This window comes from Salvelinus fontinalis, chromosome 19 (genome assembly GCF_029448725.1).
Source record: "Salvelinus fontinalis isolate EN_2023a chromosome 19, ASM2944872v1, whole genome shotgun sequence".
NCBI lineage: Eukaryota > Metazoa > Chordata > Actinopteri > Salmoniformes > Salmonidae > Salvelinus > Salvelinus fontinalis.
In genome coordinates, this window is record NC_074683.1 from 24,916,109 (window position 1) to 25,195,615 (window position 279,507).

General features: G+C 44.0%; 3 protein-coding genes across 4 annotated transcripts; 2 read left to right on the forward strand and 1 right to left on the reverse strand.

The window, feature by feature from the left end:
- The first annotated feature begins 7,800 nt into the window (after positions 1–7,800).
- Positions 7,801–10,861, forward strand: LOC129816549 (neurogenic differentiation factor 1-like). Its single transcript, XM_055871132.1, has 2 exons — positions 7,801–7,979; positions 8,603–10,861. Exon 2 carries the CDS (start codon positions 8,612–8,614, stop codon positions 9,680–9,682), a length of 1,071 nt encoding a protein of 356 aa, XP_055727107.1. The 5' UTR covers positions 7,801–7,979; positions 8,603–8,611; the 3' UTR covers positions 9,683–10,861.
- An 8,653-nt stretch (positions 10,862–19,514) lies between these two features.
- Positions 19,515–120,974, forward strand: cerkl (ceramide kinase-like). Of its 2 annotated transcripts, XM_055871130.1 has the most exons (13): positions 19,515–20,011; positions 39,987–40,220; positions 66,662–66,793; positions 80,937–81,000; positions 100,354–100,496; positions 104,991–105,065; positions 108,151–108,328; positions 108,821–108,889; positions 109,145–109,170; positions 109,278–109,386; positions 112,538–112,634; positions 113,833–114,032; positions 120,399–120,974. In XM_055871130.1, exons 1-13 carry the CDS (start codon positions 19,660–19,662, stop codon positions 120,478–120,480), a joined length of 1,761 nt encoding a protein of 586 aa, XP_055727105.1. In that variant the 5' UTR covers positions 19,515–19,659; the 3' UTR covers positions 120,481–120,974. The 2 variants fall into 2 exon arrangements, with proteins under 2 accessions (XP_055727105.1, XP_055727106.1); XM_055871131.1 differs by lacking the exon at positions 104,991–105,065.
- Positions 120,802–158,362, reverse strand: LOC129817041 (integrin alpha-4-like). The gene is made up of 27 exons (XM_055872025.1): positions 157,926–158,362; positions 157,470–157,585; positions 157,004–157,098; positions 155,452–155,581; positions 155,048–155,115; positions 154,708–154,837; positions 153,584–153,669; positions 151,965–152,027; positions 145,896–146,064; positions 145,189–145,283; positions 144,218–144,308; positions 143,107–143,152; positions 142,536–142,690; positions 141,285–141,439; positions 132,639–132,791; positions 132,084–132,160; positions 131,238–131,388; positions 130,938–131,036; positions 128,611–128,687; positions 126,759–126,848; positions 126,563–126,650; positions 126,309–126,416; positions 125,671–125,796; positions 125,288–125,413; positions 125,065–125,163; positions 122,985–123,104; positions 120,802–122,872 (listed from the first exon to the last, which is right to left on the reverse strand). Exons 1-27 carry the CDS (start codon positions 158,099–158,101, stop codon positions 122,780–122,782), a joined length of 2,982 nt encoding a protein of 993 aa, XP_055728000.1. The 5' UTR covers positions 158,102–158,362; the 3' UTR covers positions 120,802–122,779.
- Positions 158,363–279,507: the final 121,145 nt, after the last annotated feature.

Here is a 279,507-nt window from a genome sequence, read left to right on the forward strand (position 1 = left end):
CTAAATTGTCATAAGAAATTAAGTGGTGTTTTTGGTATTCGTTTTGTTATGTAAAATACTAATGAATCACTAAGTGATCTTGCAAGACATAGCACCATTCTGAGAAGTGGCTGAGTGTGGAAGTGGCACTACACCCCTGATTATAACGGTTGGGTGACTCAGCTCTAACCACATCTTAAATTGCTCACTCAGTTGACAGCATTTTTTAGACCATCGCAGCAGTGCAGAATATTCGGGCCTGACCCAAAAAGTCAGGTCTTACAGTATATTATTGAAGCCTAAGTTAGTAATAATGGTGTGTAAAACACTCAAACAAATTGTTTCATTTAGTTGTTGTTTTCCCCCTTTAGAGCAGCCCACGTTTTGTTTTTTGCCCCAGCACTACACAGCCGACTCAAATAACCAACAGGGGAACAGGACCGAGTTTGGGAAACCCTACTTTGGGCGGTGTTGAAGTGCTGTGGGCGGTGTTGAAAATCTCAACCGTCTGCTACCACAGTTTACATGGTCATATAAATATATAGTCTGGGAAAATGTGTGATGGACCTTCTTCTAGCATTCTAGCAGGGTACTTTCGACCAACACAACTTGACCTGGTTTTATGAAAGAATCAAGATAAGGTGTTCCCTGCTTCTCTCTCAGGCAGTACTTCGAGGCGACCAGGTTCTGTGGCCACTTGAAGATTACCTAGTTATCACCAAGCGGAGCTGTGCTCTGTGCCGCTCAACAGCGCAATTTTAAAAGACCCTGTTAAATATAGACCCACGCGGATGATTCAGAGCTGAGCAAACTGTGTGAACTTGTAGTGTTTTCTTGGGGTGTCAGACACCATGGAGTTTAACTTTAGGCATTTTGATGGAGATTGTTGCTGCCCGTAGCATTGAATGCAAGGGAAGGCAGCGAGCATTTGGCCTCCCTTGATAAAAAAGTATAACATAATAGCCCATCAGCATTGAGCTAAAGTGAGTGAGCTCAACTGTGAATGGTCCTGCTGTGCCAGTTTGGATTTGGCATCACTCCTATTAAATCGCATTGAGAGCATATGTCATTACACAGAAAAAACTTGAATTGTTGCATCTGATTGTGTTGTTGTCCTCCAGTGTTTAACAAGCTAGCTAAAATTGTCCCTTTCCTAAGTTTTCCATGGATGGAAATAGGGATTTGGACTTGTGGTTTACTTCATTCTCCATACTGGGCAATTCTCCATACTGTTAAGATGGTGCCGAAGAGTGCTATTGTGCTATTTTTATTTATTTTTTTAGTTGTTTGTAACTTTTTTTTAAAAACGTATTTTGTACATAATGTTGCTGCTACGGTCTCCGACTCACCAAGAACTGAAAGAAGCTTTTTCCTTTAACAAGTCCGACGAGAAGGATATACTGCTCTCCCGGGAACAGGCCCAAATCCCCTTCATTTGCGTGAAGAAATTACGGAGGAAAAGAGGATGCAGATCGGGCTGACTTCTGAGAATCCGTAGGCGAGCGAGTAAACTCCCACTGCCATCCATTCTACTTGCTAACATGCAGTCATTGGAAAATAAAATTGATAACCTACGATTACAATTATCCTACCAACGGGACATTAAGAACTGTAATATCTTATGTTTCACCGATTCGTGGCTGACGAACGACACGGATATTATAGAACTGGCGTGATTTTCCATGCACCGGCAGAACAGAGAAGCTACATCTGGTAAGACGAGGGGTGGGGGTGTCTGTCTTTTTGTCAACAGCAGCTGGTGCGTGATGTCTAACATTAAAGAAGTCTCGAGGTATTGCTCGCCTGAGGTAGAGTACCTTATGATAAGCTGTAGACCACACTATCTACCAAGAGATTTCTCATCTATATTATTCTTAGCCGTCTATTTACCACCACAGACCGATTCCGGCACTAAGACTACACTCAACAAACTCTATAAGGCCATAAGCAAACAAGAAAATGCTCACCCAGAAGCGGCACTCCTAGTGGTCAGAGACTTTAATGCAGGCAAACTTAAATCAGTTTTACAACATTTTTTACCAGCATGTCACATCTGCAACCAGAGGGAAAAAAACCCTAGACCACCTTTACTCCACACATAGGGATGCATACAAAGCTCTCCCCCGCCCTCCATTTGGCAAATCTAACCACAATTCTATCCTCCTGATTCCTGCTTACAAGCAAAAACTAAAGCAGGACGTACCAGTGACTCGCTCAATATGGAAGTGGTCAGATGACGTGGATGCTACGCTACAGGACTGTTTTGCTAGCACAGACTGGAACATGTTCCGGGATTCACCCGGTGGCATTGAGGAATATACCACCACAATCATCAGCTTTATCAATAAGTGCATTGGCGACGTCATCCCCAAAGTGACCGTACATATATCCCAACCAGAAGCCATGGATTATAGGCAAGATCCACATCGAGCTAAAGGCTAGAGCTGCCGCTTTCAAGGAGCGGGACATTAATCTGGATACTTATAAGAAATTCTGCTATGCCCTCAGACAAACCATGAAACAAGCAAGGGGTCAATAGCGGATTAAGATTGAATCCTACTACACCAGCTCTGACACTCGTCGGATGTGGCAGAGCTAGAAAACTCTTACGGAATACAAAGGGAAACCCAGATGCGAGCTACCCAGTGACGAGCTGAATGCCTTTTATGCTTGCTTTGAGGCAAGCAACACTAAAGCATGCACGAGAGCACCAGCTGACTGTGTGATAACGTTCTCGGTAGCCAATGTGAGCAAGACCTTTAAACAGGTCAACATTCACAAAGCCGCGGGGCCAGATGGATTACCAGGATGTGTACTCAAAGCATGCATGGACCAACTGGCAAGTGTTTTCAATTACATTTTCAACCTCTCCCTGACTGAGTTTGTAATACCTACATGTTTCAAGCAGACCAGCATAGTCCCTGTGCCCAAGGAAGCGAAGGTAACCTGCCTAAATGATTACCGCCCATAGCACTCACGTTGGTAGCCATGAAGTGCTTTGAAAGGCTGGTCATGGCTCACATCAACGGCATCCTCCTGGATACCCTAGACCCACTCTAATTTGCATACAGCCCCAACAGATCCACCGATGACGAAATCTCAATCGTACTCCACACTGCCCTTTCCCACCTGGACAAAAGGAACACCTATGTGAGAATGCTGTTCATTGACTACAGCTCAGCGTTCAACACCATAGCGCCCACGAAGCTCATCACTAAGCTAAGGACCCTGGGACTAAACACCTTCCTCTGCAACTTCCTGACGGGCCACCGCCAGGGGGTAAGGGTGGCAACAGCACATCTGCCATGCTGATCCTCAACACTGGGGCCCCTCAGGGGTGTGTACTTAGTCTCCTCCTGTATTCCCTGTTCACCCACAACTGCATGGCCAAACACGACTACAACACCATCATTAAGTTTGCTGACGACACAACAGTGGTAGGCCTGATCACAAACAATGATAAGAGAGCCTATAGAGAGGAGGTCAGAGACCTGTCAGTGTGGTGCCAGGATAACAACCTCTCCCTCAATGTGAGCAAGACAAAGGAGCTGATCGTGGACTACAGGAAAAGGTGGGCCGAACAGGCCCCCATTAACATCAACGGGGCTGTAGTGGAGCGGGTCGAGAGTTTCAAGTTCCTTGGTATCCACATCACCAACGAACTTTCATTGTCCAAACACACCAAGACAGTCGTGAAGAGGCCACGACAAAATCTTTTCCCCCTCAGGAGACTGAAAAGATTTCACATGGGTTCCCAGATCCTCAAAAAGTTCTACAGCTGCACCATCGAGAGCATCCTGACCAGTTGCATCACCACCTGGTATGGCAACTGCTCTGCATCTGACCGTAAGGCACTACAGAGGGTAGTGCGTACGGCCCAGTACATCACTGGGGCCAAGCTTCCTGCAGTACAGGACCTACAGTATATAATACGCGGTGTAAGAGGAAAGCCCATAAATTTGTCGGAGACTCCAGTCACCCAAGTCATAGATTGTTTTTTTTGCTCCCACACGGCAAGCGGTACCGGAGCGTCAAGTCTAGGACCAAAAGGCTCCTTAACAGTTTTTACCCCCAAGCCATAAGACTGCTGAACAATTAATCAAATGGCCACCGGACTATTACATTAACCCCCCCCCCCCCCCCCCACTTGTTTTGTACACTGCTGCTACTTGCTGTTTATTATCTATGCATAGTCACTTCACCCCTACCTAGATATACAAATAGCCTCATCCAACCTGTACCCCCTCACACTGACTTGGTACCGGTACCCCCTGTATATAGCCTCGTTATTGTTATGTCATTGTGTTACTTTTTATTATTTCAATGTTTTTACTTTTGTTTATTTGGTAAATATTTTCTTAACTCTTCTTGAACTGCACTGTTGGTTAAGGGCTTGTAAGTAAGCATTTCACGGTAAGGTCTACACTTGTTGTATTCGGTGCATGTGACAAACAAAGTTTGATTTGATTATAATGGGGATTCTGATCCAGCCATTAATTCATACATTGTGCCCCTGGCTTCAGAGGATGGAAGTTCACTGTAGCTAGTTGTAGAAGGCTAATTTGAACTAGCTAACATTGCCCATGAAAGGAAGTTAGACTAGCAAACAAGCATTTTAGCCAGGTAGCCTAGGACAACAAAAAATAAAAGTTTGTATTGTATGATAGAGTGATAGACCATTTCGGATGTCACTGTTTAGACTAAGTGTAGGTGATTTGATGATGTTGAAATGTTGAAGTTGAAATGTTGCTGGAATAGTGGAGGCAGCTCCTGTTTTCTTTGCGACTTGTGGTAACTTTCCATGGCTCTAAATCAATAGTTGTTTAGTGGTCCGTCCGAAAATATCACAAACATTAACTTGCTTGACCATGCTTTAAGTAATGTAACTGTTTGTTACATGCAATATGCTTAGTGGACTTCACTGGACAGAGGTTGCTCTCTGGTTTTGTGATGAAACAAAGCTTTGGTTGAATTTATTCTGCCACTGTATCGTCTTATTGTCTCGGCCTTTAGGCCTATATCACAGTTGCAAGGCATATTAACTAACAGGTCATAGAGCAAACAACACAATTATCACAACACAGGTTGTATAATGGCTTTTATGTATGGCTTCCCCAGTGATTATACCCACACATCGCTACTGCAACAATGTCATACTCTTTTGGACCAGACAGCATCAGATAGATGACCTATGCATACATAGACAGAGGGGCGCTGTTTCGCTCACTCTGATGCTTTCTACGGTGAGATACATTACATACAGCCTCTTGTGAATTGAAAATTATGAACACAGAGAGAAGCCTGGCTTTTCTTGGCATTCATGATCCAATGGCATATTTCCCATTTGCAAGTTAACATTTTTGTGATTGTCCATCATTTAGGCAAAATGGTTTTACGTTACGCCTTGTTTGGAATAAAGAAGGGAGTTATTTTATCAAATATCCATCAGCAGGCCTAGGCTACTGTAGGCTATATATATATATATATATATACTGAACAAAAATATAGACACAACATGCAACAATTTGAATGATTTTACTGAGTTACAGTTCATATAAGGAAATCAGTCAATTGAAATAAATTAATTAGGCCCTAATCTATGGATTTTACCAGACTGGGCAGGGGCGCAGCCATGCGTGGACCTGGGAGGGCATAGGCCCACCCACTTGGGAGCCAGATCCATTTTTCCCCACAAAAGGGCTTTATTACAGACAGAAATACTCCTCAGTTTCATCAGCTGTATGTGTGGCTGGTCTCAGACAATCCAGTGGATAAAGAAGCCGGATATGGAGATCCTGGGCTGGTGTGGTTACATGTGGTCTGCGGTTGTGATGCTGGTTGGACGTACTGCCAAATTCTCTAAAATGAGGTCGAAGGCGGCTTATGGTAGAGAAATGCGGATCCAATTCTCTGGTAACAGCTCTGGTGGACATTCCTGGAGTCAGCATGCCAACTGCACGCTCCCTCAAAACTTGAGACATCTGTGGCATTGTGTTGTGTGATAAAACTGCAGATTTTAGGGTGGCCTTTTATTGTCCCCCAGCACAAGGTACACCTGTGTAATGATCATTATGTTTAATTGTTTCCTTGATATGCCACACCTGTCAGGTGGATGTTGGCAAATGTGAAATACTCACTAACAGAGTTGTAAACAAATTTGTTTTCAAAATTTGAGAGAAATAATATTTTTTGTGCATATGGACAATTTTTGGGATCTTTTATTTCATGAAACATGGGACCAACACTTTACATATTGCGTTTATATTTTTGTTCAGTATAAATAGGTTTATTTAAAAGGACGTATAAATGAATAAAATATTCCCATTGATTCTTGAAGAATATAACTTATAAATGTCTCATAAGCTTAGTTAAACTGTCCTACCATATCAGAACCCAAAATATAAACTTGTTTTGTTCCAATGTTTGTAAACAAAGTACTGCCTAAAAACCATGGATGGTCAGTCCTTGCATCCATAGCTCTGTCTATGAATTTGAGAGTGGTACATTTCTCCAGCCCCATGCCTCAGCTTTTTACCAAAACAACGGCTGAGAGTCGCTTTGTTATTTTTACTACTGCTATTGCTGCTTTAACGATATTGATCATTCATCCCTATGTGCTTATGGTTGCATTTCCATGTGACCAAATGCAAGTAACCAATGATTCTATCCTCAAGATATAAAGTTACTCATTTTGTGAATGACCAGACAGTCCGTATGGTTTTCGTTTGGGTAGCAGATGATGTCATTTTCATTATTTATATGGGACACATTTTATAGTCCCGCTCTATAACTATTCTGTTTAAAAATTAATTATTTCTCTCGTGGTTCAGTTCTGTTTTGATTGTCTGTTGTTACCCCCACTTGTTACGCTGTCTTTCTGTCCAACGGTCAACACGTCGATTTTTTGGGGGCATTATATTGAACAGAAGACAGCAGATTTTGGACGTTGCATCAGGGTAGTGAGCTGTGAAACAGGCGTTTGTTAGTGCGCGTGCGGCTCGCGTGCCGACCAGCAGATTGAAAAGAGTGGGAGACTCCAGGTTCATTACTTCAACCAGCTCGGTCCAGACATTACAACCACTGTTGTCAATCAACATCACGCACTGCTAGAGATGGGGGACAATAACACGTCAACTACTGCAGATAAACACTGATGCAGGCGGCAGTGAGCAAAACCAAAAAAGTCATGCAGTTGGTCTAAATTCATTGTTGTAATTACAATGTTGCATAGCATATAATTGTATTAGGTCTTCTCCGTGGATAGCCTACTTTTATTTGAAAAAATGTCTCACAGCATTATCATTCGCTGAAAAATAGATATGAAGGGCCAGTATGTGTCCTTTACGGCCAGCAAGGGCCTTATTCTTGCCTTGGTGACTTGACGTGTTTATGAGGCTATTTAATGTGTGTTCAATATCCGCAAAGTGGGCTAATGTGCAAAACTACATTATTCTATAATTATGATATTTATGATTAATAACATCATAATCAACCCATTTATAAGAGGACACACGTGGGGAATGGGTTGGGCTTGAGTATTAGCAGTGATTGAATATGTACTATGCTCGAAAGGGTTAATCCATCCTGCGGGTCCACACGGATCCATGGAGGCCCTAACTGGCGACAGATGGCCACTTTCTTTTGGCCACAAAGGAGCGGAATACAGAGCTCTGGCGAATACAAATGGGACCTTGTCACGTGATGCTTGGGGCCGTTTCTGCTTGACGTAGATGGACCATATGGCGCGTGCCGAGAGTAAGGCCATGGGTGGGTGGAGCCTGTTCCTGCCAGTCATTGGGTGAAGCGATGGTGATGGTATTAGGGATACAACCATAGAGACATACAGGTTCATCTCTCTCTCCCAGTCCCTTGCAGCATCAGCAGCAGCACTATATAACACGAGCATCCGTCGGCGCAGCCACATTACAGTCCATTCACCGGACCTCACACTTCAGGAGGGGCATGCCAGAGTCATAACAAGATCATTCTGCAAAACATAGGTATTTATTTATCAATCAGATAATGTAATAACTTATTTATGCAAATGTTTTGAGTGAAAGGGACGCTGTAATTTGTATGTTACATTGCCATAAAGCAGGCTACAATTATTCAGCAGTTAAAGGTTTTCTGAACAAGCTTGAATTATTTATTGATACACACCTTCTCAGATGAGAGGTGATGTGACCATTTCGCACCTGTTACAGAAAGGAAACAGGGATTCAGATATTCTGATTGAACTCAGCAATGACATTTCAGATGTCTCAATTTACTGGAGATTTAAATATACGTAATTGAAAATAATTTTGATCAAATTGACTTGTTATGTCAAGCTATTAGGTGATAATTGAATAATTGGTGTATTATGCTCCTATGTTTTGGTTTATCCTGACCACAAATTAATGTTCTACATTTTGCTCTTAAATTCTTATGCATTTTTATGATACATATAATCATCGGTATTGCAAAAGTAATATTGGTTCTGATGCAAAAATATGTTTTTTTTTTACTTAGACTAGTAGCCCAATGCACCTGTTCCAAAACGAACTCTTACTGAATAGGCTATTAGTCAAGTACCAAATGATGTCCAAATGATTCTCCTCACCGTTGTCTTTTTTATTGACAGATTTCCAATATGACTAAATCCTACACGGAACAGACCATGATGTCATCAGAACCCCAGGATTCTGCGACCTGGACTGACGAATGTCAGCGCTCCCAGAACGAACAGGATATGGAGAAGAATAACGACGCGCTTGAGTCCATGCACGGGGGCCTCGAGGATGACGACGAAGATGGGTTAAACAGACTGGATGAGGATGATGATGAGGAGGAAGAGGAAGAGGAGGAAGAGGAAGGCGACGATCAAAAGCCTAAACGTCGTGGACCAAAAAAGAAGAAAATGACAAAAGCCAGGATGCAGAGGTTTAAGATGAGGCGCCACAAGGCGAACGCGCGGGAAAGGAATCGTATGCACGGACTCAACGACGCGCTCGAGAGTTTGCGTAAAGTTGTGCCATGTTACTCCAAAACCCAAAAGCTCTCAAAAATCGAGACTCTGCGACTGGCTAAAAACTACATCTGGGCCCTGTCAGAGATCCTGCGGTCAGGGAAGAGCCCAGACGTCATATCATTTGTCCAGGCCTTGTGTAGGGGCTTGTCTCAGCCCACTACTAACCTAGTGGCAGGCTGTCTCCAGCTCAACCCCAGAACTTTCCTCCCGGAGCAGACACAGGAGATACCATCTCATATGCAACCAGCAAGTGCTTCCTTCGCCGCGCATCCATACTCCTACCAGACCCCGGGTCTTCCCAGCCCTCCATATGGTACAATGGACAGCTCCCACGTCTTCCACGTCAAGCCCCATTCATACGGAAGCGCGCTGGAGCCATTCTTTGAGACCGCGCTGCCGCTTACAGACTGCACTAGTCCATCATTCGACGGACCCTTAAGCCCACCACTGAGTGTCAACGGGAACTTTTCCTTCAAACACGAGCCTTCGTCAGAGTTCGAAAAGAACTACGCCTTTACCATGCACTACCAGGCTGCTGCGGGACTGGCAGGTTCACAGGGACACGCGCCCCTTTACCCGAGCTCTGCGCCGCGGTGTGAGATACCGATGGAAAACATTATGTCGTACGAAGGACACACTCATCACGAGAGAGTCATGAATGCTCAGCTTAACGCTATATTTCATGAATCGTAAATACATTGAACGTGCATCAAAGACTGATAAGCGCGCGTCATTATATGGTATCCTCTTGCCACTGATGCAAAATAGCAATTATAATCCGCTTGTATGTATTTATTGTTGTTACTGCCTTTAGAAGTGTGGATGCTTATGCATATTATTTTTCACCTAATGTACTGTATTGTATTCGATGGTACAGGTCACATTGTGGAAATAGTGGTGACCATACTGAGAATGTGTTGATTATCCATGTTACAAAATCACAAGCAATAATTTGGAAAACTATGCAATTTATAAACAAATACTTGGGACAATAAAACAAATATAATAAATATTTCTATATTTTTCAACCTGCATTTTACAACTGATCTATCCTATCCTGAATAATTTAATTGTGATTTTGTACAGCATTATTCATTATTAGTTCCAATTTCATTTCAGGTAACTCCATGTTATGTTTTATAAAATAGTTATGTCATGTTTACATGATGCAACGGTTTTAGGAAAGATCAATATCTATACAGAGGCAAGTGCTCTGTTGCCTTAGCGATTATTTACTGCAATTCATGCAAAGCTGCACAATATTTAACATTTTATTTCCCCCCAAAACATAGCCTATTATGGCTACTTAACAATCAGGAATGTTATATCGCTGAATAGGTGGACAATACATAGGGGGTACTTACTTGCAAAGTAGCCTAAATACCTTGATTGTGTATAAAAAGCGTAACTATCAACTGGAAATACTCATTGTATAAAACGAATGACTTATTATTTCATATAAAACATGTACATTGACCGTGGGCCATACCCCATGCGAAATAATCTGCAGCACATTTTGGAACGAACCAGGCACCATCTCATTGTGCCATTGCATGAATGTGCAAATCAGTGAAGGAGAGCCATTTGCAGCATCTGATGCTCAAATTCAATGTGTGTTGTATATTGTTTGTAAACATTTTACAATGTAGGAGGGTGTTAGGGCCCATTAGAGGACCGTGTGCCATTAAATTACTATTCGCTATTAAATTATATGTTCGTTATTTATCCTATATTTTATTTCGAAGGTTTAAACGTTTAATTCTCTCCCAATGTGATTCAAGTGTACATAATTGCGTTGAGATAAATGTATAATGTATATCTCATGAGGAGCACTCAATTATTTACATAATAAAGTGAATGAGTAGCCTACAATTTCTATCATTATTGTCTGTTAACCTACCAACATCTCTATTATAGGTTAATAATCAAATTATAAGTAAAAATAACATATAAAGTAAACGTACAACTTAAACTGTCAAACCACGTGTTTTGAAGTAATATTTCGCAATGGTTTAAAGTCCCTCAGCCTGCATGGTTGAAAATAACCTTGACTTCTTTTGGGATAGTCCTTTTGGTCTGGCAAATCATCCGAGACAATCTAGTCCAGATTATTATTTTTCATGCATCACTATTACGCACGATGGATAGTGAACATTTATTTGCCCATGTGTAAACTATATTATTCTCTTCTACAATATTGTCCTTTAAGATAGTTTGCTTAAAATCTTAATAAATTATTAAAATTACAAAGCAACTTAATATGAGTGTAAAGGAGCAATCAGCCCCCTATTAAATGTAGGCAGAACTTAAGGCTGAAGGACAAAACAAGCGTTTTTCCTGCCATGCCACGGGTAGCTGCAGTCAAGGGGCATTCACATGCCTCCATGGCGAAGACCCAAATGGCGCCCTACTACTTTGGAGCAGAACACCACGAGTCCTGGTCGAAAGTAGTCCGCGATATGTGCCATTTAGGACTTACACCATAGTGTATGCAAACCGAGCGAATCACATATGTTACTTCTGCAGGGGAGGTTTTTAATTTATAAAAATGATATTGTGTATGCATAAACACTCACTGGCCGCATCTATAACCCAAAATGTCCATCATAAGGGAAAACCCCAGCGAGTGAGCTAGCCAGCCAACATCAATATGGTAGTTATATTCTGCATTGTGCTATATATTTCCTGTTAAAGTAGTATGAATAACAATTGGTGGTGTATTGTATCCGCCCTTCCTCGATAATATACAAGCACCACCGTTCAATTGGCATGGGTAAACCGTTGGAATAATTTAATGACTACATCTTAGATGAAAGTAAACCCTCACTGCATGCTCCCAAAAATTACAGAAATATGCAATCCTGAAATCTGTATCCCATAGCCTCTGTCAACGGGTCTCCAAAACACTTATTTATAATTTCATACATGCACACAGTTTTGTTATTTGAGACCTTTACCCTGGACCAATCAAATCACAGGGAGCGTGCATCCCTCCGTGTCATCTGAATCTTTATAAATGGGTGTGCAGGGTTCCTGTGTTAAATCAGGAACTGTCCATGGTGCTGCGAAGGCTATTGGTGCCTCAGCTGCCCTGTCTAGGCCTATACCTTTATTGCTCAGTATATAACAGCATATTCCATTGAATGTCAGAACTATATAAAGGCCACTGTTCTATATTGAGTTCGATTGAGTCATAAACCCTGATAAAAAAATAGAGTTAAACGCAATGTCATAATAGACGTCAGGATAGGCAAAAAAAAAGATCAACCATAGCCTACCTGTGCATAACTTAAACGTTAGGCATACGCAATTTGGATACGGTTATAGCCTATTGATAGACCAGGTTTATAATTACATTAGCACTTTAACCATATAAAATAGTTGATAGAAAGTCAGGGTGACTAATAACTGTAGGTTACACCATGCATAATAATTATCCTACACCCCGAAAAAGGCCGCGTTGTTTGGTTTACCCAACTGCTGGGTTGCAGGCGTTGGGTCACTTCGTTGAGTTGTTTTCTTTAAAAAGAGCAAAGTTGGGTTATTAGTGCTGGGTTATTTGGTGCTGTGTTACTGAGATATGACACAGCTGATCAGATCAGAAGACTGGAGGCATAGTTAAGTAGGGGCATGGCTTTCAGATAGTTCATTTTAGCCATACATATTAATCTGTTCTGTTGTATAGTTATCACATGTTAAGGTTGAACATTAACATTTTTGTAGCTTCAATTAGGCTTACAGAAGTGTATAAGTTCCCTAAAGCCTACAAATCCCATTATTGGGATAGATACCACTTTATTATAATATGTAATAAACAATCTTAATATTCTAGAAGAATGTGTAAAATGCTAAAATAATTAAGGTTAACTTAACACGATGAACAGGAATGGCATTTACTCTGGCAGGTAACTAATAATACCTGATAACACTAGAGATCCCTTCAGTCTCCACATATTTGGGAAAATCTGCATTTAGTTTTTTTGCCCCTAATTTGTGGAACAATCTGCAGAGTTCACTGCAGTTAGATGTGCTGGTGCCACTTAGGCAGTTTAAATGATTGATTGAGGACCTCTATTGAGTTGAATGTGATCACATTTATTAAATATGTTTATTTTGGTTAATTGTGTGTTGAATTATATTGTTTCATGCACATATACAGTACCAGCCAAAAGTTGACACACCTACACATTCAAGGGTTTTTCTTAATTTGTACTATTTTCCACATTGTAGAATAATAGTGAAGATATCAAAACTATGAAATAACTCATATGGAATCATGTAGTAACCAAAAAAGTGTTAAACAAATCAAAATATATTTGAGATTCTTCAAAGTAGTCACCCTTTGCCTTGATAACAGCTTTTGACACTCTTGGCATTCTCTCAACCAGCTTCATGAGGTAGTCACCTGGAATGCTTTTCAATAAACAGGTGTGCCTTGTTAATAAAAGTTCATTTGTGGAATTTGTTTCCTTCTTAATGCGTTTGAGCCAATCGGTTGTGTTGTGACAAGGTAGGGGTGGTATACAGAAGATTGCCCTATTTGGTAAAAGACCAAGTCCATATTATGCCAAGAACAGCTCAAATAAGCAATGAGAAACGACAGTCCATCATTACTTCAAGTCACGATAGTCAGTCAATATGGAAAATTTCCGGAAAAGTGCTGTCTTCTAAAAAAAAACATCCAGCGCTATGATGAAACTGGCTCTCATGAGGACTGCCACAGGAAAGGAAGACCCAGAGTTACCTATGCTGCAGAGGATAAGTTCATTAGAGTTACTAGACTCAGAAATGCCAGCCCAAATAAATGCTCCACAGAGTTCAAGTAACAGACATCTCAACATCAACTGTTCAGAGGAGACTGTGTGAATCAGGCATTCATGGTCAAATTGCTGCAAAGAAACCACAATGAAAGAACACTAATAATGAGAAGAGACTTGCTTAGGCAAAGAAACATGAGCAATGGACATTAGACCGGTGGAAATCTGTCCTTTGGTCTGATGAGTCCAGATTTTTGGTTCCAACTGCTGTGTCTTTGTGAGATGTAGAGTTGGGGAACGGATGATCTCCACATGTGTGGTACCCACCGTGAAGCATGAAGGAGGAGCTGTGATGGTGTGGGGGTGCTTCGCTGGTGACACTGTCAGTGATTTATTTAGAATTCAAGGCACACTTAACCAGCATGGCTACCGCAGCATTCTGCAGCGATACGTCATCCCATCTGGTTTGCGCTTACTGGGACTATCTTTTGTTTTTCAACAGGACAATGACCCAACACACCTCCAGGCTGTGTAAGGGCTATTTGACCAATAAGGAGAATAATGAAGTGCTGCATCAGATGACCTGGCCTCCACAATCACCCGACCTCAACCCAATTGAGATGGTTTGGGATGAGTTGGACTGCAGAGTGAAGGAAATGCAGCCAAACTGTGCTCAGCATATGTGGGAACTCCTTCAAGACTGTTGGAAAAGCATCGCTTTTTGCCTTGATTAAGCTGGTAGAGTGAATGCCAAGAATGTGTAAAGCTGTCATCAAGGCAAATGGTGGCTACTTTGAGGAATATAAAATATATTTTGATTTATTTAACACTTTTTTGGTTACTACATGATTCCACATGATGTGTTATTTCAATGTTTTGATGTCTTCACTATTATTCTACAATGTAGAAAATAGTCAAATAAAGAAATACCCTTGAATGTGTAGGTGTATCAACTTTTGGCTGGTACTTTATATGTGTATGTTGTTTCATTATTCCTTTTTTATTGTAATGTATACAGGGCTCTCTTGTAAAATAGATGTTTAATCTCAATGTGACTCGTTGTTTAAATAAAGGTTGAATAAAAAAAACAAGAGCTATCTGAAAGCCAAGCCCATAATAAGACACGCCTCCTGAAAATATCCTAAGGATTACATAAAAAATGACCCAGCTGCTAGGTCAACCCAGCATGAGAGTAAAAAATACCCAAATAATGGTTAAATTAACCAATATTTGGGTTATTCACGCAACCCAACTGGTTGGGTCAAAATAATCCAGCGTGTGTTCTGCCCAATATTTACCCACCAAAAAAATACATTGTTTTATTTTTTAGCAAAATGCAATTTGTAGTTACATTCTTGTTCCATCGTTGCCACTCCCGTACGGACTCAGAAGAGGCGAAGGTCGAGAGCCATGTGTCCTCCGAAACACGACCCTGCCAAGCCGCACTAGTTCTTGACACACTGCTCACTTAACCTGGAAGCCAGCTGCACCAATGTGTCGGAGGAAACAAAAGTCAGCATGTATGCGCCCGACCCGCCACAAGTAGTCGCTAGGACAAGGACATCCCAGCCTGCCAAACCCTCCCCTAACCCAGACGACGCTGGACCAATTGCACGCCGTCTCATGGGTCTCTCGGTCAGCTGCGACACTCTGTAGTGACACCTCAAGCACTGCGATGCAGTGCCTTAGACCGCTGCGCCACTCGGGAGGCCCCAAATTGGGTTGTTTTGTCACGCCCTGACCATAGAGAGCATTTTATTCTCTATGTTGGTTAGGTGTGACTAGGGTGGGTTATCTAGGTTGTTGTATGTCTATGTTGGCCTGGTATGGTTCCCAATCAGAGGCAGCTGTTTATCGTTGTCTCTGATTGGGGATCATATTTAGGCAGCCATTTCCTCACTGTGTTTTCTGGGATCTTGTTTGGAGTTCGTGCATGTTACACCGCTTATGTTACGGTTCGTTGTTTGTTTCTTTTTTTGTTTTGGTAAGTTTCACACAATAAAGATGTGGAACTCAGAGCACGATGCGCCTTGGTCCAGTTATTCATTAGACGATCGTAACATGTTTTTAATCCAGCATTTTTAAGAGTGTTACATACTTCAATATAGAAAAATAAAATGAATTTTCTTTTGAACTTCTATTATATTCAGTTTAATGTTTTACAGTGAACTATCCCTAATAGACTCTATGATAATACAGTTTTGCTTAGCATTTTAATAGAAGCGACAGTCAACCTTGTGTCAAACAAAACTACACAACAAAAATAATCTATGGATTTTACATGACTGGGATTATAGATATGTATCTGTTGGTCACAGATACATAAAAAAAGTAGGGGCATGGATCAGAAAACCATTCAGTATCTGGTGTGACCACCATTTGCCTCATGCAGTGTGACACATTTCCTTTGCATAGAGTTGATCAGGCTGTGGAATGTTGACCCACTCCTCTTCAATGGCTGTGCGAAGTTGCTGGAATAGATATTGGTGGGAAGTGAAACACGCTGGCCGATGAATGGCACGGCAATGGGCCTCAGGATCTCATCACGGTATCTCTGTGCATACAAATTGCCATCAATAAAAATTAAAATGTGTTCGTTGTCCATAGCTTATGCCTGCTAATACCATAACCCCACCACTACCAATGTTGTGAACATAGTGCCCCATGACATCAGCAAACCGCTCGCCCAGATAACGCCTAACACGCTGTCTGCCATCTGCCTGGTACAGTTGAAACTGGGATTCATCCGTGAAGAGCACACAACGAGCATGCAGATGAGCTTCCCTGAGACGGTTTCTGACAGTTTGTGCAGAAATGCTTTGGTTGTGCATACGCACAGCTGTCCGAGTGGCTGGTCTCAGACAATCTCACAGATGAAGAAGCCGGATGTGCAGGTCCTGGGCTGGCGTTGTTACACGTGGTCTGCGGTTGTGAAGCCGGTTGGACGTACTGCCAAATTCTCTAAAACAACGTTGGAGGTGGCTTATGGTAGAGAAATTAACATTAAATTCCCTGGCAACAGCTCTGATGGACATTCCTGCAGTCAGCATGCCAATTGCACACTCCCTCAAAACTTGAGACATCTGTGGCATTGCATTGTGTGACAAAACTATTAATTTTAGAGTAGCCGTTTATTGTCCCAAGCACAAGGTGCACCTGTGTAATGATCATGATGTTTAATCAGTTTCTTGATATGCCACAACTGTCAGGTGGATAGCTTATCTTGGCAGAGGAGAAATGCTCACTAACAGGGATGTACACAAATTTCTGCAATAATATTTTTGTGCATATGGAACATTTCTGGAATCTTTTATTTCAGCTAATCAAACATGGGACCAACACTTTACATGTTGCGTTTATATTTTTGTCAGTGGTGTAAAGTAAGTAAAAATACTAAGTAATTTTTGGGGGTACAGTTGAAGTCGGAAGTTTACATACACCTTAGCCAAATACATTTAAACTCAGTTTTTCACAATTCCTGACATTTAATCCCAGTAAATATTCCCTGTCCTAGGTCAGTTAGGATCACCACTTTATTTTAAGAATGTGAAATGTCAGAATAATAGTAGAGAGAATGATTTCTTTCAGCTTTTATTTCTTTCATCACATTTCCATGGGGTCAGAAGTTTACATATACTCAATTAGTATTTAGTAGCATTGCCTTTAAATTGTTGAACTTGGGTCAAATGTTTCGGGTAGCCTTCCACAAGCTTCCTACAATAAGTTGGGTGAAATTTGGCCCATTCCTCCTGACAGAGCTGGTGTAACTGAGTCAGGTTTGTAGGCCTCCTTGCTTTCACATACTTTTTCAGTTCTGCCCACAACGTTTCTATAGGCTTGAGGTGAGGGCTTTGTGATGGCCACTCCAATACCTTGACTTTGTTGTCCTTAAGCCATTTTGTCACAACTTTGGAAGTATGCTTGGGGTCATTGTCCATTTGGAAGACCCATTTGCGACCAAGCTTTAACTTCTTGACTGATGTCTTGAGATGTTGCTTCAATATATCCATATAATTTTCCTGCCTCGTGATGCCATCTATTTTGTGAAGTGCACCAGTCCCTCCTGCAGCAAAGCACCCCCACAACAGGATGCTTCAAGGTTGGGATGGTGCTCTTCGGGCTTGCAAGCATCCCCCTTTTTCCTCCAAACATAACGATGGTCATTATGGCCAAACAGTTCTTTTTTTCGTTTCGTCAGACCAGAGGACATTTCTCCAAAAAGCACGATCTTTGTCCCCATGTGCAGTTGCAAACCGTAGTCTGGCTTTTTTATGGTGGTTTTGGAGCAGTGGCTTCTTCCTTGCTGAGCAGCCTTTCAGGTTATGTCGATATAGGACTCGTTTAAATGTGGATATAGATACTTTTGTACTTGTTTCCTCCAGCATCTTCACAAGGTCCTTTGTTGTCGTTCTGGGATTGATTTGCACTTTTCGCACCAAAGTACGTTCATCTCTAGGAGACAGAACGCGTCTCCTTCCTGAGCAGTATGACGGCTGCGTGGTCCCATGGTGTTTATACTTGCGTACTATTGTTTGTACAGATGAACGTGGTACCTTCAGGCGTTTGGAAATTGCTCCCATGGATGAACCAGACTTGTGGAGGTCTACAATTTTTTTCTGAGGTCTTGGCTGATTTCTTTTGATTTTCCCATGATGTCAAGCAAAGAGGTACTGAGCTTGAAGGTAGTCCTTGAAATACATCCACAGGTACACTTTCAATTGACTCAAATGATATCAATTAGCCTATCAGAAGCTTCTAAAAGCCATGACATCATTTTCTGGAATTTTCCAAGCTGTTTAAAGGCACAGTCAACTTATTGTATGTAAACTTCTGACCCACTGGAATTTTGATACAGTGAATTATAAGTCAAATAATATATCTGTAAACAATTGTTGGAATTTTTTTTTGTGTCATGCACAAAGTAGATGTCCTAACCTACTTGCCAAAACTATAGTTTGACAAGACATTTGTGGAGTGGTTGAAAAACAAGTTTTAATGACTCCAACCTAAGTGTCTGTAAACTTCCAACTTCAACTGTATCTGTACATTACTATTTATATTTTTGACAACATTTACTTTTACTTCACTACATTACTAATGAAAATAATGTACTTTTTACTCCATACATTTTCCTTGACACCCAAAATTACTCATTACAATTTGAATGCTTAGGAGTACAGGAAAATGTTCCAATTCATGCACTTGTCAAGAAAACACATGGTCATCCCTACTGCCTCTGATCTGGCAGACTCACTAAACACAAATACTTAGTTTGTAAATGATGCCTGAGTGTTGGAGTGTGCCCCTGGCTGTCAATTAAAAAAATAATAATAATAAGGAAATTGTGCTGTCTGGTTTGCTTAATATAAGGAATTTGATGTATAGCATTTACTTTTGACAATTGAGTACTTTTCCCACCACTGTACATAAGTACATTTAAAACCAGATACTTTTAGACTTTTACTCAAGTAGTATTTTACTGGGTGACTTTCACTTTTACTCGAGTCATTTTCCATTAAGATATCTTTACTTTTACTCAAGTATGACAATTGAGTACTTTTTACAGCTCTGATTTTTGTTCAGTACCTATATGTTCACAGCTTCCTAAACTGATGTAATGCTCTATCCTTAATAAACGTAGTCGTTATGTATTATTTATCAAAGTAGAAAAGTCATCTTGGTCCCATATGTCATCCATAAGATGCAAGTGAGCAACTTCAACAAATAAACTCTGGACATGCAGGCGCATGACCGGGAGGGGCGGCCACTCCACGGGCGCGCGAGGCCGAGGGGGAAGTTTCAACTGGCGGACCTGCCATAATAACCTTACCGTCGCGGGCACGCGCACACCCAGTAAATAGTCTCCAAGGCACCATTCCGAAAATTTGACTTTACTGTTATCGTATTTAAATCATGTTTGAATCCCCTTTAAAATCAAATGCACGGAACGCTTGGTCAGAGAGCCAGGAGGAGTTGAGCGAGACGGAACCGGTGTCGCCCGTGAGTAAAGGAAACCGTGGGAAGAAGAAGAAAAAGAGAAGGCAACAACCACAACAACAAAAAAACGAGAAACGCTCGGTCTCAGCTCCCCAGCTTTGCGCGGAGGAGTCGTTTGATCGGGAAGATGAACAGTCAGAGAAACGGTACACCGATTACGACGAGCCGATAGTGAGAGGGATATTTCAAATAGGGAAGAAGAGTCACGACGTCCTTCTGACATCGATGAGGGTTACATGGAGTCTTATTCAGCCAGAGACCCCTACAGGTGAGCTCACTGTGCCAGACTGCTGGTGTGTTGGTTTCTTCTGCCAGTGATGCAGCCGACTGTAGCACTAGCATACAACGGGGAGTTGATTCATAAACCATAGTATTTTAACATGAAAACACAGGTGTTCCATTTTCACAGCTTTAGTGAAACAGAATGTTCATGCATTCGACAAATTCTCATGAAGTGACAATGTCAGAATAAGCTTGATGAACATGTAACTAACCTACAGCTACATGAAACAAGATTAGCCCTTGATTCAGTAGCTGACCGGAGAAAATTAGCAACATCAATGACAGCCTATGAAACGCAAGTCATGACGTAGTGCAGACCCTATTTGGTTGAGGCGTCAGCTATAAGGTTTAACGAAGGCTTATTAGGCTATTGGCTGGCTGAGCTCTACAAGTGGTCGAATACAATTTAAAATAATGTATTTCGCCCTACAGAAACATAACACAACACAAAGTAGCCTAGTATGTCTTCCAGCATAATGTGCCTGCCTATAAGTCGCATGATATCACTCTCATTTTCTGGGAGATGACAATTAACCGAGGCTCATTATCCTACAGCAGGGGCTGGCCATTGACTGTGCTCTTCCATTTATGTCACCGTTGACAAGGAGGGATGAAATTGATTTAGACTGCTCTTTGCCATAGCTTGACAACTAAAGAAATATAAGTTTTGAACCATAAAGTTTTGAATATTGATAGGTAGATTAGCAACAGTTAATAGGCCTAGCCCTACATCAGATGTTGTAAACAAATACTGTATGTGTAGGCCTACAGGAAGCTACTTTGTTTAATAACAAAGTATATTATACATTACATTTGTTCATCAGTATTGAATTCTCTGAGCTGTTTGCATAGATTAAAAAAAAAGAGAGAAAGTGTCCGTTGCCAGAAAGTCATGTGTAACAGATGTGTTGGTAATAGACTCCGTCTCTGACCAGCCGGCCGACTGTTCTGAACACCTAAAGCACGGCATCTGGCGCTACTGTGGACAGTTAGGTGTGTCATAAATGGCACCCATTTCCCTACATAGTACACTACTTTTGACCAGTGCCTATATGGCTTCTGTCAAAAGTAGTGCACTGGGTAGAGAATAGGGTACCATTTGGGATGCCGACTAGAATATGTCCAAGTAAAGGATACTAACACATCGCCATCTGCATCTCCACATTGAAGGATGGATACATGAGACATCGTGATCATCATGGGGTGGTTTAGGAAGCCCCACTTGGCTACATTTTTAACATCCTAAATGTAAATGTATTGTTCCTTTTTAATGTTCAAATATAGATGAACATTTGTATTCCATCACATTTGTTTTTATGATTTACAATTTTACTCCAAGTTGAATTATATGAAGATTTACCTCAACACTTTTCATACAAAGATAACTTTTCATACTTTTCATTTTCACTTAAAAATATTAACTTTTCATGATAATCAATTTAAATTCTAGCAGTTTCTAATGTCCAGTCAGACTTCATAAAAATGATGAAAAACATCCATATTGGTTGATACTGAGTTGAAATGTTTCCATCCAAATAAAATCAACACCTGATCTAAAACATATTGGAGAGTTTGCAGTAGACATTCAACTCTTTATGTTGTTGTTTGTTGTTGTACAGTATAGATTTCATGCCTCAAATAATCAATTGCCTAGTGAAAGAGAGAGCAGACTTCATTTAGCTGAAGCTTATTTTTATTTTTTATTTATTTATTTATTAATACTTTTTACCCCTTTTTCTCCCCAATTTTGTGATATCCAATTGGTAGTTACAGTCTTGTCCCGTCGCTGTAACTCCCGTACAGACTCTGGAGAGGCGAAGGTCGAGAGCCATGCGTCCTCCGAAACACGGCCTTGCCAAGCCGCACTGCTTCTTGACACACTGCTCGCTTAACCCGGAAGCCAGCCGCACCAATGCGTCGGAGGAAACACTGTACAGCTGACGACCGAAGTCAATGTGCATGCGCCCGGCCCACCACAGGATTCACTAGAGCTCGATGGCACAAGGACATCCCGGGCTGGCCAAACCCCCCCCTAACCCGGACGACGCTGGGCCAATTGTGTGCCTCTCGGGAGGTCCAATTTTGCTTAAGATTTAGAGGCAATACTTTTTGGTTATGTGTAATCCAAGCTAATATTATTTAGCCAGCACTCCCAGAAAGCATCAGTCTAATAACCCCCTATGGCTGATAACAAATGCTCAGAAAAAATTGCCACGTCTGATTCGCTGGAAGTTCTCGATTTGATGGGTTCTGCCCGGGATAGCAGATCCTAACAGTGGTCTCAATCATTACATGAAATACAACTTACAGTTGCCTGTATATCTGACATGCAGAAGTTACCCTAATGTTCAAAGATATACAATGTTGTGGAGTTTATAATTGACAGAAAACAAGCTTATGTTATTATTGAGGAATAGGTAATAACAGGTATTTATGAGGTAGCCTACTGAGCCTTTCGAAGTAGATACTATTCTGAATTCATGCACTTATTATATAGCGTGGCAATTCTTTTTGCAGTAAATATTCTGCAGTTCTATCACGCTTGCAATGGTATCCGAGGGGGAAAAAAACTGTCTTCATTGTTTGCAGTAACTTCTTTGTTGTTGTAATACCCAAAATAGACGTTTCACCGTTACGGAATCCATCTTTAATAGACAGTATCACCCCATTTCTTATTCTGTATGCATCAACTCACCACAGACAGATAATATTCATAGTGAATTCTAATTCCATGTAAACATACTGAAGTGTTGTGTTTTCCCAGAGGCTCCTACAGATGTAGGATCTTCATTTGAGCCAGTTTGCTACAGCAGAAAAATAATCCTGCAGCAATAGGAAATGTGAATTATTATGTGGATTCTAATTAATGGACATTTTTTGTAGGGGTTGATAATATTTTTGAGTGGAAATTATAAACTTAGAAGCACTGACTGATGTTATCTGTGTGATGTACTGTATGAGTTCATGCCTCCAAATCTAATTATATTTGTCACATGCTTCGTAATCTACAGGTGTAGACTAACAACAATGCAGAGTTAAAGATATAATAAAAATAGTGACACCAGGAATAAATACACAGGGAATAGCAATAACGAGTAAAAATAACATGGCTATATACACTGAGTGTACAAAAGATTAGGGTTAGGGTTAAACATTAGGCTTACCTTCCTAATATTGAGTTGCACCCCCTTTTGCCCTCAGAACAGCCTAAATTCGTCGGGGCATGGACTCTACAAGGTGTCCAAAGCTTTCCATAGGGATGCTGGCCCATGTTGACTCCAATGCTTCCCACAGTTCAAATCAAATCAAATCAATTTTTATTTGTCACATACACATGGTTAGCAGATGTTAATGTGAGTGTAGCGAAATGCTTGTGCTTCTAGTTCTGACAATGCAGTAATAACCAACAAGTAATCTAACCTAACAATTCCACAACTACTACCTTATACACACAAGTGTAAAGGGATAAAGATATATGAATGAGTGATGGTACAGAACGGCATAGGCAAGATGCAGTAGATGGTATAGAGTACAGTATATACATATACATATGAGATGAGTAATGTAGGGTATGTAAACATTATATTAAGTGGCATTGTTTAAAGTGGCTAGTGGTAAATTTTTACATAATTTCCATCAATTCCCATTATTAAAGTGGCTGGAGTTGAGTCAGTATGTTGGCAGCGGCCGCTAAATGTTAGTGGTGGCTGTTTAACAGTCTGATGGCCTTGAGATAGAAGCTGTTTTTCAGTCTCTCGGTCCCTGCTTTGATGCACCTGTACTGACCTCGCCTTCTGGATGATAGCGGGGTGAACAGGCAGTGGCTCGGGTAGTTGTTGTCCTTGATGATCTTTATGGCCTTCCTGTGACATCGGGTGGTGTAGGTGTCCTGGAGGGCAGGTAGTTTGCCCCCGGTGATGCGTTTGTCAGACCTCACTACCCTCTGGAGAGCCTTACGGTTGTGGGCGGAGCAGTTGCCGTACCAGGCGGTGATACAGCACGACAGGATGCTCTCGATTGTGCATCTGTAGAAGTTTGTGAGTGCTTTTGGTGACAAGCTGAATTTCTTCAGCCTCCTGAGGTTGAAGAGGCGCTGCTGCGCCTTCTTCACAACGCTGTCTGTGTGGGTGGACCAATTCAGTTTGTCCGTGATGTGTACGCCGAGGAAATTAAAACTTACTACCCTCTCCACTACTGTCCCGTCGATGTGGATAGGGGGGTGCTCCCTCTGCTGTTTCCTGAAGTCCACAATCATCTCCTTTGTTTTGTTGACGTTGAGTGTGAGGTTATTTTCCTGACACCACACTCCGAGGGCCCTCACCTCCTCCCTGTAGGCCGTCTCGTCGTTGTTGGTAATCAAGCCTACCACTGTAGTGTCATCCGCAAACTTGATGATTGAGTTGGAGGCGTGCATGGCCAGGCAGTCGTGGGTGAACAGGGAGTACAGGAGAGGGCTCAGAACGCACCCTTGTGAGGCCCCAGTTTTGAGGATCAGCGGGGTGGAGATGTTGTTACCTACCCTCACCACCTGGGGGCGGCCCGTCAGGAAGTCCAGGACCCAGTTGCACAGGGCGGGGTCGAGACCCAGGGTCTCGAGCTTGATGACGAGTTTGGAGGGTACTATGGTGTTAAATGCTGAGCTGTAGTCGATGAACAGCATTCTCACATAGGTATTCCTCTTGTCCAGATGGGTTAGGGCAGTGTGCAGTGTGGTTGCGATTGCGTCGTCTGTGGACCTGTTGGGTCAGTAAGCAAATTGGAGTGGGTCTAGGGTGTCCGGTAGGGTGAAGGTGATATGGTCCTTGAATAGTCTCTCAAAGCACTTCATGATGACGAAGTGAGTGCTACGGGGCGGTAGTCGTTTAGCTCAGTTACCTTAGCTTTCTTGGGAACAGGAACAATGGTTGCCCTCTTGAAGCATGTGGGAACAGCAGACTGGGATAAGGATTGATTGAATATGTCTGTAAACACACCAGCCAGCTGGTCTGCGCATGCTCTGAGGACGCGGCTGGGAATGCCGTCTGGGCCTGCAGCCTTGCGAGGGTTAACACTTTTAAATGTTTTACTCACCTCGGCTGCAGTGAAGGAGAGCTCACAGGTTTTGGTAGCGGGCCGTGTCAGTGGCACTGTATTGTCCTCAAAGCGAGCAAAAAAGTTATTAAGCCTGTCTGGGAGCAAGACATCCTGGTCCGCAACGGGGTTGGTTTTCTTTTTGTAATCCGTGATTGACTGTAGACCCTGCCACATACCTCTTGTGTCTGAGCTGTTGAATTGCGACTCTATTTTGTCTCTGTACTGGGACTTAGCTAGTTTGATTGCCTTGTGGAGAGAATAGCTACACTGTTTGTATTCGGTCATGTTTCCGGTCACCTTGCCCTGGTTAAAAGCAGTGGTTTGCGCTTTCAGTTTCACGCGAATGCTGCCGTCAATCCACGGTTTCTGGTTTGGGAATGTTTTAATCGTTGCTGTGGGTACGACATCGTCAATGCACTTTCTAATGAACTCGCTCACCGAATCAGCATATTCGTCAATGTTGTTGTTGGACGCAATGCGGAACATATCCCAATCCGCGTGATCGAAGCAGTCTTGAAGCGTGGAATCAGATTGGTCGGACCAGCGTTGAACAGACCTGAGCGAGGGAGCTTGTTGTTTTAGTTTCTGTTTGTAGGCTGGAAGCAACAAAATGGAGTCGTGGTCAGCTTTTCCGAAAGGAGGGCGGGGGAGGGCCTTATATGCATCGCGGAAGTTAGTATAACAATGATTCAAGGTTTTACCAGCCCTGGTAGCACAATCGATATGCTGATAGAGTTTAGGGAGTTTTGTTTTCAGATTGGTTGGTTTTTCTTTGGATGTTCTCCTACCATATCTATTGTGTTATATTTTCCTACAATATTTTAACATTTCTACGACATTTGTGGAGTGGTTGAAGTCAGAAGTTTACATACACTTAGGTTGGAGTCATTAAAACTCGTTTTTCAACCACTCCACAAATGTCTTGTTAACAAACTATAGTTCTGGCAAGTCGGTTAGGACATCTACTTTGTGCATGACACAAGTCATTTTCCCAACAATTGTTTACAGATTATTTCACTTACACTGTATCACAATTCCAGTGGGTCAGAAGTTTACATACACTAAGTTGACTGTGACTTTAAACAGCTTGGAAAATTCCAGAAAATGATGTCATGGCTTTTAGAAGCTTCTGATAGGCTAATTGACATAATTTGAGTCATTGGAGGTGTACCTGTGGATGTATTTCAAGGCCTACCTTAAAACTCAGTGCCTCTTTGCTTGACATCATGGGAAAATAAAAAACAATCAGCCAAGACCTCATAAAAAAATTGTAGACCTTCACAAGTCTGGTTCATCCTTGGGAGCAATTTCCAAACGCCTGAAGGTACCACGTTCATCTGTACAAACAATAGTACGCAAGTATAAACACCATGGGACCATGCAGCCATCATACCTCTCAGGAAGGAGACACGTTCTGTCTCCTGAGGTTAACTTACTTTGGTGCGAAAAGTGCAAATCAATCCCAGAACAACAGCAAAAGACCGTGTGAAGATGCTGGAGGAAACGGGTACAAAATTATCTATATCCACAGGAAAACGAGTCCTATATCGACATAACTTGAAAGGCTGCTCAGCAAGGAAGAAGCCACTGCTCCAAAACCATCATAAAGAAGCCAGACTACGGTTTGCAACTGCACATGGGGACAAAGATTGTAATTTTTGGAGAAATGTCCTCTGGTCTGATGAAACAAAAATAGAACGTTTTGGCCATAATGAACATTGTTATGTTTGGCGGAAAAAGGGGGATGCTTGCAAGCCGAATAACACCATTCCAACCGTGAAGCACGGGGGTGGCAGCATCATGTTGTGGGGGTGCTTTGCTGCAGGAGGGACTGGTGCACTTCACAAAATAGATGGCATCATGAGGGAGGAAAATTATGTGGATATATTGAAGCAACATCTCAAGATATCAGTCAGGAAGTTAAAGCTTGGTCGCAAATGGGTCTTCCAAATAGACAATGACCCCAAGCATACTTCCAAAGTTGTGGCAAAATGGCTTAAGGACAACAAAGTCAAGGTATTGGAGTGGCCATCACAAAGCCCTCACCTCAAGCCTATAGAAAATTTGTGGGCAGAACTGAAAAATTGTGTGAAAGCAAGGAGGCCTACAAACCTGACTCAGTTGCACCAGCTCTGTCAGGAAGAATTGGCCAAAATTCACCCAATTTATTGTGGGAAGCTTGTGGAAGGCTACCCGAAATGTTTGACCCAAGTTAAAGAATTTAAAGGCAATGCTACCAAATACTCATTGAGTGTATGTAAACTTCTGACCCACTGGGAATGTGATGAAAGAAATAAAAGCTGAAATAAATAATTCTCTCTAATATTATTCTGACATTTCACATTCTTAAAATAAAGTGGTAATCCTATCTGACCTAAAACAGGGAATATTTCCTGGGATTAAATGTCAGGAATTGTGAAAAACTGAGTTTAAATGTATTTGGTTAAATTGTATGTAAACTTCTGACTTCAACTGTCGGTATTCCTTTTGTCCAGGTGGATGAGGGCAGTGTGGAGGGCAATAGAGATTGGGCCATCTGTTGGTCTGTTGGGGTGGTATGTTTATTGGAGATGGTGCAGACCACAGAGAGCATGTTGAATGTTGAACAGATCATCTGGTCAGAACGAATGGTCTTGACCGGATCAAAGAGGACAGTAAAGGCTTTATTATATTTAGGCTACTGTATTTTACTAAGCCTCTAGCTACAGCAGAGACTACATGGTGTGTAAAATATGCCACTTCATTTCTCAAATGCCTCTTATTACATGATAGGCACCTGAGGAAACAAGATTTACATTTACATTTAGGTCATTTAGCAGACGCTCTTATCCAGAGCGACTTACAAATTGGAAAGTTCATACATATTCATCCTGGTCCCCCCGTGGGAATTGAACCCTGGTCCCCCCGTGGGAATTGAACCCACAACCCTGGCGTTGCAAGTGCCATGCTCTACCAACTGAGCCACACGGGACCAGGCGATTGTGTGGGACAATTTAGAATACAAGATTTGTGAAATTATTACATCACAATTTAGATTGACACTGTAACACTCTTCAACCGAAAAGGAGGAGTAGTGATGGAACCAAGGCGCAGCGGGTTGTGAACACATAATTTATTTAAAGACAAGACGAAAAAACACGAACTTCACAATAACTAACAAAACAACAAACGGAGTAGACAGACCTGGACGACGAACTTACATAAACACGAAGAACGCACGAACAGGGAAAATAGACTACACACAATGACGATGTACAAAAACAAACCGAACAGTCTCGTATGGTGCGACAAACACTGACACAGGAGACAACCACCCACAACGAACACTGTGAAACAACCTACCTAAATATGACTCTAAATTAGAGGAACGCCAAACACCTGCCTCTAATTGAGAGCCATACCAGGCAACCCTTAAACCAACATAGAAACAGAAAACATAGAATGCCCACCCAAACTCACGTCCTGACCAACTAACACATACAACAAACTAACAGAAATAGGTCAGGAACGTGACAGACACACATAGCATTTGTTTTTTCGAAATGTAATTACATTTTTTTCACTCTGGCCTAGATATCTTTTGGTCAGGATCAGTTCCTAAGAGAGGGATATGATTTCTCTGGCCAGTTCACTTGTGGGTAGTCAGATGTTGAAGTGAGATGTATAAATAACCTGTCATCCCCAAAACTCTGAGACAGTTCTTAGCTCATCAGAAAACTCAGTCCCCACTACTGGTCAGCCTGGACAGCCTAGTCCCAGTTTTCTGAGTTGAATTATCCCACAGAGGTTTTTGGTAGTGTCTAAAGAAAGTCACATTTATTTTTGTCAAGAACAGAGTCCTATTTTGAAAGATTAAAATGTATTATGGAATAGAATCTATGCCGTATGTCCAAGCTTGAAAACCAATGAGGATAATTGGGATTTCAGTTTACTTCTTGAATAAACAACTACAATCCCTTCTTATAACAGAAATATAACACTATTATCAGCTAATTGTCAGCATAAATCTCAGGCAACAGGCTTAAGGCTTGATGGCTAATGCAACATGAGCATGTGTATGCTACATAGAAGTTCAAATATGAACAAGTGTAGAGTCGTGGCCAAAAGTTTTGAGAATGACACAAATATTAATTTTCACAAAGTCTGCTGCCTCAGTTTGTATGATGGCAATTTGCATATACTCCAGGATGTTATGAAGAGTGATCAGATGAATTGCAATTAATTGAAAAGTCCCTCTTTGCCATGCAAATGAACTGAATCCCCAAAAAACATTTCCACTGCATTTCAGCCCTGCCACAAAAGGACCAGCTGACATCATGTCAGTGATTCTCTCGTTAACACAGATGTGAGTTTTGACGAGGACAAAGCTTGAGATCACTCTGTCATGCTGATTGAGTTTGAATAACAGACTGGAAGCTTCAAAAGGAGGGTGGTGCTTGGAATCATTGTTCTTCCTCTGTCAACCATGTTTCCTGCAAGGAAACACGTGCCGTCATCATTGCTTTGCACAAAAAGGGCTTCACAGGCAAGGATATTGCTGCCAGTAAGATTGCAAATAAATCAACCATTTATCGGATCATCAAGAACTTCAAGGAGAGCTGTTCAATTGTTGTGAAGAAGGCTTCAGGGCGCCCAAGAAAGTCCAGCAAGCGCCAGGACCGTCTCCTAAAGTTGATTCAGCTGCGGAATCGGGGCACCACCAGTACAGAGCTTGCTCAGGAATGGCAGCAGGCAGGTGTGAGTGCATCTGCACGCACAGCGAGGCAAAGACTTTTGGAGGATGGCTTGGTGCCAAGAAGGGCAACAAAGAAGCCACTTCTCTCCAGGAAAAACATCAGGGACAGACTGATATTCTGCAAAAGGTACAGGGATTGGACTGCTGAGGACTGGGGTAAAGTCATTTTCTCTGATGAATCCCCTTTCCGATTGTTTTGGGCATCCGGAAAAAAGCTTGTCCGGAGAAGACAAGGTGAGCGCTGTGTCATGCCAACAGTAAAGCATCCTGAGACCATTCATGTGTGGGGTTGCTTCTCAGGCAGTGGAGTGGGCACATCCTCCGAGAGCAACTTCTCCCAACCATCCAGGAACAGTTTGGTGACGAACAATGCCTTTTCCAGCATGATGGAGCACCTTGCCATAAAGCAAAAGTGGTAACTAAGTAGCTCGGGGAACAAAACATCAATATTTTGGGTCCATGGCCAGGAAACTCCCCAGACCTTAATCCCATTGAGAACGTGTGGTCAGTCCTCAAGAAGCGGGTGGACAAACAAAAACCCACAAATTCTGACAAACTCCAAGCATTGATTATGCAAGAATGGGCTGCCATCAGGATGTGGCCCAGAAGTTAATTGACAGCATGTCAGGGCAGATTGCAGAGGTCTTGAAAAAGAATGGTCAACACCGCAAATATTGACTCTTTGCATCAACTTCATGTAATTGTCAATAAAATCCTTTGACACTTATGAAATGCTTGTAATTATACTTCAGTATTCCATAGTAACATCTGACAAAAATATCTAAAGACACTGAAGCAGCAAACTTTGTGGAAATGTATATTTGTGTCATTCTCAAAACTTTTGGCCACGACTGTAGGCTACATGGAGGTTGAAATATGAGCACGTGTAGGCTACATAGAGGTTGAAATATGAGCATGTGTAGGCTACATAGGTTGAAATATGAGCATGTGTAGGCTACATAGGTTGAAATATGAGCATGTGTAGGCTACATAGAGGTTGAAATATGACCATGTGTAGGCTACATGGAGGTTGAAATATGACCATGTGTAGACTACATGGAGGTTGAAATATGAGCATGTGTAGGCTACATGGAGTTGAAATATGAGCATGTATAGGCTACATGGAGGTTGAAATATGACCATGTGTCGGCTACATGGAGTTGAAATATGAGCATGTGTAGGCTACATGGAGGTTGAAATATGACCATGTGTCGGCTACATGGAGTTGAAATATGAGCATGTGTAGGCGACATGGAATTGAAATATGAGCATGTGTAGGCTACATAGAGGTTGAAATATGACCATGTGTAGGCTACATAGAGGTTGACATATGACCATGTGTAGGCTACATAGAGGATGAAATATGACCATGTGTAGGCTACGTAGAGGTTGAAATATGACCATGTGTAGGCTACATAGAGGTTGAAATATGACCATGTGTAGGCTACGTAGAGGTTGACATATGACCATGTGTAGGCTACATAGAGGATGAAATATGACCATGTGTAGGCTACGTAGAGGTTGACATATGACCATGTGTAGGCTACATAGAGGTTGAAATATGACCATGTGTAGGCTACATAGAGGTTGAAATATGAGCATGTGTAGGCTACATAGAGGCTGAAATATGACCATGTGTAGGCTACATAGAGGTTGAAATATGACCATGTGTAGGCTACATAGAGGTTGAAATATGAACATGTGTAGGCTACATAGAGGTTGAAATATGACCATGTGTAGGCTACATAGAGGTTGACATATGACCATGTGTAGGCTACGTAGAGGTTGAAATATGACCATGTGTAGACTACGTAGAGGTTGACATATGACCATGTGTAGGGTACATAGAGGTTGAAATATGAGCATGTGTAGGCTACATAGAGGATGAAATATGACCATGTGTAGGCTACATAGAGGTTGAAATATGACCATGTGTAGGCTACATAGAGGTTGAAATATGAACATGTGTAGGCTACATAGAGGTTGACATATGACCATGTGTAGGCTACATAGAGGTTGAAATATGACCATGTGTAGGCTACGTAGAGGTTGACATATGACCATGTGTAGGGTACATAGAGGTTGAAATATGAGCATGTGTAGGCTACATAGAGGTTGAAATATGACCATGTGTAGGCTACATAGAGGTTGAAATATGACCATGTGTAGGCTACATAGAGGTTGAAATATGACCATGTGTAGGCTGCGTACATGTTCTGAGACCAAAGTTGTTGACATTTTCAACAAGCCTTTGTTTTTCATCTGTAGTTTAGGATTGACAGGGAAACCCAACCCCATGCTGAGGCCCTATAGTTGTCTGCTATTGTCTTTGACTGGTGATGTATATATCTGCTCCAGGTCACACAGCAGAGTCTATGTTCAGCCCATATGTTATGGGTCATGGCTGTATAAAGGCCAGATCAATACAACACGTAGTTGACACACAGGTTCATATAACATAAAGCCTCTCCTCTCTAGAGTCTGACTATAGATATATATATTATATACCCACAATGTCTTCAGAGATCTTATCTGAAAGATAGATAAACCTGTGGGGGCTCTCCCTGCTCTGATGTATTTACAGTTTAATCCTGAGTACATTTTGGGAATACTCGAACATTATCAAGGAGTGCTGAAAGCAGCCAGTCAATTTGTGATATAATTCAGTATAGTCATATAATTGTGATGAAATGTTGGATGTCATCATGCCTTTGAATCTGAACACAAAATAAAACATTACAATGTGACATTGATGGAATTCTTTCGGGGGCCTAAACTAATCTAATGTGGTGTCCTGCAACGCTCCATACAAGGGCCTCACTTGTTCCTGAAATACAGTACCAGTCAAAAGTTTGGACACACCTACTCATTCAAGGGTTTTTCTTTATTTTTACTATTTTCTACATTGTAGAATAATAGTGAAGTCATCAAAACTATTAAATAACACGTATGGAGTATGGAATCAGGTAGTAACCAACAAAGTGTTAAACAAATCAAAATATATTTTATATTTGAGATTCTTCAAAGTAGCCACCCTTTGCCTTGTTGACAGCTTTGCACACTCTTGGCATTCTCTGTTTTACCCCAAAATGAATCTAATCAACTCAATCAAACAGTGACAGGCACACTGGTCCATAGAAATACTGTAGAATTAGAACACTTCTGATATATCTTATATCTCTAAACTCTTCTCTCCAGCCTGGCTTGTGTCTTTCTCTGTCGAACATGATTCTGATTTGAAACGGCATGATGGGTACACCCCTTCATTTGTGGAACAGTGAGGAGCTCTAGAAAACGTAATTGCTGCCAGATGGAGACAAGATTCCCCCCAACACTGCTCCTGCTTGCAGCAGACAGGGGGCAAAGCATATCATGTACTGTAAATCATCTATTGTTAATGTATAGAAACAACGTATCAATTCAAAACCCATTTTCAAACATGCGTTTCATCTGATATCAAGAAGTTTCAACGGTTTTGGCTATATTACAAAGATGATTGGAATATTCTCAGATTTGCCTTTTTTAATCAATCTATACATTACAGTAGATGTGTAAATATGAATCTCTGTTGGGTTCTTCTTCATTCAATGTGTTAATGTGTGATCAACAACAATGGCTACAAGACAAAGAGCAGTTTAAGGAGAATAACAACGTGTTTTAAAGATAACTAAGACATAGTTATCTCTAAAAGATGTTTTTCTCCTCAGATTAAGCTTCTCTTTGCCTTATTTCAGATGTAGCCACTGTTGTTTGGTACAGTAGAGTGCTCTGAGTCCCAGATGAGTCTTATGTTTGTTGTGTTGACAAGTGTCCAAGCATAGCCAGTCTGTGCCAGGTCAGTGTAACGCTCTTCTTTCCCCTCATGTTGTGTGGGCCATGTGGTTCACAGTGTGGTGCCTAGGATCATTTTCCACCTGTGCCTTTGGTGGTCTGCCTGCATGTCCACATGCGTGTGCGCACACACACACACACGCACGCACGCACGCACGCACGCACGCACGCACGCACGCACGCACGCACGCACGCACGCACGCACGCACGCACGCACGCACGCACGCACGCACGCACGCACGCACGCACACACACACACACACACACACACACACACACACACACACACACACACACACACACACACACACACACACACACACACACACACACACACACAGTGAATATTTACATTTTTATATTGCTGTTCTGAAGTCCCCAGGAAGAAAACGGAGCAGACGACAGTGTGTTTGTTCCCTTTGTGCAATTAGACTGTGACACCGTCAGTCCCAAATGGCACACTATTCCCTATTTGGTCCAAAGTAGTTCACTATATAGGGAATAGTATGCCATTTGGGACGCATCCTCTGTCTATCTGCCCTTCTTGTAATATGGAGGGGTCACACACATTCTGAACCCTCACTGTGGTTACTGTACTCACTGTACCGTTCAGCTAATTCATTTAGACTGTCATAAATTGTGGCGCAAATATGACTACAAATTAGTCCTCTCAATCTGTCACTTGCTCTTCCAACAATCATGATGTATAGTGTTGATTCGGCTGAGGAAACTACAGGATAGTATTTTTTGGCAAATGCAGTCCATCAATGTATTTTGTTTTTATCAATCAAAGCATTTCTACACACACACACACACCTGTCTAACACAAATCTCTCAGGTGTTACTGAGTGAACGGCACAGGTTGTAACATAATGACTAGTTGTTGATAGTAGTGAGTAAGCCTTTGTATCGTCCCACCCAAAATCTATTTTCTAGAGAGAGAGAGGGGAAAATGCACCCGTTTGTTTTCATTTTCAGTAGTGATGCAGCTTCTTCTATCACAGTCACTTAAGATAGATAAAACCTGAATTTTAAAAAAGCATAAAAAATATTCCCATCCTCTATAGTCTAGAACATAACATGATATATTATTGAATTGTAATTTAATGCCATGACTTGGAAATGATGAAGGATGATCCATTAAGGACTGTGTTTGCATCCCATACAGACCAAATCCACCCTTAACTCTTCCTAATTAGTTTCACAGATTTATGTGCCAAAACCCTAAATAACTCAAACCAAGTTCCAAACAACTCTCAGCCAGCCAAATTTGTTAATGTGAATCTGGGCCTGAATGAAGGCATGAGCAGCCCTTTCTGTATGGAGTGAATCTTTATATGCAGAGCAGAGTAGCACCTGAAAGATTGGACATGTGCAGAAACTGCGAACACAATTAGCGTCAAGCGGATGAGTCCCCCTATAATCCTGTTTACGGTCTGAATCAGGCAGATGTGCCAAGATTGATTCAGACAGGACAGGGTGCCAGCACCAGCTTACTGTAATGTTGGAGGTGAGGAGGGTAGTTTTGAGACAGGGGGGAAATCATAAGCCTAACCCTCCCTCTCCCCGCTTTACCAAAACTACCTCCCTTCCTTTAGTGCCTTTTCCCCTGTACATCACTGTATTGTTGGAGGGGAGAGTGCGAAGGAGGTGGGTGAAGATCATCCCCCCCTTTCCCAAAACAATTCACCTACCCCTCTACCCCCCCTTCTCTCAGTGGCTTTTCCCCCTGTAGGTATATCACTGTTGTTAACACAGCCCTGTTTGTCATTTGGTCCCTGTCTCCAGCCAGCTCTCTCTGTCAGTCTGTGAGATTATCTTTATTCCCTCTAATTAAATTGACTTGGTTCTTTTTGCAGCCACCAACAATTGAGTGAGATGGAGAAGTTAGATAAATGTAAGGATATTGAGGAGTTAGAAGAGGAGAAGAAGCCTGAGCATGAAATTATGAAATCATTTCAACAAGTACAAGTACCCCCTTTTGCCCTCAGAACAGCCTCAATTCGTTGGGGAATGGAATTTACAAGGTGTCAAAAGCATTACACAGGGATTCTGGCCCATGTTGACTCCAATGCTTCCCACAGCTGTGTCAAGTTGGCTGGATGTTCTTTGGGAGGGGGACCATTCTTGATACACACGGGAAGCTGTTGAGCATGAAAAACCCAGCAGTGTCGCAGTTCTTGACATAAACTGGTGTGCCTGGAACCAACTACCATACCCTGTTCAAAGGCACTTAAGTATATTGTCTTGCCCATTCACCCTCTGAATGGCACACATACACAATCCATGTCTAAATTGTCTCAAGGCTTCAACATCCTTCATTAACCAGTCTCCTCCCCTTCATCAACACTGATTTAAAGTGGATTTAACAAGTGACATCAATAAGGAATCATAGTTTTCACCTGGATTCACCTGGTCAGCCTATGTCATGGAAAGAGCAGGTGTTCTTAATGTTTTGTACACATTGTATGTAATTTCATTGAACTTGCCTGGTGTAATGGAACCAATAGAATAGTCCCACAACTGCGAACCCCACACATCTGGCACTGCAGGCAGGCTAGAACAAATGCTCATGGTATTTGAAAGATTTCAAATAGTATTTGAACCGAAGTCTGAAAGAAGCCTGAACACCAGGAACAGATGGTGGCAGCCGGTGTGTCCCGCTCTTCACTGCTCCGTTCAGTAATGTGAGAGGATAGATGGTAGTTAATGTTCTGAAACACTGTCTGAGGAGCAGGCTGGGGCCGGGGCTGGAGATTTTACTAATGAAGAAAGGGTTTCACATGATGGGAGACGGACTCATTTAGGGAAGAGAGGGAATCACAATCAGGACAGGTCAGCCTTCTTGGACAAAGATTTCAGAGCTGTTAAATTGTGTCTGATTGTCCTCAGCAGGAGCACCACAGAGAACAAGACACTAAAGATATAACGACTCAGGATAAGACCCAGATGTAGACACAGGAGGCGGACAGTTTTAATCTCAGATATTTTTTATAAAAACAGGAGGAAAGCAAATGGCAGGTCAAGGGCAGGCAGAGGTCAGTAATCTAAGGCAGTCAATCAGAGACAGAACGGCAGGCAGGGTCAGGGCAGGCAGAATGGTCAGAACCGGGAAGGCTAGAAAACAAAACTAGAGAAACAGCAAAAACGGGAAACACGCTGGAACTACTTGACAGTACAAGACTAACTGGCACAGATAAACAGAAAACACAGGTATAAATACACAGGAGATAATTGGGACAAATGGGAGACACTTGGTTGGGGGTGGAGACATGTGAAACAGATCAGGGTGTGACAGTACCCCCCCCCCCCCCCCCCCATGGGCACCACCTGGCGTTCTACCCGGGGTGTCGGCGGCGGAACTCAGCGATGAGTCCAGGATGTTCCTAGCGGGGATCCAGCACCTCTCCTCTGAGCCATAACCCTCCTAGTCAACCAGGTACTGGAATCCCCTTCACCAAGGTTGAACACTCAGGAGATGCCTCACCGTGTATGCCGGATGGCCATCGGGGAAGAGGGGTGGTCCTTGAAACCTAAGACAAAGGGCTATGAGACAGAGGTTTAATCCTAGACACATGAAAAGTGGGATGTATATCGAGGGTGCGGTGCAACAGAAGATGAACGGCAGAGGGGCTAAGGATTTTGGGATGGGAAAAGGGCCGATTAAAACGGGGAAAGTTTACAGGACACCTGGAGGGGCAGATCCTGAGTGGAAAGCCATACCCTCTGCCCGAGACGATAGCAGAGGTGGTCTTGAGAAGGGCGGACCAGGCTCTCTTCCAGGTACGACGACAGCGGCAGACGAACATCTGGGCAGAGGGTATGCTGACTTCTTGCTCAGGGAAGAGAGGAGGCTGATATCCCAAGGAACACTCAAAGGGGCGAGAGGCCAGTGGCCGAGCAGGGAAGAGTGTTGCGGGCGTATTCCACCCACACGAGTTGCTGGCTCCAGATGGTGGGGTTGTCGGTGACGAGGCAATGAAGAGCCGTCTGTAGGTCCTTTTTGGCTTGCTCTGACTGGCTGTTAGACTGGTGTTGGAAGCCAGAGGGCAGGCTGGCCGGATATATGAGACCTGGGGCGGTGAGGAACATGGAGTGGTTGAAGGAGGCCCGCCGAAGCTTGCCGCGGAGTCTTATTCTGCGCACACACAGTGCAGGCGGCGATGAACTCAGAGATGTCAGGAACCATGGTGGGCCACCAAAACCGTTGTCGGACGAAGGCCAAGGTCCGACGGGAGCCAGGATGGCAGGTGAGTCTAGAGGAATGGGCCCATTCCAGGACCGGAGAACGGACAGAGTCCGGGAAAAACATCCGGTTAGCCGGGCTCCCCCTGGGACTCCGGCTCTCTATACCCCACATGAGTGCAGCCGCCAGACACGAGGTAGGGAGGATGGTCTCGGGGTCAGACGGTGTGGCAGCAGGGCTATACAGGCATGAGAGCGCATCAGGTTTGACATTCTTGGACCCAGGGCGGTAGGAGATAGTGAAATTAAAACAAGTAAATAACAGTGCCCATCAAGCCTCCCTTGGGGTGAGGCGTTTGGAGGTGCGGAGATATTCCAGGTTCTTATGGCCAGTCCACACTAGGAATGGATGTTCCGACCCCTCTAACCAGTGCCTCCACTCCTCCAACGCCATTTTAACCGCTAGTAGCTCTCGATTTCCCACATCATAGTTCCTCTCAGCGGGGTTTAGTCGATGGGAAAGTAAGGCAAGGGATGCAGCTTTTGGTCCTGGGCAGAATGCTGGGAAAGGGCGCCCCCCCACTCCGACGTTGAGGCGTCGACCTCCTACACAAACTGACGGGACATGTCCGGATGGATTAAGATGGGAGCTGTAGTGAATTGATGCTTGAGGTCCAAAAACACCCGGTCAGCTGCTGGAGACCACGTGAAAGGAACCTTGGGAGAGGTGAGTGCTGAGAGGGGGGAAGCCATGGTGCTGTAAACCCAGATGAAGCTGCTGTAGAAATGAGAAAACCCTAGAAAACATTGCAGTTGCACTCTGGATGTGGGTTGAGGCCAATCCACCACCGCTCTAACCTTGTCAGAATCCATCTGAATAAACTTCAGACAATGCATGTGGCAGAACGGGCTCCAACCCAGGATAGTTCCAAAAGCCCAGTCGATCAGGGGACTGTTCCTCTGGAGCCATCAAAACCACAGCTACATAAGGTGATTTGATGATCAGGAACGGCATAGACTCACTGTGATTACCTGACACTCGCAGGTTGATAGGATCCGTATTGTGGGTAACTCTGCCAGTAGAGCGCCCATCCAGCGCAGTAACATCCATGAGATCGGAGAGGGGTTGTGTGGAGGTACCCAGCTCCGACACCATGGTAGTGTACATAAAACTCTCGTTGGCCCCAGAGTCAATGAGTACCCGGAGAGATTTGGACCCGTCACCTCACAGCAGGATGGCATGAAGAGGGGTACGAGTAAGGGGAGATTGGAAACTCCCCATACGACTCACCAGCATACGTATCTGCTGATGAACCTGGTCTTTTAATGGACAGGTAGATATCTAATGTCCTGTAGTACCACAATACAGACAGCACTTGGTGCTCAGTCTGCACAAGCGTTCAACAGGAGACAATCTAGCCCTGTCCAGTTGCATGGGCTCCGAAGGAAACTGGTCGACTGCCCTCCGTGATTCCCGAGGGAACTCGGGTGACATCGGATTCTCCCAGCCATCTAGACTTCGGGAACTTCCGTGATTCCTTGGAGGAGAGGTGGGAATCGTGGACGAGCGAGTGTGACCAGGAACAGACCTCCTCTTCCTCCTACGTTCCAGAAGCCGGCCAACGATCTGTAGGGTCAAGGCTATGAGAGAGTCGTGGTCTATGGGCAGCTCCCGGGCTGCGAGCTTCAACCACCTCCGATAATCCATGATGGAACGTGTCAAACAGGAATTCCGGGTTCCAGGTACTTTCGGTGGCAAAAGTGCGAAAATACAGAGTCCTGTGATGTCACGCTCTCTGTCAACACATTAGGAGTAGAACTTAAACACTTAACTTTTAAACCTCTGGATAAGAGCATCTGCTAAAATGTAAATGTAAACCTGTTATCTCTCAGAACTAGGCTAAGTTGTTTGTTCACGCATAGGCCAAAGCATTTATGGCAGCATCATAGTAAAGGGCTCCTGCAATATTTGCAATACAATATTTAGCTATATCATATTCTTTCTTCCTGTGTATCTCCAGGTCAATCGGAGACGCTGAGGCGTAAAGAGTACATGGAGCTGAAGGATGTGTTTGTACCTTAGGTTTTATAGACGCTGCCTGTAGCATATAATATCATCTGTCTCTCTGTGTTCCAGGCCAGTCGGAAACTCTGAGGACCACAGAGTACGTGGAGCTGAAGGATGTGTTTGGAGTGAAGGTGAAGAGACGTCGTTCTGCGGGCCAGGAGACAGGGGGCACTCTCCTGGGCATCACTCTGTTCCAGTGTAAGAAGAAGGGACCCAAGCTGAAGGACCATGCCATTCACTTCAACAACATGAGCGTGGACCATTGTGAGATCTGGTTCAAAAAACTTAAGGAGATACTCAGTGGTAAGTGTCAGTGTCCTTCACAAAAAATACTTTAGACACATAGGACTGATTTCTCTGACAAAGATTGAGCCTAGTTCTAGACTCAATGGTGATTCTGCTTTTTAGTCTAAGGCTTAATCTGGGTCAGGTAAACACATACAGTATTTGGTACGACTGAGTAGTGCATTTTATGTGGACCTAACCTATGGCCCCAAACTCAATTGTACTACCCTAAGTGGGCCATGGTTTTGACAAATATTTGAACACCAAACATATCAAGCTGTTTATGGTGGACAGCAATTTGCATGATTTTGTTAAGTGCAACAGCCCACAATGATTTTGAGGCAGGCTCATATATTTGGTCTCTTAAAGTTCACTGATAATAAAGCTATGCATTATTGATCACTATAGTCATTCGGATATCAGACTTTTTACAGGTTGTCACACAAATACAGTCTCCAATATCTTCCTATCGTGATTTTTTTATGACTTATTTTAAGCAGCAAGTGAAAAAGATTCACACAGATGTTTTGGTAAAACCTGTGTGAAAATTCAAACCATGAAATATAAAAAAGCAGCGCTGGAAGTGTCCTGGAAGTTTGTGTTGCTAGAAATGTCATACAACTTAGTGACATATTACCAGACAGGATAAGCTCCCATGTGTTCCAAGCATAGAGATCACATGCTCGGGTTAACACAACACCTCCCAACAATTGCTCACTTTATATCATGCTAACAAACAAGAGGATTGGAAAGGGGCCTTAAGATATTGTTGACGAAACCTGAGATACTTTTTCTAAAAGGATGGAACCATTCCAACAGCAGTTAGTAGTTAGTGGCACCAGAGCGAGCATTATATCTGAATATGAGTTAAATATAAGGCTTAGAGTGGCACCACCACCCCTATATGGTTATTGGCTCTCTGAGTATCTCCAGCAAGAGACCTCCCATGATGGGGACACCTGTCTCTGAGGGCCATGCTGGGCTGCCCTGGTTCTGACAGCCTGTCTCCCTGTCTCCCCCATCAGCTCCGTAGAACGACAGATAATTACTAACTACAGGGTGGCCACCATCAACCTGTTCTTCAGGCCCTTGTGGCCAACACCTCATCCTCATTCCACCCTCGCTCCTCCTCTCTCCCACTCGCCTCCTCTCTCCTACCCTCCTCCTCCTTATCCACTACTCCTCCTACCACCTCATCTCCTTCTCTCCCACCCTCCTCCTCCTCTTCAGGCAGTGCCATGGCGTCACACAAAAAAGTGGCCATATCCAACACCTCTTAATGAATCTACTACATGCTGCCTCCTCAGACATAATATCCTTGACAATTTAATATCCACCCCAGACATTTTGACTAATATACAGTGTGTGCATAGAATGTATGTTGGAGTCTGACTGTTTCTGTAAGTGACAAACCTGGTTTAGAGATAGCCCTACCAGGTGTAGTTTAGAGCCCCAGTTAGTGACACTGTCAGTCTGTGCATAATGCTGTGTGAACACAAGTTAGTAATCCCTGTAATGTTCGTAGCTAACAGCAGCAGCCAGCTAATCCAACATGATGATGTAACACCTACACTCAGTAGGTACATTAGTCATCTAAGATTAAAGAGGATTGTTGTTCTGTTAGCTCAATCTAGCTGGGATTACACCATCTCTCCTTTCCCAGGCCTGTCTGCTCCTCTCTGAAGCTCTGTTCCATCTTCCCTGTTCTGTTCCTCAGGCAAAACAAGGACGTGCCCCAAATGGCACCCTATGACCTATATAATTCACTACTTTTGACTAGAACCCCATGGGCCCAGTTCAAAAGTAGTGAACTACATTACCTATGAAAGAGGGTTCTATTTGGGATGCAGTACAACTTTGGCACAGACAACTTTTAAAGCTGTACCTCCCTCAGCCTGAAGAGGATCCAAATCCTTGGCTAAATTCTAAATGGCACCCTATTCTCTATCTAGTGAACTACTTTTGACCAAGACCCATAGGCCTCTGGTCAAAAGTAGTGCACTATGTTGGGAATAGGGTGCCATTTGGGATGCGGGCTATTGGTTTTTGTGTGAGAGGACTGCGAGTACTTTATCATGAATAAATTAACATAATTAAAACAACATGTCTGGAGGCAGCCTACAGGACACTGAACAAGCTAAAAAAAAGATTCTAGACTGTCTGCTATTAAAAACAACAATTTGATATTAGCTGGCATTTTTTGGTTAGGAATATGCAGAATAGTAATACATACATCCCATAGCCACATTGGTCCCGTGTGGCTCAGTTGGTAGAGCATGGCGCTTGCAACGCCAGGGTTGTGGGTTCGTTTCCCACGGGGGGCCAGTACAAAAAAAAGTATGAATGTATGTACTTGTAAGTCGCTCTGGATAAGAGCGTCTGCTAAATGACTTAAATGTAAATGTAATATTAGGCTTGACAGGGGTTAAAACTAAGATAAATTACTGAATCTATTACAAATAAACTCTGGATAATAAGAGCAGTTACTAAATCAGTTACTAAATCAACAAGAGATATATCGGCTATGATAAGCCAACTGACATTTACTCCTGATTATTATTTGACCATGCTGGTCATTTATGAACATTTGAATATCTTGGCCATGTTCTGTTATAATCTCCACCCGGCACAGCCAGAAGAGGACACCCCTCATAGCCTGGTTCCTCTCTAGGTTTCTTCCTAGGTTTTGGCCTTTCTAGGGAGTTTTTCCTAGCCACCGTGCTTCTACACCTGCATTGCTTGCTGTTTGGGGTTTTAGGCTGGGTTTCTGTACAGCACTTCGAGATATTAGCTGATGTACGAAGGGCTATATAAAATAAAAAAAATAAACTTGAAACTTGATTGAATAGATCATGTTATGAAACTAAGCCTGGGCTCCTGTTAAAAAAGCATCATTTTACAGAATAGTTTTCACCAAATCTATTTCCAATTCTGCAAGACAGTGGCAGTGTATTTGCACTACTACAGTATATATTAAATTATATCAACAAGAGACATTGGTTATTGGGAGGCAGGTAGCCTAGTGGTTAGAGCGTTGGGCCAGTAACCGAAAGGTCGCTGGTTTGAATACCCGAGCCGACAAGGTGAAAAATCAGCAGATTTGCCCATGAGTAGGGCACTTAACCCTAATTAGCTCCAGGGGTGCCGTACTACTATGACTGACTCTGTAAAACAACACATTTCACTGCACCTATCCGGTGTATGAGTGAATATGGTTAAACCTGACAAAGATCCACTGCGGCTCAAAACATCGTCGCTATTAAAGCGTGGTATTAGAAGTATAATGCAGAGGCCTTAGCCTTCACCTGGCGCTATGAGGCTTAAGTAAGTAGGTAAATAAATTAGGAAAATAACAGACCTTTTTGTCCTTATCAACAAGAGATATATATAATCTTATATAAGATCCAATAATAGCCACATGAATCATTCATCTATTCATATAGGCTCTATACAAAGAGTGAAAACATAAAGGGTTAAAAAAAATCCTCTCCATTCTCTTGTTAAACAACTTTGCTAGGGTGTTTTATGTAGCTCTTACACTACATCTTATCAAAAGACTTATTCCAATGCACATATGAATTCATTTTAGAGGACAATGGCCAGTGGATTAACTGGGATGACCTTTTAGTTGAACTCTGAGCTTTTTCCATTCTCTCTCTCTTTTTGTCCTCTCCTTCTCACTCTCTCTTTTCTTCCCCCTGAGGGCAACAACAATAAAGTTCAACTTGATGCAGGAGTGTGACCATCCACTTTGACAAGAGCACCAAGGCCACATTATCTGTCCGGAGAGGGGAGACGGCCTGGTGGCGATGCAGGCCTGGTTGGTCTGATTGACCTGCTCGATAGACGGACCACTAATCTGTGAATGAAAGGAGGCTTTAAAAATGCCATGGAGGCGATTGTAGGTCTAAACAGTGTTGCTTGCTCGCACAAGGCCAAGGGTATCAGAAAGACACAGACATTCTGCCTTGTATGCCTTGTACAGGTGTTGCCATTGTTAGCTATGGCCTCTTGCACACGTTGGTCTGTCTGTGACCGGGCTGGAGACATTATCACACGACTAATGGCTGGTTTAATCTGGTGGCTGACACCCTCAGCTGGACCCCGCCACCTCATGTGTCAGACCACATCACATGGCTTGTCACTGTGATGGCCAAGGCAATGTCCCCATTTGATTTCCAGCGTTCAGAATCTGTTTCTAGGAAAGGAGAGAGAGGGATTGATAAAAAAGGCAAGGAGGGAGACGAGTTTTAGAGCAACACCTTTTGTGTTTAACTGTCAGCTGGGACACTCCCTCCATTGTGCGACGTTATTAGAGTCTCCCTGGGAAACGAGGGTGCAGGGATTCACCGTTCCCTCTGTAACAGGTGAGAGCTCCTGTAGTCCAGCGTGCCACTGTTTATATTCCCCATGTGGGACAAATTATTCAGCAGCACCACTGACTTAACAACAGCTTCACAATAAAACAAGATACATAATCCCCCAATTGAAAACAGAGCGAGAGAGAGGGAGAGCACAATGCACTGTGTACCATTGTGTGAGGCTATCCAGGTATAATTGTAACAGGCAGTCATGTGTGCTGAGGCTCAAAGCGACATGTGGCCCAAAGTAGTGCATTTGTCTCCTAGATGGATTATCTTGGTGAAGGAGAAATGCTCACTAACAGGAATGTAAACAATTTTGTTCACAAAATTTGAGAAAAATAAGCTTTTTGTGCTTATGGAACATTTCTGGGATGTTTTTTTTCAGCTCTTGAAACATGGGACCACCACTTTATATGTTGCGTTTATGTTTTTGTTCAGTACAAATAGTTTTATGACATATAACTTTTTTTATTTATTTATTTTTTATTTATTTAACCTTTATTTAACCAGGTAGGCAAATTGAGAACACGTTCTCATTTACAATTGCGACCTGGCCAAGATAAAGCAAAGCAGTTCGACACATACAACAACACATAGTTACACATGGAGTAAAAACAAACATATAGTCAATAATACAGTGAAAAAATAAATAAGTCTATATACAATGTGAGCAAGTGAGGTGAGATAAGGGAGGTGAAGGCAAACAGATATATGTATAAATAAATAAAAATATAAAAAGGCCATGGAGGCGAAGTGAGTACAACACAGCAAGTAAAATAAAAACTAAAAAAACACTGGAATGGTTGGTTTGCATTGGAAGAAAGTGCAAAGTAGAGACAGAAATAATGGGGTGCAAAGGAGCAAAATAAATTAATAAATAAATACAGTAGGTAAAGAGGTAGTTGTTTGGGCTAAATTGTAGATGGGTTATGTACAGGTGCAGTAATCTATGAGCTGCTCTGACAGCTGGTGCTTAAAGCTAGTGAGGGAGATAGGTGTTTCCAGTTTCAGAGATTTTTGTAGTTCGTTCCAGTCATTGGCAGCAGAGAACTGGAAGGAGAGGCGTCCAAAGGAAGAATTGGTTTTGGGGGTGACTAGAGAGATATACCTGCTGGAGCGCGTGCTACAGGTAGGTGCTGCTATGGTGACCAGCGAGCTGAGATAAGGGGGGACTTTACCTAGCAGGGTCTTGTAGATGACCTGGAACCAGTGGGTTTGGCGACGAGTATGAAGCGAGGGCCAGCCAACGAGAGTGTACAGGTCGCAGTGGTGGGTAGTATATGGGGCTTTGGTGACAAAACGGATGGCACTGTGATAGACTGCATCCAATTTATTGAGTAGGGTTTTGGAGGCTATTTTGTAAATGACATCACCGAAGTCGAGGATTGGTAGGATGGTCAGTTTTACAAGGGTATGTTTGGCAGCATGAGTAAAGGATGCTTTGTTGCGGAATAGGAAGCCAATTCTAGATTTGACTTTGGATTGGAGATGTTTGATGTGGGTCTGGAAGGAGAGTTTACAGTCTAACCAGACACCTAGGTATTTGTAGTTGTCCACATATTCTAAGTCAGAGCCGTCCAAAGTAGTGATGTTGGACAGGCGGGCAGGAGCAGGCAGCGATCGGTTGAAGAGCATGCATTTGGTTTTACTTGTATTTAAGAGCAGTTGGAGGCCACGGAAGGAGAGTTGTATGGCATTGAAGCTCGCCTGGAGGGTTGTTAACACAGTGTCAAAAGAAGGGCCAGAAGTATACAGAATAGTGTCGTCTGCGTAGAGGTGGATATGTTTTATAAAAGTCCAGCATCTAGTCATATCCTGAGAATGATATTACTCTGTCTGTGTTGTGCTGTGCCTACTGGAGGACTGTATTAAGGACTTTACCCTGGTCCTTGCCTGCTAGCTGACTGGAGCACTGTATTAAGGACTTTACCCTGGTCCCTGCCTGCTAGCTGACTGGAGCACTGTATTAAGGACTTTACCCTGGTCCCTGCCTGCTAGCTGACTGGAGCACTGTATTAAGGACTTTACCCTGGTCCCTGCCTGCTAGCTGAGTGGAGGACTGTATTATGTTACCCTGGTCCCTGCCTGCTAGCTGACTGGAGGAGTGTATTATGTTACCCTGGTCCCTGCCTGCTAGCTGACTGGAGGAGTGTATTATGTTACCCTGGTCCCTGCTTGCTAGCTGACTGGAGGAGTGTATTATGTTACCCTGGTCCCTGCCTGCTAGCTGACTGGAGGAGTGTATAATGTTACCCTGGTCCCTGCCTGCTAGCTGAGTGGAGGAGTGTATTATGTTACCCTGGTCTCTGTCTGCTTGCTGACTGGAGCAGTGTATTATTTTACCCTGGTCCCTGCCTGCTAGCTGACTGGAGGAGTGTATTATGTTACCCTGGTCCCTGCCTGCTAGCTGACTGGAGGAGTGTATTATGTTACCCTGGTCCCTGTCTGCTAGCTGACTGGAGGAGTGTATTATGTTACCCTGGTCCCTGTCTGCTAGCTGACTGGAGGAGTGTATTACGTTACCCTGGTCCCTGCCTACTGGCTGAGTGGAGGACTGTATTAAGGACTTTACCCTGGTCCCTGTCTGCTAGCTGAGTGGAGGAGTGTATTATGTTACCCTGGTCCCTGCCTGCTAGCTGACTGGAGGAGTGTATTATGTTACCCTGGTCCCTGTCTGCTAGCTGACTGGAGGAGTGTATTATGTTACCCTGGTCCCTGTCTGCTAGCTGACTGGAGGAGTGTATTATGTTACCCTGGTCCCTGCCTACTAGCTGAGTGGAGGAGTGTATTATGTTACCCTGGTCCCTGTCTGCTAGCTGAGTGGAGGAGTGTATTATGTTACCCTGGTCCCTGTCTGCTAGCTGACTGGAGGAGTGTATTATGTTACCCTGGTCCCTGTCTGCTAGCTGACTGGAGGAGTGTATTATGTTACCCTGGTCCCTGTCTGCTAGCTGACTGGAGGAGTGTATTATGTTACCCTGGTCCCTGTCTGCTAGCTGACTGGAGGAGTGTATTATGTTACCCTGGTCCCTGTCTGCTAGCTGACTGGAGGAGTGTATTATGTTACCCTGGTCCCTGTCTGCTAGCTGACTGGAGGAGTGTATTATGTTACCCTGGTCCCTGCCTGCTAGCTGACTGGAGGAGTGTATTATGTTACTCTGGTCCCTGCCTGCTAGCTGACTGAAGGACTGTATTAAGGACTTTACCCTGGTCCCTCTCTGCTAGCTGACTGGAGGAGTGTATTATGTTACCCTGGTCCCTGTCTGCTAGCTGATTGGAGGAGTGTATTATGTTGCCCTGGTCCCTGTCTGCTAGCTGAGTGGAGGACTGTATTAAGGACTTTACCCTGGTCCCTGTCTGCTAGCTGACTGGAGGAGTGTATTATGTTACCCTGGTCCCTGTCTGCTAGCTGATTGGAGGAGTGTATTATGTTGCCCTGGTCCCTGTCTGCTAGCTGAGTGGAGGACTGTATTAAGGACTTTACCCTGGTCCCTGTCTGCTAGCTGACTGGAGGAGTGTATTATGTTACCCTGGTCCCTGTCTGCTAGCTGTGTGGAGGAGTGTATTATGTTACCCTGGTCCCTGTCTGCTAGCTGACTGGAGCAGTGTATTATGTTACCCTGGTCCCTGTCTGCTAGCTGACTGGAGGAGTGTATTATGTTACCCTGGTCCTTGTCTGCTAGCTGACTGGAGGAGTGTATTATGTTACCCTGGTCCCTGCCTGCTAGCTGAGTGGAGGAGTGTATTATGTTACCCTGGTCACTGTCTGCTAGCTGAGTGGAGGAGTGTATTATGTTACCCTGGTCCCTGCCTGCTAGCTGATTGGAGGAGTGTATTATGTTACCCTGGTCTCTGTCTGCTAGCTGAGTGGTGGAGTGTATTATGTTACCCTGGTCCCTGCCTGCTAGCTGAGTGGAGGAGTGTATTATGTTACCCTGGTCCCTGTCTGCTAGCTGACTGGAGGAGTGTATTATGTTACCCTGGTCCCTCCCTGCTAGCTGACTGGAGGAGTGTATTATGTTACCCTGGTCCCTGTCTGCTAGCTGACTGGAGGAGTGTATTATGTTACCCTGGTCCCTGCCTGCTAGCTGACTGAAGGACTGTATTAAGGACTTTACCCTGGTCCCTGTCTGCTAGCTGACTGGAGGAGTGTATTATGTTACCCTGGTCCCTGTCTGCTAGCTGACTGGAGGAGTGTATTATGTTACCCTGGTCCCTGTCTGCTAGCTGACTGGAGGACTGTATTAAGGACTTTACCCTGGTCCCTGTCTGCTAGCTGACTGGAGGACTGTATTAAGGACTTTACCCTGGTCCCTCTCTGCTAGCTGACTGGAGGAGTGTATTATGTTACCCTGGTCCCTGTCTGCTAGCTGACTGGAGTAGTGTATTATGTTACCCTGGTCCCTGTCTGCTAGCTGAGTGGAGGACTGTATTAAGGACTTTACCCTGGTCCCTGTCTGCTAGCTGACTGAAGGAGTGTATTATGTTACCCTGGTCCCTGCCTGCTAGCTGACTGGAGGAGTGTATTATGTTACCCTTGTCCCTGTCTGCTAGCTGAGTGGAGGAGTGTATTATGTTACCCTGGTCCCTGCCTGCTAGCTGACTGGAGGAGTGTATTATGTTACCCTGGTCCCTGCCAGCTAGCTGACTGAAGGACTGTATTAAGGACTTTACCCTGGTCCCTCTCTGCTAGCTGACTGGAGGAGTGTATTATGTTACCCTGGTCCCTGTCTGCTAGCTGACTGGAGGAGTGTATTATGTTACCCTGGTCCCTGTCTGCTAGCTGAGTGGAGGAGTGTATTATGTTACCCTGGTCCCTGTCTGCTAGCTGAGTGGAGGAGTGTATTATGTTACCCTGGTCCCTGTCTGCTAGTTGACTGGAGGAGTGTATTATGTTACCCTGGTCCCTGTCTGCTAGTTGACTGGAGGACTGTATTAAGGACTTTACCCTGGTCCCTGCCTGCTAGCTGAGTGGAGGAGTGTATTATGTTACCCTGGTCCCTGTCTGCTAGTTGACTGGAGCAGTGTATTATGTTACCCTGGTCCCTGTCTGCTAGTTGACTGGAGGAGTGTATTATGTTACCCTGGTCCCTGCCTGCTAGCTGACTGGAGGAGTGTATTATGTTACCCTGGTCCCTGCCTGCTAGCTGACTGGAGGAGTGTATTATGTTACCCTGGTCCCTGTCTGCTAGCTGAGTGGAGGAGTGTATTATGTTAGCTAGCAGGCAGGGACCAGGGTGAGTGGAGGAGTGTATTATGTTACCCTGGTCCCTGTCTGCTAGCTGACTGGAGGAGTGTATTATGTTACCCTGGTCCCTGCCTGCTAGCTGACTGGAGGAGTGTATTATGTTACCCTGGTCCCTGTCTGCTAGCTGACTGGAGGAGTGTATTATGTTACCCTGGTCCCTGCCTGCTAGCTGACTGGAGGAGTGTATTATGTTACCCTGGTCCCTGCCTACTAGCTGAGTGGAGGAGTGTATTATGTTACCCTGGTCCCTGTCTGCTAGCTGACTGGAGGAGTGTATTATGTTACCCTGGTCCCTGCCTGCTAGCTGACTGAAGGACTGTATTAAGGACTTTACCCTGGTCCCTGTCTGCTAGCTGACTGGAGGAGTGTATTATGTTACCCTGGTCCCTGTCTGCTAGCTGAGTGGAGGAGTGTATTATGTTACCCTGGTCCCTGTCTGCTAGCTGAATGGAGGAGTGTATTATGTTACTCCGGTCCCTGTCTGCTAGCTGACTGGAGGAGTGTATTATGTTACCCTGGTCCCTGTCTGCTAGCTGACCCGAGGAGTGTATTATGTTACCCTGGTCCCTGTCTGCTAGCTGACTGGAGGAGTGTATTATGTTACCCTGGTCCCTGTCTGCTAGCTGACTGAAGGAGTGTATTATGTTACCCTGGTCCCTGTCTGCTAGCTGACTGGAGGAGTGTATTATGTTACCCTGGTCCCTGCCTGCTAGCTGAGTGGAGGAGTGTATTATGTTACCCTGGTCCCTGCCTGCTAGCTGACTGGAGGAGTGTATTATGTTACCCTGGTCCCTGCCTACTAGCTGAGTGGAGGAGTGTATTATGTTAAGTGGGTCCCTGTCTGCTAGCTGTGTGGAGGAGTGTATTATGTTACCCTGGTCCCTGCCTGCTAGCTGACTGGAGGAGTGTATTATGTTACCCTGGTCCCTGCCTGCTAGCTGAGTGGAGGAGTGTATTATGTTACCCTGGTCCCTGCCTGCTAGCTGAGTGGAGGAGTGTATTATGTTACCCTGGTCCCTGTCTGCTAGTTGACTGGAGCAGTGTATTATGTTACCCTGGTCCCTGTCTGCTAGTTGACTGGAGGAGTGTATTATGTTACCCTGGTCCCTGTCTGCTAGCTGAGTGGAGGAGTGTATTATGTTACCCTGGTCCCTGCCTGCTAGCTTTCTGGAGGAGTGTATTATGTTACCCTGGTCCCTGTCTGCTAGCTGACTGGAGGAGTGTATTATGTTACCCTGGTCCCTGCCTGCTAGCTGAGTGGAGGAGTGTATTATGTTACCCTGGTCCCTGTCTGCTAGCTGACTGGAGGAGTATATTATGTTACCCTGGTCCCTGCCTGCTAGCTGACTGGAGGAGTGTATTATGTTACCCTGGTCCCTGTCTGCTAGCTGACTGGAGGAGTGTATTATGTTACCCTGGTCCCTGCCTGCTAGCTGACTGGAGGAGTGTATTATGTTACCCTGGTCCCTGCCTACTAGCTGAGTGGAGGAGTGTATTATGTTACCCTGGTCCCTGTCTGCTAGCTGACTGAAGGACTGTATTAAGGACTTTACCCTGGTCCCTGTCTGCTAGCTGACTGGAGGAGTGTATTATGTTACCCTGGTCCCTGTCTGCTAGCTGAGTGGAGGAGTGTATTATGTTACCCTGGTCCCTGTCTGCTAGCTGAGTGGAGGAGTGTATTATGTTACCCTGGTCCCTGCCTGCTAGCTGACCCGAGGAGTGTATTATGTTACCCTGGTCCCTGTCTGCTAGCTGACCCGAGGAGTGTATTATGTTACCCTGGTCCCTGTCTGCTAGCTGACTGGAGGAGTGTATTATGTTACCCTGGTCCCTGTCTGCTAGCTGACCCGAGGAGTGTATTATGTTACCCTGGTCCCTGTCTGCTAGCTGACCCGAGGAGTGTATTATGTTACCCAGGTCCCTGTCTGCTAGCTGACTGGAGGAGTGTATTATGTTACCCTGGTCCCTGTCTGCTAGCTGACTGAAGGAGTGTATTATGTTACCCTGGTCCCTGTCTGCTAGCTGACTGGAGGAGTGTATTATGTTACCCTGGTCCCTGTCTGCTAGCTGACTGGAGGAGTGTATTATGTTACCCTGGTCCCTGTCTGCTAGCTGACTGGAGGAGTGTATTATGTTACCCTGGTCCCTGTCTGCTAGCTGACTGGAGGAGTGTATTATGTTACCCTGGTCCCTGCCTGCTAGGTGACTGGAGGAGTGTATTATGTTACCCTGGTCTCTGTCTGCTAGCTGACTGGAGGAGTGTATTATGTTACCCTGGTCCCTGCCTGCTAGCTGACTGGAGGACTGTATTAAGGACTTTAGCCTGGTCCCTGCCTGCTAGCTGAGTGGAGGAGTGTATTATGTTACCCTGGTCCCTGTCTGCTAGCTGACTGGAGGAGTGTATTATGTTACCCTGGTCCCTGTCTGCTAGCTGAGTGGAGGAGTGTATTATGTTACCCTGGTCCCTGTCTGCTAGCTGACTGGAGGAGTGTATTATGTTACCCTGGTCCCTGTCTGCTAGCTGACTGGAGGAGTGTATTATGTTACCCTGGTCCCTGCCTGCTAGCTGAGTGGAGGAGTGTATTATGTTACCCTGGTCCCTGCCTGCTAGCTGACTGGAGGAGTGTATTATGTTACCCTGGTCCCTGCCTGCTAGCTGAGTGGAGGAGTATATTATGTTACCCTGGTCCCTGTCTGCTAGCTGAGTGGAGGAGTGTATTATGTTACCCTGGTCCCTGTCTGCTAGCTGACTGGAGGAGTGTATTATGTTACCCTGGTCCCTGTCTGCTAGCTGACTGGAGGAGTGTATTATGTTACCCTGGTCCCTGTCTGCTAGCTGACTGGAGGAGTTTATTATGTTACCCTGGTCCCTGTCTGCTAGCTGACTGGAGGAGTGTATTATGTTACCCTGGTCCCTGTCTGCTAGCTGTCTGCAGGAGTCTATTACGTTACCCTGGTCCCTGTCTGCTAGCTGAGTGGAGGAGTGTATTATGTTACCCTGGTCCCTGTCTGCTAGCTGACTGGAGGAGTGTATTATGTTACCCTGGTCCCTGTCTGCTAGCTGAGTGGAGGAGTGTATTATGTTACCCTGGTCTCTGTCTGCTAGCTGACTGGAGGAGTGTATTATGTTACCCTGGTCCCTGTCTGCTAGCTGAGTGGAGGAGTGTATTATGTTACCCTGGTCCCTGTCTGCTAGCTGACTGGAGGAGTGTATTACGTTACCCTGGTCCCTGTCTGCTAGCTGACTGGAGGAGTGTATTACGTTACCCTGGTCCCTGTCTGCTAGCTGACTGGAGGAGTGTATTATGTTACCCTGGTCCCTGTCTGCTAGCTGACTGGAGGACTGTATTAAGGACTTTACCCTGGTCCCCGTCTGCTAGCTGAGTGGAGGAGTGTATTATGTTACCCTGGTCCCTGTCTGCTAGCTGAGTGGGGGAGTGTATTATGTTACCCTGGTCCCTGTCTGCTAGCTGAGTGGAGGAGTGTATTATGTTACCCTGGTCCCTGTCTACTAGCTGACTGGAGGAGTGTATTATGTTACCCTGGTCCCTGTCTGCTAGCTTATTTGAGGAGTGTATTATGTTACCCTTGTCCCTGTCTGCTAGCTGACTGGAGGAGTGTATTATGTTACTCTGGTCCCTGTCTGCTAGCTGAGTGAAGGACTGTATTAAGGACTTTACCCTGGTCCCTGTCTGCTAGCTGACTGAAGGACTGTATTAAGGACTTTACCCTGGTCCCTGCCTGCTAGCTGACTGGAGGAGTGTATTATGTTACCCTGGTCCCTGTCTGCTAGCTGACTGAAGGACTGTATTAAGGACTTTACCCCGGTCTCTGCCTGCTAGCTGACTGGAGGAGTGTATTATGTTACCCTGGTCCCTGTCTGCTAGCTGACTGGAGGAGTGTATTATGTTACCCTGGTCCCTGCCTACTAGCTGAGTGGAGGAGTGTATTATGTTACCCTGGTCCCTGCCTACTAGCTGAGTGGAGGAGTGTATTATGTTACCCTGGTCCCTGCCGGCTAGCTGAGTGGAGGAGTGTATTATGTTACCCTGGTCCCTGTCTGCTAGCTGACTGGAGGAGTGTATTATGTTACCCTGGTCCCTGTCTGCTAGCTGAGTGGAGGAGTGTATTATGTTACCCTGGTCCCTGTCTGCTAGCTGAGTGGAGGAGTGTATTATGTTACCCTGGTCCCTGTCTGCCAACTGAATGGAGGAGTGTATTATGTTACCCTGGTCCCTGTCTGCTAGCTGACTGGAGCAGTGTATTATTGTACCCTGGTCCCTGCCTGCTAGCTGACTGGAGGAGTGTATTATGTTACCCTGGTCCCTGTCTGCTAGCTGAGTGGAGGAGTGTATTATGTTACCCTGGTCCCTGTCTGCTAGCTGACTGGAGGAGTGTATTATGTTACCCTGGTCCCTGTCTGCTAGCTGACTGGAGCAGTGTATTATTTTACCCTGGTCCCTGCCTGCTAGCTGACTGGAGGAGTGTATTATGTTACCCTGGTCCCTGTCTGCTAGCTGAGTGGAGGAGTGTATTATGTTACCCTGGTCCCTGTCTGCTAGCTGACTGGAGGAGTGTATTATGTTACCCTGGTCCCTGTCTGCTAGCTGACTGGAGGACTGTATTATGTTACCCTGGTCCCTGCCTACTAGCTGAGTGGAGGAGTGTATTATGTTACCCTGGTCCCTGCCTGCTAGCTGAGTGGAGGAGTGTATTATGTTACCCTGGTCCCTGTCTGCTAGCTGACTGGAGGAGTGTATTATGTTACCCTGGTCCCTGCCTGCTAGCTGACTGGAGGAGTGTATTAAGGACTTTACCCTGGTCCCTGCCTGCTAGCTGAGTGGAGGAGTGTATTATGTTACCCAGGTCCCTGTCTGCTAGCTGACTGGAGGAGTGTATTATGTTACCCTGGTCCCTGTCTGCTAGCTGACTGGAGGAGTGTATTATGTTACCCTGGTCCCTGCCTGCTAGCTGACTGGAGGAGTGTATTATGTTACCCTGGTCCCTGCCTGCTAGCTGAGTGGAGGAGTGTATTATGTTACCCTGGTCCCTGCCTGCTAGCTGAGTGGAGGAGTGTATTATGTTACCCTGGTCCCTGTCTGCTAGCTGACTGGAGGAGTATATTATGTTACCCTGGTCCCTGCCTGCTAGCTGACTGGAGGAGTGTATTATGTTACCCTGGTCCCTGTCTGCTAGCTGACTGGAGGAGTGTATTATGTTACCCTGGTCCCTGCCTGCTAGCTGACTGGAGGAGTGTATTATGTTACCCTGGTCCCTGCCTACTAGCTGAGTGGAGGAGTGTATTATGTTACCCTGGTCCCTGTCTGCTAGCTGACTGAAGGACTGTATTAAGGACTTTACCCTGGTCCCTGTCTGCTAGCTGACTGGAGGAGTGTATTATGTTACCCTGGTCCCTGTCTGCTAGCTGAGTGGAGGAGTGTATTATGTTACCCTGGTCCCTGTCTGCTAGCTGAGTGGAGGAGTGTATTATGTTACCCTGGTCCCTGCCTGCTAGCTGACCCGAGGAGTGTATTATGTTACCCTGGTCCCTGTCTGCTAGCTGACTGGAGGAGTGTATTATGTTACCCTGGTCCCTGTCTGCTAGCTGACCCGAGGAGTGTATTATGTTACCCTGGTCCCTGTCTGCTAGCTGACTGGAGGAGTGTATTATGTTACCCTGGTCCCTGTCTGCTAGCTGACCCGAGGAGTGTATTATGTTACCCTGGTCCCTGTCTGCTAGCTGACTGGAGGAGTGTATTATGTTACCCTGGTCCCTGTCTGCTAGCTGACTGAAGGAGTGTATTATGTTACCCTGGTCCCTGTCTGCTAGCTGACTGGAGGAGTGTATTATGTTACCCTGGTCCCTGTCTGCTAGCTGACTGGAGGAGTGTATTATGTTACCCTGGTCCCTGTCTGCTAGCTGACTGGAGGAGTGTATTATGTTACCCTGGTCCCTGTCTGCTAGCTGACTGGAGGAGTGTATTATGTTACCCTGGTCCCTGTCTGCTAGCTGACTGGAGGAGTGTATTATGTTACCCTGGTCCCTGCCTGCTAGCTGACTGGAGGACTGTATTAAGGACTTTACCCTGGTCCCTGCCTGCTAGCTGAGTGGAGGAGTGTATTATGTTACCCTGGTCCCTGTCTGCTAGCTGACTGGAGGAGTGTATTATGTTACCCTGGTCCCTGTCTGCTAGCTGACTGGAGGAGTGTATTATGTTACCCTGGTCCCTGTCTGCTAGCTGACTGGAGGAGTGTATTATGTTACCCTGGTCCCTGTCTGCTAGCTGACTGGAGGAGTGTATTATGTTACCCTGGTCCCTGTCTGCTAGCTGACTGCAGGAGTCTATTACGTTACCCTGGTCCCTGTCTGCTAGCTGAGTGGAGGAGTGTATTATGTTACCCTGGTCCCTGTCTGCTAGCTGACTGGAGGAGTGTATTATGTTACCCTGGTCCCTGTCTGCTAGCTGAGTGGAGGAGTGTATTATGTTACCCTGGTCTCTGTCTGCTAGCTGACTGGAGGAGTGTATTATGTTACCCTGGTCCCTGTCTGCTAGCTGAGTGGAGGAGTGTATTATGTTACCCTGGTCCCTGTCTGCTAGCTGACTGGAGGAGTGTATTATGTTACCCTGGTCCCTGCCTGCTAGCTGACTGGAGGAGTGTATTATGTTACCCTGGTCCCTGTCTGCTAGCTGACTGGAGGAGTGTATTACGTTACCCTGGTCCCTGTCTGCTAGCTGACTGGAGGAGTGTATTACGTTACCCTGGTCCCTGTCTGCTAGCTGACTGGAGGAGTGTATTATGTTACCCTGGTCCCTGTCTGCTAGCTGACTGGAGGACTGTATTAAGGACTTTACCCTGGTCCCTGTCTGCTAGCTGAGTGGAGGAGTGTATTATGTTATCCTGGTCCTTGTCTGCTAGCTGACTGGAGGAGTGTATTATGTTACCCTGGTCCCTGTCTGCTAGCTGAGTGGAGGAGTGTATTATGTTACCCTGGTCCCTGTCTGCTAGCTGAGTGGAGGAGTGTATTATGTTACCCTGGTCCCTGTCTACTAGCTGACTGGAGGAGTGTATTATGTTACCCTGGTCCCTGTCTGCTAGCTGAGTGGAGGAGTGTATTATGTTACCCTGGTCCCTGTCTGCTAGCTGAGTGGAGGAGTGTATTATGTTACCCTGGTCCCTGTCTGCTAGCTGACTGGAGGAGTGTATTATGTTACTCTGGTCCCTGTCTGCTAGCTGAGTGAAGGACTGTATTAAGGACTTTACCCTGGTCCCTGTCTGCTAGCTGACTGAAGGACTGTATTAAGGACTTTACCCTGGTCCCTGCCTGTTAGCTGACTGGAGGAGTGTATTATGTTACCCTGGTCCCTGTCTGCTAGCAGACTGAAGGACTGTATTAAGGACTTTACCCTGGTCTCTGCCTGCTAGCTGACTGGAGGAGTGTATTATGTTACCCTGGTCCCTGTCTGCTAGCTGACTGGAGGAGTGTATTATGTTACCCTGGTCCCTGCCTACTAGCTGAGTGGAGGAGTGTATTATGTTACCCTGGTCCCTGCCTGCTAGCTGAGTGGAGGAGTGTATTATGTTACCCTGGTCCCTGCCTACTAGCTGAGTGGAGGAGTGTATTATGTTACCCTGGTCCCTGTCTGCTAGCTGACTGGAGGACTGTATTATGTTACCCTGGTCCCTGCCTACTAGCTGACTGGAGGAGTGTATTATGTTACCCTGGTCCCTGTCTGCTAGCTGACTGGAGGACTGTATTATGTTACCCTGGTCCCTGCCTACTAGCTGAGTGGAGGAGTGTATTATGTTACCCTGGTCCCTGTCTGCTAGCTGACTGGAGGAGTGTATTATGTTACCCTGGTCCCTGCCTGCTAGCTGACTGGAGGACTGTATTAAGGACTTTACCCTGGTCCCTGTCTGCTAGCTGACTGGAGGAGTGTATTATGTTACCCTGGTCCCTGCCTGCTAGCTGACTGGAGGAGTGTATTATGTTACCCTGGTCCCTGTCTGCTAGCTGAGTGGAGGAGTGTATTATGTTACCCTGGTCCCTGTCTGCTAGCTGACTGGAGGAGTGTATTATGTTACCCTGGTCCCTGTCTGCTAGCTGACTGGAGGACTGTATTAAGGACTTTACCCTGGTCCCTGCCTGCTAGCTGACTGGAGGAGTGTATTATGTTACCCTGGTCCCTGCCTGCTAGCTGACTGGAGGAGTGTATTATGTTACCCTGGTCCCTGCCTGCTAGCTGACTGGAGGAGTGTATTATGTTACCCTGGTCCCTGCCTGCTAGCTGACTGGAGGAGTGTATTATGTTACCCTGGTCCCTGCCTGCTAGCTGACTGGAGGAGTGTATTATGTTACCCTGGTCCCTGCCTGCTAGCTGACTGGAGGAGTGTATTATGTTACCCTGGTCCCTGCCTGCTAGCTGACTGGAGGAGTGTATTATGTTACCCTGGTCCCTGTCTGCTAGCTGAGTGGAGGAGTGTATTATGTTACCCTGGTCCCTGTCTGCTAGCTGACTGGAGGAGTGTATTATGTTACCCTGGTCCCTGCCTGCTAGCTGACTGGAGGAGTGTATTATGTTACCCTGGTCCCTGTCTGCTAGCTGACTGGAGGAGTGTATTATGTTACCCTGGTCCCTGCCTGCTAGCTGACTGGAGGAGTGTATTATGTTACCCTGGTCCCTGTCTGCTAGCTGAGTGGAGGAGTGTATTAAGTTACCCTGGTCCCTGTCTGCTAGCTGACTGGAGGAGTGTATTATTGTTACACATTAACAGCCTTTCCATTAAGTCACCATGTGTATCCACGGAGACACTACCTTCTCTCCAGCTCCTCTGAACAGATAGCAGTCCCTCTCTCAGCCTAGCTTAGTCCACCATGTTTTCTGTTGTTGGTCTTTGTAAACTTAGTTTGGTGAGGTGGGAAAACTTCCCACCGGGCGAGTCAAGTGAATTAGTTAGAGAGAAAGTGGATTGTGTGGATGTACTGGATGAATGGGTGGGTGAATGAACCAGTAAGGGATTGAGGTGTTGTGGTGAAGGATACAGGACAAGGTGGATAAGGGAGTTAGTGATTGAGTGTTTTAATTGAATCATGGGAGACAGTAGTTGAGTTAGATGAATAGGAGAGTGTTTAAGTGTGTCACTGAATGACCATGTGAGTTACATCAAGGGAGAGCGTGAGTGAATCGGAGTTTGTGTGTGCCTGTTTGTGCCTGTTTGTGCCTGTGTGTGCCTGTGTGTGCCTGTGTGTGCCTGTGTTTGCCTGTGTGTGTGTTTGTGCTTTAGTGTGTGTGTGTTCTCTCATCATGGGAGAGTGGCAGTGTGTGTGTGTTTATAGCTGTCTGCTCCTGTCTCTCTGTGGAGGATGATACAGAGCGTAGCAGATGCTCAACTCTGTACCAAAGGTATCACAGACATACAGTATTACTTTCACTGCATGGAGTACCAGTCCTGTCTCAGTGTATTCCCCACAGACTGTCTGCCTGCCTGTCTGCCTGCCTGTCTGCCTGCCTGTCTGCCTGCCTGTCTGCCTGTCTGGCCTCGTCTCTCTATCACACCAAACCCTGTTATCAGTCATTGTTGAAGCACAGACCACATGTCACTGTATGACACATACACACTGCATTTCTACAATGAAAACACAGCAGCAGAGAAACACAGGTTCATCATCTACAGTGAAAACACAGCAGCAGTATAACACAGGTTCATCATCTACAGTGAAAACACAGCAGCAGTATAACACAGGTTCATCATCTACAGTGAAAACACAGCAGCAGTATAACACAGGTTCATCATCTACAGTGAAAACACAGCAGCAGTATAACACAGGTTCATCATCTACAGTGAAAACACAGCAGCAGTATAACACAGGTTCATCATCTACAGTGAACACACAGCAGCAGTATAACACAGGTTCATCATCTACAGTGAAAACACAGCAGCAGTATAACACAGGTTCATCATCTACAGTGAAAACACAGCAGCAGTATAACACAGGTTCATCATCTACAGTGAAAACACAGCAGCAGAGAAACACAGGTTCATCACCTACAGTGAAAACACAGCAGCAGTATAACACAGGTTCATCATCTACAGTGAAAACACAGCAGCAGTATAACACAGGTTCATCATCTACAGTGAAAACACAGCAGCAGTATAACACAGGTTCATCATCTACAGTGAAAACACAGCAGCAGAGAAACACAGGTTCATCACCTACAGTGAAAACACAGCAGCAGTATAACACAGGTTCATCACCTACAGTGAAAACACAGCAGCAGAGAAACACAGGTTCATCATCTACAGTGAAAACACAGCAGCAGTATAACACAGGTTCATCACCTACAGTGAAAACACAGCAGCAGTATAACACAGGTTCATCACCTACAGTGAAAACACATATGATGCTGTGAATCTCTTCACTGCACTCATTTTATTTAATATAATATTGTGGTTTATAGTGTACTTAGTGCTGGAACATATTCACAAAGCTGATGTTGTTAACCTTTAGTGAAAGGAACCAGAGACACATTCCCATAGGTGTTTTTGGAATATTTAAGGATGAACACAGATCGCACGCTGATAACATTTTCTGTTATATTCACAACACAGTTTTTATATTCACAGCACAGTTTTTATATTCACAGCACAGTTTTTACATTCACAACACAGTTTTTATATTCACAGCACAGTTTTTATATTCACAACACAGTTTTTATATTCACAGCACAGTTTTTACATTCACAGCACAGTTTTTACATTCACAACACAGTTTTTATATTCACAACACAGTTTTTATATTCACAGCACAGTTTTTATATTCACAACACAGTTTTTATATTCACAGCACAGTTTTTATATTCACAACACAGTTTTTATATTCACAGCACAGTTTTTACATTCACAGCACAGTTTTTACATTCACAACACAGTTTTTATATTCACAACACAGTTTTTATATTCACAGCACAGTTTTTACATTCACAACACAGTTTTTATATTCACAGCACAGTTTTTATATTCACAACACAGTTTTTATATTCACAACACAGTTTTTACATTCACAACACAGTTTTTACATTCACAACACAGTTTTTACATTCACAACACAGTTTTTACATTCACAACACAGTTTTTACATTCACAACACAGTTTTTACATTCACAACACAGTTTTTACATTCACAACACAGTTTTTACGTTCACAACACAGTTTTTACATCCACAACACAGTTTTTACATCCACAACACAGTTTTTATATTCACAACACAGTTTTTATATTCACAACATAGTTTTTACATTCACAACACAGTTTTTACATTCACAACACAGTTTTTACATTCACAACACAGTTTTTATATTCACAACACAGTTTTTACATTCACAACACAGTTTTTACATTCACAACACAGTTTTTACGTTCACAACACAGTTTTTACGTTCACAACACAGTTTTTACATTCACAACACAGTTTTTACATTCACAACACAGTTTTTACATCCACAACACAGTTTTTATATTCACAACACAGTTTTTATATTCACAACATAGTTGTCACAGTTGTGTCTTCTAGGAATCACTCCTGATGAAATCTTACTGTCAATCTGGGAGATCTTTGAATGACATCCCTCTGTTAAAAGCAATACAGACTATTCACACAGCCCAAATAATCCCAAATATCTAGTCCATTTATTCAGCATGGAGGGAGGATTGAGTTGGGGGGCAGAGTACATATGGACGGGGGGGTTGTGTGTGTGTGTGTGTGCATGTGAGCGTGTGTATGTGAATCTGTATGAGTGAGTGTGTGTGTGTTGGGAGCCAGATCCAGAGCCTTAGCCCGGTGATCCCCCTGCTTGAGATGTCCGGGTGGGGAGGGGTGTCGTGGAGGTACTGGGGGCTCCCCCATCGCTAATGCGTTCTAATGCCAGCTCCTGACACAGCGGCAGATGCTCCCGGTTTGGCAGGGGATCTGAGGATCTGAAGAAGGGTTTGGGTTTTGGGTCCCCCACCCTCGTATGGAGGCTACGCCACGAGAAGGAGCAAAAGATGGGGACAAGATGGGGTCAAGACGAGTCCAGCCTAGACGACTCAGTACTCTGTTAACATGGTCCCAGATCTGTTTGTGCTTTCTTGCCTACACCTATGGTCGTTGTTGCACGTGACCGCAAAAACAGATCTCGGGACCACGCTAGTTCTCCATCTCCTGTATGTCTCTCTCTAAATACCCCTTCCTCTCCTGGATCCAACAGATGAGATCCAGGACCCAGCCATATGAGGCCCTGACCTTCCCCACACCCAGGCCTCCCATCTCAGGCTCAGCCAAGACTGTCGTTTACCACCCAGCCAGCCTGCCTGTCAGGGATTTTCAGCAGGGGAAAAATAAGACATCTGTTCCTAAAGGATTAGCAAATATTTGGTGGCCTTCTGAAAGCCTATCTGTGTGTGTCTGAGCAGTCACTGAGCTGCATATGTGCCTTACATCTCTCTCTCTCCCCCTCTCTCTCTCTCTCCTTCTCTCTCTTTGTTTCTTACTCTCTTTGTTTCTTACTCTCTCTCTTTCTTCCTCTCTGGTGAACCCTCACCCTCCCAGTGTTTATAAGCTCATTAAATGGAAGAATAGCAGCCTACAGTCAAATGAAAAGAATAGGGACAACACAACACTGATACTGATAGAACAGGAGGCTGATGCGGCTGAGTAATTGGCCTCAGCTGTAATAGCCATACTTGCGTTCCAAATAGCACCCGATTTTCTATATAGTGCACTACTTTTGACCAAGGCCCTATGGGACCTGGTCAAATGTAGTGCACTCTATAGGGAGTAGGGTGCCATTTGGGACAGAACCATATATTTCCCATCAGATCCCCATTTGTGATCGTTAGCCCACCAGAGGGGAGGAGGCTCTTAGTCTTCCTGGTACTGGATGGATAGAAACTTTATTTCCCAACAGAATCAATGAGAAAACTGACCTCAGCTCCAGGTCATTTAATGGTGGTTATGGGAAAAGTAGTCCCTGGTGACTTATGGTTGTCTCTAGGGGTAGAGAGAAGCCCTTAGCAGGTCTAAGCAGCAGATGCTCTGGTGACTGAGTCTCGACCACAGCCACAGGAGCCACCCTCCTCTCCTCCTGGTTCTGTCTGTCTGCACTTAGTGGGGCTGGAGGTCCGACAGATGTAGTCACTGTGTTGGGCGACGTGTGGTGTGTGTGTGTGTGTGTGTGTTGGGTGACATTAGGCCAGCAGTATGGTCCTCAGGGGTAATGCAGCATTAAACCCATGAGTCAGAGGCTGAAGATATTATCATCGGATGCAAACTGATGATCTCATGTTGTTGTCCTCAAGCGGCTGCAACATCACTCTCTAATCGCACATACAGTAATTCAGTCAATGTATTCAGTCAATGTAGCATCATCATTGGTTGTCAGGTTAAGCTCCCATGAATGTTAGCAACTTATAGGATAACTAATATAAGCTTTGTGTTTGTAAGGCAGATTATTAGGATTTTCAGGGATCAATTGGAAACCATAGCTTGCAAGTATTTTTCATCTAACAGGAAAAAGTCTGTAAATGAGCATATTGATGCATCTTTGGGTGAACTGAAGTGACCCAATAAGTCCATGTTGCTGTTGTGTGTGTTATTCAGTGTTGATGGTTAACATTTCCTGATAGAGGACTTAGTTCAACCCTGATTGAAGAGAGAGATCTCTCCCCAGCCTGGCTCCCCTGCCAGCCATGTTGCTATGGTACATAATCCTCTGTGTAGTCTGAAGCCTGTAGGAAAGCTCTACTGAGGACTGGACTGAAACAGCCTAATTCTCTGCATCATATGAAGACTCAGGTTTCATGTTGTTTTAGAAAGCAGAAGGCCAACCGGATTTACAGTTATGGGGTTCCAATTGCCTAATTAGGTTTCCAATGACCTAACAGTATAATACATGTTGTGATCCACAATATGGTGTTTACAAAAACAAACTGCACAATCTAGTGATCATGTTGCCAATGGTCTGATAGATCGATCTTACAGCTAGGTCTGTCCTGTCTGTCCTGTCTGTCTGTCCTGTCTGTCCTGTCTGTCCTGTCTGTCTGTCCTGTCTGTCTGTCCTGTCTGTCTGTCCTGTCTGTCCTGTCTGTCTGTCTGTCCTGTCTGTCTGTCCTGTCTGTCTGTCTGTCCTGTCTGTCTGTCTGTCCTGTCTGTCTGTCCTGTCTGTCTGTCCTGTCTGTCTGTCTGTCCTGTCTGTCCTGTCTGTCCTGTCTGTCCTGTCTGTCTGTCCTGTCTGTCTGTCCTGTCTGTCCTGTCTGTCTGTCCTGTCTGTCCTGTCTGTCCTGTCTGTCTGTCTGTCCTGTCTGTCTGTCTGTCCTGTCTGTCCTGTCTGTCTGTCCTGTCTGTCTGTCCTGTCTGTCTGTCCTGTCTGTCCTGTCTGTCTGTCCTGTCTGTCCTGTCTGTCTGTCCTGTCTGTCTGTCCTGTCTGTCCTGTCTGTCCTGTCTGTCTGTCTGTCTGTCTGTCTGTCTGTCTGTCTGTCTGTCCTGTCCGTCCTGTCCGTCCTGTCCGTCCTGTCTGTCTGTCTGTCTGTCTGTCTGTCTGTCTGTCTGGTCTGTCTCGTCTGTCTCGTCTGTCTGTCTGTCTGTCTGTCTGTCTGTCTGTCTGTCTCGTCTGTCCCGTCTGTCCTTCCTTCCTTCCTTCCTTCCTTCCTTCCTTCCTTCCTTCCTTCCTTCCTTCCTTCCTTCCTATTCTATGATCAATAGATACAGTGTGGCTTAGTGTGTGTCTGTGGTCCCTTCCCTCTGCGAGGCTGTGGGCTGTGTGGAGTAAGCTGGGGTGATGATGAACTCCCGTGGCTCCCCTGGCCTCCTCCTAACCCTCCTGGGCTGAGCCTCCTGATCCTTCCCCTGGCCTACCCTGTTCCTCCTGAGCCCCAACCCAGGCAGCAGTGACAGCATCCTTCCTGCACCTGCTCCCAGCATCAGGGCCTCAGAACCCAGGAGGAGTGGGAGAGGATGGAGAGACCAGAGTGTCACAGTGGACCTGGAGGTCTTACGGGGTGGATAGAGAGGAGTGTAAAGCAGGGCAGGAAGGCCCAGTGGACCTGAAGGTCTTAGGGGGTGGATAGAGAGGAGTGGAAAGCAGGGCAGGAAGGCCCAGTGGACCTGAAGGTCTTAGGGGGTGGATAGAGAGGAGTGGAAAGCAGGGCAGGAAGGCCCAGTGGACCTGAAGGTCTTAGGGGGTGGATAGAGAGGAGTGGAAAGCAGGGCAGGAAGGCCCAGTGGACCTGAAGGTCTTAGGGGGTGGATAGAGAGGAGTGGAAAGCAGGGCAGGAAGGCCCAGTGGACCTGAAGGTCTTAGGGGGTGGATAGAGAGATAGGAGCACCACAGTGGACCTGAAGGTCTTAGGGGGTGGATAGAGAGGAGTGGAAAGCAGGGCAGGAAGGCCCAGTGGACCTGAAGGTCTTAGGGGGTGGATAGAGAGGAGTGGAAAGCAGGGCAGGAAGGCCCAGTGGGCCTGAAGGTCTTAGGGGGTGGATAGAGAGGAGTGGAAAGCAGGGCAGGAAGGCCCAGTGGACCTGAAGGTCTTAGGGGGTGGATAGAGAGGAGTGGGAAGCAGGGCAGGAAGGCCCAGTGGACCTGAAGGTCTTAGGGGGTGGATAGAGAGGAGTGGAAAGCAGGGCAGGAAGGCCCAGTGGACCTGGAGATGTGATCCTGATCTCTAGCCTCATCTGTCTGTCATCTAGAGAGACTGGAGAGAGCAGATTGGGGTCACATCTCCAGGCCTGCTGTACCTTCCTGAGCTTCTCTCTTCTCCCCATCCCCCATGACATCATCTCTCCCTGGGACCTGGATGTTGGTCCTCTCTGTCTGCACCTCCTCCTGGATTGTTGCTTGTTCCTTCCCCAAAGCCCCGGTGATCACAATGTAATGTAAGAACAGATAGCTGGGCGGCTGGCTGAGGGTCTGGGTCCGGGGTCAGAGTGGGAGCCTGTCAGAGCAGAGGCTGAGGGGCCATAGGGCTCATTAGCGGGTCGAGTCAGGACCTTCAGGGACCAACCACCAGGGATTAGAGTAATGAGGGGGATCATGGAGACCATGAGGGGATGAGGGGTTCAGCGTGCTACCTCTCCCTATCGATCCCTGGGTCTCCACCAGGCTCCAGGAAGGCCCAGGAGGGAACACTCCCTAATTCTGCCTAATTATGATTGAGTGTGGAAACTCAGTAGCTCAGTGGCTAGGTGCTTAGTGGAGGGCAGGGGGAGAGAGAGGACAGGGGGAGCACAGAGAGCGGGAGGGCGGGGGGAGAGATAGCGAGAGAGAGGGCAGGGGGGAGCACAGAGAGAGCGAGAGATGGCATGGGGAGAGAGAGCGAGAGGACATAGAGAGAGAGAGAGAGAGAGAGAGAGAGAGAGAGAGAGAGAGAGACACACAGAGAGAGAGACACACAGAGACCTACAGGGCATCTGTCTTTATTCATGACTCTCCCTGGCTGCAGTTCAGGCTGTGTAAGCGAGAGCCTCAACCCTCCTGACCTTTAGAAGTGAAGCAGACTCCTCTCACTCTTTGTTCAGGTGATTTTACAGCAGGTGTCTCAGACCAATGCTTAATACACAGTGATACAACTGATCACGTCTAGGTGGGATGGCTGCTTTCACTGACTAACAGATGTGCTGGACCTGGACTGTAAAACCCATTGAAGCAGAAGTTGACCTGTTTGTTTGCCCTTTTTAATTCTATTCCTCTCTTTTTCTGTTTTTCCTGGATCTTTTGGGGTCTAGACCAGGACTTTATACTGTGATATAAATTGGCTTTATCAATACATTTGATTGATTGATTGATTGATTGATTCTGCTCTTGTCTTGCAGGTTACCAGAACAGGCCCAAGTCCCTGAAGGTGTTTGTGAACCCTGCCAGTCATAAGAAAGAGGCCTACCAGATCTACAGAGATGATGTGGCACCCCTCTTTCAGCTAGCAGACATCAAAGCTGATGTGACCAGTAAGTGTCCCTTGAGAATGTTATGTCAGGGGTGTGGTCCTGTGTGGCTTATTTGGTAAGGTTGTGGCACTAAAACATCTGCTAAAGTTTGATATCTCATTAGACTCGTGTGTGGGCTGGGAACAACTGATGACAACAGATGTTCTTTGTCCCTCGGAGTACTGTGTGGTTCCTCTGCCCTGAGATAGTTATTCCTGGGTTAGGTACATTCATGTTCTGCCCTCGGGCCTTATCCACTCACTCTTCACCCCTTCACTATCACATCAACACCATGCTGTCCACCAGGGTCAATCCCTTTTAATTCCGTTAATTCAATTTCCTGAATTTACTAAATTAAAGTGTTTGCGTGTGTTTGTGTGTGTGTGTGTGTTTGCGTGCGTGCGTGGAGGGTCTCTGAAGTGCATCTCACACGTAATGACAGGACCAGTGTCTCCTCTCCTTCTCTCCTCCTCTCCTCTCCTCACTCACTGAGTAACCTGACCTAGGGGGAGGGGCTAGACCCATCTGTTCCTCCTCCTCTCCCCCTCCTCCACCCCCCATGTGTCCGTGCGTGAGTGTATTAATGAATGCTGCTTTCAGAAGCCATTCAAATAGTAATATAATCTGTATACATCCCAAATGGCATCCTAATCCCTATATAGTACACTACTTTTGACCAGTGCCAATAGGGCCCATAGGGCTCTGGTCGACAGTAGTGCACTGTGTATGGAATATATTTCCTGATGATGTGTTCCCCCCGGGGGGAGAGAAAGGGATGAGTGGTGGACGAGGAGCCATTAAAACACACTTTACCAAATATAAATTAAATGTATAATTCTGGGCCTGCAGTGGCCAGGGACCAACTGGGTTTGATGATGTTATAATCTCTGTTATTGATGATGTTATTATTCCTCTGAATTGGGAAGGTGACAAATGGATCAGCGATTTATTTGAACTACTGAATGATAATGTCGTTATCACAATATAATGACAGTCAGGTAGAAGTATGTGTTGCAGTTGTGCCGACTGATGTACTATGCTGACTGATGCACTATGCTGACTGATGCACTATGCTGACTGATCCACTATGTTGACTGATCCACTATGCTGGCTGATCCACTATGCTGGCTGATGCGCTATGCTGACTGATGCGCTATGCTGACTGATGCACTATGCTGACTGATGCACTATGCTGACTGATCCACTATGTTGACTGATCCACTATGCTGGCTGATCCACTATGCTGGCTGATGCGCTATGCTGACTGATGCGCTATGCTGACTGATGCGCTATGCTGACTGATGCGCTATGCTGACTGATGTACTATGCTGACTGATCCACTATGCTGACTGATGTACTATGCTGACTGATGTACTATGCTGACTGATGCACTATGCTGACTGATGCACTATGCTGACTGAGGTACTATGCTGACTGATCCACTATGCTGACTGATCCACTATGCTGACTGATCCACTTTGCTGACTGATCCACTTTGCTGACTGATACACTATGCTGACTGAGGTACTATGCTGACTGATGTGCTATGCTGACTGAGGTACTATGCTGACTGATCCACTATGCTGACTGAGGTACTGTGCTGACTGATCCGCTATGCTGACTGATCCACTTTGCTGACTGATGCACTATGCGGACTGAGGTACTATGCTGACTGATGCACTATGCTGACTGAGGTACTATGCTGACTGAGGTACTATGCTGACTGATCCACTATGCTGACTGATCCACTATGCTGACTGATGCACTATGCTGACTGATGCACTATGCTGACTGATGCACTATGCTGACTGAGGTACTATGCTGACTGAGGTGCTATGCTGACTGAGGTACTATGCTGACTGATCCGCTATGCTGACTGAGGTACTATGCTGACTGATCCACTATGCTGACTGATCCACTATGCTGGCTGATCCACTATGCTGGCTGATCCGCTATGCTGACTGATGCGCTATGCTGACTGATGCGCTATGCTGACTGATGTACTATGCTGACTGATGCACTATGCTGGCTGATGCGCTATGCTGGCTGATGCGCTATGCTGGCTGATCCGCTATGCTGACTGATGCGCTATGCTGACTGATTCACTATACTGACTGATGTACTATGCTGGCTGAGGTACTATGTTGACTGATCCAATATGCTGACTGATGTACTATGCTGACTGATGTACTATGCTGACTGAGGTACTATGCTGACTGATCCACTATGCTGACTGATCCACTATGCTGACTGAGGTACTATGCTGGCTGATCCACTATGCTGGCTGATCCACTATGCTGGTTGATCCACCATGCTGACTAATGTACTATGCTGACTGATCTGCTATGCTGACTGGTGTACTATGCTGACTGAGGTACTATTCTGACTGAGGTACTATGCTGACTGAGGTACTATGCTGACTGATGTACTATGCTGACTGAGGTACTATGCTGACTGATGTACTATGCTGACTGAGGTACTATGCTGACTGAGATACTATGCTGACTGAAAATTATGCTGACTGCACCAATATGCTGACTGAACATTATGCTGACTGAACATTATGCTGACTGCACCAATATGCTGACTGATGCACAATGCTGACTGATGCACTATGCTGGCTGATGCACTATGCTGACTGAGATACTATGCTGACTGAAAATTATGCTGACTGCACCAATATGCTGACTGAGGTACTATGCTGGCTGAGGTACTATGCTGGCTGAGGTACTATGCTGGCTGAGGTACTATGCTGACTGAGGTGGGAACAGAACCAGGACATCCCCTGATACCAGAGACGGGGACAGGGACCAGGATATTCCCTCGTACCAGAGGCGGGGACAGGAACAGGACATTCCCTCATACCAGAGACGGGAACAGGGACCAGGACATCCACTGGTACCAGAGGCGGGAACAGAACCAGGACATCCCCTGGTACCAGAGACGGGGACAGGAACCAGGCCATCCCATGGTTCAAGAGACGAGGACAGGAACCAGGACATCCCCTGGTACCAGAGACAGGGACAGGGACCAGGACATCCCCTACAGGGACAGGGACCAGGACATCGCCTGTCACCAGAAACGGGGAACAGGGCATCCTCTGTTACCAGAGACAGGGACCAGAGCATCCCCTGGTACTAGATACGGGGACCAGGACATCCTCTGTTACCAGAGACGGGGACCAGGACATCCTCTGTTACCAGAGACAGGGACCAGGACATCCTCTGTTACCAAAGACAGGGACCAGGGCATCCCCTGGTACCAGAGACGAGGACAGGGACCAGGACATCCCCTGGTACCAGAGACAGGGACCAGGACATCCCCTGGTACCAGAGATATGGACAGGGACCAGGACATCCCCTGTTATCAGAGACGGGGACCAGGACATCCCCTCGTACCAGAGACAGGGACCAGTTACCAGAGACTGACTGAGTTAGGTACTATGCTGGCCGATGCACTATGCTGACTGAAAATGATGCTGACTGATGCACTATGCTGACTGATGCACTATGCTGGCTGAGGTACTATGCTGACTGATGTACTATGCTGACTGATGTACTATGCTGACTGATGTACTATGCTGACTGATGTACTATGCTGACTGATGTACTATGCTGGCTGAGGTACTATGCTGGCTGAGGTACTATGCTGACTGATCCACTATGCTGACTGATGTACTATGCTGACTGATGTACTATGCTGACTGATGTACTATGCTGGCTGAGGTACTATGCTGACTGATCCACTATGCTGACTGATGTACTATGCTGACTGATGTACTATGCTGACTGATGTACTATGCTGACTGATGTACTATGCTGACTGATGCACTATGCTGACTAATGTACTATGCTGACTGATGTACTATGCTGACTGATGTACTATGCTGGCTGAGGTACTATGCTGGCTGAGGTACTATGCTGGCTGATGTACTATGCTGGCTGAGGTACTATGCTGACTGATGTACTATGCTGACTGATGTACTATGCTGGCTGATGTACTATGCTGGCTGAGGTACTATGCTGGCTGATGTACTATGCTGGCTGATGTACTATGCTGACTGATGTACTATGCTGACTGATGTACTATGCTGGCTGAGGTACTATGCTGGCTGAGGTACTATGCTGGCTGAGGTACTACCCTGTCCACGTCCCCTGGTACCAGAGACGGGGACAGGGACCATTACATCCACAGGTATCAGAGATGGGGACAGGGACATGGACATCCCCTGGTACCAGAGACGTGGACCAGGACATCCCCTGTTACCAGAGACGTGGACCAGGACATCCCCTGTTACCAGAGACGTGGACCAGGACATCCCCTGTTACCAGAGACGGGGACCAGGACATCCCCTGGTACCAGAGATGGGGACCAGGACATCCTCTGTTACCAGAGACGGGACAGGGACAAGGAAATCCTCTGGTACCAGAGACTGGGACAGGGACCAGGACATCCCCTGGTACCAGAGACAGGGACAGGGACCAGGATATCCACTCATGAAATATTAATGTGGTCCTGCTGATAGTGATGATGCACATCCTCTCACAACAATACTCATCTGCAAGTGTCACATCAGTCGTGGTGGAGCCTGTGATGTGTGTGATGGGTTGGTACAGCTGGGACTAACCCGCTCCGACGGAGAGGAGATGCCCCAGAAATGCTAAGTGGGGCATGGGATTGTGATGCCATCTGCGGTATGGCACCCCGTTCCCCCATTTTCACTATTCACTGGCATCTGAGTGCGTGTGTGTGTGGGGGGGGGGGGGGGGGGGGGGGTTTGCTTGTGTGTGTGTGTTTGCCATGGTGGGCAAGCCGATACATTGTGACAGTAACCTAGTCTCTAGAGATTCAGGAACATGGGTTCTCCTCTCCATGGCGTGCCACCCTCTCCCCCTGTCTCCTCCACTAGCCTTCCCCCTGTCAACCTCTCTCCCCCTGTCCTCTCCACTAGCCTTCTCCCTGTCAATCTCTCTCCCACTGTCTCCTCCACTAGCCTTCTCCCTGTCAACCTCTCTCCCACTGTCTCCTCCACTAGCCTTCTCCCTGTCAATCTTTCTCCCCCTGTCTCCGCCACTAGCCTTCCCCCTGTCAACCTCTCTCCCACTGTCTCCTCCACTAGCCTTCTCCCTGTCAACCTCTCTCCCCCTGTCTCCTCCACTAGCCTTCTCCCTGTCAATCTCTCTCCCCCTGTCTCCTCCACTAGCCTTCTCCCTGTTAACCTCTCTCCCACTGTCTCCTCCACTAGCCTTCTCACTGTCAATCTCTCCACCCCTGTCTCCTCCACTAGCCTTCCCCCTGTCAACCTCTTTCCCACTGTCTCCTCCACTAGCCTTCTCCCTGTCAACCTCTCTCCCCCTGTCTCCTCCACTAGCCTTCCCCCTGTCAACCTCTCTCCCACTGTCTCCTCCACTAGCCTTCTCCCTGTCAACCTCTCTCCCCCTGTCTCCGCCACTAGCCTTCCCCCTGTCAATCTCTCTCCACCTGTCTCCTCCACTAGCCTTCTCCCTGTCAACCTCTCTCCCCCTATCTCCGCCACTAGCCTTCCCCCTGTCAATCTCTCTCCCCCTGTCTCCTCCACTAGCCTTTTCCCTGTCAACCTCTCTCCCACTGTCTCCCCCACTAGCCTTCTCCCTGTCAACCTCTCTCCCACTGTCTCCTCCACTAGCCTTCCCCCTGTCAACCTCTCTCCCACTGTCTCCGCCACTAGCCTTCCCCCTGTCAATCTCTCTCCCCCTGTCTCCTCCACTAGCCTTCTCCCTGTCAACCTCTCTCCCCCTGTCCTCTCCACTAGCCTTCTCCCTGTCAACCTCTCTCCCCCTGTCTCCTCCACTAGCCTTCTCCCTGTCAACCTCTCTCCCACTGTCTCCTCCACTAGCCTTCTCCCTGTCAACCTCTCTCCCACACTAGCCTTCTCCCTGTCAACCTCTCTCCCCCTGTCTCCTCCACTAGCCATCTCCCTGTCAACTTCTCTCCCCCTGTCTCCTCCACTAGCCTTCTCCCTGTCAACCTCTCTCCCACTGTCTCCTCCACTAGCCTTCTCCCTGTCAATCTCTCTCCCACTGTCTCCTCCACTAGCCTTCCCCCTGTCAACCTCTCTCCCACTGTCTCCTCCACTAGCCTTCTCCCTGTCAACCTCTCTCCCCCTGTCTCCTCCACTAGCCTTCTCCCTGTCAACCTCTCTCCCCCTGTCTCCGCCACTAGCCTTCCCCCTGTCAATCTCTCTCCCCCTGTCTCCTCCACTAGCCTTCTCCCTGTCAACCTCTCTCCCCCTATCTCCGCCACTAGCCTTCCCCCTGTCAATCTCTCTCCCCCTGTCTCCTCCACTAGCCTTCTCCCTGTCAATCTCTCTCCCACTGTCTCCCCCACTAGCCTTCTCCCTGTCAACCTCTCTCCCCCTGTCTCCTCCACTAGCCTTCCCCTGTCAACCTCTCTCCCACTGTCTCCCCCACTAGCCTTCTCCCTGTCAATCTCTCTCCCCCTGTCTCCTCCACTAGCCTTTTCCCTGTCAACCTCTCTCCCACTGTCTCCTCCACTAGCCTTCTCCCTGTCAATCTCTCTCCCCCTGTCTCCTCCACTAGCCTTCCCCCTGTCAACCTCTTTCCCACTGTCTCCTCCACTAGCCTTCTCCCTGTCAACCTCTCTCCCCCTGTCTCCTCCACTAGCCTTCCCCCTGTCAATCTCTCTCCCCCTGTCTCCTCCACTAGCCTTCTCCCTGTCAACCTCTCTCCCCCTATCTCCGCCACTAGCCTTCCCCCTGTCAATCTCTCTCCCCCTGTCTCCTCCACTAGCCTTCTCCCTGTCAACCTCTCTCCCACTGTCTCCTCCACTAGCCTTCTCCCTGTCAACCTCTCTCCCACTGTCTCCTCCACTAGCCTTCCCCCTGTCAACCTCTCTCCCCCTGTCTCCGCCACTAGCCTTCCCCCTGTCAATCTCTCTCCCCCTGTCTCCTCCACTAGCCTTCTCCCTGTCCAGCTCTCTCCCCCTGCCTCCTCCACTAGCCTTCTCCCTGTCAACCTCTCTCCCCCTGTCTCCTCCACTAGCCTTCTCCCTGTCAACCTCTCTCCCCCTGTCTCCTCCACTAGCCTTCTCCCTGTCAACCTCTCTCCCCCTGTCTCCTCTACTAGCCACCTCTCTGTCAACCTCTCTCCCACTGTCTCCTCCACTAGCCTTCTCCCTGTCAACCTCTCTCCCACTGTCTCCTCCACTAGCCTTCTCCCTGTCAACCTCTCTCCCACACTAGCCTTCTCCCAGTCAACCTCTCTCGCCCTGTCTCCTCCACTAGCCATCTCCCTGTCAACTTCTCTCCCCCTGTCTCCTCCACTAGCCTTCTCCCTGTCAACCTCTCTCCCACTGTCTCCTCCACTAGCCTTCTCCCTGTCAATCTCTCTCCCACTGTCTCCTCCACTAGCCTTCCCCCTGTCAACCTCTCTCCCACTGTCTCCTCCACTAGCCTTCTCCCTGTCAACCTCTCTCCCCCTGTCTCCTCCACTAGCCTTCTCCCTGTCAACCTCTCTCCCCCTGTCTCCGCCACTAGCCTTCCCCCTGTCAATCTCTCTCCCCCTGTCTCCTCCACTAGCCTTCTCCCTGTCAACCTCTCTCCCCCTATCTCCGCCACTAGCCTTCCCCCTGTCAATCTCTCTCCCCCTGTCTCCTCCACTAGCCTTCTCCCTGTCAATCTCTCTCCCACTGTCTCCCCCACTAGCCTTCTCCCTGTCAACCTCTCTCCCCCTGTCTCCTCCACTAGCCTTCCCCTGTCAACCTCTCTCCCACTGTCTCCCCCACTAGCCTTCTCCCTGTCAATCTCTCTCCCCCTGTCTCCTCCACTAGCCTTTTCCCTGTCAACCTCTCTCCCACTGTCTCCTCCACTAGCCTTCTCCCTGTCAAACTCTCTCCCCCTGTCTCCTCCACTAGCCTTCCCCCTGTCAACCTCTTTCCCACTGTCTCCTCCACTAGCCTTCTCCCTGTCAACCTCTCTCCCCCTGTCTCCTTCACTAGCCTTCCCCCTGTCAATCTCTCTCCCCCTGTCTCCTCCACTTGCCTTCTCCCTGTCAACCTCTCTCCCCCTATCTCCGCCACTAGCCTTCCCCCTGTCAATCTCTCTCCCCCTGTCTCCTCCACTAGCCTTCCCCCTGTCAACCTCTCTCCCCCTGTCTCCGCCACTAGCCTTCCCCCTGTCAATCTCTCTCCCCCTGTCTCCTCCACTAGCCTTCTCCCTGTCCAGCTCTCTCCCCCTGCCTCCTCCACTAGCCTTCTCCCTGTCAACCTCTCTCCCCCTGTCTCCTCCACTAGCCTTCTCCCTGTCAACCTCTCTCCCCCTGTCTCCTCCACTAGCCACCTCCCTGTCAACCTCTCTCCCACTGTCTCCTCCACTAGCCTTCTCCCTGTCAACCTCTCTCCCACTGTCTCCTCCACTAGCCTTCTCCCTGTCAACCTCTCTCCCACTGTCTCCTCCACTAGCCTTCCCCCTGTCAACCTCTCTCCCACTGTCTCCTCCACTAGCCTTCTCCCTGTCAACCTCTCTCCCACTGTCTCCTCCACTAGCCTTCCCCCTGTCAATCTCTCTCCCCCTGTCTCCTCCACTAGCCTTCCCCCTGTCAACCTCTCCCCCCTGTCTCCTCCACTAGCCTTTCCCCTGTCAACCTCTCTCCCACTGTCTCCTCCACTAGCCACCTCCCTGTCAACCTCTCTCCCCCTGTCTCCTCCACTAGCCTTCCCCCTGTCAATCTCTCTCCCCCTGTCTCCTCCACTAGCCACCTCCCTGTCAACCTCTCTCCCCCTGTCTCCTCCACTAGCCTTCCCCCTGTCAACCTCTCTCCCCTGACTCCTCCACTAGCCTTCCCCCTGTCAACCTCTCTCCACCGTTGTCTCCGGTGTTTGACTGATAAACCCACATCCCAATGTATTGGCTCACCCATCTGCTGTTGTGTATTTCCATCATAGTAATCTGTCCTTCCTGTATCCTTCCCCCCAAACAAACCTTTGACCTCTCTCTACCTGTTCAAATTCTGCCCTACACTGCAACGGATTTAGAATTACACACCAACTTCAATAATATGTAGTACATATAACTACATATAAATAACAACATATAATATGTAGTACATATGAATACATATAAATAACAACATATCCCGGGTGGCGCAGTTGTCTAGAGCACTGCATCGCAGTGCTAGCTTCGCCACCAGAGTCTCTGGGTTCGCGCCCAGGCTCTGTCGCAGCCGGCCGCAACCGGGAGGTCCGTGGGGCGACGCACAATTGGCATAGCGTCGTCCGGGTTAGGGAGAGTTTGACCGGTAGGGATATCCTTGTCTCAGTATGTAAAATGTAATAAAATGTATGCACTCTACTGTAAGTCGCTCTGGATAAGAGCGTCTGCTAAATGACTAAAATGTAAAAATGTAAATGTAAATATAATATGTAGTACATATAACAACATATAATATGTAGTACATATAACTACATATATGTATTTACATATAACTACATATATGTATTTACATATAACTACATAAAGTGCCTAAGGAAAGTTTTCAGACCCATTTACTTTTTCCACAGTTTGTTACGTTACAGCCTTATTCTAAAATGGGTTCCATTTTTTACGAATCGTCAAGAATCTACACACAATTGGAAACATTTCTACAAACCTGTTTTCGCTTTGTCATTATGGGGTCTGAATGAATTGTATTAAAAATAAAAAACAGAAATAACTTATTTACATAAGTATTCAGACCGTTTGCTATGAGACTCGAAATTGAACTCAGGTGCATCCTGTTAATATTGATCATCCTTGAGATGTTTCTACAACTTGATTGGAGTCCACCTGTGGTAAATTCAATTGATTGGACATGATTTGGGAAGGCACACACCTGTCTATATAAGGTCCCACAGTTGACAGTGCTTGTCTGTGCTGTTGTCTGTGCCCAATAATGTTTGTACCATGTTTTGTGCTGCTACCATGTTTTGTGCTGCTGCCATGTTGTGTTGCTTCTAGAGGTCGACCGGTTATGATTTTCAACGGCGATACCGATTATTGGAGGACCAAAAAAAGCCGATAACGATTAATTGGCATATTTTTTTAATTTTTGATTTAAAAAAAAAAATATATATATACACATGTTTGTAATAATGACAATTAAAACAATACTGATTGAACACTTTTATTTTAACTTAATATAATACATAGATAAAATCTATTTAGTCTCAAATAAATAATGAAACATGTTCAATTTGGTTTAAATAATGCAAAAACACAGTGTTGGAGAAGAAAGTAAAAGTGCAATATGTGCCATGTAAAAAAGCTAACGTTTAAGTTCCTTGCTCAGAACATGAGAACATATGAAAGCTGGTGGTTCCTTTTAACATGAGTCTTCAATATTCTCAGTTAAGAAGTAAGACGTTTTAGGTTGTAGTTATTATAGGAATTATGACGCGTTGACTATTTCTCTTTATACCATTTGTATTTCATATACCTTTGACTATTAGATGTTCTTAGAGGCACTTTAGTATTGCCAGCCTAATCTTGGGAGTTGATAGGCTTGAAGTCATAAACAGTGCTGTGCCTCAAGCATTGCTAAGAGCTGCTGGCAAAACGCAGGAAAGTGCTGTTTGAATGAATGCTTACGAGCCTGCTGCTGCCTACCACCGCTCAGTCAGACTGCTCTATCAAATATCAAATCATAGACTTAATTATAATAAACACACAGAAATGCAAGCCTTTGGTCATTAATATGGTCAAATCCGGAAACTTTCATTATGAAAAGAAAACGTTTATTCTTTCAGTGAAATACGTAACCGTTCCATATTTTATTGAACGGGTGGCAACCCTAAGTCTAAATATTGCTCTTACATTGCGCATCCTTCAATGTTATGTCATAATGATGTAAAATTCTGGCAAATTAATTATGGTCTTTGTTAGGAAAAAATGGTTTTCACACAGTTCGCAACAAGCCAGGTGGCCCAAACTGCTGCATATACCTGTCACGGCCGTCGTCGGAAGGAGACCAAGGTGCAGTGTGGTGAGCGTACATTTTCTTTTATTATTGTCAATGTCGCCAACAAAACAAGAAACAAAGAAACAACCGTGAAGCTTAACAAGGCTATAGTGCAACTAACAAAGATAACTACCCACAAACACCAAAGGAAAAAAGGCTGCTTAAGTATGATTCCCAGTCAGAGACAACGATAGACAGCTGTCCCTGATTGAGATCCATACCCGGCCAAAACATAGAAATACAAAGCATAGAAATAAAGAAACTAGCATGCCCACCCTAGTCACACCCTGGCCTAACCAAAATAGAGAATAAAAGCCTCTCTATGGCCAGGGCGTGACAATACCCTGACTCTGCTTGCACTGAACGCAAGAGAAGTGACACAATTTCCCTAGTTAATATTGCCTGCTAACATGCATTTCTTTTAACTAAATATGCAGGCTTAAAAATTATATACTTCTGTGTATTGATTTTAAGGAAGGCATTGATGTTTATGGTTAGGTACATTTGTGCAACGATTGTGCTTTTTTCGCGAATGTGCTTTTGTTAAATCATCACCCGTTTGGCGAAGTTGAAGTAGGCTGTGATTCGATGATAAGTTAACCGGCAATGCCGATTTTAATTGGTTGACCTCTAGTTGCTACCGTGTTGTTGTCATGTTGTGTTGCTAGCATGTTGTGTTGTTGTCTCTTTATGTACTGTTGTGGTGTCTCTCCTGTCGTGATGAGTGTTTTGTCCTATATTTTATAAAATGTATTATTTTTAATCCCAGCCCCCGTCCACGCAGGAGGCCTTTTGCCTTTAGGTAGGCCGTCGTTGTAAATAAGAATTTGTTCTTAACTGACTTGCCTAGTTAAATAAAGGTGAAATAAAATAAATTAAAAAAATAAATGTCAGAGCAAAAACAATGCCATGAGGTCGAAGGAATTGTCCAGAGAGCTCCGAGACAAGATTGTGTCGAGGCACAGATCGGGGAAGGGTACCAAAACATTTCTGCAGCATTGAAGGTCCCCAAGAACACAGTGGCCTCCATCATTATTAAATGGAAGAAGTTTGGAACCACCAAGACTCTTCCTAGAGCTAGCCGCCCGGCCAAACTGAGCAATCGGGGGAGAAGGGCCTTTGTCAGGGAGGTGACTAAGAACCCAATGGTCACTCTGAAAGAGCTCTAGAGTTCCTCTGTGGAGATGGGAGAACCTTCCAGAATGACAACCATCTCTGCAGCACTCAACCAATCATGAATTTATGGTTGAATGGCCAGGCGGAAGCCACTACTCAGTAAAAGGCACATGACAGCCTGCTTGGAGTTTTCCAAAAGGCACCTAAAGGACTCTCAGACCATGAGAAACAAGTATCTCTGGTCTGGTGAAACCAATAACTATTTTGCCTGATACCAAGCGTCTGGAGGAAACCTGACACCATCCTTACTGTGAAGCATGGTGGTGGCAGCATCATGCTGTGGGTGTCACGTTCTGACCCTAGTTATTGTGTTAATCCTTTGTTTTTTGGTCAGGACGTGAGCTGGGTGGGCATTCTATGTGTTGTGTTTCTATGTTGGGTTTAATGTGTTGCCTGATATGGTTCTCAATTAGAGGCAGGTGTTTGACGTTTCCTCTGATTGAGAACCATATTAAGGTAGGCTGTTCTCATTGTTTGTTTGTGGGTGATTGTCTTCCGTGTCTGTATGTATGTTCGTACCACACGGGACTGTAGCGTTGGTTTGTAGTCTGTACCTGTTTGTGCGTTCTTCGTGTATTTGTAAGTTCTCATGTTTTAGGGCAGTCTACGTCGTTTATTTGTTTTGTAGTTTGTTAAAGAGTTTTCGTGTTTCGTCGTTCTGTTAATAAATATTCTTTATGTCTTCACAACCCGCTGCATTTTGGTCTGATCCCTACTCTACTCTTCAGACGAAGAGGAGGAGAGAAGCCGTTACAGCGGGGATGTTTTTGAGCGGGAGGGACTGGGAGACTAGTCTGGATCGAGGGAAAGATTAACGGAGCAAAGTACAGAGAGATCCTTGATTTAAACCTGCTCCAGAGTGCTCAGGACCTCAGACTGGGGTGAAGGTTCACCTTCCAACAGGACAACCACCCTAAGCACACAGCCACGGCAACGCAGGAGTGGCTTTGGGACAAGTCTCTGAATGTCCTTGAGTGGCCCAGCCAGAGCCTGGACATGAACCTGATCGTACATCTCTGGAGAGACCTGAAAATTGCTGTGCAGCGATGCTCCACATCCAACCTGACAGAGCTTGAGAGGATCTGCAGAGAATAATGCGAGAAACTCTACAAAAACAGGTGTGCTAAGCTTGTAGCGTAATACTCAAGAAGACTCAAGGCTGTAATCGCTGCCGAAGGTGCTTCAACAAAGTACTGAGTAAAGGGTCTGAATACTTATGTACATATGATATTTCAGTTTTTTATTTGAAATAAATGTGACAACATTTCTTAAAACCTGTTTTTGCTTTGTCACTATGGGGTTTGTGTATAGATTTTTGATTGAACCTTTATTTAACTAGGCAAGTCAGTTAAGAACAAAATTCTTGTTTACAGTGACGGCCTACCCGGGCCAAACCCCCCTCTAACCCCGACGACACTGGGCCAATTGTGCGCCCAGTGGGACTCCCGATCCTGGCCATTTGTGATACAGCCCGGGATCGAACCAGGGTCTGTAGTGATGCCTCTAGCATTGCGATGCAGTGCCTTAGACCGCTGTGCCACTCGGGAACCCCTAAATTGATGAGGGGGAAAAAAATATTTTATCAATTTTAGAATAAGGCTGTAACCTAACAAAACTTGGAAAAAGTCAAGAGTTCTGAATACTTTTCGAAGGCACTGTATAATATGTAGTAGTGTTGTATGTACTTGTAATATGTAGTGTTATAACCAGATAATGAACATGAGTAGAATCACTGCTGACAGTGTTTTGCATAAGCGAGAGGAGCGTTAACACTAACTCTCTTTTTGTACTGCTTCTATTTTCTTGATTAAAAATGCAAACAGCATGCAAGTATAAATTCTGCTTCACAGACACCACCATATGTTCATCACAGCCACGTGCCAAACTAACATTGGATAGAGTTACTAAAAGCATTTTTTTGTGCCAGCCATTCAATTTCATCTCTCCTTCATTAACACATTAACTATTTATTTTCTCTTGTCTTTCTCTCTTCACAGTCACTGAAAGAAAGGGCCACGCTCTCTCCGTTCTGAAAGAATCCAACTTGGACGGATATGATGGGTAGGGTTGCTTGCCACACAATCTGTTAGATGGTCCGTATAAATCCTCTCCAAAAAATGATACCAGAGAGAAAGAAAATGAACCAATACACTGATCTGTGCCAGTGCTCCCAGTACGGGAATGCAGCCGCAGCAGACTGAATTCATTCTTTAATTCAGGGGTTAGCTAGGTAAACAAAAACGCCACTTTGATATGGGCTTGTGTAATCAGCATTGCGATATTCTAATTAATTTGAGATTTTGTACTGGACTGTGATGGGGAGAGGGAGGGAGGGGGGAGAGAGAGAGATGCCGTGACACCAAGTCAACCCAGTCGAGGTGTGTGTCCTCTCCGGTGTGCACGGCAGGTGGCACTTTAATTACTTGTTCTGGAAAAAGTGATGAAGTACCTTCCGTCCTGCCAACTGCTGGTGTGCATGTACGTTTTACACCACACCACAGCTCCCATGTGTCTGCATTACAGTCACAATTAGATTATCTGAGGCAGCTCCGGCCTCCTGTTAAACCAGGGTTGCTGCATAGGTGTCGCTCAGTGGATCAGCACAGGCTAGTCTACACCACGACCCCACCCCTAGGATGGCTAGAAAAGAGAGGGGTAGGGGGAGAGAGGGGTAGGGGGAGAGGGGTAGGGATAGAGGAGAGATAAAGGGGTAGAGTAGAGAGGGCTAGGGGACAGAGGGGTAGGGGGAGAGGAAAGATGAAGGGGTAGGGGAGAGAGGGGTATGGGGAGAGGAGAGATGAAGGGCTGGGGGACAGAGGGGTAGGGGGAGAGGAGAGATGAAGGGGTAGGGGAGAGAGGGGTAAGGGTAGAGGAGAGATAAAGGGGTAGAGTAGAGAGGGCTAGGGGACAGACGGGTAGGGGGAGAGGAAAGATGAAGGGGTAGGGGAGAGGGGTAGGAGGAGTGGATAGATAAAGGGGTAGGAGAGAGAGGGAGAGGAGAGACAGGGTACGGGAGAGAGGGGTAGGGGAGAGGGGTAGAGGAGGGGGTAGGGGTAGAGTAGAGAGGGCTAGGGCACAGAGGGCTAGGGGGAGGGGAGAGATAAAGGGCTAGGGGACAGAGGGATAGGGGGAGAGGAGAGATAAAGGGGTAGAGTAGAGAGGGCTAGGGGACAGACGGGTAGGGGGAGAGGAAAAATGAAGGGGTAGGGGAGAGAGGGGTATGGGGAGAGAAGAGATGAAGGGCTGGGGGACAGAGGGGTAGGGGGAGAGGAGAGATGAAGGGGTAGGGGAGAGAGGGGTAGAGGAGAGATGAAGGGGTAGGGGAGAGAGGGGTAGAGGTGAGATGAAGGGGTAGGGGAGAGGGGTAGGAGGAGTGGATAGATAAAGGGGTAGGAGAGAGAGGGAGAGGAGAGACAGGGTACGGGAGAGAGGGGTAGGGGAGAGGGGTAGGGGTAGATGAGGGGGTAGGGGTAGAGTAGAGAGGGCTAGGGCACAGAGGGCTAGGGGGAGGGGAGAGGTAAAGGGCTAGGGGACAGAGGGGTAGGGGGAGAGGAGAGATAAAGGGGTAGGGGAGAGAGGGGTATGGGGAGAGGAGAGATGAAGGGGTAGGGGAGAGAGGGAGAGAGGGGTAGGGGGGAGACGTGGAGAGATGGGTAGAGACGGGGTGAGATGGGGAGAGAGGGGTAGAGACGGGAGTGACGGGGAGAGATGGGGAATGACATGGAGAGGATGTAGGTGAGGGAGGTAGGCCGGGGAGGGAGGTAGGCCGGGGAGGGAGGGAGGCAGGGGAGGGAGGGAGGCAGGGGAGGGAGGGAGGTAGGCAGGCAGGCAGGCAGGCAGGCAGGCAGGCAGGCAGGGGAGGGAGGCAGGCAGGCAGGCAGGCAGGCAGGCAGGCAGGGGAGGAAGGAAAGGAGGTAGGTAAAGAGGTAGGGGTGGGAGGTAGGCAGGAGAGGGAGGCAGGGGGAGGGGAAGGAGGGAGGTAGGTAGGCAGGGGGATGGAGGCAGGGGAGGGAGAGGGGAATGAGGGAGGTAGGTAGGCAGGGGGATGGAGGCAGGGGAGGGAGAGGGGGATGAGGGAGGTAGGTAGACAGGGGAAGGAGGGAGGGACGTCTGGCTCATGCTCTGCTAGGCAGGTCTGATATGAGGGACAGATGGAGCAGGTGAGAAGGATGACTGGTGGAAAAGCTGAGCTCAGGATCCTGCTGTCTGTCTTTCTTTCACAACCTCATTACTGTGGCCCACATATAATAGACAACCAATATCTCAGCAGACATTATAAGAACCCATTTTTGCTTTGTACTGTAGGTTGTTATGTTTGGATTTATGGTCTATGTTCAGAGTCAGATATGTTATACTCCTCTTATCAACATTTGTATCATCACCTATACCTCAGTAGGCATTATATGGAAAAAGGTATACTGTTTAATGTTTGGCTGTTCATGTGGATTTAGGATCGATATTCAGACATACACTACTGTTCAAAAGTTTGGGGTCACTTAGAAATGTCCTTGTTTTTGAAAGAAAAGCAACTTTTTTGTCCATTAAAATAACATCAAATTGATCAGAAATACGGCGTAGACAGTGTTAATGTTGTAAATGACTATTGTAGCTGGAAACAGCGGATTTTTAAAAATGGAATATCTACATACAGTTGAAGTCGGAAGTTTATGTACACCTTAGCCAAATACATTTAAACTCAGTTTTTCACAATTCCTGACATTTAATTCTAGTAAAAATTCCCTGTCTTAGGTCAGTTAGGATCACCACTTTATTTTAAGAATGTGAAATGTCAGAATAATGGTAGAGAGAATTATTTATTTCAGCTTTTATTTCTTTCATCACATTCCCAGTGAGTCAGAAGTTTACATACACTCAATTAGTATTTTGTAGCATTGCCTTTACATTTTTTTTACTTTGGTCAAACATTTCGGGTAGCCTTCCACAAGCTTCCCACAATACGTTGGGTGAATTTTGGCCCATTCCTCTTGACAGAGCTGGTGCAACGGAGTCAGGTTTGTAGGCCTCCTTGCTCGCACACGCTTTTTCAGTTCTGCCCACAAATATTCTATATGATTGAGCTCAGGGCTTTGTGATGGCCACTCCAATACCTTGACTTTGTTGTCCTTAAGCCATTTTGCCACAACTTTGGAAGTATGCTTGGGGTCATTGTCTATTTGGAAGACCCATTTGCGACCAAACTTTAACTTCCTGACTGATGTCTTGAGATGTTGCTTCAATATATCCACATCATTTTCCTCCCTCATGATGCCATCTATTTTGTGAAGTGCACCAGTCCCTCCTGCAGCAAAGCACCCCCACAACATGATGCTGCCACCCCCGTGCTTTACGGTTGGGATGGTGTTCTTCAGGTTGCAAGCCTCCCTCTTTTTCCTCCAAACATAACGATGGTCATTATGGCCAAACAGTTATATTTTTGTTTCATCAAACCAGAGGACATTTCTCCAAAAAGCACGATCTTTGTCCCCATGTGCAGTTGCAAACCGTAGTCTGGCTTTTTATGGCGGTTTTGGAGCAGTGGCTTCTTCCTTGCTGAGCAGCCTTTCAGGTTATGTCGATATAGGACTTGTTTTACTGTGGATATAGATACTTTTGTACCTGTTTCCTCCAGCATCTTCAGAAGGTCCTTTGCTGTTGTTCTGGAATTGATTTGCACTTTTCGCACCAAAGTACGTTTATCTCTAGAAGACAGAATGCGTCTCCTTCCTGAACGTTATGACGGCTGCGGGGTCCCATGATGTTTATACTTGCGTACTATTGTTTGTACAGGTGAACGTGGCACCTTCAGGCGTTTGGAAATTGCTCCCAAGAATGTACTAGACTTGTGGATGTCTCCAATTTTTTTCTGAAGTCGTGGCTGATTGTTTTTTTATTTTCCCATGTTGTCAAGTAAAGAGGCACTGAGTTTGAAGGCAGGCCTTGAAATACATCCACAGGTACACCTCCAATTGACTCAAATGATGTCAATTAGCCTATCAGAAGCTTCTAAAGCCGTGACATCATTTTCTGGAATTTTCCAAGCTGTTTAAAGGCACAGTCAACTTAGTGTGTGTAAACTTCTGACCCACTGGAATTGTGATACAGTGAATTATAAGTGAAATAATCTGTCTGTAAACAATTGTTGTAAAAATTACTTGTCATGCACAAAGTAGATGTCCTAACTGACTTGCCAAAGCTTTAGTTCGTTAACACATTTGTGGAGTGGTTGAAAAATGAGTTTTAATGACTCCAAAGATTGTAAACTTCGGACTTCAACTGTAGGCGTACAGAGGTCCATTATCAGCAACCATCACTCCTGTGTTCCATTGGCACGTTGTTAGATAATCCAAGTTTATAATTTTAAAAGGAAAATTGATCATTAGAAAACCCTTTAATTATGTTAGCACAGCTGAAAACTGTTTTTCTAATTAAAGAAGCAATAAAACCGGCCTTCTTTAGACTAGTTGCGTATCTGGAGCATCAGCATTTGTGGGTACGATTACAGGCTCAAAATGGCCAGAAACAAAGAATGTTCTTCTGAAACTCATTAGTCTATTCTTGTTCTGAGAAATGAAGGCTATTCCATGCGAGATATTGCCAAGAAACTGAAGATCTCGTACAACACTGTGTACTACTCCTTCCACTGTACAGCGCAAACTGTCTCTAACCAGAATAGAAAGAGAAATGGGAGGCCCCGGTGCACAACTGAGCAAGAGGGCAAGTACATTCGAGTGTCTAGTTTGAGAAACAGACGCCTCACAAGTCTACAACTGGCAGCTTCATGAAATAGTACCCGCAAAACACGAGTTTAAACGTCAATAGTGAAGAGGCGACTCCGGGATGCTGGCCTTCTAGGTAGAGTTGCAAAGAAAAAGCCATATCTCGGTGTCTGTGTGTTCTTTTGCCCATCTTAATCTTTTCTTTTTATTGGCCAGTCTGAGACATGGCTTTTTCTTTGCAACTCTGCCTAGAAGGCCAGCATCCCGGAGTCGCCTCTTCACTGTTGACGTTGAGACTTGTGTTTTAATATTTTATATAATTACAAATATGGCATCAACATGTTGAACATCTGATTTCCCCCTAGCTGATTATTGTCTGTTGCTGGCTCTGATCGTAGTGTAATGAAATAGGCAGGGAGAGTGAGCTCGTCTGTGGTGGTCGGCGAACCCTCAACCCTCTGGCCCTTAGCCCTGTGTGGCATCGACGAGTTATTGTTGTTTGTGGTTGTAAACATTATTTTGAGCTAATTCTATGAAGGGGGAGGGTAATGTAAAGGGAGGGTAATGTAAAAATATTAGTAACTTTTGGGATGGGGCGCTTTTTTTTTTTACGACCCCTTGAGTTGGACCAGCCCTCCCCCACAGTAAATTTAGATCTTTCCCTTATCAACATTTTTTTTCTATTTGCATGGTGAAATCATTGGGTAAGTCCGTGAAGATTCAAGATAAGCTACTTAACCCAATATAGCCTTGTTTGGTTGTTTGTAAAACAGGATAATCTTTAAGCAGGGAAGCTGTGGTAATACTAATACAAGTGTCATGTAACGTCAGATTTATTTGCAATATCACTCAAACTAGTCAGAGACAGGACTCATAACATGCACTTCATGTCACAACCTGATTGTACAAGATTCACACAAGGCATATTTCACACGATATTTGTAAGTTATTGGTTGTCTGTTTCAATGGAGGTGGCTTTTCAAAAAGGTTTTGTTAGAGCTCTGTTCTACTTTGGTTAGAGAGGAATTGTGCCCAGCTATATAGGAAGCTATCACTGTCTGCAAGACATATCAAAAAGTTTAAGGCAATTTCCCACAGAGGACTAGGTGTTATAGAGTAGTCCACTTTAGGAGAAGCTTTCTGTGTGGAATAAATATTCCCCATAGAGGATGAGGTGTTATATATATACACAGGGTCCTTCACAGTGGTCTTGTCAACACCATGTTAAATTAACCCCAGACGACTGAGAAGTGTTGAGAAGGTATAAAACACTAATCACAGATTTCTTCATTAATAGACCATAAGTCATTCATTATTTCCTCTATAATATACAGGAGCTGTTCTTTGCATTTAATGAAACTAGTCTATTTTAACCTGTTCCACTAATTCATACCGTGTGGGACAGTGTGACATCCCCAGTCCCTGTTACATGGGTTATGACCCAAATGGTACACTATTCCCGGTATAGTGCACTACTTTTGACCATGGCCCATATGGCACTGGTCAAAAGTAGTGCATTATAAACGGAAGAGGGTGCCATTTTGAGATGCAACCATGGAATCATAGAGTGTGTAACACAATAGGAATGACAAAGACGTGGTGGCATTATCGTATGATGCTGCTACATGTGCAATTATTTCCAGATCACATATTAATGTTAATTATCAGCACCTCAAATTAAAACCTTGTACTTATCCACAAATCTTTACTCCGGTATACAACTTTTATTACTGCCTTTCTGACTGGGGGTGACGGACAGGATGAGGAGTGTTTAGTGGAGAGCCTGTGTTCTTTAATAGAGGGATGTGTTGCCAGTCTATAACCAGATAGTGGAAGAACATAAAGGAGAATAATGTGACAATATAAAGCATTGGAACATGACTATTGGAACCGGACTACATAACCTGTATACAACCTAATCTGATTTTGGTGGGCCTCATCAGCTTAGTATACCGTATGAAAGCCCAATTTCTGTCTCGTGTTTTTTTTTCAGTGAGTAAAACATAGAAATCTAGAATTTTACAAAATGTTGCTACGTTTTATTACTTAGCACTGTTTAGTAAATTACAGCTCAATAGCAAAACCTTACTAACAGGCATATAATCCAACGGGAGGGGCCAATAAAATACCATTTTACACAGTATAATCACCCTTTAATTACAACTAGCCATGGATTGGAGGCTAAACTAATCTTTTTAGAAACAGTAATATGAGGTATTGTTCAAAAGCATTTCTGAAATGAACTATAATAAGTTTTCCTCCTCAGTGTTCATGTATTAGTAATGTGCTTATAGGAGCTTAGTAGGCTCAGGCTCAGCCAATTTTAATGAATTATTTTGCAGCAGGCAGATGACAGATTGCAACCAATTCCTTAAAAAGAAAAAAACATTCCATTTGCCTATTTGAATGCTGCGTCCATAACATGTTCTGACTGTTTAATACATTTAATGAAAAGGATCTTTTCAAATAATCAAAACAGATTTGACCAAAATACTAGATAGTTCTAGGTCAACCAGCATTGTAATAATAAAATAAAATTGTATTGGTCACATGCGCCAATTACAGCAGGTGTGTATACTTGACAGTGAAATCATTACTTACGAGCCCGTTCTCAGCAATGCAGAGATAAAAAGGAAGACAATATTTGTTCAATAAAAAAGGACATAGTAACACAATAAAAATAGCGAGGCTATATACAGAGTACCTGTACCGGGTCAATGTGCAGTGGTACGAGATACGGTAGTTGAGGTAATACAGTATGTACATGTGGGTAGAGGTAAAGTGACTAGGCAATCAGGATATATAATAAACAGAGAAGCATCAGCGTATGTGAAAGTGTGTCTATGTGTGAGTGTGTGGCGTCAATATGCTGGTGTGTGGGTTTTGTGTGTGTGTGTGAGTGTGAGTATATGTAGTGTGTGTGTGTTGGCGTTTCAGTGTGGTATGTGTGAGTGCGTGAATAGAGCCAGTGCAAGGGAGTCAGTGCAAAAAAATGACGCTAAATAAATAATAATAATAAATAGTCCAGCAGTCTTATGACGTGGGGGTAGAAGCTGTTCAGGAGCCTTTTGGCCCCAGGTTTGGTGCTCTGGTACCGCTTGCTGTACAGTAGCAGAAAGAACAATCTATGACTTGGGTGGCTGTCTTTTTTTTGGCCTTCCTCTGACACCGCTTGGTATAGAGGTCCTGGATTGCAGGGGGTTCGGCCCCACTGATGTTCTCGGCCATACGCACTACCCTCTAGTGCCTTGCGGTCGGATGCCAAGTAGTTGCCATACCAAGCGGTGATGCAGCAAGTCAAGATGCTCTCAATGGTGCAGCTGTTTAACTTTTTGAGGATCTCAGGGCCCTTGGAAAAACTGTTCAGCATCCTAAATGGGAAGAGGTGTTGTCGTGCTCTCTTCACGACTGTGTTGGTGTTTTTGGACCATGATAGGTCCTTAGTGATGTGGACACCAAGGAACTTAAAGCTCTTGACCTGTTTCACTACAGCCCTGTCGATGTAAATGGGGGCGTGTTCTGCCCTCTGTTTCCTGTAGTCCACGATAAGATCCTTTGTCTTGTCCACGTTGAGGGAGAGGTTATTGTCCTGGAACCACACTGCCAGGTCTCTGACCTCCTCCCTATTGGCTGTCTCATCATCGTCAGTGATCAAGCCTACCACTGTCATGTCATCGAAAAACTTAATGATGTTGGAGTCGTGTTTGGCCATACAGTCGTGGTTGTACAGGGAGTACAGGAGGGGACTGAGCACGCAACCATGAGGGGCCCCGTGTTGAGGGTCAGCGTGGCAGATGTGTTGTTGCCTACCCTTAGCCCGTGGGGGCGGCCCATCAGGAGGTCCAGGATCCAGTTGCAGAGGGAGCTGTTCAGTCCCAGGCTCCTTAGCTTAGTGATGAGCTTTGTGGGCACTATGGTGTTGAACGCTGAGCTGTTGTCAATGAACAGCAATCTCACATAGGTGTTCCTTTTGTCCAGGTGGGAAAGGGCAGTGTGGAGTGCAATAAAGATTGCGTCATCTGTGGATCTATTTGGGCGGTAAGCAAATTGGAGTGGGTGCAGGGTTTTTGGAATGATGGTGTTGATGTGAAACATGACCAGCCTTTCAAAGCATTTCATGGCTACAAATGTGAGTGCTACGTGGCGGTAGTCATTTAGACAGGTTGCCTTGGCATTCTTGGGCTAAGGGACTATGGTGGTTTGCTTGAAACATGTGGGTATTACAGACTCGGTCCGGGAGAGTTTAAAAATGTCAGTGAAGACACTTGCTAGCTGGTCAGCGCATGCTCTGAGTGTGCGTCCTGGTAATCCGTCTGTCCCTGCGGCCTTGTGAATGTTAACCTGTTTAAATGTCTTACTCAAATCAAATCAAATTGTATTGGTCACATACACATGGGTTAGCAGATGTTAATGCGAGTGTAGCGAAATGCTTGTGCTTCTAGTTCCGACAATGCAGTAATAACCAACGAGTAATCTAACCTAACAATTTCACAACAACTACCTTATACACACAAGTGTAAAGGGATGAAGAATATGTACATAAAAATATATGAATGAGTGATGGTACAGAACGGCATAGGCAAGATGCAGTAGATGGTATAGAGTATATACATATGAGATGATTAATGTAGGGTATGTAAACATTATATTAAGTGGCATTGTTTAAAGTGGCTGGTGATACATTTTTTACATCAATTTTTCCATTATTGAAGTGGCTGGAGTTGAGTCAGTATGTTGGCAGCAGCCACTCAATGTTAGTGGTGGCTGTTTAACAGTCTGATGGCCTTGAGATAGAAGCTGTTTTTCAGTCTCTCGGTCCCTGCTTTGATACACCTGTACTGACCTCGCCTTCTGGATGATAGCGGGGTGAACAGGCAGTGGCTTGGGTGGTTGTTGTCCTTGATGATCTTTATGGCCTTCCTGTGACATCGGGTGGTGTAGGTGTACTGGAGGGCAGGGAGTTTGCCCCGGTGATACGTTGTGCAGACCTCACTACCCTCTGGAGAGCCTTACGGTTGACGGCGGAGAAGGTTCCGTACTACTCACACTGGCTACGGAGAGCGTGATCATACAGTCGTCCGGAACAGCTAGTGCTCTCATGCATGGTTCAGTGTTGCTGGCCTCGAAGCGAGTATAGAAGGCATTTAGCTCGTCTGCTAGGCTCGCGTCACTGGGCAGCTCTCGGCCAGGTTTGCGTTTGTAATCTATGATAGTTAGCAAGCCCTGCCACATCCGACGAGCATCAGAGCCGGTGTAGTAGGATCCATATTGACACTTTGCATGTTTCATGGTTTGTAGGAGGGCGTAGCAGGATTTCTTATAAGCCTATGGATTAGTGTCCCGCTCATTGACTCTAAACTTTAGCTCAGTGCGGATGTTCCCTGTAACACATGACTTCTGGTTGGGATATGTACGTACGGTCACTGTGGGGACGACGTCGCCGGTGCATTTATTAATGAAGCCGGTGGCTGATGTGGTCAACTCCTCAATGTTATTGGATGAATTCCGGAACAAATTCCAGTTTCTGCTAGCGAAACAGTCCATTAGCTTAGCATCCTTCATCTGACCATTTACGTATTTAGAGCGTCACTGGTACTTCCTGTTTGAGTTTTTACTTGTAAGCAGGAATCAGGAAGATAGAGTTATGGCCAGATTTGCCAAATGGAGGGTGAGGGAGAGCTTTGTATGTGCCTCTGTGTGTGGAGTAAAGGTGATCTAGAGGTTTTTCCCCCTCTAGTTGCACATGTGACATGCTGGTAGAAATGAGGCAAAACAGATTTCAGTTTCCCTGCATTAAAGTCACTGGCCACTAGGAGCCCCACCTCTGGATGAGCATTTTCTTGTTTGCTTATGACCCTATACAGCTCGTTGATTGCAGTCTTACTGCCAGCATCGATTTGTGGTGGTAAATAATGGTGGCCCTCTTGAAGCATGTGGGGACAGCAGACTGGGATAGGGATTGGTTGAATATGTTCGTAAACACTCCAGACAGCTCTAGTAGAGGTTAATTTATTGTTTACGCTAATTATTTAAGGGTCGCTTTGTTATTATATTTGTAAACTAAAATGCTTAATTGCATTTCAAATCATGAATGACTGGTATGCTGTGTGATGACATGAACTGGTGAATGATTGGTTGATACAGTAGCCTTTATATTGAAATATGCCTAAGTTACGGTATTAATACTAAACAGGATGCGCTCCTAAGCCTACAGCTCAATGGTGGTTATAAAAGGCTGCTATACAAAGCCTACTAATGACAATTTGGAACAGTTTAAACAACGTTAAAGGAGTTATAAATAATACCAGAGAGGCTGTTCTAACGAGAGAGAAAAAGTGTGAAGCCTTTATTACAGCATAGCAAAGATTAAAAACAGCCGGATTTGTGAAATTGTTCATCCGACATGTGGTTGAGTGAGGCTTGGTGCTGAAGAAAACAGTAGGCTATTAAACAAACACTCAACCAGACAACAGAAGCAGAATCTGTCTTTTGTTTGTGTAGATATATATGGATGATTTATAAAGCCAGGCACATTCAACAGTTAGGCTGTTGATTATAGACATAATTAAGTTAGGGTTTCTTAGACAATAAGGCAAGAGGTGTTTTCTCATCTCCTCATTCAGCTGCTGCCTCCGCCACATTGTTCTCAAAACAAATATGTTGGTTAACGTTGCTATTATAGCATCATGGTCTAGGAAAAGGCGCAATTCGACAGCGCACTGATGTGTTTCAGAACCGTGGACAGCGACCACTATCCCAATGCGAGAGAAAGGGCATTTGTTATAAAATATTTATTTATTTATTAGTGTAGCACAGTTGTTCTTACATAATATAACCATATACATTTTCAGTAGCACGTGTCTTAGAGTGATGGACTGTGCCATCCCCATGGCTTCCACAATGGATCAGTCCACTCAGATAGCCGCGAATCAGACCAATGTCTTTTACATACCCTATATATATTTGTTACCTACTGCTTGACTAAAGAAGTCTCCAAAGCAGCTCCATTCTCATTCAGTAATTATGATGAGTGTAGACAGTAGGGCTGTGCGCATGTGTGCGTACGTGCATCTGTATGTCTGTGCACATTTGTGTGTGTGTGTGGGGGGGTTCTTGCTTGTGTATGTGTCTGTCTGGCCATGACCTGTGTTTCACACACCTTCTCTGTTTAGTCAGGTGATTAATATGACTGATTTATCATTCTATGTCAGTATGTCATGTTTACCTAGTGATCAGCGATCAGCTACATAGGCTGAGGGGAGCACGTCCTTACTCATGCATTTACCCTGAGCTGTTTCATGGTATTGGCAGTGTGTGTGTGTGTTGCTGTGTGGATGTGTAACCCTGTACTTTGTCCTTTCCTCTGTCGGTGAAGACTGCTCAGTGCACACTAAAAACGAATGGTTTTATATAGTGCCAAATAAGTTTTTTGGGGCTTGTAACCATAGCATAACCCTTTTATGCGCTATATGGTACCTTTTTTGAAGGTTCTTTAAATAACCATGCTCATAAGGTTCTAAATGGAACTTTTATTGTGCTGTAGAGAATCCTTCCTAAGGTTCAATAAAGAACACAAAAAAAGTTATATATAGTACCATCAAAAAGGTTCCGCTGTGGTTACAACTAGAGGTAGACCGATTATGATTTTTCAATGCCGATACTGATTATTGGAGGACCAAATAAGCCGATATCGATTAATCGGCCGATTTTAATTTTTTGAAATTTGTAATAATGACAATTACAACAATACTGAATGAACATTTATTTTAACTTAATATAATACATCAATAAAATCAATTTAGCCTCAAGTAAATAATGAAACATGTTCAATTTGGTTTAAATAATGCAAAAACAAAGTGTTGGAGAAGAAAGTACAAGTGCAATATGTGCCATGTAAGAAAGCTAACGTTTAAGTTCCTTGCTCAGAACATGAGAACATATGAAAGCTGGTGGTTCCTTTTAACATGAGTCTTCAATATTCCCAGGTAAGAAGTTTTAGGTTGTAGTTATTATAGGAATTATAGGACTATTTCCCTCTATACCATTTGTATTTCATTAACCTTTGACTATTGGATGTTCTTATAGGGACTTTAGTATTGCAAGTGTAACAGTATAGCTTCCGTCCATCTCCTCTCTCCTCCCTGGGCTCGAACCAGCAACACAACGACAACAGCCACCATCGAAGCAGCGCTACCCATGCAGAGCAAGGGGAACAACTACTAGAAGGATCAGAGCGAGTGACGTTTGAAATGCTATTAGCACGCGCTAACTAGCTAGCCATTTCACTTCGGTTACACCAGCCTCATCTCGGGAGTTGATAGGCTTGAAGTCATAAACAGCGCAATGCTTGACGCACAATGAAGAGCTGCTGGCAAAACGCACGAAAGTGCTGTTTGAATTAATGTTTACGCGCCTCCTTCTGCCTACCACCGCTCAGTCAGATACTTAGATACTTGTATGCTTGTATGCTCAGTCAGATTATATGCAACGCAGGACACGCTAGATAATATCAAGTAATATCATCAACCATGTGTAGTTAACTAGTGGTTATGATTGATTGTTTTTTATAAGATAAGTTTAATGCTAGCTAGCAACTTACCTTGGCTTACTGCATTTGCGTAACAGGCAGTCTCCACAACGAGAGAGAGGCAGGTCGTTATTGCGTTGGACTAGTTAACTGTAAGGTTGCAAGATTGGATCCTCCGAGCTGACAAGGTGAAAATCTGTCTTTCTGCCCCTGAACAAGGCAGTTAACCCACCGTTCCTAGGTCGTCATTGAAAATAAGAATGTGTTCTTAACTGACTTGAAAGTTAAATAAAGGTATAATTTTTTTTTAAAGAATCGGCAAATCAGCGCCCAAAAATACTGATTTCCGATTGTTATGAAAACTTGAAATCGGCCCTAAATAATCGGCCATTCCGATTAATCCGTCGACCTCTAGTTACAACCCTTTTTGGGGTTATATAAAGAAATGTCCCTTTTTCAGGACCCTGTCTTTCAAAGATAATTCGTAAAAATCCAAATAACTTTACAAAGCTTCATTGTAAAGGGTTTAAACACTGTTTCCCTTGCTTGTTCAATGAACCATAAACAATGAATGAACATGCACCTGTGGAACAGTTGTTAAGACACTAACAGCTTACAGATGGTAGGCAATTAAGGTCACAGTTATGAAAACTTAGGACACTAAAGAGGCCTTTCTATTGACTCTGAAAAACACCAAAAGAAAGATGCCCAGTGTCCCTGCTCATCTGCGTGAACATGCCCAGTGTCCCTGCTCATCTGCGTGAACATGCCTTAGGCATGCTGCAAGGAGGCATGAGGACTGAAGATGTGGCCAGGGCAATAAATTGTAATGTCCGTACTGCGAGACGCCTAAGACAGCGCTACAGGGAGGCAGGGCAGACAGCTGATCGTCCTCGTAGTGGCAGACCACGTGTAACAACACCTGCACAGGATCGGTACATCTGAACATCACACCTGCAGGACAGGTACAGGATGGCAACAACAACTCCCCAAGTTACACCAGGAACGCACAATCCCTCCATCAGTGCTCAGACTGTCCGCAATAGGCTGAGAGAGGCTGGATTGAGGGCTTGTAGGCCTGTTGTAAGGCAGGTCCTCACCAGACATCACCGGCAAAAACGTTGCCTATGGGCACAAACCCACCATCGCTGTACCAGACAGGACTGAAGGGCTCTTCACTGACGAGTCGCGGTTTTGTCTCACCAGGGGTGATGACCTTTCCAAGATGGCGTTGCAGTGCAGACGTGGTTTCTTGTCCTCTCGTTTACTTTTTGTTTTTTATGTCTTTTTTGTATATATTCCAATTTATTTTCAATCTCTTTTTCCATTTTTAAATTAAATATACCTTCCGGTAACCCGCCTCACTCAATGTGGCACGGATCTGCTATTTTTTTTATTTTTAGACCTTATAGCCAAAACTTTCATCAGCAGCTAGCCAGCTAATTAGCTACTAGCTATTTAGTCGTTGTTAGCCGCTGCGAGCAGCCTTTACCCTCTGCTCAGGCACCAGCCATTTTTTAGCCTGGATAATACCTGCCAGCCTCGGACTGTTTATCTCCACTACAAGGCCAGATTCCTGCCGTAAACCCTGGACCATTACTCCTGATCATCACAGCTAGCTAGCTGCCACCGAGTGGCCCAGCCCCGAAGCTAGCCCTGAGCCAGGCGCATCTCCTGGCTAGCAAACAAAATTACCACAACTACAATACCTCTTTTGCCATCTGGCCTAGTTCCTTTGTCGACACGGCGCCCCGCCGTACCACCACGACTGGGCCGCAGACATAATTCCATCCGCTGTGCCTTCAAGTGGCCTTTGCCGGACGTTGGAGCAGACGCTTCTACTTACCCCGGCCTGCTACCTTTAAACGCTGTGTCTCCCGCGTGCTAGCGTAGAAACGACTACCCCGCGGCTTCCCTGTACCATCTATTGCTGTATACTGGACCCTATGATCACTTGGCTACATAGCTGATGCCTGCTGGACTGTTCATTTATCACGGTACTCCACTTTGTTTACCTTTGTTTATCTGTCGGCCCTAGCCCCGAATTCAGGCCCTGCGTGTAGTTAACCGACCCTCTCTGCCCATTTATCGCCATTTTACCTGTTGTTGTCTTAGCTGATTAGCTGTTGTTGTCTTACCTGTTGTTGTCTTAGCTAGCTCTCCCAATCAACACCTGTTATTCCTTAATGCCTTGCTTTATGTCTCTCTCAAATGTCAACCTGCCTTGTATACTGTTGTTAAGGATAGTTATCATTGTTTTAGTTTACTGCGGAGCCCCTAGTCCCACTGTACATGCCTCAGATACTTCCTTTGTGCCACCTCCCATACATGCGGTGACCTCACCCAGTATAACCAGCGTGTCCAGAGATGCAACCTCTCTTATCATCACTCAGTGCCTGGGCTTACCACCACTGTACCCGCACCCCACCATACCCATGTCTGCACATTATGCCCTGAATCTATACTACCACGCCCAGAAATCTGCTCCTTTTATTTTCTGTCCCCAACGCACTAGATGACCAGTTTTGCTAGTCTTTACCCGTACCCTCATCCTACTCCTCCTCTGTTCCTCGGGTGATGTGGAGGCTAACCCAGGCCCTGTGTGTCCCCAGGCACTCTCATTTGTGGACTTCTGTAATCGAGAAAGCCTTGGTTTCATGCATGTTAACATCAGAAGCCTCCTCCCTAAGTTTGTTTTACTCACTGCTTTAGCACACTCCGCCAACACTAATGTCCTTGCCGTGTCTGAATCCTGGCTTCGGAAGGCCACCAAAAATGTGGAGATTTCCATACCCAACTACAACATTTTCCATCAAGATAGAACTGCCAAAGGGGGAGGAGTTGCAATCTACTGCAGAGATAGCTTACAAAGTTCTGTAATACTTTTCAGGTCTATGCCCAAACAGTTCGAGCTTCTAATTTTAAAAATGAATCTCTCCAGAAATAAGTCTCTCACTGTTGCCGCCTGTTATAGACCCCCCTCAGCTCCCAGCTGTGCCCTGGACACCATATGTGAATTGATTGCCCCCCATCTATCTTCAGAGTTCGTTCTGTTAGGTGACCTAAGCTGGGATATGCTTAACACCCCAGCAGTCCTACAATCTAAGCTAGATGCCCTCAATCTCACATAAATTATCAAGGAAACCACCAGGTACAACCCTAAATCCGTAAACATGGGCACCCTCACAGATATTATCCTGACCAACTTGCCCTCCAAATACACCTCTGCTGTTTTCAATCAGGATCTCAGCGATCACTGCCTCATTGCCTGCATCCGCTATGGGTCCGCGGTCAAACGACCACCCCTCATCACAGTCAAACGCTCCCTAAAACACTTCTGTGAGCAGGCCTTTCTAATTGACCTGTCCCGGGTATCCTGGAAGGATTTTGACCTCATCCCGTCAGTAGAGGATGCCTGGTCATTCTTTAAAAGTAATTTCCTCACTATCTTAAATAAGCATGCCCCTTTCAAAGAATGTAGAACTAAGAACAGATACAGCCCCTGGTTTACTCCAGACCTGACTGCCCTTGACCAGCACAGAACCATCCTGTGGCAGATTGCAATAGCATCGAATAGTCCTCGCGATATGCAACTGTTCAGGGAAGTCAGGAACCAATACACACAGTCAGTCAGGAAAGCAAAGGCTAGCTTTTTCAAACAGAAATGTGCATCTGTAGCTCTAACTCCAAAAAGTTTTGGGACACTGTAAAGTCCATGGAGAACAAGACATCCCTCCTCCCAGCTGCCCACTGCACTGAGGTTAGGTAACACGGTCACCACCGATAAATTCATGATAATCGAAAATTTCAATAAGCATTTCTCTACGGCTAGCCATGCTTTCCTCCTGGCTACCCCAACCCCGGCCAACATCTCCGCACCCCCTGCAGCTACTTGCCCGAGCCGCCACAGCTTCTCCTTCACCCAAATCCAGATAGCAGATGTTCTGAAAGAGCTGCAAAACCTGGACCCGTACAAATCAGCTGGGCTAGACAATCTGGATCCTCTCTATCCACCGCCATTGTTGCAAGCCCTATTACCAGTCTGTTCAACCTCTCTTTCGTATTGTCCGAGATCCCTAAAGATTGGAAAGCTGCCGCGGTCATCCCCCTCTTCTAAGGGGGTGACACTCTAGACCCAAACTGTTATAGACCTATATCCATCCTGCCCTGCCTTTCTAAAGTCTTCGAAAGCCAATTTAATTAACAGATCACTGACCATTTCAAATCCTACCGTACCTTCTCCGCTCTGCAATCCGGTTTCCGAGCTGGTCATGGGTGCACCTCAGCCAGGCTCAAGGTACTAAATGATATCATAACCGCCATCGATAAAAGACAGTACTGTGCAGCCTTCTTCATCGACCTGGCCAAGGCTTTCGACTCTGTCAATCACCGTATTCTTATCGGCAGACTCAACAGCCTTGGTTTCTCAAATGACTGCCTCGCCTGGTTAACCAACTACTTCGCAGACAGAGTTCAGTGTGTCAAATCGGAGGGCAGTCTCTATGGGGGTAACACAGGGTTCAATTCTCAGGCCCACTCTTTTCTCTGTATATATCAACGATGTCGCTCTTGCTGCGGGTGATTCCTTGATCCACCTCTATGCAGACGACACCATTCTGTATACATCTGGCCCTTCTTTGGACACTGTGTTTACTAACCTCCAAACAAGCTTCAATGCCAATCAACACTCCTTCCATGGCTTTCAACTGCTCTTAAACGGTAGTAAAACCAAATGCATGCTTTTCAACCGTTCACTGCCCACGCCCGCCCGCCCGACTAGCATCACTACTCTGGACGGTTCTGACTTAGAATATGTGGACAACTACAAATACCTAGGTGTCAGGCTAGACTGTAAACTCTCCTTCCAGACTCATATCAAACATCTCCAATCCAAAATCAAATCTAGAATCGGCTTTCTATTTCGCAACAAAGCCTCCTTCACTCACGCTGCCAAACTTACCCCCGTAAAACTGACTATCCTACCGATCCTCGACTTCGGCAATGTCATCAACAAAATAGCTACCAATACTCTACTCAGCAAATTGGATGTAGTCTATCACAGTGCCATCTGTTTTGTTACCAAAGCGCCTTATATCACACACCACTGCGACCTGTATGCTCTAGTCGGCTGGCCCTCGCTACAAATTCGTCGCCAGACCCACTGGCTCCAGGTCATCTATAAGTCTATGCTAGGTAAAGCGTGGAGGGTCCAGCATCATCGGACTGAGCTTGTTGTCATTGCAAGCAATCTCAACAACGTGCGTTACAGGGAAGACATCCTCCTCCCTCATGTGGTACCCTTCCTGCAGGCTCATCCTGACATGACCCTCCAGCATGACAATGCCACCAGCCATACTGCTAGTTCTGTGCTAGATTTCCTGCGGAAAGGAATGTCAGTGTTCTGCCATGGCCAGCAAAGAGCCCGGATCTCTATCCCATTGAGCACTTTTGGGACCTGTTGGATCGGAGGGTGAGGGCTAGGGCCAATCCCCCCAGAAATGTCCGGGAACTTGCAGGTGCCTTGGTTGAAGAGTGGGGTAACATCTCACAGCAAGAACTGGCAACTCTGGTGCTGTCCATGAAGAGGAGATGCACAGCAGTACATAATGCAGCTGGTGGCCACACTAGATACTGACTGTTACTTTTGATTTTGACCCCCCCCCTTTGTTCAGGGACACATTATTCCATTTCTGTTTGTCACATTTCTGTGGAACTTGTTCAGTTCTTGAATCTTATGTTCCTACAAATATTTACACATGTTAAGTTTGCTGAAAATAAATGCAGTTGACAGTGAGAGGAAGTGTTTTTTGCTGAGTTTAGAACCCTTCTTACGGTTCAGTATAGAACCATCATGGAGAATGTATCTATAAACATCCTTTCTCAATCTCAAAGGTTCTTTGTGGAACCATACAGGTTTTTATATGAAATTCATTTTAGTTATCACGAATAAAAATGCAAAGATCCTTTGATGGGCTTAAAGGGTTCTCAGTATGGTTCTGCATAGAACCATCACCCTTCCCAAAGAACCCTTGAGAAACAATTGTTTAGTGTGTGGCGATTTGTGTGTGCTCTCATATCTTGTGTGTGTGTGTGTGTGTGTGTGTGTGTGTGTGTGTGTGTGTGTGTGTGTGTGTGTGTGTGTGTGTGTGTGTGTGTGTGTGTTTTCCCCAGGGTTGTGGTTGTCGGTGGGGATGGCTCGGTGGCCGAGGTGGCCCATGGGCTGTTGCTCCGGGCCCAGATGGATGCAGGCAGGGACACAGACTCCATGTTCACGCCTGTCCGAGCAACACTTCCTCTAGGGCTAATACCAGCAGGTGAGGAGCAAGGATGGTGGTGGACACACACACACACACACACACACACACACCAGCAGGTGAGGAGCAAGGGTGGCTTGACCGCTCTCTGCAGCTGTTCTCAATCCTCCCCCAATATTTAGAACAGCTTTTCTCCAGGTGATGAGATGACCAAGTTTATGAAGAGTACATCTGCTATTACAACACCATATTGGTTTGAATGGTTTTAGTTTGTATGTTACTACACACCATCAGGCGATAGAAGTCAGGGTGGTTCTAAATGTTTTCTTGAAGCATAGCAGACAGAGGATTCTCACATTTCAGCACTGTCAAATTGTGCTAACAGATCTAAATGATTTTTTAGCTAATCAAAATATATTCAGAACCATGTAATTGACAAACATTTCAATATTATCTCATATCAAGAACATTTCCATAGAAAGAGTGATTTCTTCTATTGAAAACACTGTTCGTTGAAGCAAATGTATCATTTTTAATTTGGTTTGATTTGGTTTAATTTGGTTTAATTTGGTTTGATTGCACTGGGAGCTAATTACCTTCTATTTGAGACGAAAACCACGATTATACAGCATTCTACTGCACTTTAGAATTGTGAACATTGGCAGTCTATCTACCTTTGTAAATGCATGTGGCTCAGACATTAGCTGATTCTGAGCCTCCTGCAGTGGATGGTTATAAAGAGCTCATCACTCCAATTATTTGTGGATTAAACCCTCATAACCACACACACACGCCATGAATGACCCTACACACCACAGCCAGCAGCGAGGGTATCAACAATGCTGGCGTGGGCCAGTCTGGCTATTTAAGCCAACAGTTTGACCTTCATGTGTCATTCTAGGCTGTGGTGGTAAAATTGAGTGCTGCTGTTAGCAGCCAAGGATGGAAGCCGTCCAACTCTGCATCCCCTGCAAATTGGATGCTCAGAAGTCACTGTATCTCTTCATTACTGTGTTTCCCTATGGAGTATTTGTAAACAGTTTCCAATCACAAACAGGAGAGCGAGGTGAGATAGGCACCCGAGGAGGAATAGATCCGCTCTACCAGGAATAGGTCACTCCTGAGACTGAGGAGGGATGTGATCATATCTCTTTTGTTGAAGGAAGTAATAAACAAGCTCCACAGCAGCCTTGTGTTCAAATATTGTTTCGGGGATTTCAGTTACTTTCAAAGTCATTTGGGAAGTAAGTCTTTTGATATGTTTTATTTGAAAACAGAAGTAGTTGAACATTAGAATGTTTTTGGAAATACACATGGAAAGTATTGAAAAAGCAGTTGATTCGGGCCCAATGATTAGAAAATACACATGGAAAGTATTGAAAAAGCAGTTGATTCGGGCCCAATGATTAGAAAATACACAAATACACAGAAAACAAGAATTTAAATAACAAATACTCAAATACACAGAAAACAAGTATTTCGATAACAAATACACAGGTCTGCTCCACAGTTTATCAACATTACACTATTTGAATTTAAAAGATTGGTGGTATTATGGTACTGTCAAAGTTAACAATTATATCCATAGTCTCAACAATATCCATATCTATTATCTATCGCACACTTCTTGCATTTAATGCATTTGTTTGTTTTCTGAGATGTTAAAGTTGAGCTAACTAATTGCTATTGCTGTCATAGTTAAAACTTTTACATCGTAATTTAAAAAAAGAATCATCCAGTCATCACATAATCTTACAGAATCAGTAGTGTAACACAGAGGATCACAACCAGCAGCATACCACCCTGTAACACAGAGGATCACAACCAGCAGCATACCACCCTGTAACACAGAGGATCACAACCAGCAGCATACCACCCTGTAACACAGAGGATCACAACCAGCAGCATACCACCCTGTAACACAGAGGATCACAACCAGCAGCATACCACCCTGTAACACAGAGGATCACAACCAGCAGCATACCACCCTGCATACCACTACTGGCTTGCTTCTGAAGCTAAGCAGGGTTGGTCCTGGTCAGGCCCTGGATGGGAGACCAGATGCTGCTGGAAGTGGTGTTGGAGGGCCAGTAGGAGGCACTCTTTCCTCTGGTCTAAAAAATATCCCAATGCCCCAGGGCAGTGATTGGGGACACTGCCCTGTGTAGGGTGCCGTCTTTCGGATGGGACGTTAAACGGGTGTCCTGACTCTCTGAGGTCATTAAAGATCCCATGGCATTTATCGTAAGAGTAGGGGTGTTAACCCCGGTGTCCTGGCTAAAATTCCCAATCTGGCCCTCAAACCATCATGGTCTCCTAATAATCCCCAGTTTACAATTGGCTCATTCATCCCCCTCCTCTCCCCTGTAACTATTCCCCAGGTCGTTGCTGCAAATGAGAACGTGTTCTCAGTCAACTTACCTGGTAAAATAACGGAAAAATAAATAAAAAACAAATACATTTCATTTAGAGAAAGGCCAATTAAATGCACTGAGCATGCTAATCAAGAAACCATTTCTACTTTCTACATCCATATTACACAGCTGTTTGGTATGTGTAGCATATAAACAACAGGATTCAAATGAATTGGACCGGTTTAAAGGGTTTCAGGGGGACTATTCATTTCTTTGATATTCCAGACAAACCACCAAAATGTTGGTGCCGTTAGTTTTCCCTTCCAGATTCTCTCTCCCTCTCTCTATTTCGCTCTCTTTCTCTCCCTCCGTCTTTCTTTCGCTCTTTTTCTCCCTATTTCTCTCCCTATCTCTCTCTCGGTCTCTTATTCTCTCTCTTTGAGACATGCTTGACTAGACTAGCATCACATTCATCTGCCGGCCAGGGTGGGGAGACATTAACAGGCATATGCATATTCATGATGTCTGCTTAATTAAGTTAATTGTTTTGCAGAAGTGCCTTGCACACTTCCAAGGACATTTTATTTCTCTCTCTCTCTATCTCTCACTCTTTCTTTTTTCTCTTACTCTTTCTCTCTCTTTATTTGCTCTCTCTGTCTCTCTATCTCTCTCTTCCACCCCTCCTCCTGCATGTTATCTCTCTTCATCTGTAGTGCTGTTGTATGTATGGGTGATGTACAGTGTTCTTATGGAGATGCTAACATTGTTGGCGCAATACTATGAACAAGTGTGTGCCTTTTGGGAATGTGAACACCACACACAACAATGGCTAGGAACAATAGATGCTAACACAACCGATGATGTAAAATACTATATATCGACACTAGTTCCATTGTAGTATTGGGGAAATCTCAGGTGGCATTTATCTACACAGTAGATATATTGAATTATAAGGGACAATAGAGTAAAGAGGTTATTAATCACACTATGCAAATGATTAGTTCATGCATAATAAGCAATTACAATGCTTATCCCTTCTAAACATTTAGAAATGTATTAGCTACTTTAAGTATCTTAATTACATGTAACTCACATTTCAATGTATTTTAAAAATTAAATTCTATGACTAATCACCAATCTGTATTTGTTATGAATTAAAATATACCTGAAATTCCCTTTACCCTCCTTATCAAATGTAATTGCAGCAATGAAGATGCAGGGTCTGGAGAGGGGTTGGTTTGGAGGGGGGGTGGGGGTGTAACTATAACAGAAGCAGAAACTTGGGTGGTCTATCTTTCTGTAGCCGATCTGTCTGATATGACTCCTGTAAGTGTTCCGTGGTATCCACGCCACCATGTCAGAGGAGAGGCGGGAAAGGTCAGTTTCTCACCCGTCTGTCTATAGACCTACTCATTTATAGACATCAGTTCTTAAATCCTGTTCATCTGCGCAAACAACATGGCAGATAGCAGCATGAAAGGAAATGCCTACTCACCAAGTGACAGACAACCTTGTCTCTCTCTCTCGCTCTCTTCTTTCTCTCGCTCTCTCTTGCTCTCTCTCTGCTCTATCTCTGTCCATCTCTTTCTCTCTCTCTGCTCTCTCTCTCTCTTCTTTCTCTCGCTCTCTCTTGCTCTCTGTCTCTCTCTCCATCTCTTTCTCTCTCTCTCTCTCTCTCTCTCTCTCTCTCTCTCTCTCTCTCTCTCTCTCTCTCTCTCTCTCTCTCTCTCTCTCTCTCTCTCTCTCTCTCTCTCTCTCTCTCTCTCTCTCTCTCTCTCTCTCTCTCTCTCTCTCTCTCTCTCTCTCTCTCTCCTGTGTGTTTGTCTATGTCTGTAATCAGTACAAACACACTGACACCTGTTCTATTCCGGCCACCGCTGACCCCAAGGTAAACTCGGCCTAATTGGCATCAGATAATATTAAGTTTAATGTCTTCCCTCTAACAAAGTGCTCATTTTGTTCATTATTAACCCAATCTCTAGACAGTGAGATACAGTGTGTTTGCATAGGTTTTCTACAATCAGGTGGCTTACTTCTGCAATAATAAGGTCAGCCATTATAGGTTTGAGAATTGATATACTGTAAGTGAATGAGTGAATAGCCAAACTACCTGGATGGTAAAGACATTCCCCTGTGAGAACGACCTATTGTTTGATGACTATCATTTGTATTCCACTGTTCTGCATGTCTTTCTCTCCAGGCTCCACTGACGTGGTGGCCTGTTCTGTCCATGGCATACGGCATCCTGTTACTGCTGCAATGCACATCATCATGGGTACGTTCTCATGTTCTCCTGTGTTATCCCATTTCATCTGTAGACATCATACAATACTACTGATTATAGAGCTGCAATGGAACAGCCTGGCGGGTAGGAGCGTTGGGCAAGTAACCGAAAGGTTGCTGGATTGAATCCCTGAGCTGACAAGGGAAACATCTGTAATTCTGCTCCTGAGTAAATCAAATCAAATCAAATGTTATTTGTCACATGCGCCGAATACAACAGGTGTAGAACTTACAGTGGGTTAAGGCGGATAACCCACTGTTCCCCAGGCAGCGAAGACGTGGATGTCGATTAAGGCAGCTCTCCACACCTCTCTGATTCTGAGGGGTTGGGTTAAATGCAGAAGACACATTTCAGTTGAATGCATTCAGTTGTACAACTGACTAGGTATCCCCCTTTCCTTTCCCTAATGGAGCTCAAATATACACTGACTGGATTAATATGTAAATGGCATGCATATTTACTTTACTAGTCCACCGAGTTGTGTGAGCGCGCATGCGTGTGTGAGCACGTGTGTGAGCGTATGTGAGCGCGTGTGTGAGCGTATGTGAGCGCGTGTGCGTGCGTGAGCGCGTGTGCGTGCGTGAGCGCGTGTGCGTGCGTGAGCGCGTGTGCGTGCGTGAGCGCGTGTGCGTGCGTGAGCGCGTGTGCATGCGTGAGCGCATGTGCATGTGTGAGCGCGTGTGTGAGCGTGTGTGCATGTGTGAGCGCGTGTGCGTGTGTGATCCACACACAAGAGTATCAGTTTCAGAATTATACGGTTCTCTTCCGCCACAATAGAATGATAGGTAAGGAACTAGTAGTTGGCGCTTAAAGTCCTTAATTAGCTCCATAAAGTCCTTAATTAGCGCCATAAAGTCCTTAATTAGTTCCATAAAGTCCTTAATTAGCTCCATAGCTGACATTGTGGGATGTGGGAGGCTCTGAGCAGAGCTGCTGGTCCCTGGAGAACGACAGAGAAGGGCTGTCATTCTGTCCCTCACACGGTCTCTGTTTTTTCTCATATGACTAGATAGGGCTTTCTCACACTCACTGAGTCTGTTGTGACAGACTGAACATAAACGTTAATAAATCTAGTAGCTGCCTTGGTTCTGGTGTCACAGAGAATACAGACACCTAAAACCATACGCACTCACACACTCTCACAGGCTCACACACACACACACACACACACACACACACACACACACACACACACACACACACACACACACACACACACACACACACACACACACACACACACACACACACACACACACACACACACACACACACACACACACACCTATACTATACATCTGTTGGCTGGTCTGCTGGTCCACAACCGACTGCAGTGATATGCTTTTTACCTCAGTGGGGCTATCGTCTGAGGTCTGTCTGTCTGTCTGTCTGTCTGTCTGTCTGTCTGTCTGTCTGTCTGTCTGTCTGTCTGTCTGTCTGTCTGTCTATGTGTCTGTCTGTCTGTCTGTCTGTCTGTCTGTCTGTCTGTCTGTCTGTCTGTCTGTCTGTCTGTCTGTCTGTCTATGTGTCTGTCCATCTGTTCTGTCTGTCTGTCTGTCTGTCTGTCTGTCTGTCTGTCTGTCTGTATGTCTGTCTATGTGTCTGTCCATCTGTTCTGTCTGTCTTTCTGTCCGTCGGTCCATCTGTCTGTCTGAGGAAGGAGATGGAAGTTCCTGGTAGTTAACTGTCTGGTCTGTTGTGTTGTCTGTGCTGTGTGAGTCTGGGCTTAGCCTGACAGACAAGAGGATTGGGCTTGTGTCAAGGGATTACGTATAGTAGCAGGGCTTGGAAAACATGACACACAAAATATCATTTGTAGGTTTCTCCTGTTGCGCTTAAGGTAGAGACTCAACCTCCGCAAAATCATAGAACAATAGAAAATAATCCTCTTTATGTGGACATTCCACCAATACATTTCTTGCATTATCTGTCTCTGTGTTATAAGTGCAGTACAATGTGTACTGGAATCAGTTTGAAATGTTGTGAATAAATAGCATCTATCCCATGCAGAAAATTGTGTGTACAGTACAAATGAAAGTCCTATTGAAACAATCACTCATGCTACATTAGACTTCCATTATAAACCCAATGCTGACCTCAACTAAACAAGATAAATCTACTCTTCATTAAATCATCTGTTTTACGTTATGAACCATATGGTGCTGTAATCCATAACACTGAGCTAGGTGAGACTTCTAGCAGCACCCAGGCCGTGCAGTTCAGTCCAGTTCTGTCAGCGGTTATGTAGATGGATGAGTTGTTTTCTGTTCACATTCTTGTACACATATAATAGCACTGTGAGAATATGTCATACAATTCACACTTTATTCTGAGTTAACAATATGGAGCAGCATTTGATCATTTATCTCCCTGTCTAAGCATCTTATTCAGGGAATGCAAACAAACATTTCTTAAGTCGTCTTTTTGATATGACTGAACCCTTCCTCCTTCCAAAACGCTGTCAAATCTCACCTGATTAGAAATGAACACACAGACAAATGTTTTTATTTTGGTCTTAAAATATGTCTAGCCTTTTGGCCTAGAGGCAAACTAATGTTAACAACAACACAGAACACCTGACACCAACAGGGCATGGTGATGCTTATTTACGACAGGCTGATATAGAGCTTGTTGGTTTTCTAATTAAGCAATATTTACGCATGTGAATAAGGCCAACTGGCAGGATGTTTTAGACCATAATGAATATTCATGAGGTATGGGATCGGGGAGCCATATATGGGCGAGACAGAAAGAGGTCAGGAATGTGTGTAGGCCAATAGGATGGGACCTGTGTCTGTACCATCAGAAGCCTATATTGCCACAAGAGCTATGGCTATGACATAGTCTGGTTATAATGGAAGTTATTAACCCGAGGTAAATAATTGACCATTTTGATGCTGGACTAAATGTAGGCGTACCGCTGAAGTGGAGGAATGCCGACAGAGAACACTTCATCCAGTAGAAACATGTCATTCAAGCTGCAGCATCGTGGTGCCAACTTCATACAGTACAGTCATTGATATCTGTAATATCTATACTTCTGACGTCTTTGTTTCCAATCTGTGTGTCTCCCCAGGCCACCATCAGGAGGTAGATGTGTGTAGTTTCAGTTGTCTGGGTCGCCTTCTGCGTTTCGGCTTCTCTGCCATGTTTGGTTTCGGCGGGCGGACGCTGGCCCTGGCAGAGAGGCATCGCTGGATGCCACCCGGGCAGAGACGGGAGTTTGCCGTGATCAAAACGCTGGCAAATCTCAAGTGAGACAGTCTCTCTCTAGAGAGTCACATGCAAAGACACACATGCACAGTGTGCACACACACACACAAAAACACACATCACACCAGTTCCCTCATAAAGTGTGGCCTAATCCTCCAGGGACTGAGACTTGCCAGCCTGCTATCAAAGCCAGGGTTTCCTTCTGAGCAGTCTCTTTATCACACATGAATCTGTCTCTAGAGAACCATCCCTCCTCTTCTCCAATCCAGCCATCTGAAGTCTGCGCTCTCTCTTCTCTTCGGTACTCTTCTCCCTCCCTCCCCCTCCATATCTCTCTCTCTCTCTTTCTTTCTCTCTCTCTCTCTCTCTCTCTCTCTCCCTCTCTCTGTCTGTCTGTCTGTCTGTCTGTCTGCCTGTCTGCCTGTCTGCCTGTCTGCCTGTCTGCCTGTCTGTCTGCCTGCCTGCCTGTCTGCCTGCCTGTCTGCCTGTCTGCCTGTCTGCCTGTCTGTCTGTCTGTCTGTGTCTGATTGCAGGCCTGAAGACTGTGAGTTGTCTTATCTTCCTGTGAAGAAAGTCCAGACTGAAACGCTGGATCCAGTAAAGTAAGTGACAGAAGTCTGTCTGATGATTAGACTCTGCAGTCCAAGTTTGATAGTATTTAGCTGTGTGAAATTAATTTAAAACGGGCATCTGTGGGCTTAATTGGTCATTGGAAGGAAACCAAAATGCCTCCGATGTAGAAGATCAACCGACTAAATATGAGGGGAGAATCTCACACAGAAAGACAAAAGACAAAATTATGCATCTGAGAACAAATTTCAAAACTGTTTTTACAACTGTTTTTTTGTTTGTTGCAGAAATGAGTACTTAAAGGACGACATGGGTGAGTTTGTCATGGATGATGTTTATCAATGTGAACTTTTCTAAATATCACCTTCTAGTGTAACTCTCTCCTCACTAAAACTTCTCCCCCTCCTTGGTCTTCTCTAGAAGAGGAAGAGTCGTGGACGACCACCCGCGGTCTGTTCCTCAACGTCAGCATCATGGCCATCCCTTGTCTCTGCTCCATGGCCCCCAGGGGCCTGGCCCCTAACACCAGGTATGTGAATCTCTCTTTCTTTCAAATATTTTATTTTATGTTTTCAATACATCACAGTCAACAACAACAACAACCACAACAACATATACAACAGCGATGTCAAGGTCTTCAAATGAGGAATGTGGGTCTCTCTGATCACAACTACCTCCTGCATGTGTGACTGCAATACATGGATGCAAACCTGCATCAATGCCTACATGTGCGTGAGTGCATACGAGCCTGCATCTATGTCTAGTATGTGTGTGTGGTTGACTGAGCAATATGCATGACCTAAGTCCTGGACCAGTGATAATGGCTTGATGATTCCGAGCTGCCATGCCATGCTGTATTAGGTGTGAGTAAATAAGCCAATGAGTGAACTGGGTCAGTGTGTCTGTGGTGTCTCAGTTGACATGGAGCCCAGCCTCCCAGCCAGGCCATTTCCATACAGGGGCCGTACCAGCCAGTTCCAGGTAATCCTCTGGGATTGAGATCAGACTACCGAGGTCAAAGGCTTCTAACTGGACTAATCGGCACATAATGACTCTGATTAAAGGGAGTAGCAGAGTTTATTAAAGGGAGTGGCAGAGTTTATTAAAGGGAGTGGCAGAGTTTATTAAAGGGAGTGGCAGAGTTTCTTAAAGGGAGTGGCAGAGTTTATTAAGGGGAGTGGCAGAGTTTATTAAAGGGAGTGGCAGAGTTTATTAAAGGGAGTGGCAGAGTTTATTAAAGGGAGTGGCAGAGTTTATTATGGGGAGTGGCAGAGTTTATTATAGGGAGTGGTAGAGTTTATTATAGGGAGTGGCAGAGTTTATTATAGGGAGTGGCAGAGTTTATTAAAGGGAGTGGCAGAGCTTATTAAAGGGAGTGGCAGAGCTTATTAAAGGGAGTGGCAGAGCTTATTAAAGGGAGTGGCAGAGAGGGAGGACTTAAATACCAGAGCATCTGTGGGCACTGCAGGACCAGGACTTCTAGGTGGTTTAGACAAATGGCATCCTATTCCCTACACTCTTAGAATGTCTGGTGACTTGAAGAACCCTGGAGATCCTCAAGGAACCTCTGGATTTCCTCAAGGAACCATTGCTAGTCAATGGTTCATATTTGCACCTTTGTTTAGTAGAGGGGTTCTTGGAGGAACCTTTAATGTTTCAATGTACCAACTGATTCCTGGAGGAACCCTGGACTAGAAGCATGGCTTAGTAGTGGCGTGCCTTTCATATAGATATTTTTCGGCCACCCGTGGGGCTAAATGTAATTCCTGTTCATCTGTTCTGTTATATTGTCAGGTTGAACACTGACAGTTTAGTAGCTTCAATGAGTCTTACAGAGGTGTATGAGTTCCTCAAGAGCCTTTGCAAGAGTTGGAATGGTTACAACTTTACTATATGTAATCAGTAAAGTAAGTATTATTGATATTATATTGTAATATGCATAAATATTAATGGAAAATTTGAGGTGTACAAACTGAACATGATGAACAGGAATGTAATTTACTCCAACGGGTGGACAAAAATAACCAGCTCAATGCCACGCCTCCAATAAGCCACACCTCTAATCTTCTGATAGGCTGACACCTCTACAATATATTATTCAAAAGGTTTGAAATTGAACCTCTCCAATCACAAAAAGGTTCTGGTTTGAACCTTTACACAGGGGTTCCTCAAAGGCCCTCTTCAGAGGGGTTCCTCAAAGGCCCTCTTCAGAGGGGTTCCTCAAAGGCCCTCTTCAGAGGGGTTCCTCAAAGGCCCTCTTCAGAGAGGTTCCTCAAAGGCCCTCTTCAGAGGGGTTCCTCAAAGGCCCTCTTCAGAGGGGTTCCTCAAAGGCCCTCTTCAGAGGGGTTCCTCAAAGGCCCTCTTCAGAGGGGTTCCTCAAAGGCCCTCTTCAGAGGGGTTCCTCAAAGGCCCTCTTCAGAGGGGTTCCTCAAAGGCCCTCTTCAGAGGGGTTCCTCAAAGGCCCTCTTCAGAGGGGTTCGTCAAAGGCCCTCTTCAGAGGGGTTCCTCAAAGGCCCTCTTCAGATAGGTTCCTCAAAGGCCCTCTTCAGAGAGGTTCCTCAAAGGCCCTCTTCAGAGAGGTTCCTCAAAGGCCCTCTTCAGAGAGGTTCCTCAATAGCCCTCTTCAGAGGGGTTCCTCAAAGGCCCTCTTCAGATAGATTCCTCAAAGGCCCTCTTCAGATAGGTTCCTCAAAGGCCCTCTTCAGAGGGGTTCCTCAAAGGCCCTCTTCAGAGAGGTTCCTCAAAGGCCCTCTTCAGAGAGGTTCCTCAATAGCCCTCTTCAGAGAGGTTCCTCAATAGCCCTCTTCAGAGGGGTTCCTCAAAGGCCCTCTTCAGAGGGGTTCCTCAAAGGCCCTCTTCAGAGGGGTTCCTCAAAGGCCCTCTTCAGAGGGGTTCCTCAAAGGCCCTCTTCAGAGGGGTTCCTCAAAGGCCCTCTTCAGATAGATTCCTCAAAGGCCCTCTTCAGAGGGGTTCCTCAAAGGCCCTCTTCAGAGGGGTTCCTCAAAGAATCTTTTTGAACTGAAAAGGCTCCCCGTGTGGCAATTTTTAAAACCCCAAAAGGTTCTTCCAGGCTCCTGTATAGTGCACTACATAGGGAATAGAGTGCCATTTGAGACAGCTTCAGTCTGAGACTGGCCTCAGGAATGATATAGCATGTGGTAGAGCAACAGGCCCCACACAGTGAAGTGGAACCACACTGCTTATTATAGCATCATCAACCTTAACTACACAAGACAGAAACAGTAGTGTTTGTAGATACTGACTATTAGTTGACCCGTTTACAATAACACATACAGTAGTACGTGTAAGTAGAACTAATGTATACCACTCTCTGTTCTGTTCCTGACATTCTCGATTCTACTGCATGGTAACGGATGCCAGGAAAAATATAGGATTTGTTGCTTTATCAACCTGTTTGGATTGAATTGGCCACAGACTGATGTATCTAAAAACCTGCTATGCATGTGTGTTCAAACCGGTTTGGATTGAATTGGCCACAGACTGATGTATCTAAAACCTGCTATGCATGTGTGTTCAAACCGGTTTGGATTGAATTGGCCACAGACTGATGTATCTAAAAACCTGCTATGCATGTGTGTTCAAACCGGTTTGGATTGAATTGGTCACAGCAATGTAGTATACATATGAAAGGATTTTTAAAATACATCTCTCTCTGTAAGACTGAACAATGGCAGCATGGCCCTGATCGCAGCAGGAAACACTTCCAGGGCAGAGTTTATCAAACACCTGAAGAGATACAACAGTGTAAACAATCAGGTGAGGTCACCAGGTCACTCTTCCTTCCTTCCACACCTAAATGCACCCATGTACTTATGCAGTTACACATGCAGGCATATATGCAAACACACACACACACACACACACACACACACACACACACACACACACACACACACACACACACACACACACACACACACACACACACACACACACACACACACACACACACACACAGGAAGTCCTGCAGTCACTTATGGAGTTAGCTTCCATACAAGTTTAAGTGGAATTAGCATACTGTCAAATTAATCGCTTCCCTAAAACACTTTTCAGGCTTATATAGATTAGTCCATTTCAGAGGCCTGTAGCCTGTCTGTCCCCATTTTCCATCCAGCACAATCTAATCTAAGCATGTTTGTTAACCTACATTCTAAATATACAGTTGGAGGTATAGGGTGCTGTACGACGCGCTGACTGTGTGATAGTTAGAGAGGACTTCATCATTTCTATGCTGTCTGTCTTTCCGGGAGAAATTCTGACTAATGTTTATGTTATTGGGCCATTTCCCATGAATACAAGCAGGAAATGGAAATTATTCAATTATGACTCAGACAAACAAACAGCCCGGAGTTTATTTATAGTCTGACTTCTATTGAATTTTTTATATTTGATTTGAACGATGTCTGGGATACGTCTGAAAAACGACTCTTGAAAAATCAATTTCCAGATGGGAAGTCAGAACACATAAACAAGTTGAGGTTGGAAATGTTCCACTATCATGTCTAGACCCAGTGCTCCATGTCCTCCTCCATGTCCTCCTCCATGTCCTCCTCCATGTCCTCCTCCATGTCCTCCCTGTTTACTTCATGAACAAAAGATATGATGGGGGGTTCATATGTACTATGTTCATGGTTACGGTGGCTTAACTGAACTGAACTGTTGTCGAGGACAGGATGGAACCTCTGTGACCAGGGTCATAGATGGCGTCATTACTGTGTAGGGAATTGTCTTGTTGGGGATGCTGTGCATCATTGCCCCCTAGTGGTTGGAGTTGCTACTGACTGAGACGATGGTCTTGTTCTCTCAGTCCTTCTTTCCTCTATTCCTCTCCTCCCTCTCAAAGCTTATTGGAGGTCCTAGGGAGGGATGTTGGATCATCCTTGTATATAATTGGACAATAATATAATCTTCTTCTTCTCCTCCTCCTCGTCCTCCTCGTCCTCCTCCTCCCCAGTTCAGTTTCTCCTTCGTGGAGACGCAGACGGTGTGGGCTGTGAGGCTCCGCCCCCGCTCTCAGAGCAGCTGGTCTGATGACATCGCTGAGGACAATGGAGAGTATGACTCTAAGAACACGCCCATCATCTCCTCCGAGGGGGCCTACCCCTGGAATGTAGACGGAGACCTATTGGAGGTGCCCTCAGAGCTGCTCATCAGGTACAGCTCCTGTTCTTGACCTGGCCCAAAGCCCCCCATGATCCTAGATCAGCAGCCCTACTCTGAGACGCTGTGTGAACACTGGCCGATGTAGTAGGTATAACTCTATCCTTTAGCTGGTCTAAAGCCCCATAGCAACTACACTGTCAGATAGACTTTCAACCTGGATACAAACCCTGTCTCAAATAACATGTTACCAAGGCAATGACCTAACGCTGCTCACTAAGTATAGCCCTAGCTGTAATCTCATGGTCATATTACTCTGGGTTTAATTTACACTCCTCAAAGACAGTTCTTAGAGGTCATGTTCAGTGTAATTTAACCATTAGTCTTTTTTCGATCATATAATTAAATTTAAAACCGGTATCCAAGAATTGCTTCACTGAAGTAGTAGTACTGTTGTGTCAGTCAGATATGGGACATTTAAAACCTCTGTAACTGATTCATTTGTTTCACCACCAGGTTAGATCCTCAACTCCTGACCCTGTTTGTTTCACCACCAGGTTACATCCTCAACTCCTGACCCTGTTTGTTTCACCACCAGGTTACATCCTCAACTCCTGACCCTGTTTGTTTCACCACCAGGTTACATCCTCAACTCCTGACCCTGTTTGTTTCACCACCAGGTTACATCCTCAACTCCTGACCCTGTTTGTTTTACCACCAGGTTACATCCTCAACTCCTGACCCTGTTTGTTTTACCACCAGGTTACATCCTCAACTCCTGACCCTGTTTGTTTCACCACCAGGTTACATCCTCAACTCCTGACCCTGTTTGTTTCACCACCAGGTTACATCCTCAACTCCTGACCCTGTTTGTTTCACCACCAGGTTACATCCTCAACTCCTGACCCTGTTTGTTTCACCACCAGGTTAGATCCTCAACTCCTGACCCTGTTTGTTTCACCACCAGGTTAGATCCTCAACTCCTGACCCTGTTTGTTTCACCACCAGGTTACATCCTCAACTCCTGACCCTGTTTGTTTTACCACCAGGTTACATCCTCAACTCCTGACCCTGTTTGTTTCACCACCAGGTTACATCCTCAACTCCTGACCCTGTTTGTTTTATCACCAGGTTACATCCTCAACTCCTGACCCTGTTTGTTTCACCACCAGGTTACATCCTCAACTCCTGACCCTGTTTGTTTTACCACCAGGTTACATCCTCAACTCCTGACCCTGTTTGTTTTACCACCAGGTTACATCCTCAACTCCTGACCCTGTTTGTTTCACCACCAGGTTACATCCTCAACTCCTGACCCTGATTGTTTTACCACCAGGTTACATCCTCAACTCCTGACCCTGTTTGTTTTACCACCAGGTTACATCCTCAACTCCTGACCCTGTTTGTTTTACCACCAGGTTACATCCTCAACTCCTGACCCTGTTTGTTTCACCACCAGGTTAGATCCTCAACTCCTGACCCTGTTTGTTTTACCACCAGGTTACATCCTCAACTCCTGACCCTGTTTGATTCACCACCAGGTTACATCCTCAACTCCTGACCCTGTTTGTTTTACCACCAGGTTACATCCTCAACTCCTGACCCTGTTTGTTTCACCACCAGGTTACATCCTCAACTCCTGACCCTGTTTGTTTTACCACCAGGTTACATCCTCAACTCCTGACCCTGTTTGTTTCACCACCAGGTTACATCCTCAACTCCTGACCCTGTTTGTTTTACCACCAGGTTAGATCCTCAACTCCTGACCCTGTTTGTTTTACCACCAGGTTACATCCTCAACTCCTGACCCTGTTTGTTTCACCACCAGGTTAGATCCTCAACTCCTGACCCTGTTTGTTTTACCACCAGGTTACATCCTCAACTCCTGACCCTGTTTGATTCACCACCAGGTTACATCCTCAACTCCTGACCCTGTTTGTTTTACCACCAGGTTACATCCTCAACTCCTGACCCTGTTTGTTTCACCACCAGGTTACATCCTCAACTCCTGACCCTGTTTGTTTTACCACCAGGTTACATCCTCAACTCCTGACCCTGTTTGTTTCACCACCAGGTTACATCCTCAACTCCTGACCCTGTTTGTTTTACCACCAGGTTACATCCTCAACTCCTGACCCTGTTTGTTTTACCACCAGGTTACATCCTCAACTCCTGACCCTGTTTGTTTCACCACCAGGTTACATCCTCAACTCCTGACCCTGTTTGTTTTATCACCAGGTTACATCCTCAACTCCTGACCCTGTTTGTTTCACCACCAGGTTACATCCTCAACTCCTGACCCTGTTTGTTTTACCACCAGGTTACATCCTCAACTCCTGACCCTGTTTGTTTTACCACCAGGTTACATCCTCAACTCCTGACCCTGTTTGTTTCACCACCAGGTTACATCCTCAACTCCTGACCCTGATTGTTTTACCACCAGGTTACATCCTCAACTCCTGACCCTGTTTGTTTTACCACCAGGTTACATCCTCAACTCCTGACCCTGTTTGTTTTACCACCAGGTTACATCCTCAACTCCTGACCCTGTTTGTTTCACCACCAGGTTAGATCCTCAACTCCTGACCCTGTTTGTTTTACCACCAGGTTACATCCTCAACTCCTGACCCTGTTTGATTCACCACCAGGTTACATCCTCAACTCCTGACCCTGTTTGTTTTACCACCAGGTTACATCCTCAACTCCTGACCCTGTTTGTTTCACCACCAGGTTACATCCTCAACTCCTGACCCTGTTTGTTTTACCACCAGGTTACATCCTCAACTCCTGACCCTGTTTGTTTCACCACCAGGTTACATCCTCAACTCCTGACCCTGTTTGTTTTACCACCAGGTTAGATCCTCAACTCCTGACCCTGTTTGTTTTACCACCAGGTTACATCCTCAACTCCTGACCCTGTTTGTTTCACCACCAGGTTAGATCCTCAACTCCTGACCCTGTTTGTTTTACCACCAGGTTACATCCTCAACTCCTGACCCTGTTTGATTCACCACCAGGTTACATCCTCAACTCCTGACCCTGTTTGTTTTACCACCAGGTTACATCCTCAACTCCTGACCCTGTTTGTTTCACCACCAGGTTACATCCTCAACTCCTGACCCTGTTTGTTTTACCACCAGGTTACATCCTCAACTCCTGACCCTGTTTGTTTCACCACCAGGTTACATCCTCAACTCCTGACCCTGTTTGTTTTACCACCAGGTTACATCCTCAACTCCTGACCCTGTTTGTTTTACCACCAGGTTACATCCTCAACTCCTGACCCTGTTTGTTTCACCACCAGGTTACATCCTCAACTCCTGACCCTGATTGTTTTACCACCAGGTTACATCCTCAACTCCTGACCCTGTTTGTTTTACCACCAGGTTACATCCTCAACTCCTGACCCTGTTTGTTTTACCACCAGGTTACATCCTCAACTCCTGACCCTGTTTGTTTCACCACCAGGTTAGATCCTCAACTCCTGACCCTGTTTGTTTTACCACCAGGTTACATCCTCAACTCCTGACCCTGTTTGTTTCACCACCAGGTTAGATCCTCAACTCCTGACCCTGTTTGTTTCACCACCAGGTTACATCCTCAACTCCTGACCCTGTTTGTTTTACCACCAGGTTAGATCCTCAACTCCTGACCCTGTTTGTTTTACCACCAGGTTACATCCTCAACTCCTGACCCTGTTTGTTTCACCACCAGGTTACATCCTCAACGCCTGACCCTGTTTGTTTTACCACCAGTTTACATCCTCAACTCCTGACCCTGTTTGTTTCACCACCAGGTTACATCCTCAACTCCTGACCCTGTTTGTTTTATCACCAGGTTACATCCTCAACTCCTGACCCTGTTTGTTTCACCACCAGGTTACATCCTCAACTCCTGACCCTGTTTGTTTCACCACCAGGTTACATCCTCAACTCCTGACCCTGTTTGTTTCACCACCAGGTTACATCCTCAACTCCTGACCCTGTTTGTTTCACCACCAGGTTACATCCTCAACTCCTGACCCTGTTTGTTTTACCACCAGGTTACATCCTCAACTCCTGACCCTGTTTGTTTCACCACCAGGTTACATCCTCAACTCCTGACCCTGTTTGTTTCACCACCAGGTTACATCCTCAACTCCTGACCCTGTTTGTTTCACCACCAGGTTACATCCTCAACTCCTGACCCTGTTTGTTTCACCACCAGGTTAGATCCTCAACTCCTGACCCTGTTTGTTTTACCACCAGGTTACATCCTCAACTCCTGACCCTGTTTGTTTCACCACCAGGTTAGATCCTCTACTCCTGACCCTGTTTGTTTTACCACCAGGTTACATCTTCAACTCCTGACCCTGTTTGTTTCACCACCAGGTTACATCCTCAACTCCTGACCCTGTTTGTTTTACCACCAGGTTACATCCTCAACTCCTGACCCTGTTTGTTTCACCACCAGGTTACATCCTCAACTCCTAACCCTGTTTGTTTTATCACCAGGTTACATCCTCAACTCCTGACCCTGTTTGTTTTACCACCAGGTTACATCCTCAACTCCTGACCCTGTTTGTTTCACCACCAGGTTAGATCCTCAACTCCTGACCCTGTTTGTTTTACCACCAGGTTACATCCTCAACTCCTGACCCTGTTTGTTTCACCACCAGGTTACATCCTCAACTCCTGACCCTGTTTGTTTCACCACCAGGTTACATACTCAACTCCTGACCCTGTTTGTTTCACCACCAGGTTACATCCTCAACTCCTGACCCTGTTTGTTTCACCACCAGGTTAGATCCTCAACTCCTGACCCTGTTTGTTTTACCACCAGGTTACATCCTCAACTCCTGACCCTGTTTGTTTCACCACCAGGTTACATCCTCAACGCCTGACCCTGTTTGTTTTACCACCAGGTTACATCCTCAACTCCTGACCCTGTTTGTTTTACCACCAGGTTACATCCTCAACTCCTGACCCTGTTTGTTTCACCACCAGGTTACATCCTCAACTCCTGACCCTGTTTGTTTTATCACCAGGTTACATCCTCAACTCCTGACCCTGTTTGTTTCACCACCAGGTTACATCCTCAACTCCTGACCCTGTTTGTTTCACCACCAGGTTACATCCTCAACTCCTGACCCTGTTTGTTTCACCACCAGGTTACATCCTCAACTCCTGACCCTGTTTGTTTCACCACCAGGTTACATCCTCAACTCCTGACCCTGTTTGTTTCACCACCAGTTTAGATCCTCAACTCCTGATCCTGTTTGTTTTACCACCAGGTTACATCCTCAACTCCTGACCCTGTTTGTTTCACCCCCAGGTTACATCCTCAACTCCTGACCCTGTTTGTTTTACCACCAGGTTACATCCTCAACTCCTGACCCTGTTTGTTTCACCACCAGGTTAGATCCTCAACTCCTGACCCTGTTTGTTTTACCACCAGGTTACATCCTCAACTCCTGACCCTGTTTGTTTCACCACCAGGTTACATCCTCAACTCCTGACCCTGTTTGTTTTACCACCAGGTTACATCCTCAACTCCTGACCCTGTTTGTTTCACCACCAGGTTACATCCTCAACTCCTGACCCTGTTTGTTTCACCACCAGGTTACATCCTCAACTCCTGACCCTGTTTGTTTCACCACCAGGTTACATCCTCAACTCCTGACCCTGTTTGTTTCACCACCAGGTTAGATCCTCAACTCCTGACCCTGTTTGTTTCACCACCAGCTTAGATCCTCAACTCCTGACCCTGTTTGTTTTACCACCAGGTTACATCCTCAACTCCTGACCCTGTTTGTTTTACCACCAGGTTACATCCTCAACTCCTGACCCTGTTTGTTTTACTACCAGGTTACATCCTCAACTCCTGACCCTGTTTGTTTCACCACCAGGTTACATCCTCAACTCCTGACCCTGTTTGTTTTACCACCAGGTTACATCCTCAACTCCTGACCCTGTTTGTTTTACCACCAGGTTACATCCTCAACTCCTGACCCTGTTTGTTTCACCACCAGGTTACATCCTCAACTCCTGACCCTGTTTGTTTCACCACCAGGTTACATCCTCAACTCCTGACCCTGTTTGTTTCACCACCAGGTTAGATCCTCAACTCCTGACCCTGTTTGTTTCACCACCAGCTTAGATCCTCAACTCCTGACCCTGTTTGTTTTACCACCAGGTTACATCCTCAACTCCTGACCCTGTTTGTTTTACCACCAGGTTACATCCTCAACTCCTGACCCTGTTTGTTTTACCACCAGGTTACATCCTCAACTCCTGACCCTGTTTGTTTTACCACCAGGTTACATCCTCAACTCCTGACCCTGTTTGTTTCACCACCAGGTTACATCCTCAACTCCTGACCCTGTTTGTTTCACCACCAGGTTACATCCTCAACTCCTGACCCTGTTTGTTTTACCACCAGGTTACATCCTCAACTCCTGACCCTGTTTGGAGTGGACATTGAGGAGGCAGAGGAGGCACACATCAAGTGCAGCTGCATTTAACACTGTATGTAGAGCGGAATCGATACCTTTTAAAGCTGTATAAAGGGTGGATGAGTCTATACACATACCAAGCTCCACTGGCATTGCCACAGAATGTAACATACAGTCTTTCCTACTGTGCTTTACAAGAAACTGTCTTCAGTTTATAGACTGTCTACAGTTTAAACTATGTACAAGAGAGGAGCTTTGACACACAACCTAAAACTATGTATGTAGCACAACCTCAGTTTGCACTATCACTGAATGTCACCTACAGGCTTTACTACTGTATATCTTTGAATGTTAGACGTCAAATAACCAAATGGAGGACAGACAGGCACATTAAATAGAAAAAGTTGATTTATATTAAAGCAAAGACAACATAATAATACATTCCAGTGCACAATTACATCAATTATCAGACCAAAGTGAAATGTGTTGACAAACAAAATGTTATCTATCCATTTTTACAAGCCACACACTTATTTATTAAAAATTATTTCAATTTATAGAAATGTGGAATGTGCCCCCTTTATTTTTGGTCATGAAAAGTTGACTCCCTGAAATTTCAAGCAGTAAAAACATGTTACTCTTCCGCATGCATCACCATCATCATAGCCTACCATCTCTCCAAAACCTGAATGTTCCAATCCCTTACAGCTACAGTAAGAACACAGGATCCATTGAATCCAAAGATTCCAACACAAATCCAAAGGGATGAAAATGTTCCAAAAGGTAAGGCCAGTGTTCCGTGTGTTCCAATTGAGGAATGTTTGAGTCATTTCTGAAGAACAAGCTCTTTCATTTTTCATTTCTGACTGTGTTGGAAACTTCTGCTGCCATGGTGTAGGAGTTGCTGGTGTATGAGTTGCTGTCGTACGCACACATGAAAGTGCATACACGCAAACGCACGTATGCACACACACACACACACACACACACACACACACACACACACACACACACACACACACACACACACACACACACACACAGGGTGCTGTCCCCTTGAGGAGTGGCATGTGTCATTCAGTGAGTCAGTGAACAGATGCCTTTTTTCACTGATGACACTTCCCTGACCTCCTCATCCTTCTGTTACCTTCAGTTCTACATTATAACCATTAAACCTTCTGTCCCATTCACTCCATAAGCTGGTGAGCAAAAATACAAATTGAAGAGTAAAAACCTATGCAGGGTGCAGGTACTGGTGTTACCGGTCTGCTACACTGTGTAACTCTGTGTTGTTGTCTGTGTCACACTGCTTTGCTTTATCTTGGCCAGGTCGCAGTTGCAAATGAGAACTTGTTCTCAGCTAGCCTACCCGGTTAAATAAAGGTGAAATAAAATAACACTGGGCACGTAACTTTTGCAGAGTGTGAGATGCTCCTATTAATTTCTATGAAACATGGGTTTAGGCTGTACGGCTCGGCAGAGGCTCTCGCTGGGTCTCACAGATCAACCAGAACAAATGTTCCTTCTTTCAATCTGATGGTTTCTCAATAGTGACACTAGTTTCACAATAAATGTGTGACAGTTTGAGGCTGTTTCCTCTCCCTACCCATAGCATGAAGATACAAAAGGAAATGTTGTTTAAACAGAGTGATAAAGAAATATATATATATGTATATATCTATATACACAGTATATACACACCTAATGAGGATAGATTTGGCATATAGATGTGTATATATCATTATATACAAATATACTTGCTATCCATAGAGAAAAGCTTCAGCAGTGCATTCATACATGTTTTGTACAGCAGACACAATCAATGTGCGACAGAATCCAAGTAGTCAGGTATGTGAGAATGTTTTGCTACGCAAAATGAGCGGTTCTTAATTAATGGACATGCACAGAAAGTCCCTCCCTGTTTCACACTCTGTTTTGGAGCGTTTTCTTCTGTTTCATGCCTACTGAACAAGACCATGGAATGTTCCGCTTCATATCCTGAGTTCTTGGTGGGGAATAAAAACAGGAATGATAGGCCTGTTCTTGTGAAGTCACATAGCCTATGTTCTAATGTACATTCCACGTACGCAGTCCAATGTTTTATAGTCTCACTGCACCAAGCCCAGAGGTAAAGTGCAATACATTTGTCCCACTGACAACAAAGTTGAAGTTTTTCCTCTTGCATGTTTTAGAGAAATTACAACATTTTGTTGATTCCTAGATTCTGAGCCACAAATGTTTGAATTGTCCTGCAGTTCTTTCCCTTGGGTTTGGATGATCTCAATCAAAATGGGCCTTTTAGTAGAGAAGCTGTTCCCCAGCAGTTAGTTCATCTTGATGTATAGAACCATTCTGTATTAGTACACTCTTAGGATATACTCTCAGTCTTCTCACTCTTTGGTACATAGTCCCAGCTATCCCTCCTGATCTCCTTCTTAAACTGCCTCTTGAAGAAACCAGCCTGGGAATGAAAGAACAAGGTTCAGTTTCAGATAAGAACGAGAGGGAAAAGAATGCAGTGTGTTTGTATGCCGTTTTGTGTGTAGTGTAAAAGCTGAAGGTGTCGTACTGACCTTCCAGAGGGCGAAGATGAGCAAGGCCAAGATCAGGAGTCCCACCAGTAGACTCCCTACAATGATGAACCCCTCCACTGCTGCCTGAGGCTTCTGGTTGAAGTGGGCCTCCAACACAACCTGGAACATCAGAATGAAATAAAACGTTTATTTCAGTGCACTAGTGTTACATTGTACATCTATGACCTGGAACATCAGACAAGGTTGCAAATGTCCTGTCATTTCCACCGCTGTCCTAACATGGACACTGTACATTCCAGTGTTTTATAATAGTAAGGCACTCGGAGGTTGCATAGGCAATTTCCTGACACTTCTTAGCCCTACCAGGACATTTGTATTTGTATTTATTATGGATCCCCATTAACTTCTGCCAAGGTAGCAGCTTCTCTTCCTGGGGTCCAGCAAAATGAAGGCAGTTATACCATTTGAAAAACATTACAATACATTCACAACACATTAAGTGTGTGTGCTCAGGCCACTACTCTACTACCACATATCTACAACACAAAATCTATGTGTGTGTATAGTGTGTATGTTATTGTGTGTTTGTATACTTGTGCCTGTGTTGTGTTGCTTCACAGTCCCCGCTGTTCCATAAGATGTATTTTTATCTGTTTTTTTAAATCAAATTTTACTGCTTGCATGAGTTACTTGATGTGGAATAGATCTCTATATAGTACTGTGCGCCTCCCATAGTCTGTTCTGGACTTGGGGACTGTGAAGAGACCTCTGGTGGCATGTCTTGAGGGGTATGCATGGATGTCAATACCTCTCACAAATACAAGTAGTGATGAAGTCAATCTCCTCCAATTTGAGCCAGGATAGATTGGCATGCATATAATTCATGTTAGCTGCTCTCTGTATACATCCAAGGGCCAGCCGTACTGCCCTGTTCTGAGCCAATTGAAATTTTTGTGGCACCTGACCACACGACTGAACAGTAGTCCAGGTGCGACAAAACTAGGGCCTGTAGGACCTGTCTTGTTGATAGTGCTGTTAAGAAGGCAGAGCAGCGCTTTATTATGGACAGACTTCCCCCCATTTTAGCTACTGTTGTTTCAATACGTTTTGACCATGACAGTTTACAATCCAGGGTTACTCCAAGCAGTTTAGTCACCTCAACTTGCTCAATTTCCACATTATTCATTACAAGATTTAGTTGAGGTTTAGGGTTTAGTGAATGATTTGTCGCAAATACAATGCTTTTAGATATATAGGACTAACGTATTCCTTGTCAGCCATTCTGAAACTTACTGCAGCTCTTTGTTAAGTGCTGCAGTCATTCCAGTCACTGTAGTAGCTGACGTGTACAGTGTTGAGTCATCCGCATACATATACACACTGGCTTTACTCAAAGCTGATTGGTTGGCTATTTGAGCCAGTAAAGGGGGCTTTACTATTCTTAGGTAGCGGAATGACTTTTGCTTCCCTCCAGGCTTGAGGACACACACTTTCTAGTAGGCTTAAATTGTAGGCTTAAATTCAAGATATGGCAAATAGGAGTGGCAATATCGTCCGCTATTATCCTCAGTAATTTCCCATCCAAGTTGTCAGACCCCGGTGGCTTGTCATTGTTGATAGAAAACAATATTTTTTTCACTCACTCTACGGAAATCAAAATTACAATGCTTGTCTTTCATAATTTGGTTAGATATACTTGGATGTGTAGTGTCAGCGTTTGTTGCTGGCATGTCATGTTTTTACTATCGTTCTTTATATCATTTATCTTTGTGTCATAGTGTAGTTTCTTCTTTTTATTCAGTTTAGTCACATGATTTCTCAATTTGCAGTATATTTGCCAATCGGTTGTGATGCCAATTTATTTGCCAAACCTTTTGCCTCATCCCTCTCAACCATACAATTTTTCAATTCCTCATCAATCCAAGCGCAAAAAGAGTTTTTACTGGAATAAGCTATTTTAGTAACTATAATAAACTATTTCATAAATGTGTCAAGTGCATGAACTTGGACTTGACATGGACTTGAGTGATCTCCATTGTGGAACAGTGACATGCTATCCTCCAAAAGATTACTGCATAAGGCCAATGTATCACTACTGTATAGGCCTATCATTTCTTACCTGAGCGATAGGAGTCTGCTGTAATAGGATGGTGTGAGGGTCCTCCCTTGGTGATGTGATGATGCCAGTACTCTCTATCAGCATCACTCCATGACGACCCTGAGGAGAGGGAGGGTAAGATTTGATTTGATTACATTAGAACACTTTAATATCCTCTGAAGAAAGGATGATTCGTGTTGCCATTTTAAGAGATTTGAAAGTGTAGCATTAGTGAAGTGTTTACCGGTGTGAGCTGTAGAACGGTGGGGTTGAGCTTCACTTCCATCTGAATGGTGGCTTCTTTCCCAATGTCCATGTCTCCTAGTCTACACACCAGAGTCAGGCACAGGTCGTCTCCGTGAGCACAGAACTATGGAGAGAAACAACACTATTGTGATTTCATTTTAAAACATCAACATCAGTGGAATACAGCACTGCTACACAATGAGGTTAGGGCCAATTCCATTTAAACTCAGGAAGTAAACAAAAATGTAAATGCTCCTCATTTATAAGATGAGAGAAAAATTTGAATTCCAATTAATTTACTTCCTGAATTGACTGTATCAATATGGAATTGACCCCAACACTGCTACATACATTATAGGAGTAGGAGAGGGAGGTATCTACCATTTTGCGTTTGCTGGTTTTGGAGAAGAAGAAGACCAGTTCCTTGATTAAAGAGGACTGTGGCACCTCACAATCATCTTCTACTGTGATGGAGCTGTTTTTAATGGAGCATTCTCCAAGAGAGGTCTAACAGAGGAGGAAAGAAAATAAGTTAGATATTGGTGATTATAAACTGGGTGGTTTGAGCCCTGAATGCTGATTAGCTGAAAGCTGTGGTATACTTAAGAAATATGGCCCGAAGCAGTGTGGTATATGGCCAATATACCACGGCTAAGGGCTGTTCTGGACACAGCCCTTAACCGTGGTATATTAGCCATATATTACAACCCCCAGAGGTGCCTTATTGCTATTATCAACTGTTTACCAACGTAATTAGAGCAGTAAAAATAAGTGTTTTGTCATACCCGTGGTATACGGTCTGATATACCATGGCTGTCAGCCAATCCGCATTCAGGGCTCGAACCACCCAGTTTATAATAGACTGTATACCATTGGTATGACAGAAATGTACTTTTTAATGGTCTAATTACGTTGGTAACCAGTTTATAATAGCAATAAGGCACCTTAGGGGTTTGTGGTATATGGCCAATATACCACAGCTATGGGTGGTATTTTTCATCAATCAATCACACACTTACCTGAAAATCTGCAATGTGGAGTAATCTGTATGGATATGGTGATAGTATCTTGGGAATATCAATCTCAACTTCCGTGTTGAGAGATTTGCTTGGACCGATATTGACAACCTGTCAAGGCACACCGATACAATATGTCAGTATAAACTCAGTCACTCAGTCACTCAGTCAGTCATTCAAATACTCCAACTAGGCTGTAATGATCACATCAGTTTCTGTTAGAAAACAATCCTAAATTGTATCCCTATGGTACATACCTTGTAAGTGTAGTTGAATGTCTCTGTGTAGCAATCAACTGGAGTAGGCTCCTGGTCACCAAATACAAAGGATGTTGGAGTAACAAACCTGCAAGGGAGATCAGTAATTAGCTTATGAAGTACAATAAGAAATGTTTATATATACTGTCAATGAAGAGCGAGGAACTGTCTTTGTTACTGTAAATAAATGTCTTACCCATGGACGCTTACATCCACGCCATATCTCAACGGTAACATCAGAGTGGCTGAGTTGTCATGCAGAAGATCCTCATTTTCATAATTGTCTCTGGAAAAGACAATGTCAGAAAAAACAAGAAATTATCTATTTGGATTCCATTTCATATTAATCAATTTGATATATTGAAAACAAAACATTTAAGCACATTTAAGCACCAATGCCATTATACTGTTGGAGGAATTCAACTCAAAGCCAAAGACTTTCCAAACATCAAATGTTGCAGAACTTCACATTCCTAGTGTTTCTCAGAGTGAGGCCAAAGCATACCTTCACGCATTACATGACACTTGAAGATGGTTTTCAGAGGTGTCATGCCCATACGGGCACAAGGACACGTGCCCCCTCAGATTTGTCCTGTTTATAAAATGTTCAGATGTTAAAGTAATGACTAAGCTTCATAATTATTTCTAAAAGGATTTGTCAGTGGTATTTTGTGGAAGGGGCACACTGACTGGACCAGGCAAAGAGTACCCCCCCAGTAAGTGGTTCCTTCCAAGGTGCACTATCGAGCAAAGATATGTATGCAGACAGTAATGCTAGTGGAGGAGAGAGAGAGTCACACACAGCGTTTGATTTGATTTTAGCTGCCGGTGATGGGCAGGACTCGCAGGAGGTGTTTGTAAATTAATTTGATCAAGCTATGTAGCCTATTGAGTCCTTCTTGATGAATAAATAAATAATAAAATAAAAATGTCCCAACCTCATAACTAGCTACCAATCAAGTTAGAGTAGCTAGTCTATCTTAGCTGACATACCTGCTGGCAAGACTTTAGAAAAGAAAACAATTGCTTTATTAATGATTGGGTTATGATACTATGTACCAATGTAGCAGTTGTACTAAACCCCTACGGCATAAAGGTTCCTAAATATTCAATGTGCCTCATTAATTAAAATTACAATTGAACAGGGAAAGAAGTATGCTTTGATAACCTATGCAGAAAAAATAGACATATTTTTTACATAGAACTAGGCATAACGATCATGGCTCTAGATTGCAGGAAAAAGCTGTTTCAGCTGTTAGAAAAATGTGCCATTCTCTGAACAAAACTCAGAGCAAGGAATGTCTCCAGTTAAGTGTTACCAGATATGAACATGGAGTGTTTTAGAGTGTTCTGAAACTTTTAAACATTTCAAAGCTTTTCTTTACCCAAACAACAAAACAGGGGCCGCCTACACAACTACACAACAATGTAACAACTACAGGAGGAAACCAAGAGAGGGAACCTGCAGCACCCTCTGATTTGAATAATTCAGGTCACTGGGACCGTGTTTCCTGTTCCCCTAGCAACAGAACAAACACATACACTGAGTACAATTTTTTTTGCTGAAATTGGTTGAATGTCCTTTGGGTGGTGGACCATTCTTGATGCACACAGGAAACTGTTGAGCGTGAAAAACCCAGTGGCACCTACTACCATACCTCATTCAAAGGCATAGCTTTCACCTGGATTCATCTGGTCAGTCTATGTAATGGAAAGAACACGTGTTCCTAATGTTTTGTCCACCCAGTGTCTCATTGGGCTGTTTTACGATCCGTCTGTTTGGTTTGATAAGGCTGGCCAGTAGCAAGACGTCACCGACGGTGTAACAGGACGTCAGTTTAAAAAACGTGCCATTCGATTATTTCATGTATTTTGGAGAAAGATTGCGTTCGTGGGTTAGGGGATCTGTGCTAAGGTCAGAAGTAGTGTAAACAAAAGTCAAAAGAAAGATTATGACAAAGACCTAGGGTCAAAACATTGCACTCAATAACACTGCAGGCGCATCCAGTGTGTGGGTATCTATCTTTCTTTTATGGGTCTGTACTTACCCACTAGTGTTGATGGATATGCTAATGTCACCAGCACTGCTACTCTGGTTTACATCCAACAGAAAGCTGATGTTCACCTGCAGAAAATACAGAAATTCTGATTAGATAGCAAGTAAGATATTACCCTCTTAAACAGCAGTTTATAAAACGCTGCCTTTAAAAGAGCAGCAGCATTGGCAGCAAACAGAAGATATGGGTCTGGATACCCACTGGGCACACACTGGTTGAATCAACATTGTTTTCACGCCATTTCAGTAAAATTACGTTGAACCAACAAGGAATAGACATTGAACAGGGCAATCTGATGTAATTTAAAAAAAACTGTAATCAGTTAGTTACATTACCAGCAAAAATATTGTAATCAGATTACAGATACTTTAGAAAAACTAGTTGATTGCTTCTTGGATTACTTTTAAATTCAGAAAGGATGTTTGGAAAAAAATACATTAAGACACCTTTCTGTTTTTCTCAATGACATTCAATTCAGATTTTAAAAAGGTGTAATAAAAAAAAAAAAATGCTCCTGATCGAGAGACCACTATGATGACACACTAAATGCATTTGATGGGTCCTTTTTGTCTTCTTCTAATGTATTTTAAGGGAAGGTAATCCAAAAGTAACTAAAAGTAATCAGATTACGTTACTGAGTTTGTGTAATCCAAAAGTTATGTTACTTGTTACAATTTTAGACAGGTAACTAGTAACTGTAATGGATTACATTAAGAAAGTAACCTACCCAACCATGACGTTGAATTTATGTCTGTGCCCAGTGGGGTTATTAGTTAAAGTATCCAGTGAAAGTATCCAGACCCAGATTAATAGAGTAAAATTTGAGTAACATGGAAGTAAAGTTTGAGTAATTTTGGAGTAACCTTGGAGTAATATTAAAGTAACAGAGTAAGGCTGGAATAATGGTAGAGTAGCATTATAGTAAGGCTGGAGTAACAGTAGATCAAGGTTAGAGTAACATTAGAGTACGGCTGGAGTGACAGAGTAAGGTCGGAGTAACATTAGAGTAAGGTCGGAGTAACAGAGTACGGTTGGAGTAACAGTAGAGTAAGGCTGGAGCAACCGAGTAAGGTTGGAGTAACAATAGAGTAAGGCTGGAGTAACAGAGTAAGGCTGGGGTAACAGAGTACGGCTGGAGTAACAGTAGAGTAAGGCTGGAGTGACAGAGTAAGGCTGAATTAACAGAGTACGGCTGAAGTAAAATTAGAGTAAGGTTGGAGTAACATTAGAGTAAGGTTGGAGTAACATTAGAGTAAGGCCGGAGTAACATTAGAGTACGGCCGTGGTGACAGACAAAGGTTGGAGTAACATTAGAGCACAGCTGGAGTAACATTGGAGTAAGGGTGGAGTAACATTAGAGTATGGTTGGAGTAACATAAGAGTAAGGTTGGAGTAACAGAGTAAGGTCGGAGTAACAGTAGAGTAAGGCTGGAGTGACAGAGTAAGGCTGAAGTAACAGAGTAAGGGTTGAGTAAAAGTAGAGTAAGGTTGGAGTAACAGTAGAGTAAGGTTGAAGTAACAGAGTACGACTGGAGTAAAATTAGAGTAAGGTTGGAGTAACATTAGAGTAAGACAGGAGTAACATCAGAGTAAGGCTGGAGTAACAATAGAGTAAGGCTGGAGTAACATCGGAGTAAGGCTGGAGTACCATTAGAGTAAGGCTGGAGTAACATTAGAGCAAGGCTGGAGTAACATTAGAGTAAGGCCGGGGTGACAGACAAAGACTGGAGTAACAGAGTAAGGTTGGAATAACACGAGTACGGCTGGAGTAACATTGGCGTAAGGTTGGAGTAACATAAGAGTAAGGTTGTAGTAACATCGTACGGCTGGAGTTAACAGTAGAGTAATGCTGGAGTGACAGAGTAAGGCTGAAGTAACAGAGTAAGGCTGGAGTAAAATTAGAGTAAGGTTGGAGTAACAGTAGCGTAAGGCTGACGTAACAGAGTAAGGTTGGAGTAACATTAGAGTAAGGTTGGAGTACCATCAGAGTAAGGTTGGAGTACCATCAGAGTAAGGTTGGAGTACCATCAGAGTAAGGCCGGAGTAACATTAGAGCAAGGCTGGAGTAACATTATAGTGCGGCTGGAGTAACATTAAAGCAATGTTGGAGTAACATTCGAGTAAGGTTGGAGTAACATTTGAGTAAGGCTGGAGTAACAGTAAAGTAAGGCTGGAGTGATAGAGTAAGGCTGAAGTAACAGAGTAAGGCTGGAGTAAAATTAGAGTAAGTTTGGAGTAACAGTAGAGTAAGGTTGGGATAAGGCTAGAGTAATATTAGAGTAAGGTTGGAGTAAGTTTGAGTGTTGTGCCTACAGTACCTTGGCTCCAGAGCTGAAGTACAGGTTCCCAACACTACAGTCCATTCCTACTATTGTCTTGTTCTCCTCTGAAATGTCACAGCTCACATACTTCTCCTCCTGAAAATAATAACAGATAATGGGAGTGTTGTGTAATTTATTACAATCCAAGAGCGCATAGATTCACTTGATTCATAGATTCACATGATTTTGTGTGTTTCTTTGAATTGCACTGCCACATCGTCTAAATTACATTGGTGATTATGTGAGAAATGTAATAACTGCTACTTTGTGTAATCAATAAATCAATCAAACACGTACTGCATCAAGGACTTTGATGTAGTGCAGGTTGGAGGGGAAGCGTAACTGGAGCCTGGGGAGGAAGGCATCATCTCCAGCGTTCACCAGGGTTGTGTTCAACATGATGGTCTTCCCATTACCCAATGCAAAGTACTGTATGTTGTTGTGTTTCCTGCAAGATTAACAGTTTTAGGGGCTGGATTGAATAGGGCCCTATGTATAAAACTGGAAGGCTGTCGCCCCATACAGTACCAGTCAAAAGTTTGGACACACCTACTCATTGTAGGTGAATAAGTAGGTGTGTCCAAACTTTTGACTGGTACTGTACCTGTGACTACAGCACATCTGTCCTATAACCCCAATGAATCCCATCCATCGGTGTGGTTTGCTTGAATTGACTTCAGTCATACAAAAAAATAACATCTTATTTCATATTTTGATAGACTTAAATCATACAACTTTCCATAAAGTGCCAGAATCATGGTTTCAGAGGAGAGCAGACTAAACAGTCCCAGTCACGGAAACATCAGAATGGACCTGTTATGCAGTCCTGTAGATTTCCTGGCTTTGGAAATGTGACCATGAGTAAACATGTACAACAATCCCCCCTTAATGAAGTCAACTGGAGAGTATTGACATCATGGGCACTACAGTCAACACCTGATCTAATCCCACAAAGGTTGTTTTCCACAGAAATATTATTTGTTTCGGGATGCTGTAATGAATTTGTAAAGTAAACCTTCAATAGCTCAGTTTTGTCCACAGAAGAGATAAGAAATAGAAAGTAAAAGCTTCAAGACAAAAGATTGTATTACAAAGAAAACACCAACATATTCTAATTGAATATTTATGCTAAATGCTACTTACTGTGGTAAGACCAGGTATGCAGAGACCTGCAGATTGGTTGAACAGTTGGCCAATGAACAGTACCGAGCAAACTCAGTCTGGAGAAGGAAGGTTACTGTTAGATGATGATGATGCGTTCACTGAAAATACAGTAATGTATCCTCTAATATACAGTAACTACCATACATGGATGTAAGTGGAGAACTCTACACTCTTAGAAAAAAGGGTTCCAAAAGGATTCTTTGGCTGTCCCCATAGGAGAACCCTTTTTGGTTCCAGGTAGAACCTTTTTGGGTTCCATATAACACACTCTGTAGAAAGGATTCTTCAAGGAACCCAAAAGGATTTAACCTGGAACCTTTTAGGTTCTACATAGCTAGTTTTTTTCTAAGAGTGTAGCATCGGTTCCCCGGACATAGATTAAGCCTAGTACCCGGACTAAAGAGCAATTTCAATGCAGGGAAATTCCCACTGAGTATGATTTTTAATTCCAGGACTAAGCTGTATTTGTGTCTAAAAGAATTGGTCCTATTCTCCTAACCATGCAATATGAGTGGATAGATGTAAGAGACTCACCTTATTGGCTACCAGGTTGCTGTGCCCCCCTCTCTGCTGCAGGATGGGTTTCAGGGCTGGGAATATTCTGGATGCCCGGTGACGCACAGTGTGCTGTTCGAGGGTGTACTTCGCCTCAAAATGGATGGGCGTGAAGATATCGCGGACATCTTTCTAAAAAGGAAAGAGATACAGAGAATGGAAGCTTTCATTTACTGTACATACAACCTAGAGGGGAGCTTCTGGCTTGACTGTGCTAATTGACTGTTCTTGTGTAAGTTATTGTGGGGGCCTGTCTGTGCTCTGGCACAATGTTACAGTGTCATGTGCTGTCTGTCCCACTGAAAGAGCTGCAGATGTCCCACCTAAGATGTCCCAAGGAGCCTCTGCTCTCCTCTCCCACACCTGCCTTTAGCTCAAGGGACATTCTGAGATTTTTATAATTTTTATTCAAGACAAAAAAATATATATTTTTAGCTGTTGCTGCTAAATTGTTGCTAATTGCTGCTAAGTTACAATGTTATGAAACAGAAAGAGAACTGTTAAACATTTCCACGACTGAATTATTGAATACACTGTCAAATAAAGCATGGTATCTATAGAACAAGACACTTGAATGGCTCTTATGTCCCACCCTCTCTTCTTTTATCAGTGAGCAGACATAGTAGCTAGAAACCAGTGTTTCATTAGCCATGCATGCACAGCTTTCTCCACTCTAAGAGGTTTAGTTTAACCACAAACTGAGTAACTGTATGGTGGTGTTCTCTCTCAATGTAAAACCACTCACCAGAGCCCATTCATTAACATACAGGAGCTTGGCAACACAGCGCTGATCATACATACTGACTCATGTGTACTGTACAGTATTTGAGTGGCAAAATAAACCTAAAACACATCTAACCATTACATAATAATTACTCTATATCAAACCTTTAAGATGCATAAAGTATGAGGGGGATGTGTGAGAGTAAGACAGAAAAGACAATGCGAAAGCCCCTGAGACAGTATTTTTATGTAACTAGGTAAGTCAGTTAAGAACAAATTCTTATTTACAATGACAACCTACCGGGGAACAGTGGGTTAACTGCCTTGTTCAGGGGCAGAATGACCCATTTTTACCTTGTCAGCTCAGGGATTCAATCCAGCAACCTTTCAGTTACTGGCCCAACGCTCTAACCACTAGGCTACCTGCTGCCGTATTAGTCTCACTATATCCCTATGTGACCTCAGTCATAGTCACATTCCCCTACCAGTCCCCTGTACTATCCTACTGCCACATCTGCTGTTTATAACATTCATTACTGCCATGACCCATTAATTAAACTTTAAAAATACATCAAATGTATAGTTACACATTTTGATTTCCTCTGACAGATAATGACACTGGTTTATGGTCTCCAATAACTCCATCTCTAGCTATTAATAAGAAAAAGCCAATATGGTTCAGCTCGAAGAGAGACTTGAGAGTCATCCATTAATTAGTGAGTGGGTTTAAACATGAGCTAACTTAGATGGCCCTGATTAGAAGAGAGAATGAGGGAAGAGTCAGGAGGGGCCCCACCAAACACCTGGAACATTACACACACACATGCACACTGGGGCAGCAGGTAGCCTGGCGGGTAGGAGCTGACTATGTAAAAATATGTTGTTCTCCCCTTGAGCACGGCAGTTAACCCACTGTTCCCTGGGTGCCGATGACGTGGATGTCGATTAAGGCAGCCCCCCGCACCTCTCTGATTCAGAGGGGTTGAGTTAAATGTGGAAGACACATTTCAGTTGTACAACTGACTAGGTATCCCCCTTTCCCTAATCCTACACACACACTAAATCCTCCCTACTAGACCCAGTCCCTATTTTATTACCCTTCAGATCACCATGTTCCCTCCCATGTAAAGTGATAGGTCATTTGGAACTTCCCAATGTCACCATGCATGCGTCTTACTAGCTCTTCTTTATCAGGCCTGACTGAATGAGTCGCTGCTTGGTGACATATACAGTGCCTTCAAAAAGATTCACACACCTTGACTTTTTCCACATTTTGTTGTGATACAAAATGGGGTTACAATAGATTTAATTGTCATTTTTTGTCAACAACTTACACAAAATACTCTGTAATGTCAAAGTGGAAGAAAAAAAAACGAAATGAAAACAATGAAAAATAAAACAATAGTACAGCTATGGCCTTTTATTGCCTAACCTCCCTTATCTTACCTCATATAGACTTTTCTATTGTGTTATTGACTGTATGTTTGTTTATTCCATGTGGAACTCTGTGTTGTCAAGAACTTTGAAAGTTTCTTCAAGTGCAGTCGCAAAAACCATCAAGCGCTATGGTGAAACTGGCTCTCATGAGGACCACCACAGGAAAGGAAGACCCAGAGTTACCTCTGCTGCAGAGGATAGGTCCATTAGAGTAAACTGCACCTCAGAAATTGCAGCCCAAATAAATGCTTCACAGAGTTCAAGTAACAGACACATCTCAACTAGAGGTCGACCGATTAATCGGAATGGCCGATTAATCGGGGCCATTTTCAAGGTTTCATAACAATCGGAAATCTGTATTTTTGGGCGCAGATTTGACGATTATTATTATTTTTATTTTTTTTTTACACCTTTTTTAATCTTTATTTAAATAGGCAAGTCAGTTAAGAACACATTCTTATTTTTAATGACGGCCTAGAAACGAGGCAGAACGACAGATTTTTTACCTTGTCAGCTCGGGGATCCAATCTTGCATTGATTACATTGCACTCCACGAGGAGCCTGCCTGTTAGCGAATGCAGTAAGCTAAGGTAAGTTGCTAGCTAGCATTAAACTTATCTTATAAAAAACAATCAATCAATGACTGTCATTGCTCCAATGTGTACTTAACCATAAACATCAATTCCTTTCTTAAAATCAATACACAAGTATATACACTGCTCAAAAAAATAAAGGGAACACTTAAACAACACAATGTAACTCCAAGTCAATCACACTTCTGTGAAATCAAACTGTCCACTTAGGAAGCAACACTGATTGACAATACATTTCACATGCTTTTGTGCAAATGGAATAGACAACAGGTGGAAATTATAGGCAATTAGCAAGATGTAACGGATGTGAAATGGCTAGCTAGTTAGCGGGTGCGCGCTAGTAGCATTTCAATCAGTTACGTCACTTGCTCTGAGACTTAAGTAGTGTTGCCCCTTGCTTTGCAAGGGCCGTGGCCTTTGTGGAGCGATGGGTAACGATGTTTCGTGGGCGACCGTTGTTGATGTGTGCAGAGGGTCCCTGGTTCGCGCCCGTGTCGGGGCGAGGGGACGCCGTAAAGTTATACTGTTACATTGATGCTGTTGACCCGGATCACTGGTTGCTGCGGAAAAGGAGGAGGTTGAAAGGGGGGTGAGTGTAACGGATGTGAAATGGCTAGCTAGTTAGCGGGTGCGCGCTAGTAGCATTTCAATCAGTTACGTCACTTGCTCTGAGACTTAAGTAGTGTTGCCCCTTGCTTTGCAAGGGCCGTGGCCTTTGTGGAGCGATGGGTAACGATGTTTCGTGGGCGACCGTTGTTGATGTGTGCAGAGGGTCCCTGGTTCGCGCCCGTGTCGGGGCGAGGGGACGCCGTAAAGTTATACTATTACATTGATGCTGTTGACCCGGATCACTGGTTGCTGCGGAAAAGGAGGAGGTTGAAAGGGGGGTGAGTGTAACGGATGTGAAATGGCTAGCTAGTTAGCGGGTGCGCGCTAGTAGCATTTCAATCAGTTACGTCACTTGCTCTGAGACTTAAGTAGTGTTGCCCCTTGCTTTGCAAGGGCCGTGGCCTTTGTGGAGCGATGGGTAACGATGTTTCGTGGGCGACCGTTGTTGATGTGTGCAGAGGGTCCCTGGTTCGCGCCCGTGTCGGGGCGAGGGGACGCCGTAAAGTTATACTGTTACAAAGACACCCCCAATAAAGGAGTGGTTCTGCAGGTGGTGACCACAGACCACTTCTCAGTTCCTATGCTTCCTGGCTGATGTTTTGGTCACTTTTAAATGCTGGCGGTGCTTTCACTCTAGTGGTAGCATGAGACGGAGTCTAAAACCCACACAAGTGGCTCAGGTTGTGCAGCTCATCCAGGATGGCACATCAATGCGAGCTGTGGCAAGAAGGTTTGCTGTGTCTGTCAGCGTAGTGTCCAGAGCATGGAGGCGCTACCAGGAGACAGGCCAGTACATCAGGAGACGTGGAGGAGGCCGTAAGAGGGCAACAACCTAGCAGCAGGACCGCTACCTCCGCCTTTGTGCAAGGAGGAGCAGGAGGAGCACTGCCAGAGCCCTGCAAAATGACCTCCAGCAGGCCACAAATGTGCATGTGTCTGCTCAAATGGTCAAAAACAGACTCCATGAGGGTGGTATGAGGGCCCGACGTCCACAGGTGGGGGTTGTGCTTACAGCCCAACACCGTGCATCTTGTTTGGCATTTGCCAGAGAACACCAAGATTGGCAAATTCGCCACTGGCGCCCTGTGCTCTTCACAGATGAAAGCAGGTTCAAACTGAGCACATGTGACAGACGTGACAGAGTCTGGAGACGCCGTGGAGAACGTTCTGCTGCCTGCAACATCCTCCAGCATGACCGGTTTGGCGGTGGGTCAGTCATGGTGTGGGGTGGCATTTCTTTGGGGGGCCGCTCAGCCCTCCATGTGCTCGTCAGAGGTAGCCTGACGGCCATTAGTTACCGAGATGAGATCCTCAGACCCCTTGTGAGACCATATGCTGGTGTGGTTGGCCCTGGGTTCCTCCTAATGCAAGACAATGCTAGACCTCATGTGGCTGGAGTGTGTCAGCAGTTCCTGCAAGAGGAAGGCATTGATGCTATGGACTGGCCCGCCCGTTCCCCAGACCTGAATCCAATTGAGCACATCTGGGACATCATGTCTCGCTCCATCCACCAACGCCACGTTGCACCACAGACTGTCCAGGAGTTGGCGGATGCTTTAATCCAGGTCTGGGAGGAGATCCCTCAGGAGACCATCTGCCACCTCATCAGGAGCATGCCCAGGCGTTGTAGGGAGGTCATACAGGCACGTGGAGGCCACACACACTACTGAGCCTCATTTTGACTTGTTTTAAGGACATTACATCAAAGTTGGATCAGCCTGTAGTGTGGTTTTCCACTTTAATTTTGAGTGTGACTCCAAATCCAGACCTCCATGGGTTGATAAATTTGATTTCCATTGATAATTTTTGTGTGATTTTGTTGTCAGCACATTCAACTATGTAAAGAAAAAAGTAACACAAGCAATGGACATTAGACCGGTGGAAATCTGTCCATTGGTCTGATGAGTTCAAATTTGAGATGTTTGGTTCCAACCAGTGTGTCTTTGTGAGACGCAGAGTAGATAAATGGATGATCTCCGCATGTGTGGTTCAAACCGTGAAACATGGAGGAGGAGGTGTGATGGTGTGGGGTGCTTTGCTGGTAACACTGTCTGTGATTTATTTGGAATTCAAAGCATTCTGCAGCGATACGCCATCCCATCTGGTTTGCGCTTAGTTGGACTATAATTTGTTTTTCAACAGGACAATGACCCAACACACCTCCAGGCTGTGTAAGGGCTATTTGACCAAGAAGAGTGATGGAGTGCTGCATCAGATGACCTGGCCTCTACAATCACCCGACCTCAACTCAATTGAGATGGTTTAGGATGAGTTGGACTGCAGAGTGAAAGAAAAGCAGCCAACAAGTGCTTAGCATGTGTGGTACTTTTGAAAAAGCATTCCTCATGAAGCTGGTTGAGAAAATGCCAAGAGTGAGCAAGGCTGTCATCAAGGCAAAGGGTAGCTACTTTGAAGAATCTCAAATATATATATAAATACAGTATATATATATAAAACAATTTTTTGGTTACTACAGTGGCTTGCGAAAGTATTCACCCCCTTGGCATTTTTCCTATTTTGTTGCCTAGATTTATTTATTTTTTTTTTGGGGGGGGGGGGGGGGGGCTGTATCATTTGATTTACACAACATGCCTACCACTTTGAAGATGCAAAATATTTTTTATTGTGAAACAAACAAGAAATAAGACAAAAAAACTGAAAACTTGAGCATGCGTAACTATTCACCCCCCCCCAAAGTCAATACTTTGTAGAGCCACCTTTTGCAGCAATTACAGCTTTAATAATGGGAATTGATAGAAATTTATGTAAAAATGTATCACTAGCCACTTTAAACAATGCCACTTAACATAATGTTTACATACCCTACATTACTCATCTCATATGTATATGTATACACTGTACTCTATATCATCTACTGCATCTTGCCATCTTTATGTAATACATGTATCACTAGCCACTTTAAACTGTGCCACTTTATGTTTATATACCCTACATTACTCATCTCATATGTATATACCGTACTCTATACCATCTACTGCATCTTGCCTATGCCGTTCTGTACCATCACTCATTCATATATCTTTATGTACATATTCTTTATCCCTTTACACTTGTGTGTATAAGGTAGTAGTTTTGGCATTGTTAGGTTAGATTACTCGTTGGTTATTACTGCATTGTCGGAACTAGAAGCACAAGCATTTCGCTACACTCGCATTAACATCTGCTAACCATGTGTATGTGACAAATAAAATTTGATTTGATTTGAAGTATCTTGGGAAATGTCTCTATAAGCTTGGCACATCTAGCCACTGGGATTTTTGTCCATTCTTCAAGGCAAAACTGCTCCAACTCCTTCAAGTTGGATGGGTTCCGCTGGTGTACAGTAATCTTTAAGTCATACCACAGATTCTCAACTGGATTGAGGTCTGGGCCTTGACTAGGCCATTCCAAGACATTTACAGTTGAAGACGGAAGTTTACATACACCTTAGCCAAATACATTTAAACTCACTTTTTCACAATTCCTGACAATAATCTGAGTAAAAATGCCCTGTCTTAGGTCAGTTAGGATAACCACTTTATTTTAAGAATGTGACATGTCAGAATAATAGTAGAGAGAATTATTTATTTCTGCTTTTATTTATTTCATCACATTCCCAGCGTGTCAGAAGTTTACATGTACTCAATTCGTATTTGCCTTTAAATTGTTTAACTTGGGTCAAACGTTTCCACAAGCTTCCCATAATAAGTTGGGTGAATTTTGGCCCATTCCTCCTGACAGAGCTGGTGTAACTGAGTCAGGTTTGTAGGCCTCCTTGCTCGCACATGCTTTTTCAGTTCTGCCCGCAAATCTTTTATGGGATTGAGGTCAGGGCGTTGTGATGGCCAGTCCAATACCTTGACTTTGTTGTCCTTAAGCCATTATGCCACAAGTTTGGAAGTATGCTTGGGGTCATTGTCCATTTGGAAGACCCATTTGCGACCAAGCTTTAACTTCCTGACTGAGGTCTTGAGATGTTGCTTCAATATATCCACATAATTGTCCTCCCTCGTGATGCATCTATTTTTGTGAAGTGTACCAGTTCCTCCTGCAGCAAAGCACCCCCACAACATGATTCTGCCACCCCCATGCTTCACTTGGGATGGTGTTCTTCAGCTTGCAAGCATCCCCTTTTTCCTCCAAACATAACGATGGTCATTATGGCCAAACAGTTCTATTTTTGTTTCATCAGACCAGAGGACATTTCTCCAGAAAGTACGAACTTTGTCCCCATGTGCAGTTGCAGACCATAGTCTGGCTGTTTTATGGCGGTTTTGGGGCAGTGGCTTCTTCCTTGCTGAGCGGCCTTTCAGGTTATGTCGATATAAGACTTGTTTTACTGTGGATATAGATACTTTTGTACCTGTTTCCTTCAGCATCTTCACAAGGTCCATTGCTGTTGTTCTGGGATTGATTTGCACTTTTCGCACCAAAGTACGTTCATCTCTAGGAGACAGAACGCGTCTCCTTCCTGAGTGGTATGACGGCTGCGTGGTCCCATGGTGTTTATACTTGCGTTCTATTGTTTGTACAGATGAATGTGGTACCCATACATGATGCAGCCACCACCATGCTTGAAAATATGGAGAGTTGTACCTACTGATGTGTGTGTTGGATTTGCCACAAATAAAACACTTTGTATTCAGGACAGAATGCATGTTTAGGTTAGTATTTTGGTGTAACTAAAATGTTGTCGATCCATCCTCAGTAGTCTCTTATCACAGCCATTAAACTGCATAATTGTTTTAAAAACCCCATTGGCCTCATGGTGAAATCCCTGGTTTTCCTTGGTTTTCTTTCACTCCGGCAACTCAGTTTAGAAGGAGGTCTGTATCTTTGTAGTGACTGTGTGTATTGATACACCATACAAAGTGTAATTAATAACTGCACCATAATCAAGGAGATATTCAATGTATGTTTTACCAATCTAACAATCGGTGTCCTTTGATATGAGGCATTGGAAAACTTCCCTGGTCTTTGTGGTTGAATCTGTGCTTGAAATTCACTACGTGATTGCGGGACCTTACAGAGATAGGATAGTCATTCAAAATTCATGTTAAACTTGTATTGCACTCAGAGCGAGTCCATGCAACTTTTTTTGTGATTTGTTAAGCAAATGTTAACTCCTGAATTTATATAGGAATTCCAATTGAGGTCTGAAGACCTCTTTCCTAAGGAAGACCTGGAAACACCTATCAGTGGTTACAGCTGTTGACCTCTTGACCCCTAACCTTTGAATTCTAAACCCTGACCTCTGACTCACCCTCATGAAGGCCTGGTGGGTGACACAGGTCAGCTGGTCGTGTCTGGCCTTGACTTGCCCTGTCGTAACGTTGGATGTCCCGTTGCCGTGGAAATGGAAGCGGGAGGGGAAAGACTCCTTGTGGTGTGTGTCGGCTGTCAGGTTATACTGCAGTTCTATGGGAGGGAGGGAGGAATTAAGGGAGAGAGGGAGGGAGGAAGGTAACAGTATTTAGTTTCAGAGAGTACCCAGAGTTCATATAAACCAGGGCCACAGAAATACATAGACCTAGAATCAACCTCACCCCAGCATCAACCTTGGCCCCAGCCTCTACCCCAGTCCCAGACTCAACCCCAGCCCCAGTCCCAGACTCAACCCCAGTCCCAGACTCAACCCCAGCCCCAGTCCCAGACTCAACCCCAGCCCCAGTCCCAGACTCAACCCCAGTCCCAGACTCAACCCCAGCCCCAGTCCTAGACTCAACTCCAGTCCCAGACTCAATCCCAGTCCCAGACTCAACCCCAGCCCCAGACTCAACCCCCAGCCCCAGACTCAACCCCAGCCCCAGACTCAACCCCAGCCCCAGACTCAACCCCAGCCCCAGCCCCAGACTCAACCCCAGTCCCAGACTCAACCCCAACCCCAGTCCCAGACTCAACCCCCAGCCCCAGTCCCAGACTCAACCCCAGCCCCAGTCCCAAACTCAACCCCAGCCCCAGACTCAATCCTAGCCCCAGTCCCAGCCCCACCCCCAGTGTATCTATCAGGACAGGGCTGTGCCAGAGTCTTCTTGCTGTAACGGACACTTTCACCAAAGGAATGCTCTGCATTCTTTTCAGGTTGGGTTAACATACTGGACCAACTGCCCCAGGCCTCAGGGACTAGTGATAATATGGAGAGACTGACAGAGATAAGGAAACAGAAAAGGGTTGTCTCGGACACAACAGTGTTTTCTGTCAACCAGTCCAGGGCAGGGGTTTTCATCACTATTTCCTAAGAGACACAGGAGACTAGACATTGTACATTATACCATTTTACACATACAAACTAGTTGCATAATTATGCTCGCAGTACTATAGCACGGTTGCGAAATTAGTTTTTGGTCACTATTAAGTACACACACTAGAACCAAAACTGGCGTTTGTTTGTTAGTGCCACTGCTGTGTATATAACCTTCACTAATGTAACGATTAACACAGCGCAAATAGACCGGTTGGTTTCACAGTGCAGGGCTAAGAGGGAGCCAGGGGCACAGAGAGAGGGTCTGCTCACCTATGAGTCCGTTGTAGCGCCGAGCACGGACCCTAAAGCAGACTGTCACGTTGATGCAGACAGCAGGAAGACCGTTGTCAGAACACAGAGCTACAGAGCGGTTCACACTGACAGGCAGGGGCATGGAGGCCTCAACCACTACCACCGGACGAGTCCTGTTGGAGGGCAACAACAACATATCAACATAAATAACAACAATACAAACACAGTAACCAAATCAATTTTTTTTGGTCACATACGCGTGTTTAGCAGATGGTATTGCGGGTGTAGCGAAATGCACATGGACATCTACAATATGGTGGCTCTTTGGGCCAGGAGGACAAAAAAGATTCAAAACATACCAAAACGTAACAAAGAAGGCCTAAAATATGATAGAAATATGGACCAGAACAGGTGCGAATTAGGTCAAAATCAATACATCTAAACCAGTTAAAGTAAAAAGTTCACCCCTATGAGTGAAAGTTGACCCTTTAACCTACATCTACGTGACATGTAACAATGCAGGAATTCCTGCTAATAGGTCAGTTATCTTGTGGATGTGTTTGACATTTCTCCATGATCATGGTCTTACCTCAGAACCACAGCGGAGTCCGAGAGGAAGGCCCCTACCGCAACGTCTGTGGGTTACAGATGAAGATATCTTGAACACAACATTTCCTTAATACTCTATTTGTAAACCTGTCCTTCCTGCTGTACCCACAAGACTCGTTAGACTTTTTTAAAGCCCTAAGACAGTTTGTTCATCAATTTAGAAAAGCTGGAGACATCAGTCTCATTTGTCATTCATTCAGTCATTTATTTATTCAGTCCACATCAGCCTGCAAATGTATGTACCCTGTTGAATACAGTAGTTACTAAGCATGCCAATCACTTTAAAAGGCTTTTCATAGGTAGGATATCTCAGTATAATCTGTAATAGTGCAATATTAAACTGGAAATCTTGTTTGGGGCATTTGCTATGTTTATTTGGCCGATTAATGCAACTCTGATCCCAGAACAGTGTACTGTAACAATGATCAGTATGTGCTCCCTAATACTAATCCAAACATCTCAACTCAACATCTCAACAGACTTTTTCAACAATTCCTGTTCTATCTTAACAAGATATCAACTGTACTCCGCTGACGTGATTTGTTTTTAGACAAGTATGTAATTCTTGCCCTTATGAATAAATCTATAGAAACTACTAACACATATAACACCAAATAATTTAAAAAAACGTTGGAGACAGACAGTACACAGTACTTTAACAATGTACTAGTTGAGAGGATGGCCAAACTAAAGAGTTGACTAACAGATAAGTCTAAGACACTCTGTCAGTGAGTCTACAGGATATCCTGTTTAGTTTACTGAGTGAGACTTGTGGAAGATGAGAACATGAGAAGCAGCAAGGGAGTAGGAAACTATGTGACCACCTAGTGATAGAAATTCCCACTGCCCAGTTTTCCCTGGGTAGCAACACACATTTTTCCCCATCCCCTGTCCTCAGTTCTGTTTCCACCACTGCCATATTTTGTGTTTTGACGACCTTACTAATTTAAGACACAGTGTGTGTGGCATCATAGCGGGACATTACAGTGTGTTCTGTTCTAGTCAGCAGTAGAGAAACAGAGACAGACTCCATCATTGTGCTGGAGGGAAGCACTCTACACAACAGTGACAGTCAGGAAAGGGAGCACTACCTTGGTAACCGTTTCCGTCAACATCGATGCCTCCGGAAACAGACTGGCCGAACATCTTTAACTCATTACCCAGAAGAGACCCGGTGATCCTCTGATGAAACAAGAACAGCTTGATTAGTCATACAGCTAACAATCCTCTGTACTGTACACACTTTATACACTACTGTTCACATACGCACTATACACACATGGATTTTGTGTTGTAGTTATGTGGTAGTAGAGTAGTGGCCTGAGGGCACACACTTAATGTGTAGTGAAATATGTTGCGAAAGGCAATGTAATGTTTTTTTAATTGAATATAACTGCCTTGATTTTTCTGGACCCCAGGAAGCATAGCTGCTCTCCCCCCTAATACAAGGAGCTTTGAGATGCAAGCAATGTAATCTCTCTATATTTGGATACACAGTAACTGCATTTTCTCCAAGGGGTTGTACTCCACATTGACAGAAATCTATTTACATACAGTATACAGTATAAATTGAGTTATCTTCATGGTATGTCTCACATGCTCAGACAGAGAAAAGAAGGGGACCAAACAGTTTTAGTAAATTGCAGCAATTCAGAGTCAGGAACTCTCTTCTGACTGTCTGGGAGCACACAGAAAAAAACAAAGGAACATTTGTCACAGCAGGATGAGGGAGAGCATTGGTCAGGGGGAGGAAGACCCTGACCCCCCTTTTTCTGTCACTCCCTCCTTCCTTCCTTCCTTCCTTCCTTCCTTCCTTCCTTCCTTCCTTCCTTCCTTCCCTCCCTCTCTTCTTTCCCTTCTTTATTTCCTCCCTTTAATCTCCTGGCCCTAATAATTACTTGGAGAAGGGAGAACCTGACCCCCTCCTTCCCTCCCTTCATTCCCTGACAGCCCTACTCCCTCCCTCCCTAATTTTTCCTTCCTTCTTCCCTCCAAGTAATCTCCTGTTCCTGAAGCCTGCAGAAAAACAGCAGCTGTGACATAGCCGTAGATTTGTACATACTTGAGAGTAGGTCTGAGAGATCCCTGTCTTCCTCCCATTGTAGATATATATAGCCCCACGCAGCTCTTCCTCCTGCGGAGCCCCCACCGCCACATCTGGAACATATTTACAGTCAGTCAGTCAGGGGTTAACTTAGGATGCATCTCAAATGGAACCCTATTCCCTAGTAGTGCACTATATATGCATTTTTGGACGCACACATGACTTAACTTACAGGTTTACAGGAACATAATGCATAATGACCTAAATAACACCAGGCAGACCACTCCTCTCAGACTGGCTGCACATGCTCTAACCTATGGCTAGTCTACACTGAGACCTGCCACACTCTCTCTCTCTCTGTTTGTGTGTGTGTGTGTGTGTGTGTGTGTGTGTGTGTGTGTGTGTGTGTGTGTGTGTTAAGGACCTAGGCTGGTGTAAGTGGCAGTTGGAAGTACATTAAGGCCCTCTGATCAGCTTTGGGGATGTAGTTAGCTGGTTGGTGAGCGGTGATGCTCACTGTGGAGCGTGGCTGTTATATGATGTATGTCACTTACTCTAGTCTAGTTCCTCCTGAAAAAGATTGCTAATGTGTTTAACTAAAATGTGGGGAGATTTGCTTGCGCAACAATAAGCACCCAATAATTAGAACAGCACCTACTCAGAATATCACATCATTAACATATAAATTGTTATGCATCTTTGCTAAAATAATGATTAAAACTCACCAGGAAAGCCATCGTCATCAATATCGCCCAGATCGGTTATGGTCTCCCCAAATCTTGCAGCATACGATTTGCTTCCAGCCAACTGAAACTCTGCTTCCTTCATATTAGCCTGAAAAATAAATGTATTCACAGTCTTAAGATTCATGCTCTCCTCTTCCCAGAGTAATTGCTTGTAGAAGAAAAAATAAGTAATTTGCTGATGTAGATATACAGTGAGGGAAAAAAGTATTTGATCCCCTGCTGATTTTGTACGTTTGCCCACTGACAAAGAAATAATCAGTCTATCATTTTAATGGTAGGTTTATTTGAACAGTGAGATACAGAATAACAACAAAAACATCCAGAAAAACGCATGTCAAAAATATTTTAAATAGATTTGCATTTTAATGAGGGAAATAAGTATTTGACCCCCTCTCAATCAGAAAGATTTCTGGCTCCCAGGTGTCTTTCATACAGGTAACGAGCTGAGATCAGGAGCACACTCTTAAAGGGAGTAGTTTGTTACCTGTATAAAAGACACCTGTCCACAGAAGCAATCAATCAATCAGATTCCAAACTCTCCACCATGGCCAAGACCAAAGAGCTCTCCAAGGATGTCAGGGACAAGATTGTAGACCTACACAAGGCTGGAATGGGCTACAAGACCATCGCCAAGCAGCTTGGTGAGAAGGTGACAACAGTTGGTGCGATTATTCGCAAATGTCAGAAACACAAAAGAACTGTCAATCTCCCTCGGCCTGGGGCTCCATGCAAGATCTCACCTCGTGGAGTTGCAGTTATTTAGTCACTAGGTTGGTAATGAAGTTAGTCATGTCATTCAGAGTTGCCTAGTCCTTAGTGGAACACTGTAAATGTAGCAGGTATACTCTGCTTTAGTGTTCCGTAATACAAACTCATCAGTCATAGAAACAGCCCTCAAGTCCTGCTATCATTATGCTGGGTTGTTTTAGATCATCTGCCAGTGCAATATAGTATCTCCAGCCTCTTCCTGAATAAGAAATTACCATGAAAGGAAAATATATTTACTTCATGACCATATGCATTTCTATAGAAGTATCTGATTGTTCTGAAAGCTGCATAGGTAGTCTAGATGTTACTAGCCAATTATAAGAGCAACTTAATGTAAAGTGATACCATCATTGGTATTGAAAGGTGTTTGTTATAACAGTCGACACCACCAGTATTCTATGAGATGCTTAACTATGAGATGCTTAACTAACTACAGAGTTAAGTTGTGATGGTAAGAGTATGTGTGATATGTGATGTGAGGAAGTGCCTGTTGGTATGGTTCTGTTTTAACAAGTATCTGAGATGGCCAAGCTGTTCATGAGGGTGTACTTTGAACATCACACATACTTGTTTATGGAGACACAACACACTATAGAGCAGCCTCCAATTAGCCCCAGTTAGCACAAAGTTTACAGTGTCACAAAGTTAGCACAAGTTTACAGGCCGAAGCCTTCATTTGTTGACATTCAATCTATTAATAAACTGAATTTAAGTCAATTTTCAGGGACAGTGTTCCATATAACAGCCGTTCACAGTTTAAAGTAAACATTTCAATAGGTAATGGGCCATCAAATTACTTTAGAACCAATGCAATTTGCAAAATATAATAACTGCACACTAATGTTATCATGATAGGGTTGAAAGAAAGGTTGTCTCGCTCTCAATTAATTTTTCCTAAATTAATCGCATCCGCTCTTGTCGCCTCCTTCTCAAGCCACATTGGAGGAGAAAATCCAAGGTCCCTCCCCTCTGACCTTCTCCTCCAATGAATTTTGAGAAGGCAAGAAGAGGAATCAGGGAAATCAAAGTTGTCTGTTATGTACTGTATATTTTTATGTGAAAGGTGGTGTGTTGATTATGAAACTTTTAAGTATCATGCCTTTCTTCATTTCCTTTGAGGGCATACAAACAATCAAACAGTTGGACACGCCTAATCATTGAAGGGTTTTCTTTATTTTTACTATTTTCTACATTGTAGAATAATAGTGAAGACATCAAAACTATGAAATAACACATATGGAATCATGTAGTAACCAAAAGTGATCAAAATATATTTTATATTTGAGATTCTTCAAAGTAGCCTCCCTTTGCCTTGATGACAGCTTTGCACACTCTTGGAATTCTCTCAACCAGCTTCACCTGGAATGCTTTTCCAACAGTCTTGAAGGAGTTCCCACATATGCAGAGCACTTGTTGGCTGCTTTTCCTTCACTCTGCGGTCCAACTCATCCCAAACCATCTCAAGTGGGTTGAGGTCGGGTGATTGTGAAGGCCAGGTCATCTGATGCAGCACTCCATCACTCTTCTTCTTGGTCAAATAGCGCTTACACAGTCTGGAGGTGTGTTTTGAGTCATTGTCCGGTTGAAAAACAAATGATAGTCCCACTAAGCGCAAACCAGATGGGATGGCGTATTGCTGCAGAATTCTGTGGTAACCATGCTGGTTAAGTGTGCTCTGAAATCTAAATAAATCACTGACAGTATCACCAGCAAAGCACCTCCACACCATCACACCTCCTCCTCCATGCTTCATGGTGGGAACCACACATGCGGAAATCATCCGTTCACCTACTCTGCGTCTCACAAACACACACCGGTTGGAACCAAAAATCTCAAATTTTCTCAAATTCATATCTTCAAATAATGATGAACTGTCGTTTCTTTTGTCTTATTTGAGCTGTTCTTGCCGTAATATGGACTTGGTCTTTTACCAAATACTTCTGTATACCACCCCTACCTTTTCACAACACAACTGATTGGCTCACACGCATTAAGAAGGAAAGAAATAGAAACTGGAAACCATATACACTGAGGCTGCATTTATTGTAGCTGGGGATTTTAACAAAGCTAATCTGAGAACAAGGCTTCCTAAATTCTATCAGCATATCGAATGTGCGACACAAATTGGTAGCTTTCTGGACCCCTTCTACTCTAACTTCCACGATGCATACAAAGCCCTCCCCCACCCTCCCTTCGGCAAATCTGACCGCAACTCCATTTTGTTGCTCCCAGCCTATAGACAGAAACTAAAATAGGAAACGCCCGTGCTCAGGTATATCCAACGCTGATCTGACCAATCGGATTCCACGCTTCAAGATTGCTTCGATCACATGGACTGGGATATGTTCCGGGTAGCCTCAGAAAACAACATTGACGTATACGCTGACTCTGTGAGCGAGTTTATTAGCAAGTGCATTAGTGATGATGTACCCACTGTGAATATTAAAACCTTCCCTAACCAGAAATCGTGGATTGATGGCAGCATTGGAACAAAACTGAAAGCGCGAACCACCACTTTTAATCATGACAAGGCGACTGGAAACATGACCGTATACAAACAGTGTAGCTATTCCCTCTGTAAGGCAATCAAACAAGCAATGCGTCAGTATAGGGGTGGCAGGTAGCCTAGTGGTTAGCGCGTTGGACTAGTAACCGAAAGGTTGCAACATCGAATCCCCGAGCTGACAAGGTAAAAAATCTTTCGTTCTGCCGCTGAACAAGGCAGTTAACCCACTGTTCCTAGGCTGTCATTGAAAATAAGTATTTGTTCTTAACTTCTTCTTAATAGTGGGCTCCCTTTTCACTTCTGGATAAAATCGTGCCCAATTTAAACGGCCTCATACTCTGTCCTAGATCATATGATATGCATATTATTATTACTATTGGATAGAAAACACTCTGAAGTTTCTAAAACTGTTTGAATTATATCTGTGAGTAAAACAGAACTCATTTGGCAGGCAAACTTCCAAACAGGAAGTGAAAATTCTGAAATGGGTCTCTGTGAAAGGCATTGCCTATTCAATTGTCTTTTATTTATGGATCTGTATGCACTTCATACGCCTTCCACTAGATGTCAACAGGCAGTAGAACGTGGAATGAAGTCTCTAGCTTTTTCTGGGACCGGATGGGACTCGTTGGAGTGAGAGGTCAGCCATATTGGTAGTACCTGGCTACGCACTTGGATTCGTCATATCGTTTTCTGCAATGCGTTAGGTAGACACGAAGAAATGTTCCGTCTGGGACGTTATTGGATTGATTTCTGAAAAACATCCTAAAGATGGATTATCAACTGAGTTTGACCAGTTTATTCGACTATTATTATGAATGTTTGAATTTTTCGTTCATGCGTAAAATCTTCATGGACACGTGAGCTCCACTATGCTAGCCAAAGTTGCTAATTCGACAGAAGAAATGGACATTCTAAAACAAAACAACGATTTATTGTGGAACTAGGATTCCTGGCACTGCATTCTGATGAAAGATCATCAAAGGGAAGGGAATATTTATGATGTTATTTCGTATTTTTGTGGACTCTTTGGACTCCAACATGGCGGAGAATGGCTGAACGCTGTCTCAGATTATTGCATGCTGTGCTTTGTACTAAAGTTTTTTTTTTTTAAATCTAACACAGCGGTTGCATTAAGAACCAGTGTATCTTTAATTATATATGCAACTTGTATTTTTCAGCAGTTTATGATGAGTTTTTCTGTTAGATTACGTGGCTGTCTAAAATTTCTCCGGACATTTTGGTGCTATTCGTGATCATGGCTGCGTTGTAAAACCCAGATTTGTAGCTATAAATATGCACTTTTCGAACAAAACATAAATGTATTGTATAACATGATGTCATAACACTGTCATCTGATGAAGTTGTTCAAAGGTTAGTGATTAATTGTATCTCTATTTCTGGGTTTTGTGAAAGCTATCTTTGCGGTGAAAAAATGGCGTTGTGTGTTGCGCCATTGTGGTGAGCTAACATAAATATATGTTATGTTTTCGCTGTAAAACATTTAAAAAATTGGACATGTTGGCTGGATTCACAAGATGTTTATCTTTCATTTGCTGTATTGGACTTGTGATTTCATGAAATTATATGATATTCCCTGTGGCGCTAGGCTAGGCTATGCTAGTCAGCGTTTCTGATGAGGAGGATCCCGGATCCGGGAGGGGGGGGGGGGGGGGGGGGGGGGGGCGGTAGAGGTTGACTTGCCTAGTTAAATAAATAAAAACAAGAGACAAAGTAGAGTTGCAATTCAACAGCTCAAACACGAGACGTATGTGGCAGGGTCTACAGTCAATCATGGATTACAAAACGTAAACCCGCCACGGACATCAACGTCTTGCTCCCAGACAAATTAAACAACTTCTTTGCTCGCTTAGAGGACAATACAGTGCCACTGATTCGGCCCTCTACCAAAGCCTGTAGGCACTCCTTCACCGTGGCCAACGCGAGTAAAACATTTAAACGTGTTAACCCTCGCAAGAATGCTGACCCAGACGGCATCCCCAGCCGCCTCCTCAGAGCTTGCGCAGACCAGCTGGCTGGTGTGTTTACGGACATATTCAATCAATCCCTATCCCACTCTGATGTGCCCACATGCTTCAAGATGGTCACCATTGTTGCTATTCCCAAGAAAGCTAAGGTAACTGAACAATATGACTATCGCCCCGTAGCACTCACTTCTGTCATCATGAAGTGCTTTGAGAGACTAGTCAAGGATCATATCACCTCCACCCTACCTGATACCCTAGACCCAGTCCAATTTGCTTACCACCCCAACAGGTCCACAGACGACGCAATCGCCATCACAGTGCACACTGCCCTATCCCATCTGGACAAGAGGAATAACTATGCAAGGAGGCTGTTCATGACTACAGCTCAGCATTTAACACCATAGTACCCTCCAAACTCGTCATCAAGCTTGAGACCCTGGGTCTCGACCACGCCCTGTGCAACTGGGTCCTGGACTTTCTGACGGGCCGCCCCCAGGTGGTAAGGATAGGATACAACATCTTCACCCCGCTGATCCTCAACACTGGGGCCCCACAAGGGTGCGATCTCAGCCCTCTCCTATTCACCCATGACTGCGTGGCCATGCACGCCTCCAACTCAATCATCAAGTTTGCAGACGACACTACAGTGGTAGGCTTCATTACCAACAACGACGAGACGGCCTACAGGGAGGAGGTGATTTGATTTGAAATTACACAAATACAATTTTAAAAAGGTACACCTGTTAATGACTAAAATGTGAAAGATATATGGCTACTAATTTTCACCTTGCTTCCCTTGACTTCACCGATGATCTTCAGCATGTTTTCTTCAGCTCTGAATAGGTAGGCCTGGAGAAGAGGAGAAACAAGACCTGGTCACATCAGGACCTAAAGCCAACTAAGAATGAGTACACAGGTGGTAAAATGCATACACTACTTAGATTGTATCACAATACCCACACAGATATCATCTGCTTTCTACTGATGAAATATATTTAATCTATCATATTTAACACTCCTGTGGGGGATGCATTTGGTAAGGCCATTAAGAACTGGCAACTTGTACAGTAAAATAAACATGTAAATAACAATTCCTTCATAAAATGTGCACTGAATTGCCACATGACATAATGATTCCCCACTTCCTCTTTCTGCAGATAGATACATTTACATTAGTTTAGCAGACATACCAACTTATACATATAGCAGAAGCAGAGGTAACCACAGTATATGTCATCAATCTATCACTCATACAGTTACTTGCCCACATAGTATCTACCTGTCACGACTATCACTGAAGGTGGCTCCCCTTCCCGTTCGGGTGGCGCTCGGCAGTCGTCGTCACCGGTCTACTAGCTGCCACCGATCCCTTTTTCCCCTTTTCGTTTAGTTTGGTCTAATTGGTTTCACCTGTTCGTTGTTTGGGGTTTTGGGTGGGGTATTTAAGTTCAGTTGGCCCGCCTGTGTTTGTGTGGGCTTGTTTGCTGTTTTTGGTACAGGAGTGTCCTTTCATTTATTTTCCGATGATCAGCGTGTGTACCGGTGGTGTACTATTTGGAGTGTTTTACGCCTGTGTTCAGCGTCACCCTCTTTCGCTGTGATTGTTTCCGGAATAAATGTTTTTTTCCGAATCCTCTGCTCTCTGCGCCTGACTCCACACCTATCACTCGTCGAAGCCTGACACTACCTTGATTGAATGCAGTGACTGTATGTCACTCTGGAAAAAGAGCTTCTGCTAAATTACTTAAATGTAAATATATTTACAACCAAATACTTTCAGCTGTTTCAGAATAAAGGCCTTCTGCTTAAGTGCCATCAATCAACAGAGGGCCAATCATCACAAGATCTTACTATAGTAATGGACAGACCAGAGCAGCTAACATATGTTATGTGTCCCCCACATGTCACCCCCATAGGGCTCTGGTCAAAAGTAGTACACTATAGGGAATAGGGTGTCATGGTCTTTTTCAGCAGCACATATTTCATACATTTCACCAGCAGAAGGAGGAATGCCCGATGCATCATATATTTTGCATCAGCCTGGATGGGGATTTAAACACGGTCCCGTGTGGCTCAGTTGGTAGAGCATGGCGCTTGCAATGCCAGGGTTGTGGGTTCAATTCCCACGGGGGGACCAGGGTTCAATTCCCACGGGGGGACCAGGATGAATATGTATGAACTTTCCAATTTGTAAGTCGCTTTGGATAAGAGCGTCTGCTAAATGACTTAAATGTAAATGTAAACACACATTCTGCATTGTACTTACCGCTTTACTACCCCCTGCTTGTCAGTTCATACGAAACGAGCCGATACATGTGCAAGTGTTGGTACTGTGCTTTCTATCTACAGGCAGGTGATGGAGTGATGGGGGTAAAAGGAAAAACAGGAATTAAATGAACTCTTACTTTACCAGTCTGCCTGTGCTGGGGTGCACCTCCAACGATCTCTGTGGAGTCAGGGTGAAGGAAGTGGCCGGCGCCAACCGAGTAGCCTGGTGATGGAAACCCTACAACGTTAAAACTGCTTTGGGATCTGTGTCCCATCCACGGGACGTTTGAGCTAACGTAGGCTAATACGATTAGTATGAGGTAATGAGTATGAGTATGTATGAGTAACAAGAACATTTCCCAGGACATAGACATATCTGATATTGGCAGAAAGCTTAAATTCTTGTTAATCTAACTGCACTGTCCAATTTACAGTAGCTATTAGAACTTTTTTTTGTATTCTATTTTACCAGTTTATTGTGTTATATTCTCCTATATTCCTTTCACATTTCCACAAACTTCAAAGTGTTTCCTTTCAAATAGTATCAAGAATATGCATATCCTTGCTTCAGGGCCTGAGCTACAGGCAGTTAGATTTGGGTATGTCATTTTAGGCAAAAATGTTTTTAAAAATGGGCGTATCCTTTTATTAATACAATGTCTGTACAATGTTAGTAAAACCTTAATAGAACCTTGGTACAACCTTTAGTATAACCAACAACACAGGTAGAACCAGATGGTACTGGTTGAGATAAGAGCAACAAGCCACACTGTGACTGGCTTGATGAGACAGAACAACATTCCTTTGATAAGAGCTTCAAAAAAGGGTTACATGACAGGTCTTTTCCATGCATAAAAGTATGTTCGAAAAATAAGATTTTTGCCGGCACTAGTTCGGTTAAAAACACTGATATGGATCCCCTTGACAGAGAGACAACATCCTTATTTGCAGTAACTACAATTGAGCACATACTGAGCAATAGCTTGTGTGTGTGTGTATGTATGTGTGTGCTTATGTGTGTGTGTATGCACCTGACAATCAGCTTCCTGTTCACACACACAAAGCGTGTTCTCTCAACACACAAAGACACAGAAAAAGCATGCTTCCTCTTCAAATTCTATGACGTTACACTTCACTAACTCACAGTCTCTGCAGAAAAACAAATGAGACGTGTGACAACAAGACACGTCCTTCTGATTGTCTCCAACCATGTTATTATTAATGTACCTAATGTGCCATATGTTGTATTACATATATGTACCCAGATAACTGCCATAGAGGACAGTGCTGTCATCATCCACATAGGCAGACAGGGCCATACTGGAGGTGTTGTAGACCAGAACAGACCCAGTCCAGTACGATGTCCCAGGGGCTCCCATTATTATCAAGTCCTGAAGAAAAACAACACAAAACATACATTATAGAATGGCAGTTTGTGACGTATGTTTGGGATTTACTGTATGTTTGGGATTTTCTGTACGTGCTTGTAAGTTTGTGACTTGTATTTCCAGCACAGGCTGTATTTCCAGCACAGGCTTTATTACCAGCACAGGCTTCACATAAACTATGGGTCTAAAAGAAATATCTAGATGAATGAATACCTCATTCAGAAAGTTGGATATTCCTGCTTGGCATGATCCGTAGTCTTCACCAAACTTCCGTTGATGATCTGGAAAGAGACACATGTCATTTCATTCAACCTCTCAGTGCAGATTAATTCCAGGAGTGGCCTTGGTCATGATGAGAAAAAAACCATATGGATGTTTGTCCTGGGTTATTGACTGATTGATGTGTTGTGTATAGGCCACACTGGTAGGCCTATAGGTGATGGGTTAGGTTACTTTTCTGTGAGTATCTAGCTAGTCTCTGAAAAATAAAAACATGCAGACTGCATACTCCCAATCATCTGAGAAGAAGCAATGTTTCAGCACTATGGGGTTATCTAGACAAGTCTCACAACAAGAAAAAGGTAGTTTTACAGGTACTAAACAGAAAGACCTTGTACCTTTATAGCATGGGATAAGTGGTTGAGACTGTTTGAGGTCAGCTTCGTATCTGTAGCAGACACCATGAGGCAGCTTGTTCTGATTGTCTTTCCTGGAATAGAACACGTTCTTCCAACGATGCCCACATGCCTGTGGAACGAGAAGCAGCACAGATGTTTTGGATGAAATGCAACTGTTTGAGCAACAATGGAATAAGCTACACACAAAACATGTCAACTTGATGGTTCTTCTAACGAGTGACATAATGCAAGCCCTGTACAGCAGCTATACTACATGACTGAAAGTATGTGGACACCTGCTCGTCGATCATATCATTCCAAAATCATGGGCATTAATATGGAGTTGCCCCCCATATGGAGTAACCCCCCCGCCCCCCCCCACCACCTTGGTGCTATTATAGCCTCCAATCTTCTAGGAAGGCTGTCCACTAGATGTTGGAACATTGCTGGACTTGCTTCCATTCAGCCACAAGAACATTAGTGAGGTTGGGCACTGATGTTGGGCAAACAATTTCTGTATGGACCTCCCTTTGTGCACAGGGGCATTGTCATGCTGAAACAGGAAAGGGCCTTCCCCAAACTGTTGCCACAAAGTTGGAATCACAGAATCGTCTAGACTGTCATTGTATGCTGTAGCGTTAAGATTTCCCTTCACTGGAACTAATGGGCCTAGCCCAAACCATGAAAAACAGCCCCAGACCATTATTCACCAAACTTTACAATTGCCACTATGCATTGGGGCAGGTAGCGTTCTCCTGACATCCGCCAAACCCAGATTCGTCTGTCGGACTGCCAGATGGTGAAGCGTGATTCATCACTCCAGAGAGCGTGTTTCCACTGCTCCAGAGTCCAATGACAGCGAGCTTTACACCACTCCAGCCGACGCTTGGCATTGCGCATGGTGATCTTTGGCTTCCGTGTGGCTGCCTGGCCATGGAAACCCATTTCATGAAGCTCCCGACAAACAGTTCTTGTGCTGACGTTGCTTCCAGAGGCAGTTAGGATTTCGGTAGTGAGCGCTTTCTACGCTCTACGCATTTCAGCACTCGGCAGTCCCGCTCTGTAAGCTTGTGTGGCCTACCACTTCGCGGCTGAGCTGTTGTTGCTCCTAGACGTTTCCACTTCACAATAACAGCACTTACAGTTGACCAGGGCAGCTCTAGCAGAGCAGAAATTTGAGGAACTGACTTGTTGGAAATGTTGCATCCTATGACGGTGCCACATTGAAAGTCACTGAGCTCTTCAGTAAGGCCATTGGGTTGCAAATGATGCTAGTCTTGTTTCTTATTTAAACTAAATTCACCAGATGTTGCCCAACTCATCATTTGATTTAGGTCTCAGAATGGGCACAAAGACTGTATATCACTGTACTGTTACATATCAATACATGGCCATCACTGGACTATTGAGAATGGGTTGTAACATGTGTGTACCCCTACTGGGACTAATTGACATACCAATACATGGCCATCACTGTAATGCAATTTGTGATAGCTGCTGCTGTAAAAAGGGCTTTATAAATCTATTTGATTGATTGAGTCGCTTAACATACCAATACATGTCCATCACTAGGCTGTCTAGACAGGCTGACTCCGAGCCACTGGTTGTCACTCTCAGAGAAGCAAGTCTTCCCACAACTGTCCACACCTGTAGTATACACACACACACACACACACACACACACACACACACACACACACACACACACACACACACACACACACACACACACACACACACACACACACACACACACACACACACCACATGTAGAGAAAGAGAGAGAGTGAGAACAAGAGCAAGATATGAGAAGTTTCCATAACCAGTAATATTGCCTTATAAACCCTTCGATTAAAACAAGAAGAAGAGTATTATGTTTTCTTATAATCCAATGTCAGTGAACGAATACCCCAAACCACTTTGGTCAAATAAACAGAACCACTTCATTTTTAACATGGAGGTCCCACATTCTTTCTTTGTAAAATTGAGTGGATATGCAATACATCAATAATACAAACCCGTTGATATTTGCTGACATTCTCTATTGCCTGAGAAGTTGCACTTATAAATTGCTCCTGGTTTTATAAGGGATGGGTCGAATGTTGAATTCGCAACTGGAGCTCCGACTAATAACCTATAACAGACAATTATGGAAATCATCATCAGCCAACCATTCACTAACATTATAGTTTTACACACATCAATATCCCAACTGTGTGATTTTAAAAAAGATACACATTTCACACTCAAAAAGTTGTCAAACGGCAACTGGGCAGCCTAAATGGGCAGTTACTGGTCAAAGTTCATTGTGTTCATAATTAAAATGTATCACACCGTTTCAATTTGAAGAACTGCGAAAGGATACCCAAGGAAACGTTTATTCTTAGAGTATAATACATGTGTGTAGCCTATTCAGTTAGTGTTTTATGACTAACGTTTTAAAAATAAGCCTATAAAATGTTGTAATCGCTTACCATGTGTGTTGCTTGTTCTTATGTAACAATACAGAATAGCCAAATAAAGATCCATTTGGGCCATTGAAACTAACCGGATGGTCTACATCCAAATTGTAACAGTCAGTGAGACTACAGCACCAAGCGAGAAGAAAGCTCCAACAGCAATAAAGATTCACCGGCTTCTTTCGCTCCATTTGAAACAATAATAAAACGCCAACTTTTCCAACACGAAGAGACTTCAATTGATGGCAGAGGGAAACAAAAGAAAGGTCAAACTTTTCGATGATTAAAAGTCAGGATAACAGCGAAAAGTTGTACATAACGATAACAACTTTAGAATGGCAGTGGAATAGAGACTGAACACTCAACTCTTGTTGCGATCTGCCTGAGTCCGTAGGTCTGCTCGTGCTCATGGCTAAATTCCGTCACGTGAAAGTTCTCAGCTTTGAACCTCTGGTGGGCGGCGGGCACATGCTGCTCCACAAACTCACAGCGCTGAACCCTCCTACCTACACAGTCAAACTAAGAGAAATATGTGTTCCCTGGAATTAACAGTACAGTGAAACGTTTCAGAAAGGCTTGAATCAAATCCACACTTGACAGTTAACTGCAAAAATAAAGGAAACCGCAATATAGTAACTTAATAGGGCGTTGGATCACCTCGAGCCACTAGAACAGCTTCAATGAGCCTTGGCATACATACAAATGTCTGGAACCACAATTCTTCCACAAGAAATTCCATAATTTGGTGTTTTGTTGATGGTGATGGAAAACTCTGTCTCAGGCACTGCTCCAAAATCTCCCATACGTGTTCAATTGCGTTGAGACCTGGTGACTGACTGATGCAGGCGCGCACACACCCATTCACACACACACACACACACACACACACACACACACACACACACACACACACACACACACACACACACACACACACACACACACACACACACACACATTTTGTCAGGTACATGTAGATGCTGCTGAAATTGATTGTTGGCTATGTATGGCTGGGCTACTATATATTTCTGATGCTGTCATTTTGTGCCAGAATAATGTTCAAGTCTAATTTGCTTTTTGTAATAGGTGAGGAAATAGAAAAAGTAACACATACAAAACATAGACTTTATCTTTCTGACAAAGTTGATTGTATATTGCCAAGTTAACTTGACTTATTGTGTATTTATTCCTTGTGTTATTATTTTTCTATTATTTATCTATATTTTCTCTCTGCATTGTTGTGCATGGCCGTGAGTAGGCATTTCACTGTTAGTCTACACCTGTTGTTTACGAAGATTGTGACAAATACAATTTGATTTGATTTCATAAAGTTCATTAAGAAGGTATGGAATTAAGCTATTGATATTTTATTTTAAAAAACAAATTAATGTGGACCATGATTGAGTGTCAGGAAACAGGGAATGTTATCCTACGGGGTGAGACCGTCTGGAATGTCTGTCTACGATATTTTCCCATATTGGTCCGTCCGGAACATGATGTGAATTTAGCGTCTGTCAGGATTTTTTTTTCTGTGTCCATTCATTTCTATAAATCATTATTTGCAGTAACTACAATTGAGCTAATATTGAGCAACAGTGTGTGTGTGTGTGTTTTCTTTGTGCGCTAATAATCTCCCGCAACCAACCAGGTATTATTCCCACGTTGTAGGCCTAAATGAACCATGCGGAGCCAGTGCTGGTCTTACCAGTGCTCTGCTGGGACAATTGCCTGCTCAGTTATATTAGGTGGAGGATAGAGGGAGGGTTTGTCCACTTGGCTGAACGGTGGTGGTTAAAACCTGTGTTTCGTGAGAGAGACCACACACAAGTTGACACAACAAAACAAATATTTGGTGTTGTGCTCTTTGGCTTATAATGTGGTGTTTTCCCAACAGAAGTAACGGAAAGAGCAAATAAAGTAAAGAGAAGAAAAGAGAAAGGAAAGAGAGAGGAAAAGAAGGAAGGAGGTAGCAGGTCTAAGTGTAATGGAACTTGATTCATGTCTTATTGCCAAACCCTCAGAGGTCGATGGCCGCGCAAGGACAGACATTAGGGTCTAAATAAAACCCAGTGTGCTTGTGCTGGAGACTTCATGTTCCACCCAGTGTTGTGTTCAGACCACCTAAAGCGAGACCGAGTTAAGACTGGAGCAAATCGAGTCAGAGTCAAGACCAAGACTGGAGGGGGGGCGAGACTGAGTCAAGACCAAGTCCGGGAGTGGGGCGAGGGCTGAGAGTCTGAGTCAAGACCATGACTGTAATTGTGTCAGATCGGCACCACAAGAAGAGCTACCAAAATGACAGTAATTCTGTGTTAATATTTCAGAAGAACATATGGAATCCTTAGCCATTCATAATGGTTAAAAAATGCATACTGTGGACAAATAGAGAGCTACTCTACAAATGATTAAACTAGTCTAAACCAAAGGATTAGACTCAAGAGGCAGTTCATCAGCTGTTTTGAATTCTGTGCTGTACTACCAGTTTGCTTTCAAACAAATGTTCCTCACGTATGACACCTCCAAGAACAGTGAATAGATGTTGGCATTCATAACATGTAATGCAATAAAGCACATCTCTGTCTTTTCAAAGACGTACTTAACATTTCACATTCATGGCTGTCTCATGACTGAGACAAAGTAATGTCTTTCAGATTCATGAGGTAGTCACCTGGAATGCATTTCAATTAACAGGTGTGCCTTGTTAAAAGTTCATAAGTGGAATTTCTTTCCTTCTTAATGCGTGTGAGCCAATCAGTTGTGTTGTGACAAGGTAGGGGTGGTATACAGAAGATAGCCCTATTTGGTAAAATACCAAGTCCATATTTTGGCAAGAACAGCTCAAATAAGCAAAGAAAAATGGCAGTCCATCTTTGTTTTAAGACATGAAGGTGTGTCAATCCGGAAAATGTCAAGAACTTTGAAAGTTCCTTTAAGTGCAGTCGCAAAAACCATCAAGTGCTATGACGAAACTGGCTCTCATGAGGACTGCCACAGGAAAGGAAGACCCAGAGTTACCTCTGCTGCAGAGGATAAGTTCATTAGAGTTACCAGCCTCAGAAATCGGCAATTAACTGCACCTCAGATTGCAGCCCAAATAAATGCTTCACAGAGTTCAAGTAACAGACACATCTCAACATCAACTGTTCAGAGGAGACTGAGAGAATCAGGAGTTCATGGTTGAATTGCTGCAAAGAAACCACTACTAAAGGACACCAATAATAAGAAGAGACTTGCTTGGGCCAAGAAACACGAGCAATGGACATTAGGCATACAGAGACACTCTAATGTACTTGTCCTCTTGCTCAGTTGTGCACCGGGGCCTTTCACTCCTCTTTCTATTCTGGTTAGCCAGTTTGCGCTGTTCTGTGAAGGGAGTAATACACGGCGTTGTACCAGATCTTCAATTTCTTGGCAATTTCTCGCATAGAATAGCCTTAATTTCTCAGAACAAGAATAGACTGATGAGTTTCAGAAGAAAGTGATTTGTTTCTGGCCATTTTAAGCCTGTAATCGAACCCACAAATGCTGATGCTCCAGATACTCAACTAGTCTAAAGAAGGACAGTTTTATTGCTTCTTTAATCAGAACCACAGTTTTCAGCTGTGCTAACATAATTGCAAAACGGTTTTGTAATGATCAATTAGCCTTTTAAAATTATAAACTTGGATTAGCTAACACAACATACCATTGGAACACAGGAGTGATGGTTGATGATAATGGGCCTCTGTACGCCTATATAGATATTCCATTAAAAAGCAGCCGTTTCCAGCTACAATGGTCATTTACAACATTAACAATGTCTTTACTGTATTTCTGATCAATTTGATGTTATTTTAATGGACAAAAAATTTGCTTTTCTTTAAAAAACAAGGACATTTCTAAGTGACCCCAAACATTTGAACAGTAGTGTATATACAAATTCTATTTTTGATTATTCACTGTTGCTGCTGCACCCTCAGCACCCCTACTTTCCGTGACTATGCCTCTCACTACTTCCCCCTCTCTCCCCATCTCTCTCTCTCTCTGTTTATATTTGTTTATGTGTGTGATGACTTTGCATGTCTTTCTCCTCCCTTATCCCATCACCATTAGTTAATATTCTCTGAAGTTTCCTGAGTACCAATGAAGTCATAAACAAAACAAAAGCCTTGTTACATCCCGCTGTCCTCAATATTGGGAAAACCTTCATAAGGATCTCCTCCAGGTCTCCTCTGTAACTCTGTAGAGGAAATGTCATCATGTAAACAAACAATGGACCCCACTGTATAGTTTCTCTAGTCAGAGGTAATTGAGTTGATTTGTGGAAACTACCCATGGGGTACGTCAAGGGACAAGTGAGGGACATCTTTAGCTTGGCCATTGAAGAAACAAAAGTTCACGTGTGGCCAGCCCATGGATGTGCTAATGCATTGTGTATGGAGCATATGACTGGGATAGGAGTGGAACAGGGAGGGACTTAAATTGCACAAACTGTCCATGCAATGGTTGGACGAACGGTCGGGGGTTCCATATTTTACAAGACACGAGTGAAGTGGACTCCAGATCATTCCATCACTGTAAACAACCCTTCTTGTTGTTGAATACGACATCATGTTTGTTCTTCTTACTCTAATCTCATAGGCGTTTCTCTCTCTCTCTCTCTTTCTCTCTCTCTCTCTCTCTCTCTCTCTCTCTCTCTCTCTCTCTCTCTCTCTCTGTCTGTCTGTCTGTCTGTCTGTCTGTCTGTCTGTCTGTCTGTCTGTCTGTCTGTCTGTCTGTCTGTCTGTCTGTCTGTCTGTCTGTCTGTCTGTCTGTCTGTCTGTCTGTGTGTGTGTGTGTGTGTGTGTGCATACAGTGACAGACAGGGAACTGAATTGAATGGTCAGTGAATAAATGGGAAGGCAGCAGCAGCTTGGAATAGCTGATTCATGATCTTTTTCAGCAGGCCAGCAGGCAGATAGACAGTGGCTGCATCCCAAACGGCACCCTATTCCCTATAATGTGCACTACACTTGACATCTGGTCAAAAGTAGTGGACTAAATAGGGAATACGGTGACATTTGGGACACAAGCAGTCAGACCTCCCCTCCCAGGGGCCTCATCCACAAGGCTATCTCTGTCGTAACATCCTTAACACGGCTGTTTGGTGTGTGTGTGTGGGTGTGACCCGCTCCGCCCGCCCTGGGGTCAGGGCTTTCCAGAGAAGACCATCCAGGAACCCTTTCTGTACACCACACACACACACACACACACACACACACACACACACACACACACACACACACACACACACACACACACACACACACACACACACACTAGATTTGAGCATTGTTTTAGCCGTACACCACCAGGCTTCCCCGATCATTTCATAAAAGCAGTTTTATGACAATCCTGGCAACTGAAGAGATACATCCCTGTTTCCTTATTCAGGGATTACTGTCACGACTGCTCCTGCTCCTTCTCTCTGGTGCTCGAGGGCGCCAGGCTGCCCTTCATTACGCACACCTGTCACCATCATTACGCAAATCTGCGCTCATTGGACTCACCTGGACCCCTTCACGTTTGTTGATTGCCCCTCCTATATCTTTCTGCTCCTCAGTTTGTTCCCCGTGTCAGCATTATTGTTGTTTTATTTTCCCCTGTCCAGACGCTGCCCGTATTCTGTTCCTGTCTGTGTTTCATTAAATGTTCACTCCTTGTACTTGCTCCTCGTCTCCAGGATCTGTCCTTACAATTACGAATTAATACACAAATGACACACATGGTTGTGTTTAAACATTTAACCTAACTGTCTATGTTGTCTGTGTCCAGATATTCAGCTCCCTCAGCTGTCTCCTTTATCTTATCTCGTGTGCCGGTGTGCCAGCTACTGCCAGGGAGTTAAAGGGATCTGTTTAAAGCACCAAGCACAGGAAGCATAAAGGTCACTTACATTTTTCCTAAAGAAAGAAAAATCGTCTTTTTTTTTTGAAGAAGAAAAAAGATAATTCACAGTTTATGACTGTATGTACCCTTTACAGTATATCCATGTGAGGTTATTTTCTAAAGCCTGGATGTTTAATGTGGTCTTTGTCTGGTTATCTGTGAATACATAAACTGTACTAAACTGTTATACCTATAGCGATATAGCACATAAAGGCAGGGTGAGGATCTTCCCTTCTGAACACTGATGATCACCTTGAATCACTGTGACATTCCTGATACTGTGGGAAGTGGAACAATATCAGGGCTATGTTCATTAGGATATGCAATGGAAAATGATTATGAGCATTTCTTGTTGTCAAGTTCAGGTAGTCCCTTCTGGTATCAGTCTATTTTCTTCTGTTTAGTTCCTAAATAACATGATCCAGGTAATAATTATAGTAGCTGAAGGGTCATTAGTTGTATGCCATAGCAGGAGGTGGCTATTCTACTCCACAGGGTATGTACCCTACTACCCCATGTGACCACCACCCACGCATCTTTGGCCCAACGTTTTATCATTACCCTTATTAAAGGAGTTAAATTAGAGGGAGCTCCTGAAGCGCTCTCTCTCTCTTACAGTAGTTTGTAATGACTTCGGTCATGAGAGTGCCTGTGTTGGCATTACGTGGTGGCTGTTGAATGTCCACCCAGTCTCTCCATGGCATGGTCTCAATAGGTAGGTGAACTCATTATGTAGCCATTATTCTCAGACCTTGTATGCCACTGTAAACCATTATACTCAGACCTTGTATGCCACTGTAAACCATTATACTCAGACCTTGTATGCCACTGTAAACCATTATACTCAGACCTTGTATGCCACTGTAAACCATTATACTCAGACCTTGTATGCCACTGTAAACCATTATACTCAGACCTTGTATGCCACTGTAAACCATTATACTCAGACCTTGTATACCACTGTAAACCATTATACTCAGACCTTGTATGCCACTGTAAACCATTATACTCAGACCTTGTATGCCACTGTAAACCATTATACTCAGACCTTGTATACCACTGTAAACCATTATACTCAGACCTTGTATGCCACTGTAAACCATTATACTCAGACCTTGTATGCCACTGTAAACCATTATACTCAGACCTTGTATGCCCCATTAGCACGGGGAAATATTAAGTGTTGCTTCAAAACTACAAAAACGAATTCCACACCGAGTGCAACACGTGGCATGCCTTGTATTAGATACCATTGGGAAAAGGTACCACTCATTACACCAGCCTTGTTGTACCACTGTAAACTGTTAGCATGATGGTATCATACTTACAGGCAAAATATTATTAAGTATCCCGTTGGAAATACTGTAATAATAATAAAAAACAGCCAAACATTTATATGCGTTTTGAAACGAACAACACAACAACAAAAACACAACGGGGAAAGAAAATATGATCAAGGGAATGCTTTGATGGTTGTATTTGTGACCACCCTGTGTGAAACACTCTATTGATTTAAACATATGAAGAGTTTATTTCCAAAACCTTATATCCCCCCCAAAAAATCACATTTGTGTTTTTAACCAGAAATGATTGCTTATGGGTACATTCATGTGTGTGTGTAAAATATTGAGCTAATTTACCAACTTTTCTGAAAACGGACATATAGTGTTTTGGAAAAAAGCTCTTCATATTTACTGTTATCCCTCTGTTTACTTTGAATTTGACAACCCCTCATCAGAAATATCAGTTTCTCCCATCAAAAGGAAACCATGAAATCCCAATGTTTGTGTGGATAAAGCCCAAAAAATATGAACGATCCCTAATTCCCCAATATGTTCCTCTCCTCCTCCCCTGGGCTCCATCCACATGGTTGTCATGTCTATTCGAGACACACACACACACACACACACACACACACACACACACACACACACACACACACACACACACACACACACACACACACACACACACACACACACACACACACACACACACACACACACACACACACACACACACACACACACACACACACACACACACACACACTCCCCTTGAGCTCCATGCACAAGGTTGTGAGAGGCCCTAGTGTTTCTCAGGAGAACCATGCAGAGCTGCCTGTGAATTGCACCCAGGGCAGCAGCTCATGACAGGCCCCAGCTGTGGCCAAGGCATGCACTGGTCCCACAGGACCCACTACAAATCTTATAATGGTGCTCTCCAATGGGCCAGGAGGAGAGGGGGTAGAGGCAGGGAGGGGTGGTTCCGCTTCATTGGCAGGCGATGCACTACCTTGTTCCTGGGTTTGTATGAAGAGCCACTCCTTAAGAGTAAATATATGATGGAACTAGGGGGGTTCAAGGATAGAGCACTGTCCTGGTCTTTATTGGGGCTGTATATTGGTGTGAAGAATATCTCCCAAAAAAAAGCACTCACAGAGGTTGATGGTGTTCCAACTAGAATGAGAATCCCCCTTACGGGAAACCACATGATATCACATGATTTGACGTGTGACATTTCCACATATTGCACATGGGGAAACCATGTGTTTTTGAAACACTTCACATGTGACTATGTGGATTTTCACATGTGCAAGCAGCAAAATCGGATTTAAAAAACAGATAAAAATACCTCTTATGTAACAGTGGGGACTGTGAAGAGACACACACGGGCACAGACACACATTCACATGATAGAACACAAACTCTACACACACGTGCACATGGATCTTGTATTGTAAATATGTGGTGGTGGAGTGGTGGCCTGAGGGAGCATACTGAATGTGTTGGGTAATGTGCTATGAAATGTAATGTAATGTAGTATTTTAAACTGTATGTAACTGTGTTATGTTGCTGAACTGCCGGAAGATTAGCTGCTGCCTTGGCAGCACCTAATGGGGATCCATAATAAGTACAAATACAAATGTGAAACCATGTGTTTTTGAACACTTCACATGTGGATTTTTCCCATGTGATCACATAACCTTCCAGATGTGAATTCAAATTTTCACATGAGATCTCACATGTGATGCCTTGCAAACAAAATGCAGTCAACATAATACACACAGTGTTTTCAATTTAGATATTTGACAAACAACTACGTTGTGTATGTTTATTTACGCAGAAATTATTATTTAACATTTTCTTACCTGGGATTTGAAATTACAACCTCTTGGTTCACAGCATTCCAAATTTTACACTTTGCCACAATGTCTGTGTGAGTAAATCAGTTCATCTGAATTCCTACACTTTGAACTTCAAATTACTGTAAATCTCTGCCTTGTTAAAAAATAAAAACTATTATATTTATCATAGTGATTCAGGAGTAACATTAAAGTAAAATAATATGCCCATCAACATTAGACAACGTCACAGAAAACCCTCAAATTGCTGAAATAAGTAAATGTAATCAATGATGAGAGAATAGTCAGAATAACTGAAATAGCAGTGCAGATGGCACTTTTGCTAAGTGCAGAGATGTATTATAGGTAATGAATGTTTAGGCAAATACTCCAGATGTTGTGGTGCAGAAGATTTGAATAATACTTCAAATCTACAGGTGGTGAGTTCAAATCCCCAATGGTGTGATATTTTAGCTGAACAGCGATAACACATGGAATTGCACATTTGAAAACATGATCACATTTCAAAATCACATGTTTTCATGTGAAATGTCACATATGAAGTCTTCTAAAAACATGTTTTCACATGATTGATGTGATTTTCCATGTACGAAATCATGTGGTTCAACATGTGATAACACAGCCAGCCATTGCTGTTAACTTTGTGGTCAATTTGAGTCATTATACGTACATTTCTACAGTAATAGTATACTATATTAGTGTTTTGCTATAAATTTACTGTCAATCGCAATGCACTTTTTGGCCCTTCCTGCAAATTAGCCTCATTCACAATTGCATTTAAACTTATATGATACTTTAGATGTGCTTATGGCATAAACTGTAAAAAATGTTTTCCTTTAAATCTATAGTAAGTTATCAGCTTCTGAGTTGTGGTGAAGGCAGTGGAAACAACTTTTAATGTGTTTCTACAGCCGAACTGTATTTTGTCAGTAAATATACAACAACAAATTGTAATTTGGAAGTACACAGAAATTCTAATTCTAATTCAAGTATTTTCAATATCGGAAAATGTGGAATTGGGTTTACTTTCTGAATTGTCTGGAACTTAAATGGAATTGACCTCAACATTGGTTAGCATACTTAGGATGAAACCACACGTGGGATATGAACACATTTTTTAAATGACGGCAACCTTGAATTTCCTGCTTTGCCACCAGGTCTGTGGGTATGACAGAGATCAGCCATAGACTTATTGGTAAGAATGCATTTCTGCACTTTGCTAAAAGTTGCCCAGAATCAAGTCTATAATTGTACGATTATCTGACATCCCCAACTAAAAAGTAGCAGTGCTCAGGGACATTTGACATTAATCAGATCAAGTGTAAACACGAGATAGCGGACACCCGAATAGCAGGTGTTTTGGCAGTGTTGGAGGTGTAACTGAATTAGAACTGCTTGTGTGGTCATTGCCACTAAGCCACACCCGTCCAACTAACATTAGAAATTCAGAATGAGAAAGTGTAAGTTATATAGAAATAATCCCATTCAAATTGAAAATCACTAAAGAAAAGAATGACGATTTCTATCAGTCGTATCAAGGTGTAGATTACATATCACATTCCAGTGTTCCAACTTGTAAACTAGGCTGCATGGGATTCCTCCTAATGCAGCTCCGTGCAGCCAATGGCAATTTCCGCTTCAGGAATAACGCCAGGAGATACTTGTGGATTTTACAGCTCTAACTCAGTTCCACCTCTGCCACCGCCAAAACAACCACTATGCAGGTGTCTGCTAGAATCTAGCCCTAAGTGTGCATTAATGTCTCAGCAGTGCCTCCAGATGGTTATTTAGTTACCAGTTTATTAGGTACACCCATCTAGTACTGGGTTGGGCCCCCCTGTAGCGTGTGCCAGGAATATTTCCCCCACACCATCGCCACCAGCCTGTACTTTTGACGCCAGGCAGGATGGGGTCATGAACTCATGCTGATTATGCCAAATCCTAATCTGCCATCAGCATGACACAACAGGAACCGGGATTAATTGGACCAGGCAATGTTTTTCCACTCCTCAATTGTCCAGTGCTGGTGATCGAGTCCCCACTGGAGCCGCTTCTTCTTGTTTTTAGCTGTTAGGAGTGGAACCCTGTGTGGTCATCTGCTGCAATAGCCCATCCTTCACAAGACCGATGAGTTCCGAAATTCCGTTCTGCACACCACTCTTGTACTGCGCTGTTATTTCCCTGTTTGTGGCCCACCTGTTAGCTTGCACGATTCTTGCCATTCTCCTTCAACCTCTCTCATCAACTAACTGTTTTCCCCCACAGGACTGCCGCTGACTGTATGTTTTTATTTGTCGCACCATTCCCGGTAAACCCTAGACACCGTTGTGCGTGAAAAGCACAGGCCGGAAGTTTCTGAGCTACAGGAACCGGTGCGCCAGGCACCGACGATCATACCATGCTCAAAGTCACTTAGGTAATTAATTTTGCCCATTGTAACGTTCAATTGAACAGTAACTGAATGCCTCGACACCTGTCTGCATGCTCTATTTAGCAAGCCACGGCCATGTGAATCATTTTTGTGAACTGGGTGGTGTACCTAATAAACTGGCCACTAAGTGTATATCCTCACACTCAAAAATAAGAGTACTGTTACGGTACAGTGTTGTTCTATGGTGTACAAAAAGGTACATTTTCCTACCAAATATATTAAATATAAAGCTGTGCTTTATAAAATGTGGGAGGTGGGAATTTACCAGTTGTGGTATATTCCCACTTCCCACATGTTGACAAATGCAGCGTTAGTTACAATCATTATTGTACTTAGAAATGTAGGTGGGGGGGGTCTCATTAGCATATTTGGTGGCATGGTCTAAAATATGTTGTATTTGTGCCATTCATCAGCGCAAATGTTTTACTAGTTTATGTGCTTGCAAGTTCAAATCCTCAAATAATGGAATACTCTATGTCAAGTGTCCTTGAGCATTGCTAGCTTTAAGTTGATGTTATGTTGATGGTGATAATTGGACAATTATTTACTTAATTCTGGGCAGCTTTTAGAAAGTGCAGAAATCCATTCTTGCCAATAAGTCTTTGGCCAAATCGCTTAAATGTTCACAGATCTGGTGGTGTTGCTGTACTGTAGCAGGACATTTCAGGTTGTTAGCAACAAAGAGGTTATGAGTTCAAATCCCATTTAAGGCTCAGTCATAATTGTGTTCACAGTACAACATTCTACAGTAATTGAAATCAGCATACTGTTACTTGATAGAAATAATGCCTTCAAGTTGTTGTATATATTTACTTTATTGTTACTGCAACTTTAGACAAAGTGCAGAAGTGTGTTCTTGCTAATCTCCATTATGTCCACAGACCTGGTAGCGCAGCAGAAACTTCAGGTATTTTTAGCAGTAAAAATACTCTAACTAGTTGTATATTTTCACCTCAACTAGACAAAAACCTCCAGGGGACCATGAAACAACGTTCTAAGAACGTCCTTGGGGACATCCCTGGAACAAACTGGGAACTAGACATAATCTGCAGGGGACCATGACTGTTTAAATTGAATTAATGTCAGTTGTGCCTCTCAAAGTAAAAATGTTCTAAATTACATTTGAAACCTGGGTTTTCACATGTGCTCAAATGTTGTCACTTGTTTAGTGTCATGGTGTCAAGTGGAGATTTTGCATCCCTATGTCACATATACATCCCTATCCCTATGTCACATTTATTTCACATGAGATCGTGCTTTCACGTGCTCACAATATCACATGTTGCTTCACATGTTGTCACCTGTTATCACATTAACTTCACATTAACTCACGTGATCACGAGATCACACATTCACATGTGAAATTCATGCGTTTTTACCATAAGGGCCAGCTTAGTGGATAAATGCTTTTCATTGTCAAAAACTGGGCGACTCGATGGTAAATGTTTAACCATTCACAGCCGATCATGAGGTCAGTCAGATGATGATGCAGAAAAGCTGTCAAAATAACAAATGAGTGAGAGAGTAGATGAGTAGATCCGTAGCAACAGAGTCCCCTCAGGACAAACAAACCCACTAGCAACAGTCCACGCGGGTGCCGATATGTTGCAGCTAATTGAATCCATCAGCAGATGTGTGTGTGTGTGTGTGTGTGTGTGTGTGTGTGTGTGTGTGTGTGTGTGTGTGTGTGTGTGTGTGTGTGTGTGTGTGTGTGTGTGTGTGTGTGTGTGTGTGCAGGATTGGGTAGGTTACTTTATAAATGTAATCTGTTACAGTTACTAGTTACTTGTCCAAAATTGTATTCAGTAACAAAACTTTAGCTTACACAAACTCAGTGACGTAATATGATTACTTTCAGTTACTTTTAGATTACCTTCCCCTTAAGAGGCATTAGAAGACAAAAAGGACCCATCAAACGCATTTAGTGTGTCATCAAATCAAATGAAATGTTATTGGTCACATATACATATTTAGCAGATGTTATTGCGGATGTAGCGAAATGCTTGTGTTCCTAGCTCCAACAGTGCAGTAGTATCTAACAATTCACAACAATACACACAAATCTAAAAGTAAAATAATGGAATTAAGAAATATATAAATATTAAGACGAGCAATGTCGGAGTGGCATTGAATAAAATACAGTAGAATAGAATACAGTATATACCGTACATATGAGATGAGTAAAGCAGTATGTAAACATTATTTAAACATTATTAAAGTGACTAGTGTTTCATTATTAAAGTGGCCAGTGATTCCATGTCCATGTATATAGGACAGCAGCCTCTAAGATGCAGGGTTGAGTAACCGGGTGGTAGCCAGCTAGCGATGGCTATTGAAGAGTCTGATGGCCTTGAGATAGAAGCTGTTTTTCAGTCTCTCGGTCCCAGCTTTGATGCACCTGTACTGACCTTGCCTTCTGGATGATAGCGTGGTGAACAGGCTGTGGCTCGGGTGGTTGATGTCCTTGATGATCTTTTTTAGGCCTTCTTGTGACATTGGGTGCTGTAGGTTTCCTGGAGGTCAGGCAGTGTGTCCCCGGTGATGCGTTGGGCAGATCACACCACCCTCTGGAGTGTCCTGCAGGCTACAGTCCTACAGCCCAACAGGATGCTCTCAATTGTGCATCTTTAATAGTTTGTGAGGATCTTAGGGACCAAGACAAATTTCTTCAGCCTCCTGCGCTTTCTTCACCACACTGTCTGTGTGGGTGGACCATTTCAGATTGTCAGTGATGTGTACGCAGAGGAACTTGAAGCTTTCCACCTTGTCCACTGCAGCCCCTATGTGAATAGGGGCGTGCTCCATCTGCTGTTTCCTGAAGACCACAATCAACTCCTTCGTTTTGTTGACGTTGAGGGAGAAGTTATTTTCCTGGCATCACTCCACCAGGGCCCTCACCTTCTCCCTGTAGGCTGTCTCGTCATTGTTGGTAATCAGTCCTACTACTGTTGTGTCATCTGCAAACTTGATGATTGAGTTGGAGGCATGCAATCATGGGTGAACAGACAGTACACAAGGGGGCTGAGCACGCACCCTTGTGGGGCCCCTGTGTTGAGGATCAGCAAAGTGGAGGTGTTGATTCCTACCATCACCACCTGGGGCCAGCCACTCAAGGAAGTCTAGGACCCAGTTGCACAGGGCGGGTTTCAGACCCAGGGCCCGGAGCTTAATGATGAGCTTAGAGGGTAGTGTGCAGTGGGATGGCGATTGAATCGTCTGTGGATCTATAAGTCAGTTTAAGTGGGTCTTGGGTGTCAGGTAAGGTAGAGGTGACATGATCCTTAACTATCCTCTCAAAGCACTTCATGATGACAGAAGTGAGTGCTGTGGGGCGATAGTAATTTTGTTCAGTTACCTTTGCTTTCTTGGGTACAGGAACAATAGTGGACACCTTGAAGCATGTGGAGACAGCAGAATGGGATAGGGAGAGATTGAATATGTCCATAAACACTCCAGCCAGCTGGTCTGCGCATGCTCTGAGGAGTGCTACGGGGCGTCGGTGTCCGCGACGTGGCTTGTTTTCCCATCATAGTGGTCTCTGACTTGTGGTCAGACTAGCTCAGGTGGAACAAACTTTCACCTTTTTTCAATGCTGAATTGAATATTCATTAAGAAAACAGAATGGTGCCATAATGTATTTTTCCGCAAACATCCTTTTCTGAATGTAGAAGTAATGTTAGTTTTTCAAAAGTATCTGTAATCTGATTACAACATTTTAGCTGGTATTGTAACTGATTTCATTACTCCCCAACAGTGTGTGTTATGTGTGTGTGCCTGCGTGCGTATGTGTGTGTGTGTGTGTGCAACCATGGAGCATCTGAACCACATCCATGGGAATAGGAAACGGCTATTTAAATCAGACTATGTTAAAGTGTTTGTCGAGGGATTCAAATGTCTCACTGTGGACTAGAATGAGTTGTTATTATCCCACCAGAAACAACAGTCATCTGAAATGGACCTTCATTTTCTTGTCAATAGGGGGGCGCTGTTTTCACTTTGGAAAAAATCGTGCCCAAATTAAACTGCCTCGTACTCTATTCTAGATCATACAATATGCATATTATTATTACTATTGGATAGAAAACACTCTCAAGTTTCTAAAACTGTTTGAATTATATCTGTGAGTAAAACAGAACTCATTTTGCAGCAAACTTCCAGACAGGAAGTGAAAAATCTGAAAACGAGGCTATGCATGCACTTCATACGCCTTCCACTAGATGTCAACAGGCAGTGGAAGGTGGAATGGGGTGTCTAGCTTGATCTAAGGTCGAACAAGAGCTCTTGGAATGACGTGTCCAGAATTTCCTTTCTCTACCTAGGCGCGGGAAGCACCTCCATATTGTCTTATGATAAGCGTTCGGTATACATGGCTAATATCTCCGGCTCTGATTTTATTTGATGCATGTGATAATAACATCGTAAAGCAGGTTTTTTCAACCTGAGTTCTATCAGTTTATTCAACGTTTATTTGGACTTTTGGAGTTTTCCGTTCTTTGCGTCGAGAGAAACTGGGAACGTCATCAACATTGGCTAGCATTGTGGCACGAATTCGACAGGAGAAAAGGACATTCTAAAACCAAACAACGATTTATTCTCGACCTAGGACTCCTTGTACAAGATTCTGATGGAAGCTCAACAAAAGTAAGAACAATTTATGATGTTATTTCATATTTCTGTGGAAAATGTTATTCCTATTCTCTGCCGTTTTGGCGGGCGATGTCTCGCAATAACGCAAGCTGTTTGTTATGGTAAAGTTATTTTTTTAAATCTAACACGGCGGTTGCATTAAGAACCAGCGTATCTTTCATTTGCCATACAACAAGTATTTTTATGTAAAGTTTATGATGAGTTCTTTGGTCAGATTAGGTGAGTGTCCAAAATAGCTCCGGACATTCTGGTGAATCGATGCTACATATTCACAATGTATAACCACGGTTTGCAGCTCTAAATATGCACATTTTCGAACAAAACATAAGTGTATTGTATAACCTGATGTTATCTTCTTCAGGCTGCAGGGTGAATATTGAAAAAACTGGAAAATATGTGCACATTTTCAAACGGCCTCTTAAGAAATTTTTTATTTTACAATATGCATATATTTACTACTGTTGGATAGATAACAGTCTATAGTTTCTAAAAAGGTTTGAATTATTTCTCTAAGTCGAACAGAAATATTTTTACAGCCATTTTCCCAGCCGAATTGAGATTTCCAAAATGCGATGTGTCTCTTTAAGACCTTGTCTATAAATGGTCATTACACTTAGGACCGTAGAAACACGTCATACGCCTTCATCAGGGTGTAATGCGGAAGTGAGAATTGAAAGGAGTCGAATATCTCGTCCATGGACTGAATACCACACCTTCTTGTGAGACCTGCGCAGTTAAAAAAAAATTCCGGGCGCGAAGCAGAATTTGGTCTCGGCTACTGGAAGAAGGTCGATTAAGGTGAATATGATCTCTGACTTCGATATTATTTGATACATGTCACAAAATCATCCTAAAGTATGTTTTTTCAATATACTTTAATTATATTATTGCAATTTATTCTGGACTTTAGATGTGATGCGACGGAAGAATTTTTTGAAGAAAGACAGATTAGCGCCGCACGTTAGCCGATTAGCGCCATTGTGCTTGCTAACCAAAGAGGGAAATAGTTCGTTCTGGAACCCAACTAAAGACTGTACTGGACATTGGACCCCGTTACAACATTCTGATGGAAGATCAACAAAGATAAGGGCCCAATTTGGGATGCTTTTCCATATATCTGTCGAACTGTTCAATGCTAACTGTGCTAACTGTGCTAGGCTAGCGCTTGACTAGAATCAGTGCTGCCTTATGCTAGCTTATGTTGTTAGCTAATATAACGATATATTGTGTTTTCGCTGTAAAACACTTCAAAAATCGGAAATATTGGCTTTATTCACACGATATCTGTCTTTCATTAGCTATCCACCATATGTTTTTCTGAAATGTTTTATGAGGTGTAATTAGTAGTCGACGTTTGTGTCTGTATTTTCTCTGGCTACTCCCGTCTGGATTCAGACTGTAGCTATGTGGTAGCATTTATGGTAGCATCAATGTAAAACTGATTTATAGCTAAAATATGCACTTTTTATGAACAAAACATAGATTTATTGTGTAACATGTTATATGACTGTCATCTGAGGTAGTTTTTTCTGGGTTCTTTAGGTTGGTTTTAGTTTATTTCGGTTGGCTTGTGCATGCTACTTGAATCATAATTCATACATCATAATCATATTCATACGTGTCTGTCCACTTTTGTATTTGGTGGTGAGCTAACATAAATATATGTGGTGTTTTCTCTGTAAAACATTTAAAAAATCGGACATGTTGGCTGGATTGACAAGATGTTTATCTTTCAAATGCTGTATTGGACTTGTTAATGTGTGAAAGTTAAATATTAAAAAAAAATAGATTTTGAATTTCGCGCCCTGCAGCTGTTGTCATTTTCGTTCCGACATCGGGTTTGCAGCCCAAACAGGTTAAAAGACTGTCATCTGATGAAGTTGGTCAAGGTTAGTGATTAATTTTATATCTTTTGCTGGTTTTTGCGAATGCTATCTATGCGGTGAATAAATGCGGTTGTGTGTTTGGCTATTGTGGTAAGCTAATATAATGCTATATTGTCTTATCGCTGTAAAACACTTAAAACATCGGAAATATTGGCTGGATTCACAAGATGTTTATCTTTCATTTGCTGTACACCATGTATTTTTCATAAATGTTTTATGATGAGTATTTAGGTATTTCACGTTGCTCTCTGTAATTATTCTGGCTGCTTTGGTGATATTTTTGATGGTAGCTGCAATGTAAAACTATGATTTATACCTCAAATATGCACATTTTCGAACAAAACATAAATGTGTTGTATAACATGTTATAAGACTGTCATCTGATGAAGTTGTTTCTTGGTTAGTGACTAATTATATCTATATTTGGTCGGTTTTGTGATAGCTACCTATGCGGTAGAAACATGGTGAAAATATGCGGTTGAGTCTTTGGCTATTGTGGTTAGCTAATAGAAATACATATTGTGTTTTCGCTCTAAAACATTTTAAAAATCGGAAATGATGGCTGGATTCACAAGATGTTTATCTTTCATTTGCTGTTTTGGACTTGTGATTTCATGATATTTATATGCTATTATTTACTTGTGGCGCTATGCTAGGCTATGCTAGTTAGCTTTTACTGATGAGGATGCTCCCGGATCCAGGATGGGTGTTAAGTAAAGGTTAACAAGCAACTTTCTGTGCATCTCTCACTGAGAACACCCCTGTCCCATAATGCTTTCATTTGCTTTTTCTACAATTTCTTCTTAAAGGGAAATGTCACAATTTATTCTCCTTCTGTTTTCATAGTCGCTCTCTCTCTTTTCCTCTTTCTCTTTCTTTCTTCCTCTCCATTCCCTCTCCTGCTCTCTCTCTCTCTCCCTGTCCTAGGATCAGTTGTGGTCCAGGTGACTGTTACAGAGGCAAACAGCCATGCACACATCCAGCTGAATCCAATCACCCGTTCCATCATCTAGGATGGAATTACCCTCATCTGATTTCCACGCTGAGCAGGAAATTTGACACAGAGCAGGCCATGCTTAGCCTCATCCTTGACATCTTCACCAGGGGGCCAGGCAGGCAACATGAAACAGGCTGAAAGAGAAAGTGGGGCATCGCTGCCCTGTTTCTGCACAGCACATCACTGCTGGGTGTGGTGTGTGTGTTTGTCTTTGTCTGTGTGCATGCCTTGGCCTGGCCAACCCTTTCAAAGGGAGAGATCTTCTGGGGTGTGGAGAGGAGCAGTGAGCACGTGCTCAACCTAGCGTGCCAAAGAAGCTCAGCTGTAGCTGCATTCCGGCGCCAGCAGCCCAGGTACCATATACTGTACCTGCACCATCCTGGGATTTTAATTGGCATTCAGTGGCTTGATAAATGGATTGGCATAATGGGACGATATACTTGACATATGCAGGGCTCTCCTGAGGGATTTATCTTTTGTACTTCACACGTCGCTTGCTCGGCATGCTGCAGATACCAACACAGTGAGAGACGCTCTTCTACCAGCTGCGTCCCTGTCACCGATACACCCCCTTCTCCCCCATCACCTCCCTCTCCCCTTCACCCAAATCTCCACCCTCTCCCCCCTCTCTAACCCCCTCTCACCTCAGCCAATCAGATCGCTGCCAAGTTCACAGCACTGCACTTCTCTCCATGGGGGTTATAGATTAAAGTGGAGTAGAGCCAAGAGGCCACACCACACCACAGCAGAGCAGAGTCTCTCTCTCTCTCTCTCTCTCTCTCTCTCTCTCTCTCTCTCTCTCTCTCTCTCTCTCTCTCTCTCTCTCTCTCTCCCTCTCTCTCTCTCTCTCTCTCTCTCTCTCTCTCTCTCTCTCTCTCTCTCTCTCTCTCTCTCTCTCTCTCTCTCTCTCTCTCTCTCTCTCTCTCTCTCTCTCTCTCTCTCTCTCTCACTCTCTCACTCACTCACTCACTCACTCACTCACTCACTCACTCACTCACTCACTCACTCACTCACTCTCTCACTCTCTCTCTCACTCTCTACTCAATTCAATTCAATTTCAATTTAAGGGCTTTATTGGCATGGGAAACATATGTTACCATTGCTAAAGCAAGTGAAGTAGGTAATAAACAAAAGTGAAATAAACAACAAAAATTAACGGTAAACATTACGCTCACAGAAGTTCCAAAAGAATAAAGATATTTCAAATGTCATACTATGGCTATATACAGTGTTGTAACGATGTGCAAAAGTACAAAAATAAACATAAATATGGGTTGTATAACAATGATTGCCCTTTACTTGTGGCAACAGGTCACAAATCTTGCTGCTGATTGCACACTATGATATTTCTCCCAGTAGATTCTCTCTCTCTTTACTACAACATCAAGATGGCAGTTGAAAACACTAACATTTCACTATCAGATGTTCAATTTTGTTATGATCCGTGTTTACATACACCTTAGCCAAATACATTTAAAGTCAGTTTTTCACAATTCCTGACATTTAATCCTAGTAAAAATTCCCTGTCTTAGGTCAGTTAGGATCACCACTTTATTTTAAGAATGTGAAATGTCAGAATAATAGTAGAGAGAATGATTTATTTCAGCTTTTATTTCTTTCATCACATTCCCAGTGGGTCAGAAGTTTACATACACTCAATTCGTATTTGGTAGCATTGCCTTAACATTGTTTAACTTGGGTCAAACGTTTCAGGTAGCCTTCCACAAGCTTCTCACAATACGTTGGGTGAATTTTGGCCCATTCCTCCTGACAGAGCTGGTGTAACTGAATAAGGTTCAGTTCAGTTCTGCCCACAAATGTTCTATAGGATTGAGGTCAGGGCTTTGTGATGGCCACTCCAATACCTTGACTTTGTTGTTCTTAAGCCATTTTGCCACAACTTTGGAAGTATTTGGGGTCATTGTCAATTTGGAAGACCCATTTGCACTTTTCGCACCAAAGTATGTTCATCTCTAGGAGACGGAACGCGTCTCCTTCCTGAGCGATATGACAGCTGCGTGGTCCCATGGTGTTTATACTTGTGTACTATTGCTTGTACAGATGAACGTGGTACCTTCAGGCATTTGGAAATTGCTCCCATGGATGAACCAGACTTGTGGAGGTCTACAATTTTTTTCTGAGGTCTTGGCTGTTTTCTTTTGATTTTCCCGTGATGTCAAGCAAAGAGGCACTGAGTTTGAAGGTAGGCCTTGAAATACATCCACAGGTACACCTCCAATTGACTCAAATGATGTCAATTAGCCTATCAGAAGCTTCTAAAGCCATGACATAATTTTCTGGAATTTTCCAAGCTGTTTAAGTCACAGTCAACTTAGTGTATGTAAACTTCTGACCCACTGGAATTGTGATACAGTGAATTATAAGTGAAATAATCTGTCTGTAAACAATTGTTGGAAAAATGACTTGTGTCATGCACAAAGTAGATGCCCTAACCGACTTGCCAAAACTATAGTTTGTTAACAAGAAACTTGTGGAGTGGTTGAAAAATGAGTTCTAATGACTCCAACCTTAGTGTGTAAACTTGTAAACTTCCGACTTCAACTGTATCTGGATATACACTGAATATACAAAACATTAAGAACACCTGCTCTTTCCACGACATTGACTGACCATGTGAATCCAGGTGAAAGCTATGATTCCTTATTGATGTCACTTGTTAAATCCACTTCAATCAGTGTAGATTAAGTGGAGGAGACAGGTTAAATAAGGATTTTTATACCTTGAGACAGTTGAGACATGGATTGTGTATGTATGTCCTTCAGAGGGTCAATGGGCAAGACAAAATATTTCAGTGTCTTTGAACGGGGTATGGTAGTAGGTGCCAGGCGCACCGGTTTGTGTCAAGAACTGCAACACTGCTGGGTTTTCATGCTCAACAGTTTCCCGTATGTATCAAGAATGGTCCACCACCCAAAGGACATCCAACTGGACACAACTGTGGGAAGCATTGGAGTCAACATGAGCCAGCATCCCTATGGAATGCTTTCTACACCTTGTAGATTCAATTTACCGACAGATAAAACTCAATATTAGGAAGGTGTTCCTAATGTTTGATATACTCAGTGTATGCCACAATGTGTTTTTGATCAATTAAAACTGGATAAACAAGATTGAATCAACAATGAAGCACCAGCCTAACTTGTCTCTGGGGCAGTGAATAACAATAAGCACAGATCCATACATTTGCATATCCCAAACAAATTTGCATACCCAATGAAACACAAAGTGGTCGCATCTGTGAGTGCAACGCATCACAACACACTCAGAGGTCGCCATGGTGACAGATGAATGAATGAAAAAATACATGGTGGTTTCTCTTCTCTCAGACAATAAATTAGGCAGTATGCTGTATTTTAGTATATTTTCTATTCCCCAATTCATTAAAACCAGCTCAAAGTCAGTAAATCATGAGTAAACAGGGTGCCCAGCAGGTAACTGAAGACATTAGATATCCCCTCTCATGTTGAGGACCGCCAGGGAGGGATATAATCCTATTATAGATTCCCTGGGATGAAGAGCCCTGCTGGTGGAGATGTGGTCACTGTTCGTACCTGACCTGTGACTTTCCACATGGTTAGAGTTTAAAGCAAGCAACTTTGTGGTCAGGGCTGGGTAGGACTGGCTCAAGACAACGCTATCAGACACCCCTATTAGACTTGTATAGATGGAGAGAGAGAGATCTAAACGAACCATCAGAGGAGTTGACCTGGATAATGTGGTTATATGTGTCACTGGAGACCTCGTAGGGAACAGAAGCCAATGATTGCCCTTCAGGCTAGGCATGATGGTGAGGGAAGCTATCATGTGAAGCTTAATCCATACACATCAACCAGGTTGTGTTTGTGTGAGAGAGACATTTGTGTGTGTATGTGTTTGTGTGTGTGTCTGCGTGTGTGGAGAGAGACAGACAGCGGAGAATAAAAAGGGAGAAACAGAGGGAGCGATAGAGAGACTCAGAGACAGATTCTAATTACTGTGTAAAAACAACATATGGAATCTTCAATGTCCATTTCATGCCTCAATGTGCCATCAAGTCAAATCTCTCCTGCTCAATCATCCTCAGAGACTGTGTTTGTCTGGGTGCATGTGTGTGTGTGCGTGTGAGAGAGAGAGGCAGCGAGAAACAGAGTGAAAAAGAGTGAGAGTGAGTCATGTAGGCATTGTGCTCATCAAGCAATCACAGACTGTTTCTTTGTGTGCAGACTGCTAGCGTGCTGGATGGACACAGTCAAGGCCTTGCACTTCTGACTGGACTAAGAGTAGCTAGAGCCAAACAGATCTCTATATATGGTTCTGACAGTATCTAGATTAGGATGACAGCATCACAACACATTCTCCGAAGGGAATGAATGGCTGGAAAAAGCTGTTGTTCGAGGCAGGCAACACTGAATCATGCACGAGAGCACCAGCTTTTCTAGATAACTGTGTGATAACGCTCTCGTTAGCCGATGTGAGCGAGACCTTTAAACAGGGTCAGACGGATTACCAGGATGTGTACTCAAAAACTGGCAAGTGTCTTCACTGACATTTTCAACCTCTCCCTGACCATTTCAGAAATACCTACATGTTTCAAGCAGACCACCATAGTCCCTGTGCCCAAGGAAGTGAAGGTAACCTGCCAAAATGATTACCGCTCCGTAGCACTACGTCGGTAGCCATGAAGTGCTTTGAAAGGCTGGTCATTGCTCACATCAACAGCATCCTCCCGGATACCCTAGACCCACTCCAATTCGCATACCTCCCCAACAGATAAACACTGCCCTTTCCCACCTGAACAAAATAAACACCTATGTGAGAATGCTGTTCATTGACTACAGCTCAGCGTTCAACACCATAGTGCCCACGAAGCTCATCACTAAGCTAAGGACCCTTGGACTAAACACCTCCCTTTGCAGCTGGATCCTGGACTTCCTGACGGGCCGCCACGAGGTGGAAAGGGTGGCAACAACACGTCTGCCACGTAAATCCTCAACACTGGGGCTCCTCAGGGGTGTGTACTTAGACCCTTCCTGCACTCCCTGTTCACCCACGACTGCGTGGCCAAACACAACTCCAACACCATCATTAAGTTTGCTGACGACACAACAATGGTAGGTCTGATCACCGACAACGATGAGACAGCCTATGGGGAGGAGGTCAGAGAACTGTCAGTGTGGTGCCAAGACAACAACCTCTTCCTCAATGTGAGCAAGACAAAGGAGCTGATTGTGGACTACAGGAAAAGGCGGGCCGAACAGGCCCCCATTAACATTGACGGGGCTGTAGTGGAGTTTCAAGTTCCTTGGTGTCCACATCACCAACGAACTATCATGGTCCAAACACACCAAGACAGTCGTGAAGAGGGTACGACAAAACCTTTTCCACCACAGGAGACTGAAAAGATTTGGCATGGGTCCCTAGATCCTCAAAAAGTTATACAGCTGCACCATCGAGATCACCGTAAGCCGCTACAGAGGGTAATACAAACGGCCCAGTACATCACTGGGTCCATGTTTCCTGCCATCCAGGACCTATATAATAGGGGGTGTCAGAGGAAAGCCCATAAAATTGTCAGAGACTCCAGTCACCAAATTCATAGACTGTTTTCTCTGCTACCGCACAGCAAGTGATACCGGAGCGCCAAGTCTAGGACCAAAAGGCTCCTTAACAGCTTCTAACCCCAAACCATTAGACTACTGAACAATTAATAAAATGGCCACTGGACTATTTACTGTACATTGACACCACCCTGTACATTGACACCCGCTACTCGCTGTTTATTATATATATATAGTCGCTTCACCCCTACCTACATGTACAAATTACTTCAACTAACCTGTACCCCCGCACACTGACTCAGTACCGGTACCCCTGTAGATAACCTCGTTATTGTTATTTTATTGCGCTACTTTTGATTATTGTTTACTTTAGTTGACTTGGTAAATATTTTCTTAACACTTCTTGAACTGCATTGTTTTTTAACTTATTTGTGCCTGGGGGGCAGTATTGAGTAGCTTGGATGATAAGGGGCCCAAAGTAAACTACCTGCTACTCAGGCCCAAAAGCTAGAATATGCATATTATTAGTAGATTTGGATAGAAAACACTCTGAAGTTTCTAAAACTGTTTGAATGATGTCTGTGAGTTTAACATAACTCATATGGCAGGCAAAAACCTGAGAAAAAAATACAACCAGGAAGTGGGAAATCTGAGGTTTTTAGTTTTTCAAGTCATTGCCTATCGAATATACAGTGTCTATGGGGTCATATTGCACTTCCCGAGTCTTCCAATAGATGTCAACAGTCTTTAGAACCTTGTTTCAGTCTTCTACTGTGAAGGGGGAGAGAATAAGAGCTGATTCAATCTGTTGTCTGGCAGAATGCCATGAGCTCAGTCAGGCGCGCACCCGTGAGAGGTAGCTGCGTTCCTTTTCCTTTCTAAAGACGAAGGAATTCTCCGGTTGAAACATTATTGAAGATTTATGATAAAAAACATTCTAAAGATTGATTCTATACATCGTTTGACATGTTTCTATGAACTGTAATATAACTTTTCCGATTTTTCGTCTGAACTAAGCGATCGCGCATTGAGCATTTGGATTACTGGGCTAAACGCGTGAACAAAAAGGAGGTATTTGGACATAAATTATGGACTTTATCGAACAAAACAAACATTTATTGTGGAACTGGGATTCCTGGGAGTGCATTCCGATGAAGATCATCAAAGGTAAGTGAATATTTATAACGCTATTTCTGAGTTTTGTGACACCTCTCCTTCTTTGGAAAATGGCTGTATGTTTTTCTGTGACTTGGCGCTGACCAAACATAATCGCAAGGTGTGCTTTCGCCATAAAGCCTTTTTGAAATCTGACACAGTGGTTGCATTAAGGAGAAGTTTATCTATAATTCCATGCATAACACTTGTATCTTTTATCAATGTTTATTATGAGTATTTCTGTAATTTGATGTGGCTCTCTGCACTTTCACCGGATGTTTGTTTGAGACAATGCATTTCTGAACATAAAACACCAATTTCAAATGAGGTTTTTGGACATAAAGATTAACTTTATCGAACAAAACACACATTTATTGTGTAACATGAAGTCCTGTGAGTGCCTTCTGATGAAGATCATCAAAGGTTAGTGATTCATTTGATCACTATTTCTGAATTTTGTGAGCCCTCTCCTTGGCTGGAAAATGGCTGTATGGTTTTCTGTGACTAGGTGCTGACCTAACATAATCGTTTGGTGGGCTTCACCGTAAAGCCTATTTGAAATCGGACACTGTGGCTGGATTTATAAGAAGTTTATCTTTAAAATGGTGCATAATACTTGTATGTTTGAGGAATTTTAATTATGGGATTTCTGTTTTGAATTTGGCGCCCTGCAATTTCACTGGCTGTTGTTGAGGTGGGACGTAGCGTCCCACATATCCCAGAGAGGTTTTAAGGGCTTGTAAGTAAGCACTTCAACGTAAGGTCTACACTTGTTGTAGTCGGCGCATGTGACAAATAAAGTGTGATTTTATTTTAGATTTTATTTGAAATATAGTTGTGGTCTCATGGATATGAGGAGCTTCCTATAGCCGAGCATATGTAACAGATGTTACACTGCTAGCTTAGCCATTACCGCTTCCTCCTGATTTGACTCATACTGAGGCTCGAACCCAGAACCTCTGACTCGCAAATCCACATGACCGCCCTCCTTAAACATTTTACCCAGTCGTGCCATTGAAAAGCTAACTATTTGGCAGCGCAAATGGAGACACCGAAAAGCTGAGGAGTGAGTTTCACAGATCTCCATCTGTTACATATACACACATCCCACACGTACGGTACAACACAATGTAACACCGGAAACCAATGACAATATTCCCCAACATCATGTTCAATTAACTCAATTACAAATGTAACAGGATGTGGATAATGTGTTCTTATTGCAGCTCTAGATATAGAGGATGTCCGCTGTCAACAATGGACAATGACTCTTATTTGAAAAGGGCAAAGCCTTATTCTTCCCTTTATCCATACATCCTTCTATCCATAGCTCAACACACCATGTACCGTGACAAAAGGAATAGACCAAGATGTCATTTCTAAAGTTGAACACAAAATCCCTGCAATTACTCAGCCTTGAATAGAGTCAACCAATCAGTAAGGGATTACGTTTGACTTTAATCTTTGGGTGCTCAGTCACTTTAGATTTCTTCTCAGGATTAACATCCAATTTAATCAGCCTGACTGAATGGAATTTCATTTCAATTCATGTTTTTTTCTTTTCAAATCTGCCTGGTTATGATTCATACAGATTAACTCTGAATGTAATTAAATGTGTTTGACAAGTGTGTAGCACTATTTAGTGGATCTGAATATCTTTAAATGTAACTAATTTTCTTACATTTAAACCTTACTTATGTGGAACTAAAACTGTCCCAAAACAAAATGAGCCATAAGAGTAAATGGTTTCAAATCAAATCAAATCAAATCAAATTTTATTAGTCACATACACATGGTTAGCAGATGTTAATGCGAGTGTAGCGAAATGCTTGTGCTTCTAGTTCCGACAATGCAGTAATAACAACAAGTAATCTAACCTAACAATTCCACAACTACTACCTTATACACGCAAGTGTAAAGGGATAAAGAATATGTACATAAAGATATATGAATGAGTGATGGTACAGAACGGCATAGGCAAGATGCAGTAGATGGTATAGAGTACGGTATATACATATGAGATGAGTACTGTAGGGTATGTAAACATAAAGTGGCATAGTTTAAAGTGGCTAGTGGTACATGTATTACATAAAGATGGCAAGATGCAGTAGATGATGTAGAGTACAGTATGTACATATACATATGAGATGGGTAATGTAGGGTATGTAAACATTATATTAGGTGGCATTTCAGATTGATATTGGAAGTGTTGTTTAACACTGTTAGGTGTAAGACATGTAGAAGTGCTTGCTAGTGATACTTTGACAAGGTACAGTGTCACTACATTTACAGAATTCTTATTACAAAACTGCAAGCCTCTGCAACATCTCATTCTACATGTACTGTAGCCTATGATCATTTAAAAGAATTGAACAGAGAACTCAAGGCGGGTCCAGATATAGTAGACATACAGTAATGGTCTCAGCTTTGAGTCTTCCAGGAAGGAAGTGAAAAACTACCGGGAACAATGCTTCTATGTTTCTGTAATGTGTGTGTGTGTGTGTGTGTGGGTGTGGGTGTGGGTAGATCCTGTTGACTCCCTGTACAGCTCATCCTGGAGGTCAGAGATTAACAAATGAACACTTCCTTTATTTTTGCTAGTCCTCTTTTAAACATATTACCTTATTGTTAGTAAGTGACCTCTTCTTCTGTATTGTTAGTAAGTGACCTCTTCTTCTGTATTGTTAGTAAGTGACCTCTTCTTCTGTATTGTTAGTAAGTGACCTCTTCTTCTGTATTGCTAGTAAGTGAGCTCTTCTATTGTATTGTTAGTAAGTGAACTCTTCTATTGTATTGTTAGTAAGGGCCTTCTTCCACTGCATTGTCAGTAAGTGACCTCTTCTATTTGTTAGTAAGTTACCTCTTCTATTGTTTTGCTAGTAAGTGACCGCTTCTTCTGTATTGTTAGTAAGTGACCTCTCCTACTATATTGTTAGTAAGTGACCTCATCTTCTTTATTGTTAGTAAGTGTCCTCTTCTATTGTATTGTTAGTAAGTGACCTCTTCTACTGTATTGTTAGTAAGTGACCTCTTCTTCTGTATTGTTAGTAAGTGACCTCTCCTACTATATTGTTAGTAAGTGACCTCTTCTACTGTATTGTTAGTAAGTGACCTCTTCCTCTGTATTCTTAGTACATGACCTATCCTACTATATTGTTAGTAAGTGACCTCTTCTTCTGTATTGTTAATAGGTGACCTCTTCTGTATTGTTAGTGACCTCTTCTACTGTATTGTTAGTAAGTGACCTCTTCTTCTGTATTGTTAGTAAGTTAACTCATTCTTTCTATCTTACTTTCTTTCTTTCTCGCTCACTCGGTCGTTGTCTCTGTCGTTCTCTCTCTCTCTTTCTTTATTTCTGACTCGCTCACTCGCCGTCGTTCTCTCTGTCGTTCTTTCTTTCTTTCATTCTTTCTTTCTTTCTTACTCACTCACTCACTCACTCACTCACTCTGTCATTCTCTCTCTGTTGTTCTCTCTCTCTGTCTCTGATGGAGCAACAGGATTCCAATCTACTGACATGATGACATCTTTTGTCCTTCCATAGAGTCACACTGTAACAGCTCATGGTCAATCTCTCTGAACTCTGAATACCCATCTCTCTCTCTTTCTCAATTCCATTTCAATTTCAATATAAGGGCTTTATTGGCATGGGAAACATATTTTAACATTGCCAAAGCAAGTGAAGTAGATAATAAACAAAACTGAAATAAACAATACAAATGTACATTAACATTACTCACAAATGTTCCAAAAGAATAAAGATATGTCATATTATGTGCAAAAGGGAAAATAAATAAACATAAATATGGGTTGTATTTACAATGGTGTTTGATCTTTACTGGTTGCCCTTTTCTTAGGGCAACAGGTCACACATCTTGCTGCTGTGTTGCACACTGTGGTATTTCACCCAGTAGATATGGGAGTTTATCAAAATCGGGTTTGTTTTCGAATTCTTTGTGGATCTGTGTAATCTGAGGGAAACATTTTTCTCGAATATGGTCATACATTTGGCAGGAAGAAAGGAAGTGCAGCTCAGTTTCCACCTAATTTTGTGGGCAGTGAGCACATAGCCTGTCTTGTCTTGAGAGCCAGGTCTGCCTACGGCGGCCTTTTTCAATAGCAAGGCTATTCTCACTGAGTCTGTACATAGTCAAGGTTTTCCTTTATTTTGGGTCAGTCACAGTGGTCAGGTATTCTGCCACTGTGTACTCTCTGTTTAGGGCCAAATAGCATTCTACTTGGCTCTGTTTTTTTGTTAATTCTTTCCAATGTGTCAAGTAATTATCTCTTTGTTTTCTCATGATTTGGTTGGGTCTAATTGTGTTGCTGTCCTGGGGCTTTGTGGGGTCTGTTTGTGTTTGTGAACAGAACACCAGGACCAGCTTGCTTAGGGGACTCTTCTCCAGTTCATCTCTCTCTCTCTCTTACTCTTACCCATGGAATGCCACTACAGCCATCTATGCTGTAGACGTAGTGAGTGTTAATATATCAGGACATCTGGTAACCAGCTTATTTTCTGATTCACTTGCTGATGTTGCTGCTGTGACCAGAGGACTGTACAGTGGAGAGGAGAACTGAGGAAAGGAGAGGAGGAGGGAGGTGGTGAGGGGTTTTGGGTAGGTGCGGGGAGGGAAGGGGGGGGAGGCGGCAGCAGTGGGGGTAAGATGTGAGGGGTGAGGGTAGAAGGGGGTAATTTGGGTGGGGGAAGTGAGTTCACAGCCTGGGAGGTGTTCTGTGAATACCTCATCCCTTACATAAGTGATGAGGACCACAAAGCTGAGTACTCACAATAACTAATGTGATCTGAGAGAGCCCTTGGCTGTGGAAAAATACACACACACACACACACACACACACACACACACACACACACACACACACACACACACACACACACACACACACACACACACACACACACACACACACACACACACACACTATGACAATTCCCAAGTTGCCCACATTTGCGTAGACAATATACAGTATATAGAGATACATTTACTTCACGCTTCCCTAATAAATAGGCTATTACTATAGAAACCATACATCTCAAACCTGCTTATTAATTTCTACAAAACATGCAGAAGGATTGCTCCTAACACTCTCAGTGTGTCTTGTATCATTTATTTCCTAACAGCAAAGCACAAATCCGCAAAAGCATGATAAATTCCAGCATTCCGTAATTATGCAAATGAGTTGCAATTAACTAATCTCTTTCTAAGACACCACTTGCATGGTAATGAACTACATGGCTGTGACACAATTTAATTGGTTAGATAGGTGCATTAAACGCACAGTGTGTGTGTAGTAAACTATCACAATGTGTGTAGCTAGATCAACAAATCAATGTAGCATAAAACTAATACAACTGTAAATTACATTTACAGTATAGCACTTCATACTAAATTAAAGTAGCGTACATTTCCTCAATGGTACATTTTTAAAGCAGTTACAGTAATATGTAATCTTTGATAATTTCTTTGTCAGGAAGTTGGCTTCTACAGGTCAGTGGAGGAGTGTACTGTAGATGTCTGTAATATAATGACAGGGTCCAAGTGATGGTTAGTATCCCAGTGACCATCATCTGACCTCTCCTCTCCAGGTGACGTCTAAGGTCTGGGGAGACTCTGCCCTGCGTAATGAGGGGTTGAAACCCTTTAAAACTACCTGCCTTGCTTATCTCTGGTTTAGGAGGCTGCGTCACACACACCACATAAACGTTTATTGGACTGTTTATTGGACTGAGGTTAGGGTTAGAAGTTTTGAGGGAAGGGGGAAAAACAAGGATTTTGTAGATTAGCCTTCACAGATCAGAGAACTGGCAACATTACACTAGACTAGAGAGTTGGTGTATTGTAACCTAAGTGCTGAATAACACTCTGAAACACAGTGTGGACTGTGACTTCTACATCCACGGTGTTAACAACGAACATCTCTATCATTGGTCCTTCCATCCTCACTCTGGCAATTTCCCTGATGTTCGTTGTTAATACCGCGGATGTAGAAATCACAGTCCACACTGTGTTTCAGAGTGTTATTGCAGTCTGTTTTGGAATGGGTGGCCAGTAATAAACTGGTCCTGAACATCTCTAAAACTAAGAACATTGTATTTGGTACAAATCATTCCTTAAGTGCTAGACCTCAGCTGATTCTGTGTCACGTAGCTAGGACTGGTTCGGTTTGGAGTGAGGCGCAGAGAGCAGAGGTTTAGGGAAAACCGTATTTATTCTGGTAAGTATGGTCACGCCAAAAACAACAGGCGAAATAATGACCGACCCAAACAGGACACCAAACAGTCCGAAAAATAACAAAACACAACCATCCACAAACAGAACAGAGAACAAGCCCGCACAAAAGCAGGCGGGCATAGAAGGCATAAATAGCCCTGAAACAACCCCCAAACAAGAAACAGGTGAAACCAACACAGACATAACCAACAGGAAAAGAAAAGGGAATCGGTGGCAGCTAGTAGACCAGTGACGACAACCGCCGAGCGCCGCCCGAACAGGAAGAGGAGCCACCTTCGGTGGAAGTCGTGACAATCTGGTAATGAGTGGTGTGGCTGTTGAACAAGTTGAGGACACTAAATTACTTGGCGTTACCTTAGATTGTAAACTGTCCTCATCTAAACATATAGATTCAATGGTTGTAAAGATGGGTAGAGGTCTAGCCGCAATAAAGAGATGCTCTGCTTTTTTGACACCACACTCCAAAAGCAAGTTCTGCAGGCTCTAGTTTTGTCTAATCTTGATTATTGTCCAGTCGTGTGGTCCAGTGCGGCAAGGAAAGACCTAGTTAAGCTGCAGCTGGCCCAGAGCAGAGCGGCACGTTTTGCTCTTAATTGTAATCTGAGGGCTGATATAAATACTATGCATGCCAGTCTCTTGGCTAAGAGTTGAGGAGAGACTGACTGCATCACTTCTTGTTATAAGAAACATGAAGGTGTTGAAAATCCCAAATTGTTTGCATAGTCAACTTACACACAGCTCTTACACACACACTTATCCCACTAGATATGCCACCAGGGGTCTTTTCATAGTCCCCAAATCCAGAACAAATTCAAGAAAACTTACAATATTATATAGAGCCCTTATTGCATCCTTCCATCTCATATTGCTCAAATAAACAGCAAACCTGGTTTCAAAAAACAGATAAAGCAACACCTCGCGGCACAACGCCTCTCCCCTATTTGACCTAGATAGTTTGTGTGTATGCATTGATATGTAGGCTACATGTGCCCTTAAAAAAATGTATATACACTGCTCAAAAAAATAAAGGGAACACTTAAACAACACAATGTAACTCCAAATCAATCACACTTCTGTGAAATCAAACTGTCCACTTAGGAAGCAGCACTGATTGACAATAAATTTCACATGCTGTTGTGCAAATGGCATAGACAAAAGGTGGAAATTATAGGCAATTAGCAAGACACCCCCAAAAAAGGAGTGATTCTGCAGGTGGTGATCACAGACCACTTCTCAGTTCCTATGCTTCCTGGCTGATGTTTTGGTCACTTTTGAATGCTGGCGGTGCTCTCACTCCAGTGGTAGCATGAGACGGAGTCTACAACCCACACAAGTGGCTCAGGTAGTGCAGTTCATCCAGGATGGCACATCAATGCGAGCTGTGGCAAAAAGGTTTGCTGTGTCTGTCAGCGTAGTGTCCAGAGCATGGAGGCGCTACCAGGAGACAGGCCAGTACATCAGGAGACGTGGAGGAGGCCGTAGGAGGGCAACAACCCAGCAGCAGGGCCGCTACCTCCGCCTTTGTGCAAGGAGGTGCACTGCCAGCGCCCTGCAAAATGACCTCCAGCAGGCCACAAATGTGCATGTGTCTGCTCAAACGGTCAGAAACAGACTCCATGAGGGTGGTATGAGGGCCCGACGTCCACAGGTGGGGGTTGTGCTTACAGCCCAACACCGTGCAGGACGTTTGGCATTTGCCAGAGAACACCAAGATTGGCAAATTCGCCACTGGCGCCCTGTGCTCTTCACAGATGAAAGCAGGTTCACACTGAGCACATGAGCACATGTGACAGACGTGACAGAGTCTGGAGACGCCATGGAGAACGTTCTGCTGCCTGCAACATCCTCCAGCATGACCGGTTTGGCGATGGGTCAGTCATGGTGTGGGGTGGCATTTCTTTGTGGGGCCGCACAGCCCTCCATGTGCTCGCCAGAGGTAGCCTGACTGCCAATAGGTACCGAGATGAGATCCTCAGAGCCCTTGTGAGACCATATGCTGACACATGCACATTTGTGATTTATTTATTTAACTTTTATTGAACTTCGCAAGTCAGTTAAGAACAAATTATTACTTACAATGATGGCCTACCTCTGGCCGGGGTCTTAGCTCTCCTGGTTTTGACCTCTAGCTGGAACCCGGGACTTATCAATCTCTTGATTAGGTGGAGGCTTCAGAAGTGAGAGACAGGACTGAAGAGAGAGGTTATGGTGTGGGCCTGGACTTCTGGCAAGAGGGTGGGAGGATGGGTGGAGGGGTTCTCTATTATCTCCACTGGTTTCCACTATCTCCGACCAGTGAGGGTTCCTCAACCCCCACCTCCGGTTGTCACTATTGGGTCCAGCTGCAAAGATGAAAGTAAACCAATTTATCCATGTAGAAACCATGCCTGCTAAGCTGCATCTCTATCTGTGTCCGCTCTGTATCTCTGTGTCCACAATGTGTACATGTCAGACAGAGAACCTTGGCCCAATGCGGTTTCCTCTGCAGACAGGAAGGGATCTGTTTTCATCTGGAAGTGTGGAGGGAAACACAGGACACAGCTGTGACTTTAACATGCAGTGTTCAGTGGAGTAAATTGAGATATTTTACTCCTACTCTTATGGGTAAAAATATAAGCTATCAATGAAGCCTCTTTAGTCATAAGACTCTCAGCTAGTCGACAGATATTTAGGACACCTCATGATTTCACAAGGCCTATTTCACACTTCGGAAAGTATTCAGACCCCTTCACTTTTTCCACATTTTGTAATTTAACAGCCTTATTCAAAATTTTAGTAAAATATATTTTTTCCCCTCATCAATCTACACACAATACCCCATAATGACAAAGCAAAAAAAAACATTTTTAGACATTTTTGCAAATGTATAGAGAAAACCCCCCTGGAAATATGACATTTACATAAGTATTCAGACACTTTACTCAGTACTTTGTTGAAGCGCTTTGGCAGCCATTACAGCCTGAAATCTTCTCGTGTGACACAACAAGCCTGGCACACCTGTATTTGGGGAGTTTCTCAAATTCTTCTCTGCAGATCCTCTCAAGCTCTGTCAGGGTGGATTGGGAGCGTCTCTCCAGAGATGTTCGATCGGGTTCAAGTCTGGGCTCTGGTTGGGCCCCTCGAGGACATTCTGAGACTTGTCCCGAAGTCACTCCTGCGTTGTCTTGACTGTGTGCTTAGGGTCATTGTCCTGTTGGAAAGTGAACCTTCGGCCCAGTCTGAGGTTATGAGAGCTCTGGAGCAGGTTTTCATCAAGGATATGTCTGTACTTTGCTCAGATCATCTTCCCTCGATCCTGACTAATCTCCCAGTCCCTGCCGCTGAAAAACATCCCCATAGCATGATGCTGCCACCACCATGTTTCACCGTAGGGATGGTACCACGTTTCCTCCAGACGTGATGCTTGGCATTCAGGCCAAAGAATTTAATCTTATTCCTCATGGTCTGAGAGTCTTTAGGTGCCTTTTGGCAAACTCCAAGCGGGCTTTCTGCAAACTCCAAGCAGGCTTTCATGTGCCTTTTACTTAGGAGTGGCTTCCGTCTGGCCACTTTACCATAAAGGCCTAATTGGTGGAGTGCTGCAGAGATGGTTGTACTTCTTGAAGGTATTCCCATCTCCACAGAGGAACTCTGGAGCTCTTTCAGAGTGACCATCAGGTTCTTGGTCACCTACCTGACCAACGCCTTTTCCCCCTGATTGCTCAGTTTGGCCGGGAGGCCAGCTCTTAGAAGAGTCTTGGTTGTTCCAAACTTCTTCCATTTAAGAATGATGGAGGCCACTGTGTTCTTGGGGACCTTCAATGCTTTAGAATTTTTTTGGTATCCTTCCCCAGATCTGTGCATCGACACAATCCAGCCTTGGAGCACTACAAACAATTCCTTCGACCTCATGGCTTAGTTTTTGCTCTGACAATCACTGTCAACTGTGGGACCTAATATAGACAGGTGGGTGCCTTTCCAAATCATGTCCAATCAATTGAATTTACCACAGGTGGACTCCAATCAAGTTGTAGAACCGTCTCAAGAATGATCAATGGGAACAGGATGCACCTGATTTCAATTTCGAGTCTCACAGCAAAAGGTCTGAATACTTATGTAAATAAGGTATTTCTGTTTTTTTATATTTAATACATTTGCAAATATTTCTAAAAACCTGTTTTTGCTTTGTCATTATGGGGTATTCTGTGTAGATTGATGAGGATTTTTTTTTTGTTTGAATAAGGCCGTAACAAAACAAAATGTGGAAAAAGTCAAGGGGTCTGAATACTTTCCAAATTCTCTGTATGCCTACATACTTATAACCACTAGGCTAAAAAAAATATATATTACCTGCAGTACATCATGTTCTTTCAAGTCATCCATTTGGATGACATTTGGATGATTTAAAAAATTGGGCATGCCTTTAAATTGGGCAATTGAAGCCATCTAGGGCTTATGTTAACTTTGATTGTGCTTGATGAAAACGACAGACCTTTCAAACGTTGTATACAACGTTGTATGCAAGATTATCGGCAAGTGACTTGATGCCTACTGTACCAAAGCAATTCAGAGTTGTTAAATGGGAGTGACGAGTGTGTTGATATAACGGAAGTAATATTGTCAAAATTCTGCTTTCAGAATTGGTAAAAAAATGTAATATTCATGCCAACATTTTAGGCAATAACGAAGAGTAGGCAAAGTGATTGTGTCAGATCAACTATATATCAATGATGTACCATTACAACATGTGTTGTACAGTCACATTCACTGTGTTTGTCTGAAGAGTGCTAAATAGAGTTCAAAGCTGGCGATGCCTCATTGTGATTGGTTATTCAAATCAAATCAAAATTGATTTGCCACATGCGCCGAATACAACAAGTATAGATTTTTACCATGAAATGTTTTACCCTTTTTACCATGAAATGTTTTCTTACAACAGTGCAGTTCAAGAAGAAGAAAATGTTTACCAAGTAGGCTAAAATAAAAAGTAATAATAAAAAGAAACCCAATAAGAACAACATTAACGAGGCTATATACAGGGGGCACCGGTACCAAGTCAGTGTGCAGGGGTACAGGCTTGTTGAGGTAATATGTACATGTAGGGGGCGAAGTGACTATGCATAGGTAACAAACAAACATCGAGTAGCAGCAGTGTACAATAGGGTGGGGGCTGTCAATGGAAATTGTCTGGTGGTGATTTTTATGAATTGTTCAGCAGTCTAATGGCTTGGGGGTAGAAGCTGATGAGGAGCCTTTTGGTTCTAGACTTGGCGCTCCGGTACCGCTTGTTGTGCGGTAGCAGAGAAAACAGTCTATAACTTGGGTGACTGGAGTCTCTGACAATTTTATGGGCTTTCCTCTGACACCGCCTATTTTATAGGTCCTGGACAGCAGGAAGCTTGGCCCCAGTGATGTACTGGGCAGTTTACACTACCCTCTGTAGCGCCTTACAGTCAGATGCCGAGCAGTTACCATACCAGGCGGTGATGAAACCGGTCAGGATGCTCTCGATGGTGCAGCTGTATAACTTTTGAGAATCTGGGGGCCCATGACAAATCTTTTCAGTCTCCTGAGGGGAAAAGGTTTTGTTGTGCCCTCTTCACGACTGTCTTGGTATGTTTGTACCATGATAGTTCGTTGGTGATGTGGACACCAAGGAACTTGAAACTCTCGACCTGCTCCACTACAGCTCCATCGATGTTAATGGGGGCCTGTTCGGCCCGCAATTTTCCTGTAGTCCACGATCAGCTCTTTGTCTTGCTAACACTGAGGGAGAGGTTGTTGTCCTGGCACTACACTGACAGTTTTCTGACCTCCTCTCTATAGGCTGTCTTATCATTGTTTGTGATCAGGCCTACCACTGTTGTGTCGTCAGCAAACTTAATGATGGTGTTGGAGTTGTTTTGGGCCATGCAGTCGTGGGTGAACAGGGAGTACAGGAGGGGTCTAAGTACACCCCCCTGAAGCGCCCCAGTGTTGAGGATCAGCGTGGCAGACATGTTGTTGCTTACTCTTACCACCTGGGGGTGGCCCGTCAGGAAGTCCAGGTTCCAGTTGCAGAGGGACGTGTTAAGTCCCAGGGTCCTTAGCTTAGCGATGAGCTTTTTGGGCACTATGGTGTTGAACGCTGAGCTGTAGTTGATGAACAGCATTCTCACATAGGTGTTCCTTTTGTCCAGGTGAGAAAAGGCAGTGTGGAGTGCGATTGAGAATGCCTCATCTGTGGATCTGTTGGGGCGGTATGCGAATTGGAGTGGGTCTAGGGTGTCCGGGAGGATGCTGTTGATGTGAGCCATAACCAGCCTTTCGAAGCACTTCATGGCTACCTACATGAGTGCCAAGGGTGGTAATCATTTAGGCATGTTACCTTCGCATCCTTGGGCACAGGGCCTATGGTGGTCTGCTTGAAACATGTAGGTATTACAGACTTGGTCAGGGAGAGGTTGAAAATGTCAGTGAAGACACTTGAAAGTTGGTTTGAGTACACGTCCTGGTAATCCGCCTGGCTCAGCGACTTTGTGAATGTTGACCTGTTTAAAGGTTTTGTTCACATCGGCTACCGAGTGCGTTATTACAAAGTCATCCAGAACAGTTGGTGCTCTCATGCATGCTTTAGTGTTGCTTACCACGAAGCGAGCATAAAAGGCATTTAGCTCGTCTGGTAGGCTCACGTCACTGGGCAGCTCACGTCTGGGTTTCCTTTTGTAGTCCGTAATGGTTTTCAAGCCCTGCCACATCCGACAAGTGTCAGAGCCGGTGTTGTAGGATTCATTCTTAATCCTGTATTGACGAGTTGCTTGTTTGATGGTTCGTCTGAGGGCATAGCGGGATTTCTTATAAGCGTCCGGATTAGTCTCCCGCTCCATGAAAGCGGCAGCTCTAGCCTTTAGCTCGAGGCGGATGTTGCCTGTAATCCATGGCTTCTGTTTGGGATATGTACGTACAGTCACTGTGTCAGGACGACATCATCAATGCACTTATTGATGAAGCCGATGACTGAGGTGGTGTATTCCTCAATGCCATTGGATGAATCCCGGAACATATTCCAGTCTGTGCTAGCAAAACAGTCCTGTTGTGTAGCATCCGTGTCATCCCCATCATTTGCAACAATGTCAGTGAACGTCATCACTATCTTTCCTTTGCGGTACCTCAAACTGTCGTGATCACCAGCTGAGATAAAATGTTATGAGTTGATTTTCCTCCTGGCTCAGAGGTTGTCTGAGCAGTGTCTTAACATCCTAAAGCTTACTCTTAGCTTAGAGTTTTTTTTGGATTTAAAACAGGTTTTAACATGATTCCTAGGATCTTTTCTGATATGCTTTGTGGATACGGACCCTGGTCTTCATAATGAGTTCGGCCTGTCCTACGACGTGATGGTGCATAATTAGCAAAGCCTCTCCCCACTCCTTCCCTCTCTCCCCTCCCATCTCCCCTCTGCTCTTTCCTCCCCTCTCTCCCCTCCCCTCTCCTCTCCTCTCCCCTCTCCCCTCCTCTCCTCTCCTCTCAAAGGCACCAGAAGGAAGATGTTTAATTTTGCTTCCACCCTCTTCTCCACAAGACAGTCCTGGTATAATTAGCATGCTTCTCACCCCTGAAGAATAGAGGGGTGATTTGGAAGTCGTCCAAATTGCAAAGCCTTAATGAAAAGAAGCCGCATGCGTTGGTTGAAGGGTAGTCTGTCAAAAGATGGTAAACTTCTCTAGGGCAAAATGTGTTGCTATGACTTGGCCCTGTTTAAATGAGATCTATTAATCCCATGTGGCGGTAGAGAAAGAGGGGAGGGACGGGGAGCAGGGGAAGGGAGGAAGAAGTGGGGAGAAGGCGAGGAGATGGTGGGGAGGAGCAGAGGAAAGGGAGTGGGAGCAGGATGGAGGAGGGGGAGGAGACGGAGGAGGAGAGGAGGAAGGTTTGGGGCAAAACTAAACAGAAGGGCTCTGCAGTAAAAGTTTAATGGATGAATTGAAGTGATAAAATATCATGACCCATGCTGTATGCTCGTGATGTCACTGTCGTGACAAGAGCTCACAGAGTCCCTGCTTTGTTCTACTGTAGTAACAAACCTCAGAACTACCGGTAGACAATTATAGGTTTTGTGTTTGCATTGTAATATTTTGTCACCAATCTGTATCATTTTTGGATATTCATTTTCACTTCCTAAAGGAATGTGAGCAGAATTAGTTATTGCAGGAAATTAAGAGAGAAGTGCCGCTGGGTTCAGCTGTGTTCAATCAGAGTCAGTTAGTGGTTGCGATAGAGATGCTAAAAAATGTACATAATTTATGGAACCCAATGAAGCCAGAGTCCTGCATGGCGATGATGAGTTTGAAGCGTAAAGTTTTCTTTAAACCAAAGGAACCAAAGGTAGTCCAAGCAGAGGGGGACAGATTAAAGACGCACACCCATCTCCTTCTACACACACACACATACACACACTCGCTCTGTCTCCATGGTGTCTGAGTGGTGTAGTTCTAGTGCTAATGAAGACAGTCTAAACATAGCTAACCCCAGCCCTCCAGCTCTAACACCTCCCAATTAACACTCCCACAGTATGCAGCCTCCTATTACCTAGAAACTGAGCACGCAAAACACACGCAGGCATCACTCCTCTCCTCTGCTCCCTCTTTCCGTCTGTAATGGAAAATAATGGAAGAGTTAAGAGGCTGTGATTACTCCGACAGCAGGGCAGCAGCCACACACAGACCCCAGCTAGGCTAATACCTCGGTTCATCTTCACAAAATGCCTTTGATAATAATGAAATTGGCTTCCATCTGATGATTATTCATTAACGCTTCATTCTTTTTGTGAAAGATAATTTCACCACCTATTCCACCTCCCTCTCCCTCTTTCTCATTGTCTCTCTCTCTGTCTCTGGACTCGAATAGCAAACATGCCATCACTGAGAATGAGTTAATTGCTGAGAAAAAGTTGTTCATTCACTGGAGAGTTGCTGCTTGTGTTCCTGCTGGCTTAAACTAAACGACAGTGTTCTGAGATTCCCTTAAAGTACGTGTCAAACTCGTCCCCCCGAGGGCCAAGTGTCTGCAGGTTTTCACTCCACCCTTGTACTTGATTGATCAATTAAGGTCACTGATCAGTAAGGAACTCCCCTCAGCTGGTTGTCTAGGTCTTAATTGAAAGGAAAACCCAAAAACCAGCAGAAACCACGCTCTCCATTGAATGCTTGACACACCCTTTATTGTCCACAACACAAGGTGCACCTGTGTTATGATCATGCAATTTTGTCAGCTTCTTGATATGCCACACTTGTCAGGTGGATAGATTATGTTGGCAAAGAAATACTCACTATCAAGGAAATAAACAAATGTTTTAACAATAACATATTCACTTAAGATCTCATTGGGTGAAGCCGATAACTCCATGTCTCTGTCACTAACAAATTCAGTCATGGGTGGTAACGCTACAATTCACCCCGAAAGGTAAGGCACTCTGGAATATATGCAAATGTATATATGGATCCACACTTTCAGTGTTAATTTAACACTGGTGAATTTTCTGTGTGCAATTGTAGGTAAAAACTCTATAAAACAAGTCTCTAATATAAACAAAATGCCATACATTTCAGCTGTTTCAAAAACATTGCTCTGCTATTACGATTTATACTGTAGGAATTTTAGGCTCAAGGAGACAACTCTGTTTACACTGCCCTGCTTGGAGAGGGGCAACTATCAGGCGAGTGTTGTGCTCTAAAATCAAATAAAAATCCACACGAGTTGTAAACAACAGGTGTACACTAACAGTGAAATGCTTACTTACGGTTGAGACGTGACAAGTTCACAAGTTTACATTATAGTTGAAGGTCTCGTCAAGCTTTTTTCTCTCAGAATCTCTAGGCAATCTCTCCTACTGAGAAGAGTCCCTTAGTCAGAGGTTGTAGACTACACTTTACTACTATTTGGTTGCAAGGCAGGAGAACCGACAGTCATGAGGTTGGCCATCACTTATAGAGAAGAATGATGTGTGACGTTTCCAATCTGATTGGTTTTCTTGCCCGGGAACCCTCCTAGGCAACTGGCGACCCAGGGACCGCCATGATACTTTAGCAATTTTTTCTCTCTCATGTCTTATCATCAGATGAACTAAAATGGCAAGGATAAGTAATCAACATTTTAAAATAGATTTGGTAGATTTTCATTATCTGTAGTCTAGACTAACATAGTCTATTAGCAAGAAAGGTAACTCCAAACAGACTTTCGCCAAGAGCGGCCTTTTAGCTACACTGTTAGCCATTTTGTTATTTTATCAGTAACACTGTATTAATCAACAGTATGATACTGTACAAACTGAATACAGTAGATTACTGTAGAATGCACAGTAAAATACTGTGCATTTGTTTTACAGCACAATGTAAAGGCGTCAGCATGCCTCAGTTCGGCTGGCACCTAGCTGAATTCTGCTAGCCGAACCGAGCGAGTGTGCTCACATACTTCCTTAAAAGTATGTGAGCCTCAGCCACGCTCAAGGTCCTAAACGGTATCATAACCGCCATCGATAAAAGACAGTACTGTGCAGCCGTCTTCATCGACCTGGCCAAGGCTTTCGACTCTGTCAATCACTCTATTCTTATCGGCAGACTCAACAGCCTTGGTTTCTCAAATGACTGCCTCGCCTAGTCCACCAACTACTTCTCGTATAGAGTTCAGTGTGTCAAATCGGAGGGCCTGTTGTCTCTATGGTGGTGCCTCATGGTTCAATTCTTGGGCCGACTCTTTTCTCTGTATACATCAATGATGTCATCTTGCTGCTGGTGATTCTGTGATCCACCTCTACGCAGACGACACCATTCTGTATACTTCTGGCCCCTTCTTTGGACACTGTGTTAACTAACCTCCAGATGAGCTTCAATGCCATACAACACTCCTTCCGTGGTCTCCAACTGCTCTTAAATGCAAGCAAAACGAAATGCATGCTCTTCAACCGATCTGTGCCCGCACCCGTCCAACCCGTCTAGCATCCCTACTCTGGACGGTTCTGACTGACAACTACAAATACCTAGGTGTCTGGTTAGACTGTAAACTCTCCTTCCAGACTCACATTAAGTATCTCTAATCCAAAATTAAATCTAGAATTAGCTTCCTATTTCGCAACAAAGCCTCCTTCACTTATGCTGCTAAACATACCCTTGTAAAACTGACTATCCTACCAATCCTTGACTTCAGCAACGTTATTTACAAAATAGCCTCCAACACTCTACTCAGCAAATTGGATGTAGTCTATCACAGTGCCATCCGTTTTGTCACAGTGCCATCCGTTTTGTCAAAGCCCCATACACTACCCACCATAACAACCTGTATGCTCTCGTTGGCTGGCCCTCGCTACGTATTCGTCGCCAAACCCACTGGCTCCAGGTCATCTATACATTTTTGCTCGGTAAAGCCCCACCTTATCTCAGCTCACTGGTCACCATAGCAACACCCAACAGTAGCACTTGTTCTCAACTGACCTAACTTGTTAAATAAAGGTGAAATAAGAAATAAAATAAAAAAGGAAAACAAGAAAAAAGCAGCAATAGCACTGTTTGCCCATTTTAAGATGCAGTAGCCAGTATACACGTCCTCAAAATAATTTTGACGTTTTTGCCACGGAGCTCTTAATTATTTTACATCTAAGAGGTTTGGTATTTCTCAATGAAAATATGTGCATGAAAACGAGTCATCTCTCATTGAATGACATCAAATACTTTATAAAAACGTCACAAAATGTCATCATAATATATACATAAACTCTTCCGAACTGTTTCAGCTAGGAAGCGGACACCTTAAGACCTTTGTATATTTTCAACAATAAAACATTGTAGAATGCAGAGTAAAATACTGTAAATGTCTTTTACAGTATTAGTTATGGTGCGTTGTAGGAAAATGTTGTGGGTTGGGAAAGAGTCTCTGGCTCATTAACATATTTTAAGACGTGCCTTGTAAGAGACTATATTTGTTGCACCCGTGAGTGAGAATGCTGTACCCCCACAGAATACGGTAATATACTGTATTTTATGAATTTTACTAACCTTGTCCTGAAACTCTACAGTATCTTACTGGCCAATTCCTGCCAGTAATTTGCTGTAATTCAGAATACAGCACCATACTGCTTTTTTAGGAGCGCCGAAAACCCTTTGAGCACTAGTAGGTGCATGGTATTGTTGTTTTTCACTCGTTAGCATATTTTGAGGTGTGTTTTGTAAGAGGCTTTATTTTATCACCCATTAGTTAGAGTGCTGTACTAATTTCAATTATATTTGGTAGTGTTTCCCTCGAAATTACATTTGTTTTGGGGACAGATAAGAGTGTCAGCCAGTCTCAACCCTTTAAATGCAACACAACCACTCCACTAGACCAACCATGACTGACTGCCAAATTGGTGAACTGATGATTGTTATTTGAATTCATGCATTTTTGTTTTTGGTCAATGTTTGTTTTTCTATTGATTTTAACTACTTAATTTGGATTGATTATTTATTGTAATTCAAATAAAAAAAAGTTGAACAAAATATGATTTGAAATTGTAACATGTAATGAATTTAGGAAAAAACTAATTAATTGATCTTTAATGGTTCAGTGGCTAGGCATGTACTTTTGATCTTCACCCTATATTCACGGTCAGTTTAGAGGCCTTTCTTAAGGCCTAAAGTGCAGCTTATATAAGACACCAAATATCAGTTGGTATGCTACGAGTCAGGACGAGACAGGCAGGCAGCGGTCCTCAGCCAGTCGAAATCATGAATCAGCTGGCATAATTTTTATGGATATATACAAAGAATAGACCATTAGAAAAAGTCAAACGAAACGAAGTGCAGCTCGTTTGCAGTCTTTCCAGCTTCAGTTTGAAGTGATTGTATTAGCTGTGTTGTTGGCTAGCTCCTCTGAACAACAGTGTCCTGACGAGTGAGTACATTTTCTATGCCAGGTGAAATCGCGCCTCATTATCTCATTGTTATGGATGTATTCAAATAAATGTCACTAAAGCAGCTTAAACAAATACAAATGAAGCTACTTTGCTGTTATTCATGCTGCACATTTTTATGTGACTAAGTTAGCCGTAGTTGGCTAGCAAGCAAGGGATAAGAACGTTGCCAGCCATTATGGCAATGGGACATTTAGAACGAACGACTGGGTCACGGCCATAGACACAGAACAAAAAGACTGAACGACTGGGTCTCGTCTCTGGCAACTGAACCGATAGAATTAACTACCAGCCGACTTGAGAAGCAACCCCAGATTTGTGTCGAGACTACAGTACCAGTCATGTAAAGGTTTTCTTCCAGGGGTGAAGGAGAGGACCAAAGTGCAGCGCGGCTAGTGTTAAACATGTTTAATACAAGAACAAGTGAAACACTACAAACAACATACAAAATAACAAATGTGCAAAACCGATACAGACCTATCTGGTGCAGAACACAAACACAGAGACAGGTAACAAACACCCACAAAATCCCAACACAAAACAAGCCTCCTATATATGAGTCTCAATCAGAGACAACGACTACCATCTCCCTCTGATTGAGAACCCACACTAGGCTGACATAGAAACAGACAAACTAGACACACAACATAGAATTCCCACCCAGCTCACGTCCTGACCAACTAAAGCAGGGGTGTCAAACTCATTCCATGGAGGGCCTAGTGTCTGCAGGTTTTTGGTTTTTCCTTTCAATAAAGCCCTAGACAACCAGGTGTGGGGAGTTCCTAACTAATTAGTGATGTTAATTCATCAATCAAGTACAAGGGAGGAGCGAAAACCCGCAGACACTCGGCCCTCCGTGGAATGAGTTTGACACCTGTGAACTAAACACATACAAAACAACAGAAAACAGGTCAGGAACGTGACAAGTCAAAAGTTTGGACACACCTACTCATTCAAGTGTTATTCTTTATTTTTAATATTTTCTACAATCTGGAATAATAGTGAAGACATTAAAACTTTGAAATAAGAAATATGGAATCATGTAGTAACCAAAAAAGTGTTCCAAATTAAAATATATTTTACATTTGAGATTCTTCAAAATAGGCGAGCCCGTACGGGAGTTGTAGCGATGAGACAAGATAGTAACTACTAGCGATTGGATACCACGAAAAATTGGGGAGAAAAGGGGGGGAAAAAAAAAAAAAAAAAAAAAAGGCAAATTGACAAGGACAAGAGCACCCGCTAAATGACCAAAATGAAAACTTGCAAAGAACACTGGGTAATTAAAGTAATATGCTGTAAATTAGATTAGTCCTTTTCTTTAACTTCCATTTTTGGTTGAGATGGAGACACAAATCCATGATACATGTACAGTCGTGGCCAAAAGTTTTGAGAATGACACAAATATTCATTTCTACAAAGTTTGCTGCTTCAGTGTCTTTAGATATTTTTGTCAGATGTTACTATGGAATACTGAAGTATAATTACAGGCATTTCATAAGTGTCAAAGGCTTTTATTGACAATTACATGAAGTTGATGCAAAGAGTCAACATTTGCAGTGTTGACCCTTCTTTTTCAAGACCTCTGCAATTTGCCCTGGCATGCTGTCAATTAACTTCTGGGCCACATCCTGACTGATGGCAGCCCATTCTTGCATAATTAATGCTTGGAGTTTGTCAGAATTTATGGGTTTTTCTTTGTCCACCTGCTTCTTGAGGATTGACCACACGTTCTCAATGGAATTAAGGTCTGGGGAGTTTCCTGGCCATGGACCCAAAATATCAATGTTTTGTTCCCCGAGCCACTTAGTTATCACTTTTGCCTTATGGCAAGGTGCTCCATCATGCTGGAAAAGAAATTGTTCATCACCAAACTGTTCCTTGATGGTTGGGAGAAGTTGATCTGGCTGTGTTCTTAGGCAAAATTGTGAGTGAGCCCACTCCATTGTCTGAGAAGCAACCCCACACATGAATGGTCTCAGGATGCTTTACTGTTGGCATAATATAGGACTGATGGTAGCGCTCACCTTGTCTTCTCCGGACAAGTATTTTTCCGGATGCCCCAAACAATCGGAAAGGGGATTCATCAGAGAAAATGACTTTACCCCAGTCCTCAGCTGTCCAGTCCCTGTACCTTTTTGCAGAATATCAGTCTGTCCATGATGTGTTTCCTGGAGAGAAGGGGCTTCTTTGCTGCCCTTCTTGACACCAGGCCATCCTCAAAGTCTTCGCCTCACTGTGCGTGCAGATGCACTCACACCTGCCTGCTGCCATTCCTGAGCAAGCTCTGTACTGGTGGTACCCCAATCCCGCAGCTGAATCAACATTAGGAGACGGTCCAGGTGCTTGCTGGACTTTCTTGAGCACCCTGAAGCCTTCTTCACAACAATTGAACCGCTCTCCTTGAAGTTCTTGATGCTCCGATAAATAGTTGATTTAGGTACAATCTTACTGGCAGCAATATCCTTGCCTGTGAAGCCCTTTTTGTGAAAAGCAATGATGACGGCATGCATTTCCTTGCAGGTAACCATGGTTGACAGAGGAAGAACAATGATTCCAAGCACCACCCTCTTTTGGAGCTTCCAGTCTGTTATTCAAACTTAATCAGCATGACAGAGTGATCTCCAGCCTTGTCCTCGTCAACACTCACACCTGTGTTAACGAGAGACTCACTGACATGATGTCAGCTGGTCCTTTTGTGGCAGGGCTGAAAAGCAGTGGAAATGTTTTTTGGGGATTCAGTTCATTTGCATGGCAAAGAGGGACTTTGCAATTAATTGCAATTCATCTGATCACTCTTCATAACATTCTGGAGTATGTACAAATTGCCATCATACAAACTAGGGCAGCAGACTGTGAAAATGAACACTTGTGTCATTCTCAAAACTTTTGGCCACGACTGTACTTCAAGGTCTCAGAGTGAGTGACGTCATCAATTGAAACGCTACTAGCACGCACCGCTAACTAGCTAGCCAATTCACACCGGTTACACTCACCCCCCTTTGACCTCCTCCTTCTCCGCAGCAAACTCAGATTCTGGGCAGAGCCCAACTGAGTGATCTGGGTCGACAGCGTCAATGTACCAGTCCTGCTTCCGTCCCTCTCCTTGCACCAACCTGGACTCGAACCAGGGACCTTCTGAAAAACTTTGACATCTGTCTCCCACGAAGCATCTTTACCTATCACTCCACAAAAGCCATGGCTCTTGCAGAGCAAGGGAAACAACTACTTCATGGTCTCAGATTGAGTGATGTCACTGATTGAAATGTGTGCACAACGCTAACTAGCTAGCCATTTCACACCGGTTACATAGGCATCAGGATAGATAAGAATAAGATTGAAATAAATAATTGGGCAGATGAGTGTGAAAATGTGTGTGTAGTGTATGGGAATGTTTGTGGGTTTTGTGTGTATGTAGCGTGTATATATAGTATTGTGAATGGGCATGGAGTCAGTTCAAGATAGAATTAATGCAGATATTCTGGGTAACCATTTCATTAACTGTTTAGCAGTCTTATGGTTATTCATCAGTCATACGGCTTGGGGGTAGAAGCTGTCTCGGAACCTGTTGATCCGAGAGCCTATGCTCCGGTACCATTTGGGTGGCGGAAGTCTGTGGCAATTTTTCGGGCCTTCCCCTCATACTGCCTGATTTAGGGGTCATGGATGGCAGAGAGCTCGACCACTGTGATGTACTGGGACGTCCACACCACCCTCTGAGGCGCTTTGTGGTCGAGGGTGGTGAGCTTATGCAGTCAGTCAAGATGCTCTCGATGGTGCAACTGAAGAACGATTTGAGGATCCGAGGCCCCATGACAAATCTTTTCAGCCTCCTGAGGGGGAAGAGGCGCTGCCGTACAGAGCTGAGTGTTCTGCGTCACACATGACCCTAAGGCATTTTGCTTCTGTGTGTTCCCATTAGTCTTGTTTTGCTTAGAAAATAGTGCTAATGTTCAATTATACACATGCTGGCTCAAACTATCAGCCCCAAGCTTGTCCTGAAGCTGCAGCATATGATTGTTTTGTCATCGGAACAGTCCCCATAACCCAGCTACAAGTGGGTCAGTGTAAGCCTTAGGTACTGTACTCTCTCCTCGACAGGCAGATAACATACTTACTGTATTTCATTTATTTTACCATATATCCCTTGTCAAACAGTGTTTGGTGAAGTGCAAGACAAGGGCTTTGTAAATTGTGTCAATGTCAAATACTGCCACAAGCATCAGATATAATCTCACAGATCAGATTAGTTAACAGGACATATTTATTTAGTAAATATTGCCATCATCTTGGCAACCACAGTGCATTTCCCTTTTTATTTGACAGCAGATTTGTATCAGTGTTCTGTAGTCATCGGCCCAAAACAGATGTTTGCTGATTCAGTTTTCTCATTCCTCTCGCCTCCATTTATCTATTTCTCTCTGTTTAGTTCTCTTTCGCCTGGCTGCCACAAAACCTGGTTGCTACCATGCCCTCTGTGAGACAGCTCTGTCAACGCATGGAGAACACAACACATGCAGTCGGAACCCTGTCACATCGAAGGGGCCTCACATCCACAACAACAACTCCCCTGACATATCCTACACTGAAGGATATCACACATTATCATGATGTCTGTTTTAGGGAGATCATTTGATTTACAGCAACCTAGAATGCTCCTTTCCACAAGTCTACACGTCTATCATTTCCACCTGACTTCCCTGACACCCAGCTTCACCATGTGTATCATAACACAATAAATCTCCTACACAAAAAGCACCTTGTTCAAACGTGGCACTTGTTGGAAACGCACAGTACATACCAGACACCAATGCCTGTGTGTATGTGTGTGTGTGTGTTGCATTGTGTCAGTATGCATGTGTGTTTGTGTATGTGTGTATTTGAATGTGAATGCGTGTGGGTTTTGTGTGAGAGTGTGAGTGAGAGAATGAGTGTGTATGTAGTGTGTATACAGCATATAGTCTTGTGAGTATGCATAGAGTCAGTGCACGATAGGGTCAAAGCAGATAGTTAGTTAAATGGTTACCCGGACTATCTAGCAGTCTTATGGCTATTTAGCAGTCTTATGGCTTGAGGGTAGAATGTGGCACTTGTTGGAAATGTACATACCATATACCAATGCCTTCCATTGAGGTCTTAGTTGTCTATACAGACTATAGAGACTACAGTATAAACATTGAAACACATCTAATACTATCTATGAAAACAGTTTCAAAGCTATTTATGATCTCACAAACAGGATGTGAAAATAGAAAGCATCATTATGCTTCCCCTTTACATGAAGGCAGGGATGTGCCAAAACTATAAAATACGACTCCGTATGCATCCATTAGTATGGTGGCTCTTGCTGCCACAAACTGTAATTTACCTTACACAACTTGACGACTGTCTTGTTCTGTGTGTATGTTGTGAATTGCTTTAACATGCTGCTCCCCGCACCATAGGCGCGGGTTTTCTACTAATTACCCTGCAGGGTTTTTTACTTGTTCTTTCCCCTGCAGAGTGTAAGAGTATCGTGGTGGGCTTTCCACTAGTTGAGACATTAACTTAGGAGTTCCTTAACGGAGTTACTCCATCATATGGTGTTATTTTTACTGCTTGGATATTAAACTGGCTAGGTAATATTGCAGTTGAAGTAAAACAAACAAAAAATCAAAAAAATCAAATCCATTACATGGTTGCTGTAATTTTTTGTCTGTCTGCTTTTCCCAAACTGGTCTTCCAGTTTTGTGCAGAGGTACTGGGTAATTATTCCTCCAAGTGGGTCACGACATAAGCTCTCCCACACGGAGAGGGCGGTGGAGCGCCCTACTGGATGCCTGTTTGTGTGGTGTTCTCTGAACGCCTGCACTTGGCGCAATTGGAGGCCATGCGTGAGTGGGTCGGTCAGACTCGGGCTCAGGCTGGGGACAAGCCCCCTCCCTCAGCAGTGGTGCGCCAGTGAGCTCTTAGTCCCTCTACTGTGCCCAGTACCCCTCCCAGGAAGCGTTGCCGGAGCCTCTGCAGGCAGAGCTCATATTCTGCCAGTCCTGGACGGGGGCAGAAGTCGGACCGCTGGGACCACCTTGAACAGAGGTCGAATGCCCTGCATCAGGAGGTTGATAGCTTCGATGGCGACAAGAGCTGTTCCCTGTTGGCCAGTGATAGGCTGTTCCTGGGGGACGATGCTGGCACTGTTCACCACCGTGAGCGGGGCTATCAGGCTGACAGGCTGTCAGAAGCCGGCAACAGGGCTTCATTGCCCCCAGTTGCTCGAGAGGCTATGAGGAGCCTACTCACTCAGGTAGCCACTGCACTGAACATCAAACTGGTGGACAGTGATGACTCTCCATCTGTCCCCATCTCTGCTGAGTTTTGCAAGGCCTTGCAGGAGAGCTGGGCATCTGTTAGGAGGCGCTTCGCACTCACAACAGAGACTGGACCATGGAGTTATGTTGTGGGCACGAGTCACTCAGCCTCCGGAAGTACCCGACCATGGACACCGTGATAGCTGCCATGGTCCTCCCGGACTGGGAGATTATAGGATGGAACCCGCGACTGAAGCCGGAACACCCCAGAGTCTTTGATACGGACTTGAAAGCCATATATGGGTCCCTCTGCTCTCTTGGCCACCTTACCAATGTGGCCATGCTGCTGCAGGCCTACCTACAGACTCTGTTGCCCTGGCTTCAGGAGGACACAGAGGAGCTCCTCCGGGAAGCGATGGAGGTGTCTCGCCTGCTTTCCCTGCTCCAGAGGGATGCGCAGGTGGTTACCTCCCGGCGCCATCTCTGGCTGGCTCAATCCCGTCGGCCAGCTGCTTTCCAGAGCACATTTGCCACTCTCCCATCACCCCAGGGCTGACATTTGGCCAATGGGTTGATGACACACTGGAGCAGACTGATAAGGTTCGTAGGGATCGGGAGACCCTAAGACAGTTCATGCCGCCTCCTCAGGTGCCGGGTCCAAGGCAGACGGACCGTCGCCACCCACCTGCACCCGAACAACAGTGGGATCCCTCTCCTGCCCTATCGCCTTATGCTGAGGGACGACGGCAGGGAGGGGCACAGTGTGTGGTGGAGCAACAACCTGTCAACCGTCACCGCCATAGGGATGTGCTTGGCAGGACCCCTGACACACCCTTCCCTGGCCTCGGACGCTTCTCCCGGTCTCAAAGGGCAAAGTGGGAGGAGGGTGAGGAGTCCCCCTGGGTGTTGTCCACAATGCTCAAGGGGGACCGACTCCAATTCCGGTGCCGTCCCCCGTCCTTCAGGGGCCTTCGTGTCACCACGGTGGCCAACCCGCTGAAGAAAACCCTGCGGCTGGAGATCTCCTGGCGCAGGCCGTGTCCAGGGACCAGTGGTTTGTGACGCTGGCTCATTGGCAGTACCTCCAATTCGCTTTCACAGGGACGGCTTACGAATTCATCGTTCTTCCCTTCGGCCTCTCCTTGGCACACCGCACTTTCACAAAGTGCAGAGACGCTGTCCTGGCACCTCTCATGTCCTGAGGATTGTTGATCCTCAATTACCTGGACGATTGGCTGGTTTGTGCACCAACCAGGCTCCAGGTCCTGTCAGACCGAGACATGCTTTAGATCAACATCGGCGGGCTAGGCATTACTGTAAATTACAAGAGGAGTCATTTGACACTGACCCAGAGGGTGGTCTTCATTGGTATGGAACTAGACTCAGTCCTCATGAGAGAACGCCTGCCCACCAGAAGGGTTCAGGTGATCTTATCTTTTCTTGACCACTTTCGGCAGGGGCGGGTGGTGTCCGCCCTGACCTGCCAACACCTGTTGGGCTTGCTGACGGCGGCCTCGTTGCTGATTCCCCCGGGCCTGCTCCATCTCTGGCCTCTTTAATGGTGGTTCAACTCCCCCCGGCTGCACCCGAAGCGCCATCGTCACCGCCAGCTGCGGGTGACCGCACAGTGCCTCAGGGCATTGTTGAGGTGGTGCTGTCGCTCCTTTCTCTCAGGTGGGGTGAAGATGCTGAGGATGTGCTGCCAGGAGCTGGTCAGCAAAGACGCCTCCCAGATCGGCTGGGGGGGTGTGACCAAAGGCAGGTCGGCCAGCGGCTGTCGGCTACCCCCTTGGAGCGGCAGGAACATCAATACACTAGAGCAGGTATTGCCAAATGGGTGTACGCGTAACCCTAGGGGTACGCAAAATGCCGTCGGTGGTACACCAAATTAAAATGTAATTCACATTTAAAAAATTATATATACATATTTTTTTAACATTTTCTTCACATTTTCAAACAGTACATTTATATTTTACAACGAGGCTATACATTTGGGTAAGATTTTCTTCTTGCCTGAGTAGACTCATTTCACTGCCAAAAATAAAATTAAACCAACTAGTGTTCAGTGAAATAACAAACAACACATTGTCAAATGTAACCACCATTAAAGAGGCCAGAGATGGAGCAGGCCCGGGGGAATCAGCAACGAGGCCGCCGTCAGCAAGCCCAACAGGCATTGGCAGGTCAGGGCGGACACCACCCGCCCCTGCCGAGTTTACAATTGGCTCATTCATCCCCCTCCTCTCCCCTGTAACTATTCCCCAGGTCGTTGCTGCAAATGAGAACGTGTTCTCAGTCAACTTACCTGGTAAAATAACGGTAAAAAAAATAAAAAAATAAAAAAATAAATAAATACAGGTAGCCAAGTCAAATAATTAACATCCACTCACATTAACTGTTACTCTCTTCGGGGAAAACTTCACTCTTGTGCAGACATTTAAAAACGAAACATGACAATTTGAAAAATTAGCCACGGGAGTTTTTTGAGCGAGAATAAAGACAACTTTCGAGTACTACGACATATAAAAGCAACAGATACCATTAATAAAAAGGGTCTAGAAGTGTCTTATATTGTGAGCTAGAGAGTAGCAAGGACAGGCAAGCCCCATACTATTGTGGAGGGCTTAATTCTTCATGCTTCCGCGGATATGGCTGGGGGAAAAGGCAAAAATATATATATACAATGCCTTCATCAAACAACACGCATTAGTGACATGGCAGGAGTTGTTTTGAAACAATTACTGCCTTGCATACAAGCCCGTGAATTATATGCGTTACAGCTGGATGAGTCAACAGACGTGGCGGGCCTGGCAAAGCTCTTGGTATTTGTCCGTTACGTTTATGGGGGAAGACATCAATTAAGGAAGACATCCTCTTCTGCAACCCACTGCAAACCAGGACAACATGAGAGGATATTTTTAATGTACTGGACAGCACTGTGACATCAAATGGACTTTGGTGGTCAAGATGTGTTGATATCTGTACTGATGGCGCAAAAGCCATGACAGGGAAACATAGTGGAGTGGAACGCGCGTGCAAGCAGTTGCTCCCGGCGTACAATGCAGCATCCACGAGAGGCTCTTCCTGCCAAGGGAATGCCTGACAGCTTGAAAGACGTTGTGGACACTACAGTGAAAATAGTTTGTTAAAGCAGGGCCCCTGAATTCTTGTGTATTTGTTACACTTTGTTAAAGCAGGGCCCCTAAACTCTTGTGTATTTTCTGCATTATGCAATGATATGGCTAGCGACCATGTAACGTTTTTACAACATACAGAAGAAGTGTGCTGGTTATAAAGGGGCAAAGTATTGACACGTTTTTTTTTCAATTGAGAGACGAGCTTAAAGTTTTCTTTACTGACCATAATTTTCACTTGTCTGACCACTTGCATGATGACGAGTTTCTCACACGACTGGCCTATCTGTGTAATTTTTTTTCTCGCCTGAATGATCTGAATCTAGGATTACAGGGACTATCCGCAACTATATTCAATGTGCAGGACAAAATTGAGTCTATGATTAAGCAGTTGGAGTTAATTTCTATCTGCATTAACAAGAACACACAGGTCTTTCCATCATTGTATGATTTTTTGTGTGCAAATGAACTCAAGCTTACAGACAATGTCAAATGTGATACAGCAAAGCACCTGAGTAAGCTGGGTGCGCAATTACGCAGGTACTTTCTCGAAATGGCCGACACAAACTGGATTCGTTATCCCTTTCAAGCCCTGCCTCCAGTCCACTTACCGATTTCTGTACAAGAGAGCCTCATTGAAATTGCAACAAGCGGTTCTGTGAAAATTGAATGTAATCAGAAGCCATTGCCAGATTTCTGGATAGGGCTGCGCCCAGAGTTTCTTGCCTTGGCAAATCGCAATGTTACGACACTGATGCCCTTTGCAACCACGTACCTACAGTATGTGAGAGTGGATTCTCGGCCCTCACTAGCATGAAAACTAAATACAGACACAGATTGTGTGTGGAACATGATTTAAGACTGAAACTCTCTCCAATGCAACCCAACATTGCAGAGTTATGTGCATCCTTTCAAGCACACCCTTTTCATTAACCTGTCGTGAGTTATTCACCATTTTTGATGAACAAATAAGGTTTTATATGTAAGATGGCTAAATAAAGAGCAAAGTTATTGATTATTATTATATCATGCTATAAGAGCTCTTTGTCACATCCCACTTGCTGGGTTGTGATAAAAACTCACTCATTCTTATGTTTAATAAATGTATTGTATGGTGTGTGTGGCAGGCTTACAATGATGGCAAAAAAACAACATTTGAGAGTGCGCTGACCCAGATGCTAGAGGGGGTACGCAATTGGAGGTTGAATGTTTGAAGGGGTACGGGACTATTAAAAGTTTGGGAACCACTGCATTAGAGCTTTGAGCTGTACTGCTGGCCCTGCGGTCTTTCCATCCACATCCGAAGGGAAGAAATGTCCTGGTGAGAATGGACAACACCACAGTGGTGGCTTACATCAACCATCAGGGTGGACTGAGGTTCCACCGCCTCCATCTTATGGCACGGGAGCTCCTTCTCTGGGCTCAGGGATGTCTAGCATCTCTACCCACACGTACCTGGCAACCCTTCATTCCTCCCGAAGGTTCTGTCTGACAGGCATGTGAACATCCCTTTTTATCCTTTCGGCTTACGACCCCCCCCCCCGGCAGTGGCGGGGGAGTCTGGATCTCCCTCCGGCATGCTGTGCCCTGTGCGGGCACTGGTTGCCTATGTGGAGCGAACATGGCCAGTGAGAACAACAGACCAGCTCTTTATCTGTTATGGTGAGAGAGTTCTGGGGGTTGGGCTATCGAAGCAGAGGCTCTCTCACTGGATCGTGGACATGATTACAACAGCATACCGCTTGGCTGGCAGGCCAGTGCTGGGATCTGTGGTGAAACATTCAACATGAGGTGTGGCTGTGTCCTAGGCTCTACTGAAAGCAGTGCCCCTTGCTGATGTCTGTGTTGCGGCCAGCTGGGCTTCCTCTTGCACCTTTGCTAGGTACTATCGGGTAAATGTGGTACCTCCCTCTGCAGTTGGTTCAGTGGTCCTGGGCGTCACTCTGGATAAGTGTAAATGTATATGTGAAAATGAACATACCAATATTAACTCCAAAGCACACTGGGTATTATTATTTGCCTTGTTTTGGGGTCATGTCTATATGGGATACATTTTAACCTTATTCTCCTAACTTGCTACGTTAGTTATCCTAACCTGCTGCTTGGTCTCCCGGGGGGTGCAGTGGTCTAGGGCACTGCATCGCAGTGCTAGCTGCGCCACCAGAGTCTCTGGGTTCGCGCCCAGGCTCTGTCGCAGCCGGCCGCGACCGGGAGGTCTGTGGGGCGACGCACAATTGGCATAGCGTCGTCCGGGTTAGGGAGGGTTTGGCCGGTAGGGATATCCTTGTCTCAGTATGTAAATGTAATAAAACATGTATGCACTCTACTGTAAGTCGCTCTGGATAAGAGCGTCTGCTAAATGACTAAAATGTAAATGTAAATTCTCCTAAACATTCTACAGAAGGTACATTTTGACAAAAGCTTATCCCTTCTACACAAAACCTTGTTTCAGGGCAGAGCTCATTAGAATAATACTCAGGATGCTTTGGTGCCAACAGAGAGGAAACTATGCAGTATTTTGTTTTTTTATATGTTATTTCTTACATTGTTACCCCAGGAAATATTAGGTTTTATTACATAGTCGGGAGGAACTATTGGATATAAGAGCAATGTCAACTCACCAACATTACGACCAGGAGTACAACTTTCCCAAAGCGGATCCTCTATTTGGTCCACCACCCAGGACAATGGATCGGATCCCAGCCGGCGACCCAAAACAACCGCGCCGCAGAAGGGGCAGACGGAGAGGTCTTCTGGTCAGGCTCCGTAGACGGGCACATCGCGCACCGCCCCCGAGCATACTACTCGCCAATGTACAGTCTCTTGACAACAAGGTCGACGAAATCCGAGCAAGAGTTGCCTTCCAGAGAGACATCAGAGACTGTAACGTTCTTTGTTTCACGGAAACATGGCTCACTCGGATACGTCATCAGAGTCGGTACAGCCACCCAGCTTCTTCACGCATCGCGCCGACAGAAACAAACATCTCTCTGGTAAGAATAAGGGCAAGGGGTGTATGCCTTATGATTAACGAGACGTGGTGTGATCCTAACAACCAATGAGAACTCAAGTCCTATTGCGCACCTGACCTAGAATTCCTTACAATCAAATGCCGACCACATAATCTACCAAGAGAATTCTCTTCGACGTGTATATCCCGCCCCAATCAGACACATCGACGGCCCTGAAATAACTTAATTTGACTCTATGTAAACTGGAAACCACATATCCTGAAGCTGCATTTATTGTATCTGGGGAATTTAACAAGGCTAATCTGAAAACAAGGCTCCCTAAATTTTATTAGCATATTGAATGCGTGACCCAGGCTGGCAAAACCCTAGATCATTGTTATTCAAACTTCCGCGAAGCATATAAAGCCCTCCTCCGCTCTCCTTTTTGAAAATCTGACCACAACTCAATGTTGTTGCTCCCAGCCTATAGACAGAAACTAAAACAGGAAGCGCCCGTGCTCAGGTCTGTTCAACGCTGGTCCGAACAATCGGATTCCACGCTTCAAGATCGCTTCGATCACGTGGACTGGGATATGTTCCGCATAGCGTCGGACAATAACATTGATGAATATGCTGACTCGGTGAGCGAGTTTATTTGCAAGTGCATCGGTGATGTTGTACCCACAGCGTCTATTAAAACATTCCGCAACCAGAAAACATGGATTGATGGCAGCATTCACGCAAAACTGAAAGCGTGAACCGCAAGACTGAAAGCGAACCACTGCTTTTAAATCAGGACAAGATGACCGGAAACAGGACCGAAAACAAACAGTGTAGCTATTCCCTCCGCAAGGCAATCCAACAAGCAAAGCGTCAGTATAGAGACAAAGTAGAGTCGCAATTCAACGGCTCAGACATGAGAAGTATGTGGCAGGGTCTTCAGTCAATCACGGACTACAAAAGGAAAACCAGCCCCGTCGCGGATCACGATGTCTTGCTCCCAGACAAACTAAACAACTTCATTGCTCGCTTTGAGGACAACACAGTGCCACTGACACGGCCCGCTACCAAAACCTGCGGGCTCTCCTCCACTGCAGCCAGCGTGAGTAAAACATTTAAACGTGTTAACCCTCGCATGGCTGCCAGCCCAGACGGCACCCCCAGCCGCTTCCTCAGAGCATGCGCAGACCAGCTGGCTGGTGTGTTTACGGACATATTCAATCAATCCTTATCCCAGTCTGCTGTTCCCACATGCTTCAAGAGGGCCACCATTGTTCCTGTTCCCAAGAAAGCGAAGGTAACTGAGCTAAATGACTGCCCCGTAGCACTCACTTCCGTCATCATGAAGTGCTTTGAGAGACTAGTCAAGGACCATATCACCTCCACCCTAGACCCACTCCAATTTGCTTACCGCCCCAATAGGTACACAGACAACGCAATTGCAATCACACTGCACACTTCCCTACCCCATCTGGACAAGAGGAATACCTATGTAAGAATGATGTTCATGCTGTGCAACTGGGTCCTGGACTTCCTGACGGACCCCCCCCAGGTGGTGAGGGTAGGTAGCAACATCTCCACCCCGCTGATCCTCAACACTGCCCCACAAGGGTACATTCTCAGCCCTCTCCTGTACTCTCTGTTCACCCATGACTGTGTGGCTATACACGCCTCCAACTCAATCATCAAGTTTGCTAATGACACTACAGTGGTAGGCTTGATTACCAACAACGACGAGACGGCCTACAGGGAGGAGGTGAGGGCCCTCGGAGTGTGGTGCCAGGAAAATAACCTCACACCCAATGTCAACAAAACAAAGGATATGATAGTGGGCTTCAGGAAATAGCAGCGGGAGCACCCCCCTATCCACATCGACGGGACAGTAGTGGAGAAGGTGGAAAGTTTTAAGTTCCTCGGCGTACACATCTCTAACAAACTGAAATGATCCACCCACACAGACAGCGTGGTGAAGAAGGCGCAGCAGCGCCTCTTCAACCACAGGAGGCTGAAGAAATTTGGCTTGTCACCAAAAACACTCAAAAACACAAAAAAACTTTTACAGATGCACAATTGAGAGCATCCTGTCGGGCTGTATCACCGCCTGGTATGACAACTGCTTCACCCACAACCGTAAGGCTCTCCAGAGGGTAGTGAGGTTTGCACAACGCATCACCAGGGGCAAACTACCTGCCCTCCAGGACATCTACACCACCCGATGTCACAGGAAGGCTAAAAAGATCATCAAGTACAACAACCACCCGAGCCACTGCCTGTTCACCCCGCTATCATCCAGAAGGCCAGGTCAGTACAGGTGCATCAAAGCGGGGACCGAGAGACTAAAAAACAGCTTCTATCTCAAGGCCATGAGACTGTTAAACAGCCATCACTAACGTTGAGTGGCTGCTGCCAACATTTTGACTCATCTCTAGCCACTTTAACTTCTTATGGCTGCAGGGGGCGTTACTGAGTAGCCAGCTAAATCGTGCCCATTTCAAACGGCCTCCTACTCAATTCTTGACAGCTCAAATAGCTCAAATACAGCTCAAATATGCATATTATTATTATTATTGGATAGAAAACACTCTCTAGTTTCTATAGCCGTTGGAATTTTGTCTCTGAGTGAAACAGAACTCCTTCTACAGCACTTTTCCTGACAGGGAGTCAGATTTCAGAAATCTTGGCCCCTGATCTGGGGTCGGTTTTAAGGTCCCTGTAAATGCTATGAGGATACAAACACTGCTTACGTCTTCCCCTGGATGTCAGTACGTGGTGACGCTTTGAATGGAGTCGATTGCGCAATCAGGGCCTGTATAAAAGAGCACAAGGTGGAAGTAGCGTCCTTTTCCTGCTGCGCCTGACGCACGATGGACATCGGACCTGCTCTCTTTCCAAGCTTTAGTTTAGCCAGTAATATTTCTCCGGTCATGTTTTTACTCGTTGTAGGTGTTAAAAACATCATAAGGTAGTTAATTTAAACCGTTTTATAGCAATTTATATCCGTTTAGTGCGATTTTGAGGCATTTCTTTCTGATGCACTTTGAACTGCTGGGCACGTTTCCAGTTCATGCCGAACGTTAGTGGTCATTTCCACATGGCAAGAGGACATCTTTCGACCAAAAGACGATTAGACCGGAGAAAGGATTCATTGTCCAAGATTCTGATGGAAGAACAGCTCATAGTAAGAACAATTTATGATGATAAATCGTGTTTCTGTCGAAAAATGTTAAACGCTTATGCCGCCATTTTGTTTGGTATAGCTTCGCTTGGCGCAACCTGTATTGAAAAGTAAGGATAATTTAAAAAATGTAATTCAGCGATTGCATTAAGAATTAAATTGTCTATCAATCGCTGTCCACCCTGTATTTTTTAGTCAAGTTTATGAGTATTTATGTATAAGACTAGATCACTGTCTAATATGGCGCACGACATTTTCTGACCAGCTGGGCTACTTTTCTCATTGTCTAACCATGATATTGGTGGCTAAATATGCACATTTTCGAACAAACTCTATATGTATGTTGTAATATGATGTTACAGGAGTGTCATCTGAAGAATTCTGAGAAGGTTAGTGAAACAATTAATACATTTTGGTGGTGATAATGCTATCGCTCTTTTTGCCGTGAATCAATGCTGGGGTAATGTTTGCACGTGCTATGGTAATATAACGATTTATTGTGTTTTCGCTGTAAGACACTTAGAAAATCTGAAATATTGTCTGGATTCACAGGATCTGTGTCTTTCAATTAGTGTACGCTGTGTATTTTTAAGAAATGTTTTATGATGAGTAAATTGGTAATACACGTTGCTCTCTAGTAATTCTAGTCGCTTTGGTGAGATTTGTGATGGTGGCTGCAATTGCAAACTATGATTTATACCTGAAATATGCACATTTTTCTAAAAAAAAACTATGCTATACAATAAATATGTTATCAGACTGTCATCTGATGAGGTTTTTTCTTGGTTAGTGGCTATCAATATCTTTATTTGGTCGAATTGGTGATAGCTACTGGTGTTGAGAAAAAATGGTGGACTAAGAAAAATGGTGTCTTTTGCTAACGTGGTTAGCTAATAGATTTACATATTTTGTCTTCCCTGTAAAACATTTTAACAATGCAAAATGTATGTAATAAATGTATCACTAGCCACTTTAAACAATGCCACTTTATATAATGTTTACATACCCTACATTACTCATCTTATATGTATATACTGTACTCTATTCCATCTACTGCATCTCGCCCATGCCGTTCGGCCACCGCTCATTCATATATTATTATTTACATATTCTTATTCATTCCTTTACACTTGTGTGTATAAGGTAGTTGTTGTGAATTTGTTAGGTTAGATATTACTGCATGGTCGGAACTAGAAGCACAAGCATTTCGCTCCACTCGCATTAATATCTGCTAACCATGTGTATGTGACAAATAACATTTGATTTGATTTGTTCATTTTTACATGCACATTCATATTTAGTTCATTTAGCAGACTCTCTTTTCACACCATAGTGCCATCAGACTTCTGATACCAATGAAGGATGTAAGGGGGCCACAAAGTGGGGCCTAGTATTCAGCTGACTTGTTTACTCTTAAAACTTCTTCAGGCTGCAGGGTGAATATTGAAAAAACTGGAAAATATGTGCACATTTTCAAACGGCCTCTTAAGAAATTTTTGATTTTACAATATGCATATATTTACTACTGTTGGATAGATAACAGTCTATAGTTTCTAAAAAGGTTTGAATTATTTCTCTAAGTCGAACAGAACTATTTTTACAGCCATTTTCCCAGCCGAATTGAGATTTCCAAAATGCGATGTGTCTCTTTAAGACCTTGTCTATAAAAGGTCATTACACTTAGGACCGTAGAAACACGTCATACGCCTTCATCAGGGTGTGATGCGGAAGTGAGAATTGAAAGGAGTCGAATATCTTGTCCATGGACTGAATACCACACCTTCTTGTGAGACCTGCGCAGTTAAAAAAAAATTCCGGGCGCGAGGCAGAATTTGGTCTCGGCTACTGGAAGAAGGTCGATAAAGGTGAATATGATCTCTGACTTCGATATTATTTGATACATGTCACAAAATCATCCTAAAGTATGTTTTTTCAATATACTTTAATTATATTATTGCAATTTATTCTGGACTTTAGACGTGATGTTTTGGAAGAATTTTTTGAAGACAGAAAGATTAGCGCCGCACAGCCGTGGTGCTTGCTAACCAAAGAGGGAAATATTTCGTTCTGGAACCCAACTAAAGACTGTACTGGACATTGGACCCCGTTACAACATTCTGATGGAATATCAACAAAGATAAGGACCCAATTTGGGATGCTTTTTCATATATCTGTCGAACTGTTCTATGCTAACTGTGCTAACTGTGCTAGGCTAGCGCTTGACTAGAATCAATGCTGCCTTATGCTAGCTTATGTTGTTAGCTAATGTAACAATATATTGTGTTTTCGCTGTAAAACACTTAAAAAATCGGAAATATTGGCTCTATTCACACGATATCTGTCTTTCATTAGCTATCCACTATATGTTTTTCTGAAATGTTTTATGAGGTGTAATTAGTAGTTGACGTTGGTGTCTGTATTTTCTCTGGCTACTCCCGTCTGATTTCAGGCTGTAGCTATGTGGTAGCATTTATGGTAGCATCAATGTAAAACTGATTTATAGCTAAAATATGCACATTTTATGAACAAAACATAGATTTATTGTGTAACATGTTATATGACTGTCATCTGAGGTAGTTTTTTCTGGGTTCTTTAGGTTGGGTTTAGGTTATTTCGGTTGGCTTGTGCATGCTACTTGAATCATAATTCATACATCATAATCATAATCATACGTGTCTGTCCACTTTTGTATTTGGTGGTGAGCTAACATAAATATATGTGGTGTTTTCTCTGTAAAACATTTAAAAAAATCGGACATGTTGGCTGGATTGACAAGATGTTTATCTTTCAAATGCTGTATTGGACTTGTTAATGTGTGAAAGTTAAATATTTAAAAAAAATAGATTTTGAATTTCGCGCCCTGCAGCTGTTGTCATTTTCGTTCCGACGTCGGGCTTGCAGCCCAAACAGGTTAATGAGGATTTCATTGGACAATAGTGTCAATGATCACATCTCACCCTACTACTCCTGCTTTTCATTTTAAGATGCTAGACATCTTCCTATTAATTATCAAATTAGGCACATGTGGGCAGTCTTGATACAACATTTTTAACAGAAATGCAGTGGTTCATTGGATCAGTCTAAAACTTTGCACATACACTGCTGCCATCTGGAGGCCAACATCTAAATTGCACCTGTGCTGGAATAATACATCATGGCCTTTCTCTTGCATTTCAATGATGATGGTACAAAAAAAATACAAAAGAACAGTTGGTTTTTTCTTTGCATTATCTTTTACCAGATCTATTTTGTTATATTCTTCTACATTCCTTTCACATTTCCACAAACTTCAAAATGTTTCCTTTCAAATGGTACCAGTATATGCATATCCTTGCTTCAGGGCCTGAGCTACAGGAAGTTAGATTTGGGTATGTCATTTTAGGCAAACATTTTTAAAAAGGGGCGGATCCTTATTAAGTGGAGTAAACAAACAAATTAACTCTATGTTTTTTTTCTATTTCACATTTATTTAACCAGGTAGGCTAGTTGAGAACAAGTTCTCATTTACAACTGCGACCTGGCCAAGATGAAGCAAAGCAGTGCGACACAAACAACAACACAGATTTAAACATGGAATAAACAAACATACAGTCAATAATACAATAGAAAAAAAAGTCTATATACAATGTGTGCAAATGAGGTAAGATAAGGGGGGTAAGGCAATAAATAGGCCATAGTGGCGAAATTATTACAGTATGGCAAATAAACACCGGGGTGATAGATGTGCAGAAGATGAGTGTGCAAGTAGCAATACTGGGGTGCAAAGGAGCAAAATAAATAACTATTTGGTGATGAGGCAGTTAGATGGGCTATTTACAGATTGGCTATGTACAGGTGCATTGATCTGTGAGCTGCTCTGACAGCTGATGCTTAAAGTTAGTGAGGGAGATATGAGTCTCCAGCTTCAGTGATTTTTGCAGTTCATTCCAGTCATTGGCAGCAGAGAACTGGAAGGAAAGGCGGCCAAAGGAGGAATTGGCTTTGGGGCTGACCAGTGAAATATACCTGCTGGAGCACGTGCTGCTATGGTGACCAGTGAGCTGAGATAAGGCGGGGCTTTACCTAGCAATAGATGACCTGAAGTCAGTGGGTTTGTCGACGGATTTTAAGCGAGGGCCAGCTAACGAGAGCGTACAGTTTGCAGTGGTGGGTAGTATATGGGGCTTTGGGGACAAAATGGATGGCACTGTGATAAACTGCACCCAAGTTGCTGAGTAGAGTGTTGGAGGCTATTTTGTAAATGACATCGCCGAAGTCAAGGATCGGTAGGATTGTCCGTTTTTTTAGGGTATGTTTAGCAGCATGAGTGAAGGATGCTTTGTGGCAAAATAGGAAGTCGATTCTAGATTTAATATTGGATTGGAGATGCTGATGTGAGTCTGGAAGGAGAGTTTACAGTCTAAACAGACACCTAGATATTTGTAGTACACATATTCTATGTCCGAACCGTCCAGAGTAGTGATGCTGGATGGGTGGGCAGGTGTGGGCAGCGATCGGTTGAAGAGCATGCATTTAGTTTTACTTGCATTGAAAAGCAGTTGGAGGCCACGGAAGGAGTGTTGTATGGCATTGAAGCTTGTCTGGAGGTTAGTTAACCTCTTGGAAATAGGGGGCGCCCTTTTCACTTCTGGATAAAATTGTGCCCAATTTAAACGGCCTCATACTCTGTCCTAGATCATATGATATGCATATCATTATTACTATTGGATAGAAAACACTCTAAAACTGTTTGAATTATATCTGTGAGTAAAACAGAACTCATTTGGCAGGCAAACTTCCAAACAGGAAGTGAAAATTCATTGCCTATTCAATTATCTTTTATTTATGGATCTGTATGCACTTCATACGCCTTCCACTAGATGTCAACAGGCAGTAGAACATGGAATGAAGTCTCTAGCTGTCACGTTCCTGACCTGTTTTCTCTTGTTTTGTATGTGTTTATTGGTCAGGGCGTGAGCTGGGTGGGCATTTCTATGTGTTGTGTTTCTATGTTGGGTTAAAGGGTTAATTGACCTTGTATGGCTCTCAATCAGAGACAGGTTTTTTCGTTTTCCTCTGATTGAGAGACATACATAGGGAGGTTGTTTCTCACTGTTTGTTTGTGGGTGATTGTCGCTGTGTCTATGTCGATGTTCTATGTTGCATGTATGCACTAGTTCATTCGTAGCTTCACGTTCGTCAGTTTTGTTATTTTGTTAGTTTGTTAAAGTGTTTCGTTTCATGTTCATCTTCGTAGAGAAATAAAAGAAGATGGCTTATTTTCCACATGCTGCGCCTTGGTCCTCACTCTCTACCTTTGACGGTCGTGACACTAGCTTTTTCTGGGATCGGATGGGACTCGTTGGAGTGAGAGGTCAGCCATATTGGTAGTACCTGGCTACGCACTAGGGTTTGTCATATCGTTTTCTGCAATGCGTTAGGTAGACACGAAGAAATGCTCTGTCTGGGACGTTATTGGATTGATTTCTGAAAAACATCCTAAAGATGGATTATCAACTGAGTTTGACCAGTTTATTCGACTAATATTATGACTTTTTGAATTTTTTGTTCATGCGTAAAATCTTCATGGACACGTGAGCTCCACTATGCTAGCCAAAGTTGCTAATTCGACAGAAGAAATGGACATTCTAAAACAAAACAACGATTTATTGTGGAACTATGATTCCTGGCACTGCATTCTGATGAAATATCATCAAAGGTAAGGGAATATTTATGATGTTATTTCGTATTTTTGTGGACTCTTTGGACTCCAACATGGCGTAGAATGGCTGAGCGCTGTCTCAGATTATTGCATGCTGTGCTTTGTACCAAAGTATTTTTTTTAAATCTAACACATCGGTTGCATTAAGAACCAGTGTATCTTTAATTATATATGCAACTTGTATTTTTCAGCAATGTTTATGATGAGTTTTTCTGTTATATTACGTGGCTGTCTAAAATTTCTCCGGACATTTTGGTGCTATTTTTGACCATGGCTGCAATGTAAAACCCAGATTTGTAGCTATAAATATGCACTTTTCGAACAAAACATAAATGTATTTTATAACATGATGTCATAAGACTGTCATCTGATGAAGTTGTTCAAAGGTTAGTGATTAATTTTATCTCTATTTGTGGGTTTTGTGAAAGCTATCTTTGCAGTGAAAAAATGGCGTGTGTTGCGCTATTGTGGTGAGCTAACATAAATATATGTTGTGTTTTCGCTGTAAAACATTAAAATCGGACATGTTGGCTGGATTCACAAGATGTTTATCTTTCATTTGCTGTATTGGACTTGAGATTTCAGGAATTATATTATATGATATTCCCTGTGGCGCTATGCTAGGCTATGCTAGTCAGCGTTTCTGATGAGGAGGATCCCGGATCCGGGAGGGGGGGTCGGTAGAGGTTTTAACATGGTGTCCAAAGAAGGGCCAGATGTATACAGAATGGTGTCGTCTGCGTAGAGGTGGATCAGAGAATCACCAGCAGCAAGAGCGACATCATTGATGTATACAGAGAAAAGAGTCGGCCCGAGAATTGAACCATGTGGCACCCCCATAGAGACTGCCAGAGGTCCGGACAACAGGCCCTCCGATTTGACACACTGAACTCTGTCTGAGAAGTAGTTGGTGAACCAGGTGAGGCAGTCGTTAGAGAAACCAAGGCTGTTGAGTCTGCCGATAAGAATGTGGTGATTGACAGAGTCGAAAGCCTTGGCCAGGTTGATGAATACAGCTGCACAGTATTGTCTCTTATCGATGGCGGTTATGATATAATTTAGGACCTTGTACCTGGCTGAGGTGCACCCATGACCAGCTCAGAAACCAGATTGCATAGCGGAGAAGGTACGCTGGGATTCGATATGGTCGGTGATCTGTTTGTTAACTTGGCTTTCGAAGACCTTAGAAAGGCAGGGCAGGATAGATATAGGTCTGTAGCATTTTGGGTCTAGAGTGTCTCCCCCTTTGAAGAGGGGAATGACCGGGGCAGCTTTCCAATCTTTGGGGATCTCAGATGATACGAAAGAGAGGTTGAACAAGCTAGTAATAGGGGTTGCAACAATATCAGCAGATCATTTTAGGAAGAGAGGGTCCAGATTGTCTAGCCCTGCTGATTTGTAGGGATCCAGATTTTGCAGCTCTTTCAGAACATCAGCTATCAGGATTTGGGTGAAGGAGAAATGGGGGAGGCTTGGGCAAGTTGCAGTGAGGGGTGCAGGGCTGTTGACCGGGGTAGGGGTAGCCAGGTGGACAGCATGGCCAGCAGTAGAAAAATGCTTATTGAAATTCTCAATTATCGTGAATGTATCGGTGGTGACAGACACTTATTCTCCATGGACTTTACAGTGTCACAGAACTTTTGGAGTTAGTGCTACAGGATGCAAATTTCTGTTTGAAAAAGCTAGCCTTTGCTTTCCTAACTGCTTGTGTATATTTGTTCCTAACTTCCCTGATAGGGTGTTGTGTTTGTTAGAAACAGCTTTTTACTAGAATGCAACTTAATTTATAGTACAAGTCGTGCTGTTATTTTTGCCTCTGCAAAAGGATGACATGTGGCAAACCACTGAATCAAAACTCCAATATCATACATATTCATAGCACATCTAAAGGCCTCAAATAAAAATGTGCTTAATTAAACACCATATTTGATTCACCATCAAAACCCCTAACTAACTGGCCCAGCAGAATATCATGCTCAAACTTACAGAGTTTGTTTAAATCTAACAGTTAAGTTTGTTTAAATGTAATTGTCACAATACTGAATAAATTAAAACAATCACAGACTTAGTGAGACAGCTGCTGGTACAGCTTGATGGTGGTCCCTTTCTAAGCTAGCCAGGCATGTCGTTGTGCCTGTGACACACACACACACACACACACACACACACACACACACACACACACACACACACACACACACACACACACACACACACACACACACACACACACACACGCGCACACACACACACACACACACACGCACACACTACACACACACTACACTAATCACAGACGACTCACACACTTCAATTACAACATCAAAGAGATTCTCCTTAACAATTCCTTCCTCTGAGACTGTCCCGCCCTGAACCAGAATCTAACATCTAGATAGAGAATGACTCAGCAATCACCCAAACACACACACACACACACACACACACACACACACACACACACACACACACACACACACACACACACACACACACACACACACACACACACACACACACACACACACACACACACACACACACACACACACACACACACACACATTACCCAAATTATCTCCGATACCGATCTGAAACTGCCTTGGCACACCTTGTAGGGCTCAGTCATTATGGCAACAGTTATCAGAGTCAGGCAATGTTAGATGTCTATCATAAAACTTCAATAAAAAAAAATAACAAAATAGGAAAATCATAAACTTGGAAGCACAAATCAAACAAATCCATCATGTAGCTAATGTTACTGTGATTCTGTGTAAAAGAAAGAGTCCTGGAGAGAGATTTTCTGAATGATCAAGGTATGAAGTTGGCATGTACATGGATGGATACGCACGCACGCACGCACGCACGCACGCACGCACGCACGCACACACAGTTACTTACTGTATTAATCAACAGTAAAATACTGTATAAACTGATTACAGTAGATTACCATAGAATGCACAGTTTGCTGCCCTGGATCCAGAGGTTCCAGCGCCTTCTTCCTTGGGGGCTTCCCATGCAAGATCGCATCCGGAGGTACCTGTACCTGTACCTGTGTTCTGTCTCCCTTTCCGGTGGCTTCTATCTCTGGTTCCGATCCTTGGAGCGCCCACCCTCATCAGACCGTGAGGCTGCCTGAGAGACCTGCCCATTCAACATCACCAGCTGTCATCATAGGCAGCTCTATGGTGATAAACAAGGCAAAAACCGTCTCCTAAGGCAAAAACCCTGTGCTACCCAGGAGCACGAGTACAGGACATCACAAGGCCGCTTCCGACTGTTCTACGACAGATGCCGGGAGCTGACACTGTCGTAGTCCATGTGGGGTCAAACGACATCAAGAGGGCTAGCTCGGAACATCTGAAAATTGATTTTAAAGAAATGATTTTAGCATTAAACGACTTCAAAAAACGGCCAATCATTTCAGGTCCAGTACCATCGTTGGGCCGCGGGTGTGAAATATTCAACAGGCTATTGGCACATACCCATCTGTCAAAAGGATAAATGTAGCTCTACTGGAGTTACTTTTATAGATAACTTTAACAACTTCTGGAAACAGAAGATGCTCTACAGCAGTGGTTCCCAAACTTTTTATAGTCCCGTACCCCTTCAAACATTCAACCTCCAGCTGTGTACCCCCTCTAGCACCAGGGTTAGCGCACTCTCAAATGTTGTTTTTTGCTATCATTGTAAGCCTGCCACACACACACACACATCAACAATTGTGAATAACTCACCCCATGTTAATGAGAAGGCTGTGCTTGAAAGGATGCACATAACTCTGCAGTGTTGGGTTGTATTGGAGAGAGTTTTAGTCTTAAATCATTTTCCACACACACTCTGTGCATGTATTTAGTTTTCATGCAATGTGAGGGCCGAGAATCCACTCTCACATACTGTAGGTACGTGGTTGCAAAGGGCATGAGTGTCTTAACATTGCGATTTGCCAAGGCAGGATATTCTGAGCGCAGCCCTGCCTGAAAGGTCAGCAAGGTCAGAAGGCCAGCATCCCGGAGTCGCCTCTTCACTGTTGATGTTGAGACTGGTGTTTTGTGGGTACTATTTAATGAAGCTGCCTGTTGAGGACTTGTGAGGCGTCTATTTCTCAAACTAGAGACTCTAATGTACTTGTCCTCTTGCTCAGTTGTGCACCGGGGCCTCCCACTCCTCTTTCTATTCTGGTTAGAGACAGTTTGCGCTGTTCTGTGAAGTGAGTAGTACACAGCGTTGCACCAGATCTTCAGTTTCTTGCCAATTTCTCGCATGGATTAGCCTTCATTTCTCAGAACAAGAATAGACTGACGAGTTTCAGAAGAAATGTCTTTGTTTCTGGCCACTTTGAGCCTGTAATCGATCCCACAAATGCTGATGCTCCAGATGATCAACTAGTCTAAAGGAGGACAGTTTTATTGCTTCTTTAATCAGAACCACAGTTTTCAGCTGTGCTAACATAATTGCAAAACGTTTTTCTAATGATCAATTCACATTTTAAAATGATAAACTTGGAATAACTAACACAACGTGCCATTGGAACACAGGAGTGATGGTTGCTGATAATGGGCCTCACGCCTATGTAGATATTCCATTAAAAATCAGCCGTTTCCAGCTAAAATAGTAATTTACAACATTAACAATGTCTACACTGTATTTCTGATCAATTTTATGTTATTTTAACTGGACAAAAAATGTGCCTTTCTTTCAAAAACAAGGACATTTCTAAGTGACCCCAAACTTTTGAACGGTAGTGTATATATAAAAAAATAAAAAAGTGAATCACATTTTCATTTGACTTACCCCTGATGGCAGGGGTTTGGGAATACCTGGTCTACATGAATGACAGAGTCTATCCAAATCATCTTGGCTCCTGGACTCTGTCCACGCATTTCAATGCTGCGTTGAAACAATGACTTACCAATGACCCAAGACCAGCTCAGCCCTACCATTGTGACAATGAGTTGTCATAAAACAGCATCAAATGTACATTATCCTCGGGGCGTCGGCAGACACAATGTAAGTAACTTAATTTTTGCCCCCCTAATTGCCCGGAATACCTCTGTTGATCCTACAGCTATTGTATGCAGAAATCATGAGCCTATGAACCAGAGTTACACTGTTAGCACTAAGGCGGTGTGCCCTAGTAGGAAGACCAGCTCATCCTGCACTTTCAGCTCCAATATAAATAAGTCAATAACTTGCTTGTAACAGATGACATTCATATTCTAACTCTGAAACTCACTTAGATAATACCTTTGACGATACAGTGGTAGCAATACATGGTTATAACATCTACCGAAAATACAGAAATGCCAACGGCGGCAGTGTTGTGGTCTATATTCAGAACCACATTCCTGTAAAGCTTAGAGACGATCTAATGTTAAATACTGTTGAATTAATATGGCTACATATTCATCTGTCTCACCTAAAGCCCATTCTCGTGGGAAGCCACTACAGACCACCAAATGTTAACAGTCAGTATCTGGATAATATGTGTGAAATGCTTGATAATGTGTGTGATATCAACAGAGAAGTATATTTTCTGTGTGATTTAAATATTGACTTGCTCTCATCAAGCTACCCACTCAAGAAAAAACTTCAAACGGTAACCAGTGCCTGCAACCTGGTTCAGGTTGTCAGTCAACCTACCAGGGTATTTGCAAACAGCACAGGAATTAAATCCACAACATGTATTGATCACAACTTTACTAATGCTGCAGAAATTTGCTTTAACCTCTATTGGGTAGGGGGCAGTATTTTCATGTCCGGATGAAAAGCGTGCCCAGAGTAAACTGCCTGCTACTCAGGCCCAGATGCTAGGATATGTATAGTAGATTTGGATAGAAAACACTCTGAAGTTTCTAAAACTGTTTGAATGATGCCTGTGAGTATAACAGAACTCATATGGCAGGCAAAAACCTGAGAAAAAATCCAACCAGGAAGTGGGAAATCTGAGGTTTGTAGTTTTTCAACTGTTTGTTTATCCAAGATACAGTGGAAATTGGGTCATATTGCACTTCCTAAGGCTTCCACTAGATGTCAACAGTCTTTAGAACCTTGTTTGATGCTTCTACTGTGAAGTGGGGGCGAATGAGAGGGGAATGAGTCAGAGGTCTGCCAGAGAGCCACGAGCTGACCATGCGCGTTCATGTGAGAGAGTTAGCTTGCGTTCCATTGCATTTCTGAAGACAAAGGAGTTCTCCAGTTGGAACATTATTGAAGATTTATGTTAAAAACATCCTAAAGACTGATTCTATACATCGTTTGACATGTTTCTACGAACTGTAACAAAACTTTTTGACTTTTCGTCAGCACCTAGTGATCGCACGTCATGAATTTTGATTACTGGGCTACACGTGCGAACAAGGAGGTATTTGGACATAAATTATGGACTTCATCGAACAAAACAAACATTTATTGTGGAACTGGGAATCACTGGATGTTTTGGAACTACTGAACATAACGCGCCAATGTAAACTCAGATTTTTGGATATAAATATGAACTTTACCGAACAAAACATACATGTATTGGGTAACATGAAGTCCTATGACTGTCATCTGATGAAGATCATCAAAGGTTAGTGACTCATTTTATCTCTATTTCTGCTTTTTGTGACTACTCTCTTCGGCTGGAAAAATGGCTGTGTTTTTCTGTGACTTGGCTCTGACCTAACATAATCGTTTGGTGTGCTTTCGTCGTAAAGCCTTTTTGAAATCGGACACTGTGGCTGGATTTACAACAAATGTATCTTTAAAATGGTGTAAAATGCTTGTATGTTTGAGGAATTGTAATTGTGGGATTTCTGTTGTTTTGAATTTGGCACCCTGCAGTTTCACTGGCTGTTGACGAGGTGAGACGCTACCGTCCCACATACCCTAGAGAGGTTAAAGCAGTATCCAAATCCATAGGATGTAGTAATCACAATATAATAGCCATATCCAGGAAAACCAAAGTTGCAAAGGCTGGGCCTAATATAGTATATTAGAGGTCATACAATACATTTTGTAGTGATTCATATGTTGATGATGTAAAGAATATTTGCTGGTCTGTGATGTGTAATAAGGAGCAACCAGACGCTGCACTTAACACATTTATGAAATTGCTTATTCCAGTTACTAATAAGCACGCATCCATGTTATGAGAATTTCATTATCAATGTTCATAAACTTCAATTAATCTACTCAGTCTGCAACCCAGAGTTTGTAAGGTTCTGGTTTAAATGAAACAGAAATAGTTCCCAGTTTACAATAGTCAAAATGTTTATTCACGAGAGCACTCTGAAGTCCATTATACAAAGACATCCATTTTATACCTTGCTCCTTACTTACGCACATACTTCCACACAAACAGTAGATATCCTACGCACATACATACACACGAACAGTAGGTGAGTTGTATCCTTCTCCAGAGTTCTCACCACTGTGTATCACTACCCAGCCGACAGTTCCATTCCATTAGGGAAACCTTGAGAAGTACTCCCTGTCCTATCATAAGTTTCTCAGAGTTCTAGCCAGGTCGGGTCAAACACAGTTTAACTGTTCTCGATATTTTCTTAGGCACACACATACACACACATTACTCTCCCTTACAGGTCTCTTCTGAGCCTAATTGGACTTACGTTTAATACTTTAATTATTCCTTATACATGCTACATGCTACATAAACTATAATTCCTAATAGTTAGGTTTCAGGGTGAAAGTATTTAATCATTATCTTTAAACATATAAATTCCCTTATCAATCCATTAAGAAAATTACTGTAAAAACTGTTAAATCCCCTTGGATTGATGAGGAATTAAAAAATTGTATGGTTGAGAGGGATGAGGTATGGCAAATAAGTCTGTCAGCCCAACTGATTGGCTAACATACTGCAAATTAAGAAATCATGTGACTAAGCTAAATAAAATAAACTACACAATGAAACAAAGAAAAAGTATATAAATAATGAGAGTAAAAAGCTTTAGAGCACCTTAAATGAAGTTTTGTGAAAAAAGCCAACTCGGCTCCATCATTCATTGAATCAGATGGGGGCTCATTCAGCACAAAACCCACTGATATTGCCAACTACTTTAAGGGCTTTTCATTGGCACGATAAGCAAAGTTAGGGATGACATGCCAGCAACAAACGCTGACACTACACATCTAATTATATCTGACCAACTTATGATAGACAATAATTGTACTTATAAATTCCGTAGAGTCAGTGTGGAAGAGGTGAACAAAAGTATTGTTGTCTATCAACAATGACAAGCCACCGGGGTCTGACAATCTTGATGGAAAATTACTGAGGATAATAGCGGACGATATTGCCACTCCTATTTGCCACATCTTCAGTTTAAGCCTACTAGAAAGTGTGTGCCCTCAGGCTTGGAGGGAAGCTGAAGTCATTCCGCTACCCAAGAATAGTAAAGCCCCCTTTACTGGCTCAAATAGCCAACCAATCAGCCTGTTACCAAACCTTAGTAAACTTCTGGATAAAATTGTGTTTGACCAGATATAATGCTATTTCATAGTAAACAAATTGACAACAGACTTTCAGCACGCATATGTAACGGTGTTGCTTCCGTCCCTCTTCTGGCCTCAACCTGGGATCAAACCAGGGACCCTCTGCACACATCAATAACTGCCTCCCACAAAGCATTGTTACCTATTTCTCCACAAAGGGAAATAACTACTTCAAGGTCTCAGAGCCAGTGAAGTCACCGATTGAAACGATATTAGCGCACACATAACATCAATACATCCATAGTCTTTTCCTGAATTCTGTCTGTCATGTTCTGAACTGGTCATGTTCTAGGGTTGTGGTCAGCAAAGCTTCCTCTTTCCAGCCTAGTCATCAGAGGAGGAGGCCCTCTTCCCTTTCTCCTGTCTGTCTGAGTCAGGACATTTCCGTCTGTTTACTCCTCACTGGAGAGTCATACTGTCACGCCCTGACTTTAGTTATATTGGCTGAGTGGGTTTCCAATCAGAGACGGCTCTTGTCTCTGATTGTGGAGCCTATTTAGGTTGCCATTTTCCATCTTGGTTTGGTGGGTAGTTGTCCATGTTTAGTTGCCTGTGAGCACTACGTTGGCTTCAAGTTTCGTTCGTTCGTTAGTTTGTTATTTTGTTAGTTTGTTAAGTGTTCTTTGTTGAATTAAAATATGTATTCCAATCGCGCTGCACCTTGGCCCTCTTCTTCTCCCGACAACATTCGTGACACATACTCTCTGGAGTCATGGTCAGCAAATAGTACAATTAAGCAATAATACATGAGAGGCCATGTGTTATGACATGTTTATCATGGCTGTGAAGTGATCATAGCACATTTATTAACGGGTTAATAGCATTAAAAAGCAAGATTCAAACCATACATTTTTCAGGAAAATGTGATGCTACATTCACCAACACTGGTTGTCAAGTGCAATTTCAGGCGTTCTCTGGTCGTTAGTTCTATTGGTACTGACTGCTATTGAAAGCAAAACTATCCAAGTGCTGGTTGATATTTTCCGGTTGCTAAGGCAAAAAGAATGGTGGCTATGGAGGCTTTCCCCCCATTGCTAGGTAGCTGGAAAGACAGCAAACAAGCAGCATTTCGTTTAGTTTGAGCTGTTTTTCTATTGACATTTCTTTGTATATATATATATCCATAAAATGATGCTGATTCATGATTTCGACTGTCTGAGAAAAGCTGCCTGTCTGTCTTGTCCCGACTCCCAACACAAATGTCGAAGACAATGTCAAGATGCTTTTTACAGTGAAGATCAAGTTTATAAATTGCATGGCTGGGCATATGAGACAGTGTATCTGTAAAAGTAGTAGTAGTGCGCTGCTAGGCAATGACAGCATGTTTTGAAAGGTGGACACCTAGGCAGTTGTACACCTGAATGCCTTCAACTGAAATGTGTCTTCTGCATTTAACCCAATCTCTCTGAATCAGAGAGGTGTGGGGGACTGCCTTAATCAACATCCATGTCTTCGTCGCCCGGGGAACAGTGGGTTAACTGCCTTGCTTAGAGGCAGAACGACAGATGTTTACCTTGTCAGCTCAGGGATTCAATCCAGCAACCTTTCGGTTACTGGGCCAACGCTCTAACCACTAGGCTACCTGCCGAATGTACTGGTGCATGTTCTCCAGTCAGCCCAGTATCACAGATTATTGTGAAATGGACACGAATTGCTTGTTAGAAATCTGTGACAGGCACACGAAAAAGTATATTTTTTTGATGTGCAGTACACAATTTTGTATACAGTGCACTTCAATCACAGATAAAGACAGTAGGTTACTTAAGACAGAAACGATAGGAGGGAGGTTGGTCGGGAAGGATTGGTTGGCATACAACGTGAACGTCTAGCAACCCAAAGTTTGTGTTTGAATCTCATCATGAATAACTTTCGCATTTTCACTAATTAGCTACTTTGCAACTACTTACAATTTTTAAGCTACTTTGCAACTACGCAAAAGTATGTGGACACACCTTCAAATTAGTGTATTCAGCTATTTTAGCCACACCCATTGCTAACAGGTGTATAAAATCGAGCACACCGCCATGCAATCTCCATAGACAAACATTGGCAGCAGAATGGCCTTACCGAAGAGCTCAATGACTTTCAAAGTGGCACTGTCATAGGATGCCACCTTTTCAACAAGTTAGTTAATCAAATGTCTGCCCTGCTAAAGCTGCCCATATCAACTGTAAGTGCTGTTATTGTGAAGTGGAAACTTCTAGGAGCAACAATGGGTCAACCGCAAAGTGATAGGCCACACAACCTCACAGAATGGGACCACCGAGTGCTGAATGCATAGTGCCATCTGTACAGTTTGGTGGAGGAGGAATAATGGTCTGGGGCTGTTTTTCATGGTTCAGGCTAGGCCCCTGAGTTCCAGTGAAGGGAAAGCTTAACGTTACAGCATATAATGACATTCTAGATGATTCTGTGCTTCCAACTTTGTGGCAAAAGTTTGGGGAAGGCCCTTTCCTGTTTCAGCATGACAATGCTCCCATGCACAAAGGGAGGTCCATACAGAAATGGTTGGTTGAAATCGGTGTATAAAAGAACTTGACTGGCCTGCACAGAGCCCTTGTCACAGAGCCCTGTACTTAGCATGTTAGCTAACCCTTTCCTTAACCCTAACCCTAAAACCTAACTCCTAAACCTAACCCTTTAACTATTAGCTAGCATATTAACTAGCCCTAACCTTAACCCCTAATCCCTAAACCTAACTCTAACCTTCCCCCTAACTTAACTCCTAGCCTAGCTAATGTTAGCCACCTAGCTAGCCTAGCTAACGTTAGCCACAACAAATTGGAATTCATGTAATGTACAGGAATGCGCTATGAAGAAAGAATATTGTGTAACACACAAAATGCGATGTGATGGAAATTGTGTAATACACACAGAAAATGAGCAATAAGGCCTAAGGACATGTGGTATATGACCAATATACTACAGCTAAGGGCTGTTCTTAAACTGTTGAGGCTGGGGGCGCTGTTGTCACTATTTATGCTAATCGTGTAATTTTTGAAACGGCTTCCCACAAAATTCTTGATCGTACAATATGCATATTATTATTATTATTGGATAGAAAACAGTCTATAGTTTCTATAGGAGTTGAAATTTTGTCTCTAAGTGGAACAGAACCCATTCTACAGCAATTTCCCTGACATGGAGTCAGATTTCAGAAATGTTGGCCCCTGATCTGGAGTCAGTTAAAAGGCCACTGTTATTGCTATGAGTATACGGACACTGCTTACGTCTTCCCCTGGATGCCTTTACGTGATGACGATTTGAATGGGGTCGATTGCGCGTTCACAGGCACTATAAATTAAAAAACCCTGTAGCTAGTAAGTCTTTTGGAGCTGCGTAATGCGCGTGGAGGACACCGACCCGCACCTGTTCCAAGCATTAGTGTTGGGAGTAATCTTTCTCCGGTCATGTTAAGACTTGTTATAGGAGTTAAAAACATCATAAGGTAGTTAATTTAAAGCGTTTTATAGCAATTTATATCCGTTTAGTGCGATTTTGGGACATTTATTTCTGAAACGCTGTGAATCGCTGGGCACGCTTCCAGTTCATCCCGAACGCAGTTGGCATTTCCACATGGCAAGAGGACAGCTTTCCACCAAAAGACGATTAGACCCAAGAAAGGATCCTTTGCCCAAGATACTGATGGAAGAACAGCTCAAAGTAGGACATTTTTATTATGATAAATCGTGTTTCTGTCGAAAAATGTTAGTGGCTTAGGACGCCATGTTTTTTGACGTAGCTTCGCTTGGCGCAAACTGTATTGAAAAGTAAGGATAATTTAAAAAATGTAATTCCGCGATTGTATTAAGAATTAAATTGTCTATCAATCCCTGTCCACCCTATATTTTTTAGTCACGTTTATGAGTATTTATGTATAAGAGTAGATCACTGTCTAATATGGCACACGGACATTTTCTCACCAGCTGGGCTACATTTCACATTGTCTAACCATGATTTTGGTGGCTAAATATGCACATTTTCGAACAAACTGTATATGTATGTTGTAATGTGATGTTACAGGGGTGTCATCTGAAGAATTCTGAGAAGGTTAGTGAAAGAAATAATATATTTTGGCGATGTTGACGTTATCGCTCACTTTGGCTAGAATCAATGCTGGGCTGCTATGTGCTATGTGCTATGCTAATATAACGATTTATTGTGTTTTCGCTGTAAGACACTTAGAAAATCTGAAATATTGTCTGTATTCACAGGATCTGTGTCTTTCGATTAGTGTATGCTGTGTATTTTTACGAAATGTTTGATGATTAGTAAGTAGGTAAACACGTTGCTCTATGTAGTTATTCTAGTCCATTTGTGACGGTGGGTGCAATTGTAACCTATGCCATCTACCTGAAATATGCACATTTTTCTAACAAAACCTATCCCATACCATAAATATGTTATCAGACTGTCATCTGGTGAGTTTTTTTCTTGGTTAGGGGCTATAAATATCTTAGTTTAGCCGAATGATAGCTACTGGTGTTGGTGGACAAATAAAAGATGGTGGATTATGCTAATGTGTTTTTAGGTAATAGATTTACATCTTTACATATTGTGTCTTCCCTGTAAAACATTTTAAAAATCGGACATGTTGGCTGGATTCACAAGATCTGTGTCTTTCATTAGCTGTATTGGACTTTAATGTGTGAAAGTTAAATATTTAAAAAATATATTTTTTTTGAATTTCGCGGCTCTGCCTTTTCAGTGGGGGTGGGGGGGTTAACCTGTTGGGGATGGGGGCGCTGTTTAGACTATTTATGCTAATGTGGCTAATTTTTTAAACGGCTTCCCACAAAATCCTTGATCGTACAATATGCATATTATTATTATTATTGGATAGAAAACAGTCTATAGTTTCTATAGGAGTTGAAATTTTGTCTCTAAGTGGAACAGAGCCCATTCTACAGCAATTTCCCTTACATGGAGTCAGATTTGAGAAATGTTGGGCACTTTTCTGAAGTCAGTTAAAAGGGCACTGTCGTTGCTATGACTATACGGACACTTCTTACGTCTTCCCCTGGATGCCTTTACGTGATGACGATTCCAACGGGCTCGATTGCTCGTTCACAGGCCCTACAAATGAAAAAAACCTTTAGCTAGCAAGTCTTTTCTTGCTGCGTAACGCGCGTGGAAGACACCGACCCTCTCCTGTTCCAAGCGTTAGTTTAGCCTGTTATATTTCTCCGGTCATCTTTTCACTCGTTATAGGAGTTACAAACATCACAAAGTAGTTAATTTAAAGCGTTTTATAGCAATTTATATCCGTTTAGTGCGATTTTGGGACATTTATTTTTGCAACGATGTGAAAAGTTGGGCACGCTTTTCAGTTCATCCCGAACGTAGTTGACATTTCCACATGGCAAGAGGACAGCTTTCCACCAAAAGACGATTTCTCCCAAGAAAGGATCCTTTGCCCAAGATACTGATGGAAGAACAGCTCAAGGTAGGACATTTTTATTATGATAAATCGTGTTTCTGTCGAAACATTTTAGTGGCTTAGGACGCCATGTTTTTTGACGTAGCTTCGCTTGGCGCAAACTGTATTGAAAAGTAAGGATAAATTAAAAAATGTAATAACGCAATTGTATTAAGAATTAAATTGTCTATCAATCCCTGTCCACCCTATATTTTTTAGTCACGTTTATGAGTATTTATGTATAAGAGTAGATCACTGTCTAAGTGGCGCAAGGACAAATTCTGACCAGCCGAGTTACATTTCACATTGTCTAACCATGATTTTGGTGGCTAAATATAAACATTTTCGATCAAACTGTATATGCATGTTGTAATGTGATGTTACAGGAGTGTCATCGGAAGAATTCTGAGAAGGTTAGTGAAAAAATTAATATCTTTTGGCGATGTTGACTTTTATCGCTCACTTTGGCTAGAATCAATGCTGGGCTGCTAATTGCTATGTGCTAAGCTAATATAACGATTTATTGTGTTTTCGCTGTAAGACACTTAGAAAATCTGAAATATTGTCTGTATTCACAGGATCTGTGTCTTTCGATTCGTGTATGCTGTGTATTTTTACGAAATGTTTGATGATTAGTAGTTAGGTAAACACGTTGCTCATTGTAATTATTCTAGTCCATTTGTGATGGTGGGTGCAATTGTAAACTATGCCATATACCTGAAATATGCACTTTTTTCTAACAAAACCTATCCCATACCATAAATATGTTATCAGACTGTCATCTAATGAGTTTTTTTGTTGGTTAGGGGCTATAAATATCTTAGTTTAGCCGAATTGGTGATGGCTACTGGTGTTGGTGGACAAATAAAAGATGGTGGATTATGCTAATGTGTTTTTAGGTAATAGATGTACATCTTTACATATTGTGTCTTCCCTGTAAAACATTTTAAAAATCGGAAATGTTGACTGGATTCATAAGATCTGTGTCTTTCATTAGCTGTATTGGACTTTAATGTGTGAAAGTTAAATATTTAAAAAAAATATTTTTTTTGAATTTCGCGGCACTGGTTTTTCAGTGGGGGGGGGGGGGGGTGTGCCGCTAGCGCCACGCTGATCCTAGACAGGTTAATCACAACGCAATGCGGAATGCCTGGACACAGCCCTCAGCCGTGGTATATTGGCCATATACCACAAACCCCAGAGGTGCCTTTTGCTATTATAAACTGTTTACCAACGTAATTAGACCATTAAAAAGTCATTTTTTTGTGATACCCGTGGTACACGGTCTGATTTACCACTGCTTTCAGCTAATCAGCATTTAGGGCTCAAACCACCCAGTTTATAATAGTAAATAATACATTAATCATAGAGAATGGCTTTATGGGAGACAGGGAACATGCACCGATTGTCGACCCCTGAACTCTGCCAGTCATATTCTCTGAAGTCACGGTCAGCCCAAAAGTGCTTCCTCTTCCCGAGGCCCAGTCATCAGAGTTCCCCTTCCTCCTGTCTAACAAATTACATTTCTCTCTGTGTGCTACACCCTGCAGAGAGGAGCAGCAGGACATTTCTCTCTGTGTGATGCAGCCTGGAGAGAGGAGCAGCAGGACATTTCTCTGTGTGCTGTCCCTGCAAAGAGGAGCAGCAGGCCATTTCTCTCTGTGTGCTACACCCTGCAAAGAGGCGCAGCAGGACATTACTCTCTGTGTAGTACAGCCTGGAGAGAGGAGCAGCAGGACATTTCTCTCTGAAGAGAGGCAGAGGCCCCCTTCCTCATGTCTGACAGATGTCAGGTTTTGGCCAAGACTGTTCGGGTTTTGGTCACTAGATGTCCCCATTGCACCTTTTTTGTACCTTTTGTTTTTCTTGCTCTAATTATTGTTTGCACCTGTAGGTCATTCCCTTGTTAGTATTTAAACCCTGTGTGTTCCTCAGTTCCTTGCTCAGTGTTTGTAAGTTAGCACCCAGCCCCAGCCCAAGCCTTGTTTTATACAGATATTTCTCTTGTTGGATTTTCCAGAGGTTCTCTGGTTTAGTTCTTGTGTATTATTTGAGTAGTCTTTTGAGGTTTGTTTTTCCCTGCTATTTTTTACCACTTTGTGGAGTTTCTTTTGTATTTTGGAGGATTTCCATTTTGTGCCTCTTGGCTTTATTTTTGGACATTGTGGATTTAGTTTCTTTGCCTGAAGATTTTGTTCTTTTATTAAACCACCATCTCTAGTACTGCTGTGTCTGCCTCATCTTCTGGGTTCTGACGATTATTAGTGACTGTTTCTCGCACCGGGTCCTGACAGAAACACTGAGCCATTATAATGAACCCAGAGGCAGCCAGTACCCAGGATTTTATTTCCATGCTGTCCCACCACAAGGGGACTGTCCAATGCCACGAAGCTGCTCTGGTTCAGCAAGAGGCCTTAATGGCTAGACACTCAACTTCTGTCAGAGATGCTGACTTCCATAAAGCAGATTTCGGATCGACTTTCCCCGGCAACCGCTTCTGCTCCAGTTCATCCGATTCAAGTGCCCCTGGCAGTTAACCCCCTGGCTGAACCTCGTCTGCCGCCTCCCCAACGGTTCTCAGGGGATCCGAGTGTTTGTAAGGGGTTTTTCACCCAATGTTCTCTCTCCTTTGAGCTGCAACCATCGTCGTTTCCCACCGACCGGTCCAAGATAGCATATCATCACCCTGCTGTCGGAAAAAGCCCTAGCCTGGGCTACTGCTGTGTGGGATGCCCAAAGTCCCTGCTGTGCCAGCTACTCTACCTTTGCTGAAGAATTCAAGCGAGTGTTTCAAGGTCCTACCAACGGCCCTGACTCAGCCAAACAGCTCCTGACTCTCCGCCAAGGTCGGCGCAGCGTGACGGACTATGCCATCCAGTTCCGCACTGTGGCAGCAGCAAGTGGCTGGAACGACGAGGCGCTCAGTGTGTTTTTTGAAGGGTCTTTCTGACACCATCCAAGATGAACTGGCCACTCGGGAACCACCGGACAACCTCGAGTCCCTTATCAAGTTGGCTTCACGCATAGACCAGCGTCTGAGAGAGAGAGAGAACTCAACCGTAGACCGCTCACCCTAGCTCCTATCGGTTCCAGCTCCGAGTCTCCACCTTTATCCTCGCTGGCTCCACCAGAACCCATGCAGGTTGGACGCATCTCCCAGGCTGAGAGAGACCGCCGGATGAGGGAGCGATGCTGTCTATATTGCGGCAAACCGGGCCATTTCCGCTCCACGTGTCCCGGGCTCCAGGGAAACGCACCCTCCCGTGCAGGCCTGGGAGGACTGTAACGGGAAACATAACCTCCTCCCATCCATCCAACTCCCGCCTGCTCATTCCAGTTACCCTTTCCTGGGACGACCACGAGTTTTCTCTTCAAGCTTTGGTAGACTCTGGAGCCGCAGGTAACTTCATGGATGGGGTCTGGGCGAAGGAGAATGGCGTTCCTTCTGAACCTCTAAGTAACCCCATAAGGGTTACTACGTTGGATAGAAGCCCTTTGGGATCTGGACTTGTCACTCGTGCCACTACCCCCTTGCGACTTTCAGTTTCCCAACACCAGGAAGTGATGAACTTTCATCTGATCTCCTGTTCCGAGTTCCCTCTCGTCCTTGGTTATCCCTGGCTTCACAGCCATAACCCTCACATCGACTGGTCTGTGGGCACTATCAAGCAGTGGGGTCCTACGTGCTAAGCCACTTGTATCTTCCCGAGTTCCCAGAGTTCCCCTTCCGAGTCTCTAGAATCCATTGACCTGTCCCGAGTTCCCGAGTGTTACCATGACCTCAAACTGGTATTTAGCAAACAGAGGGCCACCAAACTACCACCCCATAGACCTTACGATTGCACCATCGACCTGTTTCCGGGGACCTGCCCTCCCAGGGGTCGGATCTTTTCCCTTTCTCCTCCCGAACGAGCTGCTATGGATACCTACATCAAGGACGCTCTGGCAGCAGGCCTCATGCGTCCATCTACCTCGCCGGCGGGAGCAGGGTTTTTCTTTGTGGCCAAGAAAGACGGTGGATTACGACCTTGCATTGACTACCGGGGACTCAATGCCATAACCGTACGTAACCGCTACCCGCTACCCCTTATGGCCACAGCCTTTGAGCTGCTCCAGGAAGCAGTTGTCTTCACTAAGCTTGACCTGCGGAACGCATACCATCTTGTGCGGATCAAACCCGGGGACGAGTGGAAGACCGCTTTCAACACGCCTACTGGTCACTACGAATACTCGGTGATGCCCTTCGGCCTGACCAACGCCCCGGCTGTGTTCCAAGCGCTCATAAACGATGTGCTTAGGGATATGCTTAACATCTTCGTGTTTGTTTACTTGGATGACATCATCTTTTCAAGCTCCCTTCAAGAACACACTAAGCATGTCAGACAAGTGCTCAAACGCCTCCTAGACAGCCATTTGTACGTTAAGCCGGAAAAGTGTGAATTCCATTCCTCTCGAGTACAATTCCTGGGATTTATAGTGGAACCCGGTCGAGTCCAGATGGACCCCAAGAAGGTAGGGGCGGTAGCGGATTGGCCCACCCCCAAGTCCGTTAAGGAAGTTCAGCGTTTCCTGGGCTTCACCAACTTTTACCGCAAGTTCATCAAGAACTTCAGCTCGGTGGCAGCCCCTCTCTCAGCTGTAACCAAGGGTGGCAACAAAAGGTTTCTGTGGGGAAGAGAAGCTGAGACGGCCTTCCAAGGACTCAAGCAGCGCATCCTCTCTGCTCCCATCCTGACACTACCAACGGCGGATGAACCTTTTGTGGTGGAGGTAGACGCATCAGAGGTTGGGGTTGGAGCTGTCCTGTCTCAGAGGGGTGAAGACAAGAAGCTTCATCCTTGCGCCTTCTTCTCTCACCGGCTTACCCCGGCCGAGAGGAATTACGATGTGGGGGATCGTGAACTCCTAGCGGTTAAGATGGCATTGAAGGAATGGAGACACTGGCTCGAGGGGGCTTCTCAACCGTTTCAAATGCTTACGGACCACAAAAATCTGGAGTATATCCAGCAGGCGAAGCGGTTGAACTCCAGACAAGCTCGATGGTCTCTTTTCTTCAGCCGATTTCAGTTTATCCTCACCTATAGACCCGGGTCGAAGAATCTCAAACCGGACGCCTTGTCCCGAATCTACTCTCCTGCCATTCGAGAAGATACTGACATGACTGTCCTTCCGGCCGCTAAGATCGTGGCTCCGATCTCGTGGCAAGTGGAGGATTCCGTGAAACAAGCTCAAGCCATCGAACCGGGCCCTGGAGGAGGTCCTGCTAATCGGTTGTTTGTTCCCAAGGCAGCAAGGTCCCAAGTCCTTCTGTGGGGGCACTCCTCTCGCCTCACCTGTCACCCGGGCGTAGGTCGCACCTTGGAGTTCATCCAGCGTAAGTTCTGGTGGCCCACCATAAAAGAAGACGTTGCCACTTTCGTCAAGGCCTGTTCCGTGTGCTGCCAGGGCAAATCTTCTCACCTCCGCCCTCAAGGACTCCTTCACCCTCTATCTATTCCCCACCGACCCTGGTCCCATATCTCGTTGGACTTTATTACTGGCCTCCCTCCGTCCCATGGTAATACTACGATCCTAGTCATCATCGACAGGTTTTCTAAGACGGCCAGGTTTGTTCCCTTGACCAAATTACCTTCTGCCAAGGAAACAGCTGAGTTCTTGATTAACCATGTGTTCCGAGTCTTTGGGATTCCGCAAGATATGGTTTCCGACAGAGGTCCCCAGTTCGCCTCAAGGTTTTGCAAGGCCTTCTGCCAACTCATAGGGGCCACGGCCAGTTTATCTTCAGGGTACCATCCGGAGTCCAATGGTCAAACTGAGAGGATGAATCAGGAGCTGGAAACCACCCTCAGATGCATGGTTTCCAACAACCCGTCCACATGGTCATCCTTCATTGTTTGGGCCGAGTACGCGCACAACACCTTGTGCTCCTCCTCCATTGGTATATCCCCGCATGAGTGTCAGTTTGGCTATGCGCCTCTATTGTTCCCGGACCAGGAGGCAGAAGTCAGAGTGCCTTCAGCCTCGAGGTTCATCAGACGCTGTCGGCTTACGTGGAAGAAGGCACGTCTTAATCTTCTGCGTTCCTCTCAGCAGTACCAACGACAAGCCAACAGACGTCGCCGTCCCGGTCCTACCCTGTACCCCGGCCAGAGAGTATGGCTCTCAACTAAGAACTTACCACTACGGGTGGAGTCTCGCAAGCTGTCCCAGAGGTTCATCGGTCCCTTTAAGATTGCCAGGAGTCAATCCTGTTACTTTTCGCCTGCACTTACCCAGATCCCTTAAGATCAATCCAACATTTCACATTTCTTTATTAAAACCTGTTGTTTTTTCTCCCCGTATCCCGGCAGGCAGACCTCCCCCTCCGCCCCGTGTCATCGGTGGCCAGTCGGCTTATACCGTCCACCGGATACTGGATTCCCGCCGGGTGCAGCGGTCCTGGCAGTATCTGGTGGACTGGGAAGGCTACGGTCCCGAGGAGCGCTCCTGGGTTCCTGCCAAGGACATACTGGACCCTGACCTCATTCGTCAGTTCAGGACCCTCCACCCTGAGAAGGCTGGTAGGAACGTCAGGAGCCGTTCCTAGGAGGGGGATTCTGTCAGGTTTTGGCCAAGACTGTTCGGGTTTTGGTCACTAGATGTCCCCATTGCACCTTTTTTGTACCTTTTTGTTTTTCTTGCTCTAATTATTGTTTGCACCTGTAGGTCATTCCCTTGTTAGTATTTAAACCCTGTGTGTTCCTCAGTTCCTTGCTCAGTGTTTGTAAGTTAGCACCCAGCCCAAGCCTTGTTTTATACAGATATTTCTCTTGTTGGATTTTCCAGAGGTTCTCTGGTTTAGTTCTTGTGTATTATTTGAGTAGTCTTTTGAGGTTTGTTTTTCCCTGCTGTTTTTTACCACTTTGTGGAGTTTCTTTTGTATTTTGGAGGATTTCCATTTTGTGCCTCTTGGCTTTATTTTTGGACATTGTGGATTTAGTTTCGTTGCCTGAAGATTTTGTTCTTTTATTAAACCACCATCTCTAGTACTGCTGTGTCTGCCTCATCTTCTGGGTTCTGACGATTATTAGTGACTGGGTCCTGACAACTGACTCTCCGACAGAGGACATCTCCCTCTCTGTACTACTCACTGAGGTAGAGGTCCCTCTGCCTCCTTTCTGACACAGGACATTTCCATCTCTGTAACTACAGATGTAAGCAGTTTCTGCCCCTCAGACAGCCAGCCAACACTCCAGAGGTGGACTCTCTCCTCTAGACATGTCCCCATGGATGTTGTGACAGAATTCTCTCCCTCATACCTCCAAGGCTTTCAGTGAGAGTGATAGAGTTACCCACCCAGCCACTCCCCCTTCTCTTGTTGAGAGAGTTCTCTTCTCTCCCAGCTGGCAGGACCCTTTTCCTCCTGCCTTGTCCTACTCCTCTACCTCCCCTCTCTTCCCCCCTCCTCCTCCAGTCCAGACTCTGTCTCTTGCCTGTAGGCCAGGACAGCTGTTCTAGGGGCTGGGCACCAATGGGCAACACTGGGGATGTTGGGGGCCCAGAGCTGGGGCACCACTGCCAGTCATTACCACTCAGTCACAGCTGCCACACTCAGATTAATGTACACAGCTCAATTAACGAATGTCACAAACAAGAAAAACACGGCAACACTTTTTTTGTCCCTGACTTCCTGATATTTCATTATGCTACGCCCGTCGTACTTATCGTACTGGAAGTGGTTGGTGTGCGCCTTTCCACGTCTCCCTTCCCCATCCTCCCTCTTTCTCCTGTTGCTTTGGGACAGGAAAATACCCCCATCCCCTGCCTCCCTCCCCAACCCTCCTCCATGGTCTCGAGGAAACATAACAAAGTTATCATATAGACAACAGACAAACAAACAGCCTTGTCTGTATTTTGACTTTATTGTAATTCTCCTCATGCAGCTCAGAAACAATAGCTTTCCTCCCATGTGTGCTGCTGGGTAGACTGTTATGGAAGGTTAATAATGCTGAAAGTAGGGTGTTCATGAACTAACAGTAATATATACTGTTGGCTATAGTGTAGCCCACAAAGGGCTCTCTTTACAAAAGGTCTCATAGTCAGACTACTGATCTAAGATATTTTTTTTCTGATCCTAGATCAGCACTCCTACTCTGAAATGCTTTTTGTATAGGAACCCGGAGATCCCTCCACTTTCCATAGCCCTCAGAGCCTGACAGACTTCCATGCATAACAGCAGGTAGGTAAAAGGACTGTGCACATAAATGGCCAGCCCCAGCAGTATGAAACAGAGAATGGGGGAGTAGGGAAACCTCTCCCTTCTCTCACAGACCAACAGCGCATGACTTCACTCCATGAGTCATCGCTAGCTTCAAACTCAATCTTTAATCACTCAGCAGTTTGAGTATGGCGCAGCCTTGGTCCATGGATGGGTAATGGCGGAGTGATGTATATATGTGTGGGGCTGTCTCGCTGCAGCCGGATATAGGATAGGACGCACACACACACACACACACACACACACACACACACACACACACACACACACACACACACACAGGGAGTTGTGAGATAGTAAGAGAGCAGGAAAACCATCACAATGAGGTCAGCGTATGGAGAGAGGGGGGGAATGGGAGAGAGAGAGGAAGGAATGGAGGGAGCACAACATCCATAGAGTTATTAGAGTAATACCAACAATAGCTGTTCCTTTTTCCAGATTTTTCATACATTCCATGTTGTCAGTTTGTTTCCTTTGTTTGAAGAGAACCACACGTTTATATTTGTTTCATTAGAGTACTAAAATGCATGTCTTGTCTCTTGTCTCTGATCACAATTAATATGGAACGACAAAGTTCACTCCATGAACCCAAAGTAGCACATCAATAATCTTCTCTTACAAGCATACTATGTAGTTAACAATGGTTTGATTTTGAACAGCCTGTCTCTGTTTAAAAACCTATTTACTTCCTCTTTTAAGACTCAAACACCACAGGGAGGTTTTGACAGACCTATTATCTCTCTATTCTTCAGAGGCCTGTTATTTCCTGTTATCCCATAAACAGTCTGAACTTCAACAACTTCCCTCCACAGGCCTCTGTTTGGCTTGACCCTACACTGTGTGTGAGTGAGTGAGTGCACAGAATTTTAACTCTCACAGTGTTGAATTGAACACTTTTGTAGAAATTGTGTGTGTGACCCACCAAAATAGTGTTAAAGTGCTCACACCCTTAGAGTGTTGGTCCCTAACACCATGGTTGTTGCAAATTCCAACTTTAGTGTTAGGGAATAACACATGTGGTGTTAGTCTTTTTTGGAGTTGTTGTTTTAAATGGATGCTTCAGGATTTTGGCAATGCCCTTTATCTACTTCCCCAGAATCAGATGAACATGGATACTATTTTTATGTCTCTGCATCCAGTATGAAGTGTGACGACCCTCCTACTCTGTCTGCTGAATTCTTTCTCTTTGCTCTTGTTTTCCTTAATAGGATGTCGGTGGGCGGAGCCGGGGGTGTCGTCAGCGAAATGGGACACACCTGGGGCATGCGTGTAGGGGGGAGGTGCAGGATGTTCCACAATGATGGAAGGGGTGCCCCGAGTGAAAAAGTTTGGGAACCCCTGTTGTAGAGCATGAACCTGCAGGAGGGGGCGAGGTCTTGGGAGGGGGCGAGGTCTTGAAGCAGGCCTACCCCGGGAGGAAGAGCAGCGCCTCTTGTCAAGGTTGAGCTTGAGGTGGTGGGACGACCATCCAACCTGAGATATTAGCCAGGCATGCTGAGATGTGTGTCGCAACCTGGGTGTCAGAAAGGGGAAGGAGAAAAGTAGTTGAGTGTCATCCGCATAGCAATGCTAAGATGTGAGGATATGATGGAGCCAAGTGACTTGGTGTATAGAGAGAAGAGGAGAGGTCAGATAATAATCAGGAATAAATGTCAGTTGGCTTTTCATAGCCGATCATTAAGAGTTGAAAACAGCAGGTCTGGGACAGGTAGGGGTTCCGTAACCGCAGGCAGAACAGTTGAAACTGGAATAGCAGCAAGGCCAGGCGGACTGGGGACAGCAGGGAGTCATCATGCCCGGTAGTCCTGACGTATGGTCCTAGGGCTCAGGTCCTCCGAGAGAGAGAAAGAAAGAGAGAAGGAGAGAATTAGAGAGAGCCAAGATTTTCAAAATGTTCATAAATGACAAGCATGGTCAAATAATAAATCAGGAATAAAAGTCAGTTGGCTTTTCATAGCCGATCATTAAGTGTTGAAAGCAGCAGGTCTGGGACAGGTAGGGGTTCCATAACCGCAGGCAGAGCAGTTGAAACTGGAACAGCAGCAAGGCCAGGTGGACTGGGGACAGCAAGGAGTCATCATGTCCGGTTTGCCGTGACGTATGGTCCTAGGGCTCAGGTTCTCAGAGAGAAAGAAAGAAAGAAAGAGAGAACGAGAGAATTAGAGAGAGCATACTTAAATTCACACAGGACACTGGATAAGACAGGAGAAGTACTCCAGGTATAACCAACTGACCCTAGCCCCCCGACACATAAACTACTGCAGCATAAATACTGGAGGCTGAGACAGGAGCGGTCAGGAGACACTGTGGCCCCATCCGAAGATCAGATAGATCTAGGAGGATAAGAACAGAGGAGAGAGAGTCAGCTTTGGCAGTGCGGAGAGCCTCCGTGACACAGTCTCGGTAGAGTGACACTTCTTGAAGCCTAACTAGTTAGGGTCAAGAAGATCGTTCTAAGAGAGTTAGTCAGAGACAGCATGCTCAAGTGTTTTGGAAAGCAAAAAAGAAAGGATACCAGTCTGTAGTTTTTACGTCAGAGAAGTCGAGTGTTGGTTTCTTGAGGAGGGGAGCGACCTTTTGAAGTCAAAAGGGATGCAGCCAGTGGTCAGGGATGAGATAATGAGGGAAGTGAGGAATGGGAGAAGGTCTCCAGACATGGACAGGCGAAGGCAGGAGGGGATGGGGTCGAGCGGGCAGGCGGGACAGGAGGGAGAAGGATTAAGGGAGAGATGATAGGATAAAAGAGGAGAGAGTACTGCTGACATCCAAGCTGAGATATCTGCCAGGCACGCAAAGATACGTGTCGCCACCTGGGTGTTAGAAGGGGGGAAGGAGAAGAGTAGTTGAGTGTCATCCGTTCTGACCTCAATAACTATGCATCTAGTTGTGCTCTACCACATGTGGGTGTCCTTCCTATACCTCGCCTGGCTAGCTTCCTATGTCATTACTAGCACTGCTAAGCAGACGTGTTTAAATACTATTTGAAATAATTTCAAATACTTTAGCTGGATTTGATTGAACTTGCCTGGCACAACGTCCCCATTATAATGGTCACAAAACTGGAAACCCCACTCCAGGAAGACTAGAGCAAATGCAAAAAGTATTTGAACCCAGGTCCACTGCCGCGCTGACATCCAGCAGGCTCTTTTTTCAGGTGACTTCATGGGTAGCCTATAGTAGGAAACCAACACAGCACTCCTCTAATACCTTCCCAGACATTGGTTCAGATGCTTCTGAGTCCTGATGTTGAATTATTAAATGATGTATGTAGTTACTAACCAAAGGCTCCATGACTACGACTACCTTCCAAATGGAACCATATTTCCTACATAGTGCACTTCTTTTGACCAGAGCACTTTTGGCCCTGGTTAAAAGTAGTGCACTATGTAGGGAATATGGTGCCATTTGGGAAACAGCCTACTTCTTGTCATCATTTTAATTACCAGCTGTGTATGAGCAGAAACGTTAGAAGACGTTAGTACGTTAGATGTTCCTTAATAGTGCCATGGGAGGCTATCTTGGCTGCTGAGTCAGGGAGTCAAGGGAACCACACCATACAGTACTTCAGACCTGAATTCAAATACTATTTGAAATCTTCTAAATACTCTGAGTGTTTGCTTTAGCCTGTCTGCAGTGCCACATGGGTGGTGTTTACCATTTTGGGACTATTTTATGTGTTCCATTTCGCTAGGCAAGCTGAATATAGCAAAGAGGAAGAATTCAAAATGATCTGTAATAGCAACCCAGGTCTGGAGAAATACTGCAGCTGTGTTTGATAATGGAAGTAGAACAGTATATCAGTTTGTTTGATACGCTTAGTGGTTGTAAACGTCCTGGAGAAAAGTGGGCAGTTTGATGGGCAAAACAAGTCCACAGAGTAAATGGATGAGAAGTCCATTCATGATGGCCCTTCGCCTGGCCTGACACATAGTGTACAGTAAGTGTGTGTGTGTGTGTGTGTGTGTGTGTGTGTGTGTGTGTGTGTGTGTGTGTGTGTGTGTGTGTGTGTGTGTGTGTGTGTGTGTGTGTGTACTTGTAAAAGTCCTGTAAAATGTACAGTAACCTACTGGCAGCAATTGGCAAGTAAGTTACTGCAATTGACTTTACAGTACAGTCACTGTAAGCCATTTTACAGTACCAAAATGTTACTGTCATTTAATTTACAGTATTTTACTGGAATTGTGATTGTGATCTTTTATTTCAGCTCATGAAACATTGAACCTACACTTTACATGCTGCGTTTATATTTCTGGTCAGTATATATAGAAAACAGCAATACAGTACTTTATTGATGAATTATATTGAAAATAAAATCAGCAATTGCTAAAAGTGAATATTGAATTATATATTACAGCATACCAACTGATATTTGGTGTTCTCTATAACTTGCACTTTAAGTCTTAACAAAGGCTTCTAAACTGGCAGTGGCTACAAGGCAAAACAGATCAAAATGACATGGCTAGCCACTCAACAATTAAAGGGTTGCGAATTGCTACCACTCTGATCTGTCCCCTTTATAAATATAATTATTCTTTTTTGTTTACATTTTCGGCAGACTAGACGCTTTTTGGCGTCTTGCTGCTTTTCTCAGTTCGGAATGTGCATTCCACAATGTGACAAAAAATAAATAAAGGGAAAAGGGAACGGGGGAAAAAAATTGCTATAAAACCAAAACCCCAACCCCCCACCCCCTCTTATCCCACTATTTTGCCCTAACTGTTCCTACTCCTCTCCATCTTGGAGGACGGGACTCCTTCCTTCAACACCTCCTATAATTCTTCTGCTTTCAAATCTTTCACTCATAATAATTTTTCTGCTGCTGCTACTACTAGTTTGACGACTTCCTTTACATCTGTGCTGTACTGTTAATTACCATAGCAATGAACGCCAACAAACCAACCTTGCTAAACCACAGACTGTTTGGGTCATTCAGTGCTGGCCTACTATTTACTGGTATCCTTTCAGGCACCTTCACCCTTTGCCCACCATCCTCTACTTTCCTCAGTGCCTTAGCATATGACATTCTGCACTGACCGAGTTAACAACACAATCTTCTCCACCTTGCCCGATACCACAAATGGGCGTCGGCCAAAAGACATAACTCTACTTTCTCCACGAAACATACTCAGAGTTATCTTGGGCATTTTCCTGTTCATTGGGGTGAGGCTCGGAAGCCTTCCCCACACCTGTCAACAGAGGTTCTTCCTCTTCACTTTCGTCAGACTCAATCTCTGAACTCCCACTATCCGACTCCATATCAAGGTTCTCAAGTGTTAAAGTAGATTTTTTTTGTATAAGTAATTCCAATTGGCTTGTATTCCAGGACATAGGTCTACACTTAACGCCATTGTTTCGCCTTCGTGGTACAGCACTTTCACTGACAGATGAAACAAATATAGCCTCAAACAATATAGGCCTCAAAATATGTTAATGAGCGAGAAACAACAATACCATGCACCCACCAGTGCTCTAAAGGTTTTTGGCATTCCAAAATATATTATGGGACTACATTCTGACTTGCAGTAAATTACTGGCAGCATTTGGCCAGTAAGTTACTGTAGAGTTTCACGACAAGGTTTGTAGAATTCCTAAAATACAGTATATTACCATATTGTGTGGGGTACAGCATTCTCACTCACAGGTGCAACAAAAATAGCCTCTTACAAGGCATGCCTTAAATTATATTATTAAGCCAGGAACTCTTTCCCCACGGACAACATTTTCCCACAATGCACCATAATTAATACTGTAAAACAAATATACGGCATTTGTTTTTGTATTTATTAGGGATCCCAATTAGCTGCTGCCAAGGCTCTTCCTGGGTTTCAAACACACCAAAGCACCTACATTACGTATAAAACAAAAGATAAAACAGTGAACTATGTTTGTACTGAATGAGCTAAAGATAAAACAGTACATCATATAACATCCCTACACCACCACTTATCCTTAACACAAAATGTTCAATACCACCGTACAACAATATCACAATGTATGTGTATGCATGTGTCTGTACCTTTGTGTGTGTGTCTTTATAGTTCCCGTTGTTCCATAAGGTGTATTTTTACCTGTTTTTTAAATCTGATTCTACTGCTTGCATCAGTTACCTGATGTGGAATAGAGTTCCGTGTAGTAATGGCTCTATGTAGTACTGTGCGCCTCCCATAGTCTGTTCTGGACTTGGGGACTGTGAAGAGACCTCTGGTGGCATGTCTTGAGGGGTATGCATGGGTGTCTGAGCTGTGTGCTAGTATTTTAAACAGACAGCTCGGTACATTCAGCTTCTCAACACCTCCTACAAAAACAAGTAATGATGAAGTCAATCTCTCCTCCACTTTGAGCCAGGAGAGATTCACATGCATGTCATTAATGTTAGCCCTGCCAACTGCAATTTTCCCAAGGTCCTCTTTGTGGCACCTGACCACACTACTGAACAATAGTCTAGATGCGACAAAACCAGGGTCTGTAGGTCCTGCCTTGTTGATAGTGTTGTTAAGAAGGCAGAGTAGCACTTTATTATGGACAGACTACTCCCCGTTTTAGCTACTGTTGTATCAATATGTTTTGACCATGGCAGTTTAAAATCCTGGGTTACTCCAAGCAGTTAAGTCACCTCAACTTGCTCAATTTCCACATTATTCATTACGCGACGTAGTTGAGGTTTAGGGTTTATTGAATGATTTGTCCCAAATACAATGCTTTCAGTTTTGGAAATATTTAGGACTAACTTATTCCTTGCTACCCATTCCAAAACGAACTACAGCTCTTTGTTAAGTGTTGCAGTCATTTCAGTCACTGTAGTAGCTGACGTGTATAGTGTTGAGTCATCCGCATACATAGACACACTGGTCTTACTTATGTTTGAGAGGCTTCCATTAAAGAACACCCTCTGTGTTCTGTTGGACAAGTAACTCTGTATCCACATTATAGCAGGGGGTGTAAAGCCATAAAACATGTGTTTTTCAGTTAACCTGTTGAGGATGGGGGCGCTGTTGAGACTATTTATGCTAATCGTGTAATTTTTGAAACGGCTTCCCACAAAATCCTTGATCGTACAATATGCATATTATTATTATTATTGGATAGAAAACAGTCTATAGTTTCTATAGGAGTTGAAATTTTGTCTCTAAGTGGAACAGAGCCCATTCTACAGCAATTTCCCTGACATGGAGTCAGATTTCAGAAATTTTGGCCACTGTTCTGGAGTCAGTTAAAAGGGCACTGTTTTTGCTATGACTATACGGACACTGCTTACGTCTTCCCCTGGATGCCTTTACGTGATGACGATTTCAATGGGGTCGATTGCGCGTTCACAGGCCCTATAAATAAAAAAACCCTGTAGGTAGGAACTCTTTTCTTGCTGCGTAATGCGCGTGGAGGATACCGACCTACTATTTTTCCAAGCGTTAGTTTAGCCTGTTATATTTTTCCGGTCATGTTTTTACTCGTTATAGGAGTTAAAAACATCATAAGGTAGTTAATTTAAAGCGTTTTATAGCAATTTATATCCGTTTAGTGCGATTTTGGGACATTAATTTCTTTAACGCTGTGAATAGCTGGGCACGCTTTCAGTTCATCCCGAACGCAGTTGGCATTTCCACATGGCAAGAGGACAGCTTTCCACCAAAAGACGATTACTCCCAAGAAAGGATCCTTTGCCCAAGATACTGATGGAAGAACAGCTCAAAGTAGGACATTTTTATTATGATAAATCGTGTTTCTGTCGAAAAATTTTAGTGGCTTAGGACGCCATGTTTTTTGACGTAGCTTCGCTTGGCGCAAACTGTATTGAAAAGTAAGGATAAATTAAAAAATGTAATTCCGCAATTGTATTAAGAATTAAATTGTCTATCAATCCCTGTCCACCCTATATTTTTTAGTCACGTTTATGAGTATTTATGTATAAGAGTAGATCACTGTCTAAGTGGCGCAAGGACATTTTCTGACCAGCTGAGCTACATTTCACATTGTCTAACCATGATTTTGGTGGCTAAATATAAACATTTTCGATCAAACTCTATATGGATTGTGTAATATGATGTTACAGGAGTGTCATCTGAAGAATTCTGAGAAGGTTAGTGAAAAAATTAATATATTTTTGGCGATGTTGACGTTATCGCCCACTTTGGCTAGAATCAATGCTGGGCTGCTATGTGCTATGTGCTATGCTAATATAACGATTTATTGTGTTTTCGCTGTAAGACACTTAGAAAATCTGAAATATTGTCTGTATTCACAGGATCTGTGTCTTTCGATTAGTGTATGCTGTGTATTTTTACGAAATGTTTGATGATTAGTAAGTAGGTAAACACGTTGCTCATAGTAATTATTCTAGTCCATTTGTGACGGTGGGTGCAATTGTAACCTATGCCATCTACCTGAAATATGCACATTTTTCTAACAAAACCTATCCCATACCATAAATATGTTATCAGACTGTCATCTGATGAGTTTTTTTCTTGGTTAGGGGCTATAAATATCTTAGTTTAGCCGAATTGGTGATAGCTACTGGTGTTGGTGGACAAATAAAAGATGGTGGATTATGCTAATGTGTTTTTAGGTAATAGATGTACATCTTTACATATTGTGTCTTCCCTGTAAAACATTTTAAAAATCGGACATGTTGACTGGATTCACAAGATCTGTGTCTTTCATTAGCTGTATTGGACTTTAATGTGTGAAAGTTAAATATTTAAAAAAAATATTTTTTTTGAATTTCGCGGCACTGGTTTTTCAGTGGGGGTGGGGGGGGGAGTGCCGCTAGCGGCACACTCATCCTAGACAGGTTAATGATCGCGCCGGAGAGTAGGGCTGCCATCTTATCGTCTCTCAACCAAGCATGCTATTTTGTTTGTTTTTTCACGTTGTTCGTAACATGTTTCGTACATAATGTTGCTGCTACCGTCTCTTATGACCGAAAAGTGCTTCTGGACATCAGAACTGGGATTACTCACCTCAAATTGGACGAGGAGTTCTTCTTCAATGAGTCGAACGCGAGGGATATACTGCAGACACCCGATCAGGCCCCAATGCCCGTGATTCGCTGGATAAGGAAACTGAGATTTCAAGGCAAAAGATCAGGGTGCCTTGCGAGGATCAGGCAATGAGTGGCTAATCTGCCCTTGCCTTTCGTTCTGCTAGCTAACGTTCAATTGCTGGAAAATAAATGGGACGAACTGAAAGCACGTATATCCTACCAACGGGACATTAAAAACTGTAATATCTTATGTTTCACCGAGTCGTGGCTGAACGACGACACGAAGAACATACAGCTGGCGGGTTATACACTCTATTGGCAAGACGGAACAGCAGCCTCTGGTAAGACACGGGGCGGGGGCCCAAAAAATATGGAAACAACAGCTGGTGCACGATATCTAAGGATGTCTCAAAGTTTTGCTCACCTGAGGTAGAGTATCTCATGATAAGCTGTAGACCACACTATCTACCTAGAGAGTTTTCATCTGTATTTTTAGTAGCTGTCTACATACCACCAGAGTGAGGTTGGCACTTGAACCACACTCAATGAGCTGTATTCCGCCATAAGCAAACGGGAAAACACTCATCCAGAAGCGGCACGCCTAGTGGCCGGTGACTTTAATGCAGGGAAATTTAAATCAGTTTTACCAAATTTCTATAAGCATGTTAAACGTGCAACCAGAGGGAAAGAAATTCTAGACCACCTTTACTCCACACACAGAGACGTCTACAAAGCTCTCCCTCGCCCCCCATTTAGCAAATCTGACCATAACTCTATCCTCCTGATTCCTGCATACAAGCAAAAATGAAAGCAAGATGCACTAGTGACTCAGTCTATAAAAAAAGTGGTCAGATGAAGCAGATGCTAAACTACAGGACTGTTTTGCAAGCACAGACTGGAATATGTTCTGGGATTCTTTCGATGGCATTGAGGAGTACACCACATCAGTCATTGGCTTCATCAATAAGTGCATCGAGGACATCGTCCCCACAGTGACTGTACGTACATACCCCAACCAGAAGCCATGGATTACAGGCAACATTCGCACTGAGCTAAAGGGTAGAGCTGCCGCTTTCAAGAAGTGGGACTTTATCCCGGAAGCTTATAAGATATCCCGCTATGCCCTCCGATGAACCATCAAACAGGCAAAGCGTCAATACAGGACTAAGATCGAATTGTACAACACTGGCTCCGACGCTCGTCGGATGTGGCAGGGCTTGCAAACTATTACAGACTACAAAGGGAAGCACAGCCGAGAGCTTCCCAGATACACGTGCCTACCAGAAGAGCTAAACTACTTCTATGCTCGCTTCGAGGCAAGTATCACTGAAAAATGCATGAGAGCATCCGGATGACTGTGGGATCACGCTCTCCGCAGCTGATGTGAGTAAGACCTTTTAACAGGTCAACAAGGCCGCTGGGCCAGACGGATTGCTGGGACGTGTACTCCGAGCATGCGCTGACCAACAGGCAAGTGTCTTCCCTAATATTTTCAACCTCTCCCTGTCTGAGTCTGTAATACCAACATGTTTCAAGCAGCCCACCATTGTCCCTGTGCCCAAGAACAGTAAGGTAACCAGCCTAAATGACTACCGACCCATAGCACTCACGTCTGTAACCATGAAATGCTTTGAAAGGCTGGTCATGGCTCACATCAACACCATTATCCCAGAAACCCTACCAACTCCAATTTCCATACCACACCAACAGATCCACAGATGATGCAATCTACATTGCACTCAACACTGCCCTTTTCCAGCTGGACAATAGGAACACCTATGTGACAATGCTATTCATTGACTACAGCTCAGCGTTCAACACCATAGTGCCCTTAAAGCTCATCACTAAGCTAAGGACCCTGGGATTAACACCTCCCTCTGCAACTGGATCCTGGACTTCCTGATGGGACACCCTCACGTGGTAAGGGTAAGTAACATCACATTAGCAATGCTGATCCTCAAAACGGGGGCCCCTCAGAGGTGCGTGCTCAGTCCCCTCCTGCACTCCCTGTTCACCCACGACTGCGCAGCCAAACATGACTCCAACACAATCATTAAGGTTGCTGACGACACAACAGTGGTAGGCCTGATCACCGACAACGATGAGACAGCCTATAGGGAGGAGGTCAGAGACCTGACCGTGTGGTGCAAGAACAACAACCTCTCCCTCAACATGATCAAGACAAAGGAGATGATTGTGGACTACAGGAAAAGGAGGACTGAGCACGCGCCCCCATTCTCATCGACGGGGCTATAGTGGAGCAGGTTGAGCGCTTCAAGTTCCTTGGCGTCCACATCACCAACAAACTAACATGGTCCAAGCACACCGAGACAGTCGTGAAGAGGGAAAGACAAAACCTAATCCCCCTTAGGAGACAAACAATTTGGCATATCCTCAGATCCTCTAAAACTTTTACAGCTGCACCATTAAGAGCATCCTGACTGGTTGCATCACTGCCTCATATGGCAACTGCATGGCCTCTGACCGCAAGGCACTACAGAGGGTAATGAGTACGGCCCAGTACATCACCAGGGCCAAGCTTCCTGCCATCCAGGAGATCTATACCAGGGAGTGTCAGAGGAAGGCCCTAAAAAATGGTCAAAGACTCCAGCTACCCTAGTCATAGACTGTGCTCTCTGCTACCCCACGGCAAGTGGAGGCTTCTAGTGGAGGCTTCTAAACAGCTTCTACCCCCAAGTCATATGACTCCTGAACAGCTAATCAAATATCTACCCAGACTATTTGCATCCCTCCTCCCCACGCTGCTGCTACTCTCTTTTATTATCTATGCATAGCCATTTTAATAACGCTTCCTGCATGTACATAATTACCTCAACTACCTCGACACCGGTGCCCCCGCACATTGACATATTGACTCTGAACAGGTACTGTCACGTTCCTGACCTATTTCTGTTAGTTTGTTGTATGTGTTAGTTGGTCAGGACGTTAGTTTGGGTGGTTATTCTATGTTGTCTGTTTCTATGTTGGTTTAGGGTTGCCTGGTATGGCTCTTAATTAGAGGCAGGTGTTTGGCGTTCCTCTAATTGAGAGTCATATTTAGGTAGGTTGTTTCACAGTGTTCGTTGTGGGTGGTTGTCTCCTGTGTCAGTGTTTGTTGCACCATACGGGACTGTTCGGTTTGTTTTTTGTACATCGTCATTTTGTGTAGTCTATTTTCCCTGTTCGTGCGTTCTTCGTGATTAATGTAAGTTCGTCGTCCAGGTCTGTCTACTCCGTTTGTTGTTTTGTTAGTTATAGTGAAGTTCGTGTTTTTTCGTCTTTTCTTTAAATAAATTATGTGTTCACAACCCGCTGCGCCTTGGTTCCATCACTACTCCTCCTCTTCGGTTGAAGAGGAGGAGGACCACCGTTACATAACCACCCACCAATCCAGAATCAAACAGCGATGTAATCGGAGGAAGGGACAGCGCAAGAAGGAGGAATGGACTTGGGACGATGTTTTGGACGGTAAAGGTTGCTACACATGGGAGGAGATCCTGGCTGGAAGGGATCGCCTCCCATGGGAACAGCTGGAGGCACTGAGGAGAGCAGAGGCAACCGGAGAAGGGAACCGGCGTTATGAGGGGACGCGTCTAGCACGGAAGCCCGAAAAGCCCGTGAGTACCACCCAAAAATTTCTTGGGGGGGGGGGTGGTGGGGGCTAAGAGGTAGTGGGCCAAGGGCAGGTAGGAGACCTGCGCCCACTTCCCAGGCTAACCGTGGAGAGCGGGAGTACGGGCAGATGCCGTTTTACGCAGTAGAGCGCACGGTGTCTCCTGTACGTGTGCATAGCCCAGTGCGGGTTATTCCACCTCCCCGCACTGGTAGGGCTAGATGGAGCATTGAGCCAAGCGCCATGAAGCCGGCTCTACATATCTGGCCACCAGTACGTCTCCTTGGGCCGGCTTACATGGCACCAGCCTTACGCATGGTGTCCCCGGTTCGCCTACATAGCCCGGTGCGGGTTATTCCACCTCCCCGCACTGGTCGGGCGACGGGGAGCATTCAGCCAGGTAAGGTTGGGCAGGCTCAGTGCTCAAGGGAGCCAATACGCCTGCACGGTCCGGTATTTCCGGCGCTACCTCCCCGCCCCAGCCCAGTACCACCAGTTCCGGCACCACGCACTAAGCCACCTGTGCGTCTCCAGAGCCCTGTACACACTGTTCCTTCTCCCCGTACTCGTCCTGAGGTGCGTGCCCTTAGCCTGGTACCACCAGTGCCGGTACCACGCACTAGGCCTATAGTGCGCTTTGAGAAGTCAGTGTGCCCTGTCCCTGCTCCCCGCACTAGGCTTGAAGTGCGTGTCTCCAGTCCGGTGCCTCCAGTTCCGGCACCACGCACCAGGCCTACAGTGCGTCTCAGCCAGCCAGAGTCTGCCGTCTGCCCAACGGCGCCTGAACTGTCCGTCTGCCATGAGCCTACAGAGCCATCCGTCTACCCAGCGCCATCTGAGCCATTCGTCAGACAGGATCTGCCAGAGCCGCCAACCAGACAGGATCTGCCAGAGCCGCCAACCAGACAGGATCTGCCAGAGCCGCCAACCAGACAGGATCTGCCAGAGCCGCCAACCAGACAGGATCTGCCAGAGCCGCCAACCAGACAGGATCTGCCAGAGCCGCCAACCAGACAGGATCTGCCAGAGCCGCCAACCAGACAGGATCTGCCAGAGCCGCCAACCAGACAGGATCTGCCAGAGCCGCCAACCAGACAGGATCTGCCAGAGCCGCCAACCAGACAGGATCTGCCAGAGCCGCCAACCAGACAGGATCTGCCAGAGCCGCCAACCAGACAGGATCTGCCAGAGCCGCCAACCAGACAGGATCTGCCAGAGCCGCCAACCAGACAGGATCTGCCAGAGCCGCCAACCAGACAGGATCTGCCAGAGCCGCCAACCAGCCAGGATCTGCCAGAGCCGCCAACCAGCCAGGATCTGCCAGAGCCGCCAACCAGCCAGGAGCGTCCAGAGCCGCCAGCCAGCCAGGAGCGTCCAGAGCCGTCAGCCAGCCATGAGCGTCCAGAGCCGTCAGCCAGCCATGAGCGTCCAGAGCCGTCAGCCAGCCATGAGCGTCCAGAGCCGTCAGCCAGCCATGAGCGTCCAGAGCCGTCAGCCAGCCATGAGCGTCCAGAGCCGTCAGCCAGCCATGAGCGTCCAGATTCGTCAGCCAGCCATGAGCGTCCAGAGCCGTCAGTCAGCCATGAGCGTCCAGAGCCGTCAGCCAGCCATGAGCGTCCAGAGCCGTCAGCCAGCCATGAGCGTCCAGAGCCGTCAGCCAGCCATGAGCGTCCAGAGCCGTCAGCCAGCCATGAGCGTCCAGAGCCGTCAGCCAGTCATCAGCTGTCCCTCAGCCCAGAGCGGCTATTTATCTATCCTGAGCTACCCCTCTATCCTGAGCTATCCCTCTGTCCTGAGCTATCCCTCTGTCCTGAGCTATCCCTCTGTCCTGAGCTATCCCTCTATCCCGGTGCTGCCCCTTGTGTCGATGTTACCCAAAAGATTAAGTGGGTGTAATATGAGGGTGGTCATTTGTAGGGGGAGATGTAAGCTGGGATTGACTATGGTGGGGTGGGGAACTCGCCCAGAGCCTGAGCCACCACCGTGGTCAGATGCCCACCCAGACCCTCCCCTATACTTTGTGCTGGTGCGCCCGGAGTTCGCACCTTAGGGGGGGGTTTATGTCACGTTCCTGACCTATTTCTGTTAGTTTGTTGTATGTGTTAGTTGGTCAGGACGTGAGTTTGGGTGGGCATTCTATGTTGTCTGTTTCTATGTTGGTTTAGGGTTGCCTGGTATGGCTCTTAATTAGAGGCAGGTGTTTGGCGTTCCTCTAATTGAGAGTCATATTTAGGTAGGTTGTTTCACAGTGTTCGTTGTGGGTGGTTGTCTCCTGTGTCAGTGTTTGTTGCACCATACGGGACTGTTCGGTTTGTTTTTTGTACATCGTCATTTTGTGTAGTTTATTTTCCCTGTTCGTGCGTTCTTCGTGTTTAATGTAAGTTTGTCGTCCAGGTCTGTCTACTCCGTTTGTTGTTTTGTTAGTTATAGTGAAGTTCGTGTTTTTTCGTCTTTTCTTTAAATAAATTATGTGTTCACAACCCGCTGCGCCTTGGTTCCATCACTACTCCTCCTCTTCGGTTGAAGAGGAGGAGGACCACCGTTACAGGTACCCCCTGTACTGTATAAAGCCCTGCTATTGTTATTTACTGCTGCTCTTTAATTATTTGTTTTTCTTATCTCTTACATAATTTTTTTATTACATTTTTATTTATTTATTAATCATATAAAAAAATTGGGGTGGGTGGGGGGATATTTTCTTAACTGCATCATTGGTTAAGGGCTAAGGGCTTGTAAGTATACATTTCACTGTAAGGTCTACACCTGTTGTATTCGGTGCATGTGACAAATTACATTTGATTTGATTATGAACGATAATGTCAAAAGCTGCACTGAAGTCTAACAAGACAGCCCCTACAATCATTTTATCATCAATTTCTCTCAACCAATCATCAGTCATTTGTGTAAGTGCTGTGCTTGTTGTGTGTCCTTTCCTATAATGCAGAGTGTGAATTGGGGGGGTCTCAATTTTTTTCACGGGACTCCCTATGTTTACACACGCTTGCTAAATGTTTTTTTAGGCCTAATAGTAAAGACATATTTTTACGGTAAAAACATTTATTAGCTTTTAATTTGGCATGAACACAACAAATAATGATGTTTTCATCTGCAATTTACTTTAAAAAGTAGGCTACCTGCGCATGTTCGTCCACTCCAAAATCTTTCCAGCAAACAAAGAGTGCACTGTGCACTGTGCCATTTTGATGAATAGAAAGAGACATCTGTTACAAAACACCAAAAAGTGTAATAACATGTGGCTATTGTCATTGGGCTTACACTCTTGTAGCATGAATTAATTGATTCGTCTTGCTGACAAAATTACCTTTTTTTGTAGTAGAAAAGTTAGGTCACCTGAAAAGAGGCTGAGATACGGGACTGTCCCGGGATGACAAGTGCAGCCACATGGAAAACATATGTTTAAACCATGACACAGGGATGGGGGTGTTCGTTTAATTTGGTAGAAGTTTAATTATATTTACCATTGTAGCATTACAAATTGCATTCAAACAAATTGGAGAATGGTTAAATTGTCATTATTTAAAGACCTTTGTTGCATTTAGGGGGATATGTGTCTCATTCAGGGGGTCTGAGACCCTGCTGGGTCCCCCGTAGTTCACACTCTGGTTATATGACCCCTCATAGCCTGTTTCTCTCTATGATTCTGCTGCCCATGACTCCAGAGCATTACTGGCAGCGTTCAGGCCAGGGATATATGTCCTACAGCTGTACTATCTTAATTTTAGCCAGTTTGCTACAGCAGGAAAATAATCCTGCAGCAATAGGGAATGTGAATTATTAGGTGGTTTCTAATTAATGGCCATTTTTAAAGGGGTTGATGCATTTTTCATTATAGAAAATCAATTCTGAAATTTGAAAGTGGAAATACAAACATCAGAAGCCTTTTTAAATCTCAAATATACTAATGCACTGCAGGAAAGTCCACCTGCAACAGGGCGATCTAACACATCTGTATGTGTATGACTAAGGCTGTATGTCCCCTGTCTCCTTGGTCTCTCGACCCCTGATGTAATAATGAAAGCAAAATGCCTCATGATGGGTTATTGTCATAGGTTGTGACACCATCAATTTGGGAAATACTAATACAGTATGAATACATGAACATCCTTTGCCTTCCACATAACCATTTTCAGCCACTTTCTCCTCTATGTGATTCATGTATTGATACTTGTCTCTCACAGTGATGGTGGTGCAACCAGTGAGTGAGAGGACTAACCCATGATGGGTCGTTTAGTTTTCATCATGTATTCAGTCAGTACACACTGTTATCACCGCCAAGATTAACAGTTTACACTGTACATGTTAGGCCTACAGTATGTTGATACAGCTGTGCCTGTACAGCTAAAACGCAGGGGATCGTTCACAACTACTTTATGTTAGCTAAAACACAAGGGTACCATAACTACTTTGTGTTAGCTTGTTTGCAACAGATTAAACATAGGGGGACCATCCATCCACAACTACTTTGAAGGAAGGGGACAAAGCATTGTTAATGTGTTAGCTTAGAGTCAATTCCACTTCCCCAACCCGTACTGTATGCGATTGTATAAACTACAATATTGTGCTGCTGATCGTGAGGAGGAAGCAGACAAAGCAGTGTTAACGTTGACTGCTGATGTTTGGCGTTGCCCATTTGCCCTACATGGGGAAGGAAGTAGGGTACTTAAAACACATTACAGGAGACAGTGACAGTGTCTGTGACCCAAATGGCACCCTATTTACTATATCGTGCACTACTTCTGTATACAAAAGTAGTGCACTACATAGGGAATAGGGTGCCATTTCAGAAGCCGACTTAAAGAACTAATGGGTTGAATATAGACTGATTCTTTCCTCGTACACGCTGGTCTTGCTTCACATTCTTTCTTCAGCTATCAAGATATTACAACAGTCTGTTGAGCAAACTCTCAAAAGCACAGCCTCAGAACCTTAGAGCTCTTTAGTGCAAAACAACAGCTTATTATAGTCAGTCTTTTGAATCAATGCCAAAGTGCAAAACATTTCTAATCTGCACTGACTTCTGCACTGACTAACCACACGTTCTGCCGTATGTATTTCACACTGTTTCCAAGAAATAACATAGCAATAGGAGGATAGTTCACCGCAGAACACAGGATGTGACTGAATCGTTACAAGAGGTTTGAAGTGCTCTGTTCATGTCTGTCTGTATTTACATTATCAAAACACAAGCACTTCATACCACATTATCTTGATATACGGGTCTAATAATTCCTTATGAGTTTCCATGACTTTGAAGAACAAACTCGATAATCATGTTGTTGTTAATGGTTCTAGTCAACATCAGAGGCTATTGTATCAAACAGCTGGATGTAATCCAGGTCAGTGTAACCCGAGGGGAAGAAGCCAACACTGGCCGATGAACCCACCATCAGAGTTCTCTACCTCCTCTCTGGTGTGGTCTGGTCTGGTCTGGCGGGTGCCTTACCCATGGGAAATAAGTCAGTCTGCCATGTTACCATAAAAAGACATCTAGACTTTATTTCAGTTTATTTGTACCGTGACAAATGTAGAGTTCTCCTGTCCTGTGCTATCTAAGAGAATCCTAGACTAGACACAGAATGTTGCAGGGCAGTCTGGACCTCAGCTGACCTGGCCTCGCCCTCTACGGTGATGTATGGAGCGGAACCCATAGACTGAGAACATATACAGTAGATACCAAAAGAAGGGGGGGCCGACTCTATGACAAACAAAAATAAGCACGGTACACAGTTCAGTTGATGTCATCTTTATTTGACCCACTTTATAAAGCAACAGCAGCAGCATTATCAAAGTTACTAGTAACCGAGCAGGGAGCTAAATGCAGAGATCAAATGTTGACGATGGGCTTCCTGCCAGATGAGGAATCTTATTACTGACAATTTATATCTGGCTGGCTGTCATCTTCACAAACAAACAGATTCTCAGTCCCGTACACACAGAAACATGCACATAAACGCACACACACACACACACGATTATAAATGTAACTTGTGTCACAGTGTATCAGTGGTCTTGATATAAATGGAAGGTTTAATTGTAGTCCAAATAGGCTCTTCCTGCCTACAGGGTTCCCACAGCTGACTGGAACCATGAAAGATTTTCCCACCAATAGTAGAACTTGACTTTGCTTTGAGGAACTTTAACTAGATCACAGTAGCAATGCATGGTCATAAATCAATGTTACAATATTTCGCTGTAATTAACAGACGCTTTGAACATGAATGGCATTCTAACAAATAAACAAATAAAATCTAAAGTTAAAAAGTTGAACTTGCTGGTTCTCAAAAATCTCGAGATCGTTGACCTCAAATGGAGCCGACTGAGTCTGTAACTGAGCATGTTTCCTTGCAGAGATTCTAAACACTATTCTCTATATTTGGAGTTGTTTATAGGACACGTGTCATAGATTGTTTCAAGTTCGGAGGCCACCCCAAACTGAGACAAACACCTTCTGGACTGTCCACATTTTTCATTTGATGTAAAACACTTTTAGAGCTCTAAGTCTGATTTTGAATAGACAAGTAATAGGGATTTAAATAAATATTAAATATTTTCATAAATAATTGGGTGACACATTACCTTTAGCTATACAGAATATCTCGCCACCATGCGTTTCCATCTCCTGCTCTCTCTCCTTTATTCCTTTCTACAGTGTGCAGATGGTCTGTGAACAATTTATTTATATATGTTTTGTTGCAAAAACATCTTACTATCAATGTTCCCAAACAGATTTCCCTTGGATTCCCAAAGTAAGCACTGGTTAGCTGCAGGAATAGGGTTGGCGAGACAATGGCATACAGAGTTTGGCGGAATATCAGCTGTCACAGAGCGAGAGCATGCTCCTCAAATGGTGGTTAATGCGTAGAGTGAAATAAGTGTTCTTATATTTATTCATCAGCTGCTCATATTAAACAGGTGGAGCAGGTTGAAAGTTTCAAGTTCCCTCTGCGTACACATCACTGACGATCTGAAGTGGTGCACCCACACAGACAGTGTGTTGAAGAAGGCGCAACAGTGCCTTTTCAACCTCAGGCGGCTGAAGAAATTTGGTTTGGCACCTAAAACCCTCACACACTTTTACAGATGCACAATTGAGAGCATCCTGTTGGGCTGTATCACCGCCTGGTACGGCAACTGCACTGCCCGCAACCGCAGGTCTCTCCAGAGGGTGGTGAGGTCAGCCCAACACATCACCGGGGGCAAACTACCTGCTCTCCAGGACACCTACAGCACCCGATGTCACAGGCAGGCCAAAAATATCATCAAAGACAGCAACCACCCGAGCCACTGCCTGTTCACCCCATTATCATCCTGAAGGCGAGGTCAGTACAGGTGCATCAAAGCTGGGACCGAGAGACTGAAAAATAGCTACTATCTCAAGGCCATCAGACTGTTAAATAGCCATGACTAGGCAGCTTCCACACAGTTACGTAAGCCTGCACCTTAGAGGCTGCTGCCCCATATACAGAGACTTGAAATCACTGGCCACTTTAATAATGGAACACTAGTCACTTTAATAATGTTTACATATTTTTGCTTCACTCATCTCATATGTACAGTTGAAGTCGGAAGTTAACATACACTTAGGTTGGAGTCATTAAAACTAATTTTTCAATCACTCCACAAATTTCTTGTTAACAAACTATAGATTTTGGCAAGTCGGTTAAAACATCTACTTTGTAAATGACACAAGTCATTTTCCAACAATTGTTAACAGACAGATTAATTCACTGTATCACAATTCCAGTGGGTCAGAAGTTTACATACACTAAGTTGACTGTGCCTTTAAACAGCTTGGAAAATTCCTGAAAATTATGTCATGGCTTCAGAAGCTTCTGATAGGCTAATTGACATCATTTGAGTCAATTGGAGGTTGGAGTACCTGTGGATGTATTTCAAGGCCTACCTTCAAACTCAGTGCCTCTTTGCTTGACATTATGGGAAAATCAAAAGAAATCAGCCAAGACCTCAGAAAAAAAATGTAGACCTCCACAAGTCTGGTTCATCCTTGGGAGCAATTTCCAAATGCCTGAAGGTACCACGTTCATCTGTACAAACAATAGTACGCAAGTATAAACACCATGGGACCACGCAGCCGAAAGTGCAAATCAATCCCAGAACAACAGCAAAGGACCTTGTGAAGATGCTGGAGGAAACAGGTACAAAAGTATCTATATCCACAGTAAAACGAATCCTATATTGACAAAACCTGAAAGGCCACTCAGCAAGGAAGAAGCCTCTGCTCCAAAACCGCCATAAAAAAGCCAGACTACGGTTTGCAACTGCACATGGGGACAAAGATCATACTTTTTGGAGAAATGTCCTCTGGTCTGATGAAACAAAAATAGAACTGTTTGGCCATAATGACCATCGTTATGTTTGGAGGAAAAAGGGGGATGCTTGCAAGCCGAAGAACACCGTCCCAACCGTGAAGCACGGGGTGGCAGCATCATGTTGTGGAGGTGCTATACTGCAGGAGGGACTGGTGCATTTCACAAAATAGATGGCATCACGAGGGAGGGAAATTATGTGTATATATTGAAGCAACATCTCAGGACATCAGTCAGGAAGTTAAAGCTTGGTTGCAAATGGATCTTCCAAATGGACAATGACCCCAAGCATACTTCCAAAGTTCTGGCAAAATGGCTTAAGGACAACAAAGTCAAGGTATTGGAATGGCCATCACAACGCCCTGACCTCAATCCTATAGAAAATTTGTGGGCAGAATTGAAAAAGCGTGCGTGAGCAAGGAGGCCTACAAACCTGACTCAGTTACAGCAGCTCTGTCAGGAGGAATGGGCCAAAATTCATCCAACTTATTGTGGGATGCTTGTGGAAGGCTACCCGAAACGTTTGACACAAGTTAAAGAATTTAAAGGCAATGCTACCAAATACTAATTGAGTGTATGTAAAGTTCTGACCCACTGGGAATGTGATGAAAGAAATAAAAGCTGAAATAAATCATTCTCTCTACTGTTATTCTGACATTTCACATTCTTAAAATAAAGTGGTGATCCTAACTGACCTAAGACAGGGAATTCTTACTAGGATTAAATGTCAGGAATTGTGAAAAACTTAGTTTAAATGTATTGGCTAAGGTGTATGTAAACTTCCGACTTCAACTGTGTATACTGTATTCTATTCTAGTGTATTTTTGTCCATGCCACTCCGGCGTTGCTCCTCCTAATATTTATACAGTATATTCCTTAATTCCATTATTTTACTTTTAGGTTGTGTGTATTGTTGTGAATTGTTAGATATTACCGCCCTGTTGGAGCTAGAAACACAAGCATTTCGCTACACCCGCAATAAGATCTGCTAAACATGTGTACAGTTGTGGCCAAAAGTTGACACAAATATACATTTTCACAGTCTGCTGCCTCAGTTTGTATGATGGCAATTTGCATATACTTCAGAATGCTATGAAGGGCGATCAGATGAATTGCAATTAATTGCAAAGTCCCTCTTTGCCATGCAAATGAACTAAATCCCCCAAAAAACATTTCCACAGCATTTCAGCCCTGCCACAAAAGGACCAGCTGACATCATGTCAGTGATTCTCTCGTTAACACAGGTGTGAGTGTTGACGAGGACAAGGTTGGAGATTACTCTGTCATGCTGATTGAGTTCGAATAACAGACTGGAAGCTTCAAAAGGAGGGGGGTGCTTGGAATCATTGTTCTTCCTCTGTCAATCGTGGTTACCTCAAGAGGTGGGTGGACAAACAAAAACTCACAAATTCTGACAAACTCCAAGCATTGATGATGCAAGAATGGGCTGCCATCAGTCAGGATGTGGCTCAGAAGTTAATTGACAGCATGCTAGGGCGGATTGCAGAGGTCTTGAAAAAGAAAAGGTCAACACTGCAAATATTGACTCTTTGCATCAACTACATGTAATTGTCAATAAAAGCCTATGGCACTTATGAAATGCTTGTAATTCTACTTCAGTATTCCATAGTAACATCTGCCAAAAATATCTAAAGACACTGAAGCAGCAAACTTTGTGGAAATTAATATTTGTGTCATTCTCAAAACGTTTGGCCACGACTGTATATGACAAATAACATTTGATTTAATTTGATTTGATTTTAAGCACATGCTCCGCTATAAAACCAAAGTAGCCTACCAGTTATCATTGAAAAATGGACTGGCGGGAAAACGCGAGACCTCCATTCGAGTGCATACAGATGACATGTATTTTTACCATGCCCCTTTTCCTGCCCATTTTTGATAATGGGATGATCTAAATCGAAACACATTTTTACATATTAGTAAAGACAAGATTAAATTGAGAATAGTTTGATGAGTGAAAATATGATCACTTGATGAGAGAACAGCTGTTCAGCCTGAGGCACAGAACAAAGCGCAAGCTTTTCTTTGCTTCTGTCTCAAAACGTAAACAGCATTTAGTCATATCATGCAGCCCATATATGTTTTGATTTCTAGACATTCTAAAGTTTGTATCATCCACAACTAAAGTTGCCCGGTAGCTCTAACATTTAGGACCTTATTTCAAATTATCTCTTTTATACTCAACATGCCACTTTATATGCTCACAGGTGCCGAAATTGTAAAAATATTCCTTTCTGTTTATTCAGCTGAGTTAAATTATATTCTTCTTACTATAACATCATAAAATATAAAATAATGACATGGGACTTATAAACATATCTTGTCAGCTAAATGAACAAGCCCATGGCATGGGGCATAGCCAGATAACATACAGTAGGTCAACTCATATTCTGTTCTTCTGAAATACATTTTTTTCATATCCTAATGTTTCTTTATCCCTGACTAAAATAAACAATCTATTTATTGTGATGGTGTATATTACATTTATTTATTATACTTTTTTAAATGTAGATGTTCCAAAGGCACCGCATCAGCGGCTTGTATCAAATCAAATCATAGTTTATTTGTCACGTGCGCTGAATACAACAGGTGTAGACCTTACAGTGAAATGCTTACTTACAGGCTCTAACCAATAGTGCAAAAAAGTTATTGGGTGAACAATAGGTAAGTAAAGAAATACAACAACCGTAAAAAGACAGGCTATATACAGTAGCGAGGCTTTAAAAGTAGCGAGGCTACATACAGACACCGGCTAGTCAGGCTGATTGAGGAAGTATGTACATGTAGATATGCTTAAAGTGACTATGCATACAGTGGGGCAAAAAAGTATTTAGTCAGCCACCAATTGTGCAAGTTCTCCCACTTAAAAAGATGAGAGGCCTGTAATTTTCATCATAGGTACACTTCAACAATGACAGACAAAATTAGAAAAAAAATCCAGAAAATCACATTAGGATTTTTTATGAATTTATTTGCAAATTATGGTGGAAAATAAGTATTTGGTCACCTACAAACAAGCAAGATTTCTGGCTCTCACATACCTGTAACTTCTTCTTTAAGAGGCGCCTCTGTCCAACACTCGTTACCTGTATTAATGGCACCTGTTTGAACTTGTTATCAGTATAAAAGACACCTGTCCACAACCTCAAACAGTCACACTCCAAACTCCACTATGGCCAAGACCAAAGGGCTGTCAAAGGACACCAGAAACACGCACCCCTGGGGAGCTCCAGTGTTGAGGATCAGCATGGCAGATGTGTTGCTACCTACCCTCACCACCTGGGGGGCGGCCCGTCAGGAAGTCCAGGATCCAGTTGCAGAGGGAGGTGTACTCCGCTGCTGGAATGAACGAGGCTACTGCACTCCGCTGCTGGAATGAACGAGGCTACTGCACTCCGCTGCTGGAATGAACGAGGCTACTGCACTCCGCTGCTGGAATGAACGAGGCTACTGCACTCCGCTGCTGGAATGAACGAGGCTACTGCACTCCGCTGCTGGAATGAACGAGGCTACTGCACTCCGCTGCTGGAATGAACGAGGCTACTGCACTCCGCTGCTGGAATGAACGAGGCTACTGCACTCCGCTGCTGGAATGAACGAGGCTACTGCACTCCGCTGCTGGAATGAACGAGGCTACTGCACTCCGCTGCTGGAATGAACGAGGCTACTGCACTCCGCTGCTGGAATGAACGAGGCTACTGCACTCCACTGCTAGATGTAGGCTCCAATACAGTTTCTAGGAAGGCATCATGTGTCTCTTCTGGGTTCTGTGTAGGAGCTGCAGTGATATTGTTTGCTGCTGATGAGCTCCAGCTCAGCTTGGTCCTCTGGTGGAGGGAACCCGAGTGGAAAACGCAAAGTGACGCATGTTGCCTCTCCCAGCTGCTTTGTTTCCAGCTAGCGGGGCTACAGCGAGGCTGCCAGGTGGGAGCGTGTCTGTGGCTGGCTGTCTGAGGCCCTCCCTGGGCTTTGTGCTTTGTGTTAGCGGGGGCCACACAGAGAGATCCACACTCCATGTCAACCAGCTGGATTTGCAAGTCCTCTTCTGCTCCATGACTCACATGAACTCACATCAGCCCCAGACACACACATTAGTAATGTGATACAATACACAGACAAACAAGAAACATTCCTAATAAGCAGCATTGTCAGACTATCATGCTCATACGGTGGAAGTCAATAACACATATTAAGTCATTAGTGCTTGCTTTTGCTGCTATCTTCATATACTTAAGTATTAAAGGGGATTTTCACAGATACTGTACAAATACTAATTGAACACCGACCAACAGCCATACAATGTACGGTATTCCTAAGTGTTGCACTTGTGGTTTGTTCATGATTGCATTGTTTCCACTCCAAAAGAACAAAAACTTTACATGGGTGAGTTGTTTCCCAGTCTATGGTTGAATCCCAAATGGCACCCTATTGCCTACATAGTGCACTACTTTTAACCAGAACCCTATGGGCCCCGGTCAAAAGTAGTGCGCTATAGAGGGAATAGGGTGCCATTTGAAACACAACCCCGGTTCTCTGAGATCTCAGTCCAGATACAGTGACTGCCTGGTATTAGGGGCCAGCACAGGAAAAAGTGGCAGGGTGGGAATCCAGTAGGAATGTTCCATTGGAAGCCAGACGTTGCATTGGAACGCCGGAAACTCTCATAAATGACTCAATGAAAGGTTGCAGATGGGGTTTCCTCTCTCCTGTTCCTCTCCCTTCCTCACCTCATCCTGCCCTTTCCTCTCCCAATCCTCACCCCTTCTCATACCCTATCCCTTCCCTCTCTCACACTTCCTCGACCCTTCCTATTCTTCCTCCCCTCCTCACCCCTCCCTCTAATTTCCTAACTGAATTCCAGATCAGTCTGGCCCAAGGGCCGTCCCTGTTAGGGCCTAATAAGGCCAGTTTGGGAGTGAACCCAGCCCAACCCAGGCCAAAGCCGGAGCAGATCTGTTCCCACTGCCCACGCAGAGTAGACCCAAGCCAGCCTCGCCAAGGAAGATCCCTCCCTCCCTCCCTGCTACAGTCCAGGCCAGGCATAACCAGAGGACTGGTGGGAAACAGAGGTGATTTGGCCCTTCCATCGGCTCCATGTTAGCAACAGAAAAATGGATATACAGTAGGTATTATAGAATCGTTGTTATTCTAACAAACCACCAGAGCCCTGTGGATTTGTCACATCTTGAGCATTAAGGACTTTCCAAAGACTGAACTTTAGACATGTTCTTACAGCGGCAGAAACGAGCCTCACTGAGGAGGATCCCTCCTTGCTACAGGCCATGGCAGGCTAGGCTGAGAAGGGAGCTGAGGGTGAAAGAAAGGTTAACTGTATGTCATGGATCACACTCACCAGCTCATCAATAACCAGAGCAACTTTACCAACAGACCAACAGACCACATATGTATCAGTGAATAATGTGTGAAAGGGGAGTTGACTTTTGTCTTGTGAAAACAGCCCTGTCCTCGCTTGAGCACACTTGAGTGTGAAAAAAAACAAATAAAGAACTCTCAAGAGACAGCACTTAATCTCCCAATATTACATGAGTCAAATGGGAAACTCGTACTCTAGGCCAGAGCCAGTAAACACTAGTAATATACAGAGAACAGACTAGAACAGACCAGACCAGAGGGGACTGCCACAATACGGTCAGATGGATGCTTTGTTAAGACTACAGTATATGCAATAAATCTGGTCTTAATTTGGGGCCGATTCATGGTTCACTACTGGAAAACAGACAAAAAATGCCCAGGTTTTCCAGAAATCACAGTTGGAAGGTTCCCGGAATCTGGAGGGAATAAACAGAAAATCCGGAATACTCCAACCAGGACTTTGGGAATTTGGGGAAAGTAACTATACTTGCTTCAGCCCATTGCTCCTCAGGGAACCAAGGCCATCGACTACCCCTTTCCATTGCACTCTTTTCTGGGCAGTCTTCTCCCGCTCGTTCCACCCAGGGACGGTTTTTCTCTAGCTATGGCCAGCATGAAAAAAAGTGGGCATCCAATTCCCATGCAGGATACCCCTTCTGGTTTCTGTGGTCTGAGCAAGCTGTTTTGTTGGTGCCAAGACTGATTCCTGTATAATTCTACAACAACTCTTCGCTGGCACATACGGCTCCTGGAGGAACAACATTCTGTTTATTTTAGATGACAGGGTGTTGGTGTGGGTTTGAAAAACCTGCATGTTTATTTTTTTTTTTTTAAATGTTATCATCTCCAGAGCTGAAATGTCAACAGGAAATGTCTAAACTACTCTATATCACCTCTTCTTGCTTTTCCTGTCTTGTCTTTTTTTATCTTTTCAAAACAGCTAATTTTATAATTTAGTGTACCACATACTGCATCTCATACACTGAGGGTACAACACATTAGGAACACCTGCTCTTTCCATTACACAGACTGACCAGGTGAATCCAGGTGAAAGCTATGATCCCTTATTGATGTCACTTGTTAAATCCACTTCTATCAGTTTACATGAAGGGGAGGAGACAAGTTAAAGAAGGATTTTTTTATGCCTTGAGAAAATTGAGACATGAATTGTGTGTGTGCCATTCAGAGGGTGAATGGGCAGGATAAAATATTTAAGTGCCTTTGAATGGGGTATGATAGTAGGTGCCACGAGCATCGGTTTGAGCGTGTCAAGAGCTGCAACGCTGCTGGGTTTTTCATGCTCAACAGTTTCCCATGTGTATCAAGAATAGTCCCCCTCCCAAAGGACATCCAGCCAACTTGACACAACTGTGGGAAGCATTAGAGCCAGCATCCCTGTGGAACGCTTTCAACACCTTGTAAAGTCCACGCCCCGACGAATTGAGGCTATTCTGCAGACAAAAGGGGGTGCACTTCACTATTAGGAAGGTGTTCCCAATGTTTTGTACACTTAGTGTTTATTTCCTCAGTGTATATAGTCTCTTTCCATTTCAAACTACAGGTTCACCAGCAGTTAAAAAATCTTTCATTCATCTCTTCTTACAACACTTAAGCCTTGACATAACAAGGTTTTTCAGATCATTTTTAAATTTACAGGACTCTGGAATGTCAAATCGAGATATTCCAGTGATGCTAAATTCAATTTCAGTGTGAAGGCTCCTATCAGTATGTTTACTTTACAAAGGGTTGTTCACTCCATCCCTCCCCTCTCTGCCACAGAGAGCAGGATGTCTTTCTATCTCTCTCATCCTCCCCTCTCTCTCTATCTAATAGGGGGATAACACAAACAAATGAGGCCTGCAGGGCGAGCAGTGAAAGCCACCAATACAACACATGACTACACAGCCCCAGCGGTCAGTAAAAGCTGGCATAATGAGGGCCGGAGGACGTGGGTGTGTGAGAGAGAGAGAGAGCGAGCAAGAGGAGGAGGAACATACGGACGCTGCTGCCAACCGCTGTGGCCCACAGCAAGCCTGCGAGCTGGGCAGAATTGAGCAGACACACACACTCACTCACACACTGTGCCAACAGCTGGCAGTTGTTAACCAGGAGGGCCAAAAGTGACCCCCCCACCCCTTTGCCTACCGATATCTGAACACAGCACATTGCTGTCTCTTGTCCACAGAATAAACATACTGTATTACACACGTTATCAAATCAAATTGTATTTGTCACATGCGCATGCTTACTTACCAGCCTTTAACCAACAATGACATTTTAAGAAAATAAGAGTTAAGAAAATATTTACGAAATAAAGTACATTTTAAAAAGTAACACAATAAAATCGCGAATAACGGTACCCTCTATATACAGGGGGTACCGGTAGCGAGTCAGTGTGCGGGTGACAGGTCAGCGGTCCTTTTAACCCTCATAACTACAGTAACTTCCCTCATCCTGCTGGTGTTAAATCATTTGCATAGTTAGTCGATTCTATTGGGTGCTTTGATTTAACTGGTATTTTTCTTGGCGATGTATATTATCTGTCCCAAATGGCACCCTATTCTCTATATAGTGCATTACTTTTGACTAGAGCCCTATAGACCCTGGTCAAAAGTAGTGCACTAAATAGGGAATAGGGTGTAATTTGTGCTGCAAACGTAGTTAGACAGCCCACCAATGACTTTTATACAGTATGAAAGTCATACCAATGACTATCATACAACTGGAAACTTGTGAAAAAAACAGCCCCGAAAAATCTTTTTGAACTATCATCCAATTTTGGATTCCAACCCTTTCTAAAACTCATGATTTGTCATGATTTGACCTCATATTTTTCTGAGTTCCCAGTTGTCTTAAAAGCACCATAAAACTCATGGTACCCTTTGCCAGCTCATATCTGTGTGAAGCTGGATTCAGTGCTCTCGTCTGCATTAAAACCAAATATCAATCCAGGCTAGCTGTGACAGCACAGATGAGGTGCGAACTTTGAGAAGCTCCGACGTGACATGCATCAAGCACACCCATCTCATTAGTGGTGGTGAGATAAGATACATTTTGTCAGACTAATTTGCAATTGACTGTTATAGCCCTACATTAAAAGTATGTGATGGTGAGTTGAGAAGACAATCAGAAACACCGTTAGAATGTTTTCCAATTGACTGCCGTAGCCTCAAATAAAAAAGTAAACATTCCATACTTTTTTACACATGGTTGTGGTTGCAATAATTTTCAGATATCAAAATGGGGTTGTGGGCCCAAAAAGTTTTGGAATCCCTAACCTAACCCCTAACCCATAGACTAGGTAACATTAGCCAAACGCCACCTAGTTAACATTATCCACAACAAATTGGAATCTGTAACATATCATACATTTTGCAAATTCGTAACATATTGTAGAAATTGCAATTCATAACATATCATAGGAATTGTAATTCGTAACATATAACGAAATGAATGATGGACATCAACAAATGAATACATACCATATGGAACGTAGTGTATCATACTAATTGGAGTGTCCAGTATTTAAATGTACTATGTTACGCCTACCCCTAAATCCAGGTTGGATTATCAACAACACTAAAATAAAGTGCAATATGCATGTGAAATCAACATGTAAACATGGCTCAGACATTGTATACAGGCAAATGACGGGGTTTCCCAAACTCGGTCCGTCGGACCCCAAGGGGTGCACATTTTGGTTTTTGCCCTTATCAAGCTTTGATCATTTGGATCAGCTGTGTAGTGTTAGGGCAAAAACCAAAATGTGCACTCCTTGGGGTCCCGAGGCCAGAGTTTGGGAAATGCTGGCCTCTTACAAAGATAAAAAGATACACACTTATGTGAATCTCATAAAGGGGGCGTGTCTGTAACACAGTACTTCTCATTTCCTTCTCCGGGGTAATGTGACGAGCTGTCACATTAAACCCCCTAGAGCATAATAAAAAAATTCCCATCAAAATCCATCAGTTTAAGCTACAGATATCCACCGCATCCACCGATGTCACCCTACCGTGTCTGTGATGAAAGGTGGCAGAGTTAGAGCGATTTGTCAGAACATGAGAAATCCCAAAAATCGGTCTTCTGACGAAAACGTCTGTAGCGTCCGAAAGGTTCGGCCTACATACTATTATTATGAGACTCTCACGATTACAATGGTGTTCTCCTTTGTGCTCTACGACCCCCACAAGCATCACAGGATTTGTCTGAAGTCGGTACAGCCAATCTGACAACTTCTGTCTGTAGCGTCCGAACAGTTGGGATACACACTAACATGAACCGCTATGGAAAGGTGAGTCTCTCACAAATACATACAGTACCAGTTAAAAGTTTGGACACACCTACTTATTCAAGGGTTTTAGTTTATTTTTACTATTTTCTACATTGTAGAATAATAGTGAAGACATCAAAACTATGAAATAACACATATGGAATTATGTAGTAAAAAAAAAAAAGTTTAACAAATCAAAATATATTAATTTGAGATTCTTCAAAGTAGCCACCTTTTGACTCGATGACAGCTTTGCACATTCTTGCCATTCTCTCAACCAGATTCATGGGGTAGTCACCTGGAATGCATTTCAATTAACAGGTGTGCCTTGTTAAAAGATCATTTGTGGAATTTCTTAATTTCTTAATGCTTTTGAGCCAATCAGTTGTGTTGTGACAAGTTAGGAGTGGTATACAGAAGATATCCCTATTTGGTAATCGAACAAGTACATATTATGGCAAGAACAGCTCAAATAAGCAAAGAGAAATGACAGTACATCATTACTTTAAGACATGAAGGTCAGTTAATCCGGAACATTTCAAGAACTTTGAAAGTTTCTTCAAGTGCTGTGGCAAAAACCATCAAGCGCTATGATGAAACTGGCTCTCATGAGGACCGTAACAGGAAAGGAAGACCCAGAGTTACCTCTGCTGCAGAGGATAAAGTTCATTAGAGTTACCAGCCTCAGAAATTGCAGCCCAAATAAATGCTTCATAGAGTTCAAGTAACAGACACATCTCAACATCAACTGTTCAGAGGAGACTGTGTGAATCAGGACTTCATGATCAAATTGCTGCAAAGAAACCACTACTAAAGGACACAAATAAGAAGAGACTTGCTTGGGCCAAGAAACACGAGCAATGGACATTAGACCGGTGGAAATTGGATATTTTGTCTGATGAGTTCAAATTTGAGATTTTTGGTTACAACTGCCGTGTCTTTGTCAGTTGCAGAGGACGTGAACGGATTATCTCTGCATGTGTGGTTCCCACCGTGAAGTATGGAGGAGAAGGTGTGATGATGTGGGGGTGCTTTGCTTGTGACACTGATCTTTCTTATATCTCTCAGATATAGGACAGACACTTCAGAACAAACTTCCTTCAGATTTTTGGGGGATTATCTCTTATCCATGTATGAAGCTGTTATTCAATGTGTTTCTATGGGCTAATAGCAGTGAAAGGCACTGTATGGTCAATCCGACATCTGCATTTAAGGTGATACAGCCCCTGCAGAAGTCAGGGCATTCATACTTCTTGCGCTTCGCAGAGCAGCGCAGAGCTGTTGATTAGAGTTGTGGTGAAGGAAGTTGTCAAAGAAGTGAGTTTGTGTTTATACAGGATCTCCCTTCCTCACCTATCAATCATGTCAATGCGGAGGTATAAGGAGCTATACAGAGCCCTCCGCATTTTTACAAAATGTGGGAGGCGCATGGCCATGCGGTACGGAGCTCTATTTGGCCTCTGCATGCCTCTGGAGGCTCCGCAATTGCGTGACGCCCTCCATACGGAGCCTCTGACCACATTTTTTGGAACAAACATCAATTGGCTTTAAGGCAAAATTCAATGTTTCATCATATAATATATATATATATATTTTTTATATACCTTAAGGGGTCCTACATTTACAAATCAAATAGCTAAATGATCCTTGGTATGAGCATCTTAAAACAATTCCAATTGTTAACAGAGTTTAACTCAACTGGAGGATCCACTTTCTCCAAAAATGTCACTCCTACTGGACCAAACATATCTTTTTCATAACGATATCCATCAATATAAGGCTCCAAGCTCCTCACATCACCTTCTACCCCTTCATTTCACCTCCAGAACTCGAACTGGCGTCCGGCTCACTCTGTTTGAACTTGACACTAATATTCTTCGACATACCCTCTCCCTTGTTATTGCTAGCTTCAACAGATTCAAATCCATCCTCTGCCTTCCTCAGTCTTTTCAACCTCCAATCCCCTTCCCCTAAGCAATTACGCAACTCCTTCTGAAAATATTCATGCTCTAAACCCTTGGCCTAGTGTTTTATTTATTTGTATATTTTTTCATGTATTCATTCCAGTTCACAGTGCGGACCGAACCGAGGTCCCTGTAAGAAACAGTTTGGTACAAATATGTTGCGTTACACTCCTAATTGTTACTATAGTTTACTGTAAAACGTGTGTCCCTGTGGATGTTTTGTTACTGTAGTTTACTGTGAAACATGTCACTGTGGATGTATTGCTACTGTAGTTTCATAGTTATGTCGAAACAGGAATTTGTGAATTCCAGGATTACTTACTGAACATTTACATTTTATCATGACTGGAAGATACAGTACCTTTACTGAACCAGAAAAAGAACCTAAGTCTCAGCATGCCGCATCACTCTATGGTTTCAGAGTTAAACATACAGTATTTCACCACCTGAAATGTTGTCCAAATGTAACTTTCAAGAATGACCTTACTGTTTCTTCTTCTCTCATAGGAAGTCTTCTCTCAACACTGGACAGCATCTGGAGAAGGAGGACACTCAGAACCTTTAGCTTTTACAAAATGAGGAAATGCAAACCAAATGGCAGTGTCTCTCCCCAGTGCCTAACTTTCTTCCCTATCCTTTGAGCTCCCCATGGAGGATTCCTGAGATGTCAGCAGCCCAGGCACGCACCCACATATGCACACACACACACATATTGACACAAACACATCCTCCGTGT

Excerpts from the sequence above, each read along its gene's own strand:
- LOC129817041 (XM_055872025.1), bottom strand. The coding sequence starts at position 158,101 with ATGGAGCGAAAGAAGCCGGTGAATCTTTATTGCTGTTGGAGCTTTCTT. Across the intron at positions 155,116-155,451 it reads ACTTATCCCATGCTATAAAG|ATCATCAACGGAAGTTTGGT; the intron begins GTACAAGGTCTT and ends GTCTCTTTCCAG. Across the intron at positions 128,688-130,937 it reads ACTTCAGCTCTGGAGCCAAG|GTGAACATCAGCTTTCTGTT; the intron begins GTACTGTAGGCA and ends TATTTTCTGCAG.
- cerkl (XM_055871130.1), top strand. The coding sequence starts at position 19,660 with ATGTTTGAATCCCCTTTAAAATCAAATGCACGGAACGCTTGGTCAGAG. Across the intron at positions 105,066-108,150 it reads TGCAATGCACATCATCATGG|GCCACCATCAGGAGGTAGAT; the intron begins GTACGTTCTCAT and ends GTGTCTCCCCAG. Across the intron at positions 114,033-120,398 it reads CCCTCAGAGCTGCTCATCAG|GTTACATCCTCAACTCCTGA; the intron begins GTACAGCTCCTG and ends TTTTACCACCAG.
- LOC129816549 (XM_055871132.1), top strand. The coding sequence starts at position 8,612 with ATGACTAAATCCTACACGGAACAGACCATGATGTCATCAGAACCCCAG.